The following is a 288,358-nucleotide window of genomic DNA, read 5'->3' on the forward strand; positions in this document are numbered from 1 at the left end:
GTGTCTAATTACCTAAGTGCCTAATAAGTGTCATTAGTGTATTACTAAAGAACAGCCAGTGGCATTTGCTGTTTTTCTACTAGTCATTATATCAAAAAATAACAGGCTAAGCTCAAAGGGTCAATGATTACTCAGTCATTGATGAGTTTAGGAGACACGAGGGTCAGCGTGGACATGAACTGAATGTTTTAGTCAGTTTTGTAATTATTAAAGTGTTAATTTTGACTGGCTTTTGCATTGCTGTATTAAAGCATTCTTCTGCTAATTTTCCACTGCAATTAAATTTAAAACTACACAGAGTTTTTCTGTTTTTCAGTGTTAGAGTAGCCATTTGAAAGAGTTTTAGTAGCTGACGAGGACTTGCAAGGTTGAGAATTAGGTGTTAATCAAAGGTAAATGGAGAACTAAGATACAGTGTGAAACAAGGAAACTGAAAGTGAAGTTGCTGTTATGGTGGAGTCAATGCAGCAGCTCACTGTCACCAAAAACAGAAAGTCCCTTCCTCACCTTCTCTTTCCTTCGCTCACACATCCACCTGGATATGTGATCACCTCCTCTTCCCTGACAAAATGTGTTCATTCTTTTGCTGAGCCAGTTCAGTTCTTTACCTTGATGGAAAACTTCATTTCTCTTGCAGAGTTGTTTTTCTTCATCATTATTGAGTGGAGCAAGGCCAGAGAAGCCACAGAGCTGGTGCAAGAGAAGAGTGGCTGTGATTGCTGGAAACAGAAAGAGGAAAAGAGGTAGATGGCAAGGAGAAAATAGGACATCCACCTTCTAGAGGTGGAGGGCATTTAGACTGTAGCATGCATTTTAACTGTAACATGCAACTTCCCCTGAAAAAAATATGCAGCAAGGTGTCAGGGAGCAGAAAGGGCAAGTTGCTCCACAAGGGAAGAGAAGCCTGGAGCCAAGCATGAAGATAAGGCAGGCAGGGGCAGTGGCCTCACCAAAATGGTACAGTCCCCCAGTGCCTGAGTGAGGCAAGCAGGGCAGGCATGGTGATGGCAACCAAGTTAAACGAGGAGGTTGGATCATTGGACAAATCTGTAGTGATGAGGCAGGTCTGAGGTCAAGCTGGGAAGTCGACTCGGCAAATCAGGGTCTGGAGAGAGTAACCAGACACAGCTCACTGATCACCAGGCAAGTTTCATAATGATGAGGCAGGTATGAAGTCAAGAGGGAAGCTGCCTGGCAGGTCAGGGTCTGCAATAATGAAGTCCGTGGAGAGGCACAGGCATGGCTGCAACACCACTGCAAGACAGCTCAGGTAGGGGCCAAGGGTAGGAGCCTTAGCTTTAAAGCAGCTCCCAAGGGAAAGAGGGGCAACCCTCACTAAGGCTTCTATTATTCTTTTCAGCAGCTTTATCCAAGGTCACCAGCTGCACTGTCCCTAAGTTTGCCCTGAGCTCAGGCAGCCAAACCCCCAGGAGTGGGGAGAATGTGCTCATGGCCCTAACACAAAGTATCTGAAATAGTATAAATAAGCCCTGGGTAGCTCATTCTGCTTGTATGAAGAACAAAGAGCACAAACTTGTTCCCAGTATTAATGTACAATTGGCCCTTAGATGTTTTGAAAGCCTTTGTCAACAAAGCTGGGATCTAGACTTTTTTTGATGGCACAAATTAGGCAGGGCTTAAAGTCCGGATTCTGACCTATCCATAGCACACATTAGGAACATAACTTAAATCAATTCTCTCTAGTGCCAAGCAGCATCAGGGGACTTTGGGGGGAAAAAAAAAGTAGTGAATGAAATCTTGAATTATTGAACCTACCTTGAATCCTTATGCCTTTCTTAGCTGTCTGCAGTGAGAATTTGACAAATGAAAATACTATTGTGTTTTTGTAATTGGAAAAACAGTGGGAGATTAGGTAAAGTTTCAGCTTCAGCACTGATGGCTCAGATCTTGTTGTAGTTGTGTTCTTGTTTCTTCTCAGAGCTTCTCAGCTGAATGACTGCTTATTCTCTAGATGTTTTCTTTTCCCACCTCAAATATGTAGGGAAGTGCAAGAAAGTGGCACCTTATGAAAGGCAAGTAGGATACACAGAATGGGCCAAACAGTGAGAAGTAGTCATTCATATAATGTGCGATACTTGAATGAGGAGCCAAGTCAGAAAAAGGATAGTTTATAAATAGCTGATTTAAACAAGACAATTATGAGGCTAATTTAACCTACTCTAAGTCTCTCAAGCTGTGTTTATGAACCCTGGGAGGTGTATGACTGTACCAGATTACCGCAGACACTCTAATGTATGGTGTTTGTCTTGGCCATTTATATAGTTTGCATAACCAAATTGGCTTTTATGCAGATATTGCACCTAAGCATGGCCAGTTTTTGAATGTGGCTTTTTAGGGTATATTTAGAGCATGTAGTTGTCATTTCACAGGTGGTTTATATGCTAAACTGGTAAAACAAACTGGAGCAGGTTTCCAGCTTATATAATTTAACATTTATTTTCATTAATTTCCATTCACATCAAAGGAACCAGACTGGTTTATGCCGAAGTCAGTCACAGTTTTATACAACTGGAGTATATAAATGGCCAGACTTACCTTTCTATCTACACTGTTTGGTAAAATGACGCTATTTATTTTTATGTAAAATTGCAGGGGGAAAATAGTGGCATTATGAGAAATGGAATATGAGACCCAAATTCAGATTTGCACAAGCAGAGGTAAAGCTACATGAACCATAGTAAAAACAACATTTCCTAGCACTTGAGGGATTCACTATCAATTTCAAATTTGTTATATTCTATGGATTTCTAGAAATTATACATATAGGAGGACTAGATTGTTTACTGATTAATTTACTAAACATGCAGGTTAAGAAACCTTGAAAGATACCAAATGTAAAATGAAATGATCATTTTTCACTGTATCTTTAGTTGCTCTTTTATCACCTTACAGAATCTGAGATAAAGAAGATATGCAAAAATTCAGTAAAAGATACAAATATTCACTTATTTATGAAAACATGTTAATGTGGGGTATGTGCAAAACTTGATATATTGTAGATAGGATTCATGTGAACAAAGATGAGTCATTCACTGGACTATTTCCCCCACATCAAAGTAATACTTTGTATTTTTATTGTAGAGCTTTTGAGTTTGTGAGGCTTGAGATTTCCTTTGTTTTGGGATTTTTTTGTTTTACATTTTTCTGATTTTAGTGAAAATACTCACCTGCAATCTCAATACATAAAATAGATCCCTAAAAATGCCTCCATTTTCACTCTTTGCTGTCTGCTTATGTAATGTGGTCTATTCCACAGCATTCACTAGCACTATAGCCTGTACAACCTGAGTTTTAAGTACTTTCCTAATAACTCATCTAAATGTTGCCAAATAATGCTCCTCTACCAAATCTAATGACTCATTCATATTACCTTGAACACTCCATGTGTAATCAAACTTTTTAATAGAAGTATAATTAAGGGTAAGTATGATTACATACAAGCATATTAACAACGTTTCTGATGGAAGATGGCAAGTTTATATTAATTTTTTTGCTGCTAGCAGTCAGAGCCATGACAGATCAAGTATGATAGCCAAATCTAAACCGTGGAAGAAGAATAAACGTTGATACACAGGTCACACTGCCTGTTTTCATTAAAGTTGCTAAGTGGATACAAAGAGGCTACATTTGAAGACAACTTCTCCAAAGTCATTGCATTTGTATAGGGCATAATGCACTTAGAATTGTTCTTATTACCTGAAAGTCCCCCTTTTAACAGCTTCTTTAAGCAGTATAATTCAGATTCTTGCTTTCTTCTAGGTTTAAAGATGCTTGTCAAGTGTCAGAGTAGTTGGTGGCCTTTACTGCCTACCTTTCTCTTGTTTCATTATCTGAAGAGTTACTTTTCTCTACTGCTACCAGTTTGGTAATACTTCTTGCTGTTGAAATATACGACATCACAGTCAGCAAAAATATTAGAAAACAAAGACTTATAGAGGGAAGAAATAGTCATCAATCACCACAGTTTATATTACCACCTTTTATGCGCTGCAGCTCTTGCTGTTGAATTGTTACAAAAGCCAGAGAGAGAACTTTGCTCCATAGGTGCCATGGAAAGAAATCCCACAATAGTATGCTTACGATTGGCTTACTATGAGGAAACCAGGTTTCCAGGGGAACAAGTGAATAGTAAAGAAGCCTTCTAATCCCCAAAAGATCAATAAAGAGAGCTGGGCAAAAATAGCTGATTTACAAAAGGAAATAGCTTACTTGTCCTCTGTAGGTTTTAAATTTTTTGCAGTGTCATGACCTTGCCAAATTTAATGACATTTGCTTACATTTTCATTTGAAAACTAAGCCTGCAGATAATGTCCTTTCATGTTTAGAACAACAGCTTGCATTAACTCTAGAAATGGCATTGTCTCCATAGAATTTATATTCCGTTTTAAACCTGTTTGTGTATGCTGTTTTACTACATGGTAGTTGTGTTACATTTTATTTAAAACTTTCAAATTTAGCCATGAGGAGGAAGCTAACATCGGGGAGATGGTGGAAAAAAATAAACCATGAGTGGTTACTCTTTAACCAAAAGAATGTTCTGAGTGAAAGAGTGGCTTGCTTGTATCTCTTCCTTTTTGTGTGAACTCCCCTTCCAGCCTGCTACTCTTCTCTGAATGTTGCTTATCAACTTTGCAACTTAAGGAAAGCTAGAATAAATAAATGACAGTTCATATAACTATTTTTTTTACCAAATAAACTTCCTTTTCTTTTAAGAACCTAACATACCAGTCAAATCTCTTCTTGTATGCTCTCTTGCTCTTAATTGAGGGATAAATTTAGCTTTCTGCATTTTATTACTTAGGTTTGTTATGGTGCATTGATGAAAGGTGCATCTGTGGCTTGTAGTGCTATGTTGCAGGAGGGGGGAAAGGCAATTTGGCTTTCTGTATACTTCTGTTCTGTGGCTACTTTTCAAATGGGGAAGCTGGATTCAGGTACTCATGGGTCCCTTCCCCATAATGTCTTACATTGTTTAGTTGTTTTATATTATGTACATAAAACTTTGTTCATGAATATGTATATGTAATAATCTGCCAACATTATAAGCATTTTATTATTCTCTCCAATTTTTGATCACATATCTTTTATTACAAAAATTGAAGATAAATGAGGTACTGTAAGAAAGTTATTTTCTTACTGTAACTTGTTTTCTGAAGATTTGTAATTTCCAAACTCTAGTCAGCCTTTTAAAATTAAGTGTAAAGTCTTAGCATTGCAGGAAATGGCTTAAACTATGTCTCTTACTGGAAAGTATATTCATGATTGCAAACACTTCAGTATTTTCCTATAAATAACCCCTAATGTGGAATTATTTTGTATTTTTTAAAAAGGGAAAGTATGGATGCATCTGGTGTTGATTATGATGTGTCCAAATGTTAATTATGCCTGGCAAAGATTTTGTTCTTTTCCATTATATCTTTGTGGAGAGGCTAGTTAGTTCTGCTCTGTTTCTGCTAACTGGGCTGATGTCCAGAGAGCTATTATTAGTAGTTGCATTGTCATAATTTACACTAAATGGCAAAAATTAGGAACATTGGAATGAGATGTGCAACCTGAAAGGGAAATTCTTGGAAACCTGCTTGTGTTTTTTTATTTTTTTTCCCCTCAATATGTACACTATATTCATGACAGCTAGAATTTCAGTTTGTTGTTATTTTGGGGCACTTTCAACAATTAAAAAAAAAAAAGATATTTTGCAGCTTCAGTTTTGGAAACAGAGCTATAAGACATGCTATATGAGAAAATTGGTACTTGAGGAAACACCCATAGTGAACTTGAACCTGATTTCTGGTTCATCTATATTTTGACTGAAGTAAATCTGCTACTGAAGCAGTGTATGCTGCCGAAGCTACATGTTTAACTGAAGTAAATCTGCTTACCCATAGAGCTGTCTTCATGGGTAGCTTTGCCACAGCGTTACTTTGTGACTGTCACTTTTTTTTGGTAATAATTGTATTTCAGCACCACCTATAGTAATTTAAGGGAAATGTATTTAGATCTGTGACCAGGATTAGGAAATGGATTCTATCTTTTCAGAAACAGAGACTATTTGTGACCATTCTTTAGTTGCAGCTACACATGGATATTTCAGATTTTTGTCCCTAAGTCAAAATGTTGTTATAATACTCTGTTGTATTGAAGGAATATTTAGTATGAAACTGAATGAACAGAGCATGACAGAAACCTTAAAATGAAATGCAGTTTTAAAAAAATAGCCTGAGTTTTGCATGGTTCTGTCACTTTTTGTATAAATGAAGTGCTGGGAGACAAATAGAAGGTATTCCACAGTGGAAGTTGTCTCTTTATTCAGAGACAGATAGGTTATACTTTTTGAAGTGTTTTCACTGATAAAAACCCAATCTGTCTTCATCCGTAGGAACTTTGGAAAACGTGGCTGAGAGTTCTAAGCATCTAGTACAAATTCGTTTGTCTTTCATATAGGGTGGTTCCATATATTGGCATTTGGGAAGAACAGTACAGTTTCTGGCTTTCTAAATGAGCAAGAGATGAGAACTCAAGTTGTCTAGGTCTCTGAGAGAAAGTATCTCAAAAGTAACAAATGCATGAGTTCTTTGAATAGGCAATGTGTTACTATGCCAGTGCTAAGAGAATTTTGCTTTCATATTTTCTAGCTGATCTTGTAGTGAGTGCCTGGATTTTATGTATGATTTAAACAGGTTTTTTTTAATCTTAAGTCAAACTGATGTCTTGGATAAGCCATATAAATTGTGTACCAAAACCTGAAGCCTTATGATACATAACTGGATCTAAGATTAAAAAAAAAATACTCAGCTGGTTTAAATTTTGTATTTTTGTGAAACTGAACATCTGATGCAAAAAAAAAAGGGGGGGTAACGTTTTGTGCTTTGCTTGGGTGAATTTCTAGAAGCTAAATTTTGCTGAATATTGCTACAGAACTTCAACGGTGTAATACAGACTATAAAGCTCAGCTCTTTAGAGTCATTGTCACAATGAGCTGATGCTTGGACTGGGTTTATAGAAGGGAAAAAGGATTTTGTTAGTTGCTGCTCTTATCGCTACCTAGGTTTTCCTGGCTGGTAAGGGTATTAGTGGGTTTATGTTCTTAGTAATCATTGCTGCACTACCGCAGTCCAGATATACCCTAAATATACCAGCTGTATTTCAGATATACCTCAGTAATGCCTCCTGCACATCACTCAGAAAATCCTTGCTCCAGGCCAATTAAGACCTGTCTTCTGTAGGCAGATGTTCTGTCTACCCTGTACTCCACATAGGGTAAATAGAGCCATGCAGAGTAGGGTGGAAAGATACTGCCAGTCTGTTGACATAAGGCTGAAGAGGGTGGTTTTCACTTTTGTTTTGTCAATAGTGTAAATAAATAATACAGGAAAGGCAAGTAGTTCTGTCTCTAAGGAGAAAATACATAATGAATGGACTGGACTGTATTTTTATCTGTTGTTGAACAAAGCAGAAGCTTCTCGCCGTCTGTTCAGTTTCTCTGTGTAGTTACACAGAAGCAGCTTGTTAACAAGGCTAATAATACCACATGCGGTTTAGTTTGTTAAATGGGGATCTGTGCATACTGGCTTAATGATGAACACAGTGGAGGTGGCCTTTGACTGTGCTTTCTATCTTGTATTTCAGAATGCAAAATAATTATTGGCCAGATTTTTCTACAGATCTGTGCAGAGAATATAGGCTTAGCCATCTCTCTGTCATTGCTTACTCTCTTCTGTAATGTGAGTTCATTGACTGTTTGACCACACACAAAGAATCAAGCAATAATTTTTTTCTTTTTGACAGATATTATTAGTAGCACAGGTCACCTTTAACATGAAAAAAGCACATGAAAATAAACTTGGAAGATCAATTCCCAGCATCTGTATGGCACTTCTTATTGAAGCACTTTGAAAAGAAGGCCACTATATTTACCCTTATTGTATAATGGTATGCATGTATTTATTACTGTGATTTAAAACAACCCCCTCCCCCCAACCCAAAGTTTTAAAGTGAGCCAATATTAGTAGGCAGTTCAGCACAAGGAATGTTATTGGAAGAGTAGAAAGAAAAGGTTGTTGATACACTTAAAGTTCAGATGAAGACAGTATGACTCGCCAATTCTGAGCATATCTCAGCTATGAGCCTACTGCTATAATCCATGCAATATTTGAAGAGCTTTGATAGCAAAAATTGAAATAATTCAAATATTTCCCAAGTATATGGTTTTCTGGTCTTATCTGTAAGACCTGTACTGCACACCTGAAACATCCTCCAAGTATTTTGGTATGTTTTGTCAAAGTGCTCCAAATACTGCATGGACTACAGCAGTAAGCTCATAGATGATTATTGATAACAGTTTTAGTTATTTTATGTCTTCTGAAGACTTGTGTTCTTCCTTGGTATTTACTCAAGATAAACCTTTCTGACTCTTAATCTAAGTCTCTTCTAATATTTTCATTGTAATTTGTATTTAGGTCTTACTAGAGAACCTTCAGTACGAATATACTTTAATAATTCTCCTCCCACATAGTGAGGTCAAACCTCATTATGTCCATCATAAGCAGAACATTGCTTTCCTGTCCATTCATCCAATCCCTGCCAAAGGGAATATTCATTCCTTTTTAACGTTATGTTACTGGATACTTTCTGCAATGCTAAGTGATCACTGCAGATTGATAGACTTCATCTTTTGGCTTTTCAAAGGTTGTGCTTTTGGCATTTTTAGTCCCTTAGTTTTTTCCTGCTAACACAGTGCATTATTCCCATGCTGCAAGAACATGCTTGTGCTCCAATTTCCACATGAACAATAAAATAAATATTATAGTATCTTGCTTTAAAAACATACGTGATTATAGCTGTAGTATCACTTGAACCAACAAGAATTATTTCATCTTTTGTAATCATTCCACATATTCTGTTATTCCTTTTCTATTTAACATGTATCTTGTCAAGATCTTGTATAATTATACAGTTGTTAAAAAATCTTTCTAGTTTTCATCAAGAATGATGCATCTCAAGCAAGAAAGTGAAAAGAGAAATAAACTCATTTCTCTTCTCCTTTATGGAAACACTGGAAGTTTAAACTGAGAATATGGAAATGAGTTCCATCAAAAAAAGGCTTCCCTTTCCTAATTTTTTTTCAAAATTTGCTACTGAACAAACTTAACACTATATCCATCCACATTTTCTCTTAAATGATATGACAAAGACTTGTCTGAGTTGCATTATATTTGGGAATAATAATTTCTCCTAGAATTACATACATCACTGGCTATTGGATATATGATGCCCCTTAAAGGGTTTTCACCTTATGGGAATTCTTCCATATCCAGAAAAGACATCAAGCTTCCAGTCCATTATAACACTACTAAAAAAAATCCACTATAACAGGCTGTGAGATTTAAAAAGTAAGCCAGTTGAACAGAGACCAAAGCTCAAAGTAGTGAGCAATGTATACATAAATGAAACTAAGGTGCTGTATTTCCCAAAGGAACCTAGTCAAATTATCACATGAAAAAGCAGAGTTCGTGGGTGAGGGTGGATGGGGGCAAAGGAAGAATGCCCGTTGTTCTGGGTGATAGTAGTTGGGCATGGTTTGTAAGCCCTGTGTTGCTTTGCAGGCTAGTTACTTTCTCACTTTGTAGCATTCCAATCTAAGACACTATTCAGCTTACAGACAATAAAGCAGTGACTGGAACACTAGTAGATTTTCATTTTAGTTTTTGGTAGGAGGATAGAATTTCATATTTGCTTCATGTTTATTTAAGTTGGAAACAACTTTATGGAAAAGGCACTGCAGGTTATTATGTGCCATTGCCAGCTATTACAAATATGAGCCATTTATACAGGTAAATAAATGCAGCAGTCTCCATCTCCAGCTCTCCAAAAAAACCCAACCTTCCTGATGGTCTGTTTCTTCATGCAGCCCATCTCTCTATGGGGGGAGAGAGAGAGAGGAGAAAAAAAAAAGAGAGATACTATTTAGCTTTTATATTAGCAGGTAGAAAATTAAAAATAAAATGAAATTTAGCAGTCAGTTTTTCTTGCTATTTTTATTTGTGCCAGGGAACTAACTGTTTTGAAATCATCTGCCTTCCTGTGGAGCAGGTTGCAACATAAACAAAAGAGCTTCCAAAATGGTAAGAGGCTCTGGATAGTTGATATACAGTAGCATTTCTTTTATGATCAGTTGGAATTTTCACAGATCTACATACAAAGCAATACCAGACTTCAGTGCTTTGCTTCTGTGCTGTATAGCTCCGAATTGGGCAGAAAAGTTTCTAGTTCAGGCACTGCCTTTGTCCCAACATTTTATGGGTGAGGGAATCCTTGCTTTTTAAATTGTTCAGGTTATCTACAAAAGCAGCTTCTCTGGAGTGGAGAGAGCAACTAGGGTGTACCTACCCTCTGTGAGAATGAACTATTCAGAAAGAAGAGGGCAAAGGAATTTAGAAGAGTAGGAATGAGCATTTTTCAGTAGCAGTCTTTTCTCTAAGGTGATGAAGATGGAGACAGGTCTCCTTTCAAATGAATACTTGGATTTGTTTCCTCTCTCCCATGTCTGAATGTTTTAATCCTCCCCCAGCAGATGGAAGCTACCTGCTGCATGAAGAAAGAGGTATAAATAGATGAAATGAGACAACTCTTCTGCTATAGTAAATTGGCAGTATGCTTCTCTTAGTGCAAGACTGATGAATTGCTGGTTCAGACTCAGTTCTTACCATTTTTTTTCTGTGAATTAACCATTCAAAGACTTTGAGATTATTAACAGAAGTATTCAATTTTCATGGCAAAATTCAAGTTCATGTTTTCAGTAAAATTCATGATTACTAACCTGCCCTTAGGCTCTGACCCCACAGTGAGCTCTGCAGTGACTGACCACTGCATCTACTCAGATGCTCACTGGTCTCCAGCTTCTCTAGTCAGAGACAGACAGATGAGGTATGTTGCAAAAAACCAGACAGATTCATTACTTGAGGGTACGAGAAAGATATGATTGTCTTGTAATTCTTCCAGTACCAAGTTATATTAGTAAAAATCTTTGAAGGAAAACCAGGTTATCCTAATGTATTTTGCTGATACTGCAAGCATTACTCATTTTTAATAATGTTTGTTGCCTCCTAAGAAAGCTAAGTTTTAATAGATCACCTCTTCATTTATGGACCATAGAGTCATATTATAATTGATTTCTTTGGACCATGTGTCAATGTGCTTTGAAGCTACTCAGTATGTAATTGAGGTTCCCAGATCTTATTTAAATTGTTGTTATTGTTTGTTGCTTTGATTAAAAAAAAAATTGCAGAGAAGTCTAAAGTGTGCCCTAAAAACTCCAAAAAGTAATAGGTGATAAATATATTCATGTTTAGATGAAGTTTTAAAACAATAACAGTCAATTCCATCAGCAGTAGTTCTCCAGGGTTGCTTTGTGGACAAAAAAGGGAAGTGGAAACTGTTCTTTGAAGCAAAAAGCTGATGACTAGTTGTTCCAAGAAGATGTTGTTAAGAAAATAAGATGTAAAGAGTCGAAATGATTTTAGATTGTACCATTGAAAGAATGGAGTAAAATGAATGAAAATATAGCACCAACATAGTAAATTAAAGGCATTCATTGCTTTGAATATTGTGCCCAGTTCACTTACTCTCACTAAGGACACAAGAGGACAATCAATAAGATTAAGCAAGGAAAGATTTCCCTAAAAGAAGAGATCAAAGAGATATGCTCATTCAGTTTAGATAGAAGAGGGGTAAGAAAGAGCATAGTAGAGCATAGCAAAGCATATCAAATGGACGTGATTTAGAGAAGGTCACTAGAGGATTCTCATTTACTGTTTTGTGTTGGAGAAGGATGTAAATACAGCCTCAAAGATAAAAGGATGGCAAACAAAACTTATTTAAAAGTAAATCAAGGTTACTAAAGTTATCAAGGTTATTAAAAACAATCGTTTTTTGCCTCAGAAAGAAAGAGAAAGAAGTATATTGATCACAAGCAGTTATGTGTCAGATGAAGGTATAACATTCAACTCACTTCAGGCAAAAATACTGGTGCGAAGGCATCAACTTTGGTTGTCTTGGCCTACATGTATATCAGAAGAGGGAGTTCTGTAGCATAGCTGGCTACAATCTGAGTAGAAGCAGTAATAGGATTAGCTTTAAGATGTAGCTGAGGGCTCCTATGTTGCAGGAGTAGTCTGGTAAAATCGGAGGAGTATTCCAAATGTCTTATCCAGCAGGAAATACGCAGATTGCATAAGGGCTGTGAGGACTATATGAAGAGAAGACATACCAAATGCTATTGTGTAAATGTAGGATGTGGTAGCAGAAACTGCCAAAGTTGAGCTGAAGTGTAACTGGTAGGAAATGGATGCTTTGAGCACTCAGATTGCATTAGGCAGCAATTATTTACCCCATTTTTAGTGTCCATGTTCCACATTGACCTGAATTCAGTTCCACTGCTGACACAGTGGCTGTCAGTCCATGCCAGACCCCTTCCCAAGGAAGACAGGGCTTTCCTGATCTGCATTTTCTATGGCCACTCCCATTCTTTCCCGTTCTTAGAAAGTAGCTTGTGTTTCTCCTTTTTGGTTTTCTAACCCTAACCCAAACTCTAGCCAGAGAGGAAGGCAAGAATCTCTATAGTGTATTTCATTGGAGAATTGCGTTACTAGCTCTACCATGGTGTTTTCATCCTGTAATGAATCTCCTTATGGCTCTCGTTCATTCTTGGTGCATACTCCACTCCTCAACACAAGCCCTTGGTTCACTGAGGGGCTGGGAACTACATTAGGCTCCCCAGTAAGTTGCATTCAAATTAGAGATAGGCCTTTTCAGCACTCGCTTTTCTTTTTCATCCACAGTCTACCCTATTCTTTCATTTATCTCCTTCTCTTCTCTAATCCTAGCCATAGTCCAAGGCAGACAGGGATGTAAAAGGACTCCTTCTTGTTGCAAATGATTATTAACTCATTAGAGACGTGCTTCCATTTCAGTTCCCTTAGGAATCCCAATCTCTTTGCTATTATTCATCTCCTCACCTTTTTGTGACACCTGAAGTACCCTGATGGAGTTGCTGGTGACCCATGCCAGACTTTCACTGAAGGATGTCTCAAGAGACACTGGTCTTGCTAACCTTATTTGCTTTAGATGTTTCCATTCTTGTCATCTTTATAGTGCCACCTGAATTTCTATGTTTCCATTCTCCAGCCCTAACAGAGGCAGCTGCGCAAAGCTTTTATCTTGATGCACAAAGCAGAATGTGAAAGTTTTGCACTCCTAAGTCCCTTTAAGTGATTTATTTCATTTTTGTGGTGAGCCACAAAAAGGCTTTTGTATGTATGTGTTAAGAGATACTGCAATATCTGAAAAACAAATAAGGAAGTTGACAGAACATAGCATCAGTATCTTATAATATAGCGGTCATATAGCTTCAGATTTGCACTGAGAAATAAATAATCACTATGACATTTTAATTATTATAGTCTTCCTTCTTTCTTTTCTGTGGTTCTATGGCCCAAGTAAAAGTTGCAGAAGATATCAATATGTTTTTTCTCTTCCCTTTCCACAGTTGGAAAATCTTTGGTGTTATATTCCAATTTGGGTAAAATACCTGTCAAAATGTTAGTAATATTGAGTCTGTTTTATTGTGCAGGATGTCATCTGCATCTAGCCAATTAACAGCAGAGCGAAAATTCACTCCATCACAGAACTAGCTAAACAGCCATTCGGTAGATATTATTTGGAAGTGGACTGAATTGAATTGGTTCAAAATCTGTAATTCAGGCAGTACTGCTATTTGAGCAGTTGACTTTTGAGGGATTTCTACTTTAGCACGTATAGAAGTCCTATTTACTACATTCTTTTGTAGTGTACTGCATTCTTCTCTAGTACATTTGTCTTGCTCAGTCTTGTATTTTTGGTAGATTAGTTTGAAAAATGCTTAGGATTCTAGTAGAATAAGTAGTGCCGGTCACTGTACTTGTCATAACTTTCATTATTATCTGGCCATTGGTTGGGGAGGAAATAGGAGAATAAAGATGAGAAATGAAATAGAAATTGTATTGTAATAACAATCAAACTTATGTTGCTATCTGCTGAGGATTTTGTCTTGGTCCATATAAAATAGCTTGGGAAGAAATTTCTGAAAGCTGACTTCTTCATAAGAACATTGATTTGGCAACTAAGAGTAGGATATTCTTTTTAGAAAAAAGATGCATGTGGTGAGAATAATAAACCACTGGATGTATTTGTGAAAGTACATTGGACACTTTTCATTAACTCAAGTCTTTAAATAAAGATTTGATATGTATCTTAAAAATACCATATGGCCAGTAATTAAATTTAATGAAAGAATTAATAAAATCCTGTGGTCAGAATTACACAAAGTCAAATAAGATAGTCAAAATTGTTTCTTCTATCTCTTATAATCTTTTAGTCAATGAAGCCACCCTCGGATAATAGAAGAAAAAATAGGAGATGAGGTATTTGCTTTAGTTGCAAAGCAGAAGAAATACATTCTTCAGAATTTAAGCATGCTATTTTTTTTTTTTTGAGTATACAACACAGTAGAAGAGTTCATAAGATCATTTAACAGTGGGAGGGCATAACAGATTCTTTGGCTTGTAGCCCAAATCCAGTGTTTAATCTGTGAAAGGTACACTTTACTGGGGCTTTAGTGCTCAATCTTGTTTTCGTTTTAGTCAGTGGGAAAAATCTTACTGGCTTTCTTGGTGCGAAGCCATTTTTTCAGTTCCACAATTCTGGAGCTGACTGTGCTGAAGGCTAGCTGGTTTGCTGCAGATAGACCCATCTGCTTGTGACTGCAGGGGCCCAGGCCTTCAGCAAGAATTATTTGCATGCTTCTGTAATGTTTTTTCACCTCTATATTTTGGTCATTTTCCTATCTGAGGACAGTGAAGAGAGACAATACCCTGGTGTGTAACAGTTCTGTATATATCTGCCTCCAGCAAATCATCAAGTGATCTCATCGATGACAGCCTTGTGTTAGTGAAAGTAGTGGCAATGGAAGGTATTTTCTGGAGCGCAAAATTCTCTCTATCACGCTGAGATTATCCATAAAAAAGCAAAAAATAAGACACCAAGGAGGGACACCCTTTTATACTATTTTTTCCCAATACTTCAACAATTTTAACAATGCTAATTGCTGTTAACTGTTTCCCTGCATTGATGTCTTCCACTTGTTTTAAATAACCTTTGGGCTTCTACGACTTCTTATGTTTATGTAGTAGTAAATTGGTTTGGTATTCCAAGTCTTTCACTTTCTCTGCTGATACTGTTGCTAATGTGAAAAATGACAGATTGAAGCAAAACCCAAAGTGTGGACAGCTGATAATACTGAGAAGAAAACAGATTCAGTGAAACTGGTGCTATTATTTGTATTCCTTTTTCATTTTCTTCATGTTGATTATTTGTTCCTCCAAATTTGTTCTTTCAATTAATGTTATTTTAGGCTTTGCTCAGTGCTGTCTTTTTCTAAGAAAAGAAATGCAGGAACCTGCTTTGGAACTTTTGCACGTTTCTGAAGCGTCACTCTGTCTGCAGCATTCTGTATTTTCTGGTGTACAGCACTTCCTTTAAATAACTGATGTACATGGATTTCATATAACATAATACATGGCTTGATTGTTCCTTTATGTGAACTGTTCTTTCCTATGCTTTATTTTAAGGAATTCATTATTATCTCATGTTCTTCATGCTAAATCTTGAAGTGATTCAGTTTCCAAACAGACTTCATTTGTTATACCACTAACTAAATATTTTTTTCATGTGGAAGTTGTTGATTATTGAGAGTGGGAGAAAAAAAAAAAAAAACGCTTGGCTTTTTAAACTTTCCCAGGCCCTAGACTGGTACACTGCCCAATAAATGCTCGGCATTCTTTCCATTGAGAGTGGAAAGTGTGCTGACCAACTACGGGTTGAGAGTGTGAATCACCAGATTCTTAATTTCAAGGCCTCGGTGCTCTCAATTTGACATGCTTACGGGTAGCTTTATGCAATTATGGCTGTTTTTCCTTTCTTTAGGGCTGTAAGTGGTGGGAGAGGCACAATATTTTCTCCAGGGTACAAGGATCTCAGTTGGAGCTACTACTCTCGGGTTAAATTTATGACTTTCATTAGGGATATTAAATAATTTTTACTTTCCTTTTGATACATATGTCACTCTACACTATTGCCTAAGAGATGTCTTTGAACTAAATGAAATCTTCCCGCCAACTTCACTGCACCAAAATGGAAAGAAATAACTTCTAAATAACTTTCAAAAAAATAAATTCTTATTTTTTTTTCCTTTTTTTCCCCTTAAAAAATAGCTGTTATATATACAGTAGATGGTACATGATGTTACTGTCAAAGCTCACAGTAGCACTCGGATCAAATAAGTGCTCAGAACTCAAAGGCATAGTCTGTATCAATTTAGCTGTAGCATATTCATGAATCACATGCGGAAATCCACATCATATTTGGAAATCACCTAAACAATATGGTGTCTATTTGTATGTTGACAAGCAGAAGGCTTGCATAACTGCATTTTTAAAAATCTGTTTTTAACATTTGATCTGCCTTTTACTTGTTGGCTTTCTAGAACTAACGGACAATTTTTTTTTTGTTGAAAATTACATATCCTTTAGGTCTGAGACTCCAATTAAAATGGTAGATGGTAAAGACAGTGTTAATGGTTTTCAATTTACGTCAGCACTATCTTCAGTACATACACTGGCTGCTTAAAGACTGAAATATAACAGTATATAGGCCCAGGTGTTAAGTTTTGCTTTAAAATTCCAGCTTTTATTCTTGACTTTGTATTTTTTCATCATAAAATAGCATTAGTAACTAACTTATATTGTACTTTAAGTAAATCAAATGCTGAAATTATTTGAGGTGATCAGTGACTTACAAAAAATAAGAGGCATTTAAAAAAGTTTTGAGCTCAATTAGCTGACAGTTTATTACTTTTTCCAAATATCAAGTATTTTATAAGTAATTCAAGCTTAGCATTTTGCTTTAGAGTTAATTTCAAAGTCCAGTGATGCTGTAGGTAAAATCCTGAAGTTAGCAACACGGATTGCATTTTAATAAGAAAATTCCAGGCACACAAACTGAAACACAGGTTGAAACTCTGCAAGCTGAAATGTTTCAGCTGAACTCTATAAAATAGTAATGATAAAAGACAAGCAAACCAAAAAGTTCATCCTGTGAGTGTGAGCAACAAGAAATTCTCTTTGTGTTTCTGCCATGCTTTTTGTTTCCTAAAGAACTATGTTTATTCCAGTTCCAAATATCTGGTTTTAATTTCCAGGTTTGTTACTATCTGTAAGTTTTTTATAAGCTCTGTATTTGCTCAGATTTGTGTGTGTGTGTGTTAATTTCAGTGACTTCTTGGCAATTAAATGAAAAATCATTAACTCTGACAATTAGAATTATTATTGTCAAATATAAAAATACCCCAAAAGTCATCTTAGAAAAATCCAGCTACTGCTGCCCAACTGTTTTATTATTCCATTGACTTCACTTTTACTTTTAATCTATGGTTAAAGGCTGCTGTGGCTACTGTGCAGTCACTAAATTTAATGAAATGTTGGTGCTTTCGACTTTTGCTGCTGTTGAGCTGTATTTAAGCTAGTTAAACATACTATATTATCTTTTCTGAAATGTTTTCTGTTACAAGGTTTTGGATTTCCATTGGCACCAATTCAAGCATGTACATGTTTTTCTAGCGTATTGCCCGTTTTATTAAAAGTATGAGGAGGATAAACACTTTTTCTATCTCTGTCTTTGGCAACAAAAAGATGCTATAGTCAGGGGAACTGTCAGAACTGTAAAAGGTGTTTCCCCCCCCCCCCACCCCCAAACACACACCTTAACAGGAGCAAGATTGATGCCAGATGATGTGAGGAAGCATCACTACAGTAGTTGGTGTTTTTGAAACAAGTGATATTTAGACATACTAGATGTTTTATAGCGTTATATAACAGAGATATCATCTGTTTCTAGAGAACTCTTACTTCTCTGCTACTGTTAATATTGTGCTGTGTTTGTTCTCTAGGCAAACGTACCAGCTGTAAATCTCATTATTTGAACTTCTGTCAGTAAAAAACAGGCTTGGAAAGGTATTGAAGAGACAGTAGAGAAAGGAAGAAACAGAAATAGAGATATGTAGGCTGTCAAGTTATTCCCTAAAAACTGAAAGAAGAATTAGCAGCCCATGCTTGTGGCAGCTTTTGTTACAGTTGGATACAAATGTCAGACACAGTTAATATTCTAGCTGAGGACACAGTGGTAAAGGAGCAGTTAAATGGTCCTTACAGCACCAAGATTAAAAGGACAAGGTTATTCATTAGTAAGGGTCTATGACTCCTTTCAAATCAAAACTAGAAGTGCTCCTTCTCCTCAGATTCTCTAATGTCTATGTAAAAGTGGTTGTTGCTGTGAGTGGAGTAGGAGAGTCCTGCTAGGGAGGAGCCTCTTTAGGATCTGACCTATGTTATGAACCATGCACTGTAGTCCAAGATTCTGAGGAAGAGGAGTGTTCAAGAGGAGCCTCGGCCGGTAAGTAGGCTACTCTGCTCCTGGTTTAGTGTCTCAGCATTAATGAGGCTTTAAAAATAGTAATGGTGTTGTAGAACTCATCATGTCTCTTAGTCATGTAGGAGACAGACATTTTAAGATGCCACACTTGCTATCTATAAGCTTAAACATTCTGGGCCAGCAGGATTTGTCAGTATCTTCCCTTTTCTTAGGGCATGGCATGCAGTGATGTTTCTTTATTCATTGTTTGATGATCACTGAGACTCACTGTCTAATTATCTTTAGTTAAAAGCCTAGCAATTAAAACATATTTCTCTGTGATCATAAAAGAGTGTAAAAAATTGCCTCTTGGCCAACCAAGCTGTTTTAACACTGATCTGAGTAATTTGCTCTCATTAATAGTGTCAAGGAACAACCAGTGAGACTTTGCCTCATAAATGTGATGTTTGTTGAAGTTCACTGTACCCTCTACTTAAACAGCTGTGTAATGACTCCAGGGAAGAGTGAAAAAATTATCTTTTAGCTTGGTTATACATCAAGAATGTAGTTCTTCATAACTAGCCAGCAATGTGTGTACATTGGTCAAAATATGCTTTGTAAAAAGAACAAGTTACAGAATGTGGGCCTAGTTCTCCACTCTGCATTGCTAAAATAGAGTATGTATATTTGTAAAGTCCTGTGGAGTTTTTGGAAATGAATAGCATATTATTCCACTGAGAGATAAGCTCTTAAAGCTCTCCTTCAATTCTCCAGCACTGTGTCATTATGAAGCTCTCCTTTACTTCGCTTGAGATTTGGGGCATAGAAGTTACTTAGTTTCTTGGCCACCAGATGTTTCTCATTAAGCATGCAGCAAGCAGTGCATAGGCTGGCCCTGTCTGCACTGACAGAGCTGACTTGATTTGCTTAAGAGCACTTCCATTTACATCACATTTTGTCTGCAAATAAAATTGCATATTAGCAACTTCAATTTCCATATTACAAGCTGATTGAAAGCCTATGTACAGTTCTTACTTTCAAATCATATTAATGTAAAGTAGTCCTATGCTGTACTTTAACCCTTCAGGATTATTTGATTCTGTTAACTTCTTAATTCCTCAGCAGTTATACTTTATACCTATCCTGATATCAGTGGTTACTTTCTTCTCCATTTTTCTATCTCTAATTTATTTTGTCTTATAAAACTTTGCATTATATCACCAGCTAGGAGAGCCTGTTCTAGTACTTACACAATTGTATCTCACTGAAATTGATCTTAATAAGGTTTGGCTATTCAAAGTCCTGAATTGGTACATAGATGCTAAAAAACCCCTCATGTTATCCCTGCAAGCCTTTAATGTTGTACACTTGAAAAGGTTATTTAAAAATAAGTAACAACAATTAATCTAAATTATTCTAATTTAATGATGGTTTTTACCTGCTGCTGCTTAAGATATAATGCTGCATATCTGCTTTCTTTTTCAGTTATATCAGTTATTTCCTCCTTATGCTCTGGCTGTCCAGAAAGACCTGTCTCTCTTTTGTTGAAGTTTACTCAGTGTAACCTCATAAAACCTGACTTACCTCTGTTGAAGGGGCTTGGATAGATACAATCAAGACTTTAAAAAAAAAAAAAAAAAGTTATGAACTACAGTGTTTACTGACTAGGCAGATAGGAAGGACTTAGCAATCAGAAATTTATTCCTCCATCTCTTCTCACTTGTCAAAAGTGAAACTATAGCAATACAGATATAAGCACCCACTCACTTTCTTATTGTAGAAAATACAATGAAGTCTGTTGTCATCTGTTGCTTATCATAAGAAAATAGATTATGGTCAAACAGAGTCTTTTTGCTTTTTGTGCTGCAGCAGCCATAGATAAAAAGGACACCTCACATAAAGTAAAAAACATTCCTTCTTTTCAGGTATGTTTTATTTCCTCTCTTGTTTCAGAGATAAAACTTCCTTCAGATATAAAAGTATTGGCAGGAACAGTTACCAGAAGTCATTCTACTAGGAAAGATGTATTACTTTTTAACTGGAACAATACATCCTCTTTGTCAGCCAACAAATACACAGGCAAATAAAGCAGTGATCTGTGGATTGATCCTGCAAAACACAAATAGGGGATACTCGCATTGGCTTCAGTGTTCATTCAGAATTTTCTTTCCGTTGTGTTGGCTTTAGATGAGACACATTCCATCTTATAAGATGAATTTGCCTTAACATATACTTCAGGCCAAAACTTTTATTGTGTACAGTAGGATTTGCTGGTGTTAGACTAATAAACAATTGTTTCTTTCATATGAAGAGGTTCTAGTGATTGAACAGAATAGATAATAGAATATAGTAGTGAACTGGAAAACTAGATCTAGAACACCCTTCAAGATGGAAGTGGAAGCCTTCTTGAGCTAATTTTGCAGCAGGTTCTTGACTAGGAAAATCTGTAAAATAGTTCACAATTTTATTTAGCCATTCTGTCATAAATGTGGAGTTGTTATCTCTCTCCTAACTTTGAATTAATTTCAAGGTTTGCTTATAAACTCTCAAGACTGTAGAAGCTAGGGTCTTGTCAGGAAGACCTGTATTTCTGTAATTTCTCTTATTCCCCAACAATATCCATTCCCTAAACAGGGTTTTCTTGGATCTGTGTTATTGTGGATGACTCTTGGTGATAGTTTTTCTTAATACTGGAAAAAATACGGAAGAAAGAGTCCTAAGGAAGTGACACCTCAGCATTCTGACCAAAGATTGCCTTCAAACATGGTGATCTCTCCTAGAGTGGATCATTAAACATTGTATGAACTCTCATGTAGAGCTCATGCAAAATGACACCATAGAAAGTGCTTTACGGAATGGAGTTGTTCATGCAGAAAGTCCCTTTTGTGGGAAGAACTGGTGGATGTTCTGTGTGTGGCATTTTCATATATGCTTTTAAGAGCCATAAATTATAATTTGGGGTGGGTTTACAGTCAGTCATGACACCCTGCATGTTTCCTGTGACAGCTTCAAAAGATTGAGCATATATAAACAGAAGCATTTGTGAAGATTAGAGTCTGCTCTGTATGGAAAGCATTAACCATGTTGCAAAAGCTTTAAGAGTATTGTAAAGACAAGCCTGGGAGCAGGAGAGATGAGCTTTATATAATTTTCTGGTGACAGTGATTGAATGAATATATATGGAGCTACCTGAGTGTAACCTGTCTATTTGCAAAGAGATATTTAGGTTCCTTTAAAAAGCTTTGTTCATGATTTCAGTGTCTTAGAACAAAGCTCTTCCCAGTACATACCCGGCACTTCTGGTCTATGCAAGAACCCAGAAGCACAGTGCTGCATGTACAAAAATGGGCATTTAAAAAGTTACTTAACAAAAGTTATTCAAACTTGAAAGATACACATGTTTTGAGTGTAATGTCAGATATACCGAGGTTTTTTTGAATGAATGTTAAGCCAACCATACATGTATGCGCACATGTACATGCACAAAGGGAATCATGATATGAAACACACATACTAGTTGACTTCAAGGTTTATTTCTGCACAGCAGATCAATATTACATCTCAGTTCGTAAAGACAGAAGTATTAGTAAGTAATCATCATCTCACTGCTGAGGTGGTAGCCATTACTTTACAGCAAAAAGCAGTGCCAACTAGCCTGGCCTTCCAGTCTCGCACTTCTTCCCCCCCCCCCCCCCCTTTTTTCAATTGACTCGCTCAATTATTTGCATTCTGCTTATGTAGTAGACATTCCTTATGGTGAACTGCCTGCTAAGGTCACACTAATAAGTGTGACCCATTGGGTTTAATTTTACTGGCATGAGTCTGGTGGTGGTGCAAATGATGACTAAGAAAGAATAATTTGAGATACTCTGCTTTGAAGATCATGCAGACTGGATGGTTATTTTACCCCCTCCAGTCAGATTCTGACCTATCTGCACAATGGACAAAATCTTATTTCACAGCTAGTTTTTGTAGAATCAAAACTGGAAGAAATAATGGAATGAATAGAACTATTCTTAAGGGAATAATCTTCCTCTCAGATTAGATAATTTTTTCTGTGTTTTCATTTGTGGCTAAAATCTATGTAAGCCAGTATGCTCCAGAATTTCAGGAAGAAAAAGTATTAATGAACTCAGCTTTCCATCAAAAATATTTTAAATGGAAAACTTTTAAGAAAGCTAATAGCAACTTACTTGTATGTAGCTTCCAAGTAAATGGTTTATTCTCTTTAAATAATTGTTATTTTTGTATAAATTTTAATTTTTGTATGATTACAATGAAGCATTTGTCTTTTAAAGGCGAACTAGTTTGGTTGAATTTTACTTGAATTCTAGAAATGATGAAGAGCCAACACAAACAGGTATTTCATATGTATATGTCAGTTGTTTCTCCAGCAACTGTCAAATTAAAGGGGTATTTAAAAAAAAAAAAAACCAAGGAAAAACATTTAAACATTAATTAAATCTGAAATCTTTGGGCTGAAGTTCCTCCTAAACTGAATAGAGAATGAGCAGTTAGGCAAGTTTCCATCTTTAACTCTTATAGTCATTCCCATTCCTCATGTGCATGTAGTGAAAGCATCTAACGCTAAATTTGTTTTCCTCCATAAAGTTGTTGGACCAAACTTGAAGCTGAGTCCTTTGTCAGACCTGTTCCAACTCGCAAACTACATGGTTTTGGCTTTGATGATTAAAGACTGTATTTGTGCTGTAGCTTAGGCAGAGCTTAGGCTGATGATAGCCAATCAAAATGTAATTTACCAAAGTAGGATTTCCCTGTCTTTAAAAAAAAAAAAAAAAACTGTGTGTCTGAAGCATGCCAGTTCACAATCAGGCTTGTTTCCATTCATCTTTTTTATTGTATATATAAAATCTGATCTGAACTCCTGGCTGCAAGCTAGATCTTGCCTTGTAGAATGAAGTGTATACTATATGGGGAAACATTAGACCAGACAGATAATATGAACATTAAGTCTGTGTAAACTCTGCAGGCTACAGGTCAAACTGAGCCAAGGGAAGAGCAAAGAGTCTTAGTATTTCAGAGCACTTGGGGGCTTGGTTTGATTTTGTTTTAATCTGCCACTGAATAGTAAAATGCAAAACCACTAACATTTGCTTTTAGAGTAATATTCTTTCAGATCGGAAGTGGCCAATTAACCAGAGTTATCCTTCAGGTTTTAAAAAAATTGCTTTAGTTGAACCAGCTATAAGAACCTCATGGAAATTCTTATTGAGAGATAAACAGCTGAATAAAGAGTCTTCTGTTTTATGGTGCTATGTTTCTTTAATGATATAATGTTAGAAATATTGCATGTTTTCAAAATTTTATAAGATGTTTTTGTATAGTATGTTTTGAATCTGATAGTACTGAATGGCCAACAAGAAGATTGCTACATTTTCATTTTTTTTCCTGAGGTGCACAGCTTAAAGTAAGGGATATTTCAGTGAGATATGACCTATCCTTTGCAAACAAACTGCAGTTTCAGTGTTTCATTGCAGCTCCATTTCTATCATTAATTGAAAGATATAAGATTTAAAACAGTATAGATATTTTAATTGTTTTGTCTTTACTTTGTCATTAGCTACATTAAGTATTACCAAGTTTAAATTAGAACACAAATTATAGCACAAATACCAGATTGACAGCAGCCAATAATGAACTGTCATTCAGAAACCCATTTCATTTAATTTTTGTCTACTGCAGTAAATGTTCTCTGATCTTCTGCTTGTGTATCTTTCACTCAGTAGACGCACAGCAATAGAACAGTTGCTTCTGACATGTGAGTTGTGTGTGTGTTTTTTTTACACAGTGTCAGTGTGATGTTTTTCCACTAAAATGATGGATTGTAAGTCCTCCTGAAATACATGTGCTGTTAAGATAAACTGAATGTCTTTGTAATTGCATGTTATGTATTATCTTTGAATAGCAAGGACTGCTTAAAACATATCCTGTTTGTAAATGACAATCACAACCTGGGCTGTGAACAAATTGTTTCTTCTTAGGTTATTTTTAAGCAGCTGAAACAGCAACAGGGCAACTAAGTTGCGATGACCTGAATTCAGAGTTCTTGTGCCTATTCACTTGGCCTGCTGTCCTCCTCCACTCATATCATGTTAGGACAAAGTCATACTCACTATTGACTCAGGAAACAAAATATGCAGGTTTCCTATTGGATTGAGGTCACTAATAGTCCTTGCACAATTCTAATTCATTCCTTCATCGCACAAAGCACTCTGGTGACTGTAAGAATCCTTTATTCAACTTACATTCAAGTATTGAGAAGAAACTGTTTCACTACTTGGATTATTACAAATAATTCATATTAAGAGCTTCTTTGAAACAAGGTGAAGCAATCTCAACTTGGTTGTGAGAGGGTTATTCTGTGAAAGAAACATGTATGCTTGCATTAGAATAGTTATCCAGTGTATTAAAGCAGGGTGTTGTACTATAATATCTGGGCACCAGGCAGTCTTTGCTATTCTGTAGCCTAAGGAAGCAGAATGAATGACCCCTGCTATCCCACATGCTGTAAGGAAATCAAATAAGCTGTCGGGTTTCTGCCGAAATCTAGAAGAGATTTGTATGGTGCTGGAGAGAGATTGCAGAGGATCAAAGGAAAATATGGAGTAATTCTTAATCTTCTTTTCCCAGGAGCACCCAAGCTTTATTTAAAAAAAAAAAAAAAAAAAATCACCCTCTTCTGCATGCACTAAAATGATCTAATTGCAGGAAGGTAGAGGAGGACTTCACCCCTTAGTCCTGCTTCACAATGATGTTTAATCAAAAAAAATGCATTATTACAAAGCTTCACAAAATCAGCATCAGAAGGAAGTCTCATATCAATAAAATATGTATATACCTCTCATAGGTTCAGAAAAATATACAAAAGTATGATGGTGGTTTTTAATTTTATATTGCATTTCATAGTGATTATGAAAAAGTTGTTCATATGGTCAGAATGTTTCAGTGGGAGATACTACTTGCCATTTGCAAATTTGCCATTTGACAAGCTGTTTTTACAGTAATTAAATTTGGATTTTTCCATGAAACCCTTCAAATTTCCACACATTTCAAACAACAACTTCCCTGAATATTCTGAACAATTGTATTGAACTATGCTGTAGAAGAGATGTACTTAATCCCTATGAAATTTTCTAGGATAGTTCAAGAACCTATAAGTACTGCTTTTTCTAATAAGTGATGCAGGATCGTTACATTGTGGTCATTACAGTAAAGACGTAGATTTATATTTTCATGGGCACAGCTCTCCTTTGCCCAGACTTGGCCAGATGCAAGCCAGCTGCGATGTCATGTCTGAGTAGCTGATTTAGCAGGGCACTAAGTCCAAATGATGATGTCCTATGAGGATTTGGTCGTTACAGTGAGAAAATACACTGCGCATGTAGTTCTGGTCATTAATATGTTTGTATCATTTGCTCTTTCCTACATGTCTCTGTCCTTAGATATCTCCATCAGTGTCTCATCCGGATTGCTTGATTTTTCAAAAGAGGGGATCTGGTATCCCTAGGATTTGGGATATTAGTTTCTGGAATAAATTAATAGATCACCTATCTTAAAAAAGGATCATCTTTCTAGTTCTGAAAATCAGAAACCAGTGTCTAGAGTATTAATGCCCATACTTATGTCATCTTCCTTTTAGACTTCTATTTCTATGACATCATTTGTTATAGGCATATATGCTGCCAGCTCTATTTCTTTTGATGAACACTATGCGTTTTTATATTAAAATATAATCATCCCATTTTTGAACTCACTTTCCTTCCTATCAGTATCCATAAATCATGAATTCAGGTCCACTGTGCTGTGTTTTCTTTCACTTTTCCCCTACCATATATCTTGGAATTATTTTCTTCCTTTTAAAGTATTTCCCTTTAGTCTGCAGCCAAATAGTTCTACACATATAATGTCTGCTTAGCTCTCCTCTTACCTACAAACAGCCAGTTTTTTGTTGGTTATTATAATATTAAAGCAGTGGGATTAATGGTCAGAGTAATGCTTAATTGCATATTTTCTAACTTGTAATTTCTAGCTCTTATTTGCAGTGGTCTTTAGCTTACCTCTGCTTATAATTTAATGGTACTTCATACTTACTGTCTTGACACATCAAGTAAATGTTTCACATGTACTGACATTAACTTAATTCACTCCTATTAAACAACTGTTATGGGTAGATTTTCAGTTGATTCATCCATCCAGTTACTGACTAGTATAACATGTCTGAACTTGCTAGGTGAAACAAGAATGCAGTAGCAAATACAATTTTATGTAGCATCCTGTTAAGTATTTTTCTCCTTTTAAAAATACTTCCTTATTTCAGTATTACTACTCATGTGTTTAATTAAACACATGCTTAAGGGATTTTGGCTGTTTAGCGTCTCAGATATTTACTCTTCACTTTGAAAAGATAATCCCAAAAGGAAAACTCTTGTGAAGGCATTATGTTCCACTTCCTATCTCCTGACACAGGCAGTCTTGGAAAGAATCCATTTTTGTGCTGCTTTCTGCATGTGCCATGTTGCACGTAAGAGATGTTCTGAATTCTACATATTAGTTGACGAAATTTTTCCCTGTTAAAGAACAAGTGATATTAGTAGTGAATAATTTGACGAATAGCAGCCATCTCCGGTAAATCTTACCTGATGAGTTTGGATGGGGTTTCTTGTCTAGATGAGTCCCAGAGGAGCTGTGACACATACTTTATTAGGTTTGCATTAGGAGTTTCAGCATTACAGTGTACAAAATATTTTTTGACATAATCTTCTCTTGAGCTAGCAGCTTTGAAACAGCGTGATACGGACTTTGAACATACTTTGATTTTTGCAGTTTTAAGCTGGTACTTCCCTTTTTTTGAAACAGAGAATTTTTTTGATTGAATTTTTATTAAAAAATAAAGTGTTATTGACTCGTGTGAAACTAATATCTAAACAGAGGCACAGTGACCTGACTGGAGAGATCACAAGAGAGACATAATTCTCGTAAGTCCAATAAAGGGGCTTGCTCAGTCTCAGGACTGAGAACAGGAAATAAAAATAGATGTGATGGATATCATTTTGTAGTGGCATTTGGTATTAATCATTCACATTCTATAAAGATGTAGGAGCTTCCTACTGTTCTAGATACTCTACAAATATTGAACAACAATGAAAATTTCCAGGTGGTTTACAAGCTAATATTTTAAGGTACGTGAACTGAGTACCGGATTTAAACTGAAAATGCCTCATTCCTCCTCACACTTGAATAAGATAATAGGTTATTGCTCTGAAACTTTGAACCAGTTAGATTCTTAGTTTTGTTGGATTGCATTTTGAGGTTCTCCAGAATTCAATAATAAAATCAATTTAAATGGTTAGGTTGTAAGCTGGCTGCATTTCAAAATCCTGTAAAGCTGCTAGTGTTTCATGGTTTCAGTGAAAAGCTGCTAATTTGTCCAGTCTGTGACTAAGTGAAACATTAGCTGAACTTTCATCTACTTTTAACATGTAAAAAAAATCGAATGCTGGAAAAGTTTTGTGGAGTTCTGTATTTTTATGGATTAGATTGTTTTACAAACACTTCTCAAAAATCTGGTTAGAACTATTCTGATTTTCCATTTCCACAATCACATGCTTGCCTGAACTGATGGGAATTCTTTGTCCTTTTCATCACCTGTCTCCCCTGACACATAGGAGCTCTGGTGTTTAGACTTACTACCTCTATCTAATTTACTCAGAATTGATTACGCATTCCCTATTACTCAAAAAAATAGTAATAATAGTGGAAGAATAAGATATTTGTCTCACTACTTGGCAACAAGAGCAGTGCTGAAGACGGATTAGTGTTCTGTTGTCTGGGAAACATTCATTGTTCTCAGCTTCCTGGAGAGCAGGAACATGGCAGAAGGCTGACAATTGTTCTGGGCCTTCTGGGAGTCATGAACACCGTGTAAATAATCATCCTCCATTCTCTGGTGAGCATGTGCTCCCTGCAGGAACAAACTGGCCGTTTTCAGAGGGCTTATCGCTTGTCATGAGAATGCTTTGGGAGCTCATTGAACTTAGAGATTTCCTTTTAGATACTGGATAGCAGCTGAAGGCAGCTGAGGCCTATGCAGCATTTCCCAAACAACTTCTTCCATCTCTGTATCTCCCAAAGAAGCCTCTTCCTCCCAAATGAAATCAGACATTTTGGCATTCAGGCAACATCTCCTGCCTCCCCAAATACACACCTGATTGGCTGCAAGCCAACAGGGTGTCAAATATGAGTTGGAGAGGAAGTGGTCAGTCCCAAGGAGTGCAGGTCTTTACCACAATGGTTGCTGGTGATGCTTATTTTCTTTTTTAGCAGCTTAGTAGGTCTGGGAAACCAGTTTCCTGATCATCTGCCTGTATTGCCTTTCTGTGCCTGGTTTAGACATTAGGAGCGGGCAGATGAGAACACAGAAAGGACAACTGGGGCAAGGATGCTGAGAGCCACACTTGGCAAGAGGGTGATGGCACAGTGTGAGTTGAGGGGACAGAAGGAAGCAGATTTGACACTGCAGCAGCAGGGGATGAGGGGTGGATGCAGGTTTGGCAGATCTATTGGTGAATGCTTCATTACTAGCTGCTTAGACTTCCCAGAGTTGGCAGCAGCTCACGGTGTCCTCAGTTGCCATCTCCTTCAGTTACTCATCCTCTCAAAATACCTTTCTGAAAGCATATTGTGCAACTCCTTTTGTTGCTCCTTATGTCATAGTCTGAGCATCACCTGTATCTTCTGGATTTATTCCCCAGCCATACCATACAGCAGGACTCAGCCTCAGAGGCTGTGAGAAGCTGTACTAATAAAAAAACAGAATGACTCATAGAAGATGACTTAGGTTCTATTCCTAGGAGCATCTATAACTAGTGGTTCCCAGTCAAAGTCACAGATAGCAAAAATAGCTTTCACTTCTGTTCATCCTTTGTCATGACAGGGGTAGTACAAGCATGAACATAGCTCTATCAGTAGAAGCTCCAATGAACAGGAAATTCTACTTCGTTTTTGGTTGCCTGTCTAAAACCAGGTCCTGTTTTGTTTCTTTTAAATGAGAGTTGGAAATGATTAGATAATACTGTGTCAGTGTATTTACAGATGTCAATAACTTTGGTGCTGACTCAATACGTTTCAAGGGGTTTTGGAAGAGTCCCTATGAGAAATAAGACTCTGACCTCGTAAGCTACTTATGCATATGCTTAATTTCTTGAATTGTGCAAATTATAAACATGCAGATTGGTGTTTCCTCTAGTGCTTAGCTTTTTCTCAGGTTTGTTAAGGCAAAGGGTAGGTATTTTATTTCTGCAATAATTAATACTTTAATTGTAAGTTTATATAAACCTACCATGAAAATTATTTTGGAATGTGTTTTTAGCAACATTATGTTGATGTGTGTGTGTGTAAAAATAGAAACAAAAAATTCTGGTACCGATATATGTGTGTGTGTATATATGTAGTACCGGAATTATGTATATTATGTGTATATACAAACGTATTTGGAAATAAAAGTCTAGCAGAGCAGCAAAACCAAAGAACAAAGAAAAGGCACACTTTTTAGTCAAAACAGAACCAGAATTTTAAAATTAAATGAAAACCCAACTGATAGAATAATCTGCTTTTTACCCCTCAGAGCACAGATTTATCCTAAAGCCTGAACAGTTCTCAATAATCTATCTGTAACAAAACTCATATTGATGTCATCCTGAACAAGAATTAAACCCATTAAATTTAAGCTTTTTTATGTAAAAAAATAAGGAATAAAATACATATATTTGACTCCTTTTCCCAGATAAAATATCTATGCTCTTAGTGCTGCAACAGTGACATCCAGTGACTAAGCCACTTAGTTCCAGACTTGAATTGCATTTGGAGTGAATTGACACTTGAAGAAAGGACATTGATGGAAAATGAAGCTCATTTACTAAGGTCCTTAGTGAAGCAATAGATTGATTGAGAGAATAAATAGTCACTGCCTGAGAGCATAAAACATGATAAATAGTTAATCTATAGGAATGATATAAATACTTGATTAGCTTAAAATAACTGTTTTGTCCTGTAAAGCAATTTGTTTAATGAGACTATGCAGCATTTTGTGTGCTTTTTTATTATTTAACAATAAAAACAGAATTCATCTGGTAATACCTATTTTATTTTGCTTTAGCTATGATCTACCTCCAAAAGAAATGCAGATATATGATGGGAAGTTCTTTCAGTGTTTAGCAAATGAATGAAATAAACACCAAAGAGAAAGAAGAAACACTCCTTATGTAAGGAAGATGACAAAATGCTTACCACCATTTCAATATATAAGAAGTTTCTGATTCTGATTTAATTGAATTTCATTATGAAACTCATTGGTGTTAAACCTCATATAGCTTCTGGCTCTGATGACTCAATGAGTAGCATCTGGTACTGTCCTGACCCGCTGGTTCCTCAATTATTTAAATGTTTTTGGCTTGGAACTGATTCTTGAAATCTTTGTATCATTTGAAATATTGTATATGTTCTCTACTTTCTGATAAATGCAATCATACTATAGAAGTAGTTTGTCTCTGGGCTTTTAAAAAAGATAATAATAGGAATTAATTATTTAAGATCTGAACTTCAAAACATGCTCCAAGTTGCCCACTCTTCCATTGTTAAGAAATTGATGAATAAGAAAATAGGTTTATGAGTTATGTAAGCTCATAAGCAAAGAGAAACAGAAAAACTAAGTAAAAATTAAAAGCACAGGTCTTATAAAGTTTATGAAATGCATATTATGACATGTTTCCTTGCTCTAGGCTCAATATTCCTTCTAGGCCTCTGCCTCAAATTCCTGGGAAGTGAAGTATAGCCCACTCCCATTCAGTTTTTAAAGACAATAAATATGGACTAAAGGAATAGGAAGATCAAAAAAATATATATTAGAAAGACATACATGGTCATTTCTAGACTACTGTGGAAGTAAATCTACCATGATGTACCTTTTAGCCCAAAACAATTGAATGCATACTGCATTCATCAAAAATGTAGTTCATAAGCAGACCCAGCTCACTGGAGAGACTGAGGGATCAGTACTCATGACGAGGCAATGCATTACTCAAGTGTATGCAGCTTATCATAAAGCTGATCCAGCTGAAGTGTAAATTAAATCAAACAAGAATTCTGATTCAGCTCAAACTTTTCCAGAGGAAAACTTTATTTCAAAATTGCCTTTTTGTTTCAAAATTGATTTTTTCCCTGAGAAACAGCTTTAAAATAATAGTACTTTTAAAAGACTCACAAAAGAAATGATGACCCAGTTTAAAACAATTGTGACAGTTTCTCACATCAAGAGCATGTCCTCTGGCAATGTTTTGACTAAAGGTACCAGGAAAAGAATAAAGATATAATTCTTAGTCATAGTTATATTTCTTCTCCCCACTTGTTTTAAGTGATCTGAATAAATGTAAATTGCTTCATCTCTTTTCTTTGAATGGTTGGATAGATGTTTTTCCAGTGAGAGATAGACAGATGCCCACATTTTCTTCCATTCTCTCTTTGTCCTTTCCTTGCCTGCTTCCTGTAGTGGGAGAAACAAGAAGATAACCCATGTCTCCATATTTCCTGTGGCTGGTGTCATTGTCTGTGTGGCTAAATGAGTGTGGCTAGAACTGGTCAGAAACTGGAAATACTTTTACCAATATACATACAAAAATCCAGTTGCATAGAAAGACATTTTTCCACTAAGAGTTGTTCAGAGAGAAATATCACAACAAATCTTAGTTGTGACGTGACCATAGTAATTAAAAATCCAAGCTTATTGCTAGTATTGTGTAGGGAAGCAAATTTAAAGAATGCTTAGTTAACATTACAGAGTGGCGCACTATGCCCTCCAGGACTTAGACTAGCAAAGTTAATGTAATCTAATAAATAAAAAACCTGGAGAGATCATGGGTGCTCCCAGGCTAAATGTCTCTTTGCTTGTGTGAGAAGTTGACTATGCTATTTCATAATTAAATTTCTAAAAATACAGTGCATTTAAAACTCTCTAATCTGCTCTCCACAGAGTAGAGTTGTATTCTGCTAGCATGTCAATACTGGATTTCTGTAGGATAGAAAAAGATAAAGAATGTGTTCAGTTTAAAGAAGAGAATGATTTTTAAAATGAGAGAGGTTATTTAGCCCTGGGTTTGATGGACGAATGACTTAAGAATGCAAATTGTTTGCAGGAACAAGCACGGAGGCATCAGCTGACTGCAGAACCTGTGTAGTTTTGCTGTGCAGGAGAGAAGATTGATTTCAAGAGAACCAGTTGCTTAAGAAAGGACAGCAGGATTTGGAGATCAGAAAGGCAGGTGTTGAATGTATTCCTTGCTCGTTTTCGAGCTAGTTTAGATAGGGTAACTTCTAAACCAGTAGGAAATGGATCTGATTATCAGTTTCTTCTCACTTTCTTTCTTCTTCTTACCCTTAAAAAACAAACATTAAAAAAATCTGCTTATCCAATTTACCTTTGTTACTCCTGCTAAATATCTGACTTTTAAACCAAAAAGCCTAAGACATCTGTGATAAAATAAATGTGGGTGCAAAGCCTGAGAAACTTGAAGATCCCTTCCCCTTTAAAAATGTTTCGACCTTTCTATCAGTCAACTTCTGTAATACTGGGTCTTACTATATAGCTATTTAAACCTCCCAAACATACACATCCTTTAGCCTGCTAAGAGTCCTGTCTCCCAGGCATCTCAGGATAAAGGACTAGCATTTGAAAGTCTCTCCTTTGAAGCTGAGTCCAGAGGTAAGGACAGTAACAATGCCTGTTTTTAGAATTTCCTCATTGTACCATCTCAATACTCTGCTATCTGAAACAAGGGTCACCCTCTGTTCATTCTAATTTCAGTCTTTAGAAAACACTCAAGATATCCATATATAAGAACAGGAAGTTACAGGAAAGAATAATAAGGGGAAAAAGAGGGGAGGAGTATGTTATATATAGACAGGTTTTCAAGGGCCAGCTGCAGGGTTCTGATCTTCTTCTCACTGAATATCCAGGACCCTCATGTATTTTATGTGGGTTTTAAATATTAAATGCTATAAAGACCACAATGCAAGTAATACAATAGATATGATATAAAATAATAATAATAGAGCCATCTGCAAAACTCTTATTAAAAGGTCTCTTTCCTCTTTTAGAACCTGGATGGGATCTTGAAGTTGCATGTCATCAACATGCAGATGACCTGAACTGGAGAGGCAGAGGTACACCTCAGTGCTCTCAGCCCCCTCACTTTCCCCAGAAAAGATCAACTAATTTTAAGATAATATAATACCTATCAAACTAACTGCTAATGTAATGCAAAAGTGGAGTTTGTGGTAGATAGCTGGTTCCAGCCTGTAACTGTTTGCTGTGACATGCCATTGCACATGGGAAAAAGGAACATTCAGTGCACTTAGAAATTCTGCAAGAGCCACAGCCTTGCACTATGGTAAGATGATTAGCTGCTGTGCTGTGGAAAAGACTCTTTGGAGCTTTTGTCCTGTACGTTGACAGGGCTTGCTAGCTCTTAGCTCTCACTTTAAGCTTAGCAGGGGCCAGCTGACTAGGCTGGTTGTATTTTTCCTCTAAGGCTGCTACTTAGCTCCTTGTGAGCGTTGAAAAATACCCGTATTTGGTTAAGCACCAAGTAGACGTATTAAGTTATGATTTAGTTTGTTGGACTTAGGAGACAGGAAGCTCTTGCCTCTGGGAATGTTTTAAGAACTAAGCAGTGGAAAAATGAAGTGGCATCACTAGAGGGCAACAAAACCTCACAAACAACTATACTGTTAAAGGACAACGCAAACAATGTTGCTTCTTCACTGAGACGCTTCTGTCATGACCTGAAGGAGAGCTTGTGTAAGCTTTTGTGTTTTTCCAACTGTGTTACATAATAAATCTTGTCTCAGAGATGATGGAGTTCCAAAAATTATATATAATGTATATATATGCACACACACACAAAACTTTTCATATATTTCTATGCTGATTCATCCCCATTTGGGCTCAGTAAAACCAATAACAAGGTAGGACATTTGCACATGATTTTCTTTCCTCAACTTCATGTATTTGGCACTAAGGTTAAACATAACAGGTATCCTGTTAAAGCTCATCCACTTTGAAGAAATAAGTCAAATATCTTAGTTGAAGTTACTGGTGTGACTCAAGGAAGTTCTACTGTCTTTCTAGGTTTTCAGTCTTTCTCGACCTGTGGGTTGCTAGCATTTTGCAAATTGTAAGCCTTTTACCATTAGGCTTGTTATCCTTACTTATGTACTTTCTGCAGACCCAGTAGTCAAGCTAGTGCTCCAATTTATTGCTGATGGAAAAAGTGGATGTATCATCAGAAAGAGCTCCTCAGTGAGAGCTACCTGTTGAGAGTCTGGACTGAAGGATCTTGTTGTCAGATATTAGCTGCTATGTCTTGCCAAGCAGTGTCTGTTCATTCATTGGGTTTCTAATGATGCTGATCTCTCACGTGAAGCACCCCCCATTTGTTTCATTCACTGGTCTCCCAGTTTGTGAGTAGCAATTCCATGTGGTGTCAGAAGGCTAAAAGCTAATCATCCCAACTTTGAGTTCTCCAGAGCCAAACCTCTTTTGAGTATTTCTAGGATTTGTACAAGGCCATTTTTTTATTATTTCTCTGTTTTATCTTACTTTAGCTGTACTTTTACATGCATCTGTTTACTGAGACATTCTGAGTTACAGAGGTCATAAACAAATGGAGCTGCAAGTCAACATTACTTTGATAGAAATGCAGTATAAGCTGTCCTTATGTCAAATTTCTTTAGGGAAATTCTTGGAGGTAAGAGTGATCTGGAATGCATTCAGTAGCACTGATCTCAGCTTCTATCCCTCAGACCTTTCTGCTGCGCCTTTTCTGCCTCAGTCCAATCTGTACTCCTCTGGGGTTGTAATCCCTCATTAGAGGCACCCATCTTTACAAGTTGGCTATAGAAGAAGAATCATATAAATGCTCTCTGGACCTTCCTTTGACTGTTAAACTCAAGTCATTTCAAAATAGGCCAGCAGAGAGCAGCTGGAAAAACAAACTGGAATATTAGGTTTGTACTGTCTGTGCTGTATCAGTGTAATCTAGAAATCCAGCAGAAATTGGTAGCTGACCTGTTGCTTGTAGGTGCCGTAAATGGTCTTTTCTCAAACTGGTTCAATAAAGCGTGTAGTTCCTACTATTGCTTATCTGGCCAGGGCCCGACTCTAGGCTGTCCTCATAAATCATATGAAATGATAATCTTACAAATTGTAATCTTTGTATGGACAACTCATTCATGTACGGAATACTATAAATCAACATGTAGAAAGATCATAATGATAATGTCACATACTCAAAGGATAGAAATTCTCAAGTAAGGATTTTGGGGTTCTCCAGAACAGCAATAAAGCTTAATAAAAGTAACCACAGTTTGGTGATGTCTTGAGGAGAAACTAGGTCAGTGAGTTCTTCTGTGATTTGCAGGTTCTACATTTTGAGAGACTCCTGTATGACCTTAGAAAAGTATTTTTCAATGACTAGTTTTATATCTCACAAATTCCATCTTGCTGATCTTGAAAGCCATCTGAAAAATAAAAAACAGAAAAAGCCCTCTCAAAATTGTAGAAACTTTTTCCAGTATGGACCTTCAGCCATTGACAGCTGTCTTTCTAGGTCAAGCCAGCGGTGAGTGTGATTGTCTAGGCTGACAGCCCATCTAGGGTTCATAGGTGAATTGGATTGTCTGATCCTACTAAATGTTCAAAACAGTTTTGTTTCCACCTTCAAAGTCTGCTTCCACTTTCAGTTGAAGTCTGTTAGGTTATAGTGATAATGCAAACAAATCCAGAGATAGACCCTTCTGACTACTGAATTAGGAGGACTGAATGTGAAAAACAGAGAGACATTAGCAGAAAAGAAAGCAAAAATATTTATCTTAAAATGAGATATTGAGTCTTTTGAACTTTTCTCTTGGATACGTGTTCTTTATACACATAGTAGGATTTTTACTCTCATTCTATTTCAGTAATTACCAAAGAATTCTTAATCTAACTTTTAATCAAAATAAGAGATTTCATCCTTTTATATGTCCCCAAGAACATTTTTTGTTTGTAAGTCATTTCTCAACATATATGACTGTAGCAAGAAGTGACAAAATGTGTTTAAACACTGCAGCGTTTTCTCCTATATTGTTTTTCACTTCTATATATGGACTGTTTCTTTCAGAATTACCTTATTATTCTGCATGCCAAATTTGAGTGACTTGACTGAGATTTTGGGGAAAATAGGAATGATGCTGATGCATTATAAGACAAACTTTGAAAATTCTTTTTAGCATGCTCATTTAAAAGTATATATATTTCTGTTTAAAACCGACAAAGCACACTTGAAGATTTGAACAGTTCAGGTCCCTGGATTAGGAATATGTTTGCCTGGACTGGTAATTCAGCCCACATAAAGTGCAGTATGACTTAAAATAAAGCAGTTCTTCTCTAAATGCCCTGTAGAGTGTAACAAATCTGAAACTATCTCTGTCCATCCACAGAGATGCATCCTAAGGAAGGAAAATGAAGAAGTATGTCTTTTCCTTGATTTGGAAACCTAGCTGGTTTTGTTTCCATTAAAAATGTAGAATTTTTTTAAATCCTGAGGAGGTTTTATTACATCTGTAGCAGCTCAGTCTTACAGCTAGAGTTCTCATCCATTTCTTCAGCCATGTACTCTATGACACTTAACTTTAGTTTTAGCACATACTAGAGTGTTTCATGAGTAGATGGTATGTTCTAGCTCAAGATGGAGTTGTCTTTGTAAAAAAGCTGTAGGTATTGTGCTGAATGCGGCCTAGATCTAGACTGAATACATCACTGAGCATGGTTTATTAAAAAGTGTATCTTTCTTAAATAGTGAAGCAAAGCCTGCAGCATACATAAAATAGGGGACTGTCTTTAGCCATTCTTTAGAATTGCATTTCATTTATAATTAACACTATTTAGAAAACAGTTGCTCTAAACTGCAGGCAGATGTGAAAGCTTTAAACAGGAAGCTTCCCTGCTGAAGCAGATCTTTGAATTCTACCCAGAACAAACCCGCGTGCTCTACAAAAGCAAGAACGACTGGCTGATTAATCAACAGGCTGTAGGAAGATCAGGTTGCAATTCTGTCTTTGCAGCTTTACACCACACCCCCACGTATTATCTGCAATGGGAATTAGTGGAGGAGAATCACGTTCAGCACTGCTTCAGGAATTCTCTCATTCTTGTTTCAAGAGCTGTTTCCAGGAGCTTGGTGAGTACTTTGTAACAGACTTTCAGTTTTACATGAGTGATTTTTTTTTCTTTAGCTGGCAGAAAGGAACATCTACTGTTCTGTTTTCTTTAGAATGTTAGATGCAATAGTCAGATGTTTAGATTCAAAGTCCAGCACTAAGTGCTGCAAAAAGACTTTTTTCCTGTAAAAACTGAAACAATAGTGAAAGGCATGTAACTTTATTATTGCTAATAGAACTGCTATCTGGCTCTGAGAATGTCGGGGTAAGGCATTTTGAGCTCCAAGATAGCTTAAGCTGTTTGAAAGAAAGCCATCCAAAAAGTGAATGTGCTAATTTTGATCAATCAGCTGGAGTTGAAAAAGAGCTCTCATTTTTCAAAACAATACTTCCACTGCAGTAACTTCAAGGGAAGCCTGGTTTAGGCGGAATTGTCTGCCAGGTTTTGCAAATCCTTCTAAGGCGTATGACAGTTGAAGCAATTAATATTTTGAGAAGTACCAGAACATTTTAGGTGAACCAAGTTAATCTGATGTTAGTACAAAGCAGCTTCACTCAGGATGTTTATTGAAATTTTGAGGAAACTAAGAATATGTGAAAAGTGAAGGGGGCAATGAATGAGGCTTACAGACCTTGGTGCCAATTTAAAAGAAGGAAACAAGCAGAAAATCATCTGTGTGTGTGTTGGTTTTCTTTTTTTTTTTTTTGGTAATTTTACTTGTAAGAATCAGCATTGATTTCAGTTTTAGTAACTGTGTTACAGAAAAGAGTGATACTAGTCTGTACTTAAAATATGTAGCTAAAATTTAAGTAAGCATGTTTTAGAAAATCTAAATACAACTTAAATAAGGAGAAAAAGGTACATAACAGTGGGAAAAGTGGAACAGGGAGAGCAGTAACAATAGAGATGGGAGAGTGTGTGAAAGGTCAGTGTGACTCAGTACTCTTAGAAATTAGTCATCAAAATACTTCATGGAAAACATGTAAAGATATAAACCTTCCTTCCTGAATATCGTCTGGACAGATGTAAAGACCGGAAGTCCAGCTGCCAGTTTGCCTTTCTCTTTGTAACGTTCTGCTCATTTCTTTAATTCTACTGTGAGAGAGCCCACAATTTCCTGTGAAGGCAGCAAATATATATATCCCCAGTAAATTAAATTGTATTATTGTTTAAACTGAACTTGAGAACTGTAATCATTAAGCAGTTTACTTTGTGTGTAACACTTGCAATTAGAGCAGTGTTAAGGAGCTAAAGATGACTAAAACAGTCTGCTCTGGCCCTTCTTCCTGTGAAATATGTCCCACGTGAAACGGTTCATAGAAAGTTTAGTTATGTGAGCAGTTGCTTGGTAAATCCGTAACTTATGCTGGAGGATCCCCGAGTGTACTTTAAATTGACTTTAACTAACCTTTGTGTTTATCATTACACTGTGTATTGTATAGTTTGTAATCTGGAGATACATTATATCTCAGCTGTCAGTGTAGTTTTATGACCTTCCGAGTCCATCAGTCTATTAGTGCAGTACTCACATTTACTATGTTGCTAATGAAAACTCACTTGTAACTCATCTAACTAATCTTCTAAATGCAAAATAACTGTAAACTACAGTTTTAATGATCTTGACTGAGGACAGTTTGAACAATTTATGATACTGAATTTATCTATCCTCCTTAATCTCATCAGGGAGTTAATATCAAAAGTCCAATGGTCAAAACTTGTAAGTTGTTACCTGTTTTGGGGTTGTGTCGGATTGGGAGGGAGATGAGACAGTGTACAAAAAGGTGGCAGAATTTTTGTCAGAGAGGAAATTTTAAGAGATTAAGGAAAAGGTGGTCCAAGATATTGTGTGTTTATGAAACAAAGCAAATGTCTAATAGTACAGGTAATGGTTGCAAAGATATAAAAGAACAAGCTTCTGAACAGGCTGTCAGAGAACATACCCAAAGCCTTCAGATAACTTTAGATCTCACCTCTAGCTAGACCAGACCAAAGTCAGTGCAGGAGAATTCCTGGATTCGAGATCCAGCTTCAAGGGCTGTTTATATGTTTTTCCAATAACTGTTTCATGTTAAATGCATAAACTCTTGGAACAAACACTAGCATGCAAGTTGGTTGGTTGGCTGGTTGTTTTTTTCCTCCAGTACAGGGACACTGATATTTTTATGCTACCTTTCTGTCTCTACGGCTCTTGAACTCCTTTCTGCACAGAGAGAACACAGACTGCTCTCACTAATAGCAGCCTACAGCCATGGAGTGAGGACAGTTTCTGGAAATATGAATAATAAATCCTTTCTGGCCAAAAGAGAAAGTGGCCCTGTGTCTTTCACGTTCTGGGAAGCTGTTCTAACCCTTTCATTTACTTTTAACAATGATTCTAACAGTAAGTCCTCCTTTTCTGCGTTTCAAAATAAAGTAGCTGGTTGAAGTGTTTTGTAAGTGTCACGATTTTGTTGGTGTGCATTCAGTATGCTCTGAGAATGTCTGCCAAAGGGTGTCAGAGCACATGCAAGAAACAAGACAGCACATTTTAGAATAAGAAAGTATAACACCAGTAGAGCTTAGGGGTTTCAAGAATTGGATGACTCTTGCATATTGCAATTTTGGAGCAAACTCTTTAAAAGCTGTCTAATTCCAACAGTATGTAGTTACTGTTGCTCTTTGTTTGGGCTTATTTCTGAACAGTCATCTTTTTTTCTCTCAGAGCTAGGAGATGCTGAAAGTCCTAAAGAAACCAGAACTGGATAGATGTTTTGACAAGGATTTCTGTGACCTGGGATCTGGATATCTGAGGCTTTTCTTTATGCTTAAACCAAGGAAAACAGCAAAGAGGCAGCATTGCTATCCTAAAAAAAAGCACAAATAACCCACTTCCGTGTGTTTCTTATGAAACTCTGTTTGAAGTGAAGTACAATAGACTATGGTACAGAGTATGCCTCGGGACTGCATGAAGCAAAACCATGTGGAGAATTGTATGATTCCTTTCCTGACATAGTTATTTCACAGAAAAATGCTATTTTTGTCTTCTTAATTTTCTCTCATGCCTCCTTTGTTCTATTTCCTTAACTATTTCCTGTTGCTGTCAATACAGTTGTTCATTTTTCATCTTTAGTGCTGTTGCCACCTTTCCTGATGTGTGCCATACATGACTGATTATACCTCTGAAGTTACCTGGTTAATTTTATTTACTATTAAATGAAAAAACAAAACTAGGCATTTGAACATGCTTGCCCAGGATATGATCTGGAGCCAAGAAAGTAGAAGGAACTTGTTCCAGAAAACAAATTATCCCAGAAGAACTGATTTTAAAGTAATTATATTGAGAATAGCAATCATAGCAAATAAATTAGAAATACAAGCATTGCATGAAGGAAATACTTAGCTGATAAGTTTGTATGAACTTAACAGAAAGGTCTGCAGAAGTTTATTAGCATTTTCTATAAACATTTGTACTTCCTCTTTAGTGAAAAGCAGTCTTTTCCCTTTATGTTTGTACAGCCTCTAACATAATGAGGTTCTGGCCCATGACTTGAACTTTCATCTGTCAGAGAAATGTTATTTGGAAAACAGTAAGAGACAGAGAGGTAGAGGGGAAAGATCAGGCTGAAGTTTTCTGTGCTCTCAGAGTCATCTGATAAATGCTCTAAGTGCACAGAAGCTGGCACTGCCATGAGAATAAGCAGTACTTTCCTCCCCGTCCCACCAGTGTGGGACACTGTGCCACTCCCGTGTCCCATTCCTTCCTCCTGTTCTGCCTCCTCCTCCTCTGTGTTGGAAGCAGTGAGTAAACATGCTTGAACACTCTAGGCAGCATCTTCAGCCACAAACAAACAAGACTAGGTAATTGTTATTGCTGGGGATTTTATCCCCTCTTGTCTTTGTGGAGCTGACATCAGTTCCCCATCCAGTTTGTCACACTGCTGAAAATACAGATAGATAAGGCAAGGGAGAAGCCTGTGCGAGTGCCAAATCGGGCGGCTGGAGATAAAGGGAACATGACCATTTTTTTTTTCCGTGGCAGTGTTAGTTTATGTTGGTTTATGTAGGTGAAGGATGAGAGTCTAAGGCAGACTGAATCTGGGAGTATTCCCACTGGTGACAGAGCAGTTCTAACGTGTGATGAGCCAGAGATCACGCATCCATTGCAGTAAACACTGATGTGGTGTATCCAGCTGGGAAGATGGGCAAGCTGAGCTAAACTTGCTTCACAAAGCAAGGAAACTTTTATTTTGATGTTTGGTGCGTGTGCAAAATGCAGTCTATTTGATCACGAGCTTACATAAAGTTAATAGTCATATATGGTTAAAATCAGTCACAAGAGGCATCGAGTAGGACAGGTAATTTCCTCCTATGTCTGTCCATTATATTTTCAATAACTGACAGCTTCACTTTAATGTAATTACATTTCTGTAGTGTGTACAATGTGAAATTGCACTCAAATGAGTTCATAACAAATATACTCTATGACTCTATGACAGCTGAGACTTGAAACGATGTACTATACTTTGCCAGTCAATATTGCTGATAAAAATGCAGGTTATAGACTTTATAGTACTAACATTTGCTACGGGGACTGCCATGCTGTGTTCCTAAAAGCATAACTAGTATTACTACTTGTCTGTATTATTTCTTGCTTTTGTGCTCTGAGGGTAGCTATTACTAGGATGTTGCAGGCATTCACTTTTTGAATATAGAATTATATGACCTATGACCTTGCTACCACCATGTAGTTTTTGTCCAAGCCTAAACACTGTGCACCATTACATGGTGCCTGTACACATCTTTCTACTTTTAGTTTTCCAAGTCTGTTCAGCACAAATTGCTCATGGGCTGTATTTTGCCTGAAACATAGAATTTACTTAATTTTAACTTATCAGTTTGGATACATCTTATCTAGCGGTTGAAGAGAAGCAGTACACTTTCTTTTTTCTTTTTTTAAGATTTATGAAATGATGTAACTTAATAATTTGTTTTAGTCCATGTTTAAAAATTTTTGGTAGAAAATAACATTTCCTTTTATTATTGAAAGCTAAGTCATAATGGAAACAGCATTATGTATCTTAAGTGGAGATTTGCATCAAACTGGGATATGGCATGTCAGGTGTAACAGTCACATCTAAATGAATAACTGCGTTGTTATTTCTTTATTTCTGTGTGACTCAGTCTTCTATGGGGTGGAAACTGAAATTCAAATAATGTATTCAGGATTTTAGGTTGGTGGGCCACTCTCCTTTATGATGAACTAATACTGGGTCCTGTGCCTTTTTGTTTGTTTGTTTTTCCTGTGGCTAGCAGAAGTAGCTAGAAAATCATTAGGCACTCCAGCATGCTATTGCTACTAGCTGTGTGATTTGGTGTGGGCAAATCAAGTGTTCCTGCAAAGAGGTAAGTGCAACTATTAAAAAGTCACTCTTAATTCCAGGGCTTATTATTCACTGGGGCAATTGCCTCAGGTTCTCTGCACTGCACCCTCAGGGAGTTAGGAAAATACCTTATGGGATACTTTCACCAAGGCATACTCATGCCATCTCTGAGGTGCATTCTCAGCCCCTTTTACCTGCCAGAATATTTCCAGTTCCCAACTCTTGGATGATGGATATCACAGATGTGAGGCCCTGCCTGAGCCAGGTGGGAAGGAGAACTCAATGGAGCAGGGAAGTGGGGCCTGGAGCTGTATGAAGAGAGAAGTTGAGTGGAGATGGGATGGAAGAAGTACCCAGTGCCAGATATGAGATGAGCAGGAGAAGGGAATAGATTCTGGAGCTAAGCTGGAAAAATGAAAAATAGTTTTAGAGCACAGGTGAAAGGAATGAACAAAGCAAGATGAAAGGGTAAGAGAGGTCTAGAGTTATGTGGAAAAAGAAGGGTGTTCTGTGGTAGACTTATTAATTCTGGTCTGTAATTTCAAAATGTAATAGGGTTTTCTTTTATGTTAGTTTCAGTTGTGTTTGCAAAACAGCATTTACAACCCTAATGGAAACAAGAACCAAAGTGGGAGTTTAAAATCTGAAACAATTACATCAGTTCATGCAACTTTACAGCATGAAAACTAATGAAGACATTTGTTTTTCTAACCTTTCACTTCACTAAGCACTTGCTAATCTTAGAGGCCAGAGGAGTGCAGCAGCAAATCAACCCTTGCATTAAATAATCAAAGGTAGGTAAGCAACCAAAAGCCTCTTTTATAACAAGAAGGAGTTGTGATTTGTTCTTAGTGGGATATGATGAAGTCTCTAGACCCAAGACTCATACAGACTGTAAGGGCTGCTACTGTATGGTATGGGAGGGGGATAAGTTGAGAGTCAGGAGCTTTGATTGATCATGCTTTCAAGCAGTAATGTTTGCTTGCTGATGATCCCTGTTAGACTGCCTCCCTTTCTATTAAGTTGCTGGGACACTGCAAGGCTTTGCTCTGTCAGGAGTAAGTTTGACTAGAACTGACTATGGGACTGACACAGAACAGGAGTTTTTGAGGCACAGTATGAATATGTGGGTTTGTTTGTTTGTTGTTGTTTCTTTTTTCCTTACTGTTCAATCTGCAGAGGCTGAGCAGTGAATGAAGGTCTGCTCATCTTGTACGACTAGAAAAGAAGCATGCACCATCACCTATGCTCTGTTTACATCAGAGCAGAGGTGAAAATTTTAGGTTGGCCCCTCTGAGGCTTTGAAATGCTATCTTTGGGGTCTTTTCCTAGCCTTGGGGAGAGTGAGGACTCTGAATTCAGATTCCACCACTTTTCCCATGGGCACTGGAACCCTGGTGCAAGGAACCTTCCAGCTGAGGCAGGTTTTTTATAGAGAGGTAACTGCAGGGCAAGTTATGTTGGGCTGTGTGATAGTTGTAGCACTGCAGACAAAGACAAGGGGCCTGGTGACCTACTGAAATTCCCCTTTTTGAGATTTTGCAGATACTCTGCCACAAGCCTATAGGAAGTATGAGAGGTTGGAAACTGGGAAGTGGAAGGTAAAGACATGGAAAGGAAAGTATGGACAGTAATTGCATTTACACGTAGTCCATGTATTGTCCTAACTTTAGAGGGTGTGTGCTCAAACCACATGATCAAAACCGAAGGTAAAATAACACATATATTAGGCTCAGGAAATGTATTCAAGCTACTATGCAGAATGGCCCCTCTGGCCATTTTGTGCAATGGGAAAGGCAGAAGGCTTTGTCCTGCAATAAGGAAATAGGCTGCTTTGTCTTGGAATGTTATGGCTGTGACAGAGGCAGTTTTTATGTCTAGAATTACATATTAGATCCTCATTGGCCATGCTGCATGCTTACTGTGAAAAAAGTGCAATTTCACAAGGATAATTTGATATGTTAGGATGCAGCTGCCATGGTACCTTTTTACTATTGCTGCATACAAAACATGTTACCTAAACAGAGGCTGCATGTTGCTTTGGAATAATTTGCACAGAGAAAAGTCTTTGTCAAGCTGATACTCCCATACTGATGGAGGAAAAGCAATCCCTCTCACTGTTGAATTGAAATAAAGTGTTTGATCAAACTACTCTGTGCATTGAGCACACTATACAGTGGAGCTCCTCTCTGCTCCTGGAGGCACATTTCTGTGATGAGGGTTTTTGTTTTGTTTTGTTTTAATATGAGTCTACTTTCTGTTGCCAGATCAGTCTGTGGCTACAGAAATAATACTCAGTAGAAGTCTAGTTTTGAAGACTGGGAAGGTAGCCTGGCTGTTGCAGGCTTGCTGACTGCAGTGTGGTCATTGTTTTCAGAAACTGAAAGTGGGAGGGGAGGAGTGGTAAAACTCAGAAAGGCCTCTTAATACCAATCCACTCAAGATAATGGCATCCTATTCAGAGAATAAATATGCTAAAGATATACAGTGAAAACATGTGGGATGCATATTACCAAGAACAGAAATAAATTTAATTGCGTTCATCAGCCTCATTCACATAGTTTTTGGGCTGAGCTAGTGTTTTCAGGCATAGGATGCAGATGCATCAAAGGTATGTCCTGACATTCAGGAGATCCTGTCTACAGGATCTACTTGTTCTGAGGTCCATCAGCTTCTTCACTGGCAATGCCAATTGCTTCAGGTTGAAAACACATGTCCAGATCCTGTCTGGTTTTTAATAAAAATAGCTTGTTTGCATATGCTCTGGAGGTCCAGTTTTTAGCTGGTATTAATGCTGGACTGAATTCTAGCTGTCCTAAATTAGGACCCTTTCTGAAGTAAGGCAGTATCTTTACTCCCAGAGATTTTTCAGAATTTGGCCTAAGTAACTGAAGCATTTAGCATGAATTATTTATATTTAAGACATTTCTGTCTTTCCCATGACATACAGTCCTTCACGGAAGTGTATATTTGGCTAACATTACTGTATTTCACTGACCAAAATGGCACAGATAAAGTGAACTGTGCTTTACTATATGAATACAATAAAAATCAAACAGAATGTATTAAAAAAGAAATATAATAAGAGACTTTCAGCTTTAAAATCTTAGGTTTCTGAGCAGCTGAACATGAAATTGGAAAATTTGGACTTTTCTAGAGGGTTGCATTTTTTTAATTGAAAAAGCACTGCCAAGTTTGCTTTGATCTTGGATTTCAGTCTTCCTTTAGCTTGGTATAAGGAATAATTAAGCTACAGAAGGATTTAAGCATTTCAGTACTAAAACCACCACCACCACCACCACCCTTCATCCCACATCGACCCATACCTGACACAATCTATTGGGAATGCATGACGTTGGGGGACGATTTGCAAAGAAGATAAAGGAGATTATGTGTTCTGCCATTAGACTTTGTAATAGGACAGATGTGCAGTTACACAGCTTACGTTTTTCCTCTTGGGAGATTGCCCATGAGAGTTAGTTTCAACAAAATGCTCTTTTCAGGGAAATGTAGGGGGATAGGAGGAAGAGCAGAAATACTGAAACCCAGTAAGATTTTTGTTCGGTACACAAATGCAGTGATTTGTCCTCAGACTCACAGGCTGATAATTAAAATAGAATTTTGTACCTCATTAGTTATCTTGTATAAAGAGTCATCTTCAAGTGATAAAGAGAAGTTCACTGAGGATTTCCATTTTTGGCTCATTGTTTCCTGTATTGTTTTGTTTTGTTTTTTTGACTTGGGAACAGACTTTTGGGAATTTTGAATGGTTGCGTAAAAATGGATCAGCAAATTTTGCAATCTAGGAGCTATATATTGCAGATTCCTAGGAGAAGAGATCAAGGCCTAATTTTGAATGATACAGAAGCAAATTCAAATAAAATTTTCCCAAACTAGTGAAAACTTTGCCATCATGTTTGGAAAAGCACAAGCATAGAGAATGAGAGTCAACGGTCAAACTTGGAATTAATCCAAGGGCAACTGAGGTTGTGAATAATTTCCAAGTTCCTTTATGAAGAGTCTCATAACTGTGCCAATGATTACAAATTAAGGCTTCTAGGGAAATGAAAGTGCTTATAGAATTCAGCTTTCCCAAATCATTTCAAAAATTAAAATTGAAAGTGTATTCAGAATTTTTTGTTCCTATGAACTCACAGCAGACAGGCAAAGTCTGAAAGTCTAGGTTCCTTTATAACTATCTATCTAAGTATCAGATCTGAATATTTGATTATATTTCTGTTTTGTGCAGCCTAAATGATGCCAAACTTTAGCTATCTTTATTCACATTATAATTCTGAGTGCTTAGTGTTTTAATTCAAATTTTCAACTTAATATTTCTCCCCATGCAATTTTTTTCTTACTTGTGGATTCATTTTAATTTTAGCAAATGTCAGACTAAAATTGTAATTCAAATATATCTCGGATCATAAAGCCTATCTTTGGTTGCTAACACTTCACACTGCCTTGTGCAGAGTTCTTTTGTTTCTGTTTTACAGCATGGCTAGACTGCTTATCAGGTGGTGAGTAACTAGTTCTCTAACCTTTGAATTAAAAAAAAAAAAAAAACTTCCAAGAGCTTGAACCACAAAGCTGTGCATGGAAGAAAATTTGCTACTAGGCCAAAATGTCTTAAGATGTGTCCTGTTTCTGGAAATGACAGAATGGACTACAGAAGCTGAAAAGGAAAATTGTCACCTTTCTTCACTCTCTGGCAGCAATATAGTGAATAAAATTATCCTTTCTTAAGATTTTTTTTGTTTTACTTAGAGTCTGAGTTATGCTCTTATATCACATTATTTCAGTATGTTAAAAAATTTGTTTATTACTTATGCAATGTATTTCTAGTGACTGAATTATAAGACACTATTTTACCATGAAATAAATATAAACAGATCCATTTCTGTGGATCTTCTGGCATTAAACTCAAGCCACCCACACAAGCTAATCATTCAGGACAAAATTCCTGAAGCTACGGGAGTAATGTCAAGGTCAGTCATTACCCTTGCTCTTGGATGGTTGCTTTGCTTTCAGTTTAAGTTGTAGTATGTACTTAGCTCAAATGGGAAAGGAACCTCTGCTCTTTGGTTGACTGGAAAACTGATAATTACCTGAGTAATGACAAGAAGTGCTCAGAGTCTCCTGAAGAGAGCGTGTGCTACTGCTAATGTCACATTCAAGAACTCAGAAGTACCTAGTGGACAGCAGAGGGTTTCAGTGAAGACTCCTCCTTTCTCCTAAAGGCAGAATATAGGGGGGAAAGAAAAGGTGGCCAGATAACACTTGGACAGCAATTCTTGGGAGGAGGGGAGAGTGTTATGTTATGCTGAGTGTCTGTGTTCCCAGCCAGACCTGGCTGTAATAGGAAAGTAATTAATTATCACATATAATTATCAGATATCAATAAGTGACTTTCAGACAGACTGACAAAAAGCAAGGCAAATGACTGGATGGAGTACACAGGTAAAGGCAGTCAGTGGCATTAATAAATGTAATTAAATCTAGATGTCTGGCATGTTAGAGTGAACTGATAATTGATGATTAAGTCCACAGCACAATGAGATGGTTTTGTTCTTTGGTTTTTAGAGATCTTCTAGAGATAGCCTGTGGCCAGCTAAGTGGCCCATAAGTAAGTCCTCTAGTACAGAGGTTGTGGAAAAACTATGGATTATTCACTCTAGATGGAGTAAACAGATTACTAGAAAATTATTACCAGGGAAATGGGGGAAAATAATATCTTATTAGGTTAAGTTTTGGTATGTGTAATAGTATAGGAATGTAGCATTCAATCATAAGAGCTGCAGTTCTAGTCTAGAAAAATGAATAAAGACACTACTGCTTTTTCTTTGAAAAAATCCCTGAAAATGAGTGACTGTGGCTGTTGCATGTTTTCTCACTTTGTATGCTTCAAAATTTGAACCAAAGTTTTTATTTAAAGAACAGTTATTACAGCCCAACTAGAAAGCAACATTTTGAGAATTTTTTTTGGAAATAAAAAATAACCTTTGAGAAAGTTTGTTTAAAAATCATGACTTCTAGCACAAAATGTGATCTGCATTACTGAGGTTTGCCAAACTGTTTGTGGATGAAAGATTTTATATATCAGTGTATGGATTAAGCTTAAAGATATGAAAGACACATTCTTTTGTTTCGTTTGGCAGGAGAGCATTCTGATGAAAAACTCAGTGCTCTCATGTTTTCCTGTTTAAAATAACAATTCCCTTGATCCCCAAATTCAGTTTCTTGAGTGGAGGGGGACATCTATCAATGTTTTTCACCACAAGAAATAGTAAAGACTTTTAAAGTGAATTGTCCATAAATAATTGTCCAAGTAATTACTGCTACTCATGATCTGGTCTATAATTTCACACAGGCTTTTTTTTTTTAAGAGCACATTTGTTTTTACTACAGATGCTGCAAGTTAGGAAAACACATAATATGCAGGAGGGAAAAAAAGTTAAGTTATCAGAAGAGCAGTGAAAATTCTGGTTAAGGCTCTGCTTTGGGGTTGAAGATACGACTGCAGCTTCTGGCTCTGGCACAATTTCTGAGTGCCTGTGACAAATTGTTAATCTTTCTGTGTGTCTCTTACAGCTTTCTGAGACATCCTTGCTTCCTAGAGTTTTGCTAGTGCTTGCATGTTTTCTCGGATACCACAGCTATGATTTACCTCTAACTTCATAGCTAAAGATATATCACTCAGAGAAAAGTTTAATCTGTTAAAGACTTTTATTTATGTTGCCTGCCGCTACAGCACCATCTCTCCAGGACTCTTACTGTAAAACTGTATCTCAAGCTCAGTGACATGTCATCTCTTCTCCTCATCCACCCCCTGCTGCCCTGGCTGCTTTAAGGTGTCTGCATCACCTCTCTGCCAAAGGCACCTAGACAAAATCACTAAGGAGAAAATAGTGCCTGACGGCCAGAAACTTCCTAGTCCTTAGATCCTTAACTTCTATTTTGTTAACTAACTTAGACGAAGTTCGGTATCATACTTTAAAAAGGACGTATGCATTGGGAGTTAGCCACATGTAGCTGAAGGAAATACTGATGCTACCCTCTAATTAGAATTTGAGGATCATTAAGGAACTTTAAATTAGTTCAAAAATATATATTTCAAAAAAAATTAAAGCAAAAATTTTTCAGACATGTTCTGATATGTGCATGCACAACTCATCTGTGGCAACTTGTGGATGCCAGTTGACATGAAATGAAAGTATCTCTTTGTGTGAAGGACTATGGCTACACTGATCCCATTTGATATATATGGCTCTGCACTTATTAAATGATGTATTCAATATTAAGGGGATCTACAAGATACAAAATAATTCTTAAAACATTAAAGCCTATGTTGCCAAAAGTTCACCGATTCCTGTGAAATATAACTTAGATGAAAGTCTAGAAACTTGATAATTGCCAATTGATAAAATAATTGTTCAAAATAGAATCACATGTTTTTGACGATGAATCCAGAATACATGCGGACAGAGTAATATTTATTGGGAAGGATTAGCAATGTCGGTCAACTAGTATAGAGTAATTACTGGGGAGGTGAAAAATTATTTGAAAGTAGAACATGTTACATTTTATATGGTTATGTATTCTGGGTGCTGATTTAAATTGTGGTTTAAAGTAATTATAATAGCAAGGCCTCTCATCTATTCTGAAGATGGGAAAGGGGAGTTGTAGTCAGCTGAACACAACTAAAAATCTCATTTTTCATTGTGCTTATGATAGAATTATACTCATGTAACTCATATTATTTCCAAAACTTCCAGTTTATGTATTTACCCATATATCTATGTACTACATTGCTAATAACTTTTGCACAGCACTCGAGGAATTTAACTGTACATCGTCATTTATGTTATTCAGGAAAGATGAAAGAAAGAAAGAGGGGATGTTCCTTATCTTTAACCTTTATCTTCATGTTCATCTGTATTATTGGGCATGCAACAGCTGACTCAGATGATGGCAAAGAGGAGGATGTTCCAGGTAAGAATTTACAAAACATGACATGGAAAACTATCTCGAACAAAACAAAAAACACTATGTTAATATGCACTCTAGTTGTAATTCTATATTTGAGAATTTGGGGGGGAAATTCCTGGAAGTGGAACTAAGCAAGCAACAGTGCTAAAAATGCTCTGGGTCATTGTTCTAACAGGGATATGCTTGAAATCTGGCATTAAGCTCTAGCAAAGTAGGGTGCCCTCTATAGAGGCTTCTGTTTCCCGTGGGTTTTGGAACTTTTAATTTCAACCAGACATTGTGTTAGATACCAAGATTATTCCCTTAAAACTCTGCTTTAGGACCCATGTAAAACTTCAGTTTTGGGGAAAAAGAACAAGGAGTTGATAAATTCAGGTTTTAAATCCCTATGCAAATAGAGGAGAAGCTTTTTGAATATGGTTGTAGGGTGATGTTACTCTCTCTCTTGTGCACAGCTCTCTGAGTCACAGTTACTTTGCAAAGTTTCTTCTCATGATGATGCAATTATAGATTGCCCTAGATGTTGTTCAGGGCCTCAAAGAAGCTCTCTGTGTAACCCCAAGTGATTTAGTACTGATGGATAAGTAAAAACTCACTAGTTAAAAAGAGATTCTTGTTAAGAAAAATATTGTCAGAAGTGTGACTGTTAGGACTGGGGAGGTTCTCTGATCCTTACGGCCATTGTTTACCTTCACTTCATCAAAATCAAGTAAGTTGAGTCAAATTTCTGTACTGGATGTCATTGTGAAAGATATGTTAATTTCATCCCAAACAATTGTGAGAAAGTGGATAAGAGAAAAATACATTCTTGGGACGTTATTAAAATTTTCTTCTTTCCTTTGAGAAAATTCTTTAAAATGGTGGTCTGTTCCTTAAGCTGCAGAGAACCATGCAGTAGATACTTCTCCCATTTGGCAGCTCTGATTTAGAAGCCTGACAAGGAGTGGAGCTTAATGGAAGCTTTTCATGTTGGCACTCTTCTTTATCTGCCCATATGTTGTCCAATTTCCAGACAGATTACTTCTATCAGTCCTTTGCAGGAGTGTTCCTTGAGACAAAAATATTAATTCTGCACAATCATGACTATACCACAAATGAAGCCAGTGCTGTAGGACTTAGTCATCACAGTTTAAAAAATATGATCCATTCTGCATTAAGCATGTGCTTAGCATCCTTGTGTAACTGGACTGTTTCATAGAGAAGAAATTTGCTTCTCTTTAACCCTGAAGCATGTAAATTCTCTTCTTTTGTGAAGGCAATATCGCATTTATCTTTGCTCTACTTATGCAATTCTGTTTTAAAAAAAACTCAGCCCCAACTAGCAGTTCATGAAGGCCAAATTCTCTTGTTTGTTAAAATAACACACTTCAGAGCGAGTTAGGATTCTAGTTTCATTACTACAATCTGCTGGATGAATCTTCACTTTTTCTCCCCCTATGTATTTATTTTGTTTATAAACAAATACAATATGAAAACATCTCAATGTCTTTTCAGATAGTTCTTTTCTCAGGTATTTAATTATTTCACAACCAGTCATTTAAGATTATACAACCAGTAACTAATTTAGTATGAGGAACAGTTCTGAACATTTGGGTCCAAACTAAAAAACAATCAAATGGGATGCTGAGAATTTAAATGAAGGCTGGTTTTGTGACTACTAAAGGTTCAACTGAAAAGTTTACAAAAAATTATTTTTGTATTAATCTGATTATATTTCTATATAAGGATTAGGTTGTTGTTAGTAAAAATTCCTCCTGTGGTTCCTTAGGAGTGAAATTTTGGTTCCACTGAATTTAACTGCAGAAATCTCATAGGCTACATTTTCACTGATAGCATTTATTTTCTGACCTAAACAGTTGTATAGTATTGACACATTTCACCCCAGAATTCTATACATTAAAAAATATATATATAACCTAAGCTGTGTGCATCTGTTACCTGTAATGTCATACTTTATGATCACGTTGAGTATAAGTGCTATATAGTATAAGGGCTTTTTTGTGTGTATGTCTATTAGTATTTAAATTACAGTAGTAGTTAAGGTTGCAAGTCAAGTCCGACAGAGTAAAAAGGATTCTCAATGTGTTCTCTCTTCTGGCAATAACATTTTCATTTCTCCATTAATCAATTACAATCATAGCAAAAATAAAACATACAAAAATAACTGTTTTATGTATACTGTTCAATAATACCACTTGTGGTTGGGAGCCCTGTAGTTGATGTTCCAAAGTCTGAAGAAAATGACTCACAACAAGCTAAATGTGCTTTTTATTCTAATGTGAAAGTTTATCAAGAATTAATGTGACTGCTTAAAGAAAGGGTAGGAAACACATGGGTAGGAAAAGCACTGTACAGTGTGTGGGTGGGAAGATGTCAAATTAAACTGACAAAGATGGAGAGAGAAAAAACAGTTATTCATTAGTGACAAGGTGCTTAGTTTTGATATCACTTATCAAAGAGAGACATTTACAAGAAAGCCTGGAAAGATGACAGCCTATCTTTAAAGTTAAGGATAGCCACAGAAACATATATAAGGGAGAGACCCTGTCACCTAAGCAAACATAACAGAAAGTGTTCTACACAAAACTCAATAATATCCCAATTTCAGTTATATATAGTGTAGAACAAGTTTAATTCTATTTTAATTTATATAGTTTGTTCGAAAAGCAAGTGCAATAATGCTGTTGTCTTTCATATTTATTGTGCCATAGGTATAATACACAAATCAGTTCACTTTCTAATTGAAAGGATTTATTTTTAACCTGCAGCCCTGCAGATTATTGTTAGATTCTGAAAGTCATTAAACTCATTGATTGTGTCTGTGGAGGAAAAAAGTACTGTTTTTACTTATACTAAGGTAAAAGAATTGGGGAAAAAAAAAAACTATCAATGCTCCTGTGAGATGTTATTCACCACTTATGGTTTTGTAATATTATATTGCTTATTAGCAAAGTAGTAATAGGGTTTGGCATTTATCATCTAAGTTTCATGTGCCCACGGCTGCAGTGTGACTAGCTACAGATTATTAGAGGTTTCATATTGAAGTTACTGCATGTCAGTTAACAGTAACTGTTGATGTGTTAAACACCTATGTCTTGAGCTGCAAAAATTGCAATGTGAATAACATAAATGTAAGAATGGCTGTGCTGTGCTGGAGCTGTCTTAGCCAGTATCCTGTCTCTGACAGTTGCCAAAAGCAGGAAGACTGAAGGAATGGAGGAAGAAGGTAGTGACATAAAATGTCTGCACTAAACCCATGCTCATTTTGAGCCATTTCATCAGCAGTTCTTTGCACTTACTGCAAACTATGGGCTGTAAAGAGAGTTATGGCAGAGCAGCTGACACTCCGTATCTTCTGTCATGTCAGCCTACCATGTACCTGACGCAGTAAGGGCTTTAATTTATAAATTTTCTGGGGTTTTTTTGTTTTGTTTTTATTATGGTGTGTAATAACCTTTGAGTGATGGTGACCATCAGCTGTAACCATTTCTTAATGTATTTCTAGTAAAACACACAGCATGTTCTCAGTTAAGGGTAGTACAGTCCTATAATTTCATAGCCTTCTAAAAGTTTTCTTGGATTGGATGCCTAATATAAATCCAATAGGGCAGGATCCAGTGTAGAGGCCTAAATTCATTTCTTTTTAAAATGACAAATTCTAAGTGCTATTATACTTAAGAAGGAGAATCAATGCATTCAAAAATATAAAGTGGAAAATAACTGGCTAAGCACCTGTATAACAAGGTTATACTTGCTGAAAAGTAAGTAGAGGTTACAGTGCATTGCAAAGAAAGTGTGATGTTGTAACAAAGGCAAGTAATTCCTTGATGTATTTAGAAAAAAAAAGGATAATTATTCCACTCTATTTGGCACTAATAAGGCCTTGGGTAGAGTATTATGTTAGGGCAGCACACTTAAAAAATAATCTAGACCAACTGGAAAAGATCCAAAGGAGGGTAGCAAGGCCAGTGAAAAAAGAGTGGAAGAAGGAAGTTTATTTACTACAGAGGTAATTGAGAGGAGACAAAGTTCTTTCAAAAGTAAGGAAGAGACTGAATGGTATTAAATTATTCTTCCTATGTGCTGAAGGAATGCTGAAATAATTTAATTTGCATCAAAGTAATATGTAGGCTGTATATTTTGAAAAAAGCCTGTTTTGTGAGAAGGATAATGAAATCCTGGAACTGGTCACCTCAGGTTGCTGGGAGTTTTACTCCGCTGGAGGCTTTTAAGAACAGTTTGGACATCTGTCAGAAAAAGTCTCAATGTCTATCCCATAGAAAAATGCGGAGCTTGGACGAGATACTTTGTTAAAATTCCTTCCAGGTTTAGATTCCCATGTTCTATTGAAGATTAACTGACCTTCCTAGTAGTCAACTTCTCTAAATGTCATATCCTATGCACTTCACGCAGGACCTAGAATGTAGTAGGAACGATTTGTCCCGGTGTTCAAGAGCAGAGGAGGAGACCTTGCACTAAGAATTAGTTTTCTCAAAATAAATTCCAGGTATAAAACAGAGAGATGAGGATTTGTGTCTATGTAGATCTAGCCAAACACTCATGCTTGCCTTCTTGTCTGCTGCTCCAGTCTGAGAAACAAAGCTAATTTTATATCCATCTGCATGAGTTACGTGTTCCCAGGTGTAAAATAATGGGGAAGAATTCCATCACTGTTCCCAGGTGCAAGAATGACTCAGTTCCCTTGAATCCCTTTGAGATTACTTCCTTTACAGTCCCTTGGTTATTGTTCAAAGGGAGAGGGCTTGGTCCCTGGGTGTTTCACAGGGTACAGATTTTAGTCAAAGTATGGTAATTTGCTAGCACTCCTGAGAAAATAGATGTCTCTACTGTTAGATTGCCAAAAGCGGGACATGCAGTCATTACATTTGCAGCAGAAGTCAGTACATTTCACAGTGGTTCTGGTGTCACTCGCTGTGACTGCAAAGGAAAGGCCTTAGGAGGTGAGGAAAACAATGATGTGGTTCTGTGGGTTTGATGGGAAATAGGCTAGAAGCTGAGACCAGAAAGTTTCCAAGAGAAACTCTACTAAGCTATTACTTCATCGTCTTTGGGTAGTTTCACAACTATGCACACATACTGTTTCTGTTTTGATAGCCCACAACATTGGTGCAGCATGATGTAGCAAGCAAAATGGGTTGACATAACCCCATGTCTGAAATTCCAGTAGTTAGGAAACCTAGTAAGTTTTCACAGCCTCTTTCTTCTACACTGAACTGGGTCACTGACACAGGGCATTTTGGAGATATGTTTTCTTATGCTCTAAGAAAATAATTTGATTATAATCCAGCTCCCATCCCACTATTTGGCCAACCATTACCTACCTGCATTTGAGTTAGATCAGTTTTTGTGCAGCTCTAAATGTTTGATTTACCATTTGAAGAGTTATTCCACAATTTACTGAAAACTTTGATGTTTTGAAGGCATTTTTTTTTCTGTATTACTGAATGGGGGAATTCCAAAGTTTCATTTTGCAATGAAATATCCTGTCAATTTTCTTAGCCTTTTAAAGTCCCTTCCAAAGGATTCCCAAACCTACTGGAGAACTTTAGACCTGTGAGCTCCAGCTTGGAATCTAGAACTTTTGTGATTTCAAAATCCTAATTTTTCTTAGACTCATGAAAACCCAGATAAGGAAACCGGCAAGAAACCAAATTCAGAAATCTCTTTGGCCAGTTGAGCTCCATAAAACTGATGTCTCTGACAAGTGTTTCTTTTTATTCATCCACATTTCTTATCAGACTATTTTCAATAATATTTTCAAATCCATTTTCATAGCTTCAAAATCTTTAAATATCATTTTACTAATGAGGAAGCTGAGACACAAGCTATTTTAGGAGCTGCATATATAATGTGAATTTTTGAAATTAGACATCTTCATGTGTATCTTAACACCAAAATGTCCATTTCAAAAATGGAAGATCTAATCATGTGCTACAGTTTTTGTGTTGATGGTAATTGTATAGTAAAGGTTGTTAATTTTTCAAGGATTTAAATACAAGTTAAAAGATTTTAGTACTGAAAATTCTTTCTTTCCCGTAGGTTGTAATAATTAATAAATGGACCAAATAGAATAAAATTAGTAAACTTCCATTGACCTCAGTATTTATGAGGATTTACCTCAGCTGTGCATTTCATTTAAAGATTATATAATAAGGCCAGTTTTATGCATCAGACATCCAGAAAGCAGGTATATAGTAGTTATGTCAATTTTCTTTTCACCATAAAGCCTTATTTTCCATGTCTTAAAGCCTGATTTTGTCAATTCTTTTGATTAAAACTAGGAACTTATCCTAGTTAGTACTAGCAAGATGTGGGATAACACGGTTAATTCTTGTCCTTGTTCCTCCTTTTTCTCCTTCCTGGTCCGCAGTGCAAGTGGCACTGATAGATGCCTCTGTATATACCTAGTAAGAGACACCAGTGTTCTGATTAGCTCCGTGAGAATGAGGGGATTTCAGCTCTGTTCTTCTGGCTGCTATTGCAAACGTACAAGCACTTTAACGCTTTGAAAATCCTTAAGGGAAAAGCAAAACAGGAAAAGATCTTAATCCATATATTGATAAGGGAACAGTATCACAAACTGGATCATAAGTTACAGACTTGTTTTATAGACAAATTATCACTAGTAATACTTTGGTAATAATCTTCATAAAAAAACCCACAATTTTTCCAAAGCATTCCTTGAGCTAATAATATTGAAAGACACAGAATTGACTCAAATGGAAAATATACAATTTCTTTTCTAGTTTTGTTCTTAGTTCTTGAAAGCTCTAACGCATGCACAGTGCAGACAAAGAAAATAAACCAGTATGATGGCTTTGTTGTACCAGGCAGTTTTAAGTGCCAATAAATGTGTAAGCTGATAGGGGAATGGTGCCCTCTGCAGGGCTGTCTTGCATAGCTCATGCCACTGTGTTGTCTGCTATGAGGTGTCACTCTATTTACAAGACTCAAGCCTGTGTTCATCATTAGATGTGCATGGGAGAGCACAAGGAGCCTTCTTTCTGCCTTTTTATGCAGGGGTAGTCACTTTGTCTTTGGGAGCTGCCAGGATTTTCTCAATGCACGTGTTGTTCAGAATTGTTCATTGGCCCCTGTGAATAAGGCAGTATCCATAGCTATTTACAGAGAGGGTGATGAGGACTTGAAGTTTATAATATGAGCTGTTTTGGTTGAAAATTGCAATTGCACTTTCCATTTCAGTGAATGGAACCTGTGTTCCAGTGAAACTGAAAATTTTCTTTCTACATCGATATTTAAGGTGTTCAGAACTTTACAGGCTAGATATCATGCTGTGCCTCTGAAACAGAAAAAGCACGCAACCTGATTTTGAAGTTAGTCTGTGCAGTGAAGCAAACTAATTTTATAGTAATTATGCTACTTCTCCTCTTTATCACAGGTGCTGCTTTACCACCACTGAAACTGGGGCATTCAATTTGTGCCCTGAAAGCAGATGAAGGTCCATGCAAAGCAATCCACATGCGCTATTATTTCAACTTGCAAAGCCGTGAGTGTGAAATATTCGAATATGGTGGATGCCATGGCAATGAGAACAACTTTCTAACACTGGAAGAATGTCAGAAGACGTGTGTGGTAACAGGTCAGACCCATTCTCCTGTCAGTTCTTCATTCGTGTCTGCTAGTTGTCATATACAAGCCCTAGGAATTTTGGAAGGCCCTCTTCAGTTCCTATAGTGTGCTGCCTCTTATTATGCTCCCAATCATTTTGTTATGGCACGCTGTAGTCACCTGAATTCCTCTATGTTGTGCAGGCAAATATACAGGATTTGAGTAGACAGTGTGTGACAGTTTTTCAGAGAACTTGTGGAGAACAGAGTAATGCAAGAAACAAGGAAGTTTACTTTCTAACTAGAGCTTTGTTTTGAATGAGTTCTTAAAGTGAAATGGATTTATAAGCTGGGCTAAGAACCAAGTTCCAGAACTGGTGGTCAGTATAGGTATTCTTTATTGCTTTTAGAATATCTATGTAAGATATTCTAATAAACAGATATTCTAATATCTGTGTGATATTTTAGAATATCCTGATTCCTGATCCCACATGTCTCCTTCACTGAGAAGCAGATAGTCGTCCAAAATCTTGGACATCTTCTATGATTCAAAAAAATTAAAACTATAGTAGTAAATAATTCTCATTAAAAATGTCAGTCATAGCTGTTTGTTGTGAAAGAGCTTTCGTGACAGTTTTATTGAAACTTCATCAATTAATCATTAAAAAGAAGAAAATGACATCCAAAGTATGATAGATGGTTAGCAGAATATGCCAAAAGTGCCTTATGAATGCTGGTTTTGCTATTAAAAATGATCCTCATAATTAACTAAGGCCTTTGGCCTTGTGAAAGTAGTGAAATGGTCCCTCACAGAAGTGTACAGAAGTGAGAGGATTCATAAAATTCGAAGTTAATGCCAGTGGAGTTAGAAATGTGGCAAGTTCATAATTTTAGAGACTAAAATTCAAGCCTTGTTGACAGTCTCCTCTGGATACCTAATATGGATCTTGCTTTCATGGGAATCAGGTGGAGTGTGTCTGGCTGTGTAAAGAGGGAAGTGGTAATGAGAGAGAGACATAATAATAGAAAGTAAGTTCCAGAATAAATAGCTCCTCAAAGGTGAGTGATAACACGCAGGTAATACACCAACCATGTATTTTTTTCCCAAGTCAGTTCGTACACTGGATATTACGGATGTTTGTGATTTATAGAGTAAAGCGGGGTAGTTTCTTCCTACCCGAAGTGAGCCAGGATAATGTGCCTGAGTGGAACACAGGCTACAATGGGACTAAGTATAAATAATAGCAAAGTCTAACATGACGTGTTGTACACGAGCACGAAGTTTCATTGGTGAAAAAATATCAGAAAAACTAACAAAAAGAAAACCCATCCTTGCTAACAGATTTTGACTTGTATTGATCTCTCTGATATTTCCAGCCAGGAGACTGCATAGTTTTATTCACTCACTAAATGTCAAGTTGAGTCAGATTATTTAACCACTTATACCTATTTTCTGATCTGCTGGCACCACCGTGTGGCCTGTTGTTGAACTTGATGCTACAGATAATCCACTCAAGAAAAAGACATCCTCACCCTAGAACTGATGCTTCACAAACATGAACCTTAAATTTTTGAGCAAAAGTAGATTTCAGATTTTTTTTTAAACAATTCTATCTTGCTTTGAAACACTCCTATGCTTATAAAATCTCTGACAGATGGAAAAAAAAACACTAAGAAATTTCATCAACAACTTGTCAAAATAAAAAATATCAGATCGCTCCATACTTTACCTGAACAGTAGTCTTTCAGTGAATTTTACTCTAAGGATTGGTTTGATGCTATCTTTTAATGACTTCTGGTAAGATCCACTAATGAGCCTGAGACCAGATGTGCTCCAGAGAAGTGGCAAGAGTCAGTCATAATCTCACTTGGTTTTCAGGAGCCATGTATAGGTAAATGTAATGCTTAAGATATTAAAATAAGGTATATGTTGACATGATGTATCATCAAGGAATAATGATATGGGTATTGTAATTCCTTAGTTGCTAAAATAACATCATCTATTATTTCAAGTCACAAAAGAGATGATGTAAAGAAAAACATCCTTCTGAACATAAACATCTTGTGCTAAATGCAAGCAAACGTGAAGTCAGTGAAACTCAGTCCTATTACATGGATCTAAATTGGGTCTTAAACCAACTCTTATTGATTGGCTGGGAAGGGAAAGAACAGTGATTTAATTTCTTTTTATGTTGAAGGCTCAGATACCTCTAGAAGTGTAGATTAGTATTTTGGTGCTCAGGTACGTGTATTTGTTTCTTTAGAAATTAGTTATCGCAAAAGCTGTTTTCAATATTTATTGTTCTTTCTCTAGAGGACATTATTTGTGTCTTTTGGGTTTTTCATACCTGCATAAAACAAACAGATGCATAATATAGAATTCAAGTGAATTGTTCTTAAATCTTTGTAAGAAACTACTGGATAGAAGAAGATGACAGTTCTTGTTAGAAAATCAAACAGGGCAGAAATTCAGTGCAGGAGAACGGAAGATCTGGGTTGTGTTTGATCAGTATATAAACTAACATGAGAATGACATTTCGATCCTTTTCTACCTCAGATATTTTGTTCTTACATTGCTGCAGATTGTCCTATCAAAAATTCTAGCTGTTTGTCCTATTCAGAACAGAACTCTGCAATATTTAAGGACAGCAAATAGCCTTGTGCTGCTTATAGTACAGTTTATAATCTGTAACACCTTTGGATTTAGTTCAGATTTCTCGTATCAAGACCTGTGTGATAATTCCATTATCTCTATATTTGGGTCATTTTCTCCAGCGAGAACATGCCAATTTTAATGCATGGTAGTAATGGAGGTAGGGATGTGCTGCTTATACCTTAAAAGGCAGGAGTTGAAGTCTTGCTTCAGACTTGGCCTGAAGGCAGCCACCCACTAAACCAGATGTAAAAGATTGCTTGATCATTTAGCATTTGCTATTCATCACCTCCTCAAAGGTTTACGACTGCAGAAACTGATATCCTACCTCTACTTAACCCAGCCTGGAGTGGATTTTTGAGTATAAATTAATATTACTTATTCTATATGTTTGTCTAGAGGATGTCTCTCCAGCAAAACGAAATTAAGTTATTTTTATGAGCACAGAAAAGAATTAATATAATTTTAAATAGTTTTAAAAAGTTACTCAAATTGTGGCATTAATATTTGGCATAGTAATGGTGTGTTTACCTGACAGTGGGCTTTCTAGACTAAAATTCTTCCTTTGTCATGCAATTAAACAGTTTCCATGAGTCATAAGTTTATATCAGGGACTTAACTGATTTTTTTTTCCCATGAACAACAAGTCCAAAAGGTTCTTTCCATATTTATTAAACTTTCATAACAAAAATTAATAAAATTTGCAAAGGAAATCCACAGTTTATATATATATATGCAAGTTTAAAAAATGGATGTCAGCAGGATCATTCTAAAAGAAAAACCTGCCTTCAAAGGCATTTTTCTCACTGTTACAGTGTTATTCCACATTTTGTTTAGATCGTTGTGATTAGTCTGTTTCTAGTTATGGTCCCACAAATTGAACAAATGCAATCCTTAAAGATAAAAACTGGAAAACTCTTTTTCTTGATTAGCATTCAGTGTTAGAAAGACCTGGAATTTGGGATGTGAAGATAGCTCTTCTTTTTCTGTCACCAAACTGGCTTTTGGCACATTACTTCTCATATCTGGTTTTGAGTTTCAGCTGAATCCACGGAATTTTTGCCATCCTCAGAGCAGGGTTGTCTGCAGACTGCAGCTGCCGGTATCTCATCCAACCATGCAACTTTCTGGTGATTTGGAATGTTTGTCCTAAATTCCAGTTTAAAGACTAAGGCAGAGAGCTAAACTGAAGAAAGCAAAGTTGATAGATACAGAATTTGGAATGCAGAGTGTACAAAAGTCATGATCAGGTGCCATGAACAAAGTTCTGTGAAATTATTTCCTAAATCTAATGTTGCTATTTTGACCAATGGTGTTATTTTGACTTTGATGTATATGTTGGATCAAAATCTGGAACAGATCTTCTGGACCAGATTTTATACTGGCATATAATTGGCTTAATTCTGTAGAATGAAACTGAAAGTTTATTTAAATGAGAGCTGGCTTAGTGTCTGCATGTTGGTACTCAGCCTATGCTACAGTATTTGGTGTATGCATGGTAGTGATCCAAGAATGCTGAATCTGCCACTAGGAACTGGAGCAACGTGGCCCCATCATGTCTGTATTCTCTGAACAGATAACAGCAGGTAAAACGGTTTGATGGCACACACAGCACACTGCAGACCATCAGCCATAAACCAAGGTTAACTAACAATTTAGCCTGCTTTTGCCAACATAATTCAGTAAAACTAAATCCTATTTGTTAAATCTGGTTCTGTGCAGTCTCATAGTATATGTTACATGGTTGTATTCATCTTACTCACTGTTTCCAATATTTATTATTGAGGAAAGATCACTAGTTTAGTAACTTTGTAGAAATGAGACTGAAAAGAAAATGTGAGTGATGGGAAAATGCTTAAAAATAAAGACATATCTGAGAGATACTCAGGGAATTCTCCCTGCTGACCAGTTTCTGGATTCTCAGGATAGAATCTAGATACACAAGAGGTTTTGATCAAGCATAGAAAACATAAAGGTCAAGTTTGGTTAAAAAAAAAATAATAATAATAAGGGGAAGTTGTGAGATTTATAAAGTCAGAAGAAATAACTTGAGTAGTCCAAACATCTGATTTTCCATTAATAAGCACAAAGGCAAGAAGTGAGCCAACATGAGTGAATTGCCAGGCTTCTTAAATCGGAATAACTTTTTAAAAATTTTTGAATGAATAAGCCTTCAATGAAAGCATCAATTCCCAAAACTAGTTAAAGTCACCATGAGAGAGCTCAGAATTCTCTGCTACAGGTTGGCCACTCTAAGTCTGTCTAGGACAGTGTTCTGATTCAAGATGCAGTCTCTTAGAAAGCAACCGTGTTTTTTCTCTTGTGCCCAGAAGTTACCACTTTAGAGAGGCAAAAATTACTTTTAAGGGAGGTTTTCCTGTATCCTCAAGGGTTTACTGCATATGAGTAGAATCACAAATGTCAGCACTAGCACAAAGGTCCTGATCCTCAAGGCAGTGAATATATATCTTAAAAAGACTACCTAACCTTTCTCACACGGCAAAATATCTGCTGGTAAAAGGTTCTGGACGTGACAGCAGTGTTCATGTCTGTTCTTTACACAGCAGAAATACTCAGAAATATAGTGTGTTTACACAGAAGAAGTTAACTCAGCTGTGGATTTGGCTTTTTGAGTGAAACCAGGAGCAAAAGACACCATTGAAATTGTGGTGAGATTAAAAAATTCTAAGCCTGTATAAACTCGCAATAAGTTCTTCCTGTTTTGTGCCAGAAGAGTAGAGATCACATGCCAAAGCATGATTGCTGATTCTGGCCAGAAGGAGACAGCTGCATGGAATTAGTGAAATGGCCTGATGTGAGTGTCCAGAAAATAAAAAATAAAAAGAAAGAAAGAAAGAAAAAAAAAATCATGTGTTTAATGCTGAAGGCACAGCCTGCTACTAACAGGAAGGACTGGAAATATGTTCAAACAAATGGTATGTTGCTCCAAAGTGCATGTCATGTCTTTGAATAATATTTTTTTAAGGATGCCAGCTGCATTGTCCCAGAGAAGGAAGGAAAATATATCATGAAAGAATTTCTACCAGATAGACCTGCTTTGAAAATATAATACAAGCCATGTTTCCAGAAGAAGAAAGAAAAAACAGTCTAGAAAAATAAGCTGTGGTAGGATTATGGCACACAAGAGGAGTACGGCTAAAACTAAGTGCTTTTTAGTCATTAGCAACACCTCTTAAAATAGGAGCCATGGCAGATATAACACTATATAAATGATGGTTACAAACACTTGCTCTGGAATATGAGTGGAGAACAAACTGCTAAAACTACTTTCAGTTTTGATCTGTGAAGCGATTGTTATAAATAGTCAACAAAAAAAAAAAAACTGTTAAAATTACAGATTACAGAAAGGGTGAGGATCGTGTGGCTCAAGTGTCTTCTGTTAATGCTTCAGATAATCTTCTCTGTGGGATCCCATGACAAGGAAGCAGCACAGCAGCAAATCTGCTTTCCAACAGGAATCATTTTCAAACTGGGACCATGCTAGTAGGTACCTCCAAGCTGATATAGAGCATAGCACTCCTGTGTCTCCCACTTTCTACGGTTGAGCTGACCAACTGTATCTCACACATAAAGTCACAGAGAGGCTGCAGTGATGTCTTTAAGTGTGTAATGTAGAGACCTTCCTCTGGGAAATATGCTATGGGAGTCTTAACATTACTGAAATTCTGATGAGAATATACACTTGCTTTTGAATTCCCTTTCATTTCATGTTTCAGGAAGGCTAGACAACAGGGTACACTGAGGCTGTGTGAGCAGATCTCTGGAAGAAGTGTATCCACTGAAGCAAGATGAGCCATCAGCAGTGGAAAGTAGTTCTAATCTGCTTCTACCACTGAACTGGTGGCATGTACCACAAGGGACTGGTACCTTCTAAAAGGAGGGCAGTGATAGCTAAGTAGGGATATGGCCAAGATCAGGCCATAATGAACATATTGGTTCGTTAGAGTATGTTTCATTGACTGATGAAGCCCTTAGCTTGCAAATTAGAACTGCCTCTACTTTCTAGCAGACAGCTTCAAGTGAAGCATTAGCTCTACCACTCTGTCCCTTCTCTCAGACACAGGAGGTCAGTGGGGAGAGAGAAAAGGGGAGAGTTTTAGAAGGAACAAACATTTTATAATACCATTAAGAAAAATCCAAGTTCAAAGCAAGAAATATAAAGGAATACAACTACTACAGTTGCATAGGTGAGGTACAAAAGTTACTATTTCATGTGCCTCTGAAGAGAGGCATGTACCTTGCCTTGATTATGTACCTTGTAATGGAAAAAGTATAATCTGTCCTTGTCCATCTCTTTCTCTCTCTTTGACCCCAAAAAATTTTCAACCCTTATTATATGTTACGCAAGCTTTAACAGTGTCCTCTTGGACTCCCTTGTAACTTCATGATTAGCCAGTCTCCTAGAAGGGGATTGATGTGTGGTTTCAATCCCTGAAAAGGAATGCGAGGTTAAATTCAGATATTGGACTTTTTGAGCAAGTACAAAACCCAGGCTCTACATTAAAGATGTCAATAGCAACTTCATCCCCACTGAGGATGCATTGAAAAAATGGTGCAAACAAGTTTTCTGTCTACACTACCCTCTAGACAGTTATAGATACTTGACAATGTGCTTTAATATCATAAACAGCGTAATGAACACTTTACTCTGACACTACATGACGTAGCAAAGGGAATTAGCACAGCCTCTCATGAGACCTATCTTCATCTCTAACTGGATCAACTCTAAAGCTATTAGCAATATCAGTAGCTACAAGGGGTAACAGTTGATTAAGTAAGGCTGCTGATTAAACCTATTTTGAGGAGTAAGATTACATACTATAGCATTCTGCTTCCAGTAAGATGAAGAGGAATTTCCCTGTTCGATTCAATAAGGGCATAATTTCATTCCAATACTTTCTGTATCCTCAAGTTTCAAATATAGCAGGTCTTCTCATACCAGAGAACTGATGAGTCCTCCAGTAGAACAAACTTTTGTGCTCCTCTAATAAAGAGAAGAAAGAAGGGAGGGAGATGAGGTATTCCTCCTCCTCAGCATTCATAGTCACTGCTATGTACCTTGGTATCACATGCAGGTGAGAATTTACCTCTCTGTTTTTGTTAAATATTTTTCTTTTTGTTTGTATTACAGAATTCCCTGTGAAGATGATGTTAGCAAAAGTTAAGAAGGGTAATTATGCTTACATAGTTATCTGAGACTCTCTTATTCAATGATAAGGGGATTAACTTTTGTTGGTAGATCCTTTATGTATTGTTCTAGGCTATCTCCTAATGAAAACAGCAATGTCAGACTAAAGTGAAATCTTATTCCTAATCATTATCTTCTATATTCATCAAAGACTTTGGGGACAATTGTAGTTACCAATGATAGTAGCTGCAATTTCTTCTCTCAAAAGTAAGCACAGTGTGGCCCTTTCATTCTCTTTCTTCAGTAATGAGAAAAAGGATTCTGCAGGGATTCAAGCATTATGTGATTAACCATGATACGGAACTTTTTATAGTGTGTTTTGAGAATAATCTAAATACTCTGTTCACTGTTAGGATGAGTTTTCCTATTTTTGCTGAAACAGAACTGTTTTAGCATTGCCTCTGCAGAAGCTAAGTGGGCTATGGCAGATACTGTAATTACACTAAACAAGGCTGCAAGTTCTCCCCTGTTGAAACTCCTGAAGGGGCAGGCTCTTCACAGTAATTTAATTGCCAGGTGCCCAGGCTTCCTAAGTAGCCAGTGGAAAGTGGTCAGCTCCTAACTTAAGCACTGAGAATTGCTTGTGTGAAACACATATTTTGAGGTAACTTTTGTAGCTGTCATGGATATTTAAGTTTGATACTTACAGTAGATCTTGTGATGACTTATCCCACCCTACCTCCTTCCATATTTGGGACTCATCTGCACTGGGCCCTATGCTGATAGACAGAGTTCCCCAAATACAAACTTAAATATGTTTCTTCACAAGTCAGCTCCTTTTTCTCTGCTTGCCAATGTTTCCCTCTTTCCACTAAGTTCAATTTGATTTGGTGTATATTTAACTGCTCATAGAAATGGCAGTATTTGCAAATACATTTTTGATAGCCTAATTAAATCATTTATGCTAGTAAGTTGGTATTCTGAAATATTTTCATACTAAGATAATGGTTTTCTTTTTCTGTTTTCTATCTTCTTTTCATTCTTAATGCATAAAAAGATCCTGATTTTTATACTATGGAAGTTAGTAAAGTTGAATTTCCGCAGATGCTGCAGAAGTTTGACACTATTTCCTTTAACGTCTGACCCTCAGTTCCCTGCTTTTAATGACAAAACAGAACATATCCTGTTAAATTCAGCTGCTGTGGCTATCATCAACATCATTGTGTTTACTATTTTTTCCAGTAATGTGTTCTTGAATATTGAGTCTCTGGAGAAAGATATGACTTTTTAGAAGTGCAATTCTAGTCTCCATAGTTAGGATTATATTGCCTTCATAGCCTCTCTCTTCAAAAGTGGCTGAAAAAGTTAGCTGTGAGCTCAACTTATTTGGACTTGATCTCCTTTTCCTGCAAGAACCATTTTAATATAAAGATTACTAAATGCAGAGGAGCTGCTTATATGAAACAGTCATAATCCTTCAGTCTACTTTACATACCTTTATTATTTTTAACCTCCCTTGCTCAGTTACTTTCTATCTAATACCCTTCCACTGTTATTTCACTCTATTATGCAATGTTTGATGAACGAATCATTTCTGCAGCTCTGATTTTCAGTAAGTTCCTAATAGACAGAGTATGGAATAGATACCACTGGGATAAATTCTTGCCTGCCACCTCTCTGCAGAACTGTTTCCTTTCCAGTCTCAGCTGAAAGTGTATCATATTTGTGTTGCCCATAGCTCTCATGTTTGTTGGTCTATATGAAGTAAATTTTGTAATCTGTGAACAGTATCGAGGGGTGCTGTGTTTGAATAGTAAGAAACATTAAATATGTGAACTGTATAATACATATAGTCACTGGCAGAGAATGCAATTTTTAATGAAAGAATGAAATTAAACTATCCAGGAGTGCTTAAATAGTTGATTTTGTTACTTTATGTATGAACATTTTAGAGGTTTAATTTTAGATATGATCTTTGAAAATTACCTTTTGCTGTTCATGAAGCTTTATAACAATTGAAATACAAGATATTGACAGTATTTCTTGGGAAAACCGTAATTATGAGCTATTATAATGCTTTATACAAATAAATGCACTGGTTGACTTTAGTAATAAATGTTACTGTTCTAGCAATGATTTTGAAAAGCTGCATGGCTAAAAATACGTGTAATAGGATGTGACTTCTTTACAAATCCATAGTTCACTCCAAAAAATGTTAAGGACTTCAAACTAATTCTTCTATAGTCATTTATATTAATATGGCAGCCCTCTGCCGTATTAATGGCATTGTTTTTGTCTCAGTATTCTATTAAGTTTCACTTGTAAAGGTTGCCTATGTGTCATGTCTGATATCATTGTCTTATATGATGGCTGAATACACTTTTTTCTGCAAGTCAGCTCAATCAAGAATCGTATTTCAAAGTATATGCCAGCAAGAATTTGAGAATACCTCCAGATGTATTTCATTATTTTTTGCATGTTTTTCTTTTGAAAATGTAATTTAGAGAAAAAATTAAATACAATGAAAAATCAACATTTGGGGATTATAGTTGTATGTTTTTTTCTTTACTGCCAGAAGCCATAATATCACTCCTTGATATTTAATCAAATTATGTTATATTAATTTACTAACTTTTTATTGGTTGATAGAGTAATTACAGATTGCAGACTAGGAACTGGGACTGAAAAATAATGCTTAGAATAGCTGCTCTGCCTCCCAGTTTCCTGTATCCTTTTATAGCAGCGGACTGTCGCAGACAAAATGCATTGTTGGATTTTTTTGTGTTCCTTTTTTTTTAAACTATTTCCTTTTTCCTTCTATTTTAAAATTTCTTTCTAAATAACTCACACTAACATTGACTAAAATAAGTACATAAATGGGAAGAATTTGTAAAAAAAAATTCTACAGAGTAAAAACTAGTTTTCATCTTCCTAGAGCTTCTGTGTAGGAGGACACTTAAAGAAGTCATCAGTCCTCATTTTCCAGGATATAATTTACTGGATCCTGTCTGTTTGAAAAGAGATGAAAAAGCAATGAAATGTCCCTATAATGTTCCAGCGCAATTCTGCAATATTATAGCTAGAACAAAAGCAGTATGATAAAGCAGCAGTCTTTAGTCCAAAGTTACAGGTTTATTTTATAAACTTCTTTCAGTTCAATTGTTGTCTTGGAATGTGTTGTGTTTTTTTTTCTCCCCCCCCACCCTATTCATCATTTGCTGTTGTTTGTAGAAAAGCCCAACTTCTGTTTTTATGAGAAGGACCCTGGAATCTGCCGAGGCTATTTTTCCAGGTATTTCTATAACAAAGAGACAAAGATATGTGAAATATTCAAGTATGGTGGGTGCCTAGGAAACCAGAACAACTTTAAGAATTTGGAAGAATGCCAGACTACCTGCCAAAGCAGCTGTAAGTTGTTGTTCTTATTATTCTTAGCTTTATTCTGGTATAAAAAAAATGCTGTGTTTTTAAGGTATTTGGCAGAGGAAAAAAAAGGCAACTTAGTGGACCTAGAAACTGCAATAATTTATACCTGAAATTAACACATTCATATATTTAAATATATATAAAAGAAAGAAAAATATAAAGTAAAAAGGAAAGATTTTATAAAACTGGCATGCACTATAATTTTAATGAATACCACAGAACTACTTTTTTTTTTTTTTTTACCTTTTTCATGTCAGTTAATTACCTGCATATATTTTAATTCTACAAATCCCTGCAAAACATGTATTTAACCTGTATATGGAAGCACACAATATTAATTTTCATAAATTTTCATACTGTTTCATATATTTAAATTGAAACAAAAAGTGTGTGATATATAATTTGAAAGACAATATTAGAAGTAATACAGAAGTGACATCATTTTCAGCCAAAGAAGGGATTTATTCCACAATGAGTTTCCTTATACCTTGAAGCATCATACATTTCTCCATTAAATGTGTCATGAGGGGACAAATAATATAAACTCAACTCTCTAGGATAGAAGTTTCGTGTAATTTTTTTGAATACATTGTGAAAATATGCCTACCTACACTGAAGAAGGCACGGTCTTTACGGTAGTACGGACTATAATAACAGGGAATGAAGAAATGGACCTATTCTGGTTGCAGCCACACAAGGCTTCATAATTTAGCTAAGATATGCCAGCTGCTTGGCTTTATAATGTCAAAAAAATGTTTAAAAATATATATATATATATTTACCCATATATCTAACTATATTCCTTTCAAACCAGTTATCACAGTTAAAAGAAGTTCCAATACAGGAACTTCTAGTTTTACTGTTTTTCTGTTTTACTGTTTCCATACTCTGTGCTGCTGGCTTCCCACCAAAGAATCATAACCTGGGGAATGAGAAAAGTTCACTTCCTTCACTTCTGGATGATTTAGCTCAGCAGCTTAGCCTATGAAACAGAATCACAGAATCACAGAATCACTGAGGTTGGAAGGGACCTCTGGAGATCATCTAGTCCAACCCCCCTGCTCAAGCAGGGTCACCTAGAGCACATTGCACAGGATTGCATCCAGGCGGCTTTTGAATATCTCCAGAGAAGGAGACTCCACCACCTCTCGGGGCAACCTGTTCCAGTGCTCTGTCACCCTCACAGTGAAAAAGTTTTTCCTCATGTTAAGATGGAAGTGTCTGTGTTTCAGTTTGTGCCCATTGCCTCGCGTCCTGTCGCTCGGCACCACTGAAAAGAGTCTGGCCCCATCCTCTCGACACCCTCCCTTCAGATACTTGTACACATTGATAAGATCTCCTCTCAGCCTTCTCTTCTCGAAGCTAAACAGGCCAAGCTCTCTCAGCCTTTCCTCATAAGAGAGATGCTCCAGTCCCCTAATCATCTTTGTGGCCCTTCGCTGGACTTGCTCCAGTAGTGCCACATCCCTCTTGTACTGGGGAGCCCAGAACTGGACGCAGTACTCCAGATGGGGCCTCACCAGGGCTGAGTAGAGGGGGAGAATCACCTCCCTCGACCTGCTGGCAACACTCTTCCTGATGCACCCCAGCATACCATTGGCCTTCTTGGCCACAAGGGCACATTGCTGCCTCATGCTTAACTTGGTGTCCACCAGCACTCCCAGGTCCTTCTCAGCAGAGCTGCTTTCCAGCAGGTCAACCCCCAACCTGTACTGGTGCATGGGGTTATTCCTCCCCAGGTGCAGGACCCTGCACTTCCCTTTGTTGAACTTCAGGAGGTTCCTCTCCGCCCACCTCTCCAGCCTGTCCAGGTCTCTCTGAATGGCAGCACAGCCCTCTGGTGTATCGGCCACTCCTCCCAGTTTTGTATCATCAGCAAACTTGCTGAGGGTGCACTCTGTGCCTTCATCCAGGTCATTGATGAAGAAGTTGAACAAGACTGGACCCAGTACTGACCCCTGGGGGACACCACTAGCTACAGGCCTCCAACTAGACTCTGTGCCACTGATCACAACTCTCTGAGCTCTGCCATTCAGCCAGTTCTCAATCCACCTCACTGTCCACTCATCTAACCCACACTTCCTGAGCTTCCCTATGAGGATGCTATGGGAGACAGTGTCAAAAGCCTTGCTGAAGTCAAGGCAGACAACATCCACTGCTCTCCCCTCATCTACCCAGGCAGTCATTCCATCAGAGAAGGCTATCAGATTGGTTAGGCATGATTTCCCCTTGGTGAAGCCATGCTGACTACTCCTGATCACCTTCTTTTCCTCCACATGCGTGGAGATGGCTTCCAGGATGAGCTGCTCCATCACCTTTCCAGGGATGGAGGTGAGGCTGACTGGCCTGTAGTTCCCTGGGTCCTCCTTCTTGCCCTTTTTGAAGACTGGGGTGACATTGGCTTTCTTCCAGTCCTCAGGCACCTCTCCTGTTCTCCATGACCTTTCAAAGATGATGGCATTTAGACTGACCCCAGATCATCCTTCCACTTCCTCCTACTATGAGTTCTTATGAGTTGTTCTATTTCAGAATACAGTAACCTTTGTAACACCTCTCCACTTCTCAAAGTACTTCATTTTATTCATAGGACAAATATATTTTCCCATCCAAGGCTCCAGACACTTTTGTCTTGCTAGTCTCTCATGGGCCTTTTTCCAGGCCTGTTTCATAATCTCTTTTTGGCAAGGGGGACTTAAGTTTGTTCAAATTCAGAATAAGACACATCTACTATGGTTCCTTTTTTAAAAACTTTTTAAAGGTACACATACAGGGCCATGTGCTTTTTCCCTACCTTCCCTGAAGCATTTTTCCTAGGCTCTGATTTCACTTTCACCTCCTGCATTAAAATCTCTGGAATGCTTTTTTTTCTTTCTTTCTTTAACTTTAATCTGGAATGACACCTCCTTGTAAATTTGTATTAATATCCAACAAGAAGAGGGAGATGGTTTGGGATCATTGCTGTTATTTAAGTAGATCAAAGTTATTACCTTTGAGATACTAAAACGTTGATACTGATTGTTTTTCTTTGTTTTTTGTTGTTGTTTTCATTTTCTTTTAGCAAATTTATTGCCAGTTGCTCCAGGTGAAGGTCATCCAAACACTGTGAACAGTAGTTCCCCAGAAGAAGAACCCAGACACTTTCCTGTTTTTTTTGGTAAGAATTTGCTTTTTTTGTTTATTGTTATCATCTTTTTTAAATGCATGGACTCCTCATCTTGTTCACTCATTTTCCAGTGTGCTAGAGGATATATATCTTAGTTGAAATATATAAGCCTAGTATAGCCAGTAACATTAAATCAGTTTCGTAGCCATTTGGTTGTCAGTAATAATACATATTTTGAAAGGGAGTTATAATTGCAAAGACTAGAACGTTTCCTAGTAATATAATAATAACCTTACCAAATTGTTTTCAGTTTAGAACTTACATCAATAAAATTAAAGAAGAAAAAGGAATCCAGCCTAAAGTTGCCTCAGAACATCAGTTTCATATGCCTTTGGGACCTGAAGCCAAGTTGCTTTCTAGTGGTATTAATAACAGCATGGAGCTAGGCAAATGGATACCAATCACAGGTTATTTTCAGAGCTTTGCTGTGTCTAGATATTCCATCACATATTGTTCCCCGCCCCCCTTTTTTTTCTTTTAGTAAATTTATTACCAACTGCTCCAAATGAAGAGCAGTCCAACATTGTCAACAGTAGTTTCCCAGAGGAAGAACGTGACCAGATTCCCAGTTTTTCTGGTGAGTATTTGCTTTTGCAGTTATACCTCTCAGTCTATTAAATGCAGACGCTGCTTTGCTTTTCCATTTCCACCCATGTTTCAATATATCCAATATATGTGACTAAGGAACAGGTTTCTGTTCGTGTCAAAGATCTTCATTAGCAGAAAAAGTCATGGCAAAATAATATATTGCTTCTTATCCATCTTCTATGGATATAGCAAAGTGAAGGACTGACCAGATCTTGTCCTCTTCTGAAAGCGTGCGCTTCCTGAAGTGTTTATACATACAAAGATTTAAAGACCAAACGCAAAGACCCAAGCAGTGGTACTCAGTTCTTTTAGTCAAAAGAATACTTTTTTGGTCGTCTGATTGGCAGCTGATTTAAAACTCCTTTCACCCATTAAGATAGGACCATATCTGGATTATGGAATATGGCACAATACGTTTACATATTAAATTCTTATTTTCACTAAGGTCACATTAAACTCAGTTCTGAAAGTGATTATAACCAAAGTGAGTGCAAATTGCTTTTGGGTCTACTTCAAAGTATTTTTACACTGATGTGTGGTATAATGCAAATGAGAATCTGGACCACTATTTCAGAGGCTAGGTTTTAACAGTTTCTGTAACTGGGGGCTGTATACTATAGACCACTGGTATTTGCTGACACTATAAAGGGTGATTGAATTTGAGGCATGTCATTTTTATGATCCACAGTGGTGCAAGAGGAAACAAGAAACAGTTGGAAAAAGACTGAGCGTTCCTACCAAGTATTTCTGTTGTTTTTTTGCATTTACACTTGCTTGTACTTTGGGGGATTGAGTGATGGCTTGCAAATTCATTAAGGTTTTTGTCTTTTATGTGATCTATAACACAAGGAGCTGCAGGACAATGTTTCTGTGCTCTTTGCTTAGAAAGATATGTCTGATGAAGCTTGAATGTGTGTTGTGTTCTGTTTTTTTGCACGCATTGTGATCACAGGCACTTTTGGGTTGAGGTAAGTTTCTGTGACAGCTGGGTATTTTTTTGCAACATACAAAGCACCAATGCACTCTGTTATTAAAATACCTTAATGAAGAACAGTAAAGCTTTTGGAAGCTTATTTTACTGAAAATATTTGCATGATTTAAGGCCTGGTAATAAGTGTAAGGACATAATAGCATACACATTCCTTGAGGTTATTTCCTCATAATATGAACCCCCAAATCCCCAACATAACTACCTATACAAGCAAAGGGGCATGTTTCACTGTGTTTTCTCACAGGAAACTGAAAATGAAGGGTTCTTGGTGGTATCAGCATTACTGAAATTTCTGGCAGAGCAGATTTTGGGAGGGAGAGGTGGAGGTAAGAGAAGGACAGAAAGCTAGGAGGTTGGTAGGAAAAAGGCTGGGGGATTAATGATACGTGGAGTCAGTACAGTTGAATGGCTCAGGAAAGAAACATTTCCTTGGAAGGACCGGTGAGTGTCAAGGGAAAGTCTAAAGATTCCTCACTTTCCTCCCCACAGAAGTGCAGGACTATATAACTTTTGCCTGTCCTGCAGCCACCTGCCCCCATGCAGCCACTTACTGCCATTTTGTTAATCAGCCTGAACCTTTCAGGCTGCTGGGATGGGCTAAGATCCTGGGCTTTCTGCCATCCCGTTTCAGGGAGAGGAGAGGAGAGGATAGGGCCAGCACAGACAGTGGATATTCTCCAGAGAGCTGTGGGGAACAGAGCTTCCACTCCTGCTGTTACTAGGGGGTAGAGGTGTAAACTGATGTTGCAAGGTGGAGCCATCTCACGCAAATGAGCACTGTGACTCCCCGTAACACTCAGTGAGGCCTGTGCATACATGAGGTCAGGATGGACTGTCTGAGATGGAATGGCTGATTCCCATCTTCTCAAGCACAGGCAAAGTAGCTGGTCTGCTGCCGTAAGATCTTTTAAATAAATCAAAAAATTGCAAGGAGTTGTCCCTTATAGGATAGCTTACCATGCAAATGAAATGCTATTCATTTTGATTTCAAGAAAAAATGCAGATTATTGGTGGTATGTGTAACTCTGTAAGAATATCAGATTAATAGATTTCCAACAAAATTCTTGATCTTCAGAAAATTAAATTCCTCCATGGCCAAATGAAGCTAATTTCTTCTTTCTACATATAACATGGAACTTCTAGTACCGTTACTCAGCAATGAGCATCCTGCAGAGAATGAAGACTCTTCTGGCCTGATTCTTCTGCAAGATCTAAACTTTTATTCTGGGGAAATTAGAGAAAGTGAACCCAAATATCAAACCTTCCATTTTGAGATTAAACGAAGTGATCTGTGGTGGGAAATTACCAGTGCTATACTCCACATTTGACTTGTGAAATATAAACAGGATGTGGGATCAAAAGTCAATTTTCAACTCAGTGAGTATGGAATGGCACATAGACTCCGTTGCTGTTAATACTCCTGAAAGTCAGGGCCAGATCTTTTGCTGATGTAAATTAACACAACTGTATTTGAGATAATGGGTCTGCACCACTTTGTACCTGTAGAGAACTGTTAAGTGCAGATGACTATTTTTGTAACAGCTTGTCTACTTGAAGATTCTTTTATTTTATTCTTTGCTGCAACCAGAAATGAGAAACTGAAGTTTGCATACATCAAAAATCTTGCAGTAAATATGAAAGCTTTATGAATGTCACACTCTTGTGTCTAAACAAAAGAGAATGCAGTAAGCATTGTATCTTATCTAGCTCATGAAGATCATTTTGAACTTTGATCAATTAACAGTTCATTATCACGTCTCAAACCCAGCTAAGTCTGAGGAAGAATGTTTATTGTTTATCTAATTTTTCAGAAACAAAATATAAAATTGGATCTAATTTTGGATCTAATTTTGGATCTAATTCTCTCACTAAAACAAAACCAGTCCAAACATCTGCACTGTCAAGAAGAAGAAGTAACAGAAAGATCTACACTGTCTTTTGCTGTTGTAAAACTTGAAGGCCATCTGAAAAGCTCTTGCAGAGCTAGTGGCAGGAATTCCAGTTCCCAGGCTCCACTTGAGATGTGTTCCAAGGCCTAATCTCCTTCAAAAGTTTTGATAAAATTGGCATGTTTCTGAGGAACACTTTGTATTTCATTGTATCAACATTTTCTGAAAGAAAACTTTTCACTTGGAAAATCTTTAACCAATTCAACTTGGAAGCTTTCATTTGTCCTTTGCTTATAGGAATTGTATTTTTTTTCCCCCATGCCTGTTCATGAGCTGAGTTATGTCACATATTTTTTGGCTAATAATATTCATGGCAAATCCAAGTTTATGAGCTTGCTATTGAATATTTAAGATTGTTTAAAATCAGATATTTGAATAAACAGAATAGCATGAACGCAAGGGGTGAAGCCAGCATATTAAGGCCTGTTGCTGTCAGTGTGAATACATGCTTGATTTCTGTAGAAATTGCATCAAAGTGGAGGGCCAGGGCATGGGCGAATGTATAAAATAAGTTGGAAAGCATTTCTTTACATTTATTAATCTGGGGGTTCATTTGATCCAATTGATGTTAACATGTAATGATTTATGTAATGTAATGAGTTATGTAACAAGATAATGTGGAAATAGTATAGCTGAAATGTAATCTAAGTTGAGAAGAAGGTGAAATGAAAAAAAAAATTCAATCTTTAATACTTTCTTAATAAAGTTAACACTTTTAATTAATTCATAGACTGTAGTGATTAGATTAAGGTAAAATAATTCTGGTAGTGTGGTGTGTATGGCCATTTTTTTACTGTTCTTGGTTCATAGCCCTTCCTGTCTGTGTAGTTTTGTGGGTGGTGGGATTTGTTTGTTTCTTTAAAAAAAATTTTTTTTCGTAGAAATAGCAGGAGATAAAACATTTCAAAAACTGTCAGAAAAATGAGTTTGTAAAACCAAAACATTTGACAGAGAAACTCAGAAACGTGTATTATCTAAAATTACTGTAACATTATATGCTTAAGTACACTGGTAGAAGCTGGGGCTGAGCAGAGAAAATTCATTTGGGCCTAATGAGTACGTAAGCACCCAGTACATGTGTTAACATATTTGCTCACAGGTTTATAGGTAGTCCTGCCAGTGAAGATGGTGGGCTGGGCACTACACAGTACGTATTTTATGTTTACAGTAGCTTCAAGTTAACAAGTCTTTTAGTGATCAGTTTATTAAAATCAATTCATAATTTTTATGATCCTCACCAGACAGGAAATTGTGATAAATCTTGTTTCTTTTTTATTTTAATATAGAGTTTTGTTGGAAAATGGCTGCTAAATGGCAAAAATAAGAGGTTTTCTTCATGGGCTGGCTGCTTCTGTGAATGTAAAGAATATGCAGATATTTTAAATATGACAAAGATTAACAGAAATAGTGTTTTGGTGTGTGGGGCACTTACCTTATTAATGACCTAGACAAAGAACAACATAATTTTTAGAAAGATGTACATATGTAGTACACAGGTAGTCCTTATTCGTCAGTAATGGCATCACTGCCTCCTAAGGCATACTATCAGTGTGAGACCTTCATGAGGGGACTCTGGAGTCTCTCTGGAAAGTCTACATACCAGATAAGTAATTTGTATTACAAAATATATATTTAAATTCTACTGAATAATTAGCAAACCCATGCCATTTGCCCCTTTCACCACTGGCAAGCCTTTCTATTTTGTTCTTTTTAGGTTCACAAATTCTCAGGTTAAAATAGGTAAGTATATTTTCCTTTAATGTTGCTGAACACATGCTTTGAAGGCTAACATCTTCTCCAGCCAGGGTCTAGATGAAGTTAGTTCTAGACACAAGATTTATCAGTTACAGCTGGTGTAGTAAGAAAATAGTATATTTAATATACGTTGTATCACACTGTGGGCACTTACTCTGGATAAAGAGGGAACCTCCTTACTTATGTCACAGATATAAAAAAAAAAAATAATAATTAGTGCTTATTTTATAACCTGAAACTCACTTAATTTGTTTTGAAATACCAGTTCGTGACTCCGTTTTTGCGTTTTTAGGATTCTTTTTGAATAGTATAATGTTGCTAATAGGGCTTCAAATATATTAATAATTTCATTTTGCTGTCTTATTTTTCCACAAATTACTGTTCTGTTTTTTTCACAGCAATTCTTCACGCTTTTTCACCACACCAGTTCAGTTATTCTACTTAGCAGACAAACCTTTTTCAGCTGTTACAATATGTGTAAAACAAGTAAAATGTAGCATGGTTTTTTTGGATATTTTCTTGTCAGCCTCTTGGATTGCTCAAGTTAATTCTTAACTTCTTGCTTTCAGCCACTCATCTGGTTCCTACTTTGCCTCTTCTGTCAACAGGATGCCTTCAGCTCTGTTATAACCCAAGTTATTCCTTAAAATTTTCACTTGGTCTTGTTTCTTTCTTTTCTTCAGACCCTGAACCAGTTTTGCCAGCTACCTGTCTTTGTAACTTTAAGAAGGCCATCCACCTAACCTCACATTTTCCTTTTATGCATTCAGACCTCAGATATCTCAGTTCTGCTGCTCCTTGAAAAAAAATGGCACCCTCTTGGATGCCTAATAACATATGATACAAAGGCTCCCATTCAGTTTCTTGCTTCTCGTACAGCAAATAAGTCAGTTCTAGTTTTGCATATGGAGTCAGCCTGAGTCACTCCAGGGTGGCAGGTGATAGGGTTTCTCCAGGTTTTGGGGTTCCGGTTTGGGTGAGCTTCTTGAACTTGTTCCAGTGCCCAGATAGTTTGGATGACTCGGGTTCATCTTTCAGTGTTTCAGTTCTCACACTTTCACTTGCAGCAATACTGAAGTAACAAAGCATCACCCTCACCTTGGTCCTGTGAAAACCTCACAGCGCGCTAGAAAAACAGCATCTCAATTGCTTTGTGCACTTACTCTTCCACTTTGATCTTTTGTTAGGCTGCCAGCTACAAGCTTTCTCATGCTGATTGCTCAGAGTTTTCCAATAGCACAACTTCTGGTACTAAACATAGGTCAAGCTTTACATATTCATACAAAAAGACCTACATCAAGGTACTGAATACTACATCAGAAATGCTGGTTGCTTTCACCTTCTATCTGATTTCAAAATGCCTAACAGCAATTAGGAAAAATCACTTCATTAACTATCATAAATATTTACCGTATTTTTAAAGCTGTCTAGGTTTAATTTCATTTCCCTTTTTACAAAGTGTTCACTTGAAACTTCTCTAAATGAATTTTGATATTATCTCCTACTACAGAACTAGCAATTTTATCACTAAATATGTAGGAAACAAATCCTGCTCTCAGGTAAGCTTTTGTTGGCTCTTGGACTTCAAAGCAAGGATATTTGCTCCAGTATTTTTTGTAGTCATAAACTGACAGATGCTTATGTAAAGTATTGTGGATTTGCAAGTGGACAGAATTAAATTTGCCATTAAATTTCATATAAATTTTGAAGTTCTGTGAGCTTCAAATCTCATATATAATATTGTCATTACAGAACTGTTTTCATATTTTTGCATATCCATTGTGCGTATTTTACGTATCCAGTAAACTATTTGCAGTACTGAAATAAGTGGTTAACTGCAGTGTTGTCTCTAACCTTGTTTTTCTTGATATTCCTAGAACCACCCCCTATCCCTTCTTTGTGCATGACCCCTATGGACAGAGGACTTTGTAGAGCCAAAGAGAGAAGATTTTTCTACAACTACTCAACAGGAAAATGTTGCCCGTTTAACTACAGTGGTTGTGGTGGGAATGAAAATAATTTCACCTCCAGAAAATCATGTTTGAGCATCTGCAAGAAAGGTATGGCTTCTGATATTGCCACAGGCTTTATGTTTACAAGAGGTAAACATTATGCAGGGTAGGGGCTGAAACATTCTTGCAACTTGTGAAAATCACTATTGGCCTGCTGAAATGTAATAGAGTTTTACAAAAATGTGAATGGTAATCAGAGGAGAGACAGAGCTAGAGGGAAAAGGATGGACAGTAAAAGTTTGTATATGAGAACAGAAGTAAGACAGCCAGGCATTGGTCAGGCATATGAAGACTTTAGGTAAGACAGAATGTTGTTTTTTCTTATTTTAAGAATGTTCCTTGAAAATAAGACTTGTCTCTTATTTCAGATAATCTTAGGTATGTTAGTCATACAGCATCTAAACTTACTTTCTTCATTTTACCTTTAGGATTCATTAAAAAAAAAGGTGGAAGAAGATTAATAAAAATCAAGAAGAAAAGAAAGAAACAGTCAGTAAAAGTTGTGGGAGATGAAATCATCACTGAAAGAATATAACTGATTTTTATAGAAATGTGAAGTATCCTACTACTCATCTGTGAATGAAAGTCTTATGTGTATACCATTTATATATATTTACTGTACTGATTATTTTGATTACCTGTTATTAAGTTGCTTATATTTTTATTATGTATTCCTCATTCATTTTAATAAACATTACCTTTTACTTTGGTAAGGGCTGTTAAAATGTAGTTTAACTGTACATATGTACCAGAGCTGAAACAGGACAGAATAGACTGTGTGGGTGTATAACTCAATCGTTAAAAAGTAGGCAGGGTTCAGTTTTACTTTATTGCCCCATTATTATTTTCTGAAACCTGTTTTTGTGCTAAAAAAAGCATAATGCTTGTCAAAAAATAATCACTTGTCAAGTGTGATTATCTCAATCTTAGTTTTAGAGAAAGGACTCTTACTAAGAAGAGGAAATAGGCATTGAATTTGTTTCTAATTGGATTTCTTTTAGGTCATGCAAGCTAGATGTAACTCCACTGAAGTGCATAGAATTACGTTACTATAAAATGAATATGAGATCAGAATCAACCCACCAAGACCATAAAGAGAATATTTAGGTTGTAAGTGTGTAAAGCAATGTGACATTTACATTCTGTGTACAAATGTGACATTTATGGATATTCACCATGATTTTTAAATATATTTGCTGGGGTCATTGAGCTTATCCTTGTTACTGAAGTAAACTCATGGCTAATAAGTCATAATTTCCAGAAATACATATTTAATTCTTACATAAAGCAGAACAAATTCCATTCATAGATCAAGTACAGTTACTTTAGAGATAGCATTACATTTACCCTCCAATTAAGGGTTTTTTTGTTTTTTTTTTTGAGACTGACATGAAACATTGGCTAAGTCCCTGCCCCTCCCTAAAGCACCTCTCTGATCTTTGGTAAATCTTTTATAACAAGATTTTTTAAAAGGAAAGGAAAAAAAGATCATTAGTTTCCTAATAACATTCTCAGAAGTTCCTGCTGCCAATGAAACAAAAATATAACCGGACATTTTCTGCTATGTTCTTTGTTGCTAAAAACCTTTTTTTATGTATCACATTTTTTCTTTATGCTTAAGATTCTGCTGAGAATAACGACACTGCCATTTGTTAGAGGTGTTGCGCATATCTTGAAGGATGCGAGGGACTCGGATACTATAGCAAGGGGCAAGGACAGCAATGTCAGAATAACTGATGATCAATTGTATTAATCTACCTTTGTATGTGCACTACAAATTGCATGTGAGATTTCAGAAAACGTGTGTTTTTTTATGTGCCTGATGATCTTTGGACTAACTTCACAAAGAGACTAAGCTTTACTGCTGAAAATGGAAATATTTATGCATTCTAAAGATCTGAGAGGATAAGTAAAAGTCATGGATTTTATGTAGAAATTCTATCATAGTCCCAGTTCTGGTGCCTCAGTTCTTTTGCAACTCTTTTAGTTTAAAATCTATTAAGTCTGATCTGAAAAATGCTCATGAAACTGAAATGTACACCAAAGCTTATTTATGTATAGTCTTTTCATATAAAATGTATGAGTACCATGGATTTAAAATGGAGTAACTTTATGAATTGGAGAACTGCAGTTCTCACTGGGGAAATCTGTAAACATCATAGACTGCTGAAGAGCAGTTGTGTCATTTCTTCACACAGAATTAATTTGGTGGAAGTGTCATTAACTGCCATTTTCAGTTCCAGTTTGACACCTTCCAATTCTGGTTCAACGTTTCTTATTGATCTTACTCTCCAGGTATGTCGGGTATGCCATGGCCTAGGAGTAGAATCTGCAGATGCGAGCTGCGTGTGCAGGAACTAAGCACTTGGACCAGCCTGAATTTGTCATTGCAGACAGGTGGAGAGCCCACGGTTTAAACCACTCCCAGACCCTCCCGCTTGCTGCGTAACAACTGCCTTAGCGCAGTGCTGTACATGGCCTCCTAAAGCAGGAGTCACTCTGGGCACATGAGGTACCAGAGAGGCAGGACTTACCAGTGAGCTGAACACTACGCTAACGCGGTTACCTGGCTTCTAGACTGATGCCGGTTTGTGTCTGCCTGGCTCTGAATGAAGGTGAATATGGAGGCGCCTGAACCTTTTCTTGTAGAAATGTTATGAGGAAGGCAGTAAAAATGTCTATTCTTCCATGCTTAAATCATTATCATTTCCTATGGACTGACATGATTTCTTACCATAAAGGTTATAATTTGCGTGATTGCTAGATAGCGTGATGTGCCTAGGAGTGGAGACAGAGCTGAGGTATGTGAGAGCTGGATTCTCCAGCAGCTTGGTGGCTCAGTAAGAACATTCTTAGTCTCTGGTTTCAGGTTAAAGCAAAGGAGAAAGTCAAAATTCAGCCAAGAGCTGAATCAGCAGCACACTTGCCACAGCTCCTTAACTGCCTTCTGTCACTGATCTTTACCCGTTAGCCAGTACAATCCTATACACCATGTTAAAATCTGTGATCTGCCATACTGACAAAGAAATACGAGATTCCTTAGCTTGATTTTGAGGTATTTGAGCTTGATTCACATTAAACTAAAGCATCTTCTGCCATGCTGGCAAAATCACTGAAACCCATTTAAACACTTCCAGAGCTTTCAGGTAAAAGAAAATGAGACCCATTCTTTAACAGCAGGAGTGCAACATTCGGATAACTCCAGTATTTATATAACTTTGCATTATTGGCAGCATTGTTCCTTTAGGAGAAAGATTTTTCTCATCATCAAGCCCGAAAAGTACTGGGGCAGAACTGTTTCTCAAGGCCTGTCCTCTGCCTCTCAGTCTTCAATGGCTGTGACGGCAGCTCCACAACCGGCATTATTTTTGGTGGGCTAGGACTCTGAACCTAAGCCTTGCAGGGACTGGGAGGAAGGGCAAGGTGGTTTGCCCACACTGTTTTTTAAAGCAGTCCCACTAAAAACACTAACAAGGGTTTGTGAACTCTACTTTTAGGTTTTATTAGAACACAAGTTAGAATGATGAACTTTCTAAACCAATGTTTTGAATAAGACAGAATAGATATAAAAGATTAATTTTTTTATATACAGATCTTCTTATGCCCTCTGTGTAATTTCATGGCAGGTTCTTTCCTTCAGGCTCCCTCTTGGTCCAGTGACTTGTCCCTCACTGCCTGAATTCAACACTTACAAAATTCACCTTGGATGTCCAGGAAAAATTCATCCTTTCTGTCCCTTCTGAAACCTGGCTGTGTGGCTGCTCCCTGTTCTTCTCAGTCTCCTGCTTGCTGAGCTGTCCTGCAAACTGGCAGGTTCTCCTCGCTTGAGTGTGCTCAGTTGCTCCCAAGGACTGTGCAGTCTTTATCCAGAACTGCTGTAGCTAAGACAAGGCAAACAGGTATACCCCCATGCTCTCATACCCCATAGTTACACTATACTAAAGAAATTTCATGTGCATTCATTTTGTATTAGCAGTGATTAAACAAATAATCATTTGAGGGATCTCTTACATCATTGCTGCGACAGAAAAAAACTATATGGTAGTGGCACCTCATCATTACCTCTGTTTCAACTAACCAAAAAAAATGTTATGAAGGGATTCATCTTTTAGGCTTATTACTCAGTGCAAAGAGAATGAAGACTGGAATCAGCTGTTGACTTTATCTACATTTCTCATTTTTCTTGTAACTATGTAAGAGTATAAAGCTGTTCGTGCCTCCAGTAGGATTTTTGGTTAGTTTTTCGTTTTTTTTTTTCCCCCCTGTGTTTGTACTAAGTTTGAGATTAATTAGCAGCATGGTTTTCTTTCATCTGTGAATTTGATCTTACATGGCAAACTAGAGTTTTAAAACATTTTGTTAATATGGATGATGCTTCCTTAAAATCTTTGCAGTTAGATTGCTTACTTATTTAGCTGATCAGTGACATGATTAGTTGCTAGCACAAAGGAATTAGTTCATGAGATGTTTATGTTTGAAATCTGTTCCCCTTCTGTTCAAAGGAGAGCATCAAGTTCCACTGGAAAAAAACTTTAATCCTATATTAATAGTTTTTGTTATGTCTGGTTCCAAACAAAGGATTTTCATGGATCTGGCAAGCTACACAGACGTAAAGGTCAGGCAGTTAGAAGAGAATGGGTTTAGAAAAAGTCCTGGAAATATTGTCTGGCTTTTCCTCTTCCCATTTTCTTTGTCTCCTACTGATTTCATAAAGGTGGTGCTTTTTTTTGTCAGTTGAAGCTAGCCTTGCTTCCTCTATCATACTGTTTGTGATGGTGAGAAGTACTCACAGGTAACCATCCCTTACAAAGTTAAGTTAAAAGAAAAAAACTAGAAATAGTATTTAAATAGAGACAAAAATAAAAACGTGAAGTTTTCATTCATGAAATAGATCCTATGTTCAGTGAACAGAACACATGCACCTGCCGTGGGTCTTCATCCATGAGTGTGGTTTTGTTATGTTGATGTCTGGTTTGAGAGGTCTGTTTTGGTAAGTTTAAAAACTGTTGTAGCTGCTGTTCAGTCAAATGTATTCCTTTCACCAATGAGCAGACACCTCACTGTTGGAAATACAGCCATTGTATTCTCCAGATCCGTTACACGCAGAGAGCAGATCTGCCCAAAGTCCACAGTCCTTAGAACTATGTTTAACAAGAGAGGTTCCTCATGCAGTATATGAATGCAGGTAGAAAAACAGGGTTTCTTATGAAACCTGGGCATCCCAAACTGGAATAGAACTGGTATCAAGCTAATATTTCTAACCTGAAAACTTAGGGATTTTTGTGGACTCTAAATAAAAACTGATTTGTTCATAATCAGAAGTTTAATCTGAGAGTGCACACTCTTCCTGGTGTGTACACCAGGTTTGACCACCATACCAGTTAGCCAGCTCTATCTTCCTACTGTGTTTTCGTATAGCTGTGCAGTGTATCAAGTTAGTTTTTCCCATAAAAAAATCCAAACTGCACTGTGGTCTGATTGTATCTTGAACAAATCCAGAAGTTTCTTTCTTGCCTTTCGTGTTCATTCACCTTGTTTCACTCCTGTGTCTTCAACACAATATCAGCGGAACAACCAAACTCAAGAGGAAGATCTGTGCATTTCTCAAAGAGAGTTAAAGGGTGAACATAATAAGGGGAAAAAAATGGAACATATACAGGGAATAAATAGGGAATAAGAGGGCAGAATGGTGAAGAGGTCAGAAAATAAAGCTATGCAAGTGCTTTACTGGTGACTGCGTGCTTGGAATTGACTAGAGCCCTTTCATTCGGTCTTTTTGTTCTAGAATCCGCCCCAGTAGCTTTGGAGGAAATATGCACCATGCTGTGAAATTTCTTCCACGTTGTATGATGGGAGCCAAGAAGCTGAAGCAATGAAGTTACAGAGATATGATGAGTTTCCACATATCATCTGACCTGCATGAAGTTGGTATGTATCCTTAGTCCAAACAGATAATGAAGTAAAATGTCTTTGAGAAGCAACTTAAGATGTCTTTTACTCAACTTTTTTTTTCCTCACATTTTTCCTGGTATGCCCTTCTTTTCCTCCTTTTTACTTTTACTTTCTATCCCTTGATTCTCTTCTCTTTGCATTTCTTTTTGAGCCAGCATTTCTCCCTGCATTTCCAATCCATCTACTTGTTCAAAACCAATGCATTTATTTACATTTTGAGAATGTCTTCATCTGTCTAGATTCTACCTTTCAAACATATTAATGAGGATGTGAAGATTATGCTTTATGACTGGTTTGTTTTAGTGTTATCTTTTTTTGAGAAAGAATGTGGAAAAAGTAAAGTGGATATGATTTTGAATGTATATTTAATAAAGTGGAATATGTATTTATAGTTGAATAAAATGGAATGTATATTTATAGTTATTAAGACTGCGTAAATATACACTCTAATATTTTATTCATAGGCATACATTAGCAATTACAGAGCTTCTGAGGTTTCCTTGGTTTTGATCCCATAATCTCTTTTGAACCTATAGCAAGCCGAGCTTGGATTCTGTCATCAAGATGCTTTTTCATGTGACTGTTTTTTCATTCATCGACCGTGTGTGGTAGATAGGCATACTTATTTGTGTCGAGAGGGAACAACGTGCACATAAGATACTCCCTGCAGTTCTGATTCTACGAATAGGCGGGCTATAGTAAGCCGCAGATCTCACGTTGCTCTTGCGAGTGCCGCGGCCCGCAGGTGGGAGCCCCAGCACAGCGCGCCGGCTGCGCCGCGGGGGAGCGCAGCGCCGCGGACCCGCCGCGCGGGGGCGCCGCCGCGGGCTCCCGCCGCAGGTGCGGGGAGGGGAGGGGACGCGGCGCTCGCTGCCACCTCGCCCGGGCCACCCCGGCGGGACGGCGGAACAAAACCTGCAGCAGCCCCTCGCTGGGAGCTGGAGGCGGTTGCTGGAGGGAGCTTTGCGCCTCTCCGGCGAGCAAGGTCAGGGTGCGCGGAGCCCGCGGCTGCAGCTGCTCTGCTGTACCGGCGGCGCGGCAAGGAAACGGGGCAGAAGCGGCTCCTCCGGCAGTCCCGCTATAACCGGGGGAGAGCGCTGTCGTAACCGCAGCAGCAGAAAGGGAATCCTCCTAGCTCATTCCGGTTAGTCTCGTTGCTAGCAAAAATATGTTTATTCCGGAGCTTTTCCGAACAGATGAAAACTTGGGGTAAGAGATGGAATTACGGTGGGGTTTTTTTTCGCATTGTCTTAAGCTTGCTTTGGTTAAAGTACAGTCAGCGGTGCTCATGTAGATCCCTTTTGAAGTGCTCACAGCCACACTGCTGGTTACCAGAGAGCCTGTATCGGGGTAATTTACACGCCTTTCAGCCAGAAGAAGGGGGAGTTAAAACAGTGCGGGGGCCTTTCTGGTCTTTGAAGTGCAAATTACACCAGCTGAGATGTCTCAAATACCTAAAGAGGAGGTGTAAGGAAGTCCCAATGACATCTAAATAAGTAGAATATAACAAAACTTAATTTACCAAAAAAAAAGAAAAAAACCACCAGCCCAACTGAGTTTTGCATGCCAAATCAAACATGGCCTATGTAATAATCTTTCAGGCTGATTTAGATGTTGAGCTTGTCTTGAACATGTGTGCTTGGCTAGAACACATGGATTATTTTCTAGGTTACAGTGTGTTAGGTACAATGTTGCTGCCTATATAGACCTAATTGGTCTAAAATAATGCAGCCAGGCTGGCTTCTGGTGAAATTCTACCACCTGAGGTGACACAGTTTATTTCAGAGAAGTTAATTTACTTAAAATTGTTCAAAATCGGATCTAACCCCTAGTTTATTTCTGTTTACGTTGGCAGAAATTTAGAGTGCCAGTTCTTAGTTCCTCACTGATTATAAAACTTGGAAACAATTCTCTTGTTGATGTAAGATCCTAGAAGCACCAACATTTGAATGTGCCAAATGAGTATTAAAGTCATATGCCTGCTCTTCTAGTGACCTTAGAGTGTGATTTCACAATTAGTATTGTCCAGTGGCAATATGGATTTAAAGTATTCCTGGCCCTCTTCCCTCTTTTCTAATCCTTCCTGACTCTGGCTTTTCTTTTGTTTTGATACTGTTCTATTTTTCATTTTTAGAGAAAAGATTTTCAATGGACAGACCAGTTTCCTAATCCTCCAGTTCTCAACATGTTCAACAAACATTTCTGCTGGTAAAAGGAGTGGATGAGCAATGAGTAGTGAGGACCAAGCAAAAATACTTGTTTCATGAGCCAATTAAGTAGTCGTGATTGCTGAGCACTTTTTATGAAACCCTGGCCTCAGGTAGGGATTACTAGTGTTAGAGGTGTTTAAAATACTCGAGCTTAATGCTCAATGAACACCCATTTGTTTAGCGTGGTATTATCATGGGCACACTCCATGTGTCCATTGATTTGGAGAGCAGATTCTGACTGTCTATATCTGTCACAGATACCCAGTGTACAAAGAGCAAGTGATGTAAGTGCTGGCAAAGAAAGACTTTTAGGTCCTGATGTAAAATTTTTTGAAGCTACTGTAAAGATTTCCTTTCATCCAGGTTTCCAATGCCAGTTTCCAAACTGGGCAGCTCATAATTGATGCTCTGCAGTCACTGGTCTTTAAAAAACTGTATGCTAGAGCTCAGCAATAATAACAATGCTGCTGCATTTTTTCTACCTTTAATATTTCAAAGACTTTTACTTAAATACTGTATTTTTTTCTGGAGGGGAAAAAAACAAGGTGGCACTTTAAACTATGCACTTGCTTGAATTTGAAAGTTGGATTCTGACCCTTAATGCAGTTTCGTATTTGAAGAATAGAAGTATTTCTCAGTATAACTTTTCAGCATTTACAATATGGTACATGACGCAGTCTCTGCAGTTTTTGTCAAAGATGGATCAGGTCACTCGCATTAAGGAGGAATGCAGCTATCATATCTTATTTGTCTTTGAATAAAGGTCTAAACTGATTTACTTCTCTGGATCTAGTTTGAAGAGGAAAAAGAACCTTACTGGCTTGATTGTGAAAAGACAGTGGTTGTGGTTTCCTTTCAGGCAGGATGAGTATTTTCTGACTCGTTTCAGAGCATTGGCTTTTATCTGGAAGGGCAAGTTGCAGCTGATCCCGGGGAAGGTGAAAGTAAACTGTCTCTCGACAGGCACAATGCTGTCAGAAGCACATGGTAACCATCAGCAGTCAGGCAGCTCTCTGCTCTGGTCTGGAAATATTAGGAGAGCCTCGCTTTCCTGGGATATGCCATTTGAGAAAGAAAAGTAACTTAACACTAGATGCAGGCGGGGTCTCGGTGATGTAACAGGAAGCGCTGATGTTTCGCTGCTGCTGCTCACTTACAATCTGACAACGCTCCCAACTCTGCCCAGAGCAGCTCCTCTCCCCACAGCGGAGTCACCTCTCCCGTTAGAGCCACCAGGCTCCAGTAACTGGATTATACTGAGGGGATCAGCTGTAGGTCTCTTATTTGGCTGGGGGGGAGGGAGAGAAACATCTCTTTTCTCCCTCACTGAAAAGGGAAATCGAACTGATCATCTAAGAATTTATCTGAAACCATTTTCACAAGAAGTGTGTGCGGTGAGTACAGATCAAAACAGTTTCACTGTTTTATCTAAGTACGATATTTTTGTGTCATCTGAATGCATATATTTTTAGATATACCAGAAGGAAGAGCTATGTGTGTGTGTGTGCTTTTACATTAACCTCAGCATGTGATATGTAATCTGCAGGGAGAGAGGGCTATGAGGAAAAGTCTTCGTTTATTTTTAGTGAGCAAGCTGATTTTTATAACTTGTGTTGTTATAATATATCCTTGAGGAAGTAGTCAATGGTAGATAGGTGGAAAGGGTGATTAAAAATACCCCAATCAACACTTAAAGGATTCTGTCTGAAACCCTAATAACAGCTAACCAAATTTTGTCTTTGCATCTGCAGAGAATTAGAGGCTTATTGGTTTGAAAAGGGTCCTTAAGGCTAATTCAGTACAACTGGAGGTCTTTCAAGAGAGGACGAATTAGGTGATAAACTGTTGTAGATTTTCTTGCTGAATATTCTCTTAATCTTCTTGCTGTTATTATACCAGAAAGAGATCCTATTTGAGTTATTTCATAATTAGGTTTTGTGTCCTAGTTATAGGACTTAAAAGATACAGCTTCTGTTTTGTTTGGACTTTGTTTGCTTGAGAAAGTTAGCTTGAGTTTGAAGCTTGTTCGTGTGCTGGGGTGTTTCTGTTTGAGATTTTTCCATACGTATACACACACCAAACTGATTTACTGGAAGGTAATTGTCTACTGTCCCACCTCCCTGAGAAACTATTGTAATGTGGACAATGGGAAGCGTGTGATTCCCTGCCTTCCAATACAAAGAGTTAAGAGACTTCTGTCACTTATTTCTTCCTCAGCTTTCCAAAGTAGATGCAATATCCTCTGTTTTTACAAATATGGTTCATTATTATGATGGGACCACCATAATTTAGCTTTGCTACAGCTAGTTTGCTTATGTGTATAAGTAAGCAATGGATCTGTAGAGTCAAGAAAAGGACTCTCATTTCTGAAGGACAGCTAAGAAACAGTATGGGCCATAACTCACACTTGGATTTGATCTGCAATGATTCATTTAGTCATCCGTATGTTTTATAGGCACTGAGATTGAACTAATAATAGAAATAGCTGAGGTTTTTTGCTCTCTCCCTTAATAAACTTATTCTCAATACCTTGGGGCCAGCTTTTGCTCTTGTTACAACAGTGCCAATACAGTCTGTTTTGAGTCATATTGTGCACACAGTGGGATCGTGTCATTCATTTGCAGTAATAATGTATTTAACAATTTAAAACTGCTCAGGGCAGTGATGTGCTGAAAGACTGGTGGCTGTGCTCTGAATCTGAGGTCCTTTCAGTAGATTCAAAGGAGTCACACTAGGTCTGGATAAATATGAATGAGAACAGGTCTGAATCTGTGTGTTTGCTTTCAAACTAAACGCAGTGATATCCTGTCTGGAATGCTCAATTTAATATGGTGGAAATACAGATCATTATTTTTACTTCTGTAGTCTGTTTAACTTCTTGTTGACTTCACTAGATATAGGAGCAATCCCAAGCTCTTTATCCTGCTTTGAAAATCTGTAGCACAAAAGGCACTAAGTACTGGTGCTGGTACTAAATCAAGCAAGAGGACACTTAAAAGTGCTTGTTTTGTTGAAATGATCAATGCAGTAGATGCTAAATGGTTTAGCTTCTTATTGTATGCTATTCTTAAGTAACTGTTTTAGGTTGTGGTAGGATGCCCTCATATGCAGTGTTAGACATATATGCGTTTGCAGGATTGAGGCCGGAATCTATATAATTGGCAGATTAAGCACAGACAATAACCAGATAACAATGTTGAACAGTTTGGCTTCAATTTTTGGTGTACAAAGCTATGTACATAAATATAAAACTTGGGTTGCAAGTTCAGGAATTGTATTGTGCGAGTCCTGTTCACCTCAAATTTTATTGTGCTCTGAATTCCTGATCAGCAGGAATCTTGCTCTACCTTAAGGAATGTGATGTTTGTCCCTTTGAATAGACTTCTCCTGATAAAAGACAACTGTTGAAGTCCTGGCCCAGTTAGGGGCAGTGGGATTTTTTTTTTTCCCACTGACTGCCAAAGGGCAGAATATCCCTAAATGTGGGTATATTTTTTTTATATTTAATCTGATTACGGATATCATCCAATCATTGGTGTTGTGTATCTACTGGCAGATATTTTGTGATAATTTCTATAGTTTTTTTGAATGCTCGAGTTCTTTGGAAGAAAATACTGCTATGAATATATTTTTAATAGTACAATGTATGCAGAGATACTTTAAGAACGTATATCTAGCCACTTTTATAGTAAATACTGAACTTAACATAAGCTATTTATGAAGGAAATTGAAGGCAATTCTCCAGTGAAAAGTCACAGCCTACAGTTAGGAAGGCAAACTAGAACTTCTCTTTAAGAAGTTGTTCCCATCTGTTCCCAATGTGTTTACAGAGTTCTGGAGCAAAATTCCTTCTGTGTTTCTGATTAGTTGTCATTTCTATAGAGCAGATAGACAATACTGGCTCTACCTCAGTGTTTTGGTCACCTCTGCTCTAGAAGCACGTGTAGCTATGTCATTGGGTTTCATATGCAGTGGTTTGCTCGGTTAAACTTTGCACTTATTGGAAACAGCCTCGTAGTTGCTCATGGAACGGCTCTGTCAGTGGGAGATATTTTCAGTCTTTGGTATAGCAAATTGGCAGAGCTCTGGAACTAACTATATCATTCATTTCCCTGTGTCAAAGAATGAAAGAATACTTATGTTACCAAAATAGATGCAAGTTGACAAACAAGTAACTTTTAAGTGGTAAAATGAACCTGGAAGAGCGTGTGTGTGCATATGTAAAATTGTCTATATTGTTGTGACTTTTATTATTCCTAACGTATCAAAGAGAAAATGTATAGTTTTAACAAGATACTTCCAAAATAAATTAGTCCTAAACCTCATTCTTTGTTTAGAAAACCATAAGTCACAAGTATTAATATTTTAAATTGAACACATTTGAATATTATTTTCTTTCAATTTTTAAAAGGAAAAGGAGAAAGCTTTCCATGGGTGTTCAAAACTCCTTTTTTTTTCTTTGCTATGCTCATGTTGGTAATGCTAGTGTGTTGATTATCTTTTATTTTCTATTCTGATATTTTCAATGTAATATACTTGCCCAAAGAGCAGCAGAAATTAGCCTATTACTTATCTACTATCTTCTTAGAGAATTCTACAGCCAGTGCGGTAGAATATAAAATGATCCTATTAAACCTTTTTCCACTAGAGTATTTGTTTTTAGCATTACTTGTTGTCTTATTTTAGAATCAAGGGCAAAACTGACAGGCTAAATTTTCACCTTTTCAGTCACAACTTTGTTTTCACAATTCTCTCTCATGCATATCCGCCTTAGTCCCCCAAGCTTGTTTATAATGTTTATGTTTTCCCAGCAAAGTCTTTCTTTTTCTGCCCTAGTTCTGTGCAAACACTTTCCATCACTACTGCAGTATATGCTGTCCAAAAGAGCAGAAGTGATTTATTTAGAGTTGATTTTCCTTAGAAAGATGAATTCAAAATGCATTTAGCTGAATGTAATACATTAAAAAAAAAAAAAAAAGACTTTACATGAGAAAAGCAATGTATTCACTTCAAGCAAAGAAAGATTTTCAACTGGTGTAAATCTGTAAGTGTCTTTGAAGCTGTTACCTTTTAATAAAGAAGAGATGTCACCCAAGACATTTCTGGCAGTTTTGGCCACTATTAAATCATAGCTGACAATTGAGATACTAATTGAATTTTAGAAAAAAAAAAACAATGTTGTATTCCTGGATATATGCCTGGAACCTCCAGGCATATTTTAAAAAATATCTCAACCAAATTTAGTGAGAGTTTTGTTTAATGAAGCCCATATCAGTGTGACTTCCCGTGTAATACAAAGGACAAGGAGCTAAACACAGTGATTAGTGGGGGTTTTTTTTGTTTTTATTTTCAAAGCAGTTACCTCATATACTGTGGTATATGGTAAGCTGTTTTTAGGCTGCATATTCTTTACAAATCCTAAAAACGACATCATCTTTTCAGCGTACTCAATGGCAATTCCACACTTGAAAACTGGACACACTTGACATTTGCATGGGCATAAAATGTTACGCTTGGTATTACCACTTATATTGTACCCTCCTTTTTTTTCCTCCCCAACCGTAGTAGTAAAATCTTAGAAATTAATTAGAATACTTTTAATATTATTTTGGTAGTGGCAACGCTTATGAAGATTCATTAAAGGAAAGCAAAAGATGTACTGAAACTTATTTGTTCTATCCAAACTCTTTGTTTTTAGACTTCAAAAATATTTTTCCTATCAATGTTATCAGAAATGAATGTAGTTTGTCTCCCAGTTTTGTTGTGCTCTGTAATCCTCCTAGAAATTTAAAAAAAAATCAGAAATGAGTAAGAGCTTTGAATATCATGCTTTTTTTCTCCGTGGTTGTATATATCCATTTATTTGTTGACCTAAATGGAGTAAAAATTGTGACATTGTACAAACTTCTGTTACCAAAAGGGTGCGTTTTTTCACTGATTGTCCTGAAGTGTTCTGTGTAATGGGGTCATTTGTCCTTTTGTCTCTGTTAGTGAAATCCAGCAGGTGTCACTCTGGGGATTAAATAAGGCATATTTCACAAACAAGGATAAATCTGTTTGGGAGATAGGATGTAGAATTTAGAAGTAATGCTTCTAATGCATTTTTCCAGGATAACTTTTTGACCATTCCATTTTTTATTTTTAAATGTCTTTTTTTAATTACTTGTTTTAATGTGTGTATTCATCTTTCTGTGTATCCCTTTGAATATGACAAAAGACATGTTAGTATTAGGCATACAATGAGAAGTTTCGCTCACAAGTGTCGATTTTGAAGCACAGGCTTGGGAATCAGTAGAATATTGCCTTTATGATATTAAAAAACGCTTTTGCCATCTTTTCCGGGAACCAAAATTATTCTTTTTGTCAATGGAAGCACCAGTTGCACAAGTAGTGTGTTTTCAGTTATGATGAATCCAAGGAGGTGCTCTGCAGTAGGCTGCAGCAAGCGAATATATCTACTGAAACAATCCAAATATTGTTTTGTAGTTAAATTAGATAAAATTGACATGATAGGTTAGTAATTATTGAATGTTTCACTGTAAAAATATTTGGAGAAGAGAAACTTTTCACATTCCACCAAGTTGTTCATACAAGAAAATTAATGCTGTACTTTTTTGTAAACACGAGCCATATTTGTTCATCGCATGGAGCGTTTTTTTATGGATTGGTAAAATGACATGATTCTTGCATTCTGGTGGATTTTTACGTGAATGTGTAAATCCATATTCTATGAATTCCATCATGTATGGAATAGCAGCATAATTGTTATGAACTTCTGGGTTTCTAGAGGGAATCCTAATCTAATTCCCATATAAATACCATGTAAATGCCTTCTTGCACTGAATTGAATACCTCAGCAGGCAGCTTTAGAAGACAATCCACAAATACAAGTCTACTTTTCAACTAGGAGGAAATTGATTTTTTTTTATGCGCGCGCGCACACACACACACACATTTATAGGTTTGTGTGTATTTTATATATTTTTTTATATATATATATATAAATAAAACTCATCCTACATAATTACAGAACTTGTAACCTCAGGCCATGTTAAACAATCCCATTTCCTTTCTCACTTCTTTTGCCTGTTTAAGCCCCCATCCTGTTCCGTTTTTTATTATATTCCACTTCCTTTCCTGTGATGACTCTGAGTGAGTCACTTTGCCAGGCATTAAAAATGTGGCTTGACAATATTTCCGAAAGCTTATCCTACACTGGCTCAGGCGGATGAAATTAACCTCTGTCGCCTTCTTCCTTTCAAAAGAGAAATGTTTGTCTTCACACATGTCCAGTTTCTTAGAAATGGGGGGAACATCCAGTTTCTTGGAAGGACGGGGGGAAACCTTTCCATAAATGACTGTGTATTGCAATTCATAGTCATCTTCCTTGAAAAGCTGCTCTTAAGACAGAAGTGTACCATAACTGGGCATCCAGATTGGTAGCCACTTTTTTTTTTAAATTGATTTACTGTTTTGTGGGGAAAATGTTAGTTTAAAGAAGTTCAGGAAAGCCAAAATTAAGGTTCTTTCCTGAGTGTTCTTCAAGCATGCTCTGCATGACCATTATTCTGCATTCCTTATTTTTTTTAATTAAATGTGTTGTTTAGTGTATCATAATACACCAATGGCCTCCAGGATTATGTTTTTTTTTTCTATGTAACTAGCAGCAATCAGAAAAAGCACATGCTTAACGCTAAGTGGGCACTTAAACACTGAACTAAACTGTAATCCTTCTTGTGGTTGTTTGCATGCCAGTGTAGTTTGGGATTTTGTTTGTTTGGGGGTTTTTCTTTTGTTTCCGGTAGAAGGGGGTAAAGTGAGATTTATTTTTTTTTTCTAATTTTTCTAGCCAATTGCATGTCTACATGCAACAGGGAAAAAAAAGCCTTTCTGTTGAAAACAAAAAAGGAAAATTACTGTCTCAGAGAATAGTAGCTTGAGAAAGCAATGAGCAAATGAGAGTAAGAACCGCCATGAAGGAAACTGTGCTATCGCAGGGTTCCGTTTGCCCCACGAAGCTGCAGAATTTCTTAGTCCTCCAACAGCTTTCAGTAAGGAAGATCTGAAAGGTTACATCTCTTCTATCATTTTGTGCATCTTACGTTGTAAGAGTGATTAACATTGACACAAATTAAACACCAGTGAGAAAAGTAGAAATAGAAAACTTAATTACTGTTTCTTATCACAATGTAGCTTTTATATAAAACAAGAGTAATGGTTGTAATTGGAAGACTAAACAATTCTATCTTGAGAGTGATCACTGGTATTCATTTATATTCATTTGAATTTACATATGTAGTTTCTCATACTGTCAGTGATTAATTTCTGACCAAAGAAAGTGGTTCGGGCAATTTTCAAATCTTGTCTCTATCATTCTTAGATTGATAATGGAAGTGACAGTACTGTCTTGCAGGAGCCTTAGGACCCTCTGAATGTTGGATGTGCTATCTCAGTCTTTTCTGAGATCCTAGCAAAATAGGTAGAAAAACATCATTCAGATGTTTTTAACCTTGTAGTGTGAGCCACTGGGGTAGCTGCTGGGCTTGCAGTTTTTTTCTTTTTTCTTTTTTTTTTTCCCCCCCAAATTATTCAGAAAAGATTATACAAATGTGGAATAGAGAAGATACCTCTTCTAAAAACTATGCCTGCAATCCAAGGAGTTTAACTGGCCACTTTTTATTTAGAACTGCATAGACAACATTAATCTGCTGACATGCTAAGCTTTTCCTAGAGTCACATTACAGTCCAGTGAAGGACATGGCAATATTTCAGTGTTTGTTGGATGAATGGCAAAATACTTGCACTGTCTCTGTGGGGGCATTGGGGCACCAGAGCAAGTCAAGATGTAGTACTATCAGTGAGATTAAGTGTATACAGTCAGAGTGAATTCAACATCAAAAGAATCCAGATTCAAAACAGATTTTAGGGCCCAATTGCAAAAAGCTTTGAGTCTGATTAGGTAAGGGGAAAAAAGATACTGTTAAAATAGCTTTTATCCAATGAAGACAGACTGGCATGACAAACAGTTATCTGGGATAATTCAGCTTCCTCAAGCAACGCACATTTGCCAAACCAAAGTGTTCAAAAGTAGCATTATGTCATGCAGATTTGGCTTAAGAAGTCCCATAGAGTTTTTCTTATTATTTTTTTTTTAGCCTTTCTGTTTCCTAGATCTTTAATCACTTACAATTTTAAGCATTCATAACTTTTAAACAGTACAGTTTTCCAGCTCTAAGGCCTAGGATGCTCCTACTTCCTTGAACACTAATTCACAGTAAAATGATAAAGTCTGCTAGCAAGGATGCTAAAACGTTGGAAGGAATGACAAATGCACAAGCAAAAAGAAGAACATAAGTAATTTGGACCTCAAAATATAGTTCTCGTAGGAAAGTAAACTGAACAAATCCGTAAATGGAATGATGCTGCCTTTAGAATGACCACCTAACTGTGGAGACAAAGCTGAGTCAGGTATTCTGTGGTCAGTCAGAAGACATTTCTTTACCTACATGGCCACTTGGATAAACTGAAAGATTCCTCTAGATGTTGAGAAATCTGTATTTGTAGTTATGAATGGCATGAATTCACAGTAGGGTTGCTAAATTAATCGTCTATTCAGTATTTTAATTTGTCAACAAAAGTAGATGGGATGAGATCTGGATTTCAGTCCATGATCTAGTGAAGGTGCCAATAACTGTTGTGATAAGTGAGCTCATAGTATCTTGCATAGAGTGAAGGTGAAACATCCGGTTGTCACATGTGGAAGATGCTTATTAGCTCATCTCTTCTTAATCAGTGCAAGGGTTCTTCCCATTTCTGCTACTATGCTAATTTTAGATGTACTGAATCTAAGACTCCATGATCTCTCAGAATTTCACCCTACATTCTTCCTTTTTCATGCCCATTCTCCTTGTCCTTCGTTGCCCTTAATAGGCAAAATGATTCTCCTGTTTTCCCAGTGTTTATACATCCTTCCAATCCTACAGATTTATAGGTTATTTTTTTCATTTAATTGTCTTACCTAAGTTACACAAATACGTGGGGTCATTTTGTAAGGCTCCGCATCAGGCTCCACATCCAGTTAACAGCCTACTCAAAACTCCTCTTGGTTTGCCACAGTCTTTTTCTCACCTTTGTTATGTGCCATGACTTGTGCATGTGCAGTACAACATTACATGAGTTCCTTAGCTGCCATGCATCCGCAATTAAAAAAAAGAAATTGCTGAATGAGAGTAATAGGGAGGAACAATGGCTATTACAGGATGTTCAAGATAGGGTCATTACAGTATATTTTTTTTTGTGCAGTTTTGTTATGAACAAGCTACGTATTTACCAGCTTGCTTCATTTGTCAGCATCCTATTATTAGCGTTCTCAGGCTAACACTGTCCATTTTCTAAGGAGGTTCAATTTGGTGAAATTCAAATTTTATCTACTATTTCTAGAGAAAGCTGCTTTTCAGTATTTATAATAAATTTATATATATATATATTTTTAAATTATTAGTACTTATTTATCATCTTTGGTAATGAGATATAGGGTGAATAAAGTAATGAGAATAAGAGCCAGGAAAGGCTTCACTCTCAACCTGCAAATTAGATATAGTTTAATTAGCAAAATGGAATCACATACGGTTAGGATGGGCTGTTGAATTTGAGTGTCTAGATAGTGGTGTTTTTTTTTTTTTTTTACAAACAAATATTTTGTTTGTTTCTTGAAATTTCAAAAGAAAACAGCTTATTTGCAGTGCTGTTTTTGACACACAGAGTACCCTAATATTCCTAGGAAAATATATGGGTCTCTTGATTCCCCCCCCAGTAATTTTCAACATTTGGATACCAAAGGGTCAGTTAGATGTAAAAGGTGAAGGTAAGAAGGCCACTTAGTGGGCCTTTGAAGGAAGACTGTTTCTGTGATTAAATTTACACTTCTGTAGCTGAATGACTCCCACAAATGGTCGCATTTGCAACCATTTAACAACTTGGTTTCCAGATAATCTGAAATAAAGAGGCCAAGCAAGGGGATTCAGTCAACTCTGGGAAGACCTAAATTTGGGACTGGAACCCAGGCATTAGTAGAATATATTAGAAACCAATCCACAGGGATTTTGGAAACATGAAAACTACAAATGTTTTCAGCATTGTATGAAAATGTCTCAATCTTTAATTGAGAAACATCATTTACTTAGATGTGAAAACGGTCTTGTTTGTGTTTTTGAAATAAATACAGCCTAATTTGGAATACTGAACTATATTTGTGTAATAGAGTCTAAGGAATGGAAAACTAAGGGTATTGTAGGCCGGTATTGAGGTCAGCAGAGCTTTGAGGGGGAGTCTCTGGCAGCTAAATATCCTACCACATATCCCAGTGATTTCTTTTGCATGCAAGGACAGAGCGGGGATGGTGGGTGGAAATCAGCCACTACGTGAACATCCATGTGAATCTGGTTCTTGCAGAATAAGACACTCAATGTATTAACTGACGTGAATTGTCAGTGGATGAGATCTGAATTAATGCTACACATCAAAAACTCTTCCATACTGTACACCTTTTGTCCGGTTTGACAAGTGGTTTGCTGGAAGGTTGAGAGACCAGCTGTTTTTCTTCAGCTCTCCTGTGCCATGTGGCTTCTGAGCCTTTGATCCTACAAAATCATTAAAGCCATAAATAGTACTTACACAGTTGCACATACTTAGTGAAACTATATGGATGATGCACAGAGCATACAACAAGACTAAAGGTTTGCGAAATCAGCAATAATTTTAAGGAGGTTATAGATGGAAAAAAGACTAGTGTCTAGGAAGACAGTATTTGAGAAAGTACATGTTGGAGAAAATGTTGGGCATTGGGTCCACAGTACTACTACTTTTGAATTGTGAGACATAGAGGATGTTCAGTATTTACCAATTATTTACCACACCTAAAGTTATTTGTATCTGCTTAACAAAGAGTATTAATATGTTGCTTGGCATAGGAAGGGGAGTGTACATTGCTTAACTTAAAAATAAAGCAGCTAATTTATGGCACTAACCAATATTTCTGTCTCAGCACACTAATTACGTGTTCCTCCTGAAATACCACATGATCTTACATACATGTATGTAAGCAGTTTTTTTGAACTAAAAAACTCCCAAGAAATACCTGTGGATTGCCAGAATCCATGTGTAATTTTTTTTAAAGGAATACTTGAATACTCAGAACATTGAATATGTCAAAAGGATTGCATGCAATGATTTTTAAAATCATTTGAGTTTTTTTAGAGAGTAACCAGTTGCAAGAACACTGAGCTTCTTGGGTATGTGTCATGTCACCAGGAATGACACCATGAATGTAGTTAAAGATGATTTCTGTTGGCTAGCTTTTTTTACTGGGGTGACCTGTAACTAATTGCTAAAGGTTTCCCTGTCCCTGGACAGATTGAAACAGCTATCACCTACAGGGGCTTGTAGCTTATGCTGTAGCAACCTGTGATCTAGAAATCACTGATTTATATTAGATTTCCCAAGGGGACAGTGATCATACCAGCATAGATCATTATAGTTACATGATTTAAGCATAGATATGAAGAATGTACTTCCACAGAGAATACTGTTGGAAAATTTTAAAAATGTTGTTCTCCATAAAAAGTGAGACTTACAGAATTTTTGCAAGTTTTTTGGCACTGATTTATTTTTTCAGGTTTGTTCTGATTTTGAAAATTAGCTTTATACATAAAACGATGGAAAGGGCTACAATTCTGTTTACTAATTCAGCTAATTAAAAAAATTAGTGAGCCTAGATTGTAAACATACTCTGGTAGAATATAAATTAGTTCCAGTCCTATAATGGGGGAAGAACGCGGCTTGTCACAGACAGACAGTTGTTTCCTGACATTGGACATTTGGTCAACAACTTCCAGTGTTTAAAGATGTCACAGGTCATATGGATTCTGTGTGTTTGTGGCCTTTGGGCTTAACAGGAAGGTCACTGAGTTATCGAGCCAGGGCTGTGTGTTTGAAGAGATTCAACTGCCTTTCCTGCCCGGCTGTTGGAGACGCTCAACTTCCAAAGGGAAAACAGTGCTGTTCCAGTGAATTTGCCAGTATCTTGATCTTGTTTTCTAGCTAAAAAATAGCAAAAGACATATTAAACATTACTTTTATTTCATTCTTATTTCCTTTATGTTCCACTTGTTTCTACAGGCATTGTTTTCAGCTAACATAATCTCTGTGAAGCAACCTAATATACCTTGGCTGTATTTTTTCCAGTGCTCTATGAGTCTTGGCCTGCCACCTTTCCAAAGCTGTCTTTATCCCCAAATCATTAGAAGCAAGATGCCTATTTCTCTGTAACTCTCAGAAAGAACTTGCTGTGCTTCCCACATATAACCTGAAAATAGATAACACAGCATATTCCCTCCACACCAAACCCATATGGGTGATACAAAGGCTGGTTAAGCCAGAATCCTTCTTTTCCTCAGTAGACCTTTCGACTTATTTTGTCCTGATTGCATGAGGGCATGGTTATCTGAAGACCCATTTCCAAGCTATAGCTCTTTCAAAGAGGTGCAAGATCTGCATGTGGAAATGATAGTTATGTGCTCAATTGCACAATCAGTTGATGTAACTACCTCTGTTTTTGTAGACAGCCTTAACAGATAACTAACACAGAACCAGACTCCTTCCCCCCCCCCCCAAATGAAACAAGAATGTTATGATTGTTATGGACAGAAGATCCCTTTTCACAGCATTTCAATGAATTCACTTTTTTCCTTGTTGTAAGGAAGGTAACCTTCATGACATCCTGTTTCATCTCATATCTGTAGCCTGCAGGAATCTTGTGTGTGAAGTCACAATTCCATGCGTAAGAAAGGGGATGAAAAAACTTGGCATTTATTAGAAAACCATTTGGTAACACAAATAAAACTGTGGCATCTGTGAAGTGTTTGTTTTAAATAGTACCAATTAATATTTTTTCAGAACTAAAAGGGGGTGAAGTGATTTAAATGAAATCAGGAGAGCAGAATCATCTCTTATCTTCCCCAAAATTGAAACTACCACACTGCACATTGGTAAGGAATGGGGAAGGAGTTTTATTATTGGTCACTCTCTTTTTAAAGTTCGCGTCTCTGCAGTTCCTACTCTCTTGCTGGAGCTGGAATCAGAGTACCAAAATACTATGGAAAAAGGCTGCTCTTGCATTATTTCTGGCAGGCTTATAACCTGGAAACATCTAGAATATCACCAGAAAGCCACTTCTCACAAGATTCCCATCCAAATTGCCAGACCAAGAAATCCGTAACATTATCCAAAAAAGTATCCAAAAAAGTAGATACTTATACAATCACAGCAGTTTGTGGTTGGGATTTTCTTGTTTGTTTGGGTTTTTTTTTCAATTCTTCCGTTGTCACATTTTATGTAGAGGTTTTGCATAATTTTAGCTATTCCCTATTCTTTCGTTCTCAGCAAAACAGCTGTGTAAGAATTTCCTTTTGTCCCCTTCCCATGCTAACATCTATTTTTGTACAAATTGATCATTCTCCACTCCATTAGAATAAGTGTCATCTTCAGTGAGCAACAATCTGTTGAATTAAAGTGGAGTTTGATGGGAATTTTGCAGTCCACCTCCAGAACCTGGTCATATTTATTTTCTAATGATGAATGTATCTCTACTGAAGATTAACCCAAGTTAGTGGGTGGAAGATATTTCCTCTGTGGTTAGTTTCAGGTGGATTTAGTAAGGAGTTTGCATGTTATTGCTATATCAAATTCTCCCAACTAACAATTTTTTCCTGAATGTTACTAACTTTTGGACACATTCAACTACTTTGTTCAAGTAATACCCTAGAAGTAAAATACATACAAAACCAACTTTGTAAAAGCGAAGATCAGGCTATTTTAATGCTTGGCTACAATGATATCGGTGCAACAGGCACCATGAGCAAGCAATTACTTTGCTAGCTTGTATAGGTGCTGCAGTTGTCAATGCTATTGCTGTGTTAGTATTCGTTGGTAATTAATTCCATTGCCTAAACAAGAGCAGTTGGAGACCATGTTATTGCTCTAGCAGAACCTTGCCAAGCAGCTAGTGCAGTTTCTTGTTTTTGTTTTTTTCTCAGGGAAGTAGGATTGAGCTCACCTCTCATCTCTCAGTGATATAAATCAGGAGACTTTTTCATTCAAAGAAAATCGCATTTGACATGCATTGCTCGTGTGAGATCTAACTGGACAACTATATATTATCTAGTGGTCACTCCCATTAATGGTTCATTAATTCTATGTTAGTCAACTAGTAAGATATGTGCGGTGTAAATTTTATTTCTGACAATAGCATTGGTATTCTCCTAAAATATAGTTTGGTGGTAATATATGCTTAAATTAATCTGTTTTGGGGGAGGAAAAAATTTCTTTGTTTACATGATAAATATGAGAGGAAAAAATCCTGGCTCAGTCCAACCTGTGACTACAGAATAGGAGCTCTTTTAGAATTTTTCATCATTTAGTTACATGTATTTTCCTGGGGAAATTGTACCTCTCTAGCATCTATGTACTATTGCAGCTGCTCCAAGGAAGTATTTGCATATAGGAATAGTCTTCACGAGATTCATTTGAGGTGAAAGATTTATGAAAATATATAGACCATGAACAAGGAGGGGAAAATCCAGCTCTTGGTAGACTGTTAGTGCTTTTTGCACTGTGCAAATCTTTGCTAAAATCTTTGTATCACCCTTCCTTTATCAAGCTTAGTTTCAAAACAGTATTTATTAGATAATTATTGTGCCTATGGGCACTGTTAGTATTATGGAGAAACCTGCTTGCTCTTGGAAGGGTATTAGGTATACAGAAGGGTACTTGGCTTACCCACCTGTGCTGCTGCTTGTTTTGATGAACTGAATCTGTTCATCAATTCCTGATCCTTGGGCTCCAGACTCAGCCCGCCCGCTCTGAGCTAGCCTAGCTGTATTCCTACAGAACAGAGCTTCGTGTTGAATGTGTTGAATACACATTTGTGCAGAATCTTTCTGCCCACTTAACGTGCAGATCTGCTGTAATAAAAACCACGTGCCTCCAAACTGACTCAAGTCAGAGAGGACTTGCTACTAATGGTCTGTTCTCAAAGATGAAACAGTTTAGGTATGTGCTTATATTTGCTGATAACCTTGATTTTGTTTTCGCTTTGCTCTTAATTTGTGAATTGGTTCCTGGCTATTGCACTTAACTAAGTAGCTTAGTTTTTACAAATTTTAAATGGTTATCGGATAACTTTTATAATACAGGGACCAGAAATTTGCTGGCTTAAGCAGTTTCAAGATGCTGTTGGGCCGTATAGAATTGCATTCACGCCATGCAGCTGTAGCTTTAGCTTGACAGATGCTGTAAAACTGCCAAACCTACCAAGTCTCCAGTAAACTAAAGAAAATGTGCGAGTTTGTTTACACACACTGGGACTGATCCTTCCTTTTCCCGTCCTCACCTTTCTTCCAATCCAGATGATTTTTTTCTTAAGAGTTTGGATCCCTAACAGATTCTTCATAAGGCCAATTAATGTTGTTGTGGAAACAGATGTTTTTGATTTGTTAGCAGTGACATGTTGTTTTCAGGAATCAAAATATCACAAGGACATTATATTTTTGTAATGTAACGCATGCTTTTCATTTATTTAAGTCTTTATGCCATTGTCACAGATATAATTGGACTCTAATTACACTCTAAATGGAGGATTTACCATCTTGAATCAAATCTAGGCCAGTGAGCTTTAGTATCTGTCTTTTGACTTCTGTCTGTACCCTGTGCATGATGCTTCCTGAAATGAAAAAAATAAATGCTTCACCTTAAGGAGCTTAAGTTATTTTTGCAATGCTTTGCATAAAGAAAAAACAATTTTTCCTTGACACTTTCAGGAACTTACTCATTACTCTGAATCCTGTGTATCTTTATCTAATTACAAATTTAACTAACAATGATAGTATCATAATATTATCCAGACTTTTATAAAAGCTAGTGACTGCACTTGACTGAAAGATGTTCTGTGTTTATAAGTTGCAGAGGCAAGCTATATGCAATGCTATATAAAGTAACGTAGTATTTTTATAATTATCAGTCATTAATTGTGTTGACGTCCTCTTCCTCCTGGAACTAGCACAGAAAGGAAGACATGTTTGTGTTTTGTTTAAAGCCTTGATCAACAGTTGCTCCCTAGAACTTTCTTTTTTACTTTTCTGAAGTTTACTTGCTCGTGACTGGAATCTGTCGTCACGACAAAATTCATGTTTGTCAGCTAGACAGTAGGATTTTTAAGCTTCTGCTACTACTGTCCTCTAGGAAAGGTAGTAAAACCTGTGTACAATGGCAATTTGAGTATCTAGCATTATTCAGGACAGGATCAGATCCCACCAGTCACTCTAGTGAACTTGCTTCTTCCTGCATTAGCACGAGAAGAGAATGGGATTAATAATGTCATCATGTAGCATTCTGCATTTTAATCAGCTCTAATGCCCTCAACATGGTAGTTACACTTCAGTGAATGTTTTCTTTCATGATGGCCTGAGGGCCACTGGAGCATGGGGAAGAGTAAAAGAAATTTAATCACAGTTCCTGTAACGAAGGACCTTTGCAGGGAAGAGCCATGATCACATCCAGGCTTCTCCTGGGCCAAGGGAGCTAGCAAGCCATGGAAGCACTTATGGGGAGTAATACTGAAAAAATGAAATATTGAGCAGTGGATTCCCAGTGTCTGATCAGACAGCAAGCAGAGAAGTAGTATGGGGGAATGATAAATGTGCAAAGACTTCCTTTTGCAAGCGTCTCAACAAGCTCTGCAGTTAAATAAAAAGAACTCAATGAGAATTAACAGTCTAAGGTACCAAAAATGACAGGACTCGCAAACAGATTTTAATAATTCTAAGGAGCTCTGAGCTCTTTAACAGTTGCATTGGAAATAAATTGTGTTGAGTGTTAAGACTTGCCTTTAGAAATCTTACATTTTTATAGCTTAAGCAGTTTCACTTTCTTCTATGGTTTTTAGTAGAAACAAGAAATGATGTGCATATAATACTCAAAGTTATCGAAGCATTGCACCCTTGGACACAAATGCAGTTGATGTTGCAGAAACATAGTTCTGAAGAACAAAATTCTGAAATTCATAGCTCAGAGAATAGCTCTGTGCAAGAATTCCCCATAGGATGTTGTAGATATAGCTAGGATGAGGAATGCTAACAAACCTTAGGATGTAACAGCAAGTACGTCATAACTGCTTTTGCCAAGAAACTAACCCAAATCCCACAGTGATCAGCTCCACCTATGTCACAGTCCTGTGAGAGAGGAAGGATGTTGCTTAGCGAAACACACTTGAGCCGTTTTAGGACAGGAAAGAGCAAAGATGCATAGCTTTGCACTGAGAATTTCATATAAATCAGAAATTCTTGAAGCCTAGTACAGGTTATCATAAAGAGAGTTTTATACTGGTCAGATGTGAAATACAAATGATATGGAAGTGAAATACAGAACAGACTTTTCACAGCCTGAGTAAGATAAATTTTTGGTCCCAAGGAATACACAAGAATTACACATTATGGCTGTCAAAGCTAACTACCTGAACATATTGAAAAATAAAAAGTTATACAAAATTGTAGTTTGATTTTTATGGAATATGATTTTATAGAGTATGACCCTAGTACATAGAGCTTAGCATCTTTCATAAATAAAACACTTTACACAATTAAAATATAATTATGTGAAGGCTCCATAAGCACAAAACAGTTTTAGCTTTTGGAAGTTGTATTGGGCTGGGGGTCAGGATGCCCCATACTGCTTTCAAAAAATCTCTTAGATCTTTAATTTCCAGCTGAACAGTCACCAAAAGTCTATAGAAAAGACCTTGAGCAGAACTTAGACCTAATACAGCAATACAGATGCATTTTTTAAATTTATATTAGGTCTATTTGGCCCTTTTGGCTTTTGCTCATGCAATGACAATGCTTTATTTTAGAGAATATATATATATATATATTTCTTTTTCAAATAGGAAGATACAGTATTGTCTCTAAAAAGATATATTTCTTTTAAGCTCTTTGGGGAAGTGGAGAAGGTTGCTGGTGTGCTGTTTTTATAAGATTATACCTTCGGAGCTATTTTTAGGGCTGATTGGCAAAGCCCAGTAGTGTCAATTGCAATCACAGAAGCAAGTTTCTAAGCTCAGCAGATAATTATACTTCAGTAAAACAAATCTTTGCTGTAAAAAGATGCCACCCTTTTCTCCACCACCTCTCTGTACTTAAGACCGTTTGAATCTTCTGGCCATTTACACTCTGAGAGGAGATGTTTCTTGCAAAAATGACTCCATGTTTCTGCATTTGTTAGTGTTTCTGGTATACATTGTTTAAAAAAGTAGTCTATATAAACAGGACAAATTAAATACAGCCTGCAGTACTCGTCTGTCCTAGCAATTGTTTTAATGCATTACAGTTGCTGGAAAACTGCACAAGTTATGTTTCCAATGTTCCTCCAGCTGTCTTCTGACAACCATGCAGTGATGATGTTTCAGCTCTTTTGTTGGGATCTCACCCAAAATTTCCATAATGCTCTTCTGGCCTTTGCTGGCATTTCTCTGAGACTTTTCCTTACTAGTTTGGCCCTCCTTTGCTCTCTCTTGAGGTGATTCAGTCTTTAAATGTGACCCCTTTTCACACCACCTTTATTTTTGAGGTGTTTGATTCAGCTCTGGGCATGTCACGATTTAGTGACATTAGTGAAATTGCTAGGAACCCCGAAACATAACCATACTGTGTATTTTTTTTATACCTCATCATATTTTCATTTTCGTAGGTTTGATTTTTTGTGTGTGTGGTTTTTTTGTTGTTTTTTTCCCTCTCCCCGCAAACCCTGCATCTTTAATGGGGCTTCCTGCTTCTTCAGCTGATCTGTTTTCATGGAGGCCATGAATACAGGAGGGAGCCGTAGTGCTAAATGTTTGGGGTGGGATGCAGTGTTCCAGCAGGCAGGCGTCTGCTGCTGCTCTAGAGGCTCACCTGGCTGGTGGCTGCCACGGTGTGGCATGTGCTGGAGGCCTCAGTGGCCACCTTTGGCTGATGTCTGCTGTACCCTCAGGGAATTTCAGAGGGCCCTGGGAGTCCATATGCAGACAACTAAACCGAGCCTTTGGTCTTGATCTCTCTCTCTAAACCATTACACGTATGAATAACACTTTCCAGGCATGTGAGGAATAATGCTGGCAAGATTCAGCACATACATAGTTATATTTGTGTGTTGGCAGTTTGGTACTTTGAGTTAAGTGGAGTTAATATTAGGGATCAATTATGCTACTAGCAGTTTGTAGAATAACCAAAATGAGAACCAGTGGTTTTATTTCAAATTCTTTTGCATTTTCTGCAATATTCGTATGTAATGTTGGCCTTTTCCTATTATAGAAGATTAATTAATATGAAAGGTTTACTATTTCCACTACACCAACACATGCTGTGAACGTCCCCAGTGTATTGTTTGAACAGAAAAACTGTTAATGATATAGGTATTTAAAAAGCTAAAATTATCCTCTGAAGTTAACACCCTTTCAGTTCTATTGTTTTGTTTTCAGTGCAGAGATTTGAGAAAACCTTAGTGTATTAGGACAATTGTAAATAAGTTTCCCCAACCAAAAAGACTGTAAAGTTTGTTTTTTCAAAGTGACTCTTATTTTGAAAGAGCACTTCAAAATCTAAATGAGGACCTAAATCTTGTATCTGCAGCTTTTTTGAATTGATATTTGCTCATGATAAATATCAGATACTAGTTTATGAATCTCCTGCAGTGTAATATGGTTGTCTAGCTCTTATGTATATTAGGCATAATATGCTAATATAAGCTATATTCTATTTTTCATTGCAATGTTTTTCACATCTATAACCATGAAAAAAAATTTTTTTTTTTTTAAGTAATAATACTTTTCTTATAGTTCTTGTCTTTTCTTATCTTTCTTGTTCTCTGGCACATGTTTAACAGGTAAGCTTACATCTTTGCAATAGTTCATTCGGGCACTATAATCGTATCACGGAAGTTGGAGAATACCATGAGTTTGGTGCTGTCACCAGGTTATTGCTTTAAAAATCAAGAATCATTTAAAAATAATGTATTTCAGTTCTTTTATTTTGTCTGGGGTGCTGTGGAGGTGCATTCAGTGGATTCCCTTCAGTCGCAATGTCTTGATTGACAGCTGTGATTGTTGCATGATTATGTATCTAGGCATAGGAAATTTTTGATTCTTCATGAGGCTGTATGGGAGTAATGAAGGTATCATGAAAGTCAGTGTGACTATAATTGCCAGATTGTTACAACTGTGAATTTAAATCAGCTTTATTGGTGCCTGTATATTGCACTGTTATTTGTTATTGTGACTGTTATTTACTGGAACATAGCATTAGTGATTCATTACAAGATAGCTAGCCCTGAATATCAGTTGAAAATTGCAGTTAGTACACAATGTGAAGGTATAGTCATTTGGTTATCAAGAGCTCATTACCTAAGTCATGATTAAGATGGCTGAAAAAAATGCCATCTACATCACTATTATATGCAACTGAAAACACTACTATTGCTTTATAGTGAATTCAGGCAATTTAAACTCACTAGGTGTCATGACTGTAGATCACATCCTGATCAGTCAATGTGGATAATGCATTAGACATATATGAGTGGGTTTTTTTTAATTAAGTAAGCATAATTATGACTTCACTAGCATCTTTTTAGGAGCATTTATCTGTTAACCAAGGGCCAACTGATTATTTACAAAGTAAAATTCATAACAGCTTGATATGAGTAAGTAAAATTGTATAGTCATAATTTTTGCAGACAGTAACAAGCAAGAAAAATACAATACTTTTTTTTTGTGGATTGGTTAAGAAACATTAAAATAGCTGGAATCGAAGAAAATAGTCTAAGGAAGGTCAGAGAACAGAGGGGACTCTGTTGCAGCAGCAATTGTCAGTAATGTAAAAGAGGATCCTGTTTTGGATTCTGTTTGTCTGACCAATTTGAGAAATAATGTATCAGACAAAGACAATAGAATAAAAGCGCTTAATGTTGTAATGCTGAAGTTAATCTTCCAGTAGGGGACACAGCATGAAGCACTGGTAAACACTGCTGGCTTGGGAAAAATAATTTTGTAAATCCACAATTTCATGTTGTTATCTAGGATCCATGAGGATTAATACTCTAGGAGACAGACACTTCTGTACTCCAGGCCTCCTTTTATAAATATTCCCAGCCAGGGTTGAAATGGTTCAGTGTCTCTTAATTGTTGCTTAAATATGTAATAGGCCTTCTTATTAAAACAAAAATAAGTTTGTAGGCACCCTTTCTTGAATCCAAATTAGGGGAAAAAAGTACCCAAAAGGTGTATCAGTTTATCACATTACTAAAAACCAGAAAATAATGCTGTACTCTGGGAATCTTCTGTGATACTTTTCAGCATTTGAACGTAGTAGAACTGGGCTATGCTATGAAGATAGTGTGAAACACCTCTCCAGTCCACCTCCCTACATTTTACTATTTCTGTAGCTTTAGATACCTTATATTATTTTCACAGATAGTTGAAGCTGATTGCTCTAATCAATAGTTGTTGTTTTCCTTAATTTAATTTTTTTGTAGATAGGGTTGTTAAATTACTGATTGTAAGTTGTTTGCAGCTTATTAGGAAAATGCATAGGACTATGGCTCACCATCCTTGCTGAGGGCCCTCTCGCTATAAAGGATGGTTGGGAATCTCCTGCTTCTGGCTGTCACTTTTCCCGAGTGCAGCCTCCCAGTCAGACTATAGGGGAGGCCCCATATAGGGGAGACCCATACGAAGTCCCACGGCAAAGGAGGGAGGGCTGCGATCAGCCTGAATGAACTGCGCTGGTAATAGCAGCTTGGTGCTGGACACCTTCCTTCCCGAACAGTCAGAAGGCCTGTGGGCAAACTGACTGCACGTATAAAGATTGCCTGCACAGCAAATATACAGTAAGACCTGCTCAGTAGGAAGCAAAAGCCTCGGTGCCATTATCATGTTCTCTTGTCACTGGAACCAGCGTGTGGTCTGTGGAGACACTGGCAGTCATTGGGTTGTCCTGTGGATTTAAGGAACTGACTTCAGATTCTCATCTAGAAAAAAAAAGGGTTGTATGTTCTGACAGAGCACAAGGGAAGGGAATGTGTATTTTATTTTTTGTGCTTTGTAGTGCTTGCTTTGTGTGTTAGAATTATTTTGTGTTGTCACTGTAGCCATTACATATTATTTTTAATTGACACTTGATCTATTTCAACAATGATAAATTGCTTAAATATACTTTTTGGTATTAAAGTTGTTTTTAAATGTGGCATTTTAAAAACAGAGCTTAAGACTATGTTTGGATTACCATTAAAATTGGTTTTAATTACTTCTTTTATCCATGTTAAATATACAATAAGTAGAGTATGAAAGACTGCAGACTTCTATCACTGCCTCGCTGTTGCACAAGAAAAGGTTGCTGGTCGTGTCTGCCACTGGTGATATTTATTACCTTTTCCTGAAATATTACTGTGCTATTTGGAAGCTGTGATAAAACAAGTTACAAGTTATAGGATCATCACAAAATAATTCATATATTGCTTGTGATAATTTTCCTTGCTGTAATCTTTGGGGTGGGTGTTTAGAATGGGTAGCAAGAGATAAGAAGGATTGAGCTGGTCTCAGCAGATCACTTTAGGTAACAATTAGCTCTTGGTAACAGTGTCCAAACTATACCCTGAGAACAGACTTTGGGTCTGAGACGATCTTACAAAAACGTAAGTGCAGTTATAGATGAAAGACTGGTGTAGAAAATAAATGACTGATAATTTCTTAGCAGAAATAGTGGATTATATTTTCCTGAAGTTTCATTTGTCTGGGTTTTCTCTTACTTTGGACAAGGACTTCTCTCTATTTGCAGTCCCTTTGATGACAGTTCCTACATAGGATAGCAAATTCATTGCTAAGTGGATATTTAAACCTCAGACATGACCCCGCAGGCGGTGTGGTGATGGGCAAGTCACTTAAATTCTGTGTTGGGTTCTCTCAGACACATGAGGGAGTTTATTGCTTATATCCTTCAAAATGGTTTTCAGATTTACTTGCAGGTTTTTGTAGGCCTCTCTGAAACTATAAATCAGAGTAGACTGATTCTGAACACTCCACTTCTTGCTGGTATTCTCTCCTATAGAGAATAAAAATCATATATGTAGTAGTAGCTGAAAGACACTTAGTTTCGCAGGACTGTCTGTCAGACATGAAACTGGTTACATGTTACTCTTACAGTAGATATCTCATGAAGAGCCAGCTATTGCTTCAGCGTTCCTTCACAGACCTCCCACCAAAGTTAGCAGCTGACTGTAAAGTATCAGAATCAGTATGTTTTAACTATCTTACTCCCATCCTCCCTTTGTGTTCTTCCTCAGTGCCTCTCTCTGACATTAAAGGAAAAACTATGTACATATTTTGAAGAGTTTTTTTGATTTGTTTCTTGTTTTTAGAACTGAACCCATTTTTTGCACACTGTAATCATTCTACATCCGGTAGCACTTTATAGTTTCAGTAGCTGATTTGGCGCCTGCATTAGGATCAGTTTGAATTTCCCATCAGTTCAATGGCCTGATTTTCAACAGATGTTTTAGGGTCATCCTCATGGTAATATCTGACCCTCCGAGGTGACTCGCCAAGTGGGGTTCAGAGTTCAGATGTCTGGGCGATGGCCACTTTAGATTTAAAGTTTTCATATTCCTTAAGAACACTTGTTTTGTCAAAGGCTTATTTCTCTTCTCCATAACCTTCTAAAGTGATGTAATGAGACAGAGCCTGAGGATCAATAATGACTTCAAAGGTAGAAGTTGTCTGATAGCAACATCCTGGAAATGAACTTAGTCTAGTGGTTGCAAATGCTACTTATTGAAATCTGAATATCTCACAGAGTTCAAATTTGGGAGATGATGTCTTTTAGAATAGGCCAAACCAAATGAAGCCAAACTTGTCAGTGTCACTCTTGATCAGAGTCTGTCTCTAATACGTGTTACACTGCTCAGATGAAGCAAAAAGTGCTCCACTATCCACTGGACTGTTAAAGAAGTTAAAGCTGTTAAAGAAGCTACCATATTTATTTCTCTGCACTATCCTCATCATTGAGCAGTTATAAAATATGCTAGTTCAGTACTTGCTTTCTAATACTGTCCTGAGAATGGAAAATATCTTTACTGTAAAAACTGCAAGTTTTATTCCTGCAAATTTTGATTTAGTTTGAGAAATCTGGAGATGTTAGAGCAATGAGAAGTTATGTCATGAAATGTCATTTATTCTTTGTATGCTGTAGACCTGCAGCAATAACCAAGTATTTTTATTTCTGTAGGAATAACTTAAAAGGTCAGTAGAGCACATTTCTCTTATTCACTTACCAGTAAGACTTGCATTCAGTTAAGAATTAGTACAGAAATTTTGTGTGTGCTCTTGGCCCAGTTATGCATCTCAGTGATAAAGCATGTGATAGTTCTTTTGGAAGAAAAGATAGCTGCTTGCAGTTTCTGCAGAGAACAGTGTTATTTTGCCACTATATATGCTGATTAATTCAGAATATCACATTCATTACCTGCTGCGTTTCAGCACATATCCTGCTCTATCAACAGCAGGAGGAAGCCAATGCAGGAGAAATCTGCTCTTCACCAAAGGAAGCCTGGCATAAACTACCTTGATGGAAATAAATGCAGGCGATTTTTTGTTTGTTTGTTTCTGAGTGGTTCCCTCACATGGAAGCAGTTGGGCGATGTTGTTTCTGTTGGCTCTAGCACTGTCAAGGACATTGATGATGAAAGTTTTATACTGTTTTTCACCCATTGCTTGGAAATTTGTCTCCCTTCCCCCCCACCCGCCCCCAACCCAAATCCCTGCCAAGCCAGCAGCTGTGAACAACATTTGTCAGCAAAAGGAATCTGAAGTTTTGCACGCTCTGTGGAACAGGATACACAAATACAACTTTGAGCAGGGGAACAGTTGAGAGACACAAATTCACACCCTTTGAATAAAATGTGTGTATGAAATGGATGAGCCTTTTAAGGTGTCATGTAAGTTATAATGTGTAGAAGAGAATGGAAGAATGCAACCAAAGATTATTTTTTCATAATGACTTCTGGTACTGCAGTCTGAAAAATGTTAGAGTAATGCCTCAGAGTTTAATGCCCAAGCTTTTCTATTACTGTCAATTAGCAAACCTCCTGAATAGGAGTACTGTAATTGCTTCTGAGACCCTGGCACACCAATGGCAAGAACTGGTCTGTAGAGTTACAAACTTGGTCGAATGTGTCATAATTTTATTTTGGTAGACATTTATCCTTATCAGAGATTCCCATAGAATTCCACTAATTTTATTTCTACCAGGGATTATTTTTAATAGAAGAGAGGGAAATCAGTGTGAGAATTTTGTTTTGTTTTGTTTTCCTCCAGGAAAATAAATGAAGGATGTGTGTGTGCAGAAAATATGCACACCTATATTAAGGCTATCTAATATTTTCCATGCTTGTAATGGAAATTTTCAGTTGCTTGCAATTTTGACAAGCTTTAGCTGACAATTTCCATGACAAGTCTCTGCATTTATATTATTATTATTATTTTTATATTTGAAGAGGGGGACAATGTGCTTATATGTGTAAACAACATATAAATAGCATTTATACGTAGTTTATGACTAGAATAGCTGTGGTGGGCTTCCCATTCTTCTGTGATGTGGTTATAGTGCTTGTAATGTTTAGTTATTACATTTGGAATGTGATATTTCATCTTCATCAAATACCTTGTCCAAGTGAGAGTTGAGTTTATCAAAGTTGTGATTTTGTGTCTGATTTATATAATGTTTGTAATGTTCATAGTTAATATTTTTATTTGAGTTTGCATTCAGGTAAGACAGGCTGCAATAGTGCAAAAGGATATGGAAAAGTCTGTTTGTAATTAAAGGAACACTAACTGGGCTTTAGGGACTGTGTGTAAGATACACTAGTCTTTCCCACGGCCACACCCTGAGCCTATGATCTTTGACTGAATTCATGGAAACATTCAGACTGCTTCCTACAGATTGCAGCTGGCTCTGTCTATAAAATCTCTGCTTTACAAAGAGCAGAGGATTTTGTGTGATAACATGCAATGATACATTTCATTCTGCTGCAGTGTTACTATACAGCTATGTGAAACAGATGAAATGCATCAAAAAAAGACCGCAACACGCTATGTTGCATGCCCTTGCAAATAATACTGAAATGCTAGTAATAGTCTTCCTTGCAGTTCTCATTCTGAGGACAGTGAAATAGTGCAGTTCTTGAGCATCAAATATGCATACAGCTTGCAGACTGCATGCCAGCCAAACTGTTAGAAGACTCACCAGCTGCTTTTGCTATTTCAAACTTTTAACATCTTTCCAACAGTATAATCTCTGCAAGTGGAATTTTTCAATGGCACAGCATCTCCTTCCTATTAACACCATGAAAACATAATATGATGGCAACTGAAATGTAAGAACTGTTAGACCTGGGGCTCATTCAGTACATTATCCAGTTTCCAACAGTTGCTAATATCTGGTAGTTGAAAGAAAGAAATAAGATTTTTGCCAAAGACAATTAATGGAAAAATGTGCAAATTAGGAAAGGGTTTCTTCATTTTTTCAGATATGGATTGACTTCTGCACTTTCAAGGGGAAGAAATCTTACTTAAGTGGCATCTCAAAGAAGATTTCAAAATGTATTATTTCAGTCAGAGGTGAAGATGTTCTGTATTCAGATGCTCCCTGTATTCAGACAGATGGGCTATCCTCATGACAAAGAGACTGGTAAAACTAAGTGTGCAGTGTCAAAGAGAACTGATAAAGGTCACCGTGGAAATAGTTTCTAGTTAGTTGAATTTGACTTTAGATGTCAAAACAGTCGTCACTGCCTTTTTGGTGACTGTACCTAACAGAACAAAAGTTTTGAGCATCACAAGTTTATACTGGTGCGTGTTTCTAGTTTTACAAGTCTAAAGTTCTCCATGTACATTTTCAAATCAGAGTGAAGAACATGTAGGGCAGGTACCATAAGAGAGGTTAGTGTAGTCACATGGTAGTGGATTGCTTCCTGTTCAAAGAATCACACTTCTCATTTTAAGATGATTATTGATTATTACTATGATCCTGTAATTCATTTTTACAATAACAGTAACCCTAGCAAAACAAGCGTTTCTTTGCTCCTAGGAGCTTGAAGCACTGTCAGAGTTGTGCTCGTGTGAATATTGTGGGTGTGGAAGGGTGTGGATGAAGCTGAAGGGAATTCCCATTTAGAAGACTTTGAAATGTTCATGAATGATATTTTCTTCTCTTTGTCAACACTATTGTTAAATCAAGATTATTAGAAAATGATGTTAATGTAAAATGCTGTTGGCTGTAACAATATCTTGGTACGTGCCTTCACTTGAAGGATTTGTATATAGACAGTAGAAAAACCCTTTATCACCGTCGACGTTATAGCTACCTTGAGGAGATTTTTACAGCTAATCTGTGAGGAGGAGAATTATTACTGTATGTAAAAAGCCTTGGTTATAAATCTGGCATCGTTGTGTTCTTAATCTGCTTTTTGAGTATGTACATCCATTCTTTTCTGTCATTAGAAAACATCCACAAGTCCTTTGCTCAGCTTCACTGTACTGAGTATAGGCCCTGATTTTGGGAAGTTCTGTGTCCATGTGGGTCGCAAGAAGACACGCATGTACTGTTATGCAGCTAGGAATCATTGTTCAAGACTATGCACTTTAAAAACATATAGAACGTAATTTATTTCCATACTGTTGGGATTAACTTTAACTACTTCTGATTTTTAACTTTGTTGAATCTAACAATCTCCTTTATGGCTAGCGTACTCTGTATAAACCCAGTAAAAATTTGCTGCTATAATTTTAGGAATACACAGATGAAAAAAGCATAGAACAGATGGGAAATAACTGTAGCTAATTAAAAAGCAAAGAAGACACATCATACTTCAGACCAGTAGCATTCAAACGGTTGTTTTTGGCTTCTGCCTGGTCTTGGCTTTTGCTACAGGACCAATTAGTAGTTTTGATAGTTTAGCCCAGTGTAACTCAAAATGCCTAATATTCATAGGGGGAAATAGATCAGATCTTGTTGTTTCAACCTCTGGCATGTGAAATTTTAAATTTAAGAGGAAATGTTTTGAATTATGGTGACTTAGGTTGACGTAGTAAAAGGCTTTGAAGTAGCTGGTGGTTCTGTTTGTTTTGAATAAGTATACTGAACTGTATTTTTTTAAAGCTTTCTTGAATGTACTTGAAGTTTTTTGGAATAGTGAATGCATCAGAAATAGCCTGTGAGAGAAAATGGTGATATTTTGCATGAAATTCCATCTGAAAGTTCATTTTCAGTCAGTCCAAAAATAATACTGGTGAAAAGAAAGCTGGTTTTAGTATTCTTAGATTCTTTGTATTATATTTAAAAAAGATTCTAACACAAAACCAAAAGACCGTAGTGCTTGACATTTGCATTGAGAGTTTATCTTTATTTCCTTCATCAATTCTGTTCAAGTCACTAAGCAATAGTGACCTCAAAATTAGGACACGAGTCCTGATGCCGGGGTTCCAGCAGCACGGTGTTTATGCTGGCCTAAGTAGCTCTCTTTCCTGGCCACCTGCTCCCTTCCCGTACTGCTCTCAGTTGCTGGTGTGGCCTGATCCACCTAAAAATTAGTGACTTCATAAAACTTCATATTAAAAACAACTTTATAAAAACTTAATTTATAGTTGAATCAGAGTATGTTTGTGTATATTTGTACGTAAATGCTCACGTTTGTAAAGGTTGATCTAGAAGAAACTGACCTAAATCCTATGTGTTTCATAGCATAGGTTTATCAACCAAACTGGGTTGGGAGTGGGGGATTAATGGGAGAAAAAGCTTGAGTAGTAAGATCTGAAGGAAGAGTCCTGATACATTTCGATTAACCCATTCTTCCCTTTCCATTGCCTTGTTCTGACCTTGGGAAAATTTTTTGAGCTGTGGAAATACTGTTCTTGTAAAATTAGCATGTGCCAATGAAGAAACAATAAAAAACTTTTAAAACTGGGCCAGTCAAGAAAATGACTTCATGCTGTAAACATTTTCGCAAAGAAACCTTTGGATCTCTTTTTGGTCATTTACTTGGTAAACAGCATCAGAGTCATTCAAATTTAAAAAAAAAAAAAAAAAAAAGGACTGAAAAGGGGTGCATAGAGCAGCACAGATTACTCTCTGCAGTCTGGAAGAAGCAGTGTCTGGAAAAAATAAAACTTCAAACATCTGACCAAGGGTTTCTATACAAGTCTTATGTGGTCTATTTGATGAATTCTTGAGTTCATATTGCCATTGTTTTAATTTAGAACAGTAATGATTTTGCCTGAAGGTGGAAAAATGTCCTTTGGAGAAGGAGAGAGGTAAATATATCATATTTTTCACATACTTAATTGCATGTCAGGTAACTATACTCCTTTAAAAAGATCCTTTTTTGAAAATAAATCCCATCTTTCCAGGTTAGTCTGTGCAGGAAAGAGGGAGCAGAGTGAGAGATCAGAGAGAGATGTTGGAGGAGAGAAAGCAAGCAAGCTGAGCGACCCTCTGCTTCAGAGCAGCCCATGCGGGGGGATGATGGCTCTAGAATAAACTTCCTGTTGCATTACTATCCCGTCTGTCAAACTGTACTGCTGCTAAATCACATGAGATATTTTTACAGGTAATTCTTTTGTTAACATCAACAAATGCAAGCTAAGGAAAGGAAGATGGAAAATATTTTTCTATTTTCTCTGAATTGATGTGTGTGGTAAAGGTTCTCAGTTCTCTCCTTTGGAGTCCTTAGCAAGGAAGTGAGTCATTAGTCACCTGTAAGGCGCAGCTAAGGGCTCCTCCCAGACCCTAAAATAACTAAGAAAACTTGTTCTCATTGTATCAGCTGTATGAATGTTGGTATTGCCTAGTTCAAATACTTGCAATATTCAGGCCATGAGGAACTGTAGAGGGAGACAGGAAGACAAAGCGAATCCTTGAAAATTTTCAGAGAATTGTTTCATAAAGCCCTCGCCTAAAACCTTAAGATGTTCACAGTTTTGAATATGCAGCTGGAATGAAGCAATAGAATTTGGGCCATGCAGGAAAATTCAACAACTCCGGTGTCATACTTATGATGATTTGCTATACTGTGTAACTGGCTGGATTTGAGGTCACCTTAGTAACACATCCCTATGAATTTTGAGGTTTGGCCCAGGAAGTTTTGGTGTGCATGTCTGTGGACATCTTGCTCCAGTTTCAATTGTGATTTATTTCCTTGAATGCATGATGAATATGGAGAGAAAAAAGGGTAATAGGGCATTAAAATACACCTAATAAGAAAACTGTTGGAGTTCTCCACGTTTTGCATAGCATGAATCCTGGAAAAGAGAACATGTCATGAGCAATCTCCTTCTATTTAAAATAACACATTAGTTGGAACATCCTCGTTGAAACATAACAGTTACTTTGGAGGAAGAGAAATTTTACAAAAGTTTACTGAATATGTTTTTAACTACTTTTTAAAAATATAGCATAAAATTAGTATAATAGGAAGAAAGAGAAGTACCAGCACTAATCGTTATCAGTCAGACATTGGAATTCAATCTTCCATTATTCTGTTGTCATTGTTATTTCCTTTAATAATCTTTTCTACATCAATGTTTGATAGTGGTCACTCCAGCATTTTATAAGTAACGTTGTTCAGCACCCTTCCTTCTTGGTTTCTTCATGCTTGAATGAATGCTTCAGAACTTTAACACCATGTTTTAGAGAACGTTAAACTCCACTTGGTGAGTTTTGCCTAATGGCATATGTAGCTGTGTCCATAGATTTTAGACGTCAAGATACAGTCTGGGGTAAGGCGTGAAAGGGCAAAAAGGGTTAAGCTAATAAAGAAAGCATGACATATTCCTCAACAGAATGATTGACAAATAGCACTCGCTGAAAAACCTGGAGGCATTAATAACTATGATCTGTTTGATCTCACTCTTGTATCCCTGAGAATAATCCATGGAATTTAAACTTCGGTCTGTTGACAAAGATTTGCTTTGCCAGACTCACAGGTGCCTTTTTGTAGCAACTTTATTTAACAACTAGTTCCTCAAGAAGGTAAGCATTTTGGGTATTATTATTACTGTATAAGAGAAGAATTCTAAAAAAAAATACTGTTGTTTAAAATATATAAGTAATGTGGGAAATATTATCCTACCTTTTTTGTATTTTGATAAAATATGCAAAAATATGTTACTGGGGAACTGATTTCTGCAGTACAACTTATTTTATGAGAGCTGGCAGCTTCTGCTACTTCGTTAAAGTTATACTATATTGCTCTATATCAGACTGTGATAGATGCTTCTCTTTAGAAAAGAAAATAATCAGTACTGTTGGCAGAAAATACTGTAACTGAGAGAACACTGTGAAATGAAAGTGTGGAGTTTTGTGTCTCTTATTTACCCTAAATAATTTTACCTTGTCTTTCATATTTTTAACATGCATATATTTTTAACTTTATGCATTTATTTGGCACAGTCTGATATCCCTGTAAACAATACTGCTGAATTGTAACTTCGTAATCCCTGGGTTCTTGCCTGCCTTCCACATGCAATTGCAGCACTTCCTACCACTGGCTTCATAAGTTCTTAAGTCAATAGAAAGCTGATCCCGTTTGAGAGGGAGGAGTAGAGCCAACATAATGAAGAGGAAAGGCTTTGGAAGCACAGAGGTCAAGACAAGGCCTGTCTAGCTAAGAGCAAGGAGGAAATATCCTTGTATTTCTAGAAGCTATAGTTCAATATACTAGAATAAGTAGGCACACACTTCTTCATTTTCTTCAGTTCTGCATATGTGATGACGAATACACAGATATGCACTGGATTACCTTTTATCAGTGGAAATCCTGCCAGCACAGCCCCAAAGAGCCAGAGCTGGTGTGGTGGACAAAGACATCTTAGCTCTGCAGTCTGTTATGTGCAGAGAAGCAATGTTGCCCAAGAGCAGAAATTGCTAAAAGTTGCAGGGGAAGAACCTTGTGGAGGTTTTCCTCCTCCAGTCTCTTATCCTGAGGGTTTTGGTGTGTGTGTGTGTGCGCACACGTGCAGTTTTTTTTAACTGGAGAAAACAGTTACCTCTACAGCCTGTAGTTCTTGGGATAACTTAGAATCTCATCCAAACCTGTGAACTGAAGTGTTACAAAAATAGAGTTAGGTTTTTATTTCTAGAAAAAACAGCACCACCATCACTTTGCGATAGATTCTTATAAGTATTATTAGAAAAGGCCAAGAGCATTCTCAATTACTGCCTGTAATATCTGTTGGTTGTGGGAGACAAATGATAGCCAAAAGCTATAAATGGGGAAAAGTATACAGGAGTAATTTAATCTGTGTAATTTTATTTACAGGCAGTTCTACAATATCTGCAAGGCCCCTGACAAAAACAAACAAAAAAAATTATCTGCATGATAATAGAATAAAAGATGTGAAACATCTTTGTGAACTAGACCCAAGTTTCCACTTGCAATAAGCCTTTGACCTTCAAACTCACATACTGTGTGGCTTGAGAACTAAGCAAGGAGACAGCCTCTCTTTTCTACAGTGCGGGATGGGATCTTAGTTTATCCCTCGTAAGCCACTGCATTTCTCAAGCAAGCTCTTTGCAACGTTCTTGCTTTATGATGCTACTCACTGCCAGTTGCTGGTACTGAGGGTGGACTATAGTAGTATTCCCAAGGCATTAAAAATGGCACTAGGAGCATTTTCTAAGTGGTGGTGTTGGTTTTCCTGACATGTGCTCCATCTGGTTTGATGAGAGGTAGTCGTACTTGAGGTTTGAAAGAATAACTGCAGTGAAGATAGGAATGCCTTCTTATAGCAATTCCATTAGCATGACAACTGAATTGCACCAGTGTTTTAACCCAGTATAGTAAGTTAAATTTTGTGTTTATTCTAAAATATAGCAACATATAGATCTGACATATTTGGATAATGTACCAGTTGACTTACATGTATATAAAAGGAGAGTACATTTAAAAAGAAAAAAAAAAAGCCCTGTCACTGACTGAAGAGAGTGGTGCAATGAAATCTGTTGGAAACTGTGAACAGCTAATGCTTCTGTACAGTAAATACTGTTTTAGGGAGAATTTAAATTCTTTGATCTCCTGTCTCCTCTGTTTAGGAGTCTGCAACTGCTGATGCTTGTCTTGATTCAAAGTGATGATGAATAGGGAATTCTAGTATCATCAAACTGTGCTACCCAGATATGAAAATTCCACCAGCTTCAATAAGTTTGTTCCATAACTATTGTTATTGAGCCTTCTTAACTCCGTAACTATTAGGAGGGTGGACAAATTCCCACACATACCAGTGAGCTGTTGTGTGGTATCATCAGAGCAGTTTGATTCAAATTCTAGCAGAGGTGGTTCTCTCAGAAACTGGGCAGGCAATTTTCCTGATTAGGAAGATTTCCAGATTGCCCTGCATTGCCCTCTAGAAGTGTGGGTCTTTGTAGTCCACTCTCTGGGCTGAAGAATCTGTTGTGTATTAGGAGTTCGCTAGTACCAACCACTAGCAAAACTGCCCAAGGGGCAGAGTGTTTCCCCCAAAATTTATGTGAATGGAGAGTTAAGCAAAAGCCCTGACTGTCCTTCCATTTGGAACACTACTGAATTTTCCTAACAGTGTACTACAGTAATTCAAATTAGGGACACTTGAAAAGGGTTGGGCATTTTCCAACTTGGTCTTCTGCCTGTATCTTGGGCTGAAACAACTAAATCTTGCCTGGAGTTTGAAATGCTTTGAGTCGTATGCCACACTCTAAACAGAACCAGAAATAATAAAATACCCTTTGTAGCTATTTCTCACAGATATTCCAACCTAGACAAAATCGGGGACTGCTAGAGTAACAGCAAAAGGGGGCATTTCTCAAGAAAATAACCATTCTGATCCCCTTTCTCAGCCAGAGAGGCAGGGCATAGTTACACATGTTCAAGTTCAGTGTTGCAAGTGCAAGTGTTTTCAAAGATTACAGCATCACTGCAAGCTAATGTAATTTATCCTAAAAATGTTTTTTTTCTCAGAAGAATCAAAAATTACCAGACAATTAGCCAGTGAAAGATTTTTGTGTATGTGTATGCATACACATGCAATGACATAAGTAGCCTCTTATTAAATTCAAGCTAAAGGGCAACTGCTTAAGGTCGGAGGAGCATGTGTTTTTTCTTTTGTACTAAATGTAGTCAGGTGATGGAAGTTCAAAAATTATTTTTCTCACTTTTTTTTACATTTTTGCTGTATCAATTAAATGGAAAGGTTTTGGAGTTCAGCAAGGGTGAAATTTACTCTTGGGAAGAGGGGAAAAGGGTAAAAATAGAAACAGCTGATGATACAGGCAGGGTGGCTCTGCAGAGAAAGCAGGAGGAAGAGAACACGAATGTCTGTTAAAGCTATATCAGTGACTTTTTTGGCTACGTTCAGCTTGCAGCTGCTGCTGAATTCTGTCTTCTGCAGTAGATCTCACTGCCATCAGTGAGAAACATTAAAAACACCTTTGGAGTATCATTAGTTTGGGCAACGGAGAATGTAACAAAGAGGAAAACCAGACAGTTCCTGTGTTTTTTAAGTTACCCCCGTGTTCAGTACCACATGCACTAAATAAAAAAAATGTGATTTTGAAGATCTGATTTGCTATTGAAATGCCCCATTCTCTTTCCGATGGCATTCCGTTTCATTGAGAAAATACTTAAGGCAGAAAGAACTGTTAGGTTGTAGCCCTGTGTCCACTGACTTACAACTTCATTCAATATCTATTGTGTAAATCATGGTCCTCTTGTTTTTTTTCAGTCCCCCACTGTCACCGAGGGGCCTCAGGGGATTCTGTCTACCCTTCATGATCTTTTCCTTTATGCTAATATTTAATACTTTCAGATTAATCTCAGCCCGATAAAGATGTCCTCTTTTCCGCACTGTAGAATTGTCAAGTATGTTTAATAGCAGAAGAAGAGCCTGGAAAGCATCAGTGTTGAAAGAATGGGTCTCTTTTTTCTGTCAATTCCTTTGCCTCATGCATCTAATACCTCCCAGCAAGTACTCTGAGAATTATATTTGTTTTTCATCTCATCAGAACAAATGATTAATAAAATATAGCCTTATTTTCTCAGAAGTAGTGGCCCACTACCTCAGTCAATGAACTATGTTGCTGTCCATTCCTAAGCAAGTTTTTAATTTTCCTCTGAAGGTTCTTATCCAAACTAACTGGAATAACTTTTGTGAAAATGAATTCATGCAAGAAATGCTTTGTTTAAGTCCAAATATGCATCTGAATGACCTTCACCCTGCATTTTGTAATTAAGTCCAAGAACAGTCATGTACAGAAGCAGGATTTTATTTCTATATATGTAAGTTTTAGCTTTGCAGTCGATAACTATGAGGAATGTGTAGAAAGCATTGAGAAAATCAGAGAATTGACTTAATTGTTTATCTCCTGGGAAGGATTAATAATCCAGTTTTGGATACTGGAATAGTTAGTACAAAATGCCTACAAAACCACTAGATATAAAAAGATATGGACCATTTAAGTGACTGAGCTAAGGAGTGACTTTCAATATTGTGAAATGGAAATGATCTTGGACTGTGAATCACAGCAGAGAAATTCTGCCTTTGTTTATATGACACAATATCTTTTAGATCAATAATGCCTTGCCTATTTTTATTTAATTTACATTTTAAATTTGCCATCCAATGTTTGTTTTATGAATAGGATTTTGGAACTGTTATAGAGGAAATTTTTTTAAACTTCTATGTACGTTTATAGACAAACAGGCATTAAATTATTCTTGCTATGTTCTCCTTGATTGCTCTCTTTGCTTGTTCTGTGCATGTGATGTATGGCTTTTAACCCTACACGACTGTGCTTTGGCATACTTTGGAGAGAGAAGGTTACTCTGTTTATTACTTTATATCCAGGTAGTTAATTGCATTTTTTTTCCTGTGTTCTTTAAAAGGTCAGAGTTTTTCCCCCCTCTTCCAGGCACAACTGTAATGACTTAAGATTGTAACAGATTTGAATTAACTCCACTTCAAAATTATCATCTAGAGTTGAAATCAAATTGCCTCTTTGATAATTTAGAGATCAACATCTCCATTTACATTTGGTATTCAGTAAATCTTTAGTTGGTACACATGGATGTTTAGATTTTTCAATTATTAACAATGTCTCCAGTAACAAACAGTACAAATTTTATCATTCTGTATATGCCAGATGGTGATTTTGCAATAATCTATTTACTATAGTTCTCATCACGTATGGATTTTCCTAGAATACTATTAGCTTGCACTGCAGATATATTTCATGCATGTTAATTGATCTTCCTGTTAGTGTTTTAAGAGCCCTCAGAACAGCATATCGAATTTCAGTGTCTCACTAAATTACCCGGGCAATTTCTGGCAATCAGTATTAGAAGATTACATGCCAGTGGTAAAAATAGAGGGAAGGTTACTGATACAGTTTTGCTCCAGGTTGAACAGGCACAAGAGTAACTGATTTTACAACAAATATCTTACATTTGCACCAACTATACAATAAACAGCAGTGATGTATTATTTTGTAGTCTGTATATCCTAGAAAAGGCAGTTTATTGTGTTACAGTAGTGTCAAGACGGCTGAGTCCCACTGTAAAAAGAGAAAAGAAGCAGAATGCTTGCTTTCTGTGACCAAGACACTTTGTGAAAAGGTGGACTTTGTGTGAAATTATCACTGCTGGCCAACCTACTTTCAGCTGTTTGTTATCCACCAGTCTCTTGTAGGGCATGACTGCTGAGTAAGAAAAACTTTGAAAGACCACAGGAAGTGTGATCCAAGGGAGAATGTGATTTGAGTCAGGAGGAAGGTTTAGGTGTAGGTACTCAGCTCCCAGCAGCCCTCTTGCTTCAGCAGTGGTTGGATCTTTGAGCTAGCTATGTGAGTTTTGTATCTTAAGTAGTGATGTAATATTTCTGGTGATTTAATCTGTACAAGGGAGCTAAACTTGCCCGTATCTAGCCCTCTTTATTATTGCTAATAATAGTTTTATTGCTAGTATAGCAAAATACTTTAGGTTTTGAAAGACTGTTTAGTTGTAATAGCTTCATCTAAGTGTGAAGAAGTCTTTTGCTACCATGCAAGCAGAAGAGAAGTGCAGAAGCTTATGTATCTGTATTGCAGTCTTGACTTGACTTTGTGATCTTCTCAGGATGCTTCAGGACTATCTGTGGATGAAAATGCACTGAACCTAGGAGAGAGAAGGATTTACCAGCTTCTGTCCTTTTTCTTTTAGTTTGATGTTACTGTGAGTGATCACTAAAGCAGCTAGTGATGCATCAAGAAAAGATGGATTTAAAAGTTTACTGGTTGTTTGGTAGTTGGTCCCAGCTTTCTGATCATTTACTGGGCTTGAAAGGATGGTTGGCAAGTGCAGTGACTTGTTTCGTGGGGAACAGATTCTTCTCTCCACAATGAAATATTGCATGAGAAATCTCCAGTACATTTCCTTTCCTGTTGAGAGAGTTGTAACAGCAGGGTTATGCTTACTAGGTGGTCTAGGTGCTTAATTAGCCATTTTGTATACTTCATAGTTTCAGCGCACCTCTCAAGAAATGGTTCGTAGAATAGTCTGCACAGTAAGAGGATAATAGCTTTTGTAGGAGTAGTTCTGTTTGCTTCAAGCTATTCAGAAACATGTTTTCAGTGTTTTGGGGTTTTTTTTTGAAAGTAGAGCTTAGTGCAGTTTCTAATCCCTTTATGTATAACAAACAGGCAACAGAGCATAGGATACGCTTCTGTTTTGTTCTTTTCACTTTGACTAATGGAATTGCTTATTCCATCACATCCTGGGAGTTTTGAAAAAACCTGATACATTTGGGAGTGCTCAACAATTGTCAGATACAAAAACTATTTTACAGCTCACAACTAATCCCTGCATTGGCTTTGTTACCCTTGCAAAGCTGTACGAGTAAAGTACAAGCAAAATGGGAGTCATTAATTCAACACTGTAACAATGCAGAAAATGTAACGGTGCTCTCCTCGTGGCAAAGCTCTTGCTGTGCAGAGGCAAAGATGTCAAAGGGTCCACTCAGATCTTGGACTTTGAGAGCTGTTTCTTGCTACATATCCTTTAGAGTTGATACTGGCTGCCTGGCTGAGACACGATCCTCTGTAGACTGATGTTAGCTGAGACAAGGGGTGGCCCTCGCTACCTCCGCTGCGAGACGTGGAGGCAGCCATGCAGGACACCAATGCGCAGCATGACCCTGCTGCTGGCATCTGCTGCTGGTGAATGGAGTGCATTGTTTTCACATCATATGGCATATCTCCATGTATGTCACATGGCTTCACTGTGTCAGAAATACAAACTGAGAAGACCTCCGTTTATTTGTTCTAATTCAGAAAGAAAATACCAAGTCTTTTATCAGTTTTGACTTTCATGAATTACTAAACTTCTTCCTATGCCTTTTCCATTGCAGTTTGAGTTCATTTGACTACAGAATACAATACACTGCACCAGATATAAAAATGGCAACAAACTGGATCATATTTTTGCTGCTCTTCTTATCTGTTACTATGGTGAGTTTTATCAGTTTTTTTAAAATCATATTCCCACTTTCAGTTTTAACATGTGTGTACAGAATACTGCAGAAATTATTAATATGGACACACAGAAACAATTAATCTTGTGTTCAAGTGAAGTTTCTGCACAGCCAGATCATTATCTGGTTTATGTCCTGCTTTTAATTCCTGTGCTAAAGGAACAGAAATAGTCAATTACCTCTGCTGAACCCAGAATATCCTTTGCTAACAGAGAACTTTACAGTAGCAATTGATGAGTTACATATAGGCAGTGCTATGCAGACCGCAGTAAGAGCAGAGGAGACTTCTGATTCAGATTCAGAGGAGATCCTGGGAATCTTTAATTTTACCCCTTGCATGACAGGGGTAAAATATTTCTATCTGCCACTGTATTTCCCCCTGAATTTTTGTAGCTTCCCTCTGAAATAAAGTATTTCACATTTAGAAGAATGGAGTTCAAAGGTTTAATTTTTGATGAAGATCCATGTTCTTATTTTTGTATTTTAGTTTGAATAACTGTAACACTGGATGTCATATCCTTCATATCACAGGAGTTTCTTTTGGATACCTTTTGGTATTCTGAGCATTGACTTTATGCTTCACAAAGGTATAGAGAAACCAAACAGCTCAAAACAAGCCAAAAGATTCAGTATATTGAGAGTCTTATTTTATAAAGGATCATTTTGGGCATGATCCAAATGCCTTTTAAAATAATGTAACTTCCATATATTTCACTGGATTTTGCAAAAGCTGTTTGCATGCTTCTGACTTGCAGTGTTGCCCCCATGCTCATCAGAAGAAATTTGTCAAGATTCAGTAGTAAGAACTGCTAAATGAAACTGAAAAACACAAAATCAGATTGTAGTAAGACTTGAAGATCATTTTCCCTTTGTAAAATAATATTTAAAATATAATATTTTAAAATATTGAAATTTAAGAAGTTTCTGTCAGAGTTTGCGCATGAGTAGTAGATCTAAATTGCTGGCACAGAAACAGATATATAATGGTGACTCGATTAAAAAAAAAAAACTTTTTTTCCTCCTAGTTTTTTGCCACTGCTATACCATCTGAAGGGCATCAGAATATGACAGAGGACTTTGCTCAACTGAGTGTTACACGGAATAAAATTATGACAGCACAGTATGAATGCTACCAGAAAATTATGCAAGATCCTATTCATAGGAAAGAAGGTAGACATTATTTTCTCATACAGTTTTCCAAAGGGAAATGGCAATAGACATAATTAAGTAACTCATGGGTTTTTAGTCATACTCCTTTCTTGTCTTGGTAGCAATAACTTTTTAGGCTGTAACTGTATTTGTAAGACTTAGAAATATCAGTATGGGATTCATAAAGACAAGGTAATATAGTATATTAACTGCCCATAGCACCACTTCTTATATAACACAATGCATTTATTTCCAATAAGAGATAACAAAATGTTCATTTAAATAGATATACAGATTTAAAAATGAAGAGTAATTAATATTATCAATTTATTTAATTTCCTGCTATGATAATACCTCTATCTCTCTGGTAAGTTCTGCCTTTAAAAATTGAACACATCTTGACAGATATTGTCCTGCTCTGAGGGTTAATTAATGTGATTAATGCTCTTTCGGATAACTCATTCAGAGCTAACCTCGACAGTATGGCAGTGTAAGCTTATGTCCAGCCTGGGGCACCACAGTTTCAGAAGGATCTGGACAAATTGGAGAATGTTCAGATGAGAAAAGAGGAGTTATAAGATGTTTGAAAAATGTTGCCTTTGAGATGGATGGGGGGAGAGTTTATTAAGTCTTGAAAAAAGAAAAATGAAGGAAGATATGAAAAACATCTTCAAACTTGTAGACATCTTTCTGCATGTCTTTTCGGAAAAGAGTTGGTTATAAAAACCCAGCTCATTCTCAAGGGATGTTTATTTTGGATGTTAAAATCTGCTGTAGTGCAATGAGTCATTAAAATAGGCTCTACAGGGACACTGTGGCATCCCTGTCCCTGGAGAAGTTAAAGAAATGTCTGTCAGCAATGGTCTCTGTGGGCTTAGCTCTGCCTTCAGGCAGAGGAGCCGCCTCCCAACCAGGCTTCCTGATGACTTCTAGGATACTACTGTATTTTCATGAGCTAGTAAACACGTGTATAGGCTTGGTATACATCCAGAGTGTAATTAAAAACAGTAAAATGATCTTTACAGGTTTAAAGCTCTTTGTTGATGTGAATTATGGGGTTTGAATTGACTTAGTTTGTTCACTTTTACCCAAAGAGTATTACTTTATCCACTAGCAGTGCTCTAGTTCTGACGTGGTTTATCAATTGCAGATATAGACCTTTTCAAGCTGAATGGTGATGCATTTTAAAATGTAATCAAAGAAATGCATATATCTAAAGAACTATTTATATTAAGTGGAGTTTTAATTAACTTTTGCTAAATTTCATGTTTCTATTCTCCTTTTTCTTTATGAAGAAGACTCATTGCTGCAAGTGAAAAACCTCATTCAGTCTTTTTCAGACTTCGCCTCTTTCTTTTGAAAGACTATTACAAAAGAAAGGTTGTTATTTTATCAGGTCTCTACTTGTTTGTAGGCCCTTACTGTAACAGGACATGGGATGGCTGGTTGTGCTGGAGTGACGTTGCTGCAGGAACAGTGTCAGTACAGCGTTGTCCTGACTACTTTCAGGATTTCAACCCATCAGGTAAGTGTGCATGGGGGCCTCTGCATCAACATGTTTCTTAATAAAATGAGGTTTGGATGCTTGATGCCTCCTGTCTGCCCAGCTCAAGTCACCAGTGCACCAGAATTACAGTAGTTCCAAACTTATTGTTTGTATTTTCCCTTTATCGCATAGAATAACTGACGCTACTTTTTTTCCTCTCTGCAAAATGCCCTTGTAGGATTCTGTAGATTAGGAAGTTAAAAATGAAATTATACCATGATTCTTTACTCTTAGAGATGAGCTTTTCCCTGTCAGACAAGCAGAAATATGATTTATTCTTTTATCTCATTTTAGCAGTCAAAGTCAACACAAGTTTCTCCCACAAGTGAATCTTTTCCTATTTCTGTAGTCTAAACTTTCCATCTGTGAGGATGTGGAAAATGTAATAGACTTCCACTCTTGCATGCTTATGCTGCGCTTAGTATTTCCCAGGGTCCTTTCATGCCTCTTTCTATTTGACTAGATAGTAATCGTTATGTCATCCCAGAAATTCTCCGGTCTGTTTCTTAAGCAATTCCTATATTGATGTTTTCCTACCTGCCCAGTCCTAATTTATATCAGTAAGACATCAAACTTCAATTTATATCCTGGATATTAAACAAGACATTTAAATAGTCCTGTCGCTTAATCTGGTAGTTCTCTAACAGTTAGTTTGATATATTTTGATATTCACTGGATTGGAGGAGAGAAATCTATTTATTTTCTTAAGAAAAACACATCATCACTTTCTCTTGCCAAGCAAAAGCAATGGCCTCTAGTTTCTCAGAATTCATAGTAACATACAAAGTCTCTCTAGTGTTATTAATAAAGCTGTCATTTGTTTGCCAATCTTCTTCATGAAATACTAGGCATCAGGAAGCAGAACTTCAGTACTGACCGTTGCATTTTTCTTTTCTGTTTTTCTTTCCAACCACTTTGGCTGACTGTAGAAAAAGTTACAAAGATCTGTGACCCAAGTGGGAATTGGTTTAGACACCCAGAAAGCAACCGGACGTGGACAAACTACACCCAGTGTAATATCAATACGCACGAAAAAGTGAAGGTAGGAAAGGAATGAATGCATGTTACCAGTGTCAAGAAACTGCTGTGAAAAATTTCACAAGTCTCAGAACTCTAATGGCAGCAGGTTGATGCAACACCAAAATGCAAAGAGAAAGCAGGTTGCAGGAAAAGGATAAATTGAACAAAGCAGACTCAAAAAACTTCAGTTTTGCCTCTTACGGCTGATTTCAACAGCTTGAAGAATATGATGTTATTTTTGTTATGGGTGTTTTAAATGTGTAGGTGCTAGGACTTGTCTAGGTCATCCACAGTCATGTCCTGATCAGCCAAGTGTACACATTAGGAAAAGCATACATTTTGCGTATACCTTTACATTTTGCTCTGTAACTCTGAAGCAGGGCCCAAGCCCAGCAGAACTGCAGGAGATTTGCACATCTCTGGAGGATGTGCTGAATGTTTGGTTTTATCCAGTTAAGTCATAGTGACAGAGTTTTTCAGCAAGTGTACAACCAAAGTTTTACTTGGGGGTTAATACATCTTCCAGAGAATTTGTAAGTAGGGCTGGATTTTTTTGTAATGTGAAAACCAGCTTTTTATTATTATTTTTTTTTAATTTAGGCATGGTATAGTTGAGTAGATTCACCACAGGATCTTTGGAGGCCGAGGGAAAGTAAATGATTAGAATTGTTAGATACGGTTTGTTTTTTCTTGTGGCCCTTTCCAGGTATGTGTCTTGTGTCCTGGCTCAAAAGGGCCTTTTTTTTTTTTTCCTTTTCTTTTTTTCTTCCCAGTATCTGAGATATTAAACTGTCCATATAAATGAAAAACCTGTACTTTAGTATAGTATTTTAATACTTTAAATTTATTTATGTAAAATTTTGCAAGCATGCAGAATTATCTCAGGCCGGGCTACAAAATGCTTTGCAAGATTTTTTTCTATACATCAAGGATAGACCTCTGTATGCACAAGCACACACATATGTGTATCTATATAGATGGAATTTTTATAGACTTCATTGTAGCTTGAAGATGTCTATCAATTGATGGAAATAGCAAAAAAATGGCTGGTAAAGTCCCAAATGCTCTCTTTCTGCTATACCCTGTGATATCCTATATAAGGATATAATGGGTAAAATAACATATTCCCTCCCCCCTCCCCCCAAATATGTGGCTACTAGTATTTTTTATGTTTATAAAGCATATTCAGTTATGGGAAGAAGCAGTATAATGAAACTGTAAATGCTCAAGAAATAGAAATATAAAATGCAGGTCAGGCTAGATTGTGAGGGAATTTGGAGCTCGTGGAAAAGAGCTCAGTGACAGCAGGTTGTACCAAGGATACTGAAATCTAGTAGATATCCCAGCTGCCTGCATCGCTGCTGTCACAGTGCTTCAGGGTATTTAACTGTAATCCAAGTTGCTAACAGGGGATAATAGGTGAAAATAAGGCACTTTTCTGTTGCCTTTTCTCAAATCATGAGAGAAACTGAATATGTCTGTGGCAGTTTAATTCTACTAGCAGAGATACTTAATTCATTGATTCTTGCTAATATTTGTCTGGAAATTGAGAGATGATTTAGATAGGAGCAGATCCATCCAGGTCCTTCCATATGAATAATAGGAGCTAGCTTCCCTCAGACTGCTTTGCCAGGACATTTCAGCTCTGTCACGCACCCGAGGCTGTGTGTTCCACTGGAATAATATCCGCAGAGAAAGCGTTACTGCTTGCTATAGTTGTGTGCGTTACATAAATGACTGCATACTTTATCTTTTCTCTTTGCTCAGAAGGCAAGTTAGATAATGCACAATAAACAGGGCTGTTGTCCTTTGCTCAATTCTTACTTTTATCACCCCCATTAGCAGTTCCTACTGTACCACTGCATAGCACCAGTTCTAAATTGGGCAGAAATCTTCTAAATCTTCTAAATTCTTGACATGTTCCTTTGCCTAAAGTGGTCACTGTATGAGATGGTGATATGGGATGTGGTCCTGGCACAGAAAGGCTGTCATAAGCTTTAGAGTTTCAGGGGTAACCCTTGTTTTCTCACTTCCAAGTTTTTATGAAAGTTTCACTTAAACTATTGCATTTCTTTAGTATCCTTATTAAAAAGTATCTGTTTTTTAAAATAATGATAATGTGAAAAAATCTACCATGTACAAATAGGTACATTTGTCTCATCTAATAACCTTCTTAAAGTTTTACATGGAATCTATTTTTATTATTTCAAAAGTGAACCTACACAGAAGGCTGCAGTTTTCCAGCCTTACATTTGAATAATAGGTTCAGTGGATACATCCAGTGTGGAGTGTGTGAGGATGTGTACACATGCTCTAATTCTTCCTATAGAATCCAGATAATTATGCTTTATTATGATAGGATATGCAGCCTGAAGGCCTGCATTTCCTTATGTGCAAAATAACAATTTTAAACTTAATGCCACAAGGGAATTTTTGTGAGGCAAATTCCATGACTGAAAGCACAGAATTTTATTAATACTGGAATTTAATATATTACTTAGTTCAAAGATTTAATGATAACATGTTGTATATTTTCCAAATAGTAATTTACCAGTTCCTGTATCTACTCAGCTTTTCATGATTTTATAATACGGCTGTAGACTGATTTAACAAGATTGTTTAGTCTTGACTATTTTTAAGTTATTGTTAATTTTTTTCACCCCCTTCCTGGAATAGCGACTGAAAACTGAATTTCCAGTATGACAATCACAGCTTGCTCTGAAGGAAGTGTCTTTCAAATGACAACAAAAAGACTTCTATGAGAAAAGAATATATGAACTCATATCTGAATCATACTAATTTCTCTTTTACTTAAGAGATGTGTTACTAGATGGATCAAGCTAAAGATATGAATGTACCCAGCATAGTAGCATAAATAGCTAGATTTATGTAAATACTCAGGAAGAACATAGTGTTATATATTAAAAACCTAATGTTTTAACTGATAGGTTCTAGTGATGATTTCAATTAATCTGTTTTGTGTCCTGCAGAAAGAGTTTTTCATAAAACATTGATTCGCAGGATTCTGGACTTGACTCATCATTATCTGTAATGTTTTTATTTTCTTAATCCTATTAGAGTCATTTTGTATGTAGCAGAGATGTATAAGTATATGCTTTATCACTAACAGTTCTGTATGCATCACAGGTGCTTGTTTTTGTTCTTTTATTGCAGACTGCTCTGAATTTGTATTATCTGGCCATCATCGGACATGGTCTTTCAATTGCATCACTTCTGATTTCCCTTGGCATATTCTTTTATTTTAAGTAAGTATATTTAAAATCTTATGCCAAATATCAGTGGTTACAACAATCCTAGTTTCTCCAATACTTTAACGCATAAGACATCCCAATAAATAGGATGGAGCAAGAAGGTGACTGAAGTCAGTATATTGATTTGGTATTGCACATTATATTATAATACAAAAAAGATCTCTTCTTTTCTCAGAAATCTAAAATCCCAAATCTCCAAATGAAAAACTGTAGATATAAATTGCAAATAAGTTACAATAATTATAAAGAAATAAGTTACAGTAATCATTTCTTTGAACAATGGCTTGTAAGGGAAAATGTCACTAGAAAATATGGAGCTCTTGGAAAAGAGTTCAATGATAGAAGATTGTGTCTTCTTTAATAATACCCAATTATTAAATGATTGTGAATTTATTACAAAACTTAATGTGTGGCTATGCCAAGCATGGGGCAGACTCATTAACTAAGGAGCAAATAGAAACCAAAATACTGGTAGAGTAGCAATCCAAAGTAATTATCCACAAAATATGAGAAATTGTAGAGAAATTAAGACTTAGAGAAACAACAGAAATGGGAATAATAAAAATAATTCTGGCTTTTATCCACCATAATTATGTCTATGACAGTTACATTCTCCTACTTACCGACTAACAGCTATTACGGTATCTTCTCACAAGAAAGTTTGAGCAGTATATTACCACTATTGTAATAACCTCTAACATAATGGGCAAGTTTCTGAAAACTATATCTATTTATTACTTCACATTTGTGAACTTACTTTTTTTTCCTGTGAAACACTCCTGATTTTTTTAGAAGTTGATGGGGCTTAGTAGAAAGTGGAAAACAGGAGGAGTGTTGCGACAAGAGCGTAGCTCAGGCAAAGCGCCCTGCTGTCAGAGAAGAGCGGTCATCCCTGCCAAATGCTGCGCTGCACCGTGTGGGCATTCCCTGTTCACTGGCACTAGTTTAATCATTTCTGCATCATTTTTCATTGGATAATATAGAGCTGCTCTACAGTCTTACCTATTTCTTACCACTATATCCTACTGTCTCGCTCTCCACCTTTTATATTTTCCTAACATTTAAAGGAAAGTACGGATCAAAATATGAATAGTACATACATCAGCAGTAATGGGGCTAGGTAAGATTTTGCTTTTCTCATGCTCTGGACTTTGATTAGGTCTATAGGGGTAGTAGATGTCTGTTAAAATTATCCTTTTTCAGTCACACCTGGCTGAATATTGTTTCCCTAATTTAGATACACATCATTTGCCTAAGCTTTGGGCCAACATTGCAAAAATTCCCCCCAAAACAGAGACTACAATTTTGTAGCTTCGCTTTATGATGTGCTATATTCAAGCTGACTTTTTAGCTTTTTCTGACTTCTTTTCCTGAGGACAATGCAAAAGTTCCATTGTTTTTTATTAATTTATATGCATATGACCTATAAAAACAATGCTTACCATTTCTAAAGTTCACTTTCCTCCCACTGCTGAACAAAATCAGGATGTGAAAGAGCCCTGAGTTCTCATAAGAAGTTTGATTTTGCATAAAGAGGGCTATACTATTGCTCTAAAACTCACAAAATGCTTAACAGATTAAAAATCCAATGTGATAGGAAAAATGCTTTGAAATAGACTTTTCAGGAGGGCAAAATATTTTGGATATCATTTTAAAGTTCAAAGATAGTAAAGCATGATTTTGCTTTATTATTATATGAAAACCAATCCAATTTCATCTTGGCTTGTGGCACTTACTGCAAAAGCAGGTGGTCTGCTTTGCTACCATTATGTTATGTTTGTCAAACCCTTCAGGGATTTCCCCCCCCTCTGGTCCTCTGATCCTCCATCCTCAGAGAACCACATGGAAAGAATCCAGACCCACACACCACAATTTCTAGACTGTGGTTATGTTGGGATATAAAAAGAAATTACAAAATTTAAAGAAAGCTAAAGAAAGTCCTCTACAAGATGTTCTCTTGGGATGTACAGTTCCTCTAAAGTATTTTTAGCAGCAGAAGGGTATTTAAGGATCTAGATTAATAACATGATGTATTATGTATTGGGTGAAGTTTGTATAATAATTCATGGCTTTAACAGGTGGGATTTTTTTTTTTGTTATTGTGTGGGGGTGCCTTTGAATTTGTCATATTTCCAGATAGCGTACTCTGTTAGTAGATTCATAGTTTCCAGATGATATTTGCTGGATTGCTGACCATCAGAATATTTTTAGTTTGATTAGAAAGGTGAGACTTTACTTCATGGGGAAAAATGACAACATTTTTTTCCAAGTATCTTCATTGCCAACGATTTGGGTTTTGACTGAAAAAAAATTTTAGAGATTAAAACATTTTTGTGAAATTTCTTCTTCACTTGAAATTCTAATTTTTCTTTTGAAGATTGTCTCATTGGAAATGCCTGACCAGTTTGTGACTTGTGTTCTCCACATGAATTGGAGTTTTTGTTTTAAAAACATAAAATGGGTTATAAACTTGGAACTAGGCTTTCTTTATGAAAATTAATCTATGACAGAAAAAAGTAACTTCTTGTAGTGGCTGACATTTCTGGTTCTGTTATATACTCTAAATTGTACATGTGTTTTGTATAAGTCTTCTGTTAAAATAACTCTATGACTGTTTGCATAAAGAACTAGGAGAAAAAAATAAGGCAAGAGAAAACTTGAACAATGAATTCAGAGAATGGGCAACTATAATTTGAAAGTTTAAAAAAAGAGAACCACCCAAAAAACAAACCCAGAAAAAACCAAACACCTGAGATACAGGAGTTGTTGGCTGGGATCAAGCATCGTGTCAAATCACGTGTCAGCACCCACAGAGGTTAGCAACACTAGCCTCGACGCATGTATGAACAACCAGATGATAGATTGGCAGAGAGGTATTAGACCCCTAAGTCACTTTAAGTTAATTTATTTTGAATAGCTAATTCCCCTTAGGTGCATGTGTGGATCTCACTGGTTGTATTCTGCAGTATTTGAATACATTAAAAAAAAAGCTCCCAAACACAGCCGGATGTTTTTGAAAATTTTACTTTTTATTTTGGGTAAATTTGGAGAAATGAATTTTTCCATAGTGCCCTAGACGTACGGGAATCAAATTAGGAAGAGAAATGTGTCATTTAACAGAAAGACTATTTTTATTTCATTGCGCAGGGTTTAATCTAGTGATAGGTCATCCACATGCTCTTAGATCATAATCACAAGAATTAAATGATTAAAGGACATTATGTCATTAAGAAGAACAGTCAGAATAAGGACTATAGGAAGGGTAACAGAAGAGGGAGGGTGGAGGCTTAGGAAGAAATCTTTTTATTACCAAAAGCAGTCTTCATTTTTAAATGTCATCAGTCTTGCTTTCTTGTTTCTTGTCCTGTGATCCTTTCATGCATGGGTGGAGGTGGGTGTGGATGGGTGTGCGTGAATATTCAACAGGAACAGCTGCTGGATGACCCTGAGAGATGGCCCCATTAGTTGTACGTGCTTTTCCTTGCCTCTGCATTGAATCTTAACAATAAGCAGACAGATTCCTGGAGTTTTTCAGGACTCATTCACACAAAGCTGTTAGTTGGAGCCTAGTGTTCCTTCTCTCTCTATAACAACACAGAAAAAAATATATTATGTTTATTTTATATATATAGTGTACATATATATATAATATATATTCAAATTATAGAAACTGTATGTATTATAATAATCGAAGCTTGGTGTTTTGTGCATTAAAACCAAAGACAAAAGTACAATTATAAAATAACTAATGGAATACACTTTATCACTTAATTAATATACAGAGCACAGCTATGAATATTAATTATTTGGGGCATTTTTTTTCTTTGTTTCCTTCAGGCAAATAGCCCTTGGTGACCAGAGGTTCATGTAGAATTAATCCTTGTGCTGCATGACTAGTAGTGGTTCTGGAGTGGTTTCCTTCCCCCATATTTAGTAAAACGATGCTTGGAATGACGAAGGACTCCAAGGTGTGGCTTGCAGTTGCCATGTCTCTCCGATTCTTGTGCAGATCTGAACCTGTTAACTTTACTCCATGTGTCTGTGGGATGCTTCATGCTCTCTTCTTGTGATGGTTGCAAAGAATGCAGTTAATCCAAGATGGCCACTTTAAGTGGTATAGCAGAGATTGTTATGTACACTGAAGTGTGGTCTCCTCTGTAGCCAATCTCGTGACTATTTTGTTCACCGGAGTCATTTGTTTTCTGCTTTCATCTGTCATATTCTCAACAGATTTCAGTATGCTTCTCCAGATTTTGTGCAGACTCCATATCTGCATTTCTCTGTTAAAATGTGAAGTTCTCTCACACACCACAATTAAAAATGAATCGCCTATGTACATACCTCATTTTTTCCCATGCATACTGTTTGAAATGTCAAAAAAATTTGGTTTTTGTTTCCCTTTGTGACAATTCAGATTTGTCCTATTCTGATCTTTTCAACATATTTCTGGTATCTCTAACAGCAAAGAGCAGTTGCATGTGTTAATGACAGTTTCTCCTCCTCTAGTAAGTCACTTCGTTTTTCCAATCAAATGTACTAAATATTCCTGGCTATAAAATGGAGGGTAGGTAGGTGCAGTTATATGGCACAGACTCCTTAGAACACAGGCTGCAGTAGATGTTTTGTCCGAAGTAACCAAAGAGCATTTTCTGAGAGTGACCACTGTACTATTTCCTTTATCACTTCTCTTTACCTGAATTCTTACCTGAATGAGAAGCATTCCTGCATCTTGGATTGGCACTTAGATAGACCTGCTTTTTATGGAATAACAGTTAAATAGAATTCTGCTGTGACTATGTTCAACTTCAGGTATCATTTAGTATCACTGAATCTCTGTTCACAAAAAATAAAGCTCTTCAAAAGATGTTTTTTCTCTTTAATTTTTTTGCAAGATTCAAAGGAAATCTTGAAAATTAACATGATTAAATGCATTTACATATTGCATTTTGCATCTGTATTCCATACTCTGTATATAACTTAGTTATATATAAAAGTCAAGATAGGATTCACATTGTTTTACTTATTTCAGTATTTCTCTAGCTGTAGGATTAGGGAGGAGAAGTGACTGAGAATGTGAGTAAAATAAACTGTCCTCCAAAATCTTGACAGATTTGGTTAAACTGAAATATAAGTTAAGATGACTTCTTCAAGCTCAAGTATGATAGTTAATTGGAAAATTCTTTGGGCACTAAAAATAAAATGTATAAATCTTCTGAAACATGTTATATTATCCTTATTCAAAACCTTTTTAGATAGCCACTACAAAGCAGGTGCATAACTGTAAGCATACTGGAACTGAAGGTACATGTTTTGCCTTCTGTTGTCACATAAAATGAAGATTAAGGCAAGCTGTCGCATCAATTTACTTCTATTAAATTTGGACTAGAGTTGAAGAAAGAGTTAATGTGAGACTTCTTCATGAAGTAAAGAGCTCTGGTATTTCAAAATTTCAGAGTTGTCCCCAAGTACACATAATTGTCCCCTGTGTATTCATTTGTTCTTGTTTCTCTTTTCTAGGAGCTTGAGTTGCCAAAGGATTACCCTGCATAAAAATCTATTTTTCTCTTTTGTTTGCAACTCTGTTGTAACAATAATTTCACTGACTGCAGTTGCCAACAACCAGGAGTTAGTTGCAACTAATCCAGTAAGTGGAAGTATATTTGGCAGCCTTGTTGATTTGTATGTGGAGAACAAGCAATGCAGAAGAGATTAGTAAGATATGAATAGTTAGTGAAATGATGTAAATGATGTTTAGCAAGGTCAAAATGTTCAGTAACGATGTATCCATGTTACATATTGCAACAGATGTCCAATGATGATTTGGGCAGTTCACATTAGAGGTTTCTAAATAATAAAATACTCCGGGAGACAGAGCCTACTGAACTGCTCTTCTGAATTTGTACAGAACTCTTTTGCACTGAAAGAACTGCAAGAAAATAGCATATTCTAGATGATCTCAGTGAGGTTATGAAAGATTAATTCACCAAGGAAAGGGCAGTAAAAAAAGCTTTTGAGTGTAATTCTCAATCTGTTAACTACTTTCTTATGGCTTGAACTCTGCCATCTTCAGTTGAAATGAGAAGAATTATTTTTTTTGTGAGGGGAGATAAAGCTGATTCTTATATTCCAAAACTAAAAAAAAACAGGCTAGAAAAAACCATCTGTTAGGGTCTGATCTTATTCTTTCTCATTCCCTGATAATACTGGGGTAAGTGTGAATCAGTAGCCTCTCCCAAAAGACTAGGAGTTAGAGCAACTGAAGAGCCTGAAAATTAAATACAGAAACAAACAAAAATCCCTAACTATGGCTTTATTTTTAGTTAGATCTGGAAGATAAGTTTAAATTCTGTGAAAGTTAGGGCAAAATTCCAGAGGTTCTAGGAATCAAGTAAAGCCTGTAAAAAAAATCTCCTGAAAAAGCCCATAAAAGTAGGCTTGAAATAGCTGAGAATTCCATTGATAAGTGAGTTAGGTAGCAGAATATGGTGAAACAATATTGATTTATGGTTAGCTTTAGGCTAAGTGCCAGAAATATATCAAATGTATGATACACACAATAATTTCAGAGGAAAAATGGATCTACACTGTTCAAAATAGATGTAACAAAATTATCTGTTGCTACTTTTTCACAACCTCATATTTTAGTCCTTACAATGAGCTATATCATAATATTTTAATTGAAAAATATTTTAGGATGTTTTGACTGACACTAAATATAAATTTAGAGATGGCTTCCCACCAGAATCTATCAGGCGAATTCTCACCTGTCCCTAAGTATTACAGTTATGAATAGGTTAAAATTGAAAGTATTGTCAGCATTTTTAAAATGTAAATCATTCTCTGGAGTACTTACATGTTGTGATTGGTATAACTGAGAGGGGATTACTGCACCAAAGAGTATTTTCCTGTGCAGTTACTATCAGATAATTTAAGGGCTGCCTATTGATTGGAATGGTCAAAATCAGCAATACTTGCAATTAGAAGGCAAAATGTCATTACTGTTTCTTGCCATCATGCTCAAGGATCTCAAGGTTCCCATGGCTGATTAATAAAATGCAGACTCAACTACTGACTTTGTCACCATAAAATATGTAATTACAGAAAAACGGAATAAATACTAATATTTGGTGACTCAAGCATTTTTCTTCCATTTTGCAAATAAATTTCTGAGATTTTGATAACTGAAATATTTATGTTGTACTCTGCTTTTTCTGCAGGTTAGTTGCAAAGTGTCACAGTTCATCTACCTGTATCTAATGGGTTGCAATTACTTTTGGATGCTGTGTGAAGGCATTTACCTGCATACTCTCATTGTGGTGGCTGTTTTTGCTGAGAAACAACACTTGATGTGGTATTACCTTCTTGGCTGGGGTATGCAATTTCATGTTCTATATTTTCAGGCCAATGCTATCTTTTATTGCTTTTCATAAAAATTTGAACAACATCTGTCCCTTTGCTTCTCTGAGCTGGTAGCTTTGAACGATGATGACATGCTTCTCTTCTTTGTCCGTAGTGCTTTAACAAGCTTAGAAATATTAACAGAGGAAGTTGTATGTACCTCTATCTTTGCTGAAAGAGAGATTATGCATTTCTGGAGTCAGGAAGTGACTCCTCCTTTGTATAGAGAAAATAAGTCTCCTATTATAAAAAAGACATTAAGAAGTAATTATTCATTGTTCCTCATCTTGAAGATGTTTATACAGGAATGAATGTTTGTTTTCAGAGAAGTCTCGCCATGTCTAGGGAGGAGGGTCAGAACTGAGTTAGAAATGACCAAGCATTTATTTTTCCAGCAGTTCCATTTGACCTGTATTGTTCACTAAGCAAACACAGAATAGCTTTAGCTGAAGATCTTAAGTAATAACTATCAAAACTAACAAGCCAAACCTGGTAGTTTCAGATAATGCAGAACAGCATATTCACAAAGTGCAAGTGAGGACTTTCTCCTCCGCTTCAGTGTACTAGCACAGGTACTTCTGTTCCTAGCTATCTCACTGCAGTCACAGATGAGATAGTTAGGAGATCAAAGGTGCTCAGCAGTTTCTGAAAATAAGGTACAGTTAGGGTGTCAAGCATCCCAAATCACTATTTTTTTTCTTTGAAGAAAGCTTTTAATTCAGCATGATTTCCAGAGTCCATTTTCAAATATTTTTGCAAATGATCTTGTTTTATGAATATCCAGTAAATACCAGTGAGAACATAATCAGCATTTTTAATCATCCTATTAAAATTATGGTCATACATACACTTACCTTTTTAGTATTACTTAGCTATTTAGTATTACTGTGGATTGCAGTCTGAAAAACATCTGTGCTACTATGGGTTGATTGTTACATTTTAAGTAGTTATAATTTGATTTGCCTTTTTTTTTTCTGTATGTTGCTGTGGATTTCCTGGTAAAACAGTGGGCATAAGGTTTCATACCCGCTTCTGAATGAAATCTGAGAAAATAAGGTTACAGGGATCAATTCAGTTTCCATTTGCTCTGCTGGCATATAGTTTGGGTGAGGTGAAAATACAGAAGATTCCTGCAAGAGATGCAAATTTACTTAGTTATTAGCCAGATTTACATACGAAGAATATATTGTTTTTCCTTCACAGGTTTTCCATTGATCCCTGCATGCATACATGCTGTTGCAAGAAGTTTATATTACAATGACAAGTAAGTAGCATCTCCACTTGCTTTGCAAAACTGTTATATTCTCTTTAAAGAAAAAAAAGGAGTAGAAGAGATGATAATAAAATGCAAAATTTTTTTTTCCTTCCCTGTTTGTTTTCTCTAGCTGTTGGATCAGTTCTGATACTCATCTGCTGTACATCATCCATGGTCCTATTTGTGCTGCTCTATTGGTAGGCATTTTTCAGATAATTTGTTTTTCTTACTTGTTTCCTGACTGTTCACGGTTGTCTTAGAAATTGATAAGAGCCTAGAGCTAACATTTACAGGTTACTATCATTTGCAGGATTCCCTCTTAATCCTGTAGGGTGCTTTAGACACACAAGATAACAAGTCTTGACCTTGTTAAGGAGCTGTATCCTGGTCCTACAAGAAACTCAGGTTTTGCCATATTGGTTATCATTACATTTAAGTCCTAGTGACAAGTTCTAAATATTACCTGGAGTACTGAAGGGACAAGTTCAAAACCCTTCTTTAGCTGAGAATTGATTCAGTCCTCATTTCTGACTGCCCAGGCCAATGCTTTATTTGCCAGGTTGACATCAGTAGCTCCAGTGTGGCACTGTGCTAATGTGGCCAAACAGCTTCCAGACTGGACCTGACTGGAGTGCAGACGGAGGTCTGTTGAATGTCACAGGACTGACTGCAGGTGGGAATACAGTATAGAGAGAAATTAGAGCAGGAACTCAGGAAAGAAACAGTGGAAGTAGTTCTGCAAATATATGTGACTCCCCTTGTCCTGATACTGATCTAGCAACGTGTGCTTTGGCCAGTGAGGTACTGCAACTCCTCTGCTTCAAAAGTTCTCATAAACTTTTAGAGAGCAGAATCCTGTCTTATTCTCCAACTTAATGCCAGCTCAATTTGTGCTAGGATTTGTGCCAGCAAGCACAAATCCTTGCTACTGAAGACATTAAATTCTAGGTAAGTAACTGAAAACTCTATTGATACAAATAAATGTACTTTAACCTATGCAATTCAGTCATTATGTTACTGCTAAATAGAAATAGGTGGGCAATAAAAGAAAACACTGATGTTTAATGTGCACATGTTTACACAACTATCTATGTAACTAGTATCTATGAATGCAGAATGCAGATAATACTGCACAGTAGAGGCATTCTACATGTGGACTGGATTAGCTGCTGACTATATGTATTACAGTCATTTCTTTTATTGTAACAGAATCTTCAGGCTGATCTGGCAAAGGTATTGTATGTCTACTGACTTTTCTTATGGCTTTTCAGATTATGCAAGGAAATTCATTAAGAATGAAAATATTCAGTAGACTTTTGGAAACCATTTCAGTCTCTGATCTATATGAACTTCCTATTTTCTTAAATTGTTAATGAAAAATTTGCTGAGGGTATCCTGTGCATAGAGATTTTCTCTGAAGACCACTGCATAAAGCCTGTGGTTCTTGTGACTCCCACATTTTCATTCACAGGGAAATTAGCTGGTAAATTTATATTTGAAGAATGCACTGATACCATGACATGCATGAAGTACTCTGCCCATGAAACTGAGATCCATGACCCTTGAGGTGTGGATTATTACTGATAATCCCCTGTCCTGTTAGTCAGGGGATTATCAGTCATATACGTTCATGTAAAGACACTTTATGCTCTAATCTGCATACCTAAAACCAAATCTAAATCCTTTTAACTTTTCTTGTTTCCAACTTAAACAGAAGGTGAAATCCTGGTTTCACAGAAATTGATGGGAGTTTTTTGCTCATTTCAGTGCCACCATATTTCACCCAGAAAATGTATGCTACTCTGCATTGTCTTGTGGGCCATTATTTCCTTCTTCCAAGCGTCTCTTCATAGATATATCACTTAAGTAAAGCTCTTTAAAGCTGAGATACAATTTATATTAGTCAGAGCTTGTTTCAACAACAACAAAAAAACTGTGTAAAATTTGAGACCTATACCATCTTCCACGAAGTAATGTCATTATAGGATTTAAGATCATTTTCTCCTTCCCAGCAGTGGCCTCCACAAAGTCACACTGAAAATAGTGGCAAGACTCCTACTGATTTCAAATGCACTGGACTAATCTCAAACTGTCTTCTTTCCACTCAAGTCCACACTAAGAATGTCCTTTGATTTCTTTGGAGGCCTAATAATCTCCTCAGGGTGCTTGGTTTTGGTAGCATCTGTGTCCATTTCCTTTACAAATTACAAAAGTGTATACCTTTGATATTCCCATATTTTTCATGAGGAGATGATTGAAAATGTTTCTCTTGCTTTTCAAATACATTTACTGAGGCAAGAAAAATGCATGTAGGAATAATGAAGAGTAAACACAGCTACACATCTTGCCTGTGATGTGTATGATATGAAAATACCTTAAAAGAGTTTCTTTCCTTTTTGGCAACAACAAGATTTAATATGCCAATTCAGAAAAGACAAGTCAGGGATAAAGACAGAAGATGAAGCGCATGTGTTTAGGCTCTGTGAACAGAACCTTCATTTGCTTAAGCAGCTTGCTTGCCAGATACAATTTTCACACTTTACTAAGCATGACCTGCTTTAGTAGAAGTTAAGCAACAATATTAAACTGCAAATTAGATAACAAGGGAAACAACACTATTTCTACTTGCAGGAGCAAGATCTCAAAGAGCATGAAGGGGATTGTCCAGAGGGTGCCAGGGAGAATTGGCAAAAGCCAATGGGAATTAGGCCTTTAACTCTTGTATGTCACTGAAAATCCTACAGTTACATAAAGTTAACAACAACGCTGCTTTTACAATCCCTATTATTACATAACTGTGGTCAGATCCAGGTCAAAGAAGCTCTAAATGGGAGCAGACATAAGTTGCATTTTGATTGAAGTTGTATTCAGTTGCGCGCTTAATTGCAAATGTTTGTCTAAACAACCACAATCAAAGAAATAGCGTGGGAATGAAACAGTAGATGCTGGTTAAATATTGATCAAAATGGAGGAAAAAAAGAAAAGCAAGAGGTTTGAACTTTAGCAAGAGCAGTATTGATTTCAGTGTAGCTTTCAGATATGCCAGTGCACTATTTTTCTTGTTATAGTTTGCACTGGTGCCACTGAAAGAGCAGGCTTTAAATTAGTTATGCCATTATTTACATAAATAGCATTAAAGGGGTGTTTATTTTGCCCTATAATAATATTATGTATTAGTACCTTAGATTTCCAGCCTTCTAAAGGTGCAAATACTTTCAGCAGAAGCAGCAGGTGTACCCCGTGAATGTGTACTAGAAGGAAGTTCAGGAGCCTCAGTTTGCGTTTCTACCTTTGTCACCGACCTGTTTCATGACTGTAAGCTGGACTCAGTACAAGGCAGGAGCCTGGAAGCTGAATGCTTAGCATTTGTGTGTCCAACCTTGGCAATGGCCAGAAGTCAGACGTAGGACATGTCCTCAGGGACATATCCAGGTGTTCTGCCCAAGCAAGCCAGGCTCAAGCAGGCTCAGGTCTGAAGCTGCATGGCTATATTAAAAACAAGCAATGACTACTAGCTAGGGTCTGAGAATATCCAAGTATCTTGATCTGAGAATGGTTTGTTTATACCATCCCAAGAAAGAATTTAAACAGAATTTAAATCTACATGTGAATAAGGATGATCATACTGCTTAGCACAAACTGGACATGGAGAGAAGTAGAAATTTCAGGGACCTGAGGAATTTTGAACTAAAGAACCACAGGACCTGTTGAGCTTTAAGCTCAGCTATGTTCACAACAACTCTGAATGCAGAACCTAAATTCTACTAAGTTCCCAGTATCGGCTCCAACAGGGTTTTTTTATTCTTTTTTTAATCTAAGATTGCTCTCTCTGCCTTTCTTTCTTTTATTGACTTGTCTGTTTCAATTTTCAGATCCCTGTGGAACTGTCTGTATCTTACTGTGTGTTTTTACTGCAGCTAGCACCACAGGACTCCTCTGGAGCTTTACAAACCATCACAGTCAATTTGATGATAATATATATGCAAGTAGTTCCACTGGCCAACTATTGTTTAAACATGGAAATGTTCTAAGTAACTTGCTAAAATCCAGACAAGTTTTCATCCCTTCCATAAGAATTCAGTCCATCCTGATCACACTGTATTCATGGCAGAAGAGCTACTGACCAAAAATTGGTGCTGCACGTTTCTACTGAGACTCTACTTGCCTCATTTATCTTTTCTGCTTGTTCTAGTATCTATTTGAAAACTCTTTGCAAGTTTATTTTTGTGGTTTTGTTTTCATTTTGGTGGGTAGGTGGAAAAACTAGAATGATTTTGTGCATTTAGGCGTTTTTAAATGAAAACATTTTGCTAGGTGATATTTTATTCCTAGCTGCTACAAGTTTTGTCTTCAATTAGCATTTGAGGACTCTATTATGGGAATTGGTCATGCTGCTAAAACACCAGTGGACTGAATGCTCTATGTTTGAGAGATGTTGATGCTGAACTAACAGATTTAAGTGAGAAGGATTAAATTTAGCTATGGAGGAAGGACTTATTGCCTCCGCGTACTATAGGAAGTTGGATGAGGAACCTGGGCTGCATAAAATCTAAATAAATCCCTTAAGAGAGAATCAGAAGACCTTGGTTGTTTAAACAAAGCTAAAAGGTAGCTGGAAGCTTCCAGAAGTAGTCGTGCAGTAGTTTCCTATGTAGAATGATTTCCTGTTAAATTGATTTAAATAGCATGTAAGTTAAATGTAAATAACATTAACATATCTGTCAGGGGCCATGTTGCTTTTAACAATACACAGCTGCTTAGCATGAAAGCCTTAATTGGCATGATAGGAATCCTGCCTGGGTTGTGCAGGACACAGGGACATGCGTGCTCCGAAACAGCTGCCCTTCACGCTTCTCTGATAGTGAGACAGAGGCCGGCTGCTAGAGCAGGAATCCACTGTCATTTTAGAACAGAGAATCTTTCCTTCTGCTGGCTTCTTTCACTAGCTAGGAGATTTTTTTTCTCTCTTTAATGTCTATATAATTATCTAAAAGGATAGTCAATTATTTGGAATAAGAGAACCAAAATCTAGGTTTCTCCCTTCCATAGTCGGGATCCTGAGCAGCAGCCTTTTGCCTCTGTGTCCTCTGTGGAAGGCGATGGGACTAGCTGAGTTCTCAGGGTCTCCTCCAGCTCTGGTTTCTGTAAGGGGCTCCCATTACACTGTGATAGATGAAAATACAGTTTAATTGTCCCTAACTTTCTTGTTGTTCTGGTTATTCACATCCTTAGGTTGGTGTGTGTGTGTGTGTGTGTGTGTGTGTGTGTGTGTGTATACACACACACACATATATATATATATGGTGTGTGTGTGTGTATATAAGTGTATGGGTGTGTGTATATATATATATATAAAATAAGTTTTGTGGTTAATTACAGCAATGAATGTTGAAAGAGTTTTAGTCTGCATTGTTGTGACTTCAGTTTGTTCTTTTTTGGTGAAACTGAGGGAACAGATATACCCCACTATTAACAAGAAAAGGTTTAATAACTATGGAATTAAAGAGCAATCAACATTCTGCTCACTTCTTTTAAAAACTGAACTTCTTCCTTTTTTTTTTTTTTTTTAATACTTCAGGATAGGAAACTTGGAGAAAAGTATTGTATCAAATTCCATAATGCATAAGAATAACGTAGAGCATCAGCATCATCTCATAGCTTGCCCCATCTGTAGTTCTGTTGAAAGATTTGAACATCAACCATGGGAGAGCCACTGTGAGAGTATTCCAGATCTGCTGTTTGTCTGCAGGAGTAGACAGTTCCCTGTAGAGGCATTTTGCCTACAATTTTATTTCTCTTTTTATTAAAAAAAAAAAAATCTGTGTTTTTTTTTCTCTTCTCTAGAAATTTGTTAGATTCATATTTGAAAAAGGAAAAGCCAGAAGCTTTTTAAAGAGACTCTTAAAGGTGCTTTCAGAGGGATTTAACTTCTGTTTACTATATAATCAGTGACATCCACGTACTATGAGTTTTCTTGAGTTGTCTTTTTTTTAGTATCACAAAATAGTGTGTGATTTTTTTTCAGAATATCTTCAGTGCCATTTTATTTCCTGACAGGTGAATCTTTTCTTCCTGTTAAATATTGTTCGTGTTCTGATAACGAAGCTGAAAGATACGCACAAGGCGGAATCCAACCTGTACATGAAAGCAGTAAGAGCTACTCTTATTCTAGTCCCACTGCTTGGCATTGAATTTGTGCTGTTCCCATGGCGACCAGAAGGCCGGATCGCTGAGGAAGTCTATGACTATGTGATGCACATCCTTATGCATTACCAGGTAGGAAGCATTGCACAGCTTTGGTTCACTTGAGCTAGAGAACAGTGCTCATGTAAGCAAAAAAAGGAAAAATGATCATGTGATTTTAGTTTTTAAATGGAAGACCTTTATACAATATTCCTGCTTATAAATACATTTAACTTTCTCATTCCACTGAATTTTCTTTTCTTAAAGGAAAAAAAATATATCATGGTAGATAGCTGACCCAACTGTTTTTACTAATACATCTTCAGAAATAATTCACCAGGTTTAGATCTGTAATACATTTTTCCTTTTGCTGTCTATATCTGAATTTTATCAGGAACCTCTAATTATCTCATACCTGAAGAAATCTGTATGTATCTGAAATCAAGCAAAATGTTTTTATTTTTATTTTCCAGGGTCTACTGGTGGCTACAATTTTCTGCTTCTTTAATGGAGAGGTAAAGTTTTTTAATGTTTTTGTTATACTTTTTCTTTTTTACATATTTTGGTTATGTTTCAGCAATTAAGGAGATGGCAAGCTAAAAATATATAATTTTTAAATTCCTAAATCCAAATTTAATTGTCAAGTAAAAATAATAAAAAAAAAAAAAAAAAGAACCTTGCGGTCAAGGGCAGAGCTTGGGAAAAAATATGCCATAGTTCAAGGCATCATAACTACTTTAGGGCCAACACTTTTGTGTTGAGAAATATCCACATCTCTTGATTATATAAGGAACTGAAGACACTTGTTGCTTTGATATAAATTCTCAGTAAATATCTTATAAAGCAAAATGTAGTTCAGTATCCAGAAGGTATATTTGTCTATATGGGAAGTCATCACTGTGGCATCTGTTATCCTGGAGAATCATTGGACTGGTCTTTCCACAGCAGGATAAAAGCATATTGCATACATGTTGCTGTGTTGGGGTATTACTGTGTTATGGCAGCTCTGTAGCTGAACTGCAGTTACATCAATCTTGTTCCTTTCATGAAGCCTATGTTCTTTTTCCTTTTATAAAGCACAATTAATCTTTTTTCTTTTCAGTTTTCTTTCAGAGCTTACATTTTGGCAAAATGTCAGGCTTATGTTCGGAAAACTGCTTTTATAACACAGCTGAAAGTATCATTCCAAAATCAGATCCTAATAGTTTTATGTACCTGGGTCAAAAATTTTCTTGAATAAGTAGAAGTGCACTTTTGAGGAACCATCATCTGTGCAAAGTCAAAGAACAAACTTCTTTCTTATGTCAGAGGATTGTATCATATTTCAGTAGTATACGGTACTGATCCTGAATTGTTGAAGTTAACAAGCTTTGCTGTTAACTTGAATAGACATAAGCTCCTTGTGTGCACACAATGACTTTTAACTAGAAACTGGCACCCAAGCTTTACACTTGCAAGTACTTATAAGGCCTTACAGGCTCAGAGACTGAAGTGGTAGAAAGTTTTGTGTTTTTTTTTTTAAATACACACACACACACACAAATTTGTTCTTTCATATGATTCTTGCTAGCAAAAGATAAACCAACAACAACAAAAAAACCCACCCCAAAACCCAACTGAGGCTTTTCCAGCACTTTTGGCAGAGGAAGAACTACAATCTGCACTTATTCCCACACATCTGTTTGTTCATTTGTTCTACATTTAGTGCAGTTGCACTGTATGGCTGTAAGCATATGTGTTTGTATGACTGAAACATTAGTTTTTTTAATCAGATGTCATAAAATTTTTTCAGTGTGCTTACACAAACTTATTGGAGGGTAATATTTACTTATGCAGTAAATATTTGGCCAATGTGAGAATTGATTCAAGCAGATCACCCTTCCTCCTCTTCCTCTTCAATCTGAAGCTGATTGAATTGCAATGAAACTTCCAAATGGTTTCAAGATTTTTTTTTTCTTCTTTTAAGAGATGCATAAGTCTCAGTAATTTCTTTTTTGCCACAGGAAACAGGCAGAAAAGATGAATAGGGAAACTTTCTCACAGTTTACTGGGCTGGGGTCAGCATATATATTTGCTCTTTATACAGCAGAAGTCTGTGCTTCTTATAACTGTTTTATTCTTGGAATCAGTGCTTCAACCACCACTACATTTTTAAGATAACTGCATTTTCATTGCATCGTGTTCTAGAAGGCATGTATGGCCTTATAAACAACTGGAACAGTAAGGTAAAATGTGGGAAGAATGACAGTATAGTTAGGAAAAAAGTCTGCACAGGGAAAAAAAGTGTTTCCTTTGTCTCCTAAAAGATTCTGCTTCTGGCATGTGTGCTGCAGCCACGTGTGTATTTTGTTGCCATAACATAGCCTGAAACTGTGACTTAGCTATGGTGTACAAAGTGCTTCTGTACCATCACCTGTCATAGCAGCAACTCATTATAAACTGTACAAAACACTAGGCATCGAAGACTAGTGTTAACACTTGTGTGGTGTTTTTGCAGCTGTAAATTTTGGGATTAACAGTGAGTACTGATATTGGAATCTAAACTTTGAGTGACAATGGGAAAAAGCTTTTTTCAGTGGGGAATTAGCAATTAAAAATGCTAGAAAGCAATAATTTCCTTTTATCCATATCTGAGTATTTCCCAACTGCTACTGTACCACTTTGTTTTCTATATCGAGTACCAGGAGCCCAACCCTGTTCAAGTATTGGCTTGCAGGCACCTCTGGCCCACAAGGGATAATAAAATGGCCTGCTAGCAGAGAGCTGTAGAGAAAAGAAACATAAGCATCCAAAAAATAGCAGATATGGCCTGCTGACAGTAGCCAAGGAACATCTGCAAACTTCTTCGGCAGCGCAGCCAGGGATGGGCTGTCAGCTCCAGCTCTAACATGCGCTGCACCTCGGTTTGTCAGAAACCGCCTGCTACAGACAGAGGGCATGTGCAAACTCTTCATCTTTATCTTCTGTGGTAGGGCTTCCCTGGCGACACTCATGTTCTGCTTACGTCCTAGCACCCCGCAGACTAAGAGGCTTCTAGACTACCTAATCATGTTTTCCAGTCTGAGCTGACCTAGAGAGGCCTTTGGGGTGACACAGGCTGCAGTTACAAGAGAAGCCTGTTCTAGATTTCAGTGAAATCAATAGAAAGATTTCTCTTGGCCTATTAATAAAGAAAACTGATGTGTGGGAATCTGCGCTTTATACAGGTAAAGTGTTTTGTTTTGGTTTCTTTTTCCCTTTCACTGGGAAATGGAAATGTAAGCAAGGTTTTGTTTTTTTCTCCTCATTGGCTACTGATTGGTTTGTGTTATACTGGACATCAAGCTATGCTGAAGAGCAGATAGGAAGGAGCCTTTCTTTAAACCTCATCAAAAAAAGCCATTATTAATACAGTGAGAAAGCAAGAATTCTCCAGCTGGAATTGACATCTTTACCAAGAATTGAGAAACGCAATTGCATATATTATGTTTCTATCTTTAAATGTATCACTTAATATCCTTTCATATAACAAAGTGCTGTCCCTCGTGAGTTGAATTTACAGCTACATGCAACTGTTCAAAGCTGAGGAAAGAGTGAAAGAAGTTCTGTTTGCGCTTTATGGCTAGACACATGCATATTGTTAAATGGAGTATAATTAGTGGTGAAAAATCAGTTGACTCATTGATTTCCCATCTTCTTCTGTAAATTATTGATTGGACAGTTTAGACAAGACTGAAAGTTGCTAATAATGAATGAGAGGATGTAACAACCTACAAGAATAGCTGTGTAGTAGGACAGAGGTGAAATACCAGCTCAGCAGTAATGGAGAGGCTTTTGGAGGAATGCCAGGAGACATGGCTTAGCTAGAAATACACTGAAAGAAGAACATGATGGGTACTGAGGAGGGCATAGAGGAAACTGTGTTTGCCTGTCCAGAAAATACTATCTGTAGAAATCTGTCACTGGCCAGAGAGCAAGCTGAACAGACTATTTTCTCCCTAGAAACAGGAGGAAGCACTTATCTTGCAGGGATCCTGAAGGCCCTCATGAGCTATGGGGACTCATATTCTGAAGTCTTTAGGACTGATTTATAAATATTATTTACAAAACAACTGAAAATAAGATGAACAAACAAGTGTTGCTGAAACAACTAGAAGGAAATGTGGAGGAAGGCATGAGTGTAAAGCCCTTTGGCATCATGGGAGTTGTAGTGTATTTCCCAGCTCTGCCAATAGACTTCTGTGACCCTGGATAAGCCATTTAGTTACAGTTGCTGTCGTTTGCCCATTTCATGCCCAATGTTTGCCTTATTTAAATCAAAAATTCTTTAATATTTTTTTTTTGCTACAATAAAACTCTAATCTTATTGAGACAATTGACCATGGAAAGGAGGAAGAAATGGAATGCAGTTTAGTCGTATGCACAGATTTGACTCCAAAACAACAGAGTTGAGGTTTTCTTTCATTTACAAATACATACAACACCTGGAGGAAAACAGGAAGGCCACAGAAGTAGTCAAAGTATGAGGTGACAGGTCAGAAGGATATTCAAAAAATAAACCTAGCAACTACATTTTATATGATATAGAAATAAATTCCAAAGCTTCCTTCTCAGAGAAGATGGAATTTTGAATATTCCTCATCTCTTGGCTTTCTGAGGGACTACAGGAAATAAATTCAACTAGGGTGAAAATTTAAGGCCATGTATTGCTATGCAATGCAAATTAATTAATCAAAAACTTATTGTGATAAAGCATGAACTCTCCATTTAGACTCAGAAGAAATGCATAATAATTTTGATTTGAACAGTGATAGGACCAGATACTCAGAAGTATTAAGACACTTGATTTCTATTCAGTGTTTGCAGATCTGTGTTTAGGTATTTTAAACAGATTGGAATGGTTTTATGAGCAATGAAAGATCATCTCCTTTCCCCAAAAATATTAATTTCTTATGTTAATCATTCAGTACTTCTTCTCTTACCATTCTACATTTTCTTTGCTTGGATTTTGAGAAATATCCTTTTTTAATAGAGGATTTCAATACCAGATTGCAGGAAATCTAAAATTTACATCCATTCTGTTTTATTTATTTTTATTTTTCATAATTAAAGCCAGAGTAAAAGTAGACAAAAGAAGCCATTGTGTTAGAAAATCTAAAGCAAACACAGAAGAAACCCTGAAGATACATGGAAAATCCTAAAAATCTGTACCCACAAATTAATATTTAACCAGGGATCGCTATTCACTGTTTAGTTCTTCTGTGTGTAACAGTGAAATGAAGGCTGTGATTTTGAATGAGGCCAGTGATTTGGGGAGCACTGCTGTGTAAATGTGCACATCAGTGTTCCCTCAGCTTTCTTGAAAGTCAGTACCTACACCAGGAGGTGTTCACAGAATGACTGGCATTCATTGCATACAAAGCTTGGCTGAGGAGGAAATTAAATATTTGTGATCTGTGGGCAGTTTTTTGAACAGCTGGTACTTAGAAAAGACCTTTTAAAAAATGGCAGCAACAACAGCTATTGCCATTCTCAGCATTCATCACTTGGCATCTTTCCTGAAAAACTAATTCCATGAGAATTTCATTAATGTGACTCCTCGTCAATCCAGTATGCACAGGTGTTTAACCATATTGTAGTAAAGGAAGCCTATGATAAACATAACATCCTTACAGTGCAGAGATGTAAACAAGCTGGGGCCTTCAACTATTTTAATCAGTTTTATTTTTAACCACAGTAGAAATATGTGCTGAACAGAGTTCAGGCAATTGTTCTTCTAGTCGTTTGATTAAGGCATGGTCAAAAATTAGAAAAGGCTTTCTTGTGTCAGAGCTATAGCAAATGTAAATCATGCTTTGCTGAAAGTACAGGAATTTACAGCTGCTGAAGATGTGACCTTTTAACTATAAGCATGAAAAGAAATGACCATTTTCATCTGTAATTCTGATCTGTCCACACTGGACTTCAGTCCACAGGGGAGAAAGCAGAAATTTGTGTTGCTGCTGCCAAATGTCATCTATAATCTGTGCTTTCCTGAGCACCTAATACACTAGCAATGTAAAATGTAATTATTATTCCTTGGCAAATTTGGTGAGATATGCCTATGTGAACTGTAATTTCTTCAGAATGTCTCATGTGACATATGGACCTGTATACATATGGACATGTAGGGACCCTGATTTTAAAAGCTTATTGAGACCTTACCACCTAATTTTCTGAGAAACATTTATTATGGCATTCACGATATATCAAAGATATCTTTCCAAGTATTTTATGTGCATTTCTTTTCCTTTGTTTTCTGGCATAGGTCCAAGCTGTTTTGAGACGACATTGGAATCAGTACAAAATCCAATTTGAGCACAGCTTCAGCCATTCAGATGCTATGCGCACAGCTTCCTACACTGTATCATCGATCAGTGATGTTCAGGGCTATGGCTACAATCATGACTGCACCAGTGAACATTTAAATGGAAAAGGCTACCATGACATGGAGAGTGTTGTTTTAAAAACCGAAAAGCTGTATGGTTGACTGCCAAAGACTCTGCGTATGCCAGCGTGCTCACCCTCATAGCTCATGAACTTGAAGTTTGATTTAATGACTTCATGGCCAGAAGATTTTTGCCTAACTTGGGATATGTTTTCTTCCTGAATGATGCAAACTAAAACAACACATTTTTCTTATGTATATATACATATACACATTGTGTTTCTGTGTATCTATATAGTATGGACACCTGTGTGTGTGTGTGTATATGTGTATTTATATAAATATATATACACACACATGCATTTATGTAAGTACATATATTAGAATACAAACTTTGCCTCTTCAGTTTCTACTGTGTAGACAAAGTTGGCAATTTTTTTGTACAAAGGGAATCAATGAAGGATTTCTTATTTTCTCAGAAGTTTATATAAAGACTGTGTTGTATTGAAGCCACTTCATTTGCCTATAGAAACTTAGTGTAAATACCATATTTATCAGACTGTAGTGTCTTAATTTGACCTAAAACAGAACAGAAAAAAAAAATGGTTGGTGCAATAATTGCAATAGATTGTCCAGGTTAATTTTGTGTCCACCATCTGACTGTCATGAAAAAAACAGGTAGTCTAAGATAAGAGACTCAGAAATATTGACTCTGAGCCAGTTTGGTTTTGCCACTCTTTCTTTTAAATTAAGCATACAGATGCCAGTGCAAGTCTGAGACTCTACCTACTTCTGTACTGCAACCGAATACGGTAAGCTTTGAGGTTTTTTATTTAAGCTGTTTTCACATACACAGGAGTGTCTCCTACTCCAGTGTATGGAAGCTGCTTATTGACTTTAATGCAGACAAGATTTATGAGGCCTTACTGCCAGAAAGAAAAGTGCTAAGCAGAATAACTGTAAGTAAGTCCATCCAGATGGTAATCCGTGACTGAAGCTGATGGAACTTTATTGTGTGCTTAAGCAAGTACCTAACTGGGAAAAGATCATGTACAGATTTTGTTGTTGTTGTTGTTTATGGTTGTTTGGCTTTAAGTATTGCCCTTGCCATATGCCTGATAACTTGTTCCTTCATTTTGGGGCAAAATTTTGATTAATTTTGTGGCTTGCTTTGTCTGAGAAAAGCATGCAAGACAATGCAGTGCAAATGATATTCTGCCTTTAAAGCCAGTGTATTAGATGCAGATTAATCAAGCAAATTAATGATGTTAGTAATTTTTCATTACTGTTTGCAAAAAACTCATTATAGAGTTTGACTCATAAAAGTTCAGAAGATTTGGGATTGATAATTTTAATATTATTTTGTGGTGCTTGATTCAGAATTGATCATCTCAATTGCTTAGCTTAGAACAGTACTTTGTAAGCTGTGTCATTGGTTCTACTGGCAAATAAAGGTCTCACTGAAAATGATGAGGTTGTCAGGAAGGTCTTGAGAAAATAGTTCCTTAAATATAGTGATCAGGGTGGGGGGTTGGGGTGGGGGTTGTAAATCTTTTGCTTTAAAGGAATAGAAGAAGTTGTTTGTTTTTTAAGTGAAATGACAAAGAAAAATCAAAAGTGGGAGAGCATGGTATGAGGTGAGTTTGTCTTACTAAAAAGCACAAAAGTAGAAAAAAGTTTTATTGGTTCGTTTTGCAGATAAGTCTACTTCAAATGAAAAAAAAAAGAAGTGGAGGAAAGTGGATGTCACAGTTGTTGACTATTATAATGCTAATGTATACTGGGTGCATTTATGCCAATAAAAAACTGAACATTCTTTCTGAGACCACTTTGGTTTTCAATAAAATTAATTCTGGATATGAAGAACTTGATTTTAACATTTAAACATTTTTTGTCATAGCCTTTCAGTAAGCTTCATTAGCATCCAATTAATTTGCTGTCACAGTGTTTATTGGTTTGTGACTTCACAAGGCTGTAAATGCTTTTTATTTAGACAGAAAACATTAGGAGGATGTAGTAAATTCATGCCCATTGCACCTTTACGTAGTTTTTTACAGTTTTTATGTCTGGCATTTGAATTTAGAAAGTAGTCTTGTGTTTTATTAATGAGTTAGTTTTATAATATAGAATCTCAGCCCGGATGCACAAATCAAGACTTCTGTTCTGCAAGGCTGTTGGGTTGACTGATGTAGATTATATGACAGCCAGATGCTATACTTGCAGTAGTATGAAATCTAGTAATCAAATATCACAATCATCTCTTATATTGTAGGAATACGGGCATGGTATCTGTTATAACATGATTAGAAGTTATTTACAAGTGTGCTTTCTGATCTACATAGTGTTACTTCTTAAAATCTGTGCAGTGTTTGGAAAACATTAGTGGTGCAGAAAATCCCTGCTCTGGTATAGCTTTACACTTCGGGGAACCAGATCATCAACTGGTATAAATCAGCAGTGCTCTCTTGATGTCAGTGAAACTCAGTAATTTTAAAATTCATGACTATTTGGCTCCTAATATCCCTGGTCTGCATCCTGGGTCATTTTCGGATACCTGAGTTTTTTGAGCTCCATTTTCAGAATCAATGGGAGATAGGTACCAGCTGCAAATCAAAGCCCAGGCAGATATCTGTCCATTTAAAAAAGTGCTGTAAAGCCCTTTATGGCATATAATCAAACAATTATTTCAGTGGTACCGTGTGGGTTGTTGTAATTAATACATGTGACAGTGGAGAGTCTAATACAATATTAAATTCTGTGAATTCAGTTTTCTTCTCAGCTGTGCAGTTCAAATTTAATAGACTATAACCAAATTTGTATCATTTAATGCAAAGTACTTGGTGCTGACAGCTCCCTGTCCTCTGTCAGAGAAACTTGTAAGGGGAAATTAGGAGGGGGGAAAAAAATGATGTTTTTTACACAGAAGTCATCCTACTACTTCTAGCTGGACAATCACAGCATGCTTCTAGGAGCACTTGTCTTCACTTTGAAAAAGAAACACACATACAGCTGGATGCGCAGGAAAATGTTTGTGGCTGTGGAGGGTTAAATGGCTGAGGAGCACTACAGTTCCCCACCCCTCATGAGGTTAACTAACCTATTTCCTATTTTGTATTGGAAAATATAAATTCCCTATTTCCTCTTCCTACCTCATCTTTTTCACTTCATACACAGCCAAGAGCAGGGTCTGCGCCTTAAAATCTTTTGTCACTATAAATTAAGATCAAATGCTTATGTTCATATTTCTCATGGCTTATTTGCTACGTTACAGAATGTTGTAGTCATTATCTATGTTCTCTGGGATGGAAGAAAGCTCTGTTTTGGGGGGACTGAGAGATTCTTTTGAACATGCAAACATTTATTTGCTGTTTGCGCTTTGTTTGTTATCTGGTGAGGATTTTTTGTATCAGTCCAAAAGGGGCTAGAGAAACATTTGCCTTGTTTAGGAGCTTGCCTTATATTTGGTATCTGTAATACAAGGATGTTAGTTTTCCGTGAGATGGAACATCTATTTTTAATGCTACTGTCTTCAATTAATAAAATGGCACAGATGATAGATAGATAGCAAGGATTCATGCTGCATTGCAGGGCCCTCAGTTTATTTTTTTTAATGTTAACTTTTTTGCTATGTATTTTTTCATTTTGATGGTCTATTTGGCTGTAGAAATGCTGCAACATGTACTCCATGTCATGAAACATTCAGGCTGGAAATCAGGCAACTTTCAAGTAATGTACTATGTAAATAAGATTAATAGATGCTCTAGCATTGTATTTATTGCTTAGGCTAAGAATGAAATGGAAAAAAAATGTGAATTTTTTTGGTTTTGCTTTATTTTCACTTTGTTCATATGAATCATCATGCATTTTAATTGCTAAAAAAGTATTAGGTTTGTGATCAATAAAATATTACATTTATTCAACTCTTTTGTGTTGTAGTATGGAAATAACAAAGCTGATCCAAACTATGGCTTTCACAGCTATTTCTTAACTGTATGTTAATTTAATATTAAAGCTAGCAAGACAGTCATTACATAGAATTAGTAACAATTTTGTCCACCATTTTTAATGCATAGTAGCTTGTATTTCTGGAGGAGGCTTGCACAGATGATTCAGTACAAGATGGCTGTATTTACGATTATTTACTCAAAAGCGCCATACTTCTGTTTTTTGGGCTCCTGAATCTCTTTTCTTAAAAATTTATTAATACACAGTTATGTTAAGAAGCCAAATTTTCTGCTCCATCATGAGCTGACAGCAGAGTAAGGACTGAAGTAAATGCATCTTCTTCCTTCCATCAATATAGGTAAAGTTCCTCTAAGACAGATATGATGCTCAGCCAAACCCCAACTAAGGATTCTCCAGGTCAGCTAGCTGTACAGAAGCCAACTGCCTGAAACTTCTCTCGTACTAGTAAGTGAAAAAGTTGGTCTCTGCTTTTAAATGCCATTTCATTTTGTAATAGCACAAAGAAGCAAAGCAGCACAAAGAATTAGAAGTGAGGTTTTTTTCAGGTAGGATTGATGGTGTCTACACAATAGCTATAAATGACAGATATGTTTTAAATCTGCAGAATTGCTCCCTTTGAATGTTCAAGAATATCTGACTTTAGTTTAGGGGATTTCCTGCCAGCATGTCATTGCTAAACTTTTGCAGGGTATCAGCTGATGATAAAACCACTCTAGGGGAAATGCCAAAGTCCATGGGCACTTAAAGAACAACTTGAGTTAAGCCATCACTTGTTCAACTTGCACTTCATCAGGATGGGGACTAGCCACAGCACGATGTGGGTGTACCACCTCTACTGGGGAAGCAAAATAACTGTATTCCCATTGGGCCAACTCAAGTCTCTACACACTTTTGCAGGGCAGAGTTTTATAACAACTTAAGCAGCTTAACTGTGTCTTTAGCTATAGAGAAGACTTGTGAAATTTAAGCAACTAATTTCAAGTGAAATCTACAGGAATCCTGTTTAACTTGCTCAGTCGTCAGAAACTGGGGAGGTGGTTTTTTCACACACCCTCAAGTAAATCACATTAAATTTAGATCTGGGAAGCTTACCCTGCTTCCAAAGTCAGACATGCTTTGAAATTTTATCTATTTATTTACTTACTTAGACATTTACTAATTTGGATGAGTTTCTACCATGCCTACACTAAAAATCTGGGCACAAAGCTTTAGAGTAATCCATAAGCTGTCTCCATTTATTGTTCTCAGAATGCGGCTCCTAGACTTTAGGTGAACTGAAGGGTGCGGATCACACATTAGGAAGTGTCAACAAATTTCTTTCTTCAGCAAAATTTTATTAAAAAGCTTACAGGAAATCACCACCTAGAATTAAAGTCTTAATTGGTTAAGCAAACATTTTGGTTCTTTGCTGTTAGCTAGATACAGCCATGAAAAGGAGTTCAATATTGCACTTAGCCTGTAGTTCCTCATTTCAGAGCTTTAGTATACAAATAGCCACATCTGATAATTCTGTTTCCTTGTGATACCTAATAGCCTTCTATGTGCTAGAAGATGCATAAATTACTTTAATATATGACATTATATAGCATAATATCATATAAATGCTATTAAGTAAGTATGCTGCACTTTTTTTTTTAAATCTAAAGCTTTCCCAATTATTTACAAATAGAGGTAGGCATTAGTACCCCATTGTACGTGTGGACAAGCTGAAAGATGGATTAGTTAAGTGGTTTAACCAGTGATAACTGGGAATTAGCCTGTGTCCAATTGACTGATTAATAAATTAGGATATGGAATGATGGAGGACCTCAGGTATTTGGAAGCTTCTGTATGCTATCAAGGCTCATATTCAAGACCAGCAAAAGCTCAGAGTTTTCAGCCTGCTTTCTCTATATTAAACAGGAACACTTTGGATATTCATCTTTAGGGAAAAAAAGCTATTTTTTTCCACTTTTCCTTTTTGGGGGAAAAAAGCATAAGTAAGTGGCTGAGGATTGGAGATTTAATCAAACAGGAGCTGAAAGAAATGGGTCATTAGCATTAAAAAAAGAAAGACTACAGCGTTTAACGGATTTGTAGGGGGCTGCTTTTAGGAGACAAAGAAAATAGAAAGGAGAATGTGTTTTCATTGCCCATGAAGCTAAAAAGCACTTAAGAAGTACAGCAGAGTGAATGTGGCTCCACAATTTGAAAGATAAGATATGTACAAACTAGGGAATCCTAGATTTCTTTGAGAATGCTGATTTTTAAAAAATGCTCAGAATAATGTGGAAACTGAAGTAGGGAAGGTTGCATGTGACTCAGTTGGTTTGTCTAGCTCTTTAGTTCTTGGCAAGATTGAAAACAATATATTTTTTAATCTTTCTTAAAAAAAAAAAAAAAAAAAAAAAAAAAACCTGCACATCCACTTACTTCAAGTGAGACCAGAATCCCTTTGAGGTTGGATGTCAGAAAAGGACGTGTGGTAGTGGCTGAGGGTGGGAGAAGGTAGAGGAAGAAAGAAAGAATCATGGTCCTGGGAGTTTAAAGGAGTATCATGTTGAAATCTCATTTCAACAGAAGAATAAAAGCAATCCTGACCTAAAGATTTAGGAACTTCAGCCTAATTAAGCCAAGTAATACCTGAACACACAGGGTTCTTAATACTGGCTCTTATTGCTACTGTGTGCACAATACCCATAATTTACAGTGTGCTTAATGTCCAGTCAAGGAATGCAACATCTCTCAACTCCCATTCCTGACTCTTAAGCAGAAAATGCCAGGTTATTTTGTAGTACACTATTTCCCAGGACCGAATGTCAGTCAGTGGATATTGTTACAAACTTTATAAATACTAGCTCAGGTACATTTACTCCAGCTAAGAGTATGGCTTACTGTCCTAAATCAATCAATGCAAGAAAACTATTCATGCCACTTGCTGCTTCTCAGTGATATCGCAGATATGGAGTTCAAACATAACAATTTTATAAATTTGTATAAGTATGTAAGAATAAAAGAAAAGCCCATTCCCAAATCCAAATGTAACCAACCTCTACATTTTGTCCCCCATTCCTTATGCCCAGCAGTTAAAAAGTAACACAAACAGTATTCACACTAGCATTTGCAACTGGAATGTACATGCCTAAATCATGCAAACACAGTATTTTGCTCCCTAAAGAAAAACACATGGCATCCTAGCCTCTGTAGATAAGAGTAAATTATAATTTTTATATTTTACAGTACATCTATTTTAAAAGAAGAAATACCCTTAAAACACAAATAGCCTTTGACATTCCAAAATTATGTACTATTTAGCCTTGCCAACAAATACATTGGAAAACAAATAAAACCCCAACCAATTTCATATCACTTACTTCCACAGAATATCATTACGTTATGATAGCCATTCCACTGTCTGCAAGATATGCAGATGACTTCCTCTGAAAATATTCCAAGTACTCTACTAGGATCTTTTGCATGGTCCCTTCATGGCAGTTACCATCAAAGTAAAAACTCTGATCCAAAGTTTGGCTTTTTATGGATATCAGATTTGAAAAATATATGTAAAGAAAACACAGAATTCATTTGAATGAGTGGACTGAATAAATGACACAGTGAATCATTCACATTCTTAACTCTAAGTCTGCACATTGAGGACCTAGGCTCAAAAAAAATAAGCTAAATTAACAGAATTAAAATCAAAATCCTAGTGCATGTGAGTAACCTGTTTTGGAGCTACTTCGGGACTACAGTATGACCTCTCTTAACCACAAGTCACTATTAATACTTGTGAAAAGACAAGCTGGAACTAAATGCAAAACTATGCATCATATCCTGTTATGTCTGCAGCAACAATTTGTGTTCAATCCTACATTGAGACTAGAATATGCAAGTGGAGAACTGGGAAAAAGCAGGTGGTTGTGACTATATATATACATTCCACAAGGTATAGGCACCTTCTGCTTAATGCTACTGTGAAGCTTATGAAGAACTAAAACACTAGCTATTGTACCAGGACAGAAGCAGCAAGTATAGAAAGTTATGCACTTTAGGAATGGCAGGATAGTTATTATTTAAATTGCAATGGCACTAATACATACAATGCATTTAACACTTAAGCGAACACGGGTCCTGACACAAACACCTTAAAAAAGAAAAAATCCTTTTAAAATCTCACAGAAAAGCCTGAGTAAGGTCTATTTATACATATTCTACCCCTGTAAGTAACAATCAATGAACAAAGCAAAACAGTTTTTCTGCCTGTCACTTCATACTAATACATACACATTGTCTTTCCAGTAGCCTGGCTGTGAGCTGCAGCAAGTGCCTGGCTAGAAGTTCAGAGCCGATAGCCTCCTGGTTATAATTGGAATGATTACCTATATTTTTAATGACTTTTAAAACTTCTTAACTAAATGAGTAATTTAGATTTACTGACGTAGAGTTCATGCTTCACTTGAGACAGAGGACATGTATGATTACTTTTTAAGTTAAATTCAGTTTTATCACTACCCAAAATAAACATGTGCACACTAAATCAGAAATGTATTTACAACTTCAATTTCTAATGACTATTCCAAAGATTTTTTCCTCAATAACATTCACCACTTTCTAAATGGAAATTTGTACAAAAGGAAAATACTTTTTGATTAGTGCTAATCTCATAAAGCATAAAGCTTAATACATTATTTTAAGTGAATTAAGAACACTGAAAAATCAAAGTTTTAATTATGATTACTGAAAAACTGATTGATTAAACGTTGTCAATTTCTGGAAATTGAGGTTGCACAATCAATGTCAAAAAAAAAAAACCACAAAAAACAAAGAAAGGCACAAATGTATTCTGTGGTACCTGGCACTGTCTGGTTAAAGCAAATTTTAATGGTAAGCGCAGTCACCTCGGATGCAGGAGATCTAGACAGAACTCTTCACCTCTTCTGGATCTAGAGTTAGTTGACCAAGAATGTAAGCCTTGCATTTCTTACTGTAAGGTAACAGCCTTTCCCCCTCACTCCTAAAGAAGAATACTCTTTTCTGTAGGGAAACGGTCTGAAGTTCCTCATGGGCCTAAGGCCAGAGTTCTGAGCAGGGTTCAGGAATAAATCCTGAAGATCCACAGCAAATACATGCATAAGGAAATAAAAACTGCACAAATTATGATAGTAGAAAATAGGCTTCAATATAAGTACATATTTGCTTATTTTCTTACCTTGACACCTATGATTTAAAGTTGACAAATATGTGCTTATATGAGCGAAGTGCTTTTGAAGATCCTCTTATGCACTGGATATGGATCCCTGTTAAACTGGTGGCTTCTTTGACACAGTACAATACACTCAATTGGTCATGAGGTCTATTCCTTCCAAAGAAGGATAGTCACAGATTATTGCTCCATGTTCTGGCAGCCCACTGTACATGCAAAAGCTTTGCCTGTAAATGTATAAGAAAACAAAATACTGAATTAGTAGTGGATGACAATTTTTGATGTAACAAAAAGTATATTACAAAAGTATTATTGAACAGAAGTACCTGGCAAAGAGTTTTGTTATTTTAAACATACTGACGAGCATGATGATAAAACCATTGCTGGGTATTTTGGATTTAAAGTACAGAAGAAGAGGTAGAATTAATTCTGTTGTGTCTGTTCTCATAGACATGCTACAGAAGGGTTTAAAATCAGAGCACTTTTGTCCTTCATATCCACAAGCTTTTTGACTTAAATGAACTGGTTTTACTTTTAAATGCAGCCAATAGTTTGAAAAAAAGAACACTGACTTAAACTGAAAAATACGCTTTTTTTAAAAAAAAAAGTTATAATAAAATATTTTTAATATTTCAACTTACTGTCTTTCCCCATCACCTTTTTCAGTTCTCAGTACTTCACTGAAATGACATGATTTTTTAGTTTTCCAAATCCTCCCCTCAAACTCTGTACTTTTAGTAATCACCCATGGCTGGCACCTGGTAGGTATCCACATCCCTGCAAGATGCTTTCCCTGGTACCAGCTATCTCCAAAGGCTCTGGGAACTGGTGGAGTTACTATTGCTCCAACTTCTTTATATCATTTCCCCAACCCTGCCAGCCGTGCAGGGACCACAGCACGAGCACAGCAGGCAAGTCACTAGTACTCACTCACTTTCTATTTCGGTTGAGGTACACTTAGCACAAGAATGAAGTAAGCTAAGCATCAGAGATTCTTTAACTCACACCAGTTTCCTCACTGAAGTTGTTCTGGTGCTGGGGAATAACTGGTGCTGCTCTTTCAGTAATGGCCTACAAGGAAGAATGCACCGTGATGGTTTTCTGGCTGTGCACTCTTCCTTGTGCTGTGGAATCTCCAGCCTTCTCCTCAATCATCCCGGTTTATGCCTTTTAATACTGTCAAAACCATTGAAGGGAGAAGGAATCTCCATCAGCTTCTACACGTAGAGGCAGCTGCAATTTGAAAGCCACATAAATTCATCATATTTCTAATCCAGCAGAAGCATAAAATAAATAAAGCATAAAATTACTAAACATACATAGACAATATGAACACTTTCAGAGCCAGTAGGAACACTGCAAGGACACAAAGACAATATTAGCATGTAAGGCCTATGAAGCCACCTTATCAAAAAAAAAAAAAAAATTTCTGCCAGACAGTGCTTATTTGAAGTAGCCTCTGAAAGCTTACTGTCACCACCTACACGCAGGATAAACACAGAATTTGGTAAGTTAAAGAGGTTTACTGATAATAGTGCTGTGTTCTGTAATCAAGGCTACAATAGTTATCCGTGCCTACCTGTGATAGCTAATGTACTTAGAGATACACTTAAAGAATTGTGCTTTACTTCATGTTGCAAGTAATTGAAATTGACTGGGCAGTGGGAGTTACCACAGGAGAGACTATGCTCTGAAGGACATTAAAATAAAAAATAAAAAATGAAATGATCATTGCTTTCAGAAAACTAAAACATCCAAATTATTACCTTTTCCTATTCTATTACATTTCCAGGCCCACAATGAACTGGAGGATCTGACGTTTTAAAATTACCCTGTACACCTGGCTGCAGGGTACAACTGGAAAGAACAGAGGGGCTCTGGCAGCAATGTGTTCTACTGTTGCTAACACGAGTTCTTTTTCTGCTGCTGCCTCATTGTAATCATCTTCATCATACTGCAGTGAATCTCCTTTTCTGGGCCCACTGCGATGTCTGACTTTGAATAGTTCAGATAATGTGCTGCTGGTTAATAATTACAAGATTATGCTTCAGTGCATAGAAGTGATGTTTAAATTTAAAGGACAGCATGATCCTGGCAGATATTACTATACCATTATCTTCATACTTTATCTTTCTAACAGTGCAGTTCAAGGAAAATACTAAAGATACATGAAATATGGTCCACTTCTTTCTCTTGAATGCAAAATAAGGCCAAACAAACTTTTTCTGGTGTGTAATAATGTATGTCTCTCAAAATAAATACCTGTTTTAAAATGGAGACCATGAGATTCCCACAGTAACAAACGTACAGCGTGAGCAGTATGTTGCCATTTCAGTGATGACAGAGAGCACTATTCAGCAGAAAGTATCTTGCTTCTCTTGCTTTGAACTTGTCGGTTTCTTTTTACAAGGTTTCTTCATCATCTGTAAGTACTTACCATGGCCATGTGATAGGAGATTACAAAATTATATCCCCTCCAACTATGTGTCATTAAAATTATTCAGCTTTGCTTTGAGATTCAAAGTCAATTCATCTGCAGATTAGATTAACTGTCTCTGAAGATTCCAGTCCCAAGATATGAGTCCCAAATCTATTTAAGAGTACTTACATTTTACTCCTGCAATGGGAGTACACAAGAGCTCTTGTGGTCCAGCTGGAGCTCCAGTGCCGCAGGCAGGACCTCAGCTCTCAGGGCTATTGTGATAAGACCCATTTTTTCCTCTCTGTTCAGTGATGGTCTGTGACTACCTGGCCTTCTTGACAGCCAAGTAAGTCTGGGATCCTTTTTAGTAGACACTGTCTGGTGCTGTATTATCCTTGTACTTCTTCCTGTAAGCCATACATCTGCAAGAGAAGAGCTCCTTGAGATTTCCATCTCTTGTGTGAATGTGAACAGGGCCAAACATATTCTGGTCCCCTTTTGTTTAAATATTTACTTTTCTCATCTGCTTTGAGTCTTTCTTGGCTCTGTTTTAAGAACCAAGATGTTCTTTTTCAACATCTAAAGTCTTTTTTAAATAGATTTCTAATTTAAAAAGCCAGTACAGTACTCATCAGCAAGTGCTCTGTACGCTGGCAGCTTACCAAAATAGCTATTCCAGACTAGCTATTCCAGAACTCCCCTTGTGGACACTATTCCTCCAGACTAAAAAAGGTTTGTACATTTTTATTCTCAATTTTCTTTACTCCCGCTGGAACAAAACATTTTAACTATAAATAATTTTTCAGGAATATCCATTCTGGTAAATTTCCAAGCACAGTCTCTCCACTAGTAGCCAATGGGTAAGGAAAACACACTGCTTTCCAGGACTCCGGGGCACAGTTTGAATCTATAAATCAGCATTCTCTGTATTAGGTTCCTGAAGAATCTCTGCTTAATAATTTTGTAGTAAAAATGATTATTTTTCATACTGTTGCCAGAAGATTCCATATCTGATATGGTCCATCATTCAGCAAACAGTCATGACAGTGAAAACAACAACAAACTGCTCTGCCTTATATTTTTTAGAGACAAAAACGGTGCAAATATCTAGGTTTGCCAGAAAAGGCAATGAAAAAATTGTTACGGAAAGCTTATATTTCAGCCTCAAATAACAGCATCAATAAAACTCTGTTGTGGGGGTGTATGTGTATTTTACAAATGCACAAAAACACACAGAAATTGCAACTGGTGTTTTCAAGAGCAGTAAAGCAGACTATATTCTCAAGCCAGTTTCCCAGTAACTTTGGCTTTATTCCAGTGTAATTCTTCTGAACTCAATATACTTTAGTGCATCTGACATCAGAACCTTGACCCAAGAGGCAACCTACTTGGAGATAAAGAAACAAAACCATTTTTTTCTCAGTTAGATCATACTCATCTTATTCAGCATGAATTTCTGTAATAGTAACTGAATGGGTTGATCAATAAGCTTTCAATCAGCAAAAAGTTGAAATTTTCAAGACCTCTTTACCTGTGCAAGTGTCTGGCGTACAATGCTTTTCATTCGCCATACTTTGTCCAAATGAAAGGGATTTGCTGTAGAAGGAGAAGCCTGACAGAAATACAGCAGACCTGCTCTCCAGCGGAAACGACTGCCCGTCACACGGCGTGGGGTGCAGAACTGCTGTTTGTTCATCCTGCTGCTGGGCTACGATAGCCCCATCAGAGGGCAACTGGTCAGTACACGAAAGATCAGGCTCTAAATGGAATGTCAGTGAAAGAAATATTACTGATTAACCTTCACTCGCATTATGCCAGAAGAAACACAGTAACTAAACTCCCCCCCGAGACATCAATGCTTTATTTTTATTTTTATTTTTTTTTAAGTTATTTACTGAATGACAGTTTCCAAATATTGAGGAAATACTGAAGCAAAGAATAAAAGCTGATTTTGCAGGGAGAGAAAGTCATTATTTTTAAGAAGCTACCATAAAAAAATGCCCTTATTAAAAAATATGGAACATGAAATGTAAAATTCTGAAATGCTAAAATTTCCCATGTTGCCTTCTCTCTGGTAATTTGTCATTGTATCTAACAGGAAAAGTCATGCCTCGGTTTATTTTTCCATCGTTTTCCTGTTCCTTCTGTCAATGTGTAGCATCAATTCAGACTGGGTAGATTGAAGCTATTACTACTACATATGCTTTAATTGCTGGTGCGGATCCCTGATTTTAAGTCCCTGATTGCAGTATAGGTCTACATTATAAATAACACAGGCCTTTCTACCACTGACATCTGCTCTAAATGCACACTGCTATTCCCTACCAGCTATTTTCTTCTGGTTCTAGAGCCATAGGTTCCAGATAGATTTGTTTTTCTTAACTCCCTTCAAACACATCATTTAAGCTTCATGACTCTCTAACGGCAGTAGTGAATGAATCCTAAAAAATTCTGCCTCAGTAGCGAATGTCACAGCCCTCAGCTACAACATCCGATTCCCTAACAAACATGAGCGGCCTGGCGGCAAGCTGGCCTGCCAGAACAGGAACTCTATTACCAGTGTTTCTCTGCTGAACTATTCCATTTACTCACTGGCTACTAAACAAGGCAGATCTGGGGCATTGGTTAACCCCTTCTAAGGGGTATCCTGTCTCATTTCAGCATAAAAACAATTAATGTGTACTTCCTATTTTTTCTCATATATTTTATCATTTATACAGTACATAAACTTTTAGTTAAGCAGGCTATTTAAATGTATCTAATTTCTGGTATTAAGGAAGATACATACCATCTCAGTATCTTTGAACACTTCCCTCCTCCAGTTTATATAGTACTCTTAAACTGATAACAGTTAAAATACATAATGCATATAATATATATAATATATAAAATATATGAAATATATAATGCATATAATGCCCTTGAAGAGACAACAGCAAACTATGTTAACAGCTTAAATAACATTCTGGAGTTTCTCACTCTGAGCAATAGCTTAAGATTTTATCAAAAAATCTTGAATATAACACTCATATTTTATCCAAAATCAGACAACTAGGGGTTTGTTGACTGTTTTTTAATATCATACAAATCAGACAAATGCTGTGGCCTTTGTTCCACTGCCCTTTAGCAAGTGCACTCAAACCTTTAAACCATTCGTTTGTATTCAATTTGCAAATCATGCTTTTGTATCTAAAATACTCACCTTTTTACTCTTGGAAGGCAGAAGAATTTGCCAAGACAATTTTTATAATGGATTTTTTTTTCCTTTCAGACAATTTCAAACAACGTAGCCCTCCTGTGAACCCAGCCTTTTTTTTCCCTGACCCAATTAGATTCCAAACCTCTTCTTTAACCAATCAAAATCCCCCCCCCCCCAGTGACAAATTCACCTCCTGGGGGTGTATCATGCTGCACATAACATGAGTTACTGAAGACAAGAATCTGCAAATAAATGTGTTTTTTTTTTAATTGAACTCATATGTATTTTGATGGAGGAGTTAGAAGGAGTGTTTGATAATTGAATAATTGTGCTTCCTTACTGAAGTCACTTCCTGATAAGCAGCCAAACTAATTTTCTAAAATAAATAAATGAAAGAGCTTGAATAACTCAGTCTTCCTGGCTGGTCACAATCAGTGTAGTATTATTCTAGCTAAAGACAACCTATGTTATTACTTTCCTCCTAAACAATATGTACAAGCCAACTAAAAACATAAGGAATTTATTGGCCTATTTAGATTTCTAAATCTGAAGGGGTAAACCCATTCACAGCAAACAACTGTCAAAGAAATTAACAATTGCTTTGTTAAATAGAAATTAATATTTTATTTATTAGAAATTAAATGAAAATAACACCTTCAATCTTAACCTTTGCTTTTATTTTCCTCACAAAAGTGAGGTCCTGCTCAGGTTTAGCAGAATAAATTGTATTTTTGTAAAATATGGTTAAAGTATACATATATATAATTATCAAACACACTACATATTTCTGAAAGTGGCATCAGCAGCAGGAAAAGCACTGGCATAAAGGAAGAACTAGTTCAGACAAAATAAAAACCCACAACTTCCATCTGAAATTCACACTGGAATAAGCATAAGACTATTTCCACAGACTTTAAAAACTAGGCTAAATGATGACGTGTGCAGAATATGAGACTAACTACTGCTGAATGAATGTGCAGGAGTTTTAATATACATGAAATCAAAGAGAAGATGCAAACTCCAAATATCCCCCAAAGCTTTTTGGAAGCTCTATTAAAGCCATTCCCGACAGTTTATTGGAAGTAGTTCCTATCCTCAGTAAACTTCGTTAATGTTCTGCCATCATGTCAATGAACCTTTGTAGTCATTCTCTGGTTTCTACAAAAAAAACACACCAGAGGAAGTAGCTTGCTATCTCTTTTCACTTTTAAAGAAACTACTTTTTCAATGTTGTGACCTTAATTCAGAACAGTGTATATCTTTAGAGTGTGTACCTACACATATAAGATTGATAATTAATCTAATGCTTAGAAGCTAACAATCCTTTACGGGAACACTCTTAAATTAATGAGTCAGTAGATTCTCAAGCCAAGGTAATAAGATTTGCAAATACTCTTCACCAAATCTATCATCCTCTTAGCCCTTTCCATTCTCTGTGGGAAGCAGTAATTCCTACTGAAGAAAGGCAGAGTGGCTTGTGTATGCGTGTCCCAGTCACTTCGGTACACAGTCAGATGATACAGCTTAAAATACTTTAAACTTACCTTTGTTAAACTAGTTACCAGACTCTGTATTCAAGTGCTTAAAGAGAGTATTCATATGTGAGCAGAATGGTCCAGCAGAGGAGCTGTAACAACAGTGGAGGGGATAGTTTGAAAAGTAAATGTGTGTTTGAGATAGTTGATCATCACAGCATATTGCACTGCATTCTGAGTCCACTGGAAATCCTCACTGTGTGAAGGCAAGGCTTTAACAGTGAGAATATAAACATTATAGGATCCTGTCCACAGTGTCAAGCACAGTCTCCAGAATGCAGTGAAGACAACAAGAGGTCCTTGGGCACCCAAGCGCTTAACTAATGTCTCAGGCAAAAGGTAAAACAACAATTTCTATAAAAAATATTCAACAGTTAACTACAACTATTTCTCTGAATTAATAAAGTTACACTCTGTGAGGGAGTTGGTCCATTGACATTAAAAGTTTTAGGTAGAAAACTATTTTTAAATATAAAATATTCATGTTATTTGATATAGTGGAATTGATATCAAACTGTGCATGGAGCATGGACATTTGAGTTTGGTACTGGAAACTGAACTGTCAAAGAGGCAGCAGTATCCTGATTCAATTTTTTTAAGTTTTAAGCTAGAATAGCACTTAAGGTTGACGATTACTTTAAACCTGCAAAAGGCTATGTTTCCAGCTTCATCATGGGCTGTATATTGAACCTGATAAGTTCTGTACTGGAAGCCACTGGATATAGAAGCAGCTCCACTGCCATCACTGATTTCAGGCTGTTCCCAGCTGACTTGTACTGCATGTGTCACAGTGGTTACAGCGATGGCTGTGGGCAGTTAGTAATGGCTGGAGGAATAGTATCTGCGGGGTTCAAGAGAGATAGGATGAGCATGTTAGGATGCTGCAAAGTAATAAAGCATATTTCAGAAAACAGAAAGCATACGGTAACGAACCGAAACACTGACAGATTTGCTGTAAAAATGTCTGTAGGAAATATTTCCCATCTAACCAGATTTAAAAGTGGTAACATGTTCACTTTGTATGAAAGACTGACATTGCCAATTACAAAACAGAATGTAAAAAATCCACCAGTGAATACCAACAACCTGCATTAATAGCACCCTAGGTGTATAGAGACTTCTAGAAAGCTAAAAATGAAAATATTCTGAAACTAAGTTCACTCTTTCAAGTAGAGCAGCAGTCAGCATTACTGCACAGCAAAGTCGTCGTTCTTAAGTATGTATTTTCTCACCTAAATTTTAGACCACACGAATACACTTTCGCAATCCCTGTTAATTTAATTAATTTATACTTCTAAACAGATTTAAAGAGAGAAAAAGTACAGGTTCCCTTTTCCAAATTATAAATGATTTTTCCCTTCAGTTGAAAGCACCGGCTGTAAATTTCGATTGAGAGAATGTAATTTAATCCACGACATCACTGATAGCCTAGCGCACCACACTGTCACTCTGATACTGTGGCTAAGGAAAAGAAACCAACCCTAACAACTATACAGACATCCAGTAGGAAATTTCAAAGTCATATCTACCTGACAGTACTGCATTATTCTGATACTGTTCCTGGAGATTTAATATACACCTGTGCCTGAATGAAACAAGTATTGCAAGGTAATACTACCCAGTAAACAACCATTACTGAACCTTTCTTCCTTTTTCTCCTCCCTCCTTTCCTTTACCCCCTTGCTCCCTAGGGCAAAAGTTCACAAACACAGGACTGTCCCATCTGTTTGCAAGATGACTTTTACCACTTAGGCCCTCAGCAACTTCAGTTTACAAATATTTGGCTGCAGTAAGAGATGATACCTTTTTATTGCTTTTTTTCACCCAGAATGAACCCTCAGACAAAACTATAATCAACTCCACCTTAATAGCAATAATCAGCACTTAAATGAGTAGAGTATTATTCATTAACACTATTTATTTGTATTCTGTGATAATCAAAACTCCAGAGAGGATCAGGACTACATGCTGCAGAAATCTGGAGAAAGACAGTGCATTTGCATTGAACTGTTCACAGTTTAATTAGAAAAAAACCTGTAACAAGAGCAGATTATAGCCAATAAAAGAGTAACTCCTCTTTGTTAATGTAGTCAAGCCATCAGTAGATAATATGCTTCAGGGGAAAAGTTTGTAGATATTTCAGCCAAATGTATCGAAAAGCAGATTGTCATTTCAGAGAGAGATAGGAAAAAATAGGAAAGGGGAAGGGGGGAAACTGTGTGAAAGATGGGCAAAGTAAATGATTTTGCTGACAATATTCTGTACAAATTGAACTATGGCAGTTAGGGCAGCCAAGCAGGAATCTGTCTATAGGTTTGTGCAGCCAGTGTCTCACAAAGCCTATGAAACCCACAGAGCAGCAGAAAGAATCAGCACTGTATGACAGTGAGTTACTTTAACTAGAGGGTCACAGAAGACTGTCTGATCTCAATTAGAATGGTAAACACACTCATTGAATGTGGATAAGGAACATGTTAACATGAGGATATTTAAGGACATATATTGTCTATTTCTTCCACGTTTAGTGGAAACATTTATCATTTGGTGCAGAAATTATCAGTGTTTATAAACACCAGGATATGAATCACCCCAAAATAGCTTTCTTGAGTATACAATGTCAGTGCAAAAATAGGATAGTTGTTAAAATGTTCAGGAAAGTGTCTTTAAAAGCTTTGCATCAAATGCCAGACTGATTTACTGATCAGCAAAATCCTATCAATCGACATGGAGTGAAAGGCCAGAATTCATGCCTTTGTATCAACCTTGTTAATTACCTTAAATAAGCAAGTTGATCCCAAAGTTAATAAAAAAGGATTTGATTCTAAATATATGTAGTGCTCAATATATCACAGGAGATCTAAAATAAGAAGGGAATATTTTTGTCAAAGAATGACAAAGAACTGTACGTAGTCCAAACTGATGACAAGTGGACTAATTCTGGGCATCAGTTTCCAAACACACGTCCCTTGTTGCAGTCCTACGTCTGGGTAGAACTACTGAACATCCAGAGAGTCCTAGTAACTTCACGGGAAATTTACCAAGTTATCCAATGTAGAAATAAAGCTTTATATATCATATAATTCCTTAACTCAGCTCTTTTAACCCAAAAGGAAGGAGAGTTTGCTAAACAGACATTTCAGCAACTAAATTCCAGGTTTTTAAAGGCCAAATATTTTAAGTGAACTTTCCCCAAGACATATGTCTAATTGAACAAAACTCAAAGTGAATTTTCATCTGATATCCTACTTAAACAGGAAAATTTCCATGATATCATTTTATGTCTTCAAAAAGTTGTTCTGGAGGATTTTGATATGGTAATGTAATTCTGTTCTATCAACTAATACCTGTATTTCAGAAAGCACTAAAACCCACGTTTTGCTTATTTATTCAGGACATCTGAAATGGATATCTTTCATCACCTCACAATTCCTGAGTCATTCTTCAGAATTCTGCTTCTTCATTTAGAGATGTGTTTGATGTCAAATACTAAATCTACTGGAAGCCACCTGTCAGGAAAGAGAAAAACCAGGAAGGCTGAGAAAAAACATGAATTCTAAATTATTGTTTGACTTTCTGCTTTAAAAGCAGAATTGTTGTATTAATAACATGTACTTCTCAAACTTCACAGTTTAACTTTGGGACTTATTTTGCTTTGTCAAATGCATTTTTATTTGCTAGACTACCTGTTTGCTTGAAAACAAATTTATAACCTCTCAAGATTTGTTTTCAAGAACCAAAAAAGTCTTACGTTTTTGGAAATTCAAAACTGTCCAACATTACCCTTAGGAGAAAGAGATCCTCTTCACTGATTCCCATGAGTATTCTCCTGCCTTTATTAAGCAATAAAATCCTGAGGTCAGATAAAATTCTTTCTGCTAACAATCAAAGAAAAAATTACAGTCTCAGTTGAGATAAAACTTGAAGGGGGATAGAGTTACAAAAAATAATGACAGTACCTCATGGGTCTCTTACCAAGGCATGTCACAACTTAATTTATGTGTTAATTTACTTTTAATTAGTTACAGTAGATGTGAGGAGGACAGCACTCAGATGAGTGATGTGACCATCAGTATAGCTGATGAAAATGCCTTTAAATGCTGGAAGGTAGAAATGATAGTCTTGGTTAGAACATAATCCTGGATGGTAAATGAGATTGGAGTCAAAGCTGATCTCACTCTTTGATAGTGGTGACAGGAGTTATACCCTGAAATACACAAAATAAAATGTTCTGTGAGTTACTTCTTATATTGCTCTGCTTATTTTACCCATCCTAAGACATATCAATACACCAGAATGAGAAAATTACTAATAACAACATCTCCAAAAATCAGAGAATTAATCATTAATCATGGTTTTAAATGATAAGCATGACAATTTCTGTTGCATCATTCATCAAAAAGATTGAGAATTCTATCAGGAATAAAAATTATAGTAATTCAGTTTCTGTCATTTTTCACCTTTTACAGAATAAGTCATTTACATTCCTTTTTATTTTTCCATATTATGAGATCATTTCCAAAGCTTAAAATAACTTGGCAGTTCCACAAACATTTTCTGTTTTCTTAACATTTCCCTGTTTACTTATTACATGCATTAGGTTCCCTAACAGTGCTTTCCTGGCAAATTAGTAAAAACTTGCAAAGTTCTTTAAAAGGAAAATAAGACAGCTACTTAATCCCACACAGAGCAAGCCAAAGGGCTCAATTTTGGAACTCTTTATTGAGCAATTCCTTAAAAAGATCAGTCCTATTGGCTCCAGGAACAATGAAATTATTTGATAAAGTGATTTCTCAGCAGTGTAGAAAAGGCTATGTAACTGAGTTCAGAATGCTCAAAATCAAAAAATGTGAACCAGCACTAGAATAACTGTAAAAGATGAAATTGAATTGTTAGGGCTCATCCATCCTAATTTTTACAATATTATTGAACCTGCAAACTTATTAAATAAGGCCAATACACACATGAAAAAAAACTACCGTTTTTAAAAATAAAAATCTATTATTTCAGTTCTTCTCCTTTCTCACACTTTAGGTTACAATTTTTTTCATATTTTTAAAGCTTAACTCTACAAGCTTTAAGTTTACAACTTAAATAGACTCATAGAACTTTGGTAAAGCAACTAACATTAGGAACATAAACTATCCTCTCTAATGAAAACTCTTTCTCTGATCACAGATGACCTAACATCTTTAAAAATAAACCCTGACCTCTCATTGCTATGTTCTTTAGTCAGTTATCATACTAGTAAATCTCTAAGTATTTTCTTCTCTCTCCATAGAGGAAATATGGGGAAAAGAGCTCTACCCACTGAGCAATAGAATATTCTCCCTTGGGTGGGTCTAAACTTTGCCTGCTAAAACATTTTCACTTTGCAAATATCATGAAAAGTGATTCCATAAATGTACATATTCTTTTATTTCATAATGGAAGAAGGAGCAGATCCCAGATCCCCAATAAATGCGTTGTAAGCCGCTCAACATACTTCAGTCAATATACTTCACCTCTATACTCAGTGCAAGATGTTTTGGGAGTCACAGGTTACTAACCAAGACTAGAATAGCAATGGTTATGGCACATAATGAAAACCCAGACACTTCTACAGATTTTTTTACTTATCACAATCCTCATTCTAATTGTATTCCATTGTTCTATATAGCACCACAAAAGTCAACTATCCTAGAGAAAGTATTCTTCTATTTTGTTACCAAAAGGCTGGATGTAAAGAATGACATATTCAATAAAGTCTACCTTGAGTACACTGTGCAGTTTGGAAAAGACCGACTGTCCTCCACACATTTCATTTCAAGGTATTTTAGAAGCAAACTGAAGGACATTTTCTGTAAATTTAATGTTTTGTGATCCAAATCTTTAATCTGGTACCCTTTTTAGTACCATGAGAATGTACTGGGAAAATGAGCACAGGAAAGTGTTCCAGATTCCCAGATTTAAAGCTAATCACAGCCTCATGTATAAAATAACCAAATGGTCACACGGTATCTTGAAAATGACCTCCCTTTTAAAAACCCTAGATAAGATAAACACAGGTTTTTTACAAAATCCAAACAGATAACACAGTTACAAAGGTTTTTATAAGTTGCATGTGACAAGAAAGAAAAAGTGTAATCTGCTTAATCTGAGGTCAAATTCAAAAGACCTCTCTCTCCCCTACATGTATACTTACCATGCAGTCAGGAATTTTGCTTTAATTCATTCTCAGGAAGAACTTCAACTTGAAGAGCTGATAGCTTTTGTCCATTTATTTCAAATATTCTTGTTTGGAATTTGCTTATGCATTCGTTTTTAGAGCTTTATCCCATAAATACAATGTTTTATTGCTATTCATCAGTTGTCTTTGGATCCCATCTTCATCAACACTGTATCAGCAAAAAACAAATCAAAAAAGGAAATGCATTGGAAACAAAAGGAAAACAAACAGGCCAGCTTTCCCTGTCCTCTGTAAATGAAATACAAAGGCAAAAATAGGGGAGGGAATAAAAATTAAACTTGAGGTTTATCCTATCCCATGCAAATGGTACAAAATCTTTCTGGTTACACAAAAAAAAGATTTAGGAAATGCTAGCATGGAAGTTGCCAAAGCAACCTTACTTCAGACACATTTCATATAAGCATTTATGTTACGTAGTCTTTGCTTATGTAGTTGCTACTATTATTTTCATGGGATTTGCTCCTCATCTAGTGGCATCAGGTCGTTCTGGTCTGAGCATTATTCCAGGCTACCTCTCATGCTTCTACAATCCCCGCTTCATTCTGCTGGAAGTGGAAATCGCATGACAGAGGTATCTTGTGACAGTTTATGTCTGTCCTCCTTTCCATTCTTCCCTCTGCCCCTAAGTTTTTCTGTATAGTATAAAAGCACCAAGTTATTACAGCAAGGACCTGCTTATAAGTTTTCCTGAAAAATGAAACACCGTTACCTGGACACATCCTAAATACTGAACTTGAAGACCTAGGATGCAACCACAGAAACGCTGAGCCCTGACAGCTGCAACTGAAATCAAGAGAAGCTGTGTTTGATTATACCAATAATTTTTCTTTTAGCACAGTCCCTAAGTAAAACTGGCCTATTCAAAAGGCCTTTTGCTGTATCTCAGCTCTTCAGTTGTAATATGGAGCTAAATCTGCCTTCTGACCATCCAGCAGTGATATGTCATAAATTAATTAATGCTTGTAAAGAACTCAGTTATTATAGATGAATGTCACTAGCAAATTAGTCATTCTGTTTTTCAGAGTAGGATTTGAAAAGTCTGTAATAAATAAGATAATAAGGGGGCACAGTAATAGGCAAGGATAAAACAGAATAACAAATGGCTTATTACCACACTCGTTCTGTACGCTCACTGTGGGTTTGGTTCCTGAGGAAAACCGGAGCGTGCAGCCACGTCATTGAGGACTGAATCATAATGAATATTCATGGAAGGATTAAGTTTCACAAGGAACCCCACTTCTCCAGCTTTGCAATTCTGAGTTTGCCTTCCTTGACAATGTATTTCTAATATAGCTAACGTAGCTGGAAGTAGGCACAAGGAAAGTCTTTATAAAATCCCCATAATCTTTGGCAGAGGCATGCTCAGTTTCCACAGAATTTGGCTTTCACGCACTCCAGTCAGTACAAAATGCTCAGATTTGCTCAGAGACTTTTCTGGTCTGGCAGTCTGTAGCGAGTACTGAGCACATGCAAAAAGTGACTTTTCAGACTTACAAGTTGGGCAAATTTGAACATATATTTACTCTTTCCTGAGATAGTATAAAACATACCACCCTGACACACGGAATACCACATCCAAAATTTAAACAAATTTCTCAAGAGGACAAATCCACCAGAGCATTTCCAGTGCAATACCTCAATAATTATTTAAATGAGCAATTCAGTATATTTTTCCAGCTCTTTGGAAATGTTTAAAACATTTTGGCTGGATCTTCTTAGTGAAATCTCAGACTGAAGCAGACATCCAACAAAGAAAATCAATCCCAAGGATCAGAGTTTTATAAAGTTATAAGCAGCAGAAAGCAGCAATCTTATAAAAACAGTTGCCAAGAAACTTTAATATGATGAGTGGTTGTATCAATACCTATACTGCAGACTTACCTATGTTTTTTTGTTTCGGAATAGACATAACCACATATGTATTATTTTTACCAAATGACTTTTAAAAGAACTTTTATTTTTCTTGACTAAACCCCCCAAAGCTATAGCAGAAAGTCTATTCTTAATTCAATTCTTAATTCAAATAAAGCAGCTAGATTGGAGTCATAGGTTGAGTGAAAGAAGAAAAAATTGTAATGGAGATGCAAAAATTTGCAGAGTAATTAGGTCTAAGCAAAGGCAGAGTAATATTCAAGGCATGACTGCAGTATCAGAGAAGAAGAAGTATACCTGTAGAGGTCTCTGCTCATTTTTATGATTTTCAGGTCATAAAAATAAACACAATGTTTTCAGTGAATAATACTAGACAATGAAAATAGCTATCATTCAACAACAGAGAAAGCCTTCACTGAAAAAGAGCTAGCAGGATAGGGAGAAATGGAACATATATAGCAACTGTATCAAAATTGAACTATTGGGAATTTATTTCTAATACAGTCTAATTTCTTTATGGTCTGCATGCATGAGGGGGGGTTCACAGCCAGTAGTTTTCTAATTTCCACTAACGCCATGAGGAAATCACAGGGAGTGGCTTGCATAATAGTCTTTACACCTGTTCAGAAAAATAGCCCATGTCCTCCCTCTCCAGTTCACAGAGACAAACAGGGCAGCACATCGAGGACTTAGCTTTGAACACCTGCTCGTCTGCTCCCCCCTGTCTGTTGGCTCCATAGCCTTGTTTCACATCTGTTTTCCCACTGGTTCCACAGCCCAGTATCCAGCTAAGCACTATCTGAATTAAACTTCTGGTATTACAGAATAGCCCCAAACTGCAAAAACATTGCAAAGCACACAAAAATCTCTCTCCTCTTCATTTGATCATGTAATAAGTAAAAATTTGCAGTTGTAGTTAAAATTCCTATCCATTATAATGTTCAAGATTGTACCCACCTGCCTGTGCATGTTTATTGTTCAGTCAGCAGTACTCTGTGGAGAATAAACTGTTGAAGAACGATAGCACAGACTCCTAAGAAAAAACAGGATATTCAAAAACGGGCTTAGATGTAGATGGCAGTAACACAACCTTCCTTACACAGCCCTGTATGTTAAAAAATCACTTTACTATTCATGATACTGGTACACTAAGCTAATACCTGACTCAATCAATGTTACTTGTTTCGGTTTGGGAATTATTATACTGAATCATTTGTGGTAGACAATATGGTCATACAATGCTTGGCTAAAAAACATGTTGAAATTCAGTTATTTTACCCTGAGTAAACTATGAACTGAACTCTTTTTTTTTTTTTTTCTGTCCTATTATAACAACAGACAACAAATGGTTCTTTGTTTTGTTTTTGCTGTCTGGAATTTTCTTTTTAAAGCAAAGAAATTCCTGAATTTTTTCTAGTTTTGAACATTATGAAGGAGGTCACTACATTGCTGATTTTGATGCAGAGGTAGAATTCCATTATCAGATATTGCTTGTTCTCATCACTTCTAACAAGGCTAAAATATTTCAAAGTGAAGAATTTAAAATTTCACTCTGTAACAGCGATATGCAAAATGTCATGAAAACAAAACCATATAAGTTCAGCTAATCTTCTATATTGGTAGAAATGCTAATCTTAGATTCGTAAAGCTTTGGAGCAAACAAGAGTCAGGTAAGGGAGCAGATGCGCTTTGTGGGTTTATACTGAAGCCTGAGGACTTTTCCACTTCTAATAGTTTTCACATGATGATGGGAAAAAAAACCTGTGTCAACAGAGATTGCTTTGCAATGCTGGGTAGCTCAGACATAACCCTTAAAATGGGTATTACAGGGAACAGAAAGCAAAGTCATGAGAATGAGCCTTTGGAAACTGTTCATATGAATGAGAAAAACTGATACCTTTTGCACAAAGCTAATTTTATATGGCAACTGTCTCTTGGTAACAAGTACAGAAAGTTCTGAGCTCAGCAGTAGCAGAAAGGAGGATTCTTCTCTTTCGAAATGATATCCTTGGAAGGACACGTTATACATCTAACAGTCTGCCCAAAGTTTTTCCTAGTAAATTACAATTATCTAATATTTTTATTACCACCTTGCTGTGCAAGCACAAAAGAAAGGAGAGCTCCTACCCCAAAGGGTTTAGTTACCAAGTAAACGGAGTCTCTGCTAGAACCTATTTTCAGAAAAGTTATCTGAATTTATCCAGCTTTTAGAAGTTATAAAGTTCTAATCCTTCAGAACCAGGCTCATTTTCCTCCTTTGAAGAACAACGAGGATTTCATCTTTTTTCCTCCAAAGACCTTTTAAGAATTAAATCAGTGAATCACTAGCAGAGATTAGCAGTTATTGCCATTAAATATATCTCTGAATATTTACATTCCTGTCCTGATTTTAACAATTTATTGCTCTGATAGTTCATGTGGAATAACTATACAAACTGCTTCTAAATTAAGAATTCCTTCAATTATCTCATTGCTATCTGCGTGTAAATCCCATTAGAGAGAGCTTAGGAACATGTCTGGGAATATGGAATATGTGTACTCCAAGTTTCTTCCTAGCTATGGTACTAGATAAAGAGGGTCCCACTAATGCCTCTCTCTACCTGTCTTACAGCCTACCTTCTATATATTCTCTACAGAACCTGCAAAACAAATTTCTTCTGGGAGTTCCAGTCCATTCTAAACATTCTCTAGTTTAATAGTTCTGCCTCAGACGCACCTTCTTTAAGGTCAGCAGAAAGAGACAGCATGCCATAAAAACAGGTTTTCCCAAATTTTGTGTCTTGTAGGTTAGGATCTACCCAGTTCAGTTTCCAGCAGAATAAACTGCATGGAGCTGGATTATAATTTATCATTGTTATCTTACAGAGGTAATGCCATTTCCTCAGTACATATATACATATATATTGCTATATCATCATGGCTGGTTTGAAAGGATGGGCTCTATGCAGCACACTAGACAACAGTAGCTGAAAAAGAATGGATTTTTGCATCTCTTTTCCAATCCATGGGTTTTCTACCAGATGTAATGGATTTATTAGCATTCCTTCAAACGTAGGGCATGTGTTTCAGGGTTAAAGGTTCACAAGAGAAAAAGACTGCATAGAAAAGAATACCACATGCAGCATTTTCTAGTACTTTTTCCCTCAAAAAAACCTACCAACCTCTTCTGATGTGATACAGTCACTCTGATTATGAAAAAATATTATTCAGGCAGTGACTCATTCAACCTACAACTACTTTATCATTAGTGAGTTAGAATGCTCATTCAAAAAAACCCCAATTAGTAGAAACACAACTTATTAAGGAGGATATACAGTGTATATTTCAACAAATCCGGGCTGTTGAACGTGTAGCCTTCCCTTACTGCTCACAGAGGAGAGAAAGGCAATCTTTTTAATGCCCTGCCTGGAGAGTCAGGCTGTCTGGATTCTGTTCCTGCCTTAGACATAAACCATTAGCAAGTCACTTAATTGCTCTGTTCGTCATCCCACATTCTTAAATGAGATAATAATATATCTCTTATTATTTGGTCCATTCAAAATATGAATTCTTTAAGGTAGAAGCACTTTCTTACTTTACATCAAAAGTGTCTATCTCCTTTATAGCTTGGATTTTATTTGGGGTTTCTAAATGGTTGTTTTACTAGTAACAATGGAAATATTCATTACAATATCTGCATTTGCTAAGGCTAAATAAAAAGCTTCTAAATCCTTATTAATCTATCTAAGGAAGAGGTAGAGAACCACATAAGAAGCAAAGACGATGACAACAATTCAAAATGAGAGGGAAAACAACCCTCTCATCATCAAAATCAGTCACTGCCATTTGCAACATGGTAGTTGGAAGCATCAAAGAGGAAGGGAGTAAATCTATGTAGATCTTATTTTCACTCTTCAAAACAACACAGAAACAGAGTTTTGCTTTTAAAATGATGTTGCCCATCTAGTTCAAACTTTTGTCTTTCTAAGTTCTGCACCTGCGCACTCTTTATTTCTTTGTTTAGTTCTTCAGTTGTTTTTTCCTATTCTGCAGTGAGTTTTACTGTTACTATCAATAGCTCTCATTCAGGCACTCCCTCTTATCCTTTCATGTTTATACATATTATAAACAAACACAGAGTCAAATTCACTGAAGAACACATTCTCAGAATTGTCTTCATTATTTGGTTTTCTTCAGAGCATGTCTACTTATGCTTCATTTGAACCCTACACAAGATCTTCCTGCCTACAATGAGAACCTGAAAGAATTAAGGACCACTCAGATAGACTTATTAATGATACATGGGAATCCTGCTTGCAGTTAACATGTTTCCTTTATGGAGCCTGCCATTAGCCTTAAGAAACATTAGAAAGTGCACATTAAAAATACCAGAGTCCTCTGGGGCTAACACTCCCCATGGGAAATCTCATTAAAATTAATGGAAGTTCCAAGTAAGATCTTCCATGAAATCCTTGCTCAGGGTATTAATAGAGATGTAAATAAAAGCTTTGCTTACAATATACATTCTATTCACATCTAAAGCCAAAGCAGTGCAATGTCACCCACTATTTTTTCTGGGCCAGATATTTCCATTAAGGACTGGTCTGGTTCAGTATGAAGCCACTTCTACCTTGGAAGTACTGTGGCTTTCACACAGGAAACAAGGCTCAGGCTGTTCCCTGTGTGTTGACAGAATATTGACTCAATTTTCTCTGACTACAAACATGTAGGCAAGAGTTTTTGTTTTGTGTTGACACTGAGGCAAGGAAAATAGGGTCAATCCTCATTCACAACTGAGATTTTTAGGTTGCAATTAGATTGACCATTGCATATGTCCTATTGCTTGCTCTACTATCCTACTCATCCTGCTACTTTCTCACCAGCACCGGCTGGACCAACCAAGGTGTTTACCCCAACAGGCACAAGCTTCCTTTCTGTAGAAACTATAGCTCGGGCTGAGAAAGAGCTGGCTTATGCTCCCCTTTCCCCTGAAAAAGTACATGGATGCAGCTGGGGTATAGGCCAAACTGAGTAACTGGGAAGTACCAAAAAAGTCCTTGGGCATTATAAACAGTAAGCAAAAAGACAGTTAAGTGTGAAACACACTAGGTGTTGTCAGCTAAGTTACTTTTGTTATATACTCTAGGTTATGTCAAGTTATGATCGATTTCTTTCTGTTGCTGATAGAATATTTTTATGCTACAGCATTCTGGTTTTAAAATTCTGTTTTCCTTCCTGCTGATGTGAATTGCTACTAGAGTAACCATTGTTCACCTCCCCCCACTCCTTTTGATTTAAAACGTTCAGTGAAAGAAGCAATTGTTGAAAACTGCTTTGCTGATTGTGTCGGTGCAAGTTCTAAATCCCGTTCTTACATCAAATAGAATCTAGAAGTGAAAATCTTCCACTTCTTCCCCAGTGGAATATTTAATTGTACTAGTTAGAGACTCTCCCATCTTACTGTAAAGTTCCTGTCCTCCTTCTTAGCAGCGACATTGCTATTGCCAGAGAATCACATTCTTTTTTTTTACTCCTGTGTGAAAGTTTCCACCAAGCTTAACATTGTCCATCTTTATCCCAGACAGATGATTTGATTCAACATTTTAGGCACTTTCTTTAAAACCCAAGTCAGATGTCTCAACTTTAAGGATGGTGAAATATGAAAGTTTAACTTTTTCTCTAGAAGATGCTTTGTCCTTCCTCCTCCTCTGTACTGATGAATGATATTATTTATTCTCCATACCAGAGTCTTTCTTAATTTCCTTTTTACAGCAGGTTCTATACCTGAAGAAAGAGTCTACCACAGATGAGGCAAAACAGTTGGTTCTTTAAAGAAGAAGAGTTGTCATAAACCAGCTATTCATAAGGCAACGTTCACGTAACTTCATGGTTAATATCAATAATATCACTAGTCTTACTACAACCATCTGGACTGACACTTTCTATGATGCGTTACATATTATAGGTGGGCCAATAATTATCTATTCCTCACTGTGAAAGACTTTCACTGGGCTTCAGAGACCATTAACAGTCCCTCTGCTTCTGGGTTCTAATTCATTCTACCACTTCACTGAACTGGGTCAATGCAAATATCAACCTTTCACAATCTGACACTCCTTGGTTGCTCTAGAACCGGCTTAACACCTCAGCCCTAGTCCTAACAAAAATCTTCATAACGGGAAGGGGAAACAAACAATCTCTACAAAAGGGAGAACGTAAGCTACTGGCACCTACCAGCAACACTCCCATTCTTTATTGTGTACACTGTGCAACATCAGACAATAAGCAAAACTAAAAGGATTTTAGAAAACTACTTTAGGTGGTGATAGCGAACATACAACTGCCTGCATAGGACTTAGTGTCATATCAGAAAAGAGGAAAAAGCTGCCTTTATGACTTGAACTCTGAGCATAAATACATCCTCAATCATTCCTACTGCTTGCTACCCAGCTCACTGTATTATATTGCTACCACAGAAGGGCCAGTTTGCTTTTTTCATTATCATGTGAAAACTAGTAAACTCTTGGTAAAAGCTTTAGCTACTATCGCTGGTAAATTCCACTCGGGAGCATTACGCTTCAAGGGTTAGGCCATTTGCTTTTGACCAACACAGAACAAATCTGGACAACCCAAGCCAGTTTAATTGTGCCTGGGCTTTCTGATCACTCACAAAAGGCAAAAACATAAGCTTAAAATAGATGAATTTAGTGTATAAGAAGACTGAGAACAGCTTATCTCAATACCAGTCATACATATATGATCTTAAGATCACAGTGAGAGAGTGAAAATGGGCAGCCTAGGCTGAACATGGAAAGATGACAGTGATCACAGTGAGACCAGTGTGAGACACTCACATACTGAGGTTCAATGTATCCAGTTTTAAACCCTGGTCAGTGCTAGTAACATGGCATAAAAATCCTCTTTGCTGCTGAAAAGCCAGTGTATGGACTGAGTTTAATACGAAAAGAAATTGTAAAATGCACTTAACTGGAAGTCTTCCATCTGGACTGTAAGAAACAGGAAGATAGCTTGAACATTACATAGATTCAGAGGAGAAATTTTTATAACAATATCAATGGTTTCATTTTTAGTTCAGAAACACATGTATAATGATTCACATGTATAATGATTCATGTTATCATAACTTTTACCTCCTAAAAGAAGCTTACTATTATGAGGTTATACTTATCCATTCTGAAAATAATATCTCTGTTTACTGGGGAACTGCGTTTAATTTCTGTATTATGCTTTCTCTTTCCTGTCTTCATTTTGCTTTCTTTTCTACCCCATTATCAAAGGCTTAAGGCTACAAAAGAGCTAATTCTAACTTTTGTAAAACATTTTACAGCTTATAATTTAACACATGCAACACACAGAGAATGCTACTATAAAAAAGCACAACAGAAAATGAACATAAAACACTCTGAAGCAAAAATAGAGTAAAATAAAATATAGATTTTTTCTTGACTGTGATGATTACAACTTACTAACAAAAAAACTAATAATTTGTTAAAGGACTATTATTACTTTTTTTGCCTGAGACCAGCCCTAGTCCCATCATCCATTTTGTCAGAAGGTGTTGGTGTAAGTTCCGGTGCAGACCCCAACCTTGTGCCATTAGAGGGACTCACCGACTGTCTGAAGCACATAGATTGATTCATCTATGAATTCCATAAAGGCTAGGTGATCGATTCTGTCCGTACTGTTGCTCACAGCAGTAAAATTAATTTAATCAATTGTAAGTATAGATGACAGAATTTAGACACCTAATTATGTCTAATTTTTTCTTCGTCTGAAAAATCAGGCCCATGACTACTGTTCGAACATCTGGCCAAAGTAAATATTATCATGACACCAATTAATATGCTTTCAGTCTCTGTGCATCAAACCTGATTTTGCCCACCAAGTGCAAGAGTAGAAATTTTTAAAAAGTGCCTCCAACCTTTGTTGGAAGGGTAAAAATTTCCAGAATAACACAATTTATTTGGTGTTCTGAAACTCTGGCAGTAGTAGTAAAAACACTAAAGAAAGAAAATCAGGACAATTGCTGCTTTTGCAAAGAACAGCAAAAGAAATAATAACAGTTCACGATGTTACTTATTACATAAAAGTGCCTGAATGGCAACGGAAAGGCCTCATGATAGAAGAATTAAGTCATCACCAAAGAAGAAAGATAAGTTTATTCCTGGAAGAAAAACCATTAATTTGTTCCTAAAACAATGAAGCACCTGAAACTAGCACATTTTCTAATGAAAGGGTGTACTTAAGGGTAACTTGGGTGAAGTCTAGAAGAGATTCCAATGTAATGTCATTGTTAGCCATGTTAAGTCTGGTCTAGTAAATCTGCAGAGTGAGGGAGGAAACACAGGTATAAAAAGGTAGAACTGTTCCCCTAATGCAGATTAAATTTTATGCTTACAGATAGAAAGAAGATTAATCTCTCTCTCCAACTCTTTGGTTGTCCATTTACCTGTCCCATGATTAGATAAAAATAAATTATTTGGAAAAATTTTCCGTATTTACAAAAAAGCATGTAGTGTTGAAAAAATGAAATAAAAGTGAAATTAGATATGAAACTTGGTTTGTTCTATTTAGGAAGTTCCATGTAGCATGTAAAGATTGGTCTAGTGTGCAGTATTGCTCACTTCAGTCAATTAGCATCACTGAAGTTCCATCGCAATCTCCATTTGAAAGGGTAAGTTTGCAGCCATCATGCGAAAGTGAAAGGGATTTTTTGCAATATTATTTTGTATTTAAATTCCAATTCTAAATTCAAATGCATTTTCTCAGTTTTCCTAATGAAGGGAAGTGTACTAATTTTCAGTATACATGGTGGTTAAACGGAAAATTACCGCATCTTAACATGAAATGTACTTTGTTATTTTAAAGGCAGTAAGACATGTTAAACATTTAATTCACTGTCATTAAAATATCATAGCATGAAATTGTGAATGAAACAGATTTACCTTTGTTTTATTCACAGGTCAGTTTAAACCCACTTCCTCTCAAATTTTTATTTATTTTGAATAGGTGCATTAATATCAGGAAATTTCACTCAAATAGTACTATGTTCACAGTATCACAAAAACAGTATCAAATACTGCTATTTTTTAACATACTTTCCTGCAATAAATATGTTCGTTTAGCCATTTTTTTTATAATTTTGAATATCTAAAATGCCTTTAACATTACTATGACACAAACACTAAAATGAAGTCTAGTTAAACCTAGGAAAGATTTACATTGCTACTTACATAACTTATAACAAAGAAAAATACAGATCTTCTGAAACAATAGATTCAAAGTAATTCTATGTAGATCAATGGAGTTTCATTAAGGACATATTTCTCTCCTTGCTTTTAGCTCAAACTCTACACTTATATTGGACAATCTCAAATGTTACTCTTTGAAAATAATTTATGCTGAAAGTACTCTTTTAGCATACTAAAATGGTCTCTTTTTAAGCATGAATTAAAAAAAAGATAAAAAGCAGTTTAAGAAGGGACAAGTCATATGTGAGAGGGAGAGAAAAAGAGAGAAAGAGACAGACAGACAGACATGAGGAGGACACAGAAGAGTCTTGCTTGAGAAATTATTTGAAAAGTAAGTTTTAGGTAGATGAACTCACTCGGTATATTTAAAACCCGTGCCTGTCCTGAATCAAGTGCAGCTGAGCTTACCAAGAATTTAATTCCAGATGTAATAACAAATGCTAGAAACAGTAGGAAGAATACAAAATTCCACAATGTGACTATGAAAAATCCTAGTGATACACATTCTGGTAAACACTTGGAATTGTTAATACCCCTGAAAGAACACTGTACAAATGAAACTGCAGGAAAGGAACTGGCACAAGAGGAAAATAAATCAAAGGCTAAACAAAACTTTTACATAAAAGAAGAAAAGAAATGAATCTAGAATCTGTCAAGGAACTTGGAGGGTGTAATGCACTGAACGAGGCAATGTCACAAGGAAACAAATGTAGAAACAGATAAAAAAAGTGATGAGAACGCAATAGGAAAAGCGTCAAAGGATGACATAACTAATGAAGTAAAACAAGAAAACCCTGGCAATAGGATGAGACATATCTCACTTGTAAGATCATCAGTGAGTGCTATAGATCCTTTATATATTGATTAGGAAACTGCAAAACACTCCAAATATTATAACCAAAAGCAAAGAACACTTCAATTGCTTTGCAACTGAATGTCAGATATTCACATACATTTCATTTATTTGACAAAAAGTCTGAAAAAGTGTTCCCGAATTACATGATAGTTGTAACAACTTAATGCAAGTCTCTGCATTTTGATTAAATAAAAAAAAAATTTTAATCAGAAATAACAAAAGGAAGGGAAATTTTAGAATTGGATTTGGGATGAAGTGGTGATATTAATGCATTATAAAGCTGGCAATAAACCAAGTAATGTTCAATAGTATTATAGTTTTTTTGCCATTTTAAAAATTGTATTTGTCAACGTATGAAAGGATTGTGGTGGCAGGAGAGGGAAGAAAAGGGGAATCTGTTCAAGACATTTTTCAAAAGCGAAATCCTCTGTTGTCTTGAAAATTACTGGACAAATTGTATCTATGCCTTGAAAAAAAAGGACCCATCATATGACATCTTTGCCTTTTTAGGGTTCTACGGTTACTTGGAAAGAAAGCTAAACTTCATAAACAATTAGAAATTTCCATGTCATACAAAGGACTTTAGGCTAAGCTCAAAAAATCTAATGAATCCCATGGAAGAACTGCATGAAATTGAGTCATGCAAATTTTAAACTGAAATACGAAGACTCACTTTTGCGGTTTAAACTGGAGAAGTTTGTCCACTGACACAGTGTCGGCTTTCTGTATCTGTTCAACTCCAGAACATTCACAGTTGACAGCAGCTTCCTGCTCACTTCCAACTCAGTGCTCAGCTAAACCCAGCAATCAGAAATGAAATGTTTGCCCTCTACGCTTTGATTTTTGATATGGTCACCAAATTCATAACACTGTCTAACATACACCAAGATCTAGGTCCTGCAAAATTTGATTGTTGAAATTTCCACTTTCAAAGAAGGAAATACAGAGGTGATCAAATACATAACTTGTTTAATAATTCAGCCTTTCCTCCAACCCTGGGAGTTCAGACATGGATCTCTTGTTTACACCTTCAGCTTTTACAGTAGCTAGGACTTCTTCACCTCTCCTTTTGAATACACAGAATGTTTCATGTGCCACCAGAAGATGATGACCAATTAATTGCTACAGACCACTTACATAAATACTGTCATTCTGAACCCTTCTTTGAAACATATGCATGTATTTTACAGTAAATAGTCCTTGTATCTAGAATCTACTTTGAGGACTTAATTCTCAGGCAAAATTAGCTCTTTACTCAATCTAGTCCTTACACTTATATCCTCTCTGTAGTTAATGTTAGCAGAAGACATCTAAATACTTTATAATTTCTTGGAAATACTGAGTTAAATTTTAGCTTTCACCTGTACAGACTGAGGTAGATACACTATGATTTATATTTGTCTTTTATTTCCAGTAGAACTAGCTGTGTGTACATACGCATATACATAATCCTGCAGGATACAGCTTCGGATTAAGTCTGAAGTTTGCTTAGCACATAGAATAAATACACTGGTAACATTTTCCATAGCAGAAAGGCTACCATTTGGCTAAGTTTAAAAGTTAGAATAATTCCAGACAATCACCAATATCTCTAAAGTAAAGTCTTCCTCCCTTCACACAGAAAGGGAAATTATGAATAGTAGACAATAAAGTAGGCTAAACTGAAAGGCAGTAAAGTAGGCAGAGTAATAAAAAAAAGCATTTAAAATGTGCAATTAAAGTAGAACAGCAAATTATTTCATGTCACAGAAAACATTTTTTAATAATTATTATCCTAGGTATTAAGGGTAAAAGTAGTAGGCTGAATTGAATCCAGTAAAGTATTATACTATTTTTGACGACTGCATGGAACATAGTGTCTAATCTTTGTAGTGATGGAAAATTCTTTCTGACTCTGCCTTGAAACTGTCTTGAAGACAACATGTACCAATGATGCATACTAAAATTGTCTGCTTTGACGGTGAAAACAACACAACTTTAATCTCATGACTGTTGGCCCTGCAAACATCACCGGACTGAAAATTCAAGCCATGCACTTTCTGTCTCACTTGTTTTGGCAGTAGTAAAGATGCTGCAGATCAAAAGCCTTTCTCCTATAATTATACACATGTATTCCCAGCATGTTCGGATTGTCCCCTGTGACTTGCAAACTCTATAGATTTCATCTGGCTTCTGGAAGACCCATGGCAAAACCACAAAAAAACCTGTCAGCTAAAATTTGGCACCATAGTGAGATACACTGGAGTGTTACTGGATAACAATTTATATAAAACCCTAAAGTAACATTCTCATATTCATTTTCACATAATTCAATACCTTTCTGAACTGAAATAACATAAAAACATACTTGCAAACTGAAACAAATACATTCTAAGTTATATTATAATGTGTCTTATAAAAAACCCCTATTTATTCTTCTAATTTCCCACTGAGCTTCAGGGTACAATTGTCATATAAAATGCCAAGACCACCAAAAAAAATCTGCAATAAATCAATTAAATTACAAGATACCCATCAGCAATTCTAGAACTTTTTTTCCTGATCCTAATCTGACCAGGAATTATTATTCCTGTAACAGTAACTCTAATCATTGTACTGGGTAAGGTACAAAGCATATATTTATGTATAGCATCTCTATCTTAAAAGTCCCAAGGAAATGAAAATGTGTTCTGTTAAATAAAAGTCAAGCGCATCGTTGTGTGAAACTTGACAGTGCTATACTTCTTGTCGTGTGAATCTACTGTATGGCAGAACAGCTGTGTGTCAGAGGCTCACAAAACATGTGCTATGTTATATGTTATATAGACATATGTCTATTTATTCTCAGATAGACTTAGCAAAAGGTTTTGTTTTGTTTGTATCACCTACAAGAAACTTAAGGGGCCTGTTTTTATGTAATGAATACTGTAATATCAATCATCTACCTTTAGTTCAGTAATCAATTATTTTTGGTCTCCTATTGACACTCAAATGATCTCTCCTTGCATCTTCTAGAAAAGGTAACTGTGTCGGTAAAGAGAAAACACGTTTAAAATAAAGTCAGTTTTCCTTACGAAGAATGTGTTACAGCTAGTATCAGACCATCTAGGAGTCTTGTCCATAATTCTGAACCTCCAAACATGGCTGCCATAAATCAACAGGTTAAGGGTTCAGGATCTAATGATGGTATTATATTAATCATTTTGGTAGTTTTAGGAATTAAGACAGGGTTAAGGTATTGGCAGCCCTGTGTTTTAGGATATATGGTACTGGCTTTTTCAACAGAAACATAATTTAGACATTGATTAAAAAGAAAAGGCTGAATCTTCTGAATGCGAGGTGGTTGCAAACAAAACCTGTAATTCCATCTTCATTAGAAAAATAAGTATACTGCAATATTTACTAGGCCTGTTCCACACAGAAAATTTGGAACAATACATTCCTTTCTTATCCTTAAGTTTACATCTGAAGAAATAAAAATGTTATTGTATTCATTGTCCCATTGTATCTCTACTAGATCAGATAGAGTGGGTGTGTTCTCGCTCTCTTTGAAGTTGTGTCATTCACTTCAGTGATAGCAGGACTTGAGTGGCATATTTAAACAGCATCTAAATAAAAAGCTTGGAAGGCATTGTATATAGTTTATGCAGTAATATCCACCCTTCATTTATAAGTACAAGACATTTTGCTCCATTATGAAAGTGCGTGAATTATTAGAATGATCACTGAAAAGCTCACAATCATAAGATCTTTACCATTACACTACATTGTTTCTTATCAGTAGTTTTTCCTGTCCCACGGAAACACTGTTTAAATTTAAACAACTCTCCATTGAATAACAACTGTATTCTTTAGTTTTTAAAGATACGTTAGAATTTCTTTTCTTCCTAAACATATTAAAATTTTGCTGAGACACAGCACTCTGGAAAAGCAAGCCTGAATTATTTTATTAAAGAAAAGTCAAGTTCCAGTGGTTCAATGACTTTTATCTAGTATCAGCTGATTCTTAAGGGTTTTTCAAAAGAATATAAAACAATTATGTTCAAAAAATAATGTGTGGGAACTCATTCCTTCCAAAAATATAAGGAAATGAACTATTTTACTGTACACTTCCTACGGTTCCCCATTTCTTTCTCGGTACCATTTGTTTCTTCACCCCCTGGACTACCACCTAAAATAACTTTTTATCTTCATACATGCGTTCTGTTAAAAGCCCAATGATGGAGAAAATAGTAGTGCTCAAACACCTGCTGTAGATGCTCTCAGGACATGGAGAAAAAATATTTCACATCCAGGAGAGGAATAGCTGGAGAACTATTCCTTGATTACCACCAGTTCTGATGTTCTTTCAAATCTACTTCTGAACAGTACGCAGTCTCGGTATGCAGGAAGTGACCTCACCAAATCCTTGCCAAATTCTGATGTTATTTAATCAAAGAGTATATCAGCACACTATGAAAGTGTAATTTAAACTACCTGGGCCCCATTTGAAATGTGTCTAAAAATAATTTAAAAAAAATCTGATTTCCTCTGTCAATAATTGGTAAACACCAATTGAAAGGAAAAGAGTCAACTGGTACTTGTTAACACAAGTAAGATGTGAAAGTACTAAGCATTTAGAATGCCAATAGTGAAATACAGTGAAAATCTGATTCTTTTTCACTTTTTGATAACACTCTTAAAAATAAACTAAAACTCTCATAACATAGTATAGTCTGAGTTAAATCATCTGCCTCTGTTTTCTCAAGCACACACCTGGATTTGTTATATTTAAGATGAGTTTGTACATACTAACACAAAGTTTAGCAAATGGAAATGATAAAATGATCAATATAAATTCATACATACTCCTTCCTATTATGAACTGTGTCATGGGATAATTGTTTCCTCTCTCTAATACATATCTTTATCATTCTAGCTTGGAATGGCTTGGGGCTCCCAAAGCATTTGAAATACTGAACTTTGAATGCATGCATCTAAGTGCATTCCAGACATAACTCTGTATCTCTAGTGAAGGAGGAATGACAGGAAAGGGAAAAAAATCACCATATAAAACAATAAAGATACACATATACAGAAAATTCAGTACCTCAAAATGCCTGTATTTTCAGTCAAGCACTCTTTTCTCTAGAAAAAAAGGCTGTGTAAATACACACATACCAAAGATCTTCTAAATAGTCCTAAAATGTAAAATGAAAGTCAATCAAGCCATGCATTTTTACCTTTTCTTGAAACTGGATCCTAATATTACCTGCTAACTGGCAGATAATACTGACACTGCCTGGAAAATTGTACTAATGTGAAGAAATTTTTTTATAAATCTGGAATAAATTTGTCAGTTTTTTTAAAAAATCCAGTGTTAATGGTGAGAGCTTTGAATAGCAATTTTTTGTCGAGTTTTAAAAATACCTAGTGCATCTTTTATAAACTGGAATCATACATAACCATAGCAGAAAATTAAATCTATTTTCAAGCTCCCTTTACTTCCAGAAACAAAAAGAGGCGTGTAAGAGACCTTGAGCTAACTAAAAGGAAGGGTAAAAAGCTACTTCACTCAAATATAAATTCTGAAAAGCTCTACTGAGCTTCTGCGATGGAGTCCTTTTATCTTTGTCAATAAAATACACTTACCTAGCATCATCTATTAGCAGATTTCCATCCTGGCTACTTTACACTATATCAAGAGGTCTCTGTGAGAGCTACTGCACAGGTAGAAAAGATCCTTAAGATCTCGGAGCGATACTCATTCTAATGCATTTTGATCATCTTTGGTAGATGAAAGGTGCTTCATCACCTATTTCTTTTCTACTGCAGTTAGTCAGTGCTAAACAACAGTTTCCAAGTTAGTCCTGAAGTATAAGGGAAGGCTTTTTGAGGTCATTGATTAATTTTTATAAGATAATGGCTCAACCCAAAAGAAACATCAAGATGGGGCTACTGTTGCACTCAGATACCAGAAGGGGAAAAAGAAATTCACAAACTATTCACTGTCTTTGGGATAAACTGACGGCTTTTGGTGCTATAATTTTGGGGTCATAAACCTTCTTAATCTGAAATGCATATGTCTCAATCTGGGCAACTTGAAATTGTGATCATGAGATGCCTCTGAAAATTTTGGTCTCAGGGTATCAATGAACTTTCAAATCTTAATGCAGTAACAAACTTTTTATTTTTCTCCTCCACAAGACATTTTCCACCTCTGTTAATGGCCAAAACTGCCTGTCTATTTTAGGTAGGAGAGAAAAAAACTGTTTGGTATGACATTTTCTGCTCATAAAAATCTATTGAGTTATATAAAGTAGGCATCCAGAATAAAACTCAAAGGCATCACCAATTAATATACATTTAAATTAACAGCATAGACTAGTATCTTTGACGAAAACAAGTGAATCCTTGCAAACTTTTTTTGATCATGGTAATATCTAAAATAAGTAGAATTAATAAGGCATATTATAAAACAATGTTATGTATGTTAATGTCTTGCTCTATATTTAGAACTTATTTTAAATTGCAATAGGAAAGTACTACAGGTTGAGTAATTTTCATGACATATTTTATAGCTCTAGGAATTCTCTCATGATTACTTCCTGATTTACATAGTTTCTAGATTTTTATTTTTACATATGTACATATTCACACACACACACATATATATATACAATCTGAGAGCTTTCGATTTGCCAAAGATGCACAATATTTATATAAGAAAAAGAACATTTCCATATTCTGTCTGAATACAAAGAAAGAAAAAAATGAACAGGTCTCAGGAAAATTTAAATAAATTTTCGTTCGCTAATATTTGACTTTAAATATGTAAAGAGATGTAATATAACTGTAAAATAACTGTATTTCTCCTAAAGCCACAGTGGACAAAACTTTCAAAAAGAGTTAATAAACTTGAACAGGTAAGGAAATAAATTAAATAAAGATTTATGAAGTCAAAAATCTGTATGTGCCATTCTATCATCAGGATTGACAGAAATTCTCAAGTTATCATACTCATTCAATGGAATTTGAAGGCACTTCCAGTATGAAAAACTGTTTCACACTGTCTGTTCATCTCCCTATTTTACCATATCCAGATTTTTGTAATGCAACACCACTTAATATCCTACTTCTGAAGTAAGACAAGAATCTTAGTTTTTGTACAGCACTTCACATATTCACAAATGTTACCTTAGAATACTGCGAAGCATTTTGAATGTTACTAAGCATTTTGGACCAATATGCCAGTCATCTCCAGAATGTCCAGATGACAAGTATGTATCTTATCAACAACAACAACAAACTATTGATATTGTTATAAAAATTTCTCCTCTGAATCTATGTAATGTTCAAGCTATCTTCCTGTTTCTTACAGTTCAGATGGAAGACTTCCAGTTAAGTGCATTTTACAATTTCTTTTCGTATTAAACTCAGTCCATACACTGGCTTTTCAGCAGCAAAGAGGATTTTTATGCCATGTTACTAGCACTGACCAGGGTTTAAAACTGGATACATAGAACCTCAGTATGTGAGTGTCACATCAATAGTTTCATTTTTAATTCAGAAACACCTGTATAATGAAAAATAAATGCATAATACAGTTCCACAAGCCATTTATCAGCAACTTAGCATGCTCTCATAGATAATGATTTTGGAAACACTGGCCAGTACACATAGCTAACTCTAAGGTGTTTCTTAGACTATCCCACATACACAGTTAGAATTTAGAATAAAGAATAAGATCACTGAGCACATGGATAAACAAGATCTGTTAGGAAAAAGCACAGTTCTGTCCAGGGAAATCTTAGCTCTCCACCCAAGCTGGGTATTTCCTGATAATTAATTAATGGCAGTTAAGGGATTCTAGATTTGCTGTTGGCACTAAACTCAATGAATTGTCAACTATGAGGAAATACCCTCCCTACTTATCATATCTTTCAAATTACTAATTAAGTATCTAATACTGAAAGCACACAATATTTTTAATCATGCTATTAGTATTATTCATTTCAATGAAACTAATCAATTAAGTAAATCATGTGCTAACTAAAAGTCTGAACAATAGGCAATTTGCATTGTATATCAGTCACCACTTTTATTGGTGGAAATATACTATAAAATAATAAAACAAAATAAAGAAAAAAAAATCTAAATGAGGTAATAAAAGAGATAACTCTGTCTACAAACCCTGTCCTTATTAAATCAATGTAACTATTCTTTTAAAAACTCTTATAAAAATATGGGATGAGTCAAGAGACCTCCTTGGATGAGGTTTCTATACTATCCTTACCCATAAATGTTGCTTATACTCAACTTCTCATGATAATTTCATAACTGAGTATAAATGCTGGTGAGCCAACCAAAGATTTATCTGAAAATATTCATGAATTTCATCTGAGTTTGCTAAATATGAAGAAAGTAGTAAAGAAAAAAGGAGAGAAGGAAGAAGGGGGAGGAGGAGACAAGGGGAGAGTGGAAAAGTTGTTGAAAATGGTCTCATTTTGAGGGACCAAGTTCTCAAAAACAGAAAAAAAAAAAAAAAAAGTGATGTCTTGCTGTTCACCTTCCACCGTATAATCCAGTGCTTAAATGGCACAGCCAGGATGTTCGGGAAACAGGGTCAACACCTCCCTGTGCATAATTCAGAACAAAAAATTGAATCAAGTAGTCCCTACAGAAGATTGTTATCCTCTAAGGTACCTGTGAAAATGATTCTCTCCTGTAGAAATGATTCTATATTAGGTAAAATGCAAAAACATTCATTACACCAAAGAATGAAAGCATGAGTTCTAACTCAGAAAATGAATCTCAGGTGCCCCAATCAGTGACAGAAGGAAACACCCCTGCCTGGTTAGTTTTGGGCAAACTCTTTTTTTTTTTTTTTTTTAATTAGTGCTGGATGAAAGTGACATTAAAAACACATACAATTTCAAGTTGAATGAAACATTAGGATTTGATCAGAAATGAATTTGCTTCCTTTGTTACATATTAAAATAGAGGCATAAACAAACAGTCTTCATGTGGACTGGTAAGAAAAGAAATCGGTGCCTGAACTGAATAAATAAATCAGCTATTCATGCAGCCCATTGACTTAAAGGAATTTACTCTCAGGTCTCTGTTGTAAATGCCCAACCCACTATTCTTAGGCTATATATTTATGTCTTATGGATCTCTGGTTCAAACATGGTTTTAATTCTTAAAAGAGATGGCACAGGAGATGTGCTAAGCCACGTGGGGTCAGGTATCAAAATGCTCTAAACTTCTTTTGACTTTCTTGTCACCTTTCAGCCTGTTGCACAAATTTGGGACTCTTGGAAACATTTATCATGAAAAACATTTCTTCTTGTATTATTTTATATCATCAGAAGAAGCCAGAACAAGAACAATGGAAACCGTTTCCAGGAATGGTGAGGAAGGCATTGTTTGGGGTATCCCTCGGTATGACGATTATCATTGGGGAACATCACAAGAGGTAGGTAGCTACTTACTTTTTAGCATCTTCTACAAAGTCATTACAAGGAATGGAGTTTTCATCACTGTCTCTTGCTTCAGTATAAATTTGGCTTACACCAACCTGCACATTTCCAGAGAAGCTAAAGAACAACGTATGTTTTTCATATTCTTTTTGTAAAATGAAAAACATAAGATTTATCAAACGACTTCCATGAGCTACCTAATACTTCATAAAGTGTTTCAAGATCATCTGCTAGAACCCCCCCCCACATATATTTATTAGATTGTTGTAATTACTTAAAAAAAGACTTTCAAAGGCACAAATGTGTTGTGTTCTGTACATGCTTAATTTCTAAGAGCCTGCATCAGTGCAGGGAATCAATGGAAGACACTGAACTGACTGTAATCAATGAACCAAATAAAAATATATAGTTCATATAACCATAATCATAAATATGATTATGAACATAATCATAAATATGGTTATATGAACCATATATGTATATATACACATATATAAAATTATATATATATTTAGCCAGATTTAATAGGTTTTTCAAGTTGCAAAGGAAGCAATGAAGGGTCGACAGAGCACAAAATTCCATTTTTTTTTAAGAAATTTTCTTTTGATCTTTTGAGAGAGATTTTCAAAAGCCATTTGGCAAGAGACTGTTTCAGCTGAAACAGAAGACAGACCTCCCCTTAAGCAGTAGCAGCATATTTTGATTAACCCTGAGTTCTCTTCAAAATTCTTCCTCTAATTTATATTTGTGTGTTTTAGCTACAAGACAAAAAACTGTTTTGCTGCTGTCATTAGAAAAACTCTGTTTGAGTCAGTGGAATTGAATCCTTTGGTGCCAGTAGGTATTTAACACATATACTGGAATAAGAGCTAATGCTATTTTAAGAAACAAATTTGATATATATGATATACTAATATTTAACAATTCAGTAGTGGAAAGGCAGAAAGACATGAATGTTAATTCTGACTGAAGTTGTCTATCCTATTAGAGAGAATTCTCTGAGAAACTTAAAAATCATGCTTCATTCCAAAACAATTGACTACAGAAAAGTGCTTCACTCAGCACTAGTTATTAGTGTCATGAGCTTGCACTGATCTCTTTTTTATGAAAAAGTAGTATGTTCTTCCAGAAAAGAAGTATTATCTTTGTAATAACCACATGAAGTTAAAACTACAATTAACATGAAACAGAAGCAATATTTTAAATCATTCTGAGGCTCGATGTATTTGTAAGTGGAAATTCTGCCTTTCAAGTATATTTTAAGCTAGCTAGAAAAAAGCCTGCCCATTTTTCATGAATACTGAGAAGCAAGGTTTTATTCAAAGGAGTTCTGCAATTAGGTACTCCACTTTCATATTATTACATTTCAAAGGATATTGTTTTCAAAAGTGGAGCCACATTTAGAATAAAGAAGTGTTTGCACCTCCATATCTTGTGACCACTGTCCCTCCCTTTCAGTCCCAAGACTGTTCTGGTTTACACCTGCCATCAATGGCTTCAAAGAACTGGAACTGCAGAAAAAGGTGCTGAGACATTCTGGCCATTTCCCTTCTGCAGATGAGCTAGAGAAGCCAGAGGAGATATGGAAAGGAAGCGTCACTGGAGCCTCTTCAATGTCTCTGCTTATCTGAATGTCCCTCACCTGTATTAGCTTATATTAGCATGCCAGCTTTATGGCTTAAATCTACCATTGGTGAAGTACGAAGAAGTATAGTTACACTCTGAGGCATGGATACCAGGTGAAAGGATAAAGCTCCAAGAATCCCACCATTTAGACCAAGGTTACACCTGCCTCTGCATTTGGTACAGGATTTTATAACAGAATACATCAATGTCAGAATTGACAGATTTTAATATCTATGGCAAGGCAATTTATATCCAAATGTAGACATCTGGATGAACCTATGTTTCCTAGGTTTTCCTTCTACTTTTCTCTCCTCTACTTCTGTCTTTAGGGAGAGCTCTCAAAAACCAATTCATCTGAATATCAGACCCCTAAAGGATATATCTCATACACCCAACATTCACAATTGCAACCTAAAGCTTGTATTGGTTTATATATAGACTGCTCATAGCTCACCTTTCAAACCCTTTCACCGAGCATTAAGTGCATGTTGACAGGGCTACAGGCAGACAGTCATGTATCCGCTCCACCCAGCTAGCTGGATCTGAGAAAGCTCCACTCCGGAAGCCATGCAGCAGCATTAACTGGATGCTGAGAGGCAAGGTATGTTAACTCGGGCTCTGTGCCACACAGAGCAGCTTACACAGCTTCTGGCCAGGAGCGCCTCACATCCGGCCTACTTAGAATTCGGGGAGAACAGACCTATAACAATGTGTACTTGTACTTTTACACAGGCAGACGTACTTTATATTTTCTCAAAACATACTGTACAATTTCCATATCTTTCATTTTTGGCTCTGGACCTGATAGGAAGGCGGTTTCTGATAGGAAGGAAGTAATTTTAATCAGTAATGACCATTTTCTCATCAATAAAGGACAGAAATACATTTTAAACTACTTGAGTATCAACTGAAAATTTGCATATGGAACTTGTGAATAAAAACATGAAACAAATCCAATAATCAAAATAAAATATCTATTCAAGTGTATTTAAATGTGGTAAAACACATCAGATGGTATACAGCTACCTGTCTAATTCAGTTTATTGGCTATAAAAAAAATTCAACACAATATTTAATTCATTAGTGGCTGCACAGATATGAGGTCAAAGCCACTACAATAGTATGATTTTTAGGCAGAAACATACAAAGTCAGTATAGAAACAAGCAGCAAAGCAGTGGGACCGAGAACTTATGAAACCAAGAAAGATATTTAAGCAATACTATACCATTATGCAGTTTTTGATAAAACAGCCACACCTATCCCCAAATACAAAGCATTTGTAATCAAGAATCATTCAATACATGAATTCATTAAGTTGCTAGTAAGCTGAAAAAATTTATGGGTACATATTCATAAACTAATGGTTGCATAGAATTTTTATACAAAGACTAAGATGGAAATTTTAAAGTACATTTGAAAAATGTTCTACAGCACTGAACCAAACATTATGTGATAAAAAAGTAAGTGCAACACATACACGCAAACTTACTTGCTGAAAAAATTCATCATGTTTCCAGCCTTTTCAGGAGGTATCTTAAAAACAGAATATCTGATCTTTTGGATTGGCCGGTAGGACTCCAAGGTCACAGAAACATGTTGAAATTAAAAAGGGTGTAATGAGGAAAGGTCATGAAAAATGAATAGGAACATGACCCAGCACTACACAGCACCGAGGTACAAAAACAATCAGGATGGGAAGGCGCCAGCCAGCATGCTTTCCTATCTAATCAGCTGCGCCTGTGACAAAGGAGGAAGTTAGTTAAGGGAGGGAGTCTTCAGCACTTAAAACAATCCCCAAGACTCCATTTCTGCTCTCTTAATGTAGTGTCTTTAGGATTCAGGCCAAGAGAATAGCTAAAAGGAAGCTTAGTGGTCACTAATTATCAGCTTTGTATTTGTTCATGGATAATAATGACCTGTTTCAACTAGGACAACAGATTTCACGAATTACTTAGTATTCTCAACACAATGGTACGTGTTCTGGTCTATGAAGTCTCACAAAACAAGCACTGATACACATCTCTACCCCAAAGAGACTACACAACGCATTGCAAGTACCCTGTCCTGTGCCGACTTTCCCACTTCGTTTTAGCTAAAACATCTCAATCACACTGCAAGCACATTTTTCTAATTCTTCACTTTTGTAAAAATAGAATGGCACTGTAGATGCTTTTGGGGAAAAATATGATCAAATGCGATTTTTTAGGAAGTAATATTTCTTCATATTTCTGAGATACAATACAATGTGAACAGATGTAAGTAACTTCAGAGTTCACAAACATAGCTTAGAATAGCTGAGACAGTTAACCAAGCCCAGCCAGCCATGCCACAAAAGTGTGCACCAGAACCAGAGCTCTGTGAGAATCAGCTGCTCCTTTGCTGTAGTTTACAGACCAGCATTTAAGGCAAACTGATCAGTAACATCATAGCCATGTACTCACACCCCATCCCTGGGAATTGATTTTCCAGAGACAGACCAGAAGGAACAAGAAGACACCTAGCTACAAACTAACTTTCACACATTTGCGAGTATATTGACCCCAGCATACTTGTCTGGTTGACTAACGTAGCTTTGTTTTTGTGACAAGAAAAAATGAATTCTGCTAGGAAAACAGGTCTTGAATTGAAGAGGCTAGGGAATGAAGAAATCATTACTTACATTGTGAGCTATTTCATTGCCCTTGCTGTTCATAATTTACATTTAATTTCTCTTTTGAATTTTTCCCTTGTCAGGTCCTACATGCTTGTTCTTGCTATGCTTTTCTCCATTATATTACAGAGCTTTTACCCTCCTGTCCTGCAGACAATTCATGGAGTTACTTGCATACTGTAATCCATTCACTACAAATTTAGATCAAGAAGTATCAGTCTTCTGGCATGTACTGCTTGACTTGGGGTTGTTTTTTATTCTGGGTCCTTTTAGCTTGGCCAGTTTTTCTAAAGGATATTTACTTTTTGTTTTCCTTGGGTTTTTAACAGTGGGCATAAAATATGTTCAAAGGATGGCAAAGGTAAAGATCTTTGTTGTATTCTGTTATCCATACCATTCATGTGTATATTGATAATTTCTTATTCCATTTATAATGCTGTAAATAGCCAGATCTAGATAAACCTGCATGTTTGCAACTGAGAAGTGGTGCTTACACAGCACCTTCATTTAAAAGCAAAAGAACGACTGAATGACAGAACAATTTTGGGTATTTCAAAGACTGAATCCTACTTGTGATCCTCCTTATTTTTTCTGTATAAGGCTAGTTTTAATACTAATTGTTGCTTTTAAAATTGCTTACAAATCTGAATATTTATTAATTAATCGGTGGAGCTGTGTGCTTTGTGAGACATTGATTTCTGTTGCCAGTAAGGGAGTAACTTTTTTTTTTTGCATAGGGTATCATATATAGCATACCTATGTATAGGTATAGGTGAATGGAGAAGCACAACTTTCTCTTGCTCTAGAAATCCACCTTTCAACACAGGATTAAATAAAATGGCACAGAAACTTGAGCTAAAAAAGTAACAGAGGAGGAAAGCAGGGAAAGAGTTTGCTCCATCTGCATCCTCAACCTTCTCTTCCTAACACTTTAAAGAGATGTATTTGCTAGGGTCCTGCGGAAATCATGAGGCTGGTCCTGTACAGCACCCATATCCAATTCTCACAGTAATGTTCTCCTGCCAAAAATTGTTTGGATTTCACACCAAAGGTAATATTACCTGAATTGCTGCAGTTCCCTCTCCATCCCATTGTTCTGCCATGAGGCAGCATCATCAGACCAATCAGCCAGTAGGAAACTTTTCTAGCTGCATCGATTTCCTCAAGAAGCCTCAAATAACTAAAAGAGACCAAAGGAAGCTGGGAGCTTGCAAAGAAACACAGAACATCTGCCCAAATGGCCCTATGCTTCTAAGGAGCCAAGGAGTCTCCAAATTTTTTTGAAAATTTATTCATAAAAATGTTTCAGTGACTTGCTGCCTTGATTCTGAACAGCAGTCCAGACCAGAAGTGCAAGATATTTGAAATCAGTGCTTTGGCTTTGATTTAATAATTAGTTTTCTCATTAAAGTGAGCTGTTTATATAAAGATAGCTTGCTTAAACAAGACAAGCTGCTTCACCACAGATAGAATTCGTTAGTCAACATAGCTGGTGTAAAGCAAACTGCAAGCTCTAGCTTCATAGGATGGCTGTAACTTTTAAAAACCTTTAAAGCAAAAAAGCTCACTTATTTGTTTGCAGGACAAAAAACTTGTTCAGAGTCATTGATTAAAAAAAGACAGGCTGATTTGTATTTACCTCTTCACCATGTAAAAGCAAAAGAGACTGAAGAAAGTATTTGAATATTCCAGAATAAATGGGGATTTCAGTTCAACTGAATGTTCCACTAATTCCACAGATCACGTTCACATCCTAATAAATGCCTCCTGTTGTGCTCTGGATAAAGACATATTCTGAGATGAGTTCTGTAGTTTGCCCTGTCCCATGTGACAATCATCACCATCTTATAGTGAGGGGTAAACATCTGTTTTGAAAAAACTGTTCCAACCTAATAGTTTTCCACCTTTCAAAACGACTTCAAAAGTACTAAAAAAAAAAAAAAAAAAAGTTTACAATATAATAACAAAAGTTGGATCCAGAGCCACATTAATCATTTCAGTATCAGATTTCAACACTTGCTCAGGTTTTCTAAAACTCAGTCTGAATTTTGAAATTTGTTTGAAAGATTGACCTGAAGTAAATATCAAGGCAACGTTCATCTGCCATTAGGTTGCATTTGTGGCTGACTAGCCTATGATTTCTTTCTCTCTTCAGTGAACTAGCCTCTCCTTCCACAGAGAATTATATTGGGAAAGGCTTGCTCATCTGATTTCAATGGTTTTCTGCCTTCCCCTCCCCTCCATTTTTAATGCTGCCTAAGTCAATGACTGCTTTAATGTTCTCTGGACTGATTCACAGTCAAAACACCTCAAAATACCTTGACACCACCTCTTTTTCATTCCTTCTACAACAGGGAAAGGAAAAGCCCTCATATCTACTAGGAACAAAGGAAAAGTCTCACTCATAAAATTGGAAGAGGGGATTTTACAGTGTAGTGACACATCTAACACGTGCCCTATTGAACTTGACATGAAAGTCTCTATTATTTTTATTATGAGCTCTTTTTTATTTGAAACTGGGATGGGAACCTTACAAGAAGTAATCGCTTCCTACTATGAATAAAGAAAGATTCCTGGAAAGTGAAAATCAGTCAGTGAAGACAGCCAGCTATAATTTCTAAACTTCAAAGACAGGGCAGAAAACAGCAGGCATGCTGGAAAGGCAGCCTCTCTACTCTGCCTGGGCAAGAAGACGACAAACAGCAGAACCGAAACTTGACATAAATCTGGAAATAAACCTGGCTTCTGCCTCTCACTGGATTGGAGGATGGGATTTGCAGTCAAGCAGAAAACGTGTGGATTGTGAGAGGTGCATCCTACTGGCCTGAGAAATTAAGGGAAGGACTTGACCAAACAGGGAAACAAAACGACTAAGAAGCCTACTTTTATAGCTGCCAGCTTCTAATGACATCTCAGCTTAACATTAGTGATTCTAATTGAATTACATTTGACTTACATCCTTCAGAGATGAAAACTAGGCACAGAAACACTATTCCAAATTAAAACTATATGTAAATGGATATTCAAATTTCCTGAAAAGATGCAAGAGCTTTTTATGCATTTGGATCACCACACACTGAAAATGTGTATTGCTGAGAGTTGGCATATTTCAGAAATTAAGAGGTTTTCCTGCATATAGCAGACAAATTAAAATGAAATGCCACAGCATCCAACTCCAACTCCCACCACCTTCAGATTCTCACATTGTAATCCGTATAACAATAACAATAATAAAGAGCCTTTTCCTCTTTTCTCCCTTTTTCATCCTTGTAATTCCTCCAAGTTAAATCAGAGTTGGATTCTGAACAGCGATAGGCAAATTCTGAAAAAACTTGTTTAGAAAAAACTCATATTACTGGAAACATGTCAGAAGTTCTCCTAATTACACACAAAGCCAATCATATAGTTTTGCTTGGATGAGCAAACTTCTCTCTTTATATATTCAGGAATTTGTAAATGATTAAGCTGGAAGCACAAAGTCAGTTCCTCTTTGGGGAGCTTAGCCCTTCTCTTTCTGGTATCACATAGAACAGTGATTATAGAAATATAGCATTAAGGGTCAAGTCCTCACAGGATATTCCTAGACTATGGTAATAGAAAGGTCGTCTAGGCCTCCCAACCCTCAGCAGAGCTGTGGATCAGGACTGCCCCTTCTTCCTGCCCACCAGTCCTTCAGCACATCCTTTTACACTCATCATATGCAATCAGGTAATGTAGAATGACGCCATATACACCTATGTAATGGGCCCTGTTGGCTATTACCGTTAAGGGGTTTCCCCTGTACTAAGGAAAGCCCGAATCACTTCTTTACGAGATTTCTGGATTTTCTGCACTACCAGGGTGGCATAAACAACTGAAAAAGCTTAGCTCTGGCCTTGCGCCCTTATCAATGTTGGTAACCACAAAATACAGCAGGTATTTTTCATTGGATCAGAAGTCACCCACAAAACCAATGGTCACCATGTGCACCACCTGAATCTAAGAGGCATTTGCATTTTATCATCTCCCATTTCAGTATGACTAATTTATTTTACAGATGGCTTTTTGAAATTCATTTACATTAAAAAAATTGCTTTCTCAGGCACTGGCTTGTATATTTGCAAATGTGGGGCTTTGCAAACCTGATGTCATAGTAACGTAATTACTTTTGTGACTCATGCAGTGATTACATGCTAACTGGCCACTTCTTGTCACTCATTATTTGCCAAGATCGTGTTTAACAAAACCAGAATGTGCTGATTGGAAAGCACATGCTGTTACAATGCACTTAAACTAAACCACGAAATTGCTTTTTTTAATATCCATTTGTTATTTTTGTGTGCCTAACACTGAATCACTAAAGATGCACATCCTTTAAACTGTAAAATTAAAACATTATTTGGTTTAGTTTGAATTCTCTATCATTATATTTATAGCCAGGCTTAAAAACAAGCCATAAAACAAGACTTTTAGTGCCTTGACTTTGAGCTAGAATATGTCACTAAGCACATCCCTGAACTTAATTACCACAGACCGACTGCAAAGGGCAAGTTGTTCTTCAGAACCGAGGTAACTGCACACACTTCCCTTCGCACTACAGACAAAGAGTGGGGGAGGAGAGAGCGAGCCACTGCTGCGGCCTTCGTCATAACCACCAAATCATGCCCCCCTTGCTCTGCCAGCTTCCCGTCTCCCACAGCAGGCCAGCCCCGAGCTCCTGTTTAGTCCCCGCAGGGAGGTGAAATGGGTTATTCTTCACACTTACCAATTTTTCACAAGGTTGCACCATGCAAGTTAGAATCCACATTATCCATAGTAATTTAGTAATCTGCCCAGGGTCTCTCCCTTCAACACCGCTTGGGTTACTCGATCTTTATTGAACAACAGAATCACATAAAGAAGTCTCAGGCCAAGCCCCTCCTCATGGACATTTTAGAATCTTCCTTCTGTGTGAGGCCACACAAGTCAGCCTTACAGCATTTTCAAATTATGGAGATTTTTAAGCTTTCCAAAAGAACTGATTCATGGAAAGAGCACAGAGCAGATGTTTCAGAGGTTTTTTGAAAAATTAAAATCATCTTTATTTATTTCCTTTTATGGTATTAATGAGTAAGTGATGCTTTCTCAATTGTAAAAAATTAGCTTATCCAAAGGCTTAGTAACTCATTTAAGAGACTTACTCTTTCTCTCTATTTCTTTTCACAGAGCCTGAGAATTCTGTTAGTATGTGCAATTTATAAAATGAATCACTATAATTTCAAATGATTAATACAGTGCTCAATATCAACATTCTACCATAAGAAGCAAGAAGTATTAAATCTTAGAGAAGCCAGTACAAGCCTATTCTCATGATGTTTGCAGTACAACTATGCAACCTCAAGATATTAGGCAAGTTCAGATAATAACATAAAGTTCAAATAAACAGCAAAGTTGTGTGCTTGTTGGAAACAAAATTAAGCTTCCTGTAATTAGTAAACTGAGGCCAAATTGGAGAGAGAAGAAAAGTTTAAAAATGCTAGAAGTATTGTTCAAACAATACCTAAAAACTGAACTGACCTTTTTTTTCCACCACTGATGTAATTGGCACACAACAGGGATTATGTCCTGTTATAAGACTAGTTAAATTATGCTAGTCTTTGCCAGTTGTATGTATTTGCCATACACACAGTTTGATATGCACAGTGCTATACAACTGCAAAACTAACACAACTTTGCTACAAATATTCTGACAGGGAGAGAACTGACATTCTTTGTCAAAAGACACACAGATTGCCGACCTACTTCCAATATTTTATCTATGTTTAGTTCCTTCTACTCAACTTGTTTTACTCTGAGGGTGATCAAACACTGGAACAGGTTGCCCCGAGAGGCTGTAGAGTCTCCATTCTTGGAGGTATCCAAAACCCTACTGGACAAGACCCTGGACAAACTGCTCTAGGTGACCCTGCTATGAGCAGGGGGGTTGGACTAGATGATTTCCAGAGGTGCCTTCCAACTTCAAATATTCTGTGAGTCTATGACTGCAATTTGTTTAAAAGTTTAGCCAAAGAAGAGCTGTCTGCAGCTCATACCATGGAAAACAGACATTTCTATGTTTGGTGAGCTCTAAAGCTGATCCCAGAGAAACAACCTCTTTTTTTCATTTCCCTTTGGCTTAAATGAACTTCTAGAGGAGATCAAAACTATCCCAGGAAGACCAGCCTTTATATTTGAGATGCATGGTACGAACATATTTCATATCTTCAATTATGACCTTAAAATGAGCCTGACTTTCATTGCAGTATGTTTGAAATTAAAAAAAAAAAAAAAAAAGCTGGATGTTGGAAAAAAAAAAAAAACAGTGGAAATGTTTCCTCTTACACTTCTACTTTTAGCACTGAGCTTGACATGACCTTGAATTTCCCATGATATAATCAGATATAAATATGCACATTTAGTTTTTTCTGACGAGATTTAACTGATTACTGGGGAGGAAGGACCATGTAAATTTGTACTCTGATTACACCCTTAGCTTTCTACAGTTTTCAAGAAGCATCTAAAAAAATCCTCAGAATTGATGCATTCCACATTTAAAAGTATTCCTCACATACATATATTTTAGATCTAAATTATATTTAGGATATTAATATTCATTTTTGTAAAAGATATTACAAAGGAAACATCAACCTACAGAAGTCACATGACATGATAGTGCAATAAATGGATGGACTGACTGTCAGTCTGACAGAAACATTGTTACTTCCCAGCATAGGTAATCTCTGATTTCTTTTTCTTTGACAAAACTCAAGCAGACAATGAAATTATCATTATTCTCTGTAGTGAGGCTTTCCCAAGCAAGCATATAATTACAGCTTAAGATCATTTATTTCATTATTAAAGAAAACAAGAACAAATAAACAGCAGAATGCCTCAGACATAGTTGAACCGCATTTAAAAATAAATCTTAAAATTCTGATCTGACATGTTTCTGTCTTCAAATTAAGCAGAATTAGTCATCAAGACAAAACTTGGTCTTTAGATTTGTGTTCTCTGCCCAAAATGTTTAATCTCACTATGTCAGCTGATGGGAATCATTAAAATACATCTTTCAGCTTGCTCAGTTGATTGTGCTCTCTACCATCATCAAACAGATGAAGCCGCACTCAACAAGAACCTCAGACTATGTCCAAAGGCCCTTCCTTACACTTGCAGTATCTGTGAAATCACCAAAGCTTTTTGTGACCGCAGGATCCTCTCATGAGTAGGAGTGTGCAATGGGCCCCAAAATAAGCTTTTAAAAAATTCCACTTCGATTTCTCCAAGGATGTACTATTTGATTCCACTTCCTTGAAAGTGTCATCTAGAAACAGACACAATGTCATAAAGACACAGGAAAATCCAGCTCTTCCCTTAAATTATCATCAATATTTGCTATCATTGTTATTGGTATTTTTCAGTATCTGAAAATAATAGAAGTTAAAATTTGTTAGTGTCTTTCTGAATACTAATTTTAGCAGGATACCAGATTTCCACATACAACAAGAAAAATTAGAGTTTCTTCAGTGTTTCAGCTATAATCCTTTATTCTTCATGTGATTTTTTTAAAATGCTGTGTAGTATAGAGGGGTACATATTTTATGTGATACACAGAATACACAGAAAATGGTTCGAAGGGCTTTTAAAGGGACAGGAGCAGCTTCTAAAAGATTCTGCCTAAAAACTCTTTTATCACCTAACACCTATAAACATCTTGCATCTATAACTAACAGATTTGGCAAAAGCAAGTTGTCATCCATGACAAATATTTTTACTACTGACTGTAGTTCATTCAAGATGTAGTAAAGAAGGTTTTATAAAAACTAGGGTTTATGTTTATAAAATGTGCTTGAATAAGTGCCATATCTTGAAAAATTTACAAAGGAGAAGACATGGAATTTTTAATTTATTCTTCAATACCAGCATTTTTCAGCTTTGTATGTAAATAGCACATACAAGGTAAGGACTTAAAGATTTAAAAATGTAAACACACAACCTGATTCTTTCTCATAACAAATAAAATCCACAAGTGAGACATTAACTTTTGTTCTGATCTAAAAATACTTTTACAAGTAAAATGAAAACTCTTTTGGCCAGCCCTGTTCACCAACAGGCAAAGGTCACTGTTCTGAGAAAACTATGCCGATCATCAGAAAGTCAGAAGCACTTCCAAGTAATTACAGTAGCAAGAATTATTTAGGAATTATCTGAAAATATTTTTTTATAACTCAAATATGTGGACTGCAGACAGCTCTTGGATCAGCAATTCAAAACTCAATTTAGTAGCTGACAGGCAACTTTTATTAATAAAACCTTAACCTTTCATACATGCCTATGGAAAATGTCCTCTAATTTTTTGTCTCAGTTTTTGTGTGTTCAGCTTCAGATATCTGCAGGGATTCAAGCATGGTTTTTAGTAAAGAAGAATCATTTTGCAAACTAACAGGTAATTGCTTAAGCAATTTTAAATGCTTTAAACAGAAAACTAAAACATAGAGCTAAGCACAAATTATCACTACTCTATATGACAAAGCGATCTTTATAACTTACTTTTTCAGGCATTTGTATCATAACCAGTAAGCTATTTGTACTATCAAATGAGCACAAATCAAGGTACAGCAACAACCAGTCTTTGTTGTCTATTACAAAGAAAATGGCATAGGAAATACAAATACTCCATTAATGACCTCTTCATTTACGATGTTCAGTTTTCATTTTGTTCAGTTTTGTTCATTTACTATGTTGGTCTGCGGGGAGGTTGTTCATGTACCTTAAGAACAAAACTCTTTTGATACTATCAAAGATGGGATGCTGGGAGAATAGAACATGTTATTTGGGACATTTCTGCAGGGGCACCACTTTCATTTGGACAACTTACATGAAAGTAAAATGTGGAAGGGTGAGATTATTTATGAAGCTGCTCAGTCCTGTTTCCGAGACTCAAGTGGTCATACAAGTTGGAAGAATCATGCCACAATACCAAGAATTTACACATGCCTGATCTAACTAAGGTGCCTAAAGCTGAAAGGTGCATTCAGAAAGGCAACAGAATGATAGAAGGCTGTTGTAGAAGGTAATTCAGCCCACCATGATGAACCACCATCATGAATGTTGACATCATTGAGAGGGTCCGGCTCCATGAGCCAGATGACAGGAACACCTGCCTTTGAAGATTTACTGTAGGTTGGGATCAGAAGTTATTCAAACACTAGTTCTGGCAGGAATGCTATGAGACATGAGCACCAGTATAAGTGGCAATGACTACAGAGCCAACAGATAAAAATAAATAAAACAAAACACTATTAACAAAATCTAGAGCTTAGACTTAAGCCACTTGCTTACTCTTAAGAAATACAATGATACTACATTATGTGAGGACTGCATAATTAAAAGACACAGATAAATCTACAAAAAAAAAGGTGGCTTTCTTTTCCTCTCCTCCCCCCCCCCCAGTCTAACTGATCATTTTCAATTGATTGTTTTGATTTGAAATTTTGAAATTTTATATTCTCTAAACTGAATGTAGTTCTACACTGATTTTCTGTTCTATAGGTGTTGGATATTTTCTACAATTCACTTCCTCCTTGGAATCCCATTTTTCATAACATACTGGAAAAAGGGAAAGAAATAGGATAAGTGTATCTGTAAACCGAATTATCCAGAAATCAGCAAAAAGCGTCGCTATTTTAAGCGAGGCAGAGAAGTAAAGACTCCCAAACCTCCAGCTGCCAGCCTGTTCAATTTTGTTTGCAGTTAAGGGATGGAAAGAAAGCAATTTTTTGTTACAGTTCTCATTTCACAACTTTTGGCAAGTTACAACAATCATCATCGAGCATACAACAACCTGGCCCATCTGGTTATATATTTCCTTTTACCCTCTCCCCTCCAAGTATCCTCAATTGCCTCTGAAAGGTTTTTCTCCTGCTTCAGTGTTGACTCATTTTTGTATAAGAAGAATATCAAGAGGATGCACTCCGAGCTGCAGGCTCTCCTGGGGGTGCTCATCGGTAAGAAGTTGTTATTGTTAGCGGTACTGCGGGAGTGGCTTGCCTTTCCCCCAGTCTCCCTCACTTCTGCCTGCTACCGTTGTACAATAGCTGGCAATAGCTAACATTCCCTGAGCAAAGCCCTGGGCACTTCCTGGCAGACTCCAGACCTTCCCTGGCAAAGGTCTGAGCTCAGTCTGTTGCAACAGGATGCAAATTCTGTAGTAACTTTATTTAAATATATCTCCAGGTTTCAGAGTTAATAGGCCATTCTGATAGAACTTTCACATTTCTGGAAATGCTGAAGATCTTTATTTCAGAAAAATAATGGTATATAGATTATTTGAAATGGTGCTGTGCTGTATACTAAAATAAATACACATCATTTTTGCTTATTGACATGTCTCTTCAGTAAGGAAAACTGTAAATATCTGAAGCAAAAAGTATCAATATTGTTGATATATCCATAAAAGCAAAGCTTATATTGGAGGGAATTTCAGAAATAGTTGAAAGAAAAAGAGGAGAAAGGTACCTCTTCCCAGCTTCCAAATTTCAGCTCCCTAGACTTTTCTCATTCTAATTAGAAGAGACACTTCTAATCATTTCTAATTCTGCACAAGCCCTATACCACACTAGCTGGTGCATGGTTGTAGCAACCTTAGCTTAGCTCAGAAATTTCTTCTTTATCTAAGAATCAATGCAGATCCTCAGCCCTTAGCAGCAAAAACCTCTCACACAAAACTCAACCTAGAAACCCATGCAAGATCCAGAAGCAAAATGTTTAAAATAAACATTAATCCCAGAAGTCCAGGCATTAAAAATAAATGTATTTCTGATCAGTGCTTTCTTTCCTTGTGAGTGTTGCTATAACCTCCAATTATGCCCTCAGTCTCATACTGAAGGTAAGAAAGTGCAGGAGGGTGGGCTTTTAACAATAAGAAAAACAAAGATGTGAAATGTCTTTATTTCCTATTTCAGTGATATCTACAGATGTTTAGCTAGTATTTTTAGTGGAATTAGGAAAAGTTAGTAAGAGATATAGTTGAATCTGAAGATATACAAACATCATTTTGATTTAAAAAATTGTAATTATTCAAATTTTCTGAAAGTGTTAGGTACTTTAAAATATTGGAATTCAAAATGAGAACTTGCCCAAAAAAGTAATTCATTTCAAATTCTAAAAAATTCTGAAATAGCAAAACACTGCCAGAACCATTCTCCTGTTTTGCCTAACTTTATTCGACACAGTAAGCTTTTCTTTTAACTCTCTCCTCTTTTTAGCATTAACTATTCAGCAAAATGACAGCAATTAGGAAACGTAACAACTAACTTCCGACACTACCATACTTCTGTTTCTCAAAACATTGTTGGAAGGCATTATGGACATTTCCAAGGTTTCTACAGGCTCTTCTAGTAACCGGGACTGTTTTATAGACTATTGATCGTGCTGTAATTTTAGGGCAGTAATTTAGGTTCAAGACGGAGGATCCTAAAATAGGCTGTGGCCTCACCAGTGCTGAGTAGAGGGCAAGGATCCCTTGAGCTGCTGGCAACACTTTTAACAATTTATTCTATAGCTTTGCTACAGAACAGCAGTTGTCCTGTATTTTCACTAATTTAATTTTTTTAAACATGTTTGGATTTCTTATATGCTTGATCTTTATTTCTAAGGTTACTTTTAGAGATAACTATACCTACAGTAAAACAGTATCACATTATAACATGTACTACCCACCTGAACTTAGTTAGTCAGTAGAACATGACAAAAACTTCAACTTTTTCCACTACCTAATTGAGATAACAACATTCTTTTTAGAAAAGCTTGGAGATCTTCAAGTTTTTACCTTACTCAGCTAAACTGGATGTCCTGCACTTGCCATAAACTTTGATTTAAACTTGTCTCACACAGTCAACACTTTGCTCAGAGAAGTCCAAAGTTCTGACATGTGCACAGCTTCACAATTGCAGTCTGAAGAGACAGTACTTAACAATAAAAGCAACTTTCAATTTCTACAGCTATTCAATCCTTCAGTTAAATCAGAAATTACATGAGTTTGTCAGATTTCTCTATTGTGAGCACTTAGTCCGAGACAAAAGGTGAGTTGCACAGGTTATCGAACCCTTAACAAGTTAATAAGTGGCTTTGAGGCGATCAAACAATCAAGTGCTCCGGATAAACTGGAACAATTTAAGAACAGTTATAAAGAAACCTTTGTCATTTGTGTGTGTTGGGGGGGAGTTGTTATTTTCTTTTTGTTTTCTGCAAATGAAACATTACATATGGGATTAGGATCTGCTCATAGCAACAGTTCCCACAAATACAGAAAGTGGTTGTGTCATCCCAAGTGTTCTGTCCCTGCATATTGGGTGGAAAATTTGGAAGAGAAATCTCTTGAACCTGAATAATCAGTACTTTGGGTGGAGCACTCACTTTGCAGCACTGAGTCTTCACCTCTGGAACTGAGTCGAAACCCAAGTCAAACTGATGTAACAGAAAATTCTTTAAACAAAGCATAAATAATAAAACATCTAGTCAGAAATAAGCCTCAGAAAGCTAATAACTAAGGCAATCCTTTTACTGTTAACTGTTGAACATTATGGACAGTGTATTCTAGAGAGGTAGCAATAGAGACTTCCTTAATTTTATGTTTTGTTTTTCAAGATTGCTACTGCTAAATTAAATGCTAAGTCGGTTCAAACCTTAGATCTTAGATCTTTTAACCCTCTGCTGGATTTATCAGAAGCAAGTTGAACTCCATAGAGGGAAGAATCAAGCCAACAGGACTAAGAATAAATATACAAACCAAATTCCCGTAAGGCTAATGGTAAGTTTTGGGGCACAGAAAAAATACATCCTTATCTCATCCTTTCTTGCTCCTAATATTTTTTTTCCATCTGTAGAAACCAATTCCAACTGAGTGAGACACTGGACTTTACTAAAGTCACAAAGGTGGGGAAGTACCACTGAGTGCCACTGTACAGTATTTTTTCACTTGCTGGATCCAAACAGTATTGGTAATGAAATGTCTTGAGAAAGGCAGTCTTCAAAAACATTTGATCTTGCAAGAAAAAAGAAATTCTGAAAATCCTGCTAGATTCCCAACCCATCTATAGAACAAAGAGTTCTCAATTCAGAGGCAGCTGTACTTGTGGGTGTTAACCTGTGATGAGTGTGCTTTTGACATTCATTCAGCAATGCCATAGTTGTAAAATATTTGTTTTTTACTTCTGCTAATAACACTAACAGCCAATGCAAAACAAGTCAGTGGCTCCAGCATAACAAAGATGTGTACTTCCAAACCCACAGTCAGAAGGGGTACTGAACAAGATGTCTTAACAACCACAATTAATATATCATAGAGCAGAAGTTCAACAAAACTACACTGCTATCTCAGTGAAATTTGGTGTCCCAAAAGACTGTCTCAAAAGACAGTAGCACCACCAAGAAAGGACTCAGCATCACTGTTCATGTTAGGCCTAACGAATGGAGAACGAAGGGCTTCTGTATACGAACTTGTATGGGTATGTAGGAGAATGCACGAGGAAAAAGGCACACAAAAGAATCCAATGTCTCCCTACTGTCTACTGTAAAGATTCCAATTAAAATAATTAATCAGAAGCATTTTAAGAAACATTGCCCCGGAAAGACCTCTCTTTTCACGTGATGCAGAAAAGAAAGGCTCTAAGTAAATATTTTTTTGACAGAGCTTTCTGATAAAAAGGAAGATAAGGCAAAGTGGGCTGTAAGTCTGCTGTGAAATGAACAAACCAGACTCAGCTCAGTTTTCAGAAGCATGGTTTCCTTTTTGATAGATCTTAAGGCCGCCTGTAAAAAGAAGTGCTTATGTTACTGACAGATTTTATATGAAAGGGAACAGAGCAAGCTTGGAAAGAAAAGCCTTCCAATATTAGAAAAACTATGTCAGAGAACTGTTTTGAAAAATATTATTTTCTCAGAAAATTTCTGCCGTTTCCTATCCTGTAATGTCATCACTTAGCCTCATGGAACCTGAAGGAGAAAGCTGAATTTCATCAATAAGCCTCGGGTTTATTCTGTCAGCAAAGTTCTGTACCTGACTTTCTGTATTCTGACATTTGATTACTAGCTGCACTCTAACACAATAGAAGTGACAAGGCACAATCGAATGATTTCAATACAGTGGAGGATTTGGATAGGATTGTTTCCTAGATGCAATCAAATCATCTATTTTCATCTTTATATTTGTTTGAGAGGCACTGGAGATGGCAGCAGGGAGACAAAAAGTGTTTTTAACCTATCAGTTTTCAAAGTAACATGAAGCAATGGCAAGAAAGAAAATCATCAATTTTAAGGCTGACCTCAATTATAGCTCATCTAGAAAAGTTTTCTATATTCTTGCATTACACATTCCATTTCTACTGAGGAGGACAGTGAGCAATTACAGAAAATGTTCAGAAGGCAAAGAAAGAAGTACTTTTTATTTTTGACTACCCACTTTTTTTTTTCCAGGATTGTTACCAATAAAATAAGTTACCTTGAAAGCGGAGTTAGGCTGCCACTGCAAAAGTTTTCATACTAAACAGGGGAATGGTAAAAAAGGTTTTCTTGTTCTGTGCCTGCCCAGTGCCTATCACAAAAGGCTTTGGGACCATCACAAGAGACCTCTCTCTCCTGTGTTCCAGTAGGGAAAATATTTTGTGTGTACCAAGATACCATACCTTTGAAGTGCTGTTCTGATCTGACAGAGTAATCTTTGAAAAGGATTACAAACACTCTTGAGTTCTCTGGATACAATCACTCAGTTCTGCCTGGTATTTCTACTACCCTCCCAAGCATCTGCTATTAAGTGCCTCCAGAGAAAGATACTGCATTAGCCTGGGCTTTGGTCTGACAACTTCAGCACTTTGTATATTCATGCTGAGAGTATCTCCAGGTCTATATTAACCTGGAGTAAATGTTATCACATGCAACATGCAAAACTTATACCCTACATATTCAGTAGAATTAATATATTACTGTGTTCTTTTTCTTGGTTTTATTTGAAATATACATTTTGAAAATAGTGGCTGTCAGAACACAACTGTAAAATTTACAATATTTTCAGAAAGCATTGTTTTGCCCTTCGAAGAGGGCCTTACTAATAAACACTGTATAATTATTTAAATAATTATTAAATTATTTAATTAAAATATTTAAAATAGTAAATAATTATTACACCTAACTACAGAGAACAGTCAGTTTGACAGCTACAAAATTACCATCAGGAACAGAGTTAAGCCTGCAACTAGCTGAAGAACGGTGAATTATATTCTAATGGCCACAAGCTATTTACCTCTTAGCCTTTTTGGTAAATTCTTACTCTCAATGAATCTACAAATACATGAAAACTCTTCAATTTTTTAAGTCACAGATTAAAACAAATTCATTTCTATGGAGAGCAATTTTTCTTAATTATCATGCTACACTAATATCCCTGAATGCACTGTGGACACAGATTGCGAAGAGCTTGAAATCAATCAGAATTCCTATTATCTCGATGCAAACAGGATAAAGCCTTAAGGAAAATCTGTTTCTCTTGGAGCTTGTACTGATCAGTATAAATCCAAAGAGCAATTAGGATGAACAAAGTTGTTATAAGGGGCTCTTTTTATGCCCATAAAACCTTAGCTGGGACTGAGCATGTTCCATCCCAGGACCTTCCATCTTGCTCATTCAACACCTTTCCAGGTGTTACAGCTGTCTTAGTTGTATTGATTCAAAAGTTTTGTAACTGCTCTCTAAACTGAATAGGCAAATGGTCTGGTTTCAAAAAACCAAAACAAATAAGGAAATTTTTTAGGAAGGGATTTTTTTAAAGCTCATTTCACAGATTAGTTTTAGAGCACTTCATGCTAATATTTAAGTTTGCAGAACCGAGAAGACTATGACCTCCATCTTGGAAGAGAGAAATAAAATGATCAGGAACAAGTACCTGAAGATGTCATAAGATAATCTTTTGTGTTGTGTTGTGTTCGCCTCAAAAAATTTCAACGTGTACCACAGCCAAACTCTGTAATACCACCTTTCTGATATTTGTTAAATACGTGCTGGGAACTGCAAACATACAAGTGAAAACAGAAGTTGTCACATATTAAAATGTATTAGTGAAGATTTCTGAAATTTGCTGTTGATTACAGCAATTAATAACATACAAAATATTACTTTAAAATAATATTATTACCTTCATTTAGATCAGCTCAATAATATTGCTAGTATTCATATTTCACTAAAATACCAGTGAAGGCTCTATATGACTTGTGATTATTTAAAAATAAATAAAGCAAGCTGAATAGCTGGTCTTACAGGAACTTTTGTCCAGAAAATATTATCAACTATGATTAGCTGTTATTAATATATGCCATTTCTACTAAAAGAGTCAAACGAAATTTTATATATACAAACAACAAACATCATTTGTACAATGATAATCCCTGCTAATAACGTTCACTATCCAAGATTTAGATACAGTGAGTGAATAAAAAAAAGTGTCACCTAACAAAGAAATGGGAGCTTTGATCTCAAAATATGACATTGGTATGACTCCATTATTAAGAGTTATTTTGCAGCAGAAGAATATTATGCATTTCAACATAAATAGACAGAAGCAGTAGTAAGAGAATAAATTCTGTAAGAACAAGGCTTTTATAAGCCAATATTAGGCTGCTCCAAGCTAAGTACTGAAAAATGTATAATTATATAGTTTACAGTAATTAAAATTTCCTTTGTCGCTCACTTTATCACACAAATTGGGTGGAGAGGAAGAAAAAAATTATGATTTTGTTTGACTCACAAGCACAGCTCTCAGAGCACTTTCATAAACAACACATTTTAGTCAGGCCATTGATTTACAAAAGAATTTCCCAAGGAGGGGAAAACATCTAGCTAGTGATTTATGACAATGATAGGAAGTGCACTTAGAGCTGGGGCTGCTCCCAGAATTTTTGCAAGTATAGCACAAAAAACAGTCTCTTTGATACAATTTGCCTCTATGAGTGAACTTATGATAAACATAGCATGTCCTGGTTCAGTAAAAAGACAACAAAGAATTGGTTTAATCAAACGGAAGTTATTTAAAAACTTTTACACAAGCTTAGTCAAATACTTGAAACAGGCAGAATGATTTACAAGATTAGCTAACATTTCTAACAGCAACTAAAAGATTCTTAAATGCCATCAGTTTCTGCCAAGGATTTATCTCCTACATTATTGTTTTCTTTCTGTTTTTCATTTTTCACATTTTGTGAATAAATGTAATTAACTTAGTTCACCTATCAAAAAACTCCATATAATCATAGCCAGCTTCCCCCTTCATTTGTTTTTGCTAATCATGAAAGAAACAAATCCTATGGATAAAGTTGGAAGTTTGGAAGACAACATTCAACTCACATATGGATCTTGCTCATTGCTATTATCATTGTTGATCTTGAAATCACTGTATCTCCAGCTAACATTTCTTAGGATCAGAGCCGTAGTGACTGTACCGGGACTAAAACGTATTTATTTAAACAAAGAAGTACTGCTCAGCTGTTTTCATTATGCTAAAGGAGAGTACATGTTTAAAAAACCCTGAGGGAGGGAAAGAAAACTAAGAGACACGAGAAGGTTAGATCATATGGAACTATGTAAAAGGTCGGGCAAATGCTAATCCTCAACTCTGAAAATATGTCTTCATGTGTACACAGGACACAGCTAGGACTTTACCACTGAGTATTGGACTAGTTTCTCTCATTATTAAAAACAAACATTCAAGTAAGAAACAGAAAGGATACCATAAATAATGCCTATTCAGTTCCCCTAGGTTCAAAACTGCAATAGAAGAGGGGGGGGTTTGGCGCATGCTGCATATGCAGCACTGCAGATAAGGCTATGAGAAATTCTCTGGGGGTAGACGCTGTCTTTTTTATTAGGTATTTACACTGCCTGTGAAAGTGAATATACATATCCTACTTGCACACATAGATGTTATTATAATAAACTGAACAAGAAATAATGGCAATAAAAGTGTAAACAGACAATTGCGAATGATTCCTTAGGAGAACTAACGGCAAAGGACACTACAGTGAACACGTGGCATCTTTACATTGCGCACGAAATCTGAGTATTGTAAGATACCTAGAAACACTCCCTTGCAAATCTGGTATTAAACAGAACACTTGTTTAGTTTTTGGTTGATATTAAGAATTTCTCCCCGGAGATTGAAAGTGATATCATCACTTATTAGCCAAAAGATGCATCAGAACCATTCTAATGAAATAAACTTTCTCCATGACAAAAGTTAATAACTGAAACAGCCAATCCACAGCTCTTTAGAAGATTCTTTCATGAAACAAGAAACAGTAATAGCATTCCACTAATTAATTTTGATATCAAGTTTTATAGGAGTTTTATAATTCAATAATACAGAAGAAATCTAATCTTGGAACTAAGATAAAAGCAAGATCTATTTCTTGATAGATCATATGGGATTTAAAAATAGCATTACAGAAATACAATATTATTTTTCCTAATGAACGGTTCCAACATGAATTAAATAATTAACTGCAGATAGCACAGCTAACAAAAAAAAAAAAAAAAAATCTGTTAATGATGAATTGTTGGTTCAAGAAATTCTCCAGCACTTTGGTTGTTCTAAATTCGAAGTGATGTTTCAAAAGGAATTACAGTAGTCAGTTCTTTATTTTTCTGTCTCACATTAATTCAAAGCAATGTGTTGAAAGTAATTCAGTGACATTGTAATTCCTTAATGTTACTGCCAGCAGCCAAGAGGCAGCATATGCTTCCCATCACAAATAGTTAAATCATGAATGCTTTAGGAGAAGAAAGGAGTGAAACCGATGGCTTGCATCTCACAATGAACATTTTTGACAAAACAAAGGTTTATCAGCAGGAGCTGGTTACACAGATACCCGAGGATATACAGAAAGATAGTTAAGAGCAAACTGGTACTTAATTTACCAAGCATTTTTCAATGGATCTAATATAGCAGTATATCAAGGAGCTGGCTTAGCGTAAGGGGCACAGGAGATGCAGTTCTCCTCCACAAGCACCGTACAGCGTGATGCCTGGCCACAAGATAGGAGTGCATTAACACAACCATACAACCCCATGCCCATTCCTACACCAAGAATTCAAAACAGGCTACTAGGCAACAAACTGTAGCAGACTTCATGTGCTTATAAAGCACTGAATATAAGATATCCAGACTTTGTACTCCCTCATCTAACTGTACAATCACAGTGCTAGGAGAGAAGCATAAATACCTAACAAGGTTTCTACCAGATCTGAACTCAATGGAAAAAATCCCTTCTCAAATCAAAAAAGGTAAATTAATCAGCCCAGCAGCTTCGGACCTCAGTCACCTGGCAGTGCACTAATGCCACCCGAAACCATATTTCCTATTGTATTATTCATGTACCTTAAGTGCTCTGACACTTCTAAAGGCAGAGAATTCAAAGTCCCTTACTTATTTTCTGCAACAGGAAGCAAGTAGCCATTCCACAAATCAATAACCCCTACCATGAGGATGAAACTCAAAGCAACCTCCCCAACCAGTTTCACAGCCAGCCATAAACATGACAACAAAATGCTTGTTTTTACATACACCTTCATTTTAAATACACCTATCCCATTAGAAATCCTGTAAGGTGACTTTTAGTGCTCTGTGAGGGCACTGGTGCCTCATGGCAATACTTTTATTCAATTGTTGATTTGAGTTGGCTTCAAAATATAAAACGTGCAATTTATTTATTAATTAAGTTAAAATGTAAAGATTCAAAGGTGAGGAGGAGAACTAGCATGTTGATGTAGAAATCCATACAGAGAAAAAAATATTGATGTACCATTAGATGTCAAAAAGTAATCAGTTTGCAGATCTACCCTGTTGTGATGCTGTTTACAGCCCTAGAGAACTGTCGTGGGACATCAGATGCTTAAAACAGTCACATGCCTGTTGAATAAGGTTTCTGTCTTTTCATTTAGATTGCACTGACATAATTCTGTGTGTACTGATTTTCTTTACACTTCTGTAGTCCCTTATGTTTTAGAAAAGCATACTTTAAAATTTGTATCATCATAGCAGGGGATGTTGTGAGAACTGAAAATTATTATTTAAATAAAGCACCTTATAGTCATGCCTGCTGAAAAGTGTCTCCTACAGAACATAAGTGCACTGCTAGTGAGGCAAAGATAAGTGCATCATGTGAGGTAAAATACAAGGAAGCAAGGCCAAACGTTTGGTTTCTGTGTGCTAATATTTGCCAAATGAGTTAAAAAATGCTACATGATTTCAAGTAATTGCTGCTTTGATAGACTGGAATAAAAATGAAAAGAAAAATGTCAAATGACCAGACAAATATTTTCCATTTCTTTTTTCAAATCATTCTGTAATTATTATTTTTTTCTGAGCCAAATTATCTGGGTCTATTTACTTAAAAGTTACTCTTTTTATCTGAGTCCTTAGGGATTTTTTGGTGATGCTAGAGCCAGAGGCTAACCTTAGCACAAAACACCCTCACAGCAAGGACCTGGTCACATGATGTGGGCATGGAGCTACATGGAGAAGCAATTAAAATCAGGGCAACATACGCTTCTTTAACCAATACTCTTAATCGTATGGGTAGAGGAGAAATAATAATTCTACTAGGAGGGGCAACTGCCAAGAAGGTTTGCTATTTCCTCAGTACAATCCTATTTACAAATACTGCTTCCCTGAAAACAAACAAGAGAAGATGGAGGCATTTTATTCAGTGTTCACACCTGTTTTTCAGCCTATGAACTATCTCAAAAGCTGCCACCTTTTGCACAAATAAGAGCGTACTGTCCCTGTGCCGTTTTCTCTGCATATGCTGTTGGTGTTTCCAGTAACAAACATGTACCTTTCCAGCAAAATATTCTCAGCTATTTGCTGTAACTTTGGCAGAATTCCTGGACTATCAATTCAGCAAGTTTCAAAGTAACCCAGAATCAGCAGGCAACTTGAAAAAGTCTCAGCCGCTCCTTGGACCCACACACTGGCCTCACTGGCTTGTACAGATGCTCCTTGTCTCAACTTCTGAACTGCAAGCTTATTCTCTTTGTTTTGTGGCAGATAATTCAGACTCTGCACGACTCTAACAGTGAATAGTGCAGACCTCCTGGAACAGATTTGTTGAGCAAAGCATGCTAAGGACCTGGCATCCACCCTATATTTATTTCAGATAGTTTTACTTCAGATTACTTCTAGCCTGTTTCCATGGACTGAATGAAGTGGTTGAAGGGCATTTAGTTATGCTTCCAGAGCACATCTTCCATTTTAATTTTATCTGACAGGAATTGAATTCACTAAGAGAGTGAACTTAGTTCACTACAATAAACTGCTCTGCAATGTGAGCCACAGCACAGTAAGGAACAACAGGGAGATTCGCTTAAAAACTGCAGTCCTGAAAGAAAAATCCTAGTGAAGATGCACGCTTTTTGTATCTTATTACAGAGATTTAAATAATTGTACGAAGTTCTTCTGTTACAGTTGAGACTACTGAAATACCTGAAATTTGATTTTAATATTCCATGGGGGTGCTTAAGAAAATGCAGAAAGATACAGGCTCTTGCTGAGCACACAAAGCCGCCAGCCAGCCCGCTGGAACTGCTGCTGGAGCTGGAAGCGCCAAGGCAAGGAATCATGCCCACCTCTGGCAAATGGGCGCTGCAGGGCAGGGCACAGCACCATGGCAGCTAGGGGAAGAAGGATGTGATCTAAAAATAGGGATAGAGACAGAGACAGGTAAAATCCTTCCTTGCCACCATAAACTTCTACCTTGTTTTACTTGGAGTACAGTCTTTTTTTTCTTTTCTTTCCTAAGCACAGTTTTGTATTTCTACGCATGTGTCAAGCTCCTGTTGATCAAAATGAAGTCATGATTTATTTTTATGACACAGACCAAAGGAAGAACCCGAACAGCAACAAAGTACACATCTTTTGATGTTTCAAAGATCTGGTGATGTTTACTGTAAATTTTGTGAGTGTTTTGTAACTAACTGACTGTAAGTAACAAAACTGAAAATATGCACTTTGTATTTAGGAAGTCTTAAGTAGATTTTACATCATGAAATCAAGGATTCCATAGTTTAATCTCTAGTCTTAGTCTTTAAATATGGAAAAATTGCTAACAAACATCACTCCTTCGAAATACCACTTAAGCAGACCTTTAATTCATTTAAAACACTTAACTGTATATTAAGACTTCATGCTTTAAAATCTCGGTAATTCTACTGAATTTCTAAATTACTGCCTTTACATTTAGAAGGGTCAGGATAACAATCATTTATCAGTGGGAAGTAAAACAATCTGCCATCTAAATATTAGGTATTTGTTTTAAATTTAAGCTCTTCCAATCCCAAACCAACAGTAAGACCCTATCATCACCTCCGAATGACAGTATGTCCTGTGTTTTCATGTCTTGAGACAGCTTCCTCTATTTCTATCAGTATATACCACTATTTGTTTTCCTGTAGTGCAGTCTCGTAGTATAGTTTCTCTACTACACAAAGAACAGAAATCATTATTCTGTTCCCTGGATATGGAAAGAAAAGGAGTTTCTACGTAACAAATCAACCAATCTATTTTATAAACACATTCATCTCTAACATAACCATCTGAGTTTTAGCTAACTTTGCAGTTAACATAAAAAATTAAAACTTGGTAAGTGATAGAGAAAGATATTGCAAGACGAAGTTTCATGTCCTTTCTGAAAGGCTTCTTGGATCACTTTGACTGCGTCCACAGTTTTCTCAAAGGATTTGCGCCGTGCATCTCACATGCTGAGACATGCGTTTTTACTAGTTAAATTTGATCCAAAATTTGAATTCACATAAGCCTGTAGCCAGTATTGGCAAGACTGAGCAATACAAAGTTCTTGAACAGCAGACCTTATTTAGCAGGACTTCTGATTTTGTACTTGCCTTCCTGCACCAGTACACACGTTTAACTACCCAGCCACCCCTTCTGCAAACACACACACAGATCCACGTTCATTTTGCAGATGCAAGACAGTCAGTTTCAGCCAAGTGAAATTTCAGCTTTCATCATCTTCAACACAAAACAAGGTTCTCCTAACACTGCTGCGGCTATCAAATTCAAAATGAAAATAATTGATTATCATCAATAAAGTTAATGTTTCTTGATGCCCTCAGTAAAAAAAAGAAAAAAAAAGAAAAAAAAAAGTCATGTTACCAAAACTTCGTGTTTAGTAATGTCAAAGGAAACTTTCCAGTGGCTTGGAAAACTCTCATCTGATCAAAACTTCAGTTTCTGTTAAAAAAAAACCAAAAAAACAGTTGTTTGATTTTCTGCTCTACATTTATTTATTTATTTTCCATGAAAACGAGAATCTAATTGCTGTGTATTTTAGATCTCTAAAGAAAATATTAGCACTGTAATGCAAATATTTAAGATGTAAAAGCAAACCAAAAAGGCTATTTCAATCTGGATGCTTAGATCTCACCCTTTTAAAAAATATTTGGGGGGGGGGGGGTTAAAATCTTAATACTTTGTATCTGCATAGAAATTTCATTCTCTTTTTAAATGAGAGAAAATCAGATTTTTTCAGAATAATAATTCACAATAGCTGAGTTCCTGGAACTCAAGAGACACTTCTTTTAAAACTACTGTCCAAACTTTCATCACTTTACTTAAAGCTTGATTTTACTATAAACCACAGCAAATAAAACACATTCTTGGAGAACACATGCACATGGACACACACAGGCACAACCTTCTTCTGAACTTGCTAAAGAAGCTTCTAATGAAACCTTTAACAACAACGACAAGATGATATATTGATACGTTTTTTGATTCTTTAAATGAAAACTAAGATAGGGTCTTGAGTCTTTGGCCCTACTACAAGTCACACTCCCCGCTTCTCCTCAGCTTACATAATAATTGAGGGAGCTTTATGGGAGCTTCACCCGTATCAGACTGTGACACTGAGCTCATGGTGCTGTAACGAATACACAGATTCCCCTTTAAAAGCTACAGACAAGGAGAACATGCTGATGATTCATGAGTTACTGCACACACAGCAGAGCAAATACATGACGGTGAGCAGTCTGTGACCTTCAGCAGCTGCTTTGAAAGCACCAGAAAGGTCATATGAAGAACATTTTAAGAACAGTTCCATTTCTGGCACACACAGCCTCCAAATCAACACTAATACTTCTGGTTTTGGCTTCTCTTACTCGTGAGTCTCTCAGAGCCATACTGTATTAAGTAGGTCAGCTAAAAAAGCGACTCTAAGCTGTCAAAGAAATGTTTCATGTCCATCTGTGCCTGTGAATGGAAAAGAAGAGTTGTCTGGACTCCACGGCCAATATAAAATATTGCTGAAATAGCTTAAAGTTTTCCTAGGTGTAAGTCAGTAAGCTTAAAAAAACCCTAATAATTAAACAAGGATGCTCCACATCTTTCTCACATAGTTTCATTTTTTTTAGTATTGCTAATTTGCTTTCTCTGACTGCAGAAAAAGAGGTTTTTTTCTCTTTTCTGTTTGTACCAACTGAATTAGGTTAATTAAACAACATGGGGCCAGAACTTAAACCATCTTGCTCACCACAACACTCCCATCAAAGCAAGGTCTGAATGTGAACTAATCCTATGCTGGATTAGTAAAGAAAAACCCACAGATGTTCTCAGGACACACGATACAATATACAGCATCTCAGGATACTCTTCTAGCAGCAGAGTGGAAGCATTGGGGAACAGAGGTGAACATAGTACCAAAGTGCCTCATGAGGCTTCACTAAGGAAGCTAGACTAATTCACAGCAATTGTGCATTTGTTCTGTAGACACAGCCACAGTGCCTCCATGTATTACTTCTCAAGCCATACAACATTTCTTAGCCTTTCTTATCCTTCCATGGTGATTTATGAAGGAATTGTCCTAGCTGTTGCGGCTACAGGTTTGAACTGAGTGGAAAAGAAAAATCCAGTAATCAATCTAGTCTGGATACTGGGTAACGTTTCTATAACTTGTGCCTCTAAAACTATTGGCTATGATTTTCTTAAACTAACAGCTTTCCTAGATAATCAATCCCCTGGTAAAAATTATCCTCCTGGTGTACTACAGTGCAAGTGTAATTGGAAAGCTATTTCTGTAAATATATTAATCATGGTTAAGAGGAAAACAGGTTCTGCAGAAGTAGGAAATACTTGACTTTAGAGTAGAAATGGCAATTTATGAAACATGTTCAATTAAAAATAATTTTGTCCTTGCCACATATTGTGCAGTCACCAGTGGAAAATTCCTGCTTTTTTGTGAGACTATATGGCTGTAAATCAAACAAAATAGGAAATGTCTCCACAAGCCCTCAATAAATAGGTTACAGCTGCAATAATAGTACTTGTGGAATGAATGGTTTGGTATATTCATTTTACAAACACCTTAAATCATTAACATTCATCCTTCTAATTGTGCTTCAATGTGCAATAGTTAAGTACTGCTCTATTTGGCAACTCCCAAGTTTCAGTTCAGTATTATTCAGTATACTTTCACATTATTACATTTAATTTTAGACTAGCTAAGACTGGTCGTGTGATCCTAGCCCCAGGTCAGATAACAGACCTTTTACTGTATTATGTGATTTAAAGTAAAGTACCATCTGAGCTAAAATAAGGAAACTGAAGAGGAAAGAGGAAGCGAGTTCAGGCACCCTCCAACATGACAGATTATAATAAATCAGTTGAACAGAAAAGTGAAAAAATTTTCTTTGTAAGATACAGGCAGGATGTTTGTCCAGTTTTATAAAACTCAGTTACATTAGCATTAGCAGTTCTATCCTTGAGCAATGTAATTCTTATTTTTACTGGTTTATAGTTAGCAAAAACAGTGCACCATTATGTCCTTTCCACCAGTACTTGAAACCAAAGATCAAAGACTAAGTGACATGTTTTTGTCATTTGAAACTTATCCCAGGAATCATCAGTGCTCAGCTGCCACACAAGGAGAACAAAGTTCCATCCCAAAGCCAAACTAAGATTTCCTAATGACTTCACTGGGCAAAGAATGAACTTTTAGAGACACAGAGATTTCACCTGGAATGAGGAACAAAAAATGACACACACTTAAAAAAAAAAAAAAAAAAAACCTCTCATGGCCAAGACTTTAATAATCTTATTACATCTTTTATCTCAAAAAATATTTCCGTTGTGGGTCTACTACTTGGAGGAGATTTTCTTTTTTTTTATTTTATTTTAAAGTTTTTCATTTGTAATTGAAAAGTTCTTTATGCCAGAGAAGCTTTTTTCTGCTTAAGATGACCAGAGCAATAAATTTCAAATCTAGACTCAGATTTTAAGCCCTCTATTCCCACCTCTTTCCTCAAAATTAGATAAAGAACTTGATATGGGCCCATCTCAAACATCAAGTTGTCACAATGTTTTCATAAGACTCCTGAAATGCACTACAATAGCATTACAAACTAATGCAACTTTTCAACAGAATTTACAATTCAAGACTGAACAAGTCAGTTGATTCCCTCCTGAAACGACCTGCTAAGAACCTAGCTACCAAGCACATTGTGCCATGAAGCATATTAATTAGCATCTCCTTTTTTAAAACACTTTGAAGACCTTGTTTTGCCTCTGCCTTTATGACTTTAGCAATGTATTATCTGCATTCATTTCATTGCTGATGACACCTCTGATATGAGACAATATGGACGTAAAAAGCAAAAGCTGATGCTTCAGAAATTACAGAATCAGAAATAAGTGTTTGTCTGCATAAAACAAATATATTGCCAGACGTGCATAGCTTCAAAGCAAAACAACTTTACTACCAATCTCTAGAATATTGAAAATGTTCTGAAATGCATGAATCATATATAAGTTGCTGTGTAAGAAACAGTTGTCAGATGGGTAGCATACATACCTAAGAGCATTAACCTTCAACATGTCAAAGCTTATCTATGATTTTAGAATTGCTTTAAATCTGAACAAATTAGATGCATTTTTTATGCACAGAGGGTTGCCATCTGCAGACTAAATATCCAAAGTAAATACATGTGGAAACTCTTGGATATGCCAGTTCGGTAAGGCTAATGCGTATGGGTGGCTCAAAGTTCAACTGGCAGACATTCACACCTGGAGTTATCTTTATAAATGATTGGGATGATGGAATTGAAGGCATCCTCACCAAGTTTGGGGATGATGCCAAGCTTGGAGGAGAGGTAGATACAGTGCTCCCTTAGGAAAAGTCACCATACAGAGAGAGCTCGACAGGCCGGAAGATTGGGCCAACAAAAATTGCACAATATTTAACAAAGATTAATGTAAAAGTCCTGCACGTGGGATGGAACAATCCCAAGTAGTAATACAGGCTGCAGTCTGACTGGCTTGACGAAAAAGACCTGGGGATCATGGCTGACAGCAAGTTGAACACAAGTCAGCAGCTGTCCCCTTGCAGCAATGAAGACAAATCATTTCCTGGGCTGCATCAGTAAGAGTACACTCAACAGATCAAGGGATGCGACTGTTCTGCTCTGTGCTTCTTAGGTCACACCTGGAATACCATGTCCAATTTTGATCTCTCCATTTCAAGAGAGACATTGAAAAACTTAAGGGGGTCCAGCAGAGGGCCACCAAGATGATTAGCAGGTTGAAGAACTTGAGATATAAAGACAGGTTGAAGGAACTGGGTTTGTTCAGCCTAAAGAAGGAAAGGTTTGGGGAGGATGTAATTACAGTCTTGCAATGCCTAATAGGTAATTACAGAGAAGATGGAGGTACTCTCATCACAAGGATGCCTTGTGACAGGACGAGAAGAAACGGACACAATTTGCTTCAGAAGGAGATCCATCTGGGTATAAGAAAAAAAGATTCTTCACCATGAGAACAATTAAACATTGGAATAGATTGCACAGAAAAATGGTAGAATCTGACTCACTGGAAATGTTCAAGATTCAGCTTGGCAGTGCCCTGAATAGCCTAGTGTAAGGCTCTGATCTCAACAGAAGGCTGATCTCCTGAAGTCCCTTCCAACAGAGAGCTTTTATACTTCTACAACATGCTTATATCAAGCCTTCTGAAAATGGGTGTTACCTGGTTGCTCTGTTAGTTTTTATTAGGTTTGGGTCTTTCAAACATAAAGTCATTCACTATATAATGCAACTCCATCATGCAGTGCATAATGCTTCTGTAAAACTTCTGCTAGCAAGTCCTACAAGACACTATTATTCTTTAAGATTAGGTAAGGCTTGTGTTACAATAATTTCCATCTTTACAGAATCAATTTAGACTGCTCTGTACTGATGGTAAAATATTCATAAGTAACATTAATTTTAAATTACTTTTGGAGTAACAGCAAGGTCACTGAATCAAGGAAAAAAGCAAACTTGTTACGGAGAGAGGAAAACCATCAACATTGCCAAAGCAAGAGGATAGTCAGTAAATCAAATGGAGCTGCTGCCGAACAGTGCAGAAACATACTGTTACATTTCACCTCTGTTACGCATGTCTCCATGTCATAGCTAAACGAACAGCAATGAAAATTAATTGCTCTGTGTCATCTTATTTGGTGGCTGATGAGTTATTACAACAGCAGGCACTAATTGCAGTAATTTCTGGAACAGTGAATATTCCTATCAATAGTACTGAACTCCCATCCTTTAAACTCTGTCGGCCCATATCTAAAATCTCACAACCCCTCCTCTTTCACAGCCACCCTTCCTTTTCACCAAATTACCCTAGCTTCTATGACTCTCAGTCCTGAGATGAATAACCCTTACCAGACCATCTCAGTCTTCCAACTTCTGTAATTACAGCCCACCTCTTCAATGCAAATTCCACCATGTAGCAAGCCTCCTAAAATCTACTCTGCCTTGCTCCAATTCTCCCCCTTACCTAAATTCTAAATGGTTTTAGAGAAAAAAATGGAATTGGTCATTTCTAAATCTTAGAATTTATTATGACTATCTCAACTTTTGGTCAGAATAGGACTGTTAGTTATTCTGTGTTTCTCTTTAAAATGTAACCTTCTTCCTCCATGTGAATAACTACTATATAGTGCAATTCCATTAATTCCACAGGGATCTAAATTGCATTTAAATACAGAATTCAAGAGTTCCACTAATAAACCTTCCCAAGTGGATTCAGTAAGAAACAGTCATGTGAAATCTAATCAACAAAGAATTCAAACTCCAAACAGAACAGTATTTTTTTGAAAATATACTCCTAGGCTTTTTAAGATGTTTACAACCTATTTGTTGTCTCTGCTAATGAAAAGTTAGTTGTGCACTGGCAAAACTAAGGTATTTAAACAGGCAGACTGACAAATGGAACTACATGTCATAAAGATCATTTCCTTTTATCAGCATCTATTAAAATAATATTTATTTAAATCTTATAGTATTGGCTTCACAAGCTGAAATAAATCAATGTCAAATCAGAGCTCTCTGCTAGAAGCACTTTAAACACACTGTTAGAACATAAGTGTAAGGAGTCTCTTTTGTACATGTCCTGGGGGATTCTATTCTCAGATGACTTGTGCAACAGCAGCCTGACCTACAGCTTATTGAAATCAGTGGAAATTTTTAATTGACATCTTAGGCTTCGAATTAGAATCGTATCTATTTCTGCTTCTTACTTTGTCAAACACTCCAGTGTCTCCCTACCTCACCAAGTATCTAGTAGTTACCCAAGGAAATTAAATCTCAGTGTAAAAACATACTCCGTTTGCAATATTTTCCAGAATAGCTGGCATTGAAAAATTACCAAATCTGAGCAGACTTTGTCTTCTTATATAAAACAGCCCTCTAGCCTCATGTTTTATTTTATTATAAACAACTTAAAAATTCAAGAAATATGCATAGATATTCATCTAGGACAGGCTTTAGTCTTCTAATTAGTATTACTTTAGTTAATATTGTAATACCAGTTTTCATAATTCCCTTTGATAATTATCACTCTGTATTCTTGACATATCTCTACTCTAATATCCATAACAACTTCATTACTGCAGGCTGAGATTATTTTTCAAATTTCCTTTATTCACAATGTACCAAGAAACATTTTACCAATTCGTTAACTACATTTCCCTGAAACTATCCTTGTTGGATAATCCAGTTGGATTCATGCCATTTCCAGACTTAGTTTCTATCCAATTCAAATGTGAGAAAGAAAAGAGCAGAAAGGAAGACTTTGAATCAAGGTGAAAAAAATGGAAATAGATAATTTCCAGTGACTGCCGACACATCAAAAACATACCATTGATTTAAATTGATACAATCTATCCATCTGCAATAGTTAACCTAATATTATTAATAATTAGCATGAAAGATCACAGTAAATGTTCTGTATTTAATAAAATAGAAAGGAGGACTGTAACTAATACTCCAGGCTATCAGTCAGTTTGGATTAATGAGCAAGTGAGAGGGCTGAGGTGACTGTCTACATGAAAATATTCCAAGTGTTCCCTTTAAGCAGCACATGGTGGTAAAACTGAATTCTTAAAACTAACTGCAATATTATTGTGCAAGCATGGTGTGTTTAACTGTCATGGATCAAACATGGAAGTTTGTTGCAATCCAAGAAGTCTGCTCTAAGGTCTCTGCAATTCAGTGCTCTTCTTACATGCTTCTGTAAGTATAAGGAAAGCTTCTAGACCCACACAGGAGTGAGTTGCATGGTGTGATTTGCTAGCATTCTACAGAAGTTTCTCTAAAACTATTTTTAAAGTTAGATAGTCAGTATCTTTTTATATTTTTTCCTAGTGCCGTACAGATGTGATGTTATTTTGTATTAAATTCTACAGTGTGTTCACAAGCAAACAAAAAGCTAATAGGAGATTTAAATGTTAAAATTAAGTTCTTTGGCATTTCCCACAAAATGCACTTTTTCTCTCATCTGCTGGGGAGGCCAACACAATAGTCTGCAGTTATGCTGCGCAATTAGCTTGAAGCTTTACTGGAGAAATTGCTGTCTGCTTTAGGTGATGGGAATAGAAAATCTCCACCGGAGCCTTTAAGGACCTCTGCCAGACATCAAGCCTTCCCTTGAACACAGTGCAAAACTGAAAAAAATCCCCCTCCTCCCCCCATTCTTCCCTAATCATAACAGCAATAAGAAAACCTACCTGCCTTACTCTGCCAGACATCTGTCCCTGGGATAGAACAAGTAGGCTAAAGTAGGGGTGCAGTTTTGGTTTCACTGGCTTTGCAAATGAGAACGCTGGACTGTCAAATCACTCCTGAGCTTAGTCTGGAATATTCTGATCTACTATTATACTGGATTAATGTAACTGTCAAACAGAAACCATGTGTGACTTCTCATGTTAATAGCTTCAACAGATTTAATGTCATTTTTAAAAGATCTTTAAATTTGTCTCACATCTGTCAAATTAAACCACATTCCATTCATAAAAATTAACATCTCCTCATTCCCAGAATTCAGATTTTTCCTATGCCTTCCTTCCATGTCCAAATGCTCCTCTTTTCAGTCCTCATGTTGAGACTTCAAGCTATACTCTGTCTTCCCAGTTAGGAGCAGAACAGAATTCAATGTACAGCCAAACAGTAACATCAAAACGCTTTAAGAGCAACTGATGCTAAACAGTGTATTATTTCTACTTCCTGCCAAAGAAACACTGCATATTAATTCCACAGTGTCTCTGCCTACTAAATATGCACAATTACTATCATACTAAAGTAAAGTCTTCAATCTTTTAGGCTATGCATGTGCCATCTTCAACTTCTGAATACAGATCAGGACGTAGGGACGGCACTGAATACTGATGTGAATACCTTCCAAATGATAAAAATAACCTTCATTTTCTCTACATTTGGAAACATTGTCTTTCATGATGTTTAAATGCAATTTCGGAAAACACCATGAACAGTGAATAAATCTTTTGAAAATTGGAAAATGCCTTTCAATTTTAGAAAGTAAGTTCTTATTTGGGGACATCTGGCATTTATTTCTGTATAAATTATCTTTCAAGGCAAAAACTATCCATCTGTGTTTACTAATAGGAATCTTATAATTCCTTCCTGCTATTAAGATGCTCCTGTTAATTTTTCTCTCAGCAGCTCTTCTGAATTTTCATAGGTCTCGTGTGGTATATGGGCCAAAATCAGGTCTGGGATAAGCAGAGGCAGCTACTTGAACTTATCAGTGCCCATTTTCATTTATACCATGAAAAAAAAATTATTCTATTCTCCAGAGAATGAAAAAATGACTTTGAGGCAAAATTTTACACAGTTTAATGGAATGTTTCTAGAATGTTGCTAGCAATAATAAGTACTTAATGTTTCTATGCAGACATATAAACTTTAGGCTAAAAACTGTTCAGTATAATGTATGCAATTGCATTGACTTCAAAGGCATTTAAGTAATTTACGCAGTTAGAGAAATCTGACCCATCTTTTTATTAAAAAAAAAGTAACACTGTCAATATCTGAAAGAAGTTTTGTCTGTCAAGAATAGTAGCAGTGCTGTAGACAAAAAAAAAAAAAAAAAAAAAAGTGTGTGAGAGGAGGCACCTACTGCAGCTAGCGGGGCTGTTTTCCTTTCCAAAAAAGATAGAAGCGACTCCAGTCCTCGTATGCTGCCTAAATCTTAACAGACTGTTAAAGTGCACAGAGGGAAACAAAAATGCCTGTACAACTGAGCTGAATGTAGATTAGCATCCTCTGAAAAGAAAGAAAATGACTAAACAAGTATGTGCTTTTGAATGTGCTTTTGTCACAGTCTACCAGTCTATCAAAAATCAATCTATTAGATGGAATCTAGGAAATGTGATTTGTTTACTCTTTTCCAAAGAGCGTATGGTAACAAAGGAATCTACATCCAATGAGTAGCAAACAGCTAGCATGGAAATTATCTTTGGAAAAAATATTAGGCAATAGTGATGGTCATTGTGTGCTTAGCATGATTATGATTTTTAAAGACCATTTCCAAATTTCCAATATATACCAGACTGTGCTATTTAACTACAAACTGACCTGAGTAAAGCATGCAACACAACACACAACACGCAAGAAAACATCAGTTGAAGTCCTGGTGTGCAAGGAAATGTACTTTTTCTTCTCATTCCTCTTTGCCATGCTATTTAGTATGTCTAGCCAGTTTTGTAGGGCATAAACCTATTCCTAAATTTAGATGGCACTCTGAAGATTTTTGGAAAATAGTTAAACCCACATATTACAGAACAGTTCAAATATCATCAGTGAAAATATGAACATGCACATGATTACACCTGTGCTTAAGCATCTTCAGTGGAAATAAAGTTAACTTATGTTTATGTGATGAGCAGACATGTATGTAAAGGACAAAGCTTTCCTATATTCTGGAAATAATTATTTGCATGTTTTTAAAATGTTCTGGCATCCTAAAGTGAATACAATATATATTGAGAAAAATTCATTACTCAAAATAATTTTTATTATATTTGAATGACAAAGTTTATCGTGGTGTCTTTTATTAGGAAATCCCCCAAACAGATGATCTACCTAGTGTAAAATGTTTTTGAGTGTGTTAATAATTAAAGTTGTCTTATCATGAATCCTGGTAGAAAACAGAAATTATATTTTTTATCTAGGGATGTAGATTCCTGTAGATGAAAAATAAAAAACACCATTTCATTCTGCTATTTCACCACAAATGAACTCTCAGTTGTAGTTTAAAAGTGTAGACAAAATGCAGTCACACATAAGTGATGCAGCAGTGCTGACTAAGTCAGTAAGTAACTAGTCTTCTTTCATATCAAAGGAGCTCATCTTTGAAGGTAGTGAGAGCAGAATGTTGGCAGGTCCTAGTGACACGGGAACCGAAAACAGGCTGCAGAGGGCTCATGTTAGAGCTGAGCTATATTCAGCTCACCCTGATCTCTTAACTCACACTTTGTGCCTCTCAGAACGTGTTGTGCCACTTTCAGGCAGGGTGAGCCTCTTCATGTGTGCCTGTTTTAGATTATCTGGTTGCTTGAGGCCACTTTTACCTATATCAATATTTACTTATATTTTACTTATATTACTTATTTTCCGCAGTTATCCAAATGTTTGACCAAGTTCAGAACTGCAATATCCCACATGGCAGCTATGCCCACATGGCAGGTCTGAGTGAACTCACATACTTACGCTTCTTACCGTAAGGAGTTTGTGACTGTTGTCATTCAGGGACAAAAGATAACCAAACTCCTTCATCAGCAGAAACAAAAGATTTCAAAACAAAATATCCAGGTAAAAAATAAACCTTATTTACTCACTCGCTATCTCTGAGAAAATCTGCAGAGCTCTGATTCTTCAGAAACTCCAAGTGTCATTCGTACTTTCTACTTCTCTTAAGTAGCTACTTCCTGTCACATCACAGGGACGCCTTTGGAAACTACCACGTTTCTTTTGCTCTTCTGCATTCCTACGTTCCATTGTTTTCTGGACAAATCTCCATTCATAAGTTGTTTAAACATGAAATCAAAACTTCAAAAGCTAGTATTTGGAATAACTTATTACAAATCCTCCTGCTAGTTTCTTTCATACAACCATCTGTTAAACCACACAAATTGGTTCAAGCATCCAAATAAACAGAAATTGATGTGTATACTTCATCTATAGCAGCCCCAACCCCCACATACCTTTAGAGATGCAAAATTCATTGGGAATGCCTTTCCTCAAGAATTCTGGCATTTCCTTTTTTCTGGCTTAGAAAGAAGTCCAGGAACTTTTTTGTGACTTTCATTTCCAGCTTCAGCTGATAACTACAAACGAAGAGATGAAGAGGGGCAAAAAACACTAAAAATTTGATTGTATTTTTTGTATTCTGGGGACATACATTAAAAAATTTAAAATAGGGGCTGAAGTTCAGCTTTTTCCAGTCTACTGTCTACAAGTCTACTGATCACCAGCGTAACATTATAGGCTTACTATTTCTTCTCTGTAAGCAGCTTCTCAAAGATGCAATAATCATTAATAACTATTTCTGAGAAAATCTAGAAAGTGGAAAGAGACTTACAGAAAAGGCAGCGTAATCTCTGCACAGAGTTGTTCATGCTGGGAACTTATAAGCATCTCACTACAGTTATTCCTTTCTAATCTACTTCTTCCCTTATTCTTCTGCTATCATCACTTCACAATATTCTCCCACTCAGGTTACACAGAGGCCCACTTCTGCTCTACGTCATCTGAAAAACATACCCATTTTGTCCTACACATCATCACTTGTTCAAATCCTCCAATATTCTCCATGCCAACAGCTCTCTTCGCCCATTTCTCACCATCATTTGCAAACTTTCCTTCTATTGTATCCTACCCTGATAAGAACCTCTTGATGTAGTTAACTGCCTCCACAGATACTCCTTCAGGGTTACTCCAATTCTTTCATCATCCAATTCTTCATCATGTTACTAAATAAGCTCCAGATTCCTAGTTAACATACTACAAATCCCCCTTTTCCCCAAGACACTTGGAAGCAGCTTGGGACAATTCTATCTGCAGCTACCCGTGGAGCTACCATTTAACTTAGAAGTTAGGCACAATGCAATTGTCAAGTGTGGTGCCAATTAAGGAAAGTATCTTTTAGCTCGAATGGTAGAGGTCAGTTATTTGGTACCATGAAAACTACCAGCTAGAATGTTAAAATAGCAAATTAGAAAAAGCAGAAAAAAATCATACCTAAATATTTCAAGATTTAACTCTGCTGAAAAACTGTACAAGAATCTGTATTCATGCAAATCAAAGGGCATAACTTTAATTTTTATTTGAATGAAAACACAAAATAGCAAGTTTGGAAATTCTTAACATGAAAATTTTGTTCTATATTTTGACATCTGAAGTCTGATTGATGTGCAAAAAAGTGCTGCTTTTATTAACCTATATTTCTAAGGATTTTTTGGTTTTGCAACAGCAGAAGAAACAGTATTTCAGTAGCAAGGTCATGATCTAACTAGTACTGTTGAGTCCAAAATAGAGGATCTGTTGCTATTACAAGGCAGAGTCAACGATCAAAAGACAGGAAGGTAATTAAAGACTTGGCTCATGGCCAAGCCTACAGTGTTTTTAGGAGACTCAAGGTATTGTCTTCTTAAGACTCTATTAAATAGAAGTAAAGCTCTCAGCACATCATGAAGGGGTTCCAAACTGCGACAAACTAGTTAATAATTCTGCTACAGTGCCTTGACATCATGGTCTTTCTTGCTTTTATGCAATGGCTCTCTTAGAAAAGGTATCCAAGTGAGTAAGCCGTAGTTTCATGGCATTTTCGCCACCTCTCTGGGAACCAGCTTAAATTCATCAGGAAGAGTTCACCAAGGTCTTCCTTCAGTGTTTACTCTGGAATTGGGGGGGGAGGTCGATCCACACACCAACTGTTCTGGATCGCAGCTGGTCAAGTGGATATTCAAGAGAGTATCTTCTCAGGACTTAATGTGGCATGAAACAATAATAATTCCTGCTGGACTCCTCCCTCTCTGCTACTGTGCAGCCAGAGTGATCTCACTCAATATAGTAGTACAATAATAAGGCAGGAACATATAGAGGTGGGAGCAGAAGAGCACACTGGAAAGACCATTGCTGTGAAGATAAGGTAACAGGAGGTGTAGCATTGATTGGAGCCACAGAAAAAGCGACAGGCAAAAAAAATGACAAGAAAAGCAAAACAGGAATACAAAAAGAGATGACAGAGACAATAAACAAAAAAAAAGGGCTGTGAGAACCAAGATGAGTAAAAGAAAGTTAGTAGTCAGTAAAAAGAAGTGAGTACTAGTAGAGAGCAGAAGCAAACAGGAGAATACCTAGAAAGAAAGAATCAAATGAATGTAGAAGTATTAAATGAAGTCCTATAGGTCTACAGAAGATAGGGAGGAATCCCTTCCATGCTGACCAGTAAAGGCCTAATATATAACTGCAAATAAAACAATATCCTGCAATCAATAAGAATCCTAAACTACTAAATGTAACCTAGAATACATCAAACCCAAACATTTCTATCTAGAGTTGTAGTTAATTTCCATACGAAACTGAATTAAAGATGATCCAGTCACTGCACTGGCACCAACCAGTTCTACTGTATACTTTTTCACAAAAATAAAACCCCCTCCCACTGATGTGTGCTATGGAAAAGATCTTCAAAACTGGCATGATGAAATAGCTAAAATTACCTACCACAGAAAAAAATAAGGCAGCTTATATAAAAGTCATGTCAAAGGCAAAAAGTAAGCCAACAGGGAATGAGGACTGTTAGGTTTCTTTTATTATTATTACATTTAGTTTTTTTATAGTAATTTGACTTATTACAGTAATAAGTTAAAATAAACGCTTTGGGAGAGAAGACATAATTTCAGGTTGTCATTCTGTTAATATTAACCAGGAATGAACCTGGTCAGAGAAGAAGAAAAGCAAAACCAAACACAAGACAAAGCGTGAGCATTTTTCCTGTTTGAAAATTCTGCTTCCAAATAATTTTTTATCTCCACTATCTTATTTCTACTGGCATTAAATCTATAAATAGGGAAACTTGTCTCAGATTTTGCAGAAACTGATAGCAGCATCTTTTAATTTATGCTTGATTCATCATGGCATTCACATCCAGAAGGGACTATTTTAATCAAGGGATTACTCTTTAGACGAGGTTATCTACATGCTGAATTTTACCTAACTACAGACTTTATAGCTAACCTAATAAAATTATCACTTCTTCTTGATAGCAAGATAGGGAGCAATCTTATGAATAAATTAAAAAAAAAAAAAAAAGCCATGCCAACTTTTCTAAAAATTGTTTTGTTTTGAACCTCCATCTGTTCTGCTGATGTGCCGGTATGGAATCCGCTTTTCACAATGCAATTTGTTTATGAGGATGTCTGTTCCCAAGAGTTCACAAACTGTCCGACAAAGTGAGCTACAATGCAGCCAGCAAACACCGAGAATATAAAAATTAAAGCCAAGAAAGATACTGCTCCCTACTGGCTGATCTAGATAAGAATAGAGAGCATTTTCCCTTCATATTCTTCTGTTGAAAATTAATTTTCCCCAGATAAACCACAATTTTGAAATATAAAACAAATATCCTTTAAATGAGTAGCCAGCCAATTATTAAAAAGGAATAAATTGATGAGGTGATGTACACAAAGTGTTATGCTTTCTAAAGGAAAATTAAGTGAGCGAAATGCCAAGTATCTCCCAAAGTAATTCTTCTTCTCTACCTCTAAGCTTTATAAAGGGAAAATAGAAAATATAAATTAACTATAAATAAAAAATCCAACTAAACAAACTAACTTGGATATAATAATGATTATTGTTAAAGTAAGGATACCTAAATTCTTAGCAATAGCAAGAATTAAATTTTATTTTACTTATTTTTAATCTGGCAGCTTTAGCTACATGTCACATTTCTCTACCCTCCCTAATTTCAGCTGAGATCTAACAGCAGAAACCTGGAATACAGCCACTGTGGAAAAGAGCTGATTTCATCACATTTCAAAGACACTGCATAGAACAACAACAACAACAACTTCATGGACTTGACAGTTTGCAAAACGTACCAAGATCTGTACCTTGATTCCAGCACATCGAAACAATCTCATATAAGGCCTTGCCTATCCAAGGAAATTATTGCAAAAGAGGCTGAAATGTCAATATAAAGCCTAATTGCTCATCTGTACTAGCTTCCCACAAGGACGCTTACTGAGAGGTAAGTGGATAATATAGTGGTTTAGTTTAAACCATTTCCAAAGGATACTAGCATTCAGCCACTTGAAAATTCTTGTACGTAATCAGAGGTAAGAAGCTAGTAAGAAATATCAACCTTGCATTAAGAATCCTGTGTTATTTTCTTACATAGACTTAACATTGATCTAAATCTGGGGGAAAACACAGAACTTCTCAATGTTTACCAAACCAGGCTTCTGAAGCTTGAGACATTTCAGATGTCTGGCTTGGAAAGGCCTCTGACCTCTGAAACTTTGAGGCAACTCTGATTTTTTATTGTCTGCACAGATAGAAGGGTGGATTTTTCTCTTTGCTTCTAACTCTAAATCTTTTATTTTTGGAAAAATTCTAATCTGTCAACTCTAAAGCTAAATTTCCACTTGGTTCCAGAATTTGGGTTTGTCTCTTTGCATTAAATTTACACTATTAAATAACTCTAAGTCCTAAAACTATCTACACCAATTCTAAACCATGCTTTATGCTAGCAGTTTAGTTAGAGTTACCTGGAGATACATGCTATGTAGTAAAAACAGAATTGTACTTTACTTGCTTCATCATATATCAATAGTAGATATTTAAACTGTCATTAAAACAAGGTTAAATTGTTATTTCCCAATGGTATGCAGCTAAAAGGATTTGGGCGGAATTTTCTCCTATGCAATATGATAGGATATATTTCTCCTACAGCATATTTTGGACACCCACAGGCTAACAGCTGCATAACAGTTCAGCAGGGTTTCCAAACTGCTAAGCAGAACTAGGAGGAGGAATAGCTGGGGGTCAGATACCCATCTTGACAAGTTTACAGCTAGAGTAAATTTAAATCTTACCCTGCTGCCTTCAAAGTAAAAGTTACAGAATGGGCTTGAAGGAAAATGTCAGTAAGATTCTACTTTCCGCCCTGCTATGAATGGGGAGAGAGATTCAAATTCTTGTTGCGCAGCTGGCCGTGTGATTTAACACGCTCCTGTAAAATTCCACCATCCAAGAAGATGTCACAGCTCATCACCCCCCCCCCCCCGGCAACGAAGCAGGTAACAAAGGCAATTAAGAGTTCCAGGACCTGCCTTTTCCCAACTACACACATATCTTCTTCAGTTTAAGGTAGAACAATTGCAGGAAATGGTGGAATTATAGCACTTTTTTTCCTAGAAGGGGACTTTGAAACTTGGAAAAGAAACGCCTATCAGTGCTCTACTTACACAACCATGAATTGGAGGAAACTGGCCACATCAAGTGGATTTAAGCTGACTGACATGACAGAGAACCAGATTGTCACTTCCTGAAAGGGATGGGCAAATACACTCCCCGGATGCACCTTCCTCTAACGTTTCCTGTGCCTTTCCCTATTAACCCACTCCACCGTGGCTTAACCCTATTAATCCAGTATTCCACAGAAAAGGTTGCTATCTGAACACTAAAAAAGGCACCTAAAAATGCAGTTCCTCCAAATGCAGTCAGTGCAACAGCAGACAGTTTTTGCACTGAAATTCTATAAATGAGGGAAGAACGGGCTTTGAAAGGAGGTAGATAAGACATCCATCATGAAAACCAGCTGAACTCCTAATAAATTGACTGCTTGATGTTGCAAAAATGCTACTGAAAACCTCAGCGTGTGGCCAAACTCTTTTTCTGGAGTTGGCATAGCCTCTCAGCTTCACAAATCATATATAATTGGAAGCTCATTAACCCTTTAAGACACAGGGGGAAAATCACAGAATCACAGAGTGGTTGAGGTTGGAAGGGACCTCTGGAGATCATCTAGTCCAACCCCCCTGCTCAAGCAGGGTCACCTAGAGCACGTTGCACAGGATCACCTCCAGGCGGGTTTTGAATATCTCCAGAGAAGAAGACTCCACAACCTCTCTGGGCAACCTGTTACAGTGCTCTGTCACCCTCACAGTGAAGAAGTTTTTCCTCATGTTCAGATGGAACTGTCTGTGTTTCAGTTTGTGCCCGTTGCCTCGCGTCCTGTCGCTGGGCACCACTGAAAAGAGTCTGGTCCCATCCTCTCGACACCCTCCCTTCAGATACTTGTACACGTTGATAAGATCTCCTCTCAGCCTCCTCTTCTCCAGGCTAAACAGGCCCCGCTCTCTCAGCCTTTCCTCATAAGAGAGATGCTCCAGTCCCCTAATCGTCTTCGTAGCCCTTCGCTGGACTTGCTCCAGTAGTGCCACATCCCTCTTGTACTGGGGAGCCCAGAACTGGACGCAGTACTCCAGATGTGGCCTCACCAGGGCTGAGTAGAGGGGGAGGATCACCTCCCTCGACCTGCTGGCAACACTCTTCCTGATGCACCCCAGCATACCATTGGCCTTCTTGGCCACAAGGGCACATTGCTGCCTCATGCTTAACTTGGTGTCCACCAGCACTCCCAGGTCCTTCTCAGCAGAGCTGCTTTCCAGCAGGTCAACCCCCAACCTGTACTGGTGACTGGGGTTATTCCTCCCCAGGTGCAGGACCCTGCACTTGCCTTTGTTGAACTTCAGGAGGTTCCTCTCTGCCCACCTCTCCAGCCTGTCCAGGTCTCTCTGAATGGCAGCACAGCCCTCTGGCGTATCAGCCACTCCTCCCAGGTTTGTATCGTCGGCAAACTTGCTGGGGGTGCACTCTGTGCCTTCATCCAGGTCATTGATGAAGAAGCTGAACAAGACTGGACCCAGTACTGACCCCTGGGGGACACCACTAGTTAGCTGCAGGCCTCCAACTAGACTCTGCACTGCTGATCCCAACCCTCTGAGCTCTGCCATCCAGCCAGTTCTCAGTCCACCTCACTGTCCACTCATCCAGCCCACACTTCCTGAGCTTGCCTATGAGGATGTTATGGGAGACAGTGTCAAAAGCCTTGCTGAAGTCAAGGTAGACAACAGCCACTGCTCTCCCCTCATCTACCCAGCCGGTCATTCCATCAGAGAAGGCTATCAGATTGGTTAGGCATGATTTCCCCTTGGTGAAGCCATGCTGACTACTCCTGATCGCCTTCTTTTCCTCCACATGCTTGGAGATGGCCTCCAGGATGAGCTGCTCCATCACTTTTCCAGGGATGCAGGTGAGGCTGACTGGCCTGTAGTTCCCTGGGTCCTCCTTCTTGCCCTTTTTGAAGACTGGGGTGACATTGGCTTTCTTCCAATACTATATGTTTGATTACAAGCCATTACTTCATATGGAAAATTACTAATTAACAAGATCTTAAGAGACAGTTGAAATCTTAGGAGGAGAAATTTCAGATAAGTGAAGTGTAAGGCAGTTCCTGGGGATTAATGACCAGTTGGTGCGAGCTGATGGCACCTGGCTGAGCTTCAGACTCTGAATCTCATCTGGCCATTAATTCCCAGGAAATGTCTTGAGCCTCAAACATTACTGCTATTGTAAAATGAAAATTAAATACACACACACACACAGAGGTCTATGGTGCTTTAAAAGGGGACTTGCTGTTTCAGTTGGTATGTCCAGGACATTGCTGGAGAATTAGTACTCTGTAAATTAGCCAGCTTGAATCATTTCTCAACATGCCATTCATCTTATAATAGATTACATATGGTATTGCCACTTGCCAGGCTACATCATGGACATTTCAGTTTAGCATCTGTTTCTACACATCTTCCTGTCTTAAACGTCTGCTCAGAGAAATAAAATTTCTGGGTCAAAACCAGATTTCCTCCTTTAATCACATTCAGTCAGAGATACCAATTTTGAATTGAGCCTGGAAGTTTAGCTGCATATGTTTTATATCCTAAATAGTTGTTTTAAATACATACTTTTTAAAAAAAAAAACCTATGCTGGTCCAGGATAAGGTTTTACATTCCTAATCTTAGTATTTTGCCTTTCCAAGCTACAGAGGCTGACACACACTATGCTCATAATAACCAAACATGGTACTTTGGACATGTGTAGCCTGTGCGTGACCTAAACTCACCCTAATTTAACATCGGATGAGCTAATCCAGACCCGGAAGCAGTACAGCTAACTAGTCCTCTTCAGTTGCCTCAGGCTATGCTGATTTGGCTTCTTGATATAAGGTAGTATCCTAGAACTGTTTTGCAGAGTGCTGTGTAAGGGGGACTTCAGTGTTACACAGCACTATACCATAGAGATGCTCCTGCATTCAAGTTCACAAATGGCCCTGAGGGACTCCGGTACTGGTACTTTTAATGTAACACTTAGGGTGATCATCCTCAAAGAAACAAAATACAGTAAGACACTTTTTAAACTTACATACAAATGTTTTTTCTCAAAACAGCAACAGAAAATCAAGACAGACTAGTATACTCCCCCCTCAGCAATATACTTCAACAAGTCAGCAGCCACAAAGCTTTTATATAGCCCAGTGAGGGTCAGCACCAGCATGACTATTTGACTATTGCAGTTTTATATGCTGCAGACAATTAACAGGTGAGCTTAATTTAGTTACTGGTGGGAATTTGTTCGAATCACAAAGTTGCTAGCATACTTGGTGTCTTTATCAGTAAGATCACTTTGCATCTTCGCAGTGTTTTTCATTCCAGTCTCAGAATGTACTCTCCTTCCCAAATAGCCCAGAGCAGACCTTTCTTATGCTCATTCTAAAGAATCTGAGGCTGAAACACAGAGGTTAAGTCTCATACGAGGCCACACAGTAAGTTAGCAGGAGAGCTGGGAACAGAGGTCAACAGTTCTGATTTCCAGGCCCCTTAGTCTAAACACACATCTCCTTGAGAACAGCTGGTTCCACAAAAATTCTCCTAACAGCAACTGACCATGAACTGCCTTTTAAAATAAGCCTCACGGTCTACTGGTTCATATTGAATGTGTGACCAACGGGGAACTGCAGCAGTGACTGCAACACAAAGAAATTCCTGAGAGTTTATCACTGTTTGCGATTAATGAGAAAAGTGTTCCCCTCCCATAGCTGATATTACAACTACACCAATAATCCAGCTATTCTCCCTCCTCCTTAATTTAACGGATCACACAAAATACACACAAAATGATCCTGATGTGGGACTCCTAACACGGCTAATCTTGCTGAGAGAAGAGAAATCAGCTACCCATATTCTTCTGTATGTGTAACACATTACTCTTCAAATGCACTAGCAATGCTAGTGCACCTGTGAAATGTGGATACAGCTATATACCATTTCCCAAAATGCAGGCTGTTCCTTTTCTCCAGTGAATTGCTTTCTTTTCTCTTAGCTACAGCTTCCCAGACATGCATAGTGTAACTCTTGTACCAGGTGTGGCCCTGAATACTTAAAAACATCTGCAGACAAGATTTGTCTTCTTTTCACTCCATGAGCAATGAAGTGAAATTCTGCCTTTTTCCTTGCATGAGGAGAGCTCTGGGACTAATTCAACTGCAGATTTTTCCTTCTTCTCCTGCCTAGCACAGTTCCTGTTCTAATCCAATGACTAATGCTAAGGCCAGAAAAGGAATAAGTTTATCCCAGCAGGAACAAAACCTCAGGATGAAATAAAGGAGCTATTTTGTGCAGTGCTAAGTAAGTAAGGATTCCACACACAAAAATATTAGCATCAATTACTTCATACACAGTAGTACTGTTTTATTACTGTCCCACCATATTGTATTAGTATCCTATTTGTAAAAAGAATCTAAATGAAAAGTCCATGAGAGCTCTGGTTGTCAAGCATCTCATCTGCTGTTATCTCATAAGTAATAACCTCAAGAAACCTTAAAATATGCTACGATTCAGAGAAATGTAAAGAGAGAAATTAGGAGAAAATGAAAGTAAACCAAACTGAAGGATGTCAGAAACAAAATTTTAGGATGTTTTCACTGCACATCTCCTCTTTATAGACAAACTGTCAAACCAAACTGTTTGGGGATGTTCAGGTCCAGATCTGACCCCATCTCGGCAGAAAATTCAAAACAGACCAAACTAAAAAAGAATGAAGAATCAGAGACGAAGTGTTATTGTGTAGATAGGTTTGTCCAGCCCGTTATTCCACTCCCTCAGGTTTCACAGACATAAATGGGACTGTCTTCCCATCAGCTGCCAGACTGATGGGAATAAGGAACTGCTGTTGGACTTAGCAGAGAAGGTGCTTGTTGTTGCCTGCTGTATGCTTAGCTACTAGATAATGTAAGACCAGATAAGATCACCTCTGCAGTAGTGTATGTAAGTAGCAAGTAAGCAGGGTATGATGGGGAGAGCTATCTTGGAAAAAAGCTGGACAGTCTTAGAAAACATTTGTTTTCTGCTTCATTAATAAGTGTTTGCACAGTCATTACTGCTTATAAATTCTTGGAATAAAATTGTTCAGTCCTATAGCACTAAGCTCTCTTTAAACACTCGAAATAGTACATACAAAATCTCCAGCCAAAAGGAGCCACTACACTGCTTTTAAGACGACAGTTCACCCAGACATAACACCAGATATAGGCATCTACCATCTGAGTGGTAATTATAAGATTCCACATGTCAACTATCAGTACAAAAATCTGTGAAAACAACAATTGAAGGTAACTGTGTACATGCCAGCATCCAAGAAACTTCTGAGTCACCAGGATCTCTATTTAAGGCTTCCCTGAATACCATAAGACATTCTGATTATTCAATAAAAATAATAAAGAACAGTGCCTTGTTCTCTTGTGTACTTTTTACATTGAAACTACATCCTCCGCTGTTCAAGAGCAACAATGTAATGCTCCATAGTTCGTTTTCATACAACTCTTCTGAACTACAGGGTAATATGTTTTTCTCTGTCAGATAAATCTCACTTCAGAGTTCAGTTATTCAATTTAATTTTTACACAGAAGGGAAATTAAGTTAATCCATTCTGCAGAGTGTGAAAGCAGTTGTTTAATGAAACCACTAACTAGAATCTCAGAATAACTACCTTTTATGAAAAGATATAAATAGATACAGTGTAATCTATTTATAAGCCTCAGGTCTAAACCAGTGTTCCTTTAAATTCCTCTGCCAGACTTGGAAAGGAGATACAGCAATTGAAGCAAAAAGAGACAACAGTTGACCTTCAAGAGCTGGGGAAAGTTAGGATGCAGGTCTGGATTTGAATGCCTGAGCTTTGGGGAATTTCTTTTTATCTGATTCATAACTTTGCAGCTTGAGCTCATTTCTCAGAATAAGGAAGATCTTCTGTTAACAACCTAACAGAGTTACAGAGTTTGCAAACTAGCAGATACTCACATTTATTTCAAAGGACAACCACCATGTGATGATTCTGTGAATATGTTTTAGGTCTTTTTCCCAAGTCCTACATTAAGACATTATGTCAGTGGAACTGCTTAGATTTCAGTGCAAATTGGGTTAGTTAGTCAGAACAGAACACAGTCCCGAATCAGTTCCAGAACTGATATCTTAACACTGCATATTTTGAATACTGTTAATTAAATCATTAACTTTCCAGACCAGAACATTCTGTAGCCCACTGAAATAGCATCAAGCAAAAAAAAAAACGTAGTGGCAAACCATACATCAACAAAGTTACAGACTAAGAAAATCATTATGTTTCTAAAACAAGTCTTATATTTACTGAGAATTAACTGTGCTATGAATGTCAGTTTGTGCAGCTGTCCTAAAAAGAGGACAAATAAAGTATACAAATTATGGAAGATAACTAAGAGAGCAGCTATGATTAGGCATCAGGAAAAAAAAAGACACAATGTGTATCAGTAAATAATTTATGCAAGAAAGTGAAGCTATATGAATTTTTAAAATTCTGTGAAAAAGAGCTAAGACAAGTTAAGTTCTAAACAGATGCAGATAAACTGACTCCTATCACAAGCTTGAATATTTGAAGAAGAAACAAATCCTCTTAGCTTTTTTCTCCATTTATTAACTGCAGCATTCAGAACATTTGATGTTTTCTGAATCCAAAAGGCAGACACGTCAGCAGATGAACTACAGTACACCCAGTTATGTCAGTCTTCTGCATGGCTTTTATCACTGGGTGTGAGCAGTGATTTTCAGGCGTGTGAAACTCAATTTGGTGCACTTTTCAGACATCCGTGGCAACAAAAATCCCTCATATTTAAAGAGTAATTTATACACAGGGGAGTATTGCTTTTTTAAGAAAATGCAGTGCATAAAAATCAATCATTATTTCAAGACAGAATTCAATTTCAAGAGAATTCATTTGACACTTCCTTGCTAAAAACTAAATGTTTTATCCTGTTGTCCATTGCATGTTCAGGGAAGCTTTACCTAGTGAAGTAACCTTGACATTTTTACCACTGTAACTCCAAAGACATGCTACAGCCAAATGAGAAGGTATTTTCAAATTACAGCTTACTTCAATTATGCATATTTTGACTAGGAATAAGTATTGCAAAATGAAGCTTGAACAATAGACATCCTCATTTCAAGATTATTCTTAGCTTCAATTTTCACAAAACTAGTGGCTAAATGAAAAGATTTGTATTTTAAGATGATATATGCTCTGTAGTACACACACAGCATGGCTAGGCTGTCCTTGGCAACCTTAGCTATTCTCAAGGATTTGCATTACAATTTGTGTCAATGATTCCCAAATTTCTTTCGTTCTCACTCACTCCCCTTTCATTCACACTTGTATTTCAAACTGCTTCTACAGAATCTGCTCCAAATGTCCTCTTGCCAACTGAAAATCAACATATTAAAACCAGCTCCTCTTCTTTCCTCCCAACTCCTTCCCTCCCATTTTGCTGTAACTGTCAACAATTCCACCATCCTCCCTGTCCCACAAGCCCTGGAGTGCTGTTATCATTTTCAGCCCTTTTCCACTTGCAAAGGTTTAATTCATCTAAGTACCTGCTTAAGGTTAAATCCTCCTGCTTCAAGATAATCTCTCCACAGCAAAGTTTCAAAATAGATATCAAATAAACATCAAGTGCCACAAGACTGTATGGAAGGAGGAATTGCCAGCCTCTAATAGCCTTGCCTCAATCTGGTAGACAGGAAAGTAGAAACTATTACTCCTGCAAATCAAACTGTATTTGATTCCTCACATCAATTATTAATTTTCTCTTATTCTATATAGATTTCCACAGATATAGGGAAATGAAAATGATGCAGAACGGAAAATAATTATTAGCAAGTGAACAACAGTTGCAGGCACTTATTAAAAAAGATAATACCATTTGTATTAAGCAAGACTGCTTATTATGAAAGGCTTACATAATATCAAGTCCCACTCCCACTTCAGTTAGGAGACAGCTGTGGCTTTGTTATAGAACATATAAATAAATAAGCCACCATTAGTGGACTTGATTAATCACTTATTCATCTTGGTTCTCTTCGCTATGCAGAGTTTTAGCTGATCCATGGCAGAGGCTCTAGAGCTAACACTGTAGCATAGTCCGCATAGTGACGAGTCCGTCTTTCGACTGTGATTTCAAGATCATTTTGTCTCTTCACTGAGATAAAGAAACAACAACAGAAATGTCAAGATTTTTTGCATTCTGGTTTAGAGCACATGGACTGCATTTCAGTGGCATCTCCCTGAAACAAACATTTTGATAGAAAAGAATAACATGCACTTACAAGGAAACGCTACAAGCTAAAACAACTACACCATATTCAGCATGAAAGATAAAGGATTTCATTTTTTTTTTGGTTCATCTTAATTCAACACAATCATGCTCCCCTCTTGAGGTAACCAAAGTGATCCAATATTTTCTTAAACATCTAGGAAATTCCCTAAATCGGACAAATGTAATGGGACTATATTTTGCATTATCATGTTGAAGTTTTAAATTTAAAAGTGAAACTTGCTAAGATTTACCTACTCCGGTAGTCACAAATGTGTAATGTTTTCAGTTACATGAAACACAGACTGCAAACACCACTGTCTTTTATGTGCATTTCAAGTTAAGACCAAGTCTCGTCTATAGCAAGTTTTCAGCAAATCCTGTCCTAATCATCTTAAGCAAATTGAATGAAACAGGGGAACAGAGCTTGATACTTAGCAGGAGTTTACAAAGTTTCATCATTTGCTCTCAGATGCTAGCCTGGCTGCTGTGTTTTTTCATGCAGCTGGATGGTTTGCAAGGGTGCCCTTCACAAGGAGAGCAGGGAGCCCAGAAAGCTTTCAGGAAAATAAAAAACAGAAAATATTAAGAAATCCAGACCCAGACAAGCTGATGAGGAAAGTGAAGAAGATAAAGCAAAAAATCCCTGTTGATGTCTGGTGCTTACTGCAAGCATTGCTCTAAGACAGACAGTTACTCCTTGTTTAGTTTCAGATAGGAACTATAAAGCTTATGCTGTGTTTGCCAGAAGCACTGTTAGTTCTTTTTAGTTAGAGCTAAATGCTATTATTCACTGGTTGGCAAGAGGGTGGGGTATGTTATAGATGTTTAATATTTATTGAGTTTAAGTGGGCAAAATGTTGCCTAATCTTAGTATTTCTCAATCACAGAGCAATATAATTCCCTTGGCACTGATTAAAAAAAAAGACAAAATATTTTGAACTTACAGTATATGATTACTACTGACTGATGGATTTGACTTGTGAATTTTGATGACGAAAGTATTTTCCAAAAGTACCCAATTCACTTGAAGTCCAAATTCCGTGGGACATAGTACTTCGGGAGGAAAAAAAAAAGTCTCAAGAGACTAACAGTTGTTTTCATTGTCTTTGAACTTATTCCCTACTTCATGGATGTTTTCATTGTTTTCTACTCACATCTTTACAAGCACCCTCTGAGTTTGTCATTTTGCATGCTGTCTTCCCCTCTGTAACTCAATGATCTCTGTCTGTCAGTTTAGCTCATAAACAGGGCAAACAAGCACAGAGACGTATGGGAATGTAAGTACAACTAATTTCTGATTTGTTTTAGCTTCTGCCAAACTTGGACTTTATCCTAGTACTTTCTTCACATAAGCCATTATGTCACATGCTCAGGCAAAATAAGGGAGAAAGAAAATTTGATCTAGATTAACAAGTCAATAAATTGCTTGCAGAACATCTATTTCCTAGAGCTTATGAAGGCCTACTAATGAATTAGCTGTCCAGCTCCCCAGATTGCACCACTGGAGTCAACATCCACATTTCTACCAGTGAATCCTTTCCGTTTGAAGAAAGCTTCATTATTTGTGATGTGGAAAGGCAATGGGACAGGCAGACCCACACCAAGCCTGTACACAGGCTGGGATGGTGGGGCTACTTTTCTGGGCAACGGTTTGGAGAAAAGACATGCCCAATGCCGGCGTAGGCTCGGAGCACAGGTCAGAAACTAATCCTCCCTCAAGAAAGTCTTTACTCTTGGCTGCAGTTGTTGCAGATCCCCACTTAGATTTTTCAGTAAACAAGATATAGCTGACCATATACTAACCCATCCTACCCAGGTGATACGCTTTAAAAAAATAATAAAGTCCAACTGGAGGAAACCCTTAGAAGACCCTCAGTATGCTATTCACTGGAAGTTCTTGAAGACCCAAACCAAAAAAGCTGAAGCTAGTTTTCTATCTACTTATGTTTTATTATTTTTTCTTAAGACAGCCCTCCTTCTATTGCTTTCCCTTCAGGAGATTAGTCCAGAAGTTAAACAAAGCTTTTTGAGAACCATTTTGCAGGATCATTTAAAGAAAACACCAAAAAAAAAACCCAAAACACAACTGAGAGGAATATGAAAATAGTGTTCAAAGAAAAACATCTGAGACAGCATCAGGCAGAGTAAAAACAAGAAAAGTACTGAACAGAAAATACACATCTGAAAATTATCACCATGAGAAAATGAGAACTTGGGAAAAGATATGATGCAATTAATAGCTACAATGAATAATTATTAATTTACTGCTTTTTTCCATTGGGAGTTTTTTTGTTTTTTTTTTTAAATGAAGCTCACCTATGCTTCGTTTGGGTTCTTCAATTTTGGTTGCTTCCGAAGGACTTTCATATCCTGAAAAGTTTTTAAAGCCCTACTTTTATTAATTCCTTTAACTTAAATATTTCTCCTATCTTTTGAATGCATTTTCATTTATCTTCTTTTCATGCTTAGTATCCTAACAATACTTGCACCTGCGGTTTAGAGATTCCATTGCTCTTTCATTAACAACACATCTACACCTAATTTTCATAATATATGGATTAATTGAGGCACAGAGGCTATATATTGAACAAAAGAATGACTAGGACAAGTAGGAAACTAGCATTCTCCTGGCTTCTAGACTTGTACTCTATTCAAAAACTTTTCAGTAGTTTTTGAAATGTACTAGTACAAAGAAACAGCCCATCTTTCTCAACATGGGTCATCTGGACAAACTTATGATTTCACTCAGCACAACAGCATCAACGTTAATCAAAAAAATTCAAATCCCTTCGAACTAAACACATTACAAAATCAAGTTAAGGAAGAGAATAGCATTTGTGTAGAAACAAACAACTGAACACAATACTTGGCTTTTGGTCCCTTGCTAGATTTATTGAGAACTTGGAAGCCAAAACTCTTTCCTTTTTGTTTTTGTTTTAATTTAATGCCAATATCTAGAAAAAACATCTGGTTATTCTACAGTATATTATTATTAAAATTACCAAACAGAGAACACATCTTTCACAGAGAGTACTGAATGTACCTCTTAGCTTGCTCAGGTTTTATTTTCAAAAATGATAAGGGCTGTTTACTGCTTTCTTTAAATGTCTTTCTTTAAAGAGGCGATTCTTGTAAAGGATTCAGTCGTGGGTCCGAGAGTCACCTACTCTTACCACCTCCTCAATTATACCAAAGAATCAGTTTTGTTTGAGGGATATAGTTATTGCTAATTTATTCGGACTATAGAGAAGTGCTAATCATTTAAAAATCTAATTTTTGAGGGACACTGAAATCTGAAAGATGTTTTTAAGTGGGTTTTAGTAGCAGTATGTTTTAATATGAATTAGTCACTGCACAGGGGTGAACAAAAAAATGGAAAAAAAAATCAGTTCTGTATCCTGGCTTTTCCAGAGGTTACATTCATTATTAACGTCAGTCTGCTTCTTATAGGAAAACTGAAGTCATCCAGAAATTCATGCAAGACTTTTTGTGTGTGTAACTCTCAATTCTTGTGATTTTATTAAAAATTGTGGCAAATAACTGAAAACTTAATCTCAACTACATTACATGTAAAGCTTAAAATTCCATATCTATATATGAAATTAAAAATTTCAAGTGTGACCATATTTTTTATGTGGTTAGGTCAGCATAGACATAGAGTACAGATACTAAAAAACAAACTTTGCAGTACCATTTTCAGAATTAGGACCAGAGAAAAAGAAGAGGGAAAAGACCTAGATCATATGCTTATCTTGGCTATTTTTTCCAAAAACATTCTGCTTTTTATTATTCTAAACAAATTTTCATTGCATTTAGTTACTTTTCCTGTGCAACTTTTTCATGTATTTAACTCTCCTTTCCCCCAAATGAACTCAAGAAAATGAGCATTGGCTTTAGATATTCTGCTTTTGTAGGCTACTTTGAGCGCATGAGTGCAAGTAGTTTAATTCATGAGATCCATTCCTCACCTGGTATACATCTAAATAATACTCCTGATTACATTGGAGCAATGGATTCATAAAGGGGAAATCATATTTAACCAATCTGATAGCCTGGGTAAAGAAGGGGAGAGCAGTGGATGTTGTCTACCTCGACTTCAGAAAGACTTTCGATACTGTCTCTCATAACATCCTCATAGGCAAGCTCAAGAAGTAAGGGCTAGATGAGCGGACAGTGAGGTGGACTGAGAACTGGCTGAATGGCAGAGCTCAGAGAGTTGTGATCAGTGGCGCAGAGTCTAGTTGGAGGCCTGTAGCTAGCGGTGTCCCCCAGGGGTCGTACTGGGTCCAGTCTTGTTCAACTTATTCATCAGTGACTGGGATGAAGGGACAGGCTGCACCCTCAGCAAGTTTGCTGATGATACAAAACTGGGAGAAGTGTCTGATACACCAGTGTCATGCTGCCATGCAGAGGGACCTCAACAGGCTTGAGAAATGGGCAGAGAGGAACCTCAGAGTTCAAGAAAAGTAAATTCAAAGGGAGGAATATTCCTAGTGAGGAATAACCCCATGCACCAGTACAGGCTGGGGGCTGACCTGCTGGAAAGCAGCCCTGCAGAGAAGGACCCAGGAGTCCTGGTGGACAACAAGTTGACCATGAGCCAGTAAAGTGCCCTTGTGGCAAAGGCGGCCAATGGTTCCCTGGGCTGCATTAGGAAGACTGTGGCCAGCAGGTTGGGGGAGGTGATCCTCCCTCTCTACTCAGCCCTGGTGAGGCTGCACCTGGAGTACTGTGTCCAGTTCTGGGCTCCCCAGCACAAGACAGACAGACTTACTGAAGCAAGTCCAGCAAAGGGCCACAAAGATGATTAAGGGATACTAGCACATATCTCATATGAGGAAAGGCTGAGAGAGCTGGGACTGTTCAGCCTGGAGAAGACTGAGGAGGGATCTTATCAGTGTGCATAAGTATCTGAAGGGAAGGTGTAAAGAGGATGGGGCCACTCTTTTCAGTGGTGCCCAGCCACAGGACAAGAGGCAACAGGCACAAACACAGGCAGTTCCACCTGAACATAAGGAAAAACTTCTTTACTCTGAGGGTAACTGAGCAGTGGAACAGGTTGCTCAGAGAGCTTGTGGAGTCTCCATACTTGGAGATGTTCGAAAGTTGTCTGGACAGGGTCCTGGGCAACCTGCTCTAGGTGGCCCTGCTTGAGCAGGAGGGTTGGACTGGATGATCTCTAAAGATCCCTTCCAGCCTCCACCATTCTGTGATTCTGTGAAAATGTGCAAATATTCAAATAAAGATGAAATGGCAGCAAGCCAAACAATCACAAAGTCAAAATAACAGCCAAGAAAATTCAAGTAGCCAGCGTGCATATCAAACAGCCTGGAAGTGAGACTGTTTACACATGACAATAACTTGAAATCCTTCTGAAGATTTATATCTATTGACCAAACTCACAAATAAAACTAGAGCATTTCTGACACCTGTTTAGTTTGCGGCTGTGGCAAAGTACAAGTCTAATTTTCTTACAATAATCCTTTCCATCTGGCAGCTCATTACACAAATATTCAGCTGTAAATAAAAAGGCAAGTATTTAAGGGTTTTTGGTCTCTGTTAACAGCACGGCTTTAATACATTCACAGGTCATTTCTAGCTATTTTATAGTAAAAGAAGTGATTTAAAGTTTGCTATATGTTCAATTTTGTCCTAATAGCTTCATACTGTTTAAGTTTTGATTCTAAAGTGACAAGTTGATCTTAAATCAGACAACTTTTAAATCAGGTAACAGATCATTTTTGGTGCTGCCTACATAAAAATGCTAGCAGATAATAGGGAGCAGAAAATATATTCACTAAACAAATCGGAGTATGATCCTCATTGTCTAGTCTTACTTCATAGTACAAGGGGAAAGACACTGCTGTCATCAAAGCGGTCTGTATGGATCAGCTGCCATTGCTCCAAGTCAGGGCTGTGTAATAGGGGTCTATATCAAACTTTGAAGATCAAGGTTGTTGTACCAAAAACATTAAAAATAATGTGCAAAGGTAAGAGGAAGCACAAGTTGTCAGATTTGTATTAGAAGACAGAAAACCATGTGGTCTCAAGTTGTTTCCCTGAAAAACTTTACGAGGAGAAAGAGTAAAAGAAGCTGCCGTTATAATTACTTAGTGAAATTGAGAATTGAGTTATGATCAGCCATACATCTGTCTTTTAGTCATTATAAGAAAATCAGTGAATCCTCTGCAAACTGAGACTAACAAGTCCACTCAGTTTATCCAGAAATTTATACATACAGTCATCAACTCTTCCTGAGAAGGGAAATGAAAGAAGTATGACGAGTGTGATATTATCAATCATTAAAGTGTATCTGATACTTCTTGACTGGCTTATTTGCTTCTCTTTTCCCACAAACAATATAAAGTCTAAAAGGAACTTTTGCTGCAAAAAGTCCGAGTTTCTCTGCATATGTGCAGAGCTTCTTTCAGGCTTTTTCATTATTCTTAAAAAAAAAAAAAAAAAGAACTAGATGATAGGATTTTAGGCAAGCTAACGTTTTCCAGTTTAACCACTAATAGTAAAAGAACTTTTTACTTTACTGAGGTTTTTTCCAACCATAACAAGAAATAATGTTCCCCATACTGTGCTATACCAATTACTGTTTAACAAATTAATTCTAATGAGGGGAAACAAAAATCTCTAAAGATATCTGCTGACAGCCAACTGGCCATATTCCACTTATGGCCTAAAGACTATGCTTCTGGGAATGCATTCATTATGCGCTTCCACTTCCAAATATTATGTCTTTTGCTTCTTAAGTGATGTCTACATGCTACCTCTTCTGAAAAACGTCAGAAACAAGATTTAGCTCTGCTGATTAAATAGTAATTTGTCAATCCATTATATTGTAGCTCTAGAAGTGGATACAATAATAAGTCATATGTATATTTGTATCTTGATTAGAAAGGCTGTGAATTAAATGCTGAAAAAATTGAATCATATTCATAAAAAGTCTCTAAAAGGAAACAGGTTCAACTGGTGAGAATGTAACTCAACATATCTGTATTAGGAACGTCACTTCATACTCAATTTGGATGTAATAGCCTAATGTTATGAAACAAATTTCAAGACTTTCAGTAGACTTCTGAGCATTCTTCTCAAGTTCATTTAACTATTGCTTGTGATACACTGCAGTTTTTCATTTATGAAACTACTTTATTGATGTTGCTTATAAAGCAGGCAAAAAAAGAGTTAGTGGACGTAAACAAAATAAAGTGTTAATTATAATCATCTGAGAGAAAAAAAAAAAGAGAAGACAAAAGGCTAAAGCCTAGCCTAGTTAATTAAACAGGGACCCAATATCAGACTTTAATTCTCGTCACCCACTTCACTGGTCATTTTTCAACATGTTGCTAACTAAAAAAAAAAAAAAAAAAAAAGCTGAAGTAAAGATTCTAGTAGTCAAAAATGTATTAGCATTTTAAATTACCAAAAGAAATAGTCATCCAGGTGAATGTCTAGAGTATCATAAAGAAATAATAGAGTGGTAAAGTAGTATTCTTTTTTATTTAGTACTAAGTTTTAATTATTGTGTTCCTAAAAGAAAATGTATATCTTAATCTTTGCAATCAGATTTGAATTTTAATATCATTTCAGTTACTTGCTATACCTTTTGACTAACAAAGAGTTTATTGGAGTAATTTGTTTCATTCTTTTTGAAGTTTTATCAAAAACTTTTGTGATAGAAGCTCTCCTAGCTATAAACTTGCTTAAGATACTGTTCCAGTAGCATTTTTTCATCTAAAAGAAAACTTGCAGCTGCTGTGTTTTCAAAAATTTTGTCCAGGATATATTTGTATGTTGTGAGTGATGTCACCGTCTTGTGACAAACTACAGAAAGCTTTTAGCCGGCTGGCTCTTTGTCTAGGCCACAGTTATCTACATTTCTTTTAAAGCTTTGATTAAAATATATCTTTAAATTGCACACACATGCAGACATATAGAAATGAAAATTAACTCCTTTTATTTGTTTCACTTGACTAGTTAACTCATGATACCAAACAATACTTTATGTTACAGATCAATGGAAATATTTAATTAACACATAGTAGCAAATAAATTTACATGGAAGCTGGGTATTCACCTCCACCTCTTGAAAAATATTCTCCCAGCACACATTACATCTCAAACAACTGTCTTCTGGTAGCAGGATTTTGTTCTAAGTCAGGCTGATGCCATGCATCAGTTTTAACAGTCAGCAAAGGCAGCAGTTGCCTAGGGGATTCCGTCGTAAACAAAAAACACCAGAAGAGCAAAGGCTGTGAGAGAAGCTCAGGGGAAGCCGTCAGGCACCCTTCCAAAAAGGGCTGCACATACAGCAGTGGGAGCACACAGAAGGGGAGACTGAAGACTGACCAGGCTGCTACCTCCATAAAATTGAATTTTACCATTCCCAGGCCTGAGGACCAAATAAGTTAATTCAATTTGTTTAATCAGCTGGAAAGTTTCTAACAAGACATGTTTTTAAATGCTTGGTCAGGAATACAGAAATCTTTCCAAAGCATTAAATCTACTTCTTGCCCAGAAGAAGAAATGTTCCCTTGGTTTAAAGAATGAGGGTGGGGACAGAATGGGGACAGAAAAAGGATACAGCCCTGTCAGGAACCTTAGCAAAGCCTTTTTCAGCGGGTCCTATACATCTTCTCTGAAATGTTAATTACCTCTCCTGTCTCCAAGACTCTCTCTGCCCTATTCGGGAACAATTCAGGTAGGAGGCCAGAAACTGAGTTTCCACTTACAAGGGTGTTATATGAATTTTTTTCACAAGGTTTAGATTCACTTTGCTGGAATGATTGAAGTGATGGGGCCTTTAGCTGCAAACTATGTGCTCCCTGCAAGATCACTGTGAAGGACACAACTAAGCTGATATGATGCTGTTAGTATGTACAAAATGTACCGTATCTTTCTCAGGAAAAGTTTGCTTCCTACATGAAAAATTCAAATCTTATCTACTCTGAAAGACTTTTATGGTGGCTTTACAACTCACTGAGGACACTGAAGTTATTTCTAATCACAGAGTACTAACAGAAACCTAGCTTCAAATTTATTTCAGAATTTTTCTATAAACCTTGCTTAACATTTCTGAAAGCATATCAAATTAAAATAAAATGCTGTCAGGTGCATTTCACTTACTTTACTTCTGCAATCAGTGATATAATATAGACAGCATGTTTGACTCTCAGGAATTTCAGCAAATTACAGCTCCCCAAACAGAATATTAGATTTTTGTCTAGCAGATTATGTTTCTCTCTGCGCATTATCTACCTTCTTCTAAAATGAAAAATGCTCCTGAATATATTTGATTTTCGGATTTTATTTGTATTGAGGACTCTTTCAACTTGGCATAATAATAGGAAAAAAGCAGACTCCAATATGTCATTCAAAATGAATTATCCATACAAAAGGAAAGCAGTATTACAGAACATATTTAGTATTCTAACATACACCAGGCATCTTTTATTAATTATCTCCAAGATAATTAAAGCTATTGGTCTGGGTCGAAATGGTGCCCAAAAAAAAAAGAAAAAGTTATTTTTAAATTAACTGAAGCAGGAAACTTCATTATAAATTATTTATTTGGCAACACACATGCTTTTGGACAATTCACTGCTTCTGGTGTCCAGCAATCACCTCAGTGATCACATTCACATCTGGGCCATTTCTCTTTTTTATTGCACTCAACTTGTATATCCTAAGACACTAAATCCTCTTTCAGAAAGTAACACTCAGAATAAAACAATCTAATTAGAAGCCACACCTAAATAAGAGTGAAAAGGATGTTAAGCTGTATGCTTAATGCACTCCCTTTATCTGTTTGTGAATGTTCCATAGACAGCATATCACTTTCTTGTTAAAATCTAAAACATAAATCAAAACTATTTGCTTAGGTTACTTCAGAAAGTAACTATTAATATGCAGACAATGGAAACAAATCTATTGCAAGAGTTCGTTTTAAAAATTCAGGCTACGTTGCTTAGTTTCGATTAGATACGTAAGTCACATTATTTGAGAGTGCTAAGAGGGAAAATATTAATAATCTTTTTGTAGGAAAACATGAACTATGACTTTATGGGAGAATCTTCCCCAGGGTCTGAACACTAGGCATTACTTCTAATTCATCCGCAGTAATTTTGTTTAGGTTGCTTTTTTTATAAATTAGATTACAAAGAATGAAAAAAGCCTTAGGATCTTAATATCCTTCCAACCCCTAGATTTAGTTGAAAGGAAGTGAGCTAAAACATATTTTATTCTAATAGAACACACAATATGTTTCTGATAAGGCTAAGATACTTAAGATATTTTTGTAGGTTTTTCTTCTCACTGCTGAAATAGACTTGTTTAGCAGTCCTTCACAGAGGCTGGGAACTGCCTAAACACTTCTCGCATTTTATTTACTTCACTGGCAAGACCTTACATTTTTTATTGGGGAGGCCAATTACTTTACTAAATGCACTCAAAGACTTTGATTTCTACATGAATTAATGAACATAAGGTTGGCATAACAACACTATGAACTCAACTCTGCTCCACTTTTAACAGAGAAAACTACTACTTTGACTGAAAGTTTAAGCTGTATATGAACATGCTACTTCAACAGTGTCGAATACACAGACAAAAATAAAACAGGACAAAGAATCCAGGAGAACAGGTCTCGAGAACAGGCATCAAGGCAGGCAAACTCCCAGTTTGTTCTTTCTAGTCTATTTAGACTATGAACCGTAGCATAAGGACTTAGTATCTTTTACTCTCTCTGTAAATAATAGAGTGCAATGAGACCCCATTTTTGATCCTTAAGGTTTACTCTGCTCTGACAAACACAGACAATAACAGCAAAACATATGTGGCATAAGGAATGTCGATGTTTCCCGTGCTGTTGAAAAACAAAACGGTATAGTATTAAAATATTCAGAACCTCACCAAAGTGGTTTTGGGACGTCCTGCAAAGAGGGTATCTTAGAATTTTTCTTTTACGTTCTTGATTTTGCAAATTTGTTTCTTTGCTAAATTTACTCAGGGAATAGGATGTTATATACAAGGTGGTGAGCAAAAGCATTTTTATCATTATATTGGATACTCAATATCATTACTTTGGATAGCCAGTATTTAGTCAAGATCCACCCTTCACAGACAAATATTTGAAGACAGAGCTACAGTAACCACATGGTTCTTTTGGATGACAGTGTATCCACACGCATGGATACACAAACACATATAGATACCTCTTACAAATAAATTTGGTTACTTTATGTTTTGCCAGTAAATGCACCCTTTTCAGTAAGATATTTGGCACCTGCCTACAAAAAGGTTTGTGTTCACTCTGGATATAAATAACGCTTTTTACCAAACAAACAACATTTTCATTATATTTTCAAAATAAGTTGCAACACAATTCTTAAGTTTCATCATGCTTGCAAAACTATATCCTAATCTTCTTTCTGGTTTCAGATTAAGAACCTTTTAACCTGTTTCTAACCAAGTGAAATGGTGCAATTCTAAGGCATGTAGCAATTAAAACCACCAGCTGAAGCTTTACATTAGCAGGTATCCCAGGTCTTTGCACTGGAAAAACAGGTACAAAATAGCAAACCCAATGTGCATTCAAATCTACCATGTCCAGAAACAGATTGTAAGGTTCCTGCATTGCATGACATGCTACTGATCATTGGACAGATGCAAATCTACAGATGCACACAAAGTAGATGGACCTAAGTTACTGTCTGAGCAATTCAAAGTTGTATGCTTGTATTTTTCTGGGAATATACAAGAAGTTAATGTGGACTGTTAACTTTCATCTAGAAGCGATCTGTCTAAAATAAAGCAGAAACACTATATTCATTTTTCCAAAGAAACCATTCCAAAAAGTAAGTCCTCTGCTGTAAACTGGCAGTTGCATTTATGGCAACCATACTGCAGTATGGTTGCAGTATTTTCCATTCTGACAATTTTGCTGTGCCTTTTTTTTTTTCTTTACCCAATGAGTTAGTCTGCTGAATCCAAAATTTGAGCTTTCTCCTTCTTTCTATTTCTCTTTTAAAAATACATATTTCTGGTCTTCATTATGCATTTGGTGACAAGCAGTAAAAAACAAATCCAAAACATTCAACAGTCAGATGGTTTTTCAGAAAGAGCTCCAAATGTTGTGTTTTTATGATCTCAGGGTTTTTTTAAACTCTTAGAGAATAAAAAACAGTACTTAAGTTTCTATTACTGGTATTACGCAGGTTTCTCTCTAGTCTAATGAGTTTTCTCTACATCAACAGAGTTGTTTATTTCTTCACTTATAAGTCAAAGAGAATAAATAGAATAGAAACTGATTTGAGTGGCACAGTGTTCCTACAAATTGGAGCTAACCTGATCAAACAAGATGTAAAGCTGCTAAGACTGAATATTCTCTTCCAACAGGATGAACAAACAAGCTAGAGGGCACAACTTGCCTACTAGTATGGAAAAAGCTTAATTAAAAGTTTTACTACTGCTAGATGCAGACAGAATACCAGTTCTATACATCAATTGTTTATACATATGAAGTCTGAGGTTTTATCACTAGCCCTAATCTTGGAGTTAATGTTTATTTCCCTTGTTGGGAATGTCCAAATCACGTCCAAAGCTGTCACTCTTTTCAACATTGCTAAGCCTCTCCCATTACGTTCTAACTGCTATCACAGATAATGGAGCTGCTGTCAAGGCTTGTAAACTCCATGTATGATCTTTTTATAAACCAATTTTCCTGTTCCTTGACATAACTTTCATGAGTAATATACCACACCCAGGAACTGGAACACAGCAGAGGCTACAGCAGGACACTGCCCAGTATTTGTCAGCTGATAGAAGCTGGGCCAGCTGATGGAACGCTGTCCTGCCTGCCAGCATAGCACAAAGTCTGGGAGTCATGATGATAGGAAACTAAAAATACTGTGATTTCTGTAATCAATAGGTTCTAGAGCATCTAAATTGTATAGATACCTTCTATTGGATATTAGCTGTAAGGATGGGTAGCTGATCTTCTCTACTGAAGGAACAAGAAGAAAAAAAGGCTCTACCTTTATATTAAATACCTCCTGATATGGTAACAGCTCTAGTATGATAACCTACTGAAATGATAAAGCTCTTTTTTCCTGGCCAAATGCAAGAGACAGAACAAGGCTATCTGGTTGCAGACACAGGACAAAGGCTACCAACTGCTCATCCATGTCAGTCTCTAACTTACTGAATTATAATAGCTATATTAGCTACAACAGTAAAATTAACAGGAAAGAAAATCCAATTATGATTCTGTAGCAACACTGAGAAACATTGCAGTTGTAATGGCTACAGCATGCAAATTTTGCACGACTTTTTCACTGTCTTATTAATTAGAGAAGTGATTGTAAATGACGTCAGTGCTGTCAACAGTGTTCGTTGTTTGAAACAAAAGGGCTAGTTATCAAGGCAAGACCTATGCCATCCTCTGCAGACTAGCAAAGAAATACAAACTGAGGAAATGATTGTACATACATATTGTAGTTTCACTGATTTCAGTGGAGTATTCCCATGAATAAAGTTAAGCAGATGTGTCATTAGAGTGGGAGGCTCAGTCTCCCTAGGCCCTAGTTAAGTCTTAATTCACTGGTATGTGCAAAGCTACTACAGCCAGAGATTTTGGAACAAGATCCTCTGATGGCATATTTACATTTCCTTTCTTTCTGTTTATTGACTATTGGAAGTCTGGGTAGATTTGCTGCTTAATTTACACACTTAAGCTATATACCTATAAGTAGGTGGAATGAATACCTCCATCCGTGCCTCATTCATTATACCAACTAACATTATTTACTTCAAAGTACTTTGAGAAACATGCCCAAGAGCCTGCTTCAAATCCTCTCCAAAAGCAATAATCAGTTACTATGGGAAAATGGTAACCTGAACATCTCTTTTGTATAGAAATGGGCCCAACTTGCAAAGTTCACCATTAGATCTAATCACATTTTCTGACTCCATCCCTCAATGCACAGGTATCTGGATATATTGGTTTGCCTGTTTTAAATCAAGACAGAAGGAACTGACCTTTTGTTAAGTACCATAGAAATTAATGTGTTTAACAACTGCAATATTGAGTCCAGTAGGTTCTCTCACTACATTATACTGCAACTATAGTTTACTGCATAATAGTGCAGTCTGCAGAATCTCTGTTTGGCAAACCCAGTCTAGACTGTGTTCAGTATAAGCTGTTGCTATTAGGACTATATTTATGGTTTTGGCTGAACTTAATTTAAATACACTGGCATCATTGATTCCACTACCAGAACAACAAGAGATTGACTTTCAAAAATTTCAAGCTACTTCACAAAGTTCAATGAAGTTGTAATTGTACTGGATTTTGTTAAATGTCTGCCCAACTCACTGCAGAAGCAGCAACATGCTTTACATAATAATCTTTGGTATACTTCTGGCACTATTGCTATAAATTTAAGAGGACAGGCAATATAACACATCTTTGAATTACTTTCCTGTCATTCAAAAAACAAAGCCAATACAGAAAAAGAAAAGAGCTAAATAGAGATCATTATGATTTTCCACTCACAATGTTTCTATGTGTTTGTGCAGTGCTGTTATGCTAAATTAATGAAGGGTTTGATCACACAGAATAAGAAACACTTTCAAAATTAAATTATTTACCACTGCATGATCTCTTAAATGTACCATGTATTAATATTCTCTCCCAGAAACATGACCTCTGGAGGATCAAAGCAAATATCAAACACACAAAGCTAATTAGATATTTAATAAATAGCAAGTGTCCTGTACATTTATTTTCTTTTCATTTAGTTCCATCTCAGACAGAAATCTGTTTGCATTTCTATCATACCATGATATATGGCCATTATTTCTTGTGGCCATTTTATCTTAGATGCCACAATAAACATTAAAGAACATATGTGACGACCTAGCACAGGGAGAAGAGCCCAGATTCTCAGGACAAAAGTCCTGCTTTGGGGCTGTAGTAGAAAGGAAGATAGATTACTACTGCCTGACTTCTCCTTAACCTATGGATCAATTACAGAAGCAGGAGCTCCATAATAACAGAATCTCAGCATGGCCAGGTGGCTGTAACTTCTGTAGCTATGACGACAACTATAAGTAATTAAAGTATAACCCTGTTCTTTCCCTCTGCTTCTCCTTCAGAATGTCACATGAATACAATTCATTTGCTTCAGCAAGGGAGTTCCAAGATATGGGAAGTGTCTTAGCTTTACTAACTTGATCAGCATCGTGGCTCATCCACTTAACTACTGTGGCAAGCTAACCTTAAAAATCAAATCTTTTATAGAAAATATAACTTTATTGAACTGATATGAAATCAAAAATCTAAAATACTTTGAATGTAACGTGAAAATACCACGAAGAAAAACACTGCAAGTATTTCAAATATTCCCTTTTTCCAGCCTCTTTATTGCTTTGTCTTTTCACCCTGCTTAGCACTTAGCTGCTGTGAGAACTAACAATATTTGTTATTTTCCTCGGAGTTAGCAGTGTCACTAGCTTTGAATGGATTCTATCATATTTCCTTTGGGGTATATTAATTTGTAAATGACTTAGGAAACCCAGAATAACGGTATAACACCATGAGTTTGGCTAGCATTTCTTACTCTAATAAAGAGCAAACAAGAGCTAAAGCGCGCAGTTCTCAAACATCTCTTTCCATTTGAATTGCTTCACCGTGTTGCTTCTCATCACCTATTATATGTAGTTGTTAACTTGCTGGATATTACAGCACAAACATTTTTTTTGGTAAACTTCCATTTTATTTCATGGGATACTTGCCATTGACTTGGCGGAGGGTGGGTGGGTAGAGAAAAACCTCCACCTCCTCCCTCAGTCCTTTTCAACAACATGCTCTGGAAAAGGACCTTCATGCTAGATGATACTCTCTGTACGTGTTTTCCAAATCCAATCCAGAAATGTATTCCCACAATAAACAGTAAAACTTCATTCATATTGGACAATTAAAAAGCAAAGGGTAGTATGGTTATGAAACTACACTTGTAGGAATAAAATTGGAAAAAACAAATTATTCACACAGATCTGTACTCTGGAAATATATAAAACATTACAGAGTTTGTCTTTCAAAGAATAATTTTGTTTTTCATCTCACAAACAATTCACAACTTATTGGAAAAACAAAGTGCAGTCAATAGAATTGCTTCTTTAAAGGTGAGCAAATGGACAAAGAAGGTCTTCTAAGGAAAATGAAACATTATATAAACTAATTTCCCCACATATCTTCCACCTGTTTTCCTTTAACCTTCACTCCAACTTTGAATATCTCAAAAAAAAATGCGATGACACATCTGTTACGTATCAGAATAATTACCATTACAACTGTTACATTCCACTTCCTTCACCAACTCTTCATCCTGTCCACCCAGATTAAGTTTTCTTTGAGATGAGGACTAGTTTGTTGTGATGCGTTTTCTTTTTGCAGGTGTTTGTACAATGCTTAGCATCTTGTTCCAATTGGCAGTCTTTTGGTCATGAGAAAGCTCTGTCTATGATGTTTACATGTCTAAAATTCACTAGATTGCTGCATTCAGATTATCTTCAAGATGTATGAAAAAACAGGTCATATGTGGGATCGATGCCAAGAGAAGCGATCTCAGCTTTCTGACTGAGGTAATAGACATCAAACTCACAATGAGAAACCATGATCTTCTTAAAATAGCTAACCACTTAATCTCTTCATGCAGATATCTTCATGCAGATACCTTCCTCTATGTTCTCAACATATTATTCCTAAATACATACTAGACCTTAAAAAAAAAGGGGGGGAAACTAGTAAGAATTCACAACTTGCCCATACTGTTCTAGTTCTAAAACACAAGTTATTATTATTTTATTTTAACAGAGTTTATTTCTTTATGCTTAAAATTTTCTGAAGCCCCACTCAAATTTGCTTCTGACTCCTCAAGTTTTTCCCATGACATTTAAACTCTCACAGCAGTCACCAAAGCCACTCTGTCTACACTGCCTAGACCTGGATATCTGTTTTTCCCACAATCAAGGCTTCACTAGCCACTCTCCCAAAATATCTCTCCACATCAGTGGGCTGCTGTGCATCACACATTTCACACCCTGTCCTGACTGCTTACATATTTAGGCTTTCTCAGTGAATATAAGCAGAACATCATGATTTATACAGTAATTTTGTTTATGATCTGGTAAATATTATGGAACCATTAGCTATTTTTAATATGTTTAATATATGCACATGCAGGTTGAAATTTTGGCAGTTTTTGCCACTGACATCAGTGAGGGCAAAATGTCATTCCTGAAGTAAGTGCTGTGAATGATAATGAAATTCTTCAGGGGAACTAGTTATTTCACGCTCATATCTGATCATCAAGAACAATCATTAACCAAGTCTAAACTGCACATGCATAAGGCAACTTCAAATATCAGGTGATAACAATTAAATTATGCTAAACCTAAAATAAGTACAAGGAATTGTTTTACAGTAATTGATACCCACTGCTTACTGATTGAGCTGACTTTATCAAATAAATCACAGTTTGCAAAGATGCAATGCCTATTTTTATAGCCAAACACTTTGATGAGCAATTTTATTTAAAACTGTTTTGAAGAACAAAAGGCAAACCCTGAAAGCATTTGTTGATTTCCTTTCACGTAAAAGAAACAAAATAATCTGTTTTCAGTAAATGTTTAAAGTTTATCATATGATGCCAAAAGAATATTCTTAGCATTGATGTAAGAGAATCAGTTAAAGGTCTCATACTACAGTAAGCTATGAAATTTTATGATGAAATATATCATAATAATGTGTGGTTAATAGCCACATGATCTGCAATTACTTTTCTTCTGATTCTAAATTCTGCATGTAATTTAACAAATGTAAGCCTACAATCCAGTCAGGTTCAACACAGTTACTTCATGAATATAATTGGAGTCAGGCAAGCTGGCTTGGAAAAAACGAGTCTTCCAATTTTCCTCAGTCTTTTACCTAGTATTCAAGCTAATTCAAATCTTTGAAGTGTTGCCAAATTTTCTAAAATATTTTTTCCCTTTTCATCACTCAAGTGGTAATCATCTAAGTGTTTTTTGTTACTGTTATTTTCCTTTGGTTTTGTAGGGAGGTGTTTTAATTGTGTTCAAAAGCCAAAAATAACTTCCCTTGCTTTTTTCTGTGAAAGCTGCTTATGTAAATGCTATTAGCCATGATTTTTCAACTGCTAGACTAGAACAGTGCTGCTTTTTTTATCTAGCAAGAGGTTTAGCCATCCCAGTAGTTCTGAGCGACTTTCTGAAATTCATGAGACTTTATCCTCACAATATACCAGAAAGGTTTGAAAGTACTATCCCCGTTTTCAAGATAAAAACTGACATCCAGAGGAAACCAAATTATAGGGAGGCCTAGAATTGAGCATAAAGTTGATGAATTGCTTTACCATCATACTGCTATGCTAGCGAAGGCAAATCTTTCTCATTCTCTGTGTTCATATTCTACCTCCTGCCCTCTTCAGCCCTGTTCCTTCTATATTTGGGGCCCGTTCACATACCACTGGCCATGTGCATATTCTGGTACATGTTACAATGTCACTGTGCTAGAGCATTCTTCTCATCCTTTACAGCTTATTTTATGCAGTTACAATTGATATTGCTGTAGTTATCTGTGCCTTTATTAAGCAAAGTCTTATAAAAACCCTTCTAAATATTACTTTTGCTTTTCTGTACCCTCTGTTTTAGTATTTTTCTGAGTCAGAAGTGTGATGTACTATGGGAAAGGTTCAAAAATTACAGTAATTTTAAAGCTGGAAATACTAATGAAGTCCTGTTTCTCAGGGGACTTCCAGCCCAAACATGTAGATCTAAAAAAATTCAGAGTCAACCAAGCATCTATGGCTTCAGTGTTTGGCCATGTATTTGATATCTTGTTATGGTCAGGCCCAAAAGTGGCTTAGATGATCCTTTCAAAATTTCTATTAAAAACAAGGTATATACAAATATACATTATGATAAGCAAGATGATTGCATACTACTAACTATAGCTCTTCAGAAGAGCTGCCCACATGGATCCAAAAGGAGACGAGGTTGACTAAGACACCTCTTGGAAGATGCCTGATCCTCATTGATGATAGCATAATTACTTTTAATGTGTAAACTGGGTAGAAGTTGGCCGATAGATTAATTTACATTCAAATTACCTATTACTTTTCGGAGAAACTTAAGATTTACAACACTGTTAATCACTGTTGGAACCTGTTTTTCATAAATCAAAGACGTTTGAAATGACATTGAGGCTTTTACTCCAACTGGGCCATTATTCCATTTACCCTGAACTTCAGATTTAACTTAAGTGGTCTGGGCTTCAGATCTCAGGAGCAACATGCTAATTCTTAGTTTTCTAAAAGGAAAACTCAAGAAAGAAAAAATTATTTTCTGTAGAAAAGAGGGGAAACAAAGTTTACGTACCCTTGTGATATCCAGGAATGCCTTATATTTCAGAGATGCCATTTCCTACAAGAGGTTTTTCACTTTTCCATCTAACTCATTTAGCATATCTCCATTTTCATCTGCACTTTCTCTCAGTTTCATTTTCTTTGCTGGCTAGTGGAAATGTATTATAGAAACCTAATTTGTAGATAAACTTAGGAGTATTTCACAGAGACAGACATTCAGACTCTGTTGCATAGTAATAGAGTGCTAGATAGAACACTTAGAATGCTTATGAATGCTTATGATGCCACTCATAAGTGCTACATTTTTGAAAGTACTAAAATTATATATTCACTGTTCAGGAGTAGGCAATAAGTAGTAGTCTGTTTTCAGTTCTTTAAATATTTCTGCTGGTTCTAGCTCATAGAATTCCTGTGGAATTGAATACCATAACTACTATAACATTGTTAAATGTAACTGGGATCAACAAAAACATGAGAAATCTGACATTTTACCTCTTCTCTCTTTCTCCATCAAACCCCAGTCAGAAGGCTAACCCCCTTCTGAATTCACACCCCCCCACACACACATACCTCTTCTCAAATTTTAGCCAAATACCATACATTCCATTACAAAAGCATCCCAGGAACTTCCTCACAACAATTACAACACTAGCAAACAAGTAAAATCTTACTTAAATTTATTTTAAAAGGTAGTTATGAGACACATTTCCTTATGAAAATTTCAAAACTTTAATGTAGTCATTACTCGGGGGTTTCAATAACAGTATCAGAATGAGTTTGCAGTTTTCCAGCTCCAGCTTTTGCTTCCTGCCTGTGTAGACTGCTAGGCCAATAACTGAATGAAAAAGAAGTCATCAGAGCAGCATGAAAGAATGGGAGGATAGATTTCAGGTCAGGGGGTCTGTCTGGGAGAAGGAACAAAGGAATCCCTCCTTGATGCCGTTAGTAAAGGGAATAGAATCCAGCTGTTGTTGGTGAGGTTATGTTGGTGAACAGCTGTTCCCCTGCTCTGAAAATTTAATAGTGCAGGTTTATACTACATAAATTTGGTAGATTCTTTTGTTAGGACAAATGTACCACGTTTCCTTAACCTAGAATAAGTGCTTAACTTATTTGGACATCACTGGTAAGTACCACATGGGAAAATGCATACAATTCCATTGGAAAAAAAACAAAAACCAAAACAGGAATAAAAACAGAATTTTAATTCTACTGCTTCTGGTAAGTCTGTTATTGTTTTAATAACAGTCCTGGAGGACTGCTGTTAGAATAAGTATTTAGAATATTATTAAATGTTTTTATTAAGGATCTTGGTATGCAAATAGTGGTGAACTGTGGTGGCAGTAGTGGTGATTACTAACACAAAGTTGGTAACATCATCAATACACAAAAAAATGAGAAAGTTATACAGGAAGAACTAGATGATCCTGAGAACTTCATCAATGAAAAGAAAATGAAATTCAATAGAGGACAGTCCATTATCTAGGGAGCATTTTGAGTTTTTACCAGAAATGCAGTTCATTTTCAATGGGGCTATCAAGTTATCTGAGGTATGGAGAGCCCATCTCATCATGTGAAGGTAAAGCAGTTTCAGAGAGTTCAAGGAACAAAACACATATGCAGACAGGTTAACACATATAATCAAGTAGAAGAACTAGTCAAAGAACGGTAAATATATTTTCAAAAATTCCCATGACATTGTCCCATTCTTCTTCTAAAAATGTTTACCTTTGCATACCAGCCTAAAAATGAATACATTAATAGTGCAACTGCAAAAAATGAAAGATGTGATTCGCTTGCTTGTATTGTACACGTAAAGTACTACCTCACACTGAAATGCTTAAAATTCTACTAAGCACTATGAAAATGTATGTGTTAATATTAGGTAGCAGCCAAAATCTGCACGTGTTGTCCAAATGACTTGCCCAAAGTGGTAATAAGGGCCAAACAGTGAGACAAGATCTAGAAGCCCCAATTGAATGAAACTAACCAGAGTGGTATATCAGCCTTTCTTGAGAGCAAAAGGCAAAGCATAAGACTAGCTCAAATCACTAAACTGTCACAGTTGGTACTAGCAGGAATGGGTTTCACTTTTTAATAAGCTATGTCTTATATTACAGAGGCTTTAATGACTACTATCTATAGGAAGCTATTGCAGATTCCACTAGCAGAAGTTGAGACAGAGCCAGCCTACAGGATTTCATTGTTTGTCAGAAGTCAAGAGACATTCCATACCTACTAATAAACAGAAGTTTGCTGTTTGGAAGCTATGAAACATATGCACAAATTTAAATGTATAAGATGATTTATTTATTTGGAAGCATAAGAAACATATCTATGGCTCTTCAAAACATTATTTAAAGAATTCTTTCAGGGTTATTTGCATTGCAGTCTAGATTACTACATTTGCATTAAGAATACAAGCTGGTGAACAACATTTCCTATACGTGTTTATTTAGTTCAGATTCACAGAGATCCCTTGTCTGTACACCATTGAGAGAGCAATTAGGTATTGGGCCTCATAATAATGGCACAAAGAATGGGATTCTTTCTTCAAAGAGGTCTTCCTGTCATTAGAAAATTAAATGTTTTTTCTGGCAGACAGTAATTACACATAGAAATGAAGATTAATCTGTAGGCTCACACTTGCATGCTCTCTCAAAATCAATTGAGAGAAGGTTACCCAAGGTTCAACGAATGATGCAACATCAACTCAGGAAATGATCTCAACTTTCAAAATACTGAAAAAACAAAATTCTATTTGTTGAACAGATTAATATATGTAATAGATCCTTCTACTTTCTTTTGCCAAATTCCCTGATTTTTGAAGGTGTGACTCTGAAATCCTAGAGGAACACATGCAGGTTTATACTAGAAACAGTCATCACATCAGAGACTGTCTCAAAAAATGAAGAAAGAATTATTAAAGATTGGATGGTGAATACAGAACCAGGATACATCTGGCTGCTTAAAAGCTTGAATTGCCCAAATATCAACAATATATTCACAAGGGGAAAACATGGCCCCATGACTTGTCATGGCAATCAAAAAACCATATTAAATAGGTGCAAAACATTCCCAAGTTTCCATGGGAGTAAAGATAAGAAATCAGATTCATTGGTTTAACACTGTCAGTGGGTGGAGAAAAAGATCTAATACAAGTTTTTGGGGGATAGAAGCTCCTCCACTGTCCTCTAATTAGTGACCTTGGCAAGGATTCATTTTCAAATGTGAATGTGCTTTAGCTTTTCTCTTGTCATTTTACTACCAGATGAAAGTTAAAAGGACTGGTAGTACAGACCTAATAGTAGAGGCTACTTAATTAAGGGAAGGACAACAAGGTAAAGACTATAGCCTTTAGCAAATTTATTGCCATTCCAACAGCCTGCACTGTTATGCTTTGATCTTTAACTGCAAAACAAAAATACGTGTTGGGCAGCTTTGTGCAAGCCCCTTTTTCCTGAGGCTACACTGGAACTCAGGAGAAGAACTGACTTCTCAGTAACAGTCCAGACTATGTATTCTTAGAAGCTGTTGGTAGGCAAAGATTTTACATTCTGGGAATGAATCTAATTAGGAAGGCAGGACTAATTAGACCCAAGAAACTCAAAAAAAACAGGATGTAGTGCTTAGCTTTTCTGAGAACAGTGTGACAAATGGCTGTCTGTCATATAAATGTAGCCAGAATATAAATATTCTTCAGTATATTATTTACATCCCTGTTTCAGTTAAGGTATTCTCCAGATGACAAGAAACACACAAATACTCATTTTCAGAGAGGTTTATGTCAGAAACCAAAACAGTGGTCCTGGAAAAGCATTTTAACTACATATGCTCTTTCCATTTAACTCCAATAATCAATGACTAGAAAAGAGAAACACATACTTATTTCGGGAAATTGAAATAAAAAATCATTTTTGTAAACCATGCATTCTTCAAAATCTAGGATAAAATAGTCTAATAGATTGACAATGATATTTTAGGGTACTTTTCGTGATATTCACATACTTTAAATACTCTATTTTCAAGTACCACCCGTGTTCAGAGACAGGCAAATGAAGTGCATCAGTTTCAGTTCCACAGTTAGGATCCCAACCAGGCAAGCAAACTTCTGCAGGCTCTTTTGAGGATTATAACCCTGGGATCAGGACTGAACTGATAAGCATTTTAAAATCTTTACTGCTATCCATTCTCATGACAGAATTTCACAGTTTATTCTTAGACCCATTTTCTCTGATATTTTTGTGTAAAGCTTAGGCTCTAAAAATTACCATGTAGAAGCTGTAAAATGTAAAGTAACTTTTTTGTAGGACAAATAATTTGTAAGATACACTAATGACAAGTTTATGCATAAGGAAGCAACATGAGATAGATTTGCCTTACTGTAATAGAATTTGTTGTTTTATTTTGACCTTTTTAAAAGTTCGGATAAGGCCAAAGTAAAATTAACAGGCAGTAAGTACTGTCTCCAACACAGTAAGTCTAAGTAAATCTGTACTGCTGTTTCATTCAGAATGCCACAGGACACAATACAAATTTAGGAATTCCAGTAGGTCATTTGTATTGCTGGCTAGCTGCAAAAGTCAGTTTGGAGCCACTATTGTCAAATGCCAGGGATAAGGAGAGAAGTCCCTCATGTTTAATCCATGTTTATCTGACTGGGAGCCAACAATAGCAAAGGAAAGTAGAACTGCAGGGCTAAATCCCTGTTTGTCTCACCATTATATTCATAAAATCATTTATCTAGATCAAGGACTGTCAGAATTCTGTGAAGTGTTGTGCTCTGAATTACCAAAGGCTTCCAAACATCCTTTCTTGAAATAATTCCAAAGGGTTGATAATCCAGTTTCTTAATATAAATTATGGAAATGTATGTTGCTGATAAAATACAGTGCTTTTGTTATTGTTCTATGGCAAGGGATGTTTCTGTCTTATTTTACAAAGGGAAAAATATAATCCAGAAGAATTACAGTGTTTGTATCAAGAAAAAGAAGAAACGATGCCCTACAATGTGGAGAAATAAAATGAGAATAATAGGTGGTGGTTTTAAAAAAATGTTTTTATACTTCAGTTCTATATTCAAAGCAAATATCAACTGTAGGAAAGGCTAAAACAAGCTGTGATTAGAAATGTGATTTTTAAAATACTACACTGCTTATTTTTGTAAGCAATGTGGCACCTGTCACAAGTTTAACACCTCAAATTAAGTAAAAACAGAAAAGTTTAAAAAAAAACCCTCATTTTATTTCACATCATCTGATAGATGCTTTCTGTATTATGACTGGCTGTCTTGAATCAGATTTTCAGAGAGGACTACTATCATTTAAGAACTCAAATAGTGACACAAGATTTCCTAAAATTATCAGAATGAAAAAGGTCCCTTTTTTTTTTCCTCACTTAAGTGTCTACATGGGAGGTCTTCTGAAAGCCTGGGTATTCAAATATTAGTCACATTTTACTTCCTACCTCCATGTCAGTATGCTATGATATAAGCTATCCAAATTGCTGCAGTATCATTGGGATGAGGTTACATAGCTGGTGATCAGTTTGGTCCTCAGACACTTTCATTGCTAGCACTTTCATTTACAAGAACAAATAGCTCTCCAACTTAAGGATGATCCATAACCAGCTTGACTAACTATCACTTCTTTATTTAAATAGACTAATGCAAGTGGATGCTAAAATATCTGCAGTTTGATAAGTAAACTATGTCATTTACAAGAAAGTGATTCAGAAAATACATACGATCATTGCCAATAAAGTCTGCTTTTCAGATAGATCCACTATTTGCAATCTATTGAACTTGCACTGCAATACATTTAAGACTATGCAGAAGAGGATATAATTCAGAAGGCACAATTTATTAAACACATAAAACATGCACTAGATTTAACTTCTGCAATAGCATACATGATTTACCTTTAGCTCAGGTAAGAAAAAATAGCAAACAAAGTATCTTGCTAAAACTAAGCTAGAAAACTCTGACAAAGACAATAATAACAATAATAAACAGCTAACTTTTAATCCAATGTCTGTGGATACTGTGGCAGGACACGGGGAATGACCTGTAGATAGGGGCCAGATTCACATGCTCTAACTGGCATCTCCTCTTGCCACTAGTGGAGAAAGAGTAGTGGCCTAGACAGACCTGACCCAGGTGCATTCCTTATGTTTTTAATTCAACAACTCATCTTTATAAAAACATTAAGGCTCAGGGACTAGAGAAATGACTGCCTGCACACCTTTTCACAATTACAACCTCATCTTAAGATCCTGCTTTTAAAAAGGGTGCATAACTATAGTCATGATATATATATGGTCTACTATATATAGTCATAGATAGTAGAACTACAGAGGTACTGTGGCATTGTGCTTTTATGACTTTTTAGACTATACTATGCACATTATTGGTGTTCCACAAAATGTTCTACCAAAAACATACCGCATACATTGCCATGCATGCAAGCAAACAACAAAATATGAAGAAATAGAAGTATTAAGAAAGTGTTCAAAGCCTAGCCTAATTTTAATTTGGCTAGAAGTGAAAACCATTGTGGCAAATTACAGAAGAGAGGCTTGTATATTTTTTTTCCCCAAATAAAACATAGGCTGAGGAACATTAAGTTTTTACCACAGCTCTCAGGGTTAGTATATCTTCACACAAAAAGTACTATTTGAATCTCTAAGTCATACTCATATACTCAAAGGTTCATCTTCCTAAAAAGCAACATTAATTTACTGTTCCTGAGCTCTTTCTCCTCTCTCCATAATTATGTAACTACACATTACTGTTGAATCCTCAAGAATTTTATGAGAATCACTAACCATAAGAGCACTAGTCTCACCATTTATGGAAATTCTATACTTGTATAGACAGAAAAGACAGATAGCTGTATATTTATCTCAAAGCTTTGGGGTTGAGTTTTAAAGAAAGTGAGAACTTTCTTTAAAGTACTTTACTGTTCCTTCTTAAAAGAGAAGGCTTTCCTTTTAACAGAGAGCAGATGAAATGACATCTTTAAAGTTTTCAAGGGGTTATTTTGCTTATTTTTTTTCTGCAAAATTTAAAGGGAAAGGAAAGGGAAGGGGAAAAAATTTGTCAAGTTTTCATAAGGTGAAGGGAACTCACAGAACCTCCCCAATCTTTAATTTTAAAAATACGCAAAATAATTATACTAGTTCATCAAATGATGCTATTTTAGAATATTTCTGTGTATACCAGGACACACACACACACAACACTGATTAGTGGAAAATCTTACTTTGCTGGAGATACAAACACTTGAACAAAAGCTCTACCATTTCACCCCAAGTTTCTGGCTCAAATTTCTGTCTCCTTACCAGTGAGATCAGTTCATGCATGCTGGCACTTTTCTTCCTTTTCTGCCTAGCCCACTTGTTCCCTACCTCTTCCCCCCGCAGAGTGATTAGTGCTCTGCCTGGTAGGTAATTTTCTATGAGGGGTTCCAGTGAGATGGAAGGCGCCTGAGCAGGAGGGCAGCACTGGGGCTAGTGGCAGAACAAAAGGTTCTTGTTTCACCATGGGATCTTGAACCCACAGCTGGTATTCAAACAAGGCAGGCCCCAGCACCTTGCACTATCTTGGGAAAACAGGAGGATACTTCAGTGGGGCAGGGCCTAGTGCCTCAAGGTACTAGCTCACCCTGTTACCAGGCAGCCTCTCCTGTCTGCTGTGGTCAGCTTCCTAGCTGAGGACTGTACCTTCCCTCTCCCAAAGGAGGTGAGGGGAAGAGCAAGAGTAAGGAAGGCCCAAGCCAGTGGACAACCCTCTGTGCAGCTCACTCACACACCTGTTTCCCATAGATCCCATAACACTTTACTCCTTTCCATCTGTGATAAATCTGTTGAAAAAACAAATTGGGATTCAAAGACCAAGTCAAACGATTTTGATGTGTTCAAGAGAAAATGCAAAGCTTAATCCCTAAATGATAAAAAGCATATTGGATAATAAAGAGAACTGCTCTCTGCTTTTGGGAAAATGAACATCCAGCCCCTCCTGACCTCAACTGCAGAACATTACAGTCAGTACTTGCATCTCTAGTATACTGAATTTTGAAGAACTATTCAGTTTATTTTGGAAAGTTCATGACAAAAAAACAAATTCAGTTCACTTGTGTGTGTCTCAGACAAAATATGCTTTACTTTGACACGGGCACTACAGCTAACATGGAAAATTTCAATAATCCTGATGAAAGAAACAGTCCTGGCTCATGATTCTAATTAAAAAATGATGAGAAATTATTTCTGTCCCTTCACAAATTAAAAATAGAAAATCATCTAAATACAGTCCAAAGAAGTGCCTATTTAAATGACTTTGAAGTGCTCAGATGTCTATATTTAGTTCTAATGTACAAATATTGTAATTATCAAATTATATTTATTTTTCTTACTTTTTTTGTCACATCCATACCATCTTTTGTAAACATAAGTCATCTACAAAAATAAGGAGGAAATGGTGATAAAATACAATTTATAGCCCAAAGTCTGGGTTTCCAATTTTCATCAAAAATAACTGTCAAATCAATACTAATTATGATTCCAAGAACAAATTTATTTTTTAATACTGAATTTATTCCACCTTGGAAGACAACTAGCTATTCAGGCCTGAAGTTTTAGAAAGTGGTTATATCTTCATTCCCTGAAGCTAAACATGAATCTAAGAACATCGCATTAATGCCCAGTTTCTGTAAAAGGCATGGAAGGAACCCCACTGTATTTTACCTGTCACTCTGTCTACATCAGACAACCATACATATTTTTATCTTCCTTGTGAAAAAAGTGAAATCAGAAGTTTTGACTGGTGATTTTTTAGTCCTCTAACTGATCCTCTTTCTGCTATTAAATTACATATAAAATATTCTTGAAATTTTCTGTTCTTAAACTATGCAAGGTAAGAAGATTTGGAGTTCTGAAGCAGATTGGATTTAGTACTTTTAAACTATCACTATAATCTCTTCCTTCGATTAACCAGCATATAGATGAGAAACCAGCTTTTAGGCTATTTTGAAGTGAAACTGGTATTGTTTAAAGACTTCAGGAGAAACAGATGGATAAAAGGTTTAGTGAGGAAATACTTAATCAGCAGAGATTTTGCAAATTAATCTGTAAATGAATCCTTCCATGTGTGCTCCTTTCATTACAGGAATGCAATATCCCTGCTGCCACTCATTTGCCAGCATTTTCAGTGCCAAAATGCACCTTACCATCCATTTCCCCAACAGACTTAACCCTTTCAGCAACCGCCTCCTATATTCACAGGCTAGATAATATAACCTTTTAAGTAAGAAAAACAAAACAAAACAAAAACCACAAAGAATTCCTATTTTGAACTCTCCTGAGGAGCCCAGAGAAAGGTTGTACATCTGGAGTTAGGGCTTGAGAATATAGCTAAGAAGAATTTGGAGTCAGGAGATAAAGAAGTCTTCTCAAGTAAAAGGTTTTCCTTACATGGGTGTCTTGAGATATTTCCATGGTGAGAAATGTGTGAGCTCCTATGAAAAAGTTAAAATCTTCCCTCTTTGGTAATTAATTCCTGCTAAATACTAGCTCCCCACAGAAACCAATTTAAATAGAGATACCACATTAAATACAGCTAATTAATCTACTCATTATCTAAAAGCATAACAATTATTTTCACAAATGGCAGTACATGTGAACCTCTGGACAACTGATAACTGCTGTGTTAGTCCCAATCAGCCAGTAACTATCAACTTTTCCACTGTAACAAGACAGAAATACGCAAGACAACCACCAGTTACTTTAACAACTTAGGTGACTTTTCTGCAGCTTACCTGTGGGATGGGAATAAATCCCTCAAATTGAAGATCCCTTAACTGATATCCATACCCAGAAATCTGCACCTATGGGAGGATTATTGTTAATTCCATCCTAATACACACTCATTCCTCTCTGCATTTGCTGCTACCTTTCAGTGTGCACCATGGTGTAACACAGGGTTCCCATCTCCCAGTCATCTACAGTCCTGTCTGACTAGTAAGTACAGCAGGTCTCAACTCAGCTACATGCACTTGTTTCCCTTATTTTGCCCCCACAAGGAGGAGTGATATAGCCAGCATATACTGAAAGATCAGAAAAGTAGAAATACAGACACAGCTTATCAGGTATGTCAGGATCCTCACCTAAATTGCATAGCCTTTCAAGACCTTTGGACAAATCTATAAATGGAATACTATTGGTTATCCTGGCAGGGATTTGGAGTGAGACTTTGAAGTTCCAGAGATGACTAATTTGAGAGAATGGGTCTAACCTTGCAATTCAGTGAGGTGAGCAAAGAAAAGAAATACATGTCAGCTTTTGCTGATCCTACTGTTTTCCTGAAACCAGTTTCATAACAGCCTAAATTCATGTAATAGCAGTACCTTAAAAACCCTCACCACAACGTTAGCCTTCAAGTATTTATAGCCCCCCCTCTTATATCACAGGAAAAGTATGCAATCTTACACTCTGGAAAACAGAGATCACAGTGTCAGGAAATTCGATAGTCACTTGTTATAATGCACTAGCCTCAAAAATTAATATAACATAACCTTAAAAAAACCCATAGCATCCAGCATGTGAAACCTCTTAAACTGTTTTAGGAGAATTATACAACCAACAGATAATGATTTCAAGTTGGCAGCTCTTTTTTCTGATCTGCTTCCAGGCACAGCCAAAATTAATACGTAATTCTTAGTAGAAATCTATGCTGAAATGATTGCCTGAAACCCTAGACAGCTCTTCTTTCCAGGCCTTATGGAGCTTATTAAGATGCAACAGGTGTTACAGTAACTCTACTTGTTCTTTTCCCCTTGAGGTAAACATGTGCCATAAAGAGAATGGAAGCCCTTGCATGCATTTTTCCATGCATATTAAAGAAGATTTTAGTGTATACATATAAGTTAAAAATAATAATGGTAATTTACTTCCATTTACCCCAGCTGCCTTCCATCTACTTCATGTTAAACCATAATTGTCTCTGTGATCTCCCTTTAGGGTAACCTTGACTCACCATACCTAGAGCATTAAAATAACAAATAGATTGGGGTAAGTTATAACACAACTATTCTAAAGACTAGCAAGTGGTTATTATGTCTAAAGAACAGCAGGATATTGAATTTTACATTATTTATTACATAGAGAAGCTAAAAGTGCAAGTCAAGGCAACCTGATACCCAGTAATAACAGACACTGTGATTTTACAGACTCTAGAAATGTGAGGGAAAAAAAACAATTACTGAAATGAATAAACATATCAATCCTTGCTCATGTTTTTGCCTGTTCTAAACAATCTGAATAGGAGCAGAGTACTCATGTGATTACACTTAACGACACATTGAAATGCTTCCGCTTTACAGCTGTTTTTGCCCAGAAGACTTCCAAAATAACAAAATGCAGTGCCTGAATATTTGAGGAAATCAGATTGCTATGCTGATCTATAAACTCACTGGAGTCCACAGGTCTTCGCTACAAATTATGCTAGAACTTATTTCAAGAAGTTATAGCAGACGAAGCATCTAGCTTACGTTCTGAAAGCAAACGCAACCTACAACTGACTCCTATTAGGGCAGATATGATACACTAGTAATACATTGGTTTCTACAGTTTCTAGCTTCATATTGATTTAGGAAAAATAAATATTTCATGTTGTTTGATGATTGCAAAGGTAATAAAGAGTTGTACACCTTGTGACAATCTGTATATTCCATCAAAACATATTTTTATGTCATAATGCCTACAAAAATAAGCTCTAAGGTGTTGAAAGTTGATTGTTCTATAGAACAAGATGCTGTGATTATTCAGATATAAGAATCAGGTTTTCATGTAGCTTTTGAACACTCCATCCTCACAGCTGCATTTCATTATTTGCGAGGACTATGCAAAGAAGGAGTTTCATATTCAAAGTCTTCTTTACAAAGCTCTGTATGGGGTAATGAATAAAATCTGCATTATTTCTTAAACTGTCAACTAGGGAGAAGACCTTTTATGACTCTAAAGAATACAATGTAATTATTAGAAATCTTATTACAATCTGTCTGCACTACTATAACATTTGGTATGCTATATACTCCAAGCCTGGTATGATTTTGAATGTATTGATTTCATTTTTTAGTCCCAACTTTAAAGGAAAACTTTGCTGCTGAACATGGTAGGCATTGAAATGTGTTTGTGTACACTTTGAAAAAAGAAAAGACATTGCCCCTTCATTTGCCAGTATAGTTGCAGTACCCTCCCAAAATATCTGTACCCTATCTCTGACACCAATGCAAACGCATGATAGTGGTGACAGAGAACAACTACCATCTATGCACATTCTTGGTACTGAAGGATATCAGAGATGCTGCTGCAAGCTTCTGGAAGTTTATCCTCATGCTCGTCAGAGAAAAGGTAATATGTAGACCCTCAGCTGGTATGGATTGTCAAATGTATTTAAGTGAATGACATTACAATCATTCTTGCCAGCCTTTACTCCTGTTCTTCTAGGACCATTATCACTAGCTTTTTATTTAGTAAATTATGATTGCTCTTTAAAATTTAAGTATGTTCAATGAAGTATTGTTATTATAAAACCAAATTTATTATACCTGCAACCCTCAAATATAGCCTCTAAATCACAAAGCACAGAGCTAAACTACCATAAAAATAAATGGTGCTTCATCTTTCCAGAATACAGTTCCTTTGCGTTCATTTGCAGCATATATATTATCTGGAATTATCTGTTCTTAGCTCTTCTAGAGAATTGTTATTAGATGAAATTAGGAAATTTTAAAGTATTGGTACATTTACTTTAAAATCCAAGAGCTTGAGCAGCTGTGAAACACAGTTCTCCAAACTATAGCCAGCTATGGGCTAATCATTTAAATGTTAACCTCAATTTGACTTGCTATACTGACAGCTATGCGGAAATAAATGATTTATGAGGTAAAGAAAGTTTAATCCATCAGAAGACAAAGAATAAGTCAAGCACACTACACTGTGGGCTAAAACATAAAAGGCTCATTCCCACTAGATTTTACTGCCTCTGTCTGGATTGAACCTTTATGTCTACCAGCTGTCCACCCACACAAATCATACAGACTTGTGGCAACCTGAATCTTATTGCAAGTTTAGAGAGAAAATGGTATGTCTTATGCTGGCTTCTGCATACAGGCAAATTTCACCCAGAATGTAAATCAGATTTTTTTATGACTCACCAGTTTGTTTCAAGCTATTACCTAATAATTTCTACAGCTGTCAGAAAGATTATGGAGCAAACAGATTTTATCAGGGGGATAACCTAAATGATTTCTTGAGGCCCCTTCCAATCCTATTTTTCTAAACTCCACAATCTTGAAAAGATACTAAAATTTTCATACTGTAGCCGGAATCTGAATCAGAGTATTGCTTCACTACTATGGATTGCAAAGTGAAGTCCGAATGCCAGAGCATCAAAGCTGACCATTAAACTCCATGACATACAGCAGAGGAAATGTTCCATCCAATTCCCCTGAGTCCAGGCTGGAATTCTTGAAAATCCTGGCATTGTCTCCTTTTCAGACAACAATATTAGGAAACCATAACATTAATATTAGGAAACCACAAAAGCCCGAAGAACCACACTGCAGTGTGATTTGTAGTATATTTCGCACACTGCATGGTGAGTAAAGAAAACAGGACATAATAAAAAGGATGTTCTAGTATGTAGGTCTTGAGGCACAGATGGAGGAGAGATGAACTGAATTCTCAGGTTGGAGTCCTGGAATAACCTTGTGCAAATCATTCAAGTTAGATCTAAAATGTTAATTTTAGCACTGTAGAGTGATTCTGTGCTTCTGTGTCAATATGCTTTTCAGCTCCGTGTCAAGGCAAGGTTCATACCACCCATTTATGTCTTGATTTTTCATGGAACCACAGTCACTGGAAGTATCACTGTTCATTCATTCAGAACAACAAATTCCAAACCCAAAGGCAGAACAGCCATCTTAAACTGAAAAAAGGCAAATTAGTCTTATTGCCATGCTATACCAATACAACTGTACCATTTCCAGTACCTGATTTCATACCTGAATATTTCTGTGTATTTCCACAAAAAGAATTTAGTAGTGCTATCTGGGGATCTCAGGACTGTTCTTCACTTTGTAATGTAAACATATACTGCATAGCTTAGTTCTCCATCAAAACTGGCAAAAATGCAACCAGGATAAACATTCACTAATAATACTGCAATACTCAGATACTAACTTATTTTGAGTGAAGCTAGATATACTAGAATGAGAAAACTGGGATAGAGTCATTCAAAAAAATACACTGTTGTTTTGAATGTGACATGGTAGCCATACCGATATGTTTCTACAAAACAAAACTAGAACCGCTCTAACCACAGGGACTCCTTAGTACTAGACATGGAAGAGAGACATGACAGATGAGTATTCTACAAAAGCACTAAGAGCAAAAATCTAAGAGCAAAAGAGAGAAAATGCTAATGAAAAAAGGGAGTAGGACTTCAAAACAATCCATATGCCTCTGGGAGGTAATAGTCATCTCTGTTTTCCTAAACTTCATAATGCCATGTTAAAACTAGTGGTTGTGAACAGATCAGTAGAGCTCTGCTGGGATCAATGACACTGTGTAGATACACTGAACCGTGAGCCTCCTTGCACTTCAACATGCCTTTATAGTGTAGACAGCCCCAATAAGTTAAACAGCTCATCCCAATTGACATGTTTCAGCTTTTCTAAATCACAATTATCCTTTTCCGTTATTGTTAGTTCATAAAGAATCTTTTTATAAAACTGTTACAAGACACAAAATACTTCTTCCCAGAAGGGAAACTGTATAGTCAGAACATCTCATTCATTTTAGAAAGAAGATAATTATGAATAATATGATGGGAACTTTCAGAACATACTGCATCAATCAAGTTCCACATAAGTAATTATAATAATGCTTTATGACATCATTAATTTTGTCTGCAGAGCATGTCTCAGATTTTTGAAATACAGGATTTCTTCCCCAAAGGACATTATCCCTCAGCCAAAGTTCTTCGCAAATTACTGTGATTGTGCTGTGAACATCCGAGTAGTAAAAATTTGTTTTGTGGACTAGGATTTGCATGTGGAGGTCACAGAAGGTATGGTCTACAAATGTGGTTATTTTCCTGCGGTGGCAATTGAAAGATTTTAAAAATCTGCACAAGCTGTTAGGTGTAGGGAGGCTTATATCAGTAATCATTACAATTCTCCTCCTTCCAGTGGAAGGCCAGCTCACTTTCTCCTTATCTCAACTCAGTGAGAATCTGTTCATTTCTTACAGCTATATTTTTAGATTTTAAGTTGGTTTTTCATTTGTAATGCAAGAATCATGAAAGAAAGGAAATCATAATGTCGCTGCAGAAGTCAAAAGGCTGAGATTAGCTTTACTATTATAAAAATAACACTAACTATAAATAAGGTTAACTTTTACAGGGCAGAAGTGGGAAAAAATGCACAGAATTAATCTGTTACAGATCACACTAACAGTAGAGTCAGGAATGGTTACAGTGGTTCATATAAGTAATGATCACTCAAGCATTTCATAATAGTAATGAGGGGAAAAAGATGAACTTTAAAGAAATGCCAGAATTTGCACAGATAAGACATCTAGAGGAAAATAACAGATGAAGAACAGCAACGGAGATGGGAGGGCTCAAATGGAAAGATAAGGAACTAATTACTTGAACTGACAACAGGCCATCCATGAGGGAATATCAGAAATGTGAGACTGTTGTCAGTAATGATATGACCCTAAGATAGTTATTAGGCAAGACAGACATATAACAAAGCCCTCAGTTTTCTGAAACAAAGCTTCTTTTGCTTTCTTTATGTGGGTCTGTCTTACCACACAAGGAGTGCGGTCAGGCTGACTAACAGGCATTCAGGATACTTGTGAAATTAAATTCTTTTTTAATGAGGAGTCATATTAAGTCTTTGTCAGTTATAAGAATTTCAGTTAAACCAGCTCTGGATTAACAATTTCACTGGAGTTAGCAAACACTACTTTACAAAACAAGATGCTTTTATCTTATTTTTCTTAAGAAG

General features: G+C 36.6%; 2 protein-coding genes and 3 long non-coding RNA genes across 9 annotated transcripts; 3 read left to right on the top strand and 2 right to left on the bottom strand.

Annotated features, from left to right (window-relative positions):
• Positions 1-37,607: 37,607 nt before the first annotated feature.
• Positions 37,608-82,355, top strand: TFPI (tissue factor pathway inhibitor). 4 transcript variants are annotated; one of them, XM_013960745.2, is made up of 9 exons: positions 37,608-37,811; positions 51,025-51,144; positions 58,562-58,762; positions 66,536-66,574; positions 69,764-69,940; positions 73,017-73,112; positions 73,603-73,698; positions 80,282-80,464; positions 80,845-82,355. In XM_013960745.2, the coding sequence occupies exons 1-9, from the start codon at positions 37,727-37,729 to the stop codon at positions 80,949-80,951; spliced, it is 1,104 nt and encodes a 367-aa protein (XP_013816199.1). In that variant the 5' UTR covers positions 37,608-37,726; the 3' UTR covers positions 80,952-82,355. The 4 variants fall into 4 exon arrangements, with proteins under 4 accessions (XP_013816199.1, XP_013816202.1, XP_013816200.1 ...); XM_013960748.2 differs by lacking the exons at positions 80,282-80,464; positions 80,845-82,355 and adding exons at positions 74,398-74,450; positions 75,776-77,486; XM_013960746.2 differs by lacking the exon at positions 51,025-51,144.
• A 7,433-nt stretch (positions 82,356-89,788) lies between these two features.
• Positions 89,789-160,391, top strand: CALCRL (calcitonin receptor like receptor). 2 transcript variants are annotated; one of them, XR_001295134.2, is made up of 14 exons: positions 89,789-89,972; positions 128,120-128,219; positions 129,268-129,412; positions 130,806-130,916; positions 131,867-131,979; positions 135,132-135,223; positions 140,747-140,873; positions 142,447-142,600; positions 143,831-143,891; positions 144,013-144,079; positions 149,940-150,158; positions 150,539-150,580; positions 156,352-157,283; positions 158,170-160,391. XR_001295134.2 is itself a non-coding variant. In XM_013960682.2 (13 exons), exons 2-13 carry the CDS (start codon positions 128,169-128,171, stop codon positions 156,571-156,573), a joined length of 1,404 nt encoding a protein of 467 aa, XP_013816136.1. In that variant the 5' UTR covers positions 89,789-89,972; positions 128,120-128,168; the 3' UTR covers positions 156,574-160,391. The 2 variants fall into 2 exon arrangements, 1 of the variants encoding a protein (XP_013816136.1); XM_013960682.2 differs by having other exon boundaries at positions 156,352-160,391.
• LOC106499252 (uncharacterized) lies at positions 138,234-165,840 on the bottom strand. The gene is made up of 3 exons (XR_001295135.1): positions 165,626-165,840; positions 144,346-144,549; positions 138,234-138,813 (listed from the first exon to the last, which is right to left on the bottom strand). It is a non-coding gene; the product is annotated as an uncharacterized lncRNA (long non-coding RNA).
• A 742-nt stretch (positions 165,841-166,582) lies between these two features.
• Positions 166,583-169,656, bottom strand: LOC106499255 (uncharacterized). The gene is made up of 3 exons (XR_001295137.2): positions 169,573-169,656; positions 168,228-168,463; positions 166,583-166,852 (listed from the first exon to the last, which is right to left on the bottom strand). It is a non-coding gene; the product is annotated as an uncharacterized lncRNA (long non-coding RNA).
• A 59-nt stretch (positions 169,657-169,715) lies between these two features.
• Positions 169,716-176,231, top strand: LOC106499253 (uncharacterized). The gene is made up of 3 exons (XR_010884549.1): positions 169,716-169,777; positions 174,467-174,564; positions 176,167-176,231. It is a non-coding gene; the product is annotated as an uncharacterized lncRNA (long non-coding RNA).
• The last annotated feature ends 112,127 nt before the right edge of the window (positions 176,232-288,358 follow it).

This window comes from Apteryx mantelli, chromosome 6, assembly GCF_036417845.1.
Source record: "Apteryx mantelli isolate bAptMan1 chromosome 6, bAptMan1.hap1, whole genome shotgun sequence".
In the NCBI taxonomy this organism is placed as follows: Eukaryota; Metazoa; Chordata; class Aves; order Apterygiformes; family Apterygidae; genus Apteryx; species Apteryx mantelli.

Bases quoted from the DNA above. Each gene is read 5' to 3' on its own strand.
- TFPI (XM_013960745.2), top strand. From the start codon at position 37,727: ATGGGAATTAGTGGAGGAGAATCACGTTCAGCACTGCTTCAGGAATTC. The intron at 51,145-58,561 runs GTAAGAATTTAC...TCTTTATCACAG, and splicing joins CAAAGAGGAGGATGTTCCAG to GTGCTGCTTTACCACCACTG. The intron at 66,575-69,763 runs GTAATTATGCTT...TGTTGTTTGTAG, and splicing joins GTTAGCAAAAGTTAAGAAGG to AAAAGCCCAACTTCTGTTTT.
- CALCRL (XM_013960682.2), top strand. From the start codon at position 128,169: ATGGCAACAAACTGGATCATATTTTTGCTGCTCTTCTTATCTGTTACT. The intron at 128,220-129,267 runs GTGAGTTTTATC...TTTTCCTCCTAG, and splicing joins TCTTCTTATCTGTTACTATG to TTTTTTGCCACTGCTATACC. The intron at 142,601-143,830 runs GTATGCAATTTC...TTTCCTTCACAG, and splicing joins GTATTACCTTCTTGGCTGGG to GTTTTCCATTGATCCCTGCA.